Raw genomic sequence first — 220745 nt, 5'->3', positions numbered from 1 at the left:
CCCCCTAAGTTTATACTGTGATTCATTTAGGGTCCTGGCAGGAAACACCTAGCCATTCAAAGAGTTGAAATGGGAGTATTTATGAAGGGACAGTCTAGAGGAATGGGCAAGGTGAAAAAATCCACAAAATATGGGGCAATAACATGGGACCAGCAGCAGACAGAGCCAAGCCATCACAGCCCTTCAGGCAGAAAGCTTAAGTCTGGAGAGGAGCCCATAAGAGCTCTAGACAGAGGAACAAAGCCATTGCCAGAACTGCAGGGATCCAGGGAGGGGCCCAGAGAATAAATACTCCAACCTCTCTCCCCTTGCTATCCTCAGATTTCGGGTCAGTGCCTGTAATGGGCATGATCCAACCAGAAGGCAGAGGGCAAGGGACTCCTGTGGATGGAGCCCACAAAGGGCACTCTCCCAGGACCCAGAGCAGGAGGAGAAAGGCTGAGGGTGACTTTGGGGTGCAGGGGGAGCATTACCAGCTCTATTCTCCCAGAGTTTTCTAGGCAAATTTTTCCATGCAGGTCTGAGGCTGGGCACATGGGGGCGACAGAGCACCAAGAGACCCAGTGAAAAGGATGCTTCTACAGAGCTGGACCATTTCCTTCCCCACACCTTGGACAGTCGGGAAGTGTCAAAAGCTGGAGGACAGGAAAGGAGACTGTGATCCCAGAGAGGCAACAAGCTGGTCTGTGAAACCTGGGGAGTCTGGAGGGATGATGTGATTGCTGTATTGTGCCAGCTGAATAGGAGTTCCCCAGGAGGACAAGTTCAAAAAGGGTGTACTAGTGGGGAGGGAACAGCATGTGCAGAGGCTCAGAGACATGAACTGTCACAAGGAAGGGCAAGTACTAGTGATTCAAATGACTGCGGATAAGAGATGGAAATAGGAGAGGATGTTGGCTTAAAAAGCTAAGGGTCAAAAATGATTTTAAAAAATAAGGATGGCTAACATTTAATGACCACTTACCATATTCCAAGTACTGTTCTAAGCACTTTTTGTGAATAACTCATTTAATCCTCAAAATAACCATATGTGGAGGTCCCATTTTACAGATAAGGACACTGAGTCACAGGGAGAAGAAATGCCAGAGTCCAAATAGTAGGGCTCCAGTGTTTTAACTGCTCTTATGCCACTTCCTGGGATAGGAAGTTGGGTTTGAGGAGTTTGAACTTTGATCTTGTTCATATAACACACTTTCAACTATTTCACACACATACATGCACTCTACTCTCATATTCATTCATCAAACACTTTCTGAGCCCTTGCTTGTGTTCCTGGTTCAGTGCTAGGCAGTGTTCAGGACACAGTGGTAACCACAACAGCGCTGGCCCGTCCCTCCTAGGGCTGGCAGCCAGTGAAGGGGGAGACAGGTCTGTCCCTGACAGTGACATCTCAGAGTGGTCAAGGCTGAGACAGGGGCCCAGGGGGCTGCTGAAGCCCAGTGGGGGGTTGTCACAGTTTGTTGGGGAATAAGAGCAAGGAGGGAGAGTAAATTGTCAAAACTTCCACTTGGAACACTCCTTTCACTTAATGTGGTTCATTCCTAACTCATCCTTCAGTAGTCAGGTCTGTTGTCCCCTCCATCAAGCCCTCCCTGATGCCCCATTACTTTTCCTTTGACTCATCATTGTCTGAGAATGGGTCTACCTCACTATACTGGACTGAGACCCTTGAGGGCAGGGCCGGGGCTGTCTCAGTCACCACTCTGCCCAGTACTGCCCAGTTCAGGCCCTGGCCTAGAGTAAAGTGTTTCTTACATATATATAGAATGAATTCATTCATTGATTAATCAATATACATATTTGTTGAGCATTTACTGCATGCCAGGACCTGACCAAGGCCCTGGGGATACAGTCTTAAAAAACCAAAATCTTCATCCTCATGGACAATTGATTAGTGAATAATTGACTTCTGGTCATATTAATTGAGATCTTTGGCCAGAAAGGTGGAGTGATTGAACCCTTTGACAAGATTGAACACCCTCTCCTTCCTAGAATTTCATGTTTGTCTCTGAGGGCTGTCATTTCTGAAGGGTATTGACATTTAGGGAGTTATAGCTTAGGCAGTTGAAGACTAGAGAGAAAACATACACATATAAACTTTGGGAATACTTTGGAAATAAAGGGGAGTTTCTCACCTTTGCTGGAATCCCCATAAAAAATGCACACGTGATAAAACTGCGTACACACACACACGAGGGCATATAAAACTGGTGAAATCTGAATAAGGTCTGTAGATTCACCAGTGTCAATTTCCAAGTTTTGGTATTGCACTATACTTATACAAGATGTTACCACTGGGGGAAACTGAATGAAGGGTATAAAGGACCTCTCTGTACCATGCTGGCAACTTCCTCTGAGTCTGTAATTATTTCAGAATGATTTAAGTAAAACCACACACAAACACAAACATACACACATAGACACACACACACACACACACACACACACACACACACACGTTCCTCAAGAAGTTAAGTATAGAATTACTATATGGCTCAGCAATTCCACTCCTTGTTACATACCCAAGAGAAAGGAAAACATATGTCGAAACAGAAACCTGTATATAAAGACGTTTATCAAGACGTTATTCACAATAGTTAAAGATGGATGCAACCCAAATTTCCATCAATGGGTGAACGGATAACACCAAACAATAAGTGACAATAAAATAGTTGTTATTTTAAGCCATTAAGTTTTGGAATGGTTTGCTCTGAGGCAATAGGTAATGGGAATAGTGCTCTTCCTTCAAACTCCCAGAAACATTGCTGATTCTGCCCTCCAGGGTGTTACCCACATTGACATAGATATGCTGCGGTTGCTGGTAACCTCCATCTTCTGTTTTTCCCACCCTCTTTCCTTTGAGGGAACTCCCCTGCCCATTCTGAGAGGTTTAGGAGGGGATGTCAGGCCCCTGTATGGTATACTAACTCCTGCCAAGGCAAAAGTATGGGGGGAGGGCATAGCTCAAGTGGTAGAGCGCATGCTTAGCATGCAGGATGCCCTCGGTTGAAGGGTTCAATCCCCAGTACATCCCCTAAAAATAAACTAAATATTGCTCCTCCCCCCGCAAAAAAAAACACAAGGCAAAATGATGGGCACATGACCCAGGTCTGGCCAATCAGATGAGCCCACTCCCTGGGCCATAGCGATTGGCTCGAGGGTGTCAACATGATGCAAGCTGACCCAATCAGATTCCTCCTGACATTTGAGCGCTAAGGGCAGGAGACTCCCTCCTGCTTTGATGTTACCATGTAGCCTGGCAGAATGCTTGCAGCCATGGAGTCTGTGTTCTCAACAGCGTAAAAATAATCATCTAACATTTATAGAGAGCTTGTTATGTGCCAGCCACTGTCTTAAGCTTTTTCGTGTTAAGTCATTTCATTTTCACAGCACTCCTATGGGACAGGTGCTATTATTAACTTCTATTTTCAGACATGGGGAAACTGAGGCCCTAGAAGGCTAAGAAACTCACTCAAGGGGAGAAGCAAGGCCTCAAAGAGTTCATACTACTATATGACTCCATCTATTTAAAACAAAGGTGGGCAAACTACAACCATGGGCCAAATCCTTTCTACCGCCTGTCTTTGTACAGCTCATGAGCTAAGATGGTTTTCACACTTCTGAATGGTTCCAAAGAAATCAAAACAATAGTACTTTATGATATGTGAAAATGATAAGAAATTCAAATTTCAGGATCCATAAGTAGTTTTATTTGAACACAGCTGAGCTCTTCATTCATGCATTGCCTGTGGTCACTTTTACAGAACGATGTCAGAGTTAGTTGGGACAGAGACTGGGGGTGCTCATTACATTTAAAATATTTAATATCTAGCCCTTTACAGAAACAGTTTGCCGACTTTTGCTTTCAAGTAAAAAATTGTTAAAACTTCTATGATGTGAGAAGTCAAGGTAGTGATTATGAGGGGCAATGACTAGGAGGGGGCACAATGAGGCTTTCTGGGGGTTGAGGATGTTCTCTGTCTTCATCTGGGAGCTGGCTACATGGATGGGAAGTAGTTTGTGATTATACATTTATGATGACTGAATGTCTCTGCTTGTAACATATATCAATAAAAAGTTAAAATTTTGCTCAGGGTTATAGAGACTAAATTGAGAAATCCCCGATGAGAATGCCGGTCACCACAGTTGAGTCTCCTGAATTCAGCTGGGCCCATCCTGGACTACCCAGTTCTATGACCTGGCAACTGCTTTTTATTGTTTATGATGGATGAAGTTAGGTTTCTATCTCTTGCAACCCAGAGTCCTCATACCCCATCCCACAGCCCACTACTCTGAAAACTTTCCTTGCCCTATTTCAACCTTGTGGTTCAAGTAGAGGCTTCCATGTTTTTGTATAATTCCCTTCCTGGCCACAATCATTGGTCCAGGGCTGGTCTTCATCCAAGTGGAGCCAATCACAGTAGACCAACCAACAGGCTAGGCTGACTGATCTGCAGTTGGGCCAATCACAGCCCTTTCCTGGGATTTTTGGACTTGGAGCCCAAGGCTGCTTGATATGATCTTTGAAGCTGCTCAGTGCCATCCTTGTGTGGTGTGAAGAGTGCTGGTCCCAGAGAAAAATGCTGACTCACAGAGAAGGTATGGACGGAGTATCCTGGTTGTCCTCAAATCCTTGGTTTGACGGCCCTTAAGACCAGAGGGGACAACTGTCCTTCCTTGTTTGGCAATGTGGGCCAACTGAGTCCTCCTTTGGTCTAAGTTAGAGCAAGCTTGGGTTCTGTCAAGCTTAAAGGCAAATAAAAACCTAATGTTGGGGGGGGCAGAATATATCTCAGTGGTAGAGTATGAGCTTAGCATGCACAAGGTCCTGGGTTCAGTCTCCAGTACCCCCATTAAAAAATTAGTAAATAATAAATAAATAAGCCTAATTACCTCCCTACCAAAAATTAAAAAAAAAAGACCTAATAATGATCTCTCATCACAAACACTGTAATACACACACATACACACAGCCATACACATACATTTATAGACACACTCAACCTATGGACATACCACATACACAGACTCTGACACGCCATCTCAGTGCACGTGTTTTTATTTCTGGATGATATAAAATAATAAACTTAAAAAACACCCCCAACCAAACACCCTAATGGCTCCCCCAAAGCAATGTGACTCTTCTTCCCACCCCGATAAATAGAGACTTCTGTCTGTCAGTCCACCCTCCCGCCCCCATAACCCCCTTTGCTATAGACATACTCTGGGTATATATTACTCTACTCGGCAATAGACATCTCCCGAAAATAGAATTCCAGCCCTGTCACCTGACTACCTGGGCCCCATGTTCCTGAGACCACCCCTCCTCCCACTTCAGACCACCCGCCACTGCAGCACACTGGTGTCCTTGCCCCCTGTGGTCAAGGCCATGCTGTCATCCCATAAGAAGGCCACATTTGTCACATGGCTGCTGTGTCCGCCGTATTTGTGGTTGAGGGCCTGTGATAGGGAAAGAAGGAAGTGAAGGGGGGTCATATGTCTCATTCACTGCTATAGCCCCTGTGCCCAGGCATATAGCAGATGATCAATAAATATTTCTTGAGTTAATAGGATAAAAGAACCAAAGATCTCATAATGCAGATGCTCAGAGCTTTAGCATTACAGACTCGGAAATTTATCAACTTTCAGGTTAAGGCTCTTGGGATCAGGCTGCTGCCCTCCTTGTACAGACTGGGAAACTGAGGCCTAGAAATGACTTCCTTAGTCTTGTCCCCAGTGCTGCTTGTTACCTCCACCCTGCCAACCCCCCAGAGATACTCACTCGAGGCTGACAGCAGGGGTAGCTAAACAGGTGGACTTTGCCAAAGTCATCAGCCGAAGCCAGCAACTTCCCATCATGGGAGCGGGCCACAGCGTTGATGTCAGTACCATCTGCTCCCTCGGACCAGATCCCTGCAGACAAGATTGGGGATGGGTGGTGGAAAGATGTTAGCTGGGGCCAGGTGAGGAGGCCCCAGCCCCAGCCTCCCCAGTTTCCTCTCTAGCCTGGGAGGAGAGCTGGAACAATCTTTTGGAAATGCATATCTGACCCTATCCCTCCATTGCTCAAACTCTCCCAAGCTTCTCACCTTCACCCTCAAGATCTGCCTGGCCTGGTCCCCCAAACTGCGTCAGCCTCGTCCTCACCAGTGCTTCCTTTGAACCCTGCAATGATTTAGCCATCCCACCTTCTTGCATTTCTCCAAATACCAAGCTGTCACCTCTGGGCGTTTATACACAGCTATCATTCCATTCTCCTAAAGATTGCTTTCCTTCTTTGCCACCCTAGAATGTAACTCCTTATCCTCCAGGTCCAGTTTGGACCATGCCCCTTCCTCCAGGAAGCCCTCCGTGACCCACTCCTAGGCTGGGGACAACTCTGTCTCCTCCACTGGTGAGACCCATGATGGCAGGGTCAGGGCTGTCATGGTCACCACTGTGTCACAGCACTGCCCAACTGGGCAGAGATGCTCAGGGAGAATGTGTTACATGCACTAAGGCCTGAATGAATGGGTGGCTGGGACAGAAGCTCTGTGAATCTCTCTGGGCCAGGCGCCACCACTCATTTGGTTTCATTTCATTACAATTCTAAGGGACCTGAGTAGCCGTTTCATCCTAGCCTTTCCTCTTACACACATATTGCTGCTCACATGTATAAAGGGATGAGTTTTCCACCCTGGAGGTAATGAGAGACTGTGAAAACCACTAGTCAGGGATGTTTCTTGAAACTCCCATCCTCAGCAAGATCTCCCCCATTTCAAAACTTACCAAACACCCCAAAACCCAGGACACAAGTAGCTGTGGCCCATTCCACGTTCCTCACCACATCTGTAGTAGTGATCTGCTTACATGTAGTTGGGTCCCCTGGGGCAGAAAATGGGGGAGGGGTTCAGAGCAGAAAGAACTACTGGCTTAACACATCCATTTCACAGACAATGGGCACTGAGGTCTGAGACCAGAGGCTAAGGTTCCAGTGCTTAATCTACCTCTCCAGACTAGCTGAGGGGGCTAGATCCTGGGTGATGACACCCCAAGGCCAGAGCAGGGTATCTGCTTAGAAACTTGTACCCCATCCATCCAACCAGGAAGGGGAGGAATTGTTTAAGCGTTGAGTCCACCAGAGAGAAAATCAGAAGCCAGGAGACCAGTCAGTTAAAACAGCCCCTGAATATACCAGCCAGAGGAGAGGGAATTGAAGGGCCTTGCCCCCATCCCAGAACCCAGGGAAGCCTATGCAAATCACACATATTAGGGAGACTGGAGGAGGAATGCCTTTGGGTTTCGGAGAACTCACAGTACAGAATCTCGTAGTCCCCAGAATTGGTGACAAAGCAGCTGCTGTCCTGGGCCCAGTCCAGGTGGGTGATAAAACTGGAATGGCCCTGCAGGAGAGGGAAGGGGTTGAGTTAGAGCTGGAGGTTGGAGCGGGGGGGATTAGACCAGGATGGGTAGAAGGCAAAATACAGAGGTATGGTAAGAACACAGGAGGCTAGAGGAAGGATACACAAGTCTTTGGAGCGTGGGGGCGGGGCCAGACTACCATGGGCGGGGCCAGACTGTGATGGGCGGGGCTAGACAAAAGAGCTTAGAACACAAGTGGGCAGAGCTAGACACAGAGGGGCAGGCTTTGAATGCAAGGGGCCAGGCTACACAAAGGGTTGCTTAGAACGTGAGGGGCGGGGCTACACAAGGGATGGGCTTAAAACACAGGAGGGTAAACGTGTGGGCGGGGCTAAGACTCCTGGACTTGATCAGGGCAGTCAGTTGAGTGTTGAAGCTGTGCTCCCTTGAGGTAGAAAATTGGTTAATTCTGCACCCCCTGGATAGGGTGGCGGGGCGGGCTGGGGGCCACTGCCCACTCACCGAGCACTTGCCCAGGCGGCTGACCTTGCGGCCGCCCTGGTCCACCGTGTACACGTACACCAAGTTGTCGTGGGAGCCCACGGCCAGGTACGCCCCGTCTGGGGGAGGGGGAGGGGGCTATGAGGAGGCACCCAGGCTCTACCCCCTCCTCTCTCAGATTCAGCCTCCCCACTATCCCAGACTCCTCAGTAGTCCCAAGCTCCATCCCTACTGCAGTCCTGGCCCCACCCCTTCCTCCTGCCAGTAACTCTGAGCTTCAGTTCCCAGGCCCTGCCTCTCCAAGGTCCCCGGCCCCGCCTCTTACCTGGAGAGAAGCTGACCACTGAGATCTGCTCATTCCCGTCTGTATGGATAGCCACCAGGTCATGGGTCTCCGTGTCCAGCAGCAGCCATCTTTAAAGAAAAGGCATGGTGGGGGGAGGAGAAGTGAGCTGATCTGGTGGAGAAGGGTGGCAACCCACCAGGCCTGAGGAAGGGACCCCAGAAAAGATTTGGGAGAGGCTGACTCCAGAGGAATGTGGGGAGATCAAGGCCTAGTCAACAGTTGCTACCTAATTAATATTCTCTGTAGGCTTTGGGGCTGTAGGGAAGGGGGGTGGTGATCAAGGGATAGTTCCTGAGGGGAGCAGAGAAGCCTTCCCCAAATGCCCAATTCAGGTTTACCTCCCAGTCACCGTGCCAACTGCCAGGACAGAGCCGCTAGGGTGGAAGCCAGCTGAGCGGGCAGGGTCCTGAGGAGGGAGAGAAGAGGCAGGGCTGGGAGCTGCAGTCTCCCATCCATCTGGCCCACAATTCCCCAGCCTCAGAGCCAGCGCAGCATGAAGGCGGCCACCTCCCTCTGCTGCTCTCCAGTATCCTGTGGCCATGGATACTCTGGAAACCACTCTCCATCCCTTTAACATGTCAGCTCGAACAGAAAACATTCCTCCTGTCACTATTTTCCCTTTTCACTCCTGTTCTAAGTTCCCACAGCTTTATCCATCCAAGGTGATTTCATTAGAGAATTTTTCAGAAGTGAGATTGTTGGGCCAAAGGGTAGCCATATATTTAAGCCTTTTGATGTATCATGCCAATTTGCTTTCCATAAAATTATATCGACTTATCACCAGGCATATCTGAGTGCCTGTTTCCCCATAGCTTTCTCTAACCCCCAGCCCTGGGTATTATCATTTTTAAATTTGGGAGGGCATTTGTATGATTTGCAGGCAACAGTGCACCAAGGAATCAGACCTGGCTTCAAACTGTGGCTCTGACACTTGCTAGTTTTGTGACATCAAATAACTTTCCCCATCCTGGCCTTGGTTGCCTCAAATGGAGAACATCAATTCACACTGCCCAGGGTTGTTATAAGTAGGGTGTGAAGTCCTAAAACAGTAAGCTGGTAAGTATCACAACCCATGGGAAGCACTCAGTAAAGGTTGGTTATGGTTGTAATTACACTGTCCTGATGGGCAAGAGATTTTACCTTTCTGTGAGCCTGGGGAATCCATCATCCCCACTGCTGTGTGGAGGTTGAGGGGACAGATTTATAAAGATGGCGTGGGTAAAGAGTTAAGCCAGTGTCGGACATGGTGGGCAGACAGCCAGAATTAAAATAACCTGAGGGAGCTCATTATAAACCACAGATTTCTGGGACCAAACTCAGACCTCCTGAATCAGACTCCCTGTGCTTGGGGCTCAGGATTCTGGGTTCCTAACAACTCCCAGGTGGTTCTGATGTGTTCTGATGCCCTGGCTAGAGAACTGGTATGCTGAGCTGAATTTTTAACTCTATTTACATTTTAAAGTTAGTTTAAGTTTGAGCCACAGGTACTGGACAGTATAGCTCTAGAGCTAACACTTGCAGTGACCACAACCCCCAGCTTCCTAGATCGCAGCTATGATGACAGCGTTTTCTTGAACTCCGTGGTTCCTGACTCCCCACCCTCCTGACTGCGGCAGAGGCAGCAGCTCCTCTGGTAAGTCAGTTCTGCGGTGTTGTTCTGGGCTTCCTTCCAGCTGAGAACTCGCTCCTCCTGCCCTTCCAAGTGAGTTTTTAAGCATTCAGTGCCCTGCATTAAATCCTCTTCTACCTAAAAAGACCAGATGTGGTTTCCTTTGGATGCACTGAGCCCTGACTCATTGAGACAGATGGTTCTGTTGTGCCCTCTGTCCCCTTACCTCAATGATCCTACTCCACAGGGGCTGGTGGGACTCTGCACTCCACAGATGCACCAGCTTATCCTGCCCGCATGTCACAAACTGTGCCTGGCTGGGATGCGTGGCCAGGCCCCACAGCTCTTCCACGTGGCCCTGGTGGAAAAGAGAGATGACAGCAAGGAGATCAATCCAGGCTTTTCCTCTGCATCCCCCACAGCCCACACCAAAGTCTGATGCCAGAAAGAAATGCTGGACCAGCCCCAGGAACACACTTTGCCCCACAGGTGACCCTTTCCCCGGTGTGTCTGAAGGAGGCTACAATTGGGCAGACCTCTGCCCCAGGGTGGGGTTTGAGGTACATGTTGCCTTTCACCCCAGGCCTCTGCTTTCCAGTTTGCACAGTGGAAGGCAAGAGACATGGTGGGTAGAACCTTGACCTTGGGAGTCAGATGGCACCCAGGATGCTATGAGAACCCTTCTCAGCCTGGTGGGTCTAACTGCAGCTCTCTCTTATTGACTGTGGCAGTCACCTGGGCAGGTGACTTCTCCTTGGAGCCTCAGTTGAATCTTCTGTAAAATGGGCCCAATCACTGTGTGTCTCATGGCCTTGTTCTGCTTGATCAAATCATATGGATGGAAAGTGGGACTGGAGGAAAGTGTATGAGGCTGGCACAAAATGCTCACAAAATGGTAGTGGCTAATATGATTAGTAATAACATGTACTGTTAATACATCATTAAATAATTAACAATAATAATCAACATAACTGTAATTATTGATGTCATCATAATGATTAATGTTAAATAATAAATTCTAGTAATATGTTAATAATGTAATTAATATTGTATAATATTGATACTACTATTAGGGGTCTTTAAGGTCCCTTTAGGCCTTGGGACACCTAGGAAATCTCTATAGCCCTTGTTTTCCTTTTCTTCCATGGACACAAGAGCCAGGTGGGGAATCTAAACGCAGCTGCATGAATCTCAGCTACATTATGAGAAGGAAAATGCATGTAGGAATGAAGGAAAGAAGGACACTGAACAAGGAGTAATTTTGGCCAAGACTCTTTGAGCACTTAATCTGCACTAGGCACTACTCTAAATGCTGTATCTGAACTGACTCATGGATTTACAAAACCCCATGAGGTGGGATCTATTTTATTCCATTTCATAAAGGCACAGAGAGGTTCCTCACTTGCCTCATATCACACAGTGAGTGAGCAACAGGGCTGTGCTTCAGTCCCAGGCAGTCATGCTCCAGAATTCATATTCCTAACTATCATACTGTATCGCCCTTGGTAGGTAAGTTTTTTAATTGGATGTGGGGTAGTTTTGGCACACCAGGAAGGAAGGATGGGCATCTGAACAGACTCCAGAGGGTCTTCCTAGATCCTCGGAACTGGAGACCTGGGATATGTATGGCCAATGGTGATTGCTGCCTGTGTGACAACCTGCCAGGGCACCTACCATCAGAAATGGACACCCTCTGGTCAGAAGGGCAGTGGGCAGCACAGCTGGAGCAGGGTCCCAGGGACTCTCTCCTGGGCTAGAGGTTAACTCGTTACTGGACCACTGGGAGTTCTGGGGAGGGAATCCTAGGGCAGAAGTGGGGTTATGGGTCGGGAGCAATGAAGGAAGGCAGGCTGTGTTTACCAGGCCAGAGAAAAAGGGATGAGCAGAGAGGTGAGGAGAAATGGGAGTAGGAGAGGAGGGATGGGTGATGCAGAGAAGAGAAGAGAGGTGGTTGCGGAGGGAGTAGGGCAGATGCAGAAGAAACACTCACCTGGATGAGCAGTGAGAACCCCATGTGGACAGAGCCCTGCAGGATGGAGTTGCGAGTGGTCCCCACGTAGAGTGTATCTCCCCGCCCCTCTGCCACAGTGCGCACAGGGCCGAAATCCTCAGGGACCTGGGTGGGCAAGGGGTGGGGCAGGCATATGAGAGGGGGACACATGTGGAGGTGGAGGCGGGGGAGACAGGCTGGGAGAGAAGGGTCTAGTATTAGGAGCCTTAGTCGGGTTGGGGGAGGGCTCCTCACCATCATATGAGCCTCTCGCCCTCCTCACCTCCACCTCCTGCAGCTTGCTGTAGTCAGAGCCCCAGAGGACCACTCGCCGGTCGCGGCCCCCTCCAGACACCAGCGTCCCGTCCCGCAGGGCGCAGAGCCCAAACACGCCGCCATCGTGGGCACCCAGCACCGCCTGTGTGATACGGTTCCCACCTGCCAGGTGGCCGAGTCAAAGGTCAGCATGGGGAAGCTGCCCCCGTACTGACCCCGGGAAAGCACCTCAAACTCGCAATCCTACATCCAGTTATTCACTCACCTTTTCTTCTACCCACTCTTCCACCCACTCCTCTACCCAACCATCCACACCATCTATTCATATACCCTAGTATCCATCCAATAAATCATCTAAACTAACATCTACCCATCCACCCTTTGATCCATTTACCCACCCATCCATTCATTCATCCACTCAGTTATCTACCAGTCTGTCCATCCATCTATACACTCACCCGTCCATTCACCCATCTACTGATTCATCCAGCCACGCACCTGTCCTTTGTCCCACCCATCCATCAATCCACCTCTCATCCATTCATTCACCCTCCTTCCTCTCCTTACCCATTCACCAGTCAATCCATCCTTCTATCCAAACATCCACCCATTTTCCATCTTTTTTCCTATCTATCTACCCATTCACCCATCTATCCACTCATCTGTCAATCTAACCATCTATTCATTCATCCAGTCAATCAACAATGATTAAACTAGCATTTATTCTGGGCCCAGCCTCATGCTGGGTGATACTGGGGACACAGTGTTGATGAAGACAATTTCAGATCTTACCCTCATGTGGGTCACAGTCCAATTTCAGAGATAGACCTACTACTAGTCAGTGACAACCCAAGGTGGTTGGGGCTGGGGTGGGGAAACCCAGGAGACTGTGGGATCCCATAGTGGGCACGCACCTAATCTAGTGGGTCAGGGAGGGCTTCTTGGAGGAGAGGACAGCTGAGCAAGGATCTGGAGGTCGAGTAGGAGTTGGCTAGGACAACAGAGGGTAGAAAACTGTTCCAGGCAGAAGGAACAACTTGTGCAAAAGGCGAGAGAACATGGACTATTTGGGGAACTAAAAGAAATCTGGTGTGACCAAGCATAACATGCATGAGACAAGAGAAGGCAGGACCAGACCGTGCAGGGTCTTGGAGACCTCAGTGAAGAACCTGGACCTTGTCCTGAGGGAACTGAACTGGGAGGTAATGGAAGGGCTCAGCAGGGGAAGGGCAGGGTTAGATTTACATTTGGTCCTGAGAACAAACTGAATTGGGGGAGACAAAACTGAAGGCATGAGACCATAGATGGGGACTCAGTGGAGAGGAAGAAAGAGCAACTTTCTTCAATTCCATCCTTCGAGACTCAGAAGTGGTGCCATGTGTACACATGTCATTTTGTCCACCTATCTTTCTAAACACCCACTCATCCAACCCCCTATAGACCCTCAGGCCAGACCGAGGGGTGGGACTGGGGATATGAAACCAATCAGACCCAGTCTCTGCCCTCAGAGAGCTTAGAGTCTGCTGGGAAATACACACGGCCAATTACCCAGAGCTTATTCTCAGCTTTCTAATCTCAAGGAAAGCTCAAAACCACTCTATGAGGAAGTAATATTATAACCATTTTACAGATGGGCAACTGAGTCTTGGAAAGGATACGTCTCTCCCAAGGCCACTTCTCTCCCGAGGCCACATAGAGAGCACACAGCACTGCTGAGACCTGAATCCAAGCCTGTGCAACTCCCAAACCCACTCCCTTCCCCTCCCACTACTGCGAACGAATGGTTACCTGAGCCAATGAATTAATGTATCATGAATACTTGATTGTTCCAGAAAGTGTTTTGATGACTGAATGAATAAACTCATTCATTCATCACTCTGCCTGGGAAAAGACCTATTCATTTATAAACACAGTCATCCTTTCTGGCAACAAACATTCATTTATTTAATTGTTCATTCACTTAATTGCCCACCTGTTAGGGAGGACAGCATAGTCATTCTTCTATTCATTGACTAAAACAACCCCTTCATTCGTTCATTGCCTCATTCATTCATTCATTGCTCTGGGACAAACCACCCCTTCATTCATCCATCCATCCATCCAGCTATCCATCCATCCATCCACAACTGAGGTAACCCATTCATTTACAGTTCAAACTTGATCCCTACCATGGGATTTGCAGAGGACAAGGGTGGGAAGTAAGTGAAGATTTCATGCATGGGGGATACTGGAGCTGAGCCTTGATGGAGGTGTTAGAATTGGACAGGTAAATATTTAGCCTGTTGCATCATACATTCTACAGCAGCAGGGTCCAAGGAAGGGAGGCACAGCCAAAGGGAGTCAGGGAGGACTGCGTTGGGGACCAAACAGGTGGGAAGACACTAACCTTTGCCCCAGACATAGAGGTTCCCCCCAGAATCCCCGGTGACCACATCGCCACCCTCCAAAAAGGTCACACACAGCACGTACTTCGGTTTCTCGTACTTCTAAGGTGGGGGAGAAGGGGAAGATGTCAGAGGGTTGCTGAAGCTGGGTGGCCTCCCAGAGTTCACCCATCACCCAGGACCTTGGTCCAGGGGATGACTTCTCTGCTTTTGGGTGTGGCCCTGTGTGGAGCACCCCATCTCTGGACCATCACATCACCTAGAGTTTCTGACCACACTGTCCCTTTGGTCCCCCTTCCTCTCTTCTCCCTGACTTCTGTTTCAGTCTGTGTCCTTGGTCTCCCCTGCTGTCTTCCCCTTGGATTCCCCTCTCTCTGCCCCCTGGGCTTCCCCTCTCTGCCTGCCTCGCCTCCTTCCCTCCTTCCCCCTCTTCTGTCTGTCTCTAGGTCCCTCTCCCTGCCCTGCCTCGCCCACTCCTCAGTATCTTTCATCTTCATCTGTGCCTTGGTGTTCTCAGGGCCTCCCCTTTTGGGGTGGAAACCCCAACTCTCCCCAAAGGCAGGGGAGCCCTTTCAGGGGTGCACCTGAGTCTTCTCTCTGGGGCCCTCTGCCTCCTTCTGTTTCTCTCTGACCTCCCTGTGTTTATCCAGAATCTCGACAAGCACAGCAACGCATCTATCAAGCATCCGCTGTCTGCTAGGCGCTGCTGTACTCCTCATCCCACTGAATCCTCGCAACTTCAGAGAGTTAAGGAGGATCATCCTCCTGGTATGAACACGGGAACTGAGGCCCCAGCAGGCCTCAGCATCCCTGGAAACTCCAACCTCTGGAGTGTCTTCTTGTCTGCCTGGGTGTCCCTGCCAGCCTCCTTCACGGCCACCCTGTCCCTGTACCCTTGGCACTCACCTCAAAGAGGCCCTGCCGCTTGCTCAGGCTGCCTCCCTCCAAGCTCCAGAAGTAGATGTGGGATTTCCCACAGGTGATGAGCACAGTGGGGTCTGTGGGGTGGAAGGTGGCCACCAGCACGGCCTCGTTGGAGCACTTTAGGGCATGGGGGAGATTCTAAATGAGGACCTCAAAGTCAGCAGGGCCACTGTACCCACTCCAGGAAGGACTGCCCTATATAGCTGTGTGGGTTGTGCACTGCACACCCAATTTGCCTGTATCTCTCCTATACAGGCAAACTCAAGTATAGGAGGCAGGGCCGGGCAGTGAAAGCATGATTGCTTTCTTCATGAACATAATGGCAGGGGAGTGGGTATAGCTCAGTGGTAGAGCACATGCTCAGCATGCACGAGGTCCCAGGTTCAATCCCTAGTACCTCTATTAAAAACAAACAAACAACAACAAAAAAACCATAAAGGCAGACACTTGGAGAGCCCTTACTCTGCACCAAGCACTTTACTAAGCACTTTACAACCATTAACTCATTTAACCCCACTGCACCCTGAAGGTAAGGCTCATTAGTGCCTCCCATTAGAAATGACAAACAGCAAAGTAGTTGTGTCCTACTCACTGATATCTGAGTCCAGAGCCCAGAGTCTCTCAACTACTTCTTCCCCAAACCATGGGCCCCAACCCTAGGTGTCTTGCCCCCAAGCCCAGAACGGGCATGTGGCCTTGGGCAAGTAGCTGTCCCCTCTACTATGCCTCAGGTTCTTCACCAGTAAAATAGGCTGCTGCCCAGAGATACAAGTCAAAGTTGGTCTTGGACACTGCAGGACTGTAGAATCAGCAGCCACCTTATACCAAGCCTCCTGGTGGGCCTGGTCCGCTCCCTGCTGCCTATATCCCAACATCAAAGCCAAATTTTCCCTACAAGGAAGATGCTACCATTATCCCCATTTTACAAATGAGGCTACTGAGGCCCAGAGAGGGCAAGCCACTTGCCTGAAGCCACACAGCTAGCAAATGGCAAAACCAGGACCTAAACATGAATCTATCTGATTCCAGACCTGTAAACATTGAGATTTGGCCAGTCTCACAGGGGCACCCCCAGGAGGGGGTTGGGAAGGGTTACCTCACCTTGCTATCCACCACCTTGGTCTCCTTGGCCCAGTCCCACACAGAGAGCATGTGATCGTTGGATTCGTCCACCACACAGAGCAGGTTGCCCCCATTCTAGAAAGAGGAGAGACGATGGGGGGACAGGCAGGTAGGTCAGGATTCACCACCCCCTAACTCAGCCCCCCAGCACCTTGCCTACTGGGGCATTAACCACTCAGGCCTGTTTTAAGACTTTCAAACGCCCTGGCCCCAGTTAAAAGAAACATTAAAATACACTTCCCATCCAGGGCCACACACATTTTAAAGGCTGTTTATCATTTTCCTTTTGAAGTGACTCCTTAATAAATTCATCTAATCCCCCTCAGCTATAATTTCCTTGCAGCTGGCACAGAGTCAGGAAATTTTACTAGAGCATCAAACCTGCATTTTCACATGGGATGACTTTTATGGACATGAGATTAAACAATTAACAAAGTTGGCATAATATTTTTTTTACACTTTTAGTTAAGCAGAGGTTAATTTTGATCTTGCAAGTTGCCCCCACCCCTCCCACACACACATTAGCAACAAAATAGTTTTATTTCCCCAAAGCTCTCAAACGTTTCCTTAGGTCTCAGAAAACCTGTGAGGCTCTTAAACTGTCTGTGGGAGAACTGGGGGTTTTTTTGTTTTTTTTTTTAAAGGACTGTTTTTTTATTCCCCCATCCATTGCAGCCAATACTTTGGTAAAATATGATAAAAATGTAAAATATGATTGGAAAAAAAAAAGATCCACCAATCACACCCTTGGATGTTGTAGGAATGTCAAATCGTTCTATAAATTCCTCAAGGCTTACTATCAGTTTCTGTACTTACCTCCCGCATACCTGCCAACACCCATTTAGGATGGTACAAGGAAGGAGCAGCCCTGCCCTAGATGCTGGGCTTAAAATGCTTAAGGATAAGGACCCTTCCAGAATGAAAGGTAGTGTGAAAAATAATGCAAAAAGCATTAACTGATCCACAAAGGGTCGCTGAGGAGTTTGGGGGAAATCAAGACAAATGGTCCCCTCATAAGGGCTAAGCTGTGAAGCCACAAATGCGGGCACATGCAGGGAGGCCCTCGAATGTCTGCCAGAGGGCGTGGCCCAAACATAGGCCATCACGATGAGGGTGTGGTCTCCAGCCCAAAGGGGCAGGTGGGAAGGGGCTAGTGCTTGCACCAGCGGCAGGTGAGAGCCCACACAGGACTTACAGATTTGGAGAAGCCCACGCAGCACACAGCTCTGTCAAACACGCCCAGGCCCAGCACATGTAAGGTGGAGAGGGAGACGGAGTCCCAGATGCGTACATGGGGTGGCAGCGGCTGCAGGAAAGAGAAAGGTTGCTTACCTGGGGGGCCCAGCTGCCTGACCCCCCCAACGACCCCATCCCAGTCTCCGGGTCCTGTTACCTTCCCCTCCTTAGTGGTGCCCGCCACCTGTCCAGTGGCGATGGTGACCATATCAGGGTGGACAGCCAGGCTGAGGAGAGACAGATGGACAGAGCTCAGTAGGAGGAGGGTGCTTACAGCAGCTCAGAACCCCTCCTGCAGTAGGCCACTGTCCCGGATGCCTGGTAACTCATTCCTCAACCTGGCTGAATGAGTTATTCAGTCAGTAAACACTTATTTAGTTCAATAGGGGATCCTCACTGGGTACCCTGGCTCAGAAGCAAGACTCAGGCCAGGGATCTCTAACTCAAGAGCCCACCTAGCTCAAGTCCCTATCACAAATGGCCAGAACACATCCATTTAAAGGGGCTGCCACCATGGGGCTCCAACACACAGCATGATTATCTGGGCTACCCACCCGAAGTTTTCAAAAGACGTGAAAAACCCAGGCATCTGAGTGAATTCACCAACATCCGAAATATTGCTAATTGATTCACATTTTTTTCCCCTGAACCCCGCCCACTGCCCTTAACAGCATCCTGAGTGGGAACTTTCTCGCATCCTCCTCCCAGGCCTCACCACTTGATGTCATCATTGTGTCCCAGATAGTGCCGCTGCCTCTGCTCCTCCACACTGTACAACACGGCCACGGAGGCCACGAAGTACACGATCTCCCCTGTGGGCAGCAGGTAAAGGTTGGCCCGGCAGTCTCGGCCGCGGTAGCCATAGCTGGAGATGCCCAGGGCTGGTTAAGGAAACTGTTTTGCATTGCAAGTGCTGACTGACCACCAGATTAAAGTCATCGGCGCTAGGTTTTCCTGTTCCCACTCTTACCACTGTAGGGGGATGAATGACGGTACCCACAAAAATATGTTGACCAAAATATTAACCCCTGGAAACTGTGCGTGAGACTTTACTTAGAAAAGAAGTCTTTTCAGGTCTAATTAAGGATCTCAAGATGAGATGATCCAGGATTACCTAAATCCAAAGACAAGTGTCCTTGAAGGCGGGGTGAATCAGACAGGGATTGGGGTAATGCAGCTATAAGTCAAAGAATGCCCCTCCAAAGGTTGCCAGCTGCCACCACCAAAAGCTAGGAGACAGGGAACAAATTATCCCCTGAGCCTCTGGAGGGAGCATGGCCCTGCTGACACCTTGACTGGAAATTTCTGGCCTCCAGATCTGTGAGATTTTTCTGTTGTTTTAAGCCACCAGGTTTGTGGTTAATTTGTTATAGCAGCCACAGGAAACTAATACAACCTTCTGGCTACCTTCCTCCCCACAGAGGGATCCTGTTAAAACCTGTTCACACTAAGTTAGTTCATATCCTTCCTCTGCTGAGAACTCGCCCATGGCTGCCACCTCACTCAGAGCAAAAGTCAAAATTCTTTTGAAAGCCCAAGCACAGAGCTTGGCCTGATCTGGGTCCTGATTCCTCACTCCACTTGTTCAGCCCCAGTCACCTCAGGGCCTTTGCACTTGCTGATCCACCACCTGAGTACTCCTCCTCCTCCTCTTTCCTTGGCTCCCACACCTCCTTTTCAAGTCTCTGCTCAACTGTCAGTTCCTTGGAGAGGCCTCCCCAGCCTCTCCCAGATAGTTCCTGGCTATCTAAAATCACAAACCAGAACACACACACCTTCCACACCCTCATCCCCCTGCCCTTTCCATATTCCCACAGTGCATTCATCAGCATCCCACACGCTATCTGTTTAATTTATTCTCTGTCTCCTCACCTAGAGTGTCAGCTCCAGGAGGGCAGGGGTCTCCATCTGTTTTGTTTACTGATGTATCCCTTGTGCCCAGATCAGGGCCTAGTACACAGCAGATACATGAATTCAATATTTGTTAAAGGAATGTGACCCTTCTCTGTTCAGAACTTTCTATGGCTCCCTAGTGCCCCTAAGAGAAAGCCCAAGCTCCTCCCACTGGCCTGGATCGCCCCTCCCTGGCTTCAGCAGGGCTTCTGCACTCCTTTGCTCTCTGACCTTGGAATTCCTCAAAATGTCAAGATCCCTACCACCACCAGGTCTTGGCACTAACCTTTCCCTTTGCAGATGTAGTATAGCTACCTGTCTCCCTTCTCAGCTGCCATAGCCTCAGCCTCACTTCCTCCGCAAGACTCATCCCAGTTAATACTTATCTGATCAATTTGTTAACTGCCCCTATTCCTCAATGAGACTGAGTGCCACTGTAGCCAAGACAGGGCTGTTTTGTTCACTTCTATAACTCCTCCTCTGAGAAGTCTTCCCTGATCCCCAGGCTAGGTCAGCTGCCTTCTCTGGGTTCCCCTATCCCAGCCTTGCCCACTCTGAGTTGCCGCTTTCATGGATTCAGTCCTCACACTGGACTGAGAGCCCAGGAAGGTAGGCAGACACTGTCACAGGGACCACTGGACCCCAGCCCTTGGCCCCAGAATGTTCAGAAAACATTTGAATGAATGTCAATGTGTGTATCCCTGACCCCATAGAAACAGCTCCACCCTACAGCCATGTCAGGGGCGGGGAATGAGACCCACATCAACTTTTGCTCTCTCAGCTGCTTTTCTTTTGATGCTTGCTTATCAAGCCCAGCTTGACATGACAGCTTGGTATTCTTTGATTTCCATGAATATTTCCAGCTGCCTTAAAGTGGCTCTGACCTCCAACATACCTGCCTACCCCAGAGCGGAAACCAAGGCCAAGAGAAGAGGAGAGGGACTAGGTCCCCAGGATGCTGGTCCCAAGCCCCAGTCTGCTTTTGGGAAAAAGCCTGAGGCTCAGAGTCAGAGTCCTTGCCTCAGATCCAATCTGACTTCCTAGGACAGGGCTTGGTCCCCTTTCTTGGCCTCAGTTTCCTCATCTGGAAAATGGGGGTAATAGTTCCTAAGCTGCAGGCGTCTGAGAGCTCTCAGAGGCCACTGGTTGTAAAAATATATTCTCAATTCTACAGAAGAGAAGGATCATATTATTCAACGTATTTGTACTTGAAAGAACTTTGAACAGTTCCTGCATGTAATAAGTGCTCAGTAATGACTAGTTATTATTCTAATCAATCCCTGTTTATGGGGCACATACTATGAGCTCCGCACCTTAGCACAGTTTCACAGCCTATGAATCTGAAGTCGTGACACCCATTTCTCAGAGAAGGGAACTGAGGCACAGAATGGCAAGGTGATTTGTCCAGCGTCATGCAGCCACCCAGAGCCTGGGCCAGGGTTTCTTTCTTTCTTCCTTTCTTCCTTCCATCCTTCCTTCCTTTCTCCCTCCCTCCCTCTCTCTCTCTCCCTCTCTTTCTTTCTTTACTTTTTTAAAATGGAGATTGAACCCAGGACCTCACGCATACTAAGCACATGCTCTACCCCTGACCTGTACTCTCCTTCCTGGGCTGGGGTTTCAACCCATTTCTACCAGATTCCAAAGACCAAGTTCCTAACCAACTTCTCCTGTTTCTCCAATATACAAAGTTTACTCTGGCTGTGGAGCCCTTGGACCTGCCACACCCTCTGTCTGGAATATTCTTCTTCCAGTTCTCCCTATGCTGCCCTCCAGTTGTTCAATTCTCAGCTCAGATGCCCTCCTCAGAGAAACCTGGTTACTCCTCTCACTTGAGCTTAGTTACTGTATTCCCAGCATTTATTATTCAACTGATTATCTTATTTATTGAATCACTGGTTTCTGTCTCCTTGACTTTAGAAGGTGAGCTCGGTGAATACAGCCTGCATATAGAAGAGAATCTGACAGGTGGAGGGCACTCAGCAAACATTTGCTGCTTTAATGAATCATAAAAAGTCATGTCACTAGCCTGCCCTCCTCTGCAACCTCCAGGCTCTTCCTGATTCCTCAAGCCACAGAGGCCTGGGAAGTCTCACTTTCATTAAGTTCAAAGACTTTCCCTCTATCAGAAGTCTCACAGGAGAAGTGCTTTTGCCTCTTTCGGATTGGAGGGGGAGGGGGGTTGGGAGGAGTGGGAGGAAGGGATTAAAGCCAAAGGATACACCCAGTCCAGCTTGAGACGGCAGGAAGGCAGCTCAGAGCGTGTGTCCAGGCTGTAGGTGGGTGCCAGCTCATCTGGGATCAGCATGGGCACTGGGCGGCCCCTCAGGAACATTTTCACGGAGCCCTCCTCTGCCAGGACACCCCCAGAGGTCAGGTGCTGCCCCCAGCCCCCAGTCCCCAACCTTACTTCCTCGCCCCTTCTGACTTCACTTTTTTTTTTTTAATAAAAGGTCATAAGGGAAATGAAACCAGAGGGGTGAAGGCCCAGCCAGTAGCCAGATCTCCTGACCTCCAGCACTGGCCTCTCACTCCAGCAAGCCCCTCCCATTCTCCCTACTTACCCATGCTGAAGATAACTTCTTTGGTTTTCCTGTGAGGAAAGGACCAAAAAACAAGCCAAAAAAGCCCTAATTAGCCAAGTCAGAAAATGGGAGAAACTATTTCCCCATCCCTTCGCTCCCTGGAGGTCTCTGAAGAATAATGGGGGCCGAGTAAGGAGCGGAGCTCTGCCTCTCTGCAGGCCGTGTGCTTTGCTCGGTTGATCTTGCAGAGCCTAAGACACAGGCCCAGAGAGGCAGTGATCGCCAAAGATCACACAGCACGAAGAGGCAGGGACGCGATCCTGGAAGAGGCGGATCACAAGCCACCCCCTCCCTCCTAATCAGCACGGTTCTCCCAAAGCTCCCCAGCCCCAGTCCCACAGCGCCCCAGGCTTAAAGCTGCAAGGGAAGAGGTGAGGGTTTAAGGGAAGGGGCGTGTCTCCACATTTCCTTTGCTGACGGAAAGAAGTGCTGTCTGCGGGTCTACGTCCTTGGAAAAGGGGGTGACCTAGTAGGATCCAGGCCCCGGGAGCGCGAGGGGGTGTGGGGTGTGCGAGAGGGTCTCACCCAGCTCCAAAGCTACTCATGGCGGCGGCTGGCGGAGCTTCGGGGCCGGGGGTGGAGCCGGGACCGGCTCCGCCGCTTCCGGCCCTGGGAGGCTCCCGCGCCGCCGCGCCCTGCCCCGCCCTCCGCGGCCGACCCCGGAGCCCGCGGGTCACAGTGGGTCTCAGATCCCGGGCTGTGGGGTCCTGATACCAGGCTCTTTTTGGGGGGTGGGGAAGAGCGGTTTTTTTTTTTTTTGAGAACATGGGCTAGGGGACGTGTCTGCCTGAAGTCAAACCCCAGCTCTACCACTTCCTAGCGGTGTGGACAAGTTGCCCAACCTCGGCCTTGGTTTCTTCACTTTTAAAATGGGGATAAAAACAGTACCTACCTCCGGTTGGTTGCGAGGTTTAAATTGGTTAATTCATGTAAAGTGCCTTGAGTAGTACCTGGCACATAGCTCTTCTATGTACCTGTTTGCTACTATTTGAGTGGGGTTGAAATGTGTGGTTTTTGACTCTGGTCCTGCCTTAGTCCGGCCCCCCAAGCCCTGACCACACCCGCTGCATCAGGACTCCATACTCAGGCTTTTACTTCGCCCAGACCTTCAGTATGGCCCCGCCTCCGGGAACTTGACCACGCCCAACATTCTGATTAAGCCCACCTCTCCTTCTGATCCTGTCCCTGAGCGGACCCAGCCAGCCTCTTGATAATTGACCGCTCCCCCACGTTATCTTCTACCCGCCTCAGGTCCTGTTAAGCATTCTGACTACGACCACTTTCATATGACCCAGTTCCTGAGTTGACATTTTTCAGGTTTCCAGATATCTAACCACGCCCATCTGTTGTCCCGCCCAACCTTCAAACCACGCCCGTTTCCACCTGACAATGCCCTAGTCTCCGCTCCAGCTTCTTGCATCCTCCACCTGGTTTCAGCCTGTTACCCTCACCTCAGGCTCTGATTCTGCCCAGGCTAACCCTCTGGCCAGGCCCTCAAATTCCAATCACACAACTCCCTCTGATTACCCTATTTCTTGCAGAAACACCTCTGAGGCTTCTGCCCTGGCCGCGTCCCTGAGACTCAATGGGGACTCTCTCTTTACCTTCATAGCCACACCCACAAACTTGGGTCCTCCCTAACTTCTACTCTGGCTGACCCACCAGAGGACACCTCTTCTGTTCTAGTCTAGCCCCTTAATGCTTTGGCCACTCCCCTCAATGTTGGCTCCGCCTTTCCATGCCTTCCACTTTGACCACGCTATTTCAAGATTGGTCCCTCTGAGCCTCCGGCACCGTTTCCGCAATTTGAACTTGATGACCATGCTTTAGGTACAACCTCGTGACCTGGGGCATCACCCTAAATTCCCCATCCTTTTCCAAGCCTAACTGGGGTCCTGACCCCACCCTTTGTGGCACCATCCCGCCTCGGACACTTACCCTTCCTTTTTGGCGCTACAATTGCTGCTAGAGGATGTAGTGCGGCTGCGGGGGTCCTCGCGGCGCACAGAGGCGAGGCGCTCTGGTGACAAGTAGCGGCGGACACTGGGAATAAAAAGCACACAGTAAGGGACGGAGCCTGCGAGGGCAGCAGGCTAGTGGCGGAGGCAGGAGAGAACTTCTCAGGACCTTCCACTGCTGGAGTTCGGGCACATGAGTTCATCCCCTCTCCATAGAAAAAGCCTCCGTCTCCCACGGGGTCTTGGAGGATCCCGGTTTCCGTGCCTTACCTGCGCCCGGAGGTCGCCTCCTTTTTGGGAGAGGAGGGGGACGTGGCATAGCCGCCCACGCGCCGCGGGGGTCCCGAGCCATTGAGAGGCGTCCTGGTAGGAAGGCCTTTCAAGAGTTGACATACTAGAGGGATGGGATTAGAGGACAGAACAGAGTGAGTGTGAGGTCCAGGCCCCAGTCCCTCCCCATCTCACCCGTCCAGTCTAGCGAAGATACCCGAGGCTGTGGTGCCTAGGCGCGGAGGCGCCCGGCCCTTGGGGGTGCCTCGCGCGCGCAGCGCAGCGCCCTGCTCTTCGCATGCCCGCAGGCGACGCAGCGCGTCAGCCAGCGCCGCCTTTAAGACCGCCAGCTCGTCTTCCTGCAGCTGCAGCCGCTGCTCCAGCGCCGACACGCGGTCGTCCACCTCCATTCCGCTTGTACCTGACAAATTGTCATCTGGAAGGCAAGGGAGCGCAAGGCTGCAGGGCCACCCAGGAGCTCCAACGCCGGAGGTGAGGTGTCCCTCCCAACTTCCCGGGTCTAAGCAGGGGGCCAGCCACGCCCCCTTCCTCTCCAGCAACCTAGGGCTGGGACGCTTGGATGTGGGCCAAGAAAGGGGAAAGGAAATCCCCACCACTTTCAGCCCTTGCCCGCACACTCCCATCTGCCGCAGCGCCCTAGAGGTGTGACCTTAGGGAAGTCCCTTCTTCTCAAACCTTCTAAGAGTCCACGAATCAAGAGCCTCTAGACTCTTTTAAGATTCTATGACTAAGATGCTAAATATATACGAGTGACATCAACATTTTAAGGATGACACCAACTTTTTCTGGTGACACCAACATTCTAGAGTCGATCTCCAATATTCTCTAACGAATATCAATGTTTTATCGCGTACTATCGAGTACTAAAGTTCCCTCTCTGTTTCAAAGACTTTCCAAGCCGAAAAGGTCGTGCCTGGTTCCTCCCCTTCCCATTCTCTTTTCACCGAAGGGTTCGACCCCAGAGCCTGCTGCAAGGACAGAATTTCTGCGGCCCCTGGCGGCAGATTTGGGAGTTTGCAGGCAGCGCATCCAAGACCAGAGACCCAAGAAAGGGAGATACCCGCAGGGACCTGACACCCAAACTCTCTTCCGCAACCTGAGTTTCTCCCCTCTTTTCCCATTTTTTACTTAGCTTCTGTACCCCACACCCCTTTTTCGGTTCTCCCTCTCCTCTCCAGGCCATGGGTGCAGCTAAATAACTCCATCTCCCACCGCCCCTACTCCTTGGCCCATTTTTCCCGAAGTGGGAGGGGCAGAGGACCAAGGTGGTCCCCTCCTCCCCACTCCCTCTCAGACCACTCATACCCAGACTCATTGCTGGCAACCACCGAGGAAGCCCTGGCTCCCAGCCGGGTGGAAATGAAGGTGGTAGCATTAACAGGAACGGGGTATGGAGGTAGCACCTGCCATCCCGTGTCTGTAGGCCACCCCTCCCGTCCGCTGGGCTCCGCAGTGCAGCCGTCTGTCCCTCCCTTCCCTCCCCTGCGTGGTCCAATCGCCTGACGGGCCTCGCCTGCCCTGCCCCCCAACCAGCGCCTCTCTGGTCTGGGGCCTCAAGCTGCTTTGGAAGGTAGGGGCCTCCTGAGGTCAAAGGGAGAGTGTTCTCAGGACTTGGAACTCATAAGAGGAATCTCAGGGTCCTGCGGGCATCACATTTTGCAAAAGAGGAGACTAAGAATGGAAGTTGGGGGAGTGTGCTGAGACTCCCCAAAGGTCACACAGCCAATAGGTGAGGTGCAGGAAGGCCCAATCACATGGTTGTGCTAAGACCCTTCTTACCTACCATTAATAATACTACCCCCCAAAAAGAGATCTTACATGTGGCAGGCACTCTGCACGCAAAATCCTTAGCACCTTACCTGGCTCTGGTATGTGCTCAATAAACCAGGAATATAATTAACTGTTATTATGGTTCCCAGTGCTCCCAGCAACTCTAGAGGCTGTAGTGTTATTCCCATTTTTGGAGGAGAGGAGGTGGAAGAGGACCGAGGCCTGGAGAGATGAAGTTACTTGCATATGGACACACAGCCTTTCAGCAGCAGAACAAGTATCTGACCCAGGCTTAGGCACCCTGTCATCCTGCCTCTTAGAGGGGCAGTGGAGGGCAAAAATGAGCATTCTGGTCCTCTGCCAACTCCAGTGTTCCCTTGTGTGTGCCCAGAGGAGTGAGCCTCCAAATAGAAGTTACCGTCTTTCACCTAGGCCCTCAGGCACCATCTAGAGAGCCAGCTGTGTTCTGAAGCCTTGGCCTGCCCACCCCCCACCCACCATGACTCAAGTTCCCGGCTCTCTTCTGACCATTCCCTCACTATCAGACCTTTCGCCCAGAAACCAGCCCCCGACTTTCCACTTTTTCTCCTCTCCCTTTTCCCCAGCTCCCTCATCTGGGCCTGACACCCACAGTGGCCCTTCTTGTACCATACCCATATGTCTAGAGACAAGAAGTGAGTCCTAATGGGTGGGAGGGGCGACGCCTGAGGATTTGGGGGGTAGAGTGGAGGCAAAGTCCTCTGGTCATTCTACCCAGCCCACAAACCAATACCAAATCCAACTGTCCCCTTAATCTGTCCCCCTGCCAGGGAGAAAGTCGAGGATCCCAGAGGATTGAGTGGGGATAGCAGAGACAGAGTTCCAGACCTCCCCAGGCCTTCCCTCCTTCAACCCCAAGATCCTGAAGGTTCTGCTCCCTTCTCTTGGTTCAGCCACCTCCGAAAAAGGATAGGGTCGAAGAGGGTGGGGAACTGGGATCAAGGCTTTGGGGATTAGGGACCTTGCTCTTGGGTCAGAGTCCTGCTGGGGGAGAAAGGGGTATCTTCAGCAAGGCACCAGGATGAGGACTTGGAAGGAGGAGGTTGGGGCAGGAGGAGATAGGTTCAGCCCTGGGCGGGGCCAGGGTCGGAACTGAGGAGGGGTCTCACCGTTGCAGTATTGAAGCAGCGAGGAGGTGTCGTAGAGGCCGCAGAAGGCCGGACCGCGCTCCGCCATCGCCCCGCCACAGCCACCACCGGCCCCCCCGGCCCCAGCTCGGGCCCGGTCTCCCCCCCCAGGCCCTGCCTCCCGTTGCCATAGCAACGCCCTTCGTTCCAGCATCCCCGGCTCGGCCCGCCTGGCATCAGGCGGCCGGCGCGGGGCCTGGCACCGGGGTCATCCCCCAGGATGCCCAGAAGTGGGGGGGGGGTCGGGACACCCTCTGCCAGGCCCCCCAACACGATTCTCGGGCAGGGATTGGTTGAGCTGAGATCCCTCTCTGTACTGTCTGGTCCCGCCCACAACCGGGCGTATTCTCTCTAGACCCCTTCCTCGACTGTTCAGGACCAATGAGAGCCTGTCGCGCAGGCTACTCCGCCAATAGGGAGGCAGAAGGATTGGAAGGGGCAGGGGCTTCTCTGCTTTTCTGCCTGAAGCGTAGCCCCCGGCTCTTAAGGCAAGATAGGGTGTAAGAAGACACTCCCATATCCCCCAGAACTCCCTAATCTTTTAGTGGATTTTCGAAAGGCCCCTTTGCAAGACTAGAGTCCGACCCTAGAGCCTCAAATCCTCCCAGATATCCACTAGCTCCGCCCTGAATCTCTTATTCTAGCTCATTTGTTAGAGTCCTTGTTTATTCTATCTACACCCGCCCTCAGGACTCTTAGCTCCACCCCCAGAAACCTGCCTGGAGCTAAAGTTCTATTCCCGCCCCCAAAGCCTTTGGCACCGCCCCCTAAGCATCTCAGGGCGTTGATACTTCGCCCAGAGCCCTAGACCCGGCCTCCTGATAGGACTGGCTCCTCCCCGGAGCTTAGACCCCTCCCCACAAGTCTGTTAGTCTCTCCCTAACCTTGCCTTCCACTTTCCTATCCACCACCCAAGGGATTTAGCCTCCCCCCCAACTCTCATCTCCCACAACCTTATCATCCAGTCCGGGTTTTGACATAGGCCCAGCTGTGATGTCTGGGCGACTGGTGGTGTCAGCTGGAGCTGGCTCCGAGGTTGGGGGAAGAAGGGAGGGTAGAAAACCTGACAAATGGATTTAAAGAAACTGGACCAATTTCCCCAAGTCCCCACTGAGGGTCAGCACCTAGAAATGACTGAGGCAATGCTTTGTAGGCAGGGGAAGTGAGCCCAAAGCGGAAGAGATAATAGCTCTGGACAGAGGCAGACCGTGGAAACCCAGAGCTTTCGAACCATAGTGACCTGGGTTTGAATTCTAACTTCACCACTTTCTGGTTGTGATCCTGAGCCTCAGTTTCCCCATCTGGAAAGTGGGGGATCATATCGTGCCCACTTCTTTCATTCATTAAAAAATGTTTACTGAGTGCCTCCTATGTGTCAAGCTGTGTTCTAGGTGCTGGAGTTTCAGTAATAAGCAAGTCACCCCAGAGTTTGCCCTCATGAACCTTGCAGTTTGTGGAGGAGGCAAACCACAATACACAAAACAAACAAATAATAATGGCTAATGTTTACTGAGCACTTACTATGTGCCAAGCACTCCATTATCTTCACCTCAAGCCCAGTTTTCTTTGTTGTTGTTGTTTTTGTCTTTTTTCTTTTCAAGCCCGGTTTTCATCACCATTTTCCAGATGAAGAAACGGGGACAGAGCTCGTAAGATAATTTCAGATCCTGTGGTTGGGGAGATAAGACAGAGTGATATGATCAAGGACCAGAGGATGAGGCTAATTTAGAGACAGTGGGGCCAGGGAAGGTCTTTCTGAGGAAGTGACATTTGAGCTGAGATGTGAATGACAAGAAGGAAGCAATAACTCATGGAGTGAGGGCTGGAGGTAGCTTTCCAGGCAGAGGGAACAGTAAGTGCAAAGGTCCAGAGGTAGGTATGAGTTTGGCATATTCCTGGGGCAACAAGACTGATGAGGATGGAGCAGGGGAGGAAAAAAAGAGTAGGAGGGAGATGAGGTCAGGGAGGTAATAGGACCAACAGATCTTGTAGGAGCTAGAAGGTTGTTGGAAGATGTTGGCAGTTTGTCCCTGTATCCTCCATGAGCCCCAGTGAGGGCACATATGTAAATACACATGTGTAAATTACTCCATGAGCCCCAATCAGGCCACATATGTAAATCACACATGTAAAGCACACAGTAGGTACACATAAATGATAGCAACTCCTATTCATTTCCCAGTGAACACCTACTATGTAAAATCAATAATGCATTCAAAGTGATGACCAAAATAGATGTGGGCCATTATCATTTTATGATCCCAGTTAATTGTGTTAATAATGGAAACAAAGCAGGAACCCAGATTCCTTGCCTCTCAAACTCCCATTTCTCCCACCCTCCACTCCCCTGAGCTCAGATGCTAGGAGAGGAGAAGTCAGACTCCTACATACAGAACTGTGAGCAGCCCGATGCAATATGCTAGGGCTGTTACTGGAGTGTCCTCAGACGACTGTGGGAGCCCAGGGGAGCTCAGATCCTGTGATCCCCAAGTGCTGGGGGAGGAGAGTGGAGCTGGGGTGTGGATGAAGGAACCACAGGCAGAGGAGTTTGGGCTGGTGGGTTTGGGGGTGGGGGATGTGAGTGAGGCTGACACACAAAGATGAGTCAGTCCTTGCGTTCGAGTTGTCAGGATCTGTGCAAGCACAGTGACCTTGGCCCAATAGTTTGGCTTTTTCTTCTTTGCCAAATGGGAGTCATCCCACCACCCCCTTCCCGGGGAGAAGAGCAGCTCAGTGAGCTTGTGCCTGTTGAGTGCTACAGGCTTCCGAGTACAGCTAATGGAGGTAGTTTTACCACAAGTGCTTTTGCAGAGAGATGTTAAAGGCCCTGGGTGACTGGTGACGGGAGTGGGGAAGGGGCAGCTCTGTCAGGGGGGCGGGGGCAGGGCTCATGGCCATGCTTTGTCTTTTCTCTCTGCCCTTAGGTTTCCTTCTCTCTCATCTAGATTTCCTGCTGCTTTTCTCCCTTGTCTTTGTCTCTGTCTCTCTGTACCTCTCTGACTGGAAATTGGGTCCTTGATCCATCACTTATGAGCTAGGTCACCTTGAGCAAGTCACTTCCCCTCTCTGAGCCTCAGTTTCTTCATCTGAAAAATGGAGCTGCAAATACCTCCACTGCTGCAGGCCTATTATGAGGATTAAGTGAGATGCATACACGTAAAATGTCCCATATATAGTCCCTATTATTCTGATTAATTAGTCATAGTACTACTATTACTACTTCTGATTTTGGAGTCTGTTTTTTTCTCAGCCTCTTTTTAATTCTGTCTTTCTGACTCTTCCTTTATGTTTCTCTTTCTACTTCTTCTGTTAGTCTGTCTCTCTGCTTAGATCTTTGCCTACGCTGGGAGCACCATGAGGGCAGGGCAAGGACTGCCTCAGCCATCCAGGCCCCCAGCACTGCTCAGCCCAGGACCTGATGCGTAACATGTACCCAGGAACATGAATTGAACCCAGCTGTGTCAAACCAGTGTTGGGTGATGCTGGGGACACAGCAGTGACTGAGACAGCCCCAGCCCTGCCCTGCTGGACTCACAGTCCAGGAGAGGAAATCATTACTTGTTGAGTGAATGGATGAGCTAACTTTGAGGTGGGCTTGGAAGACTCGGCAAAAGTTGAGTGGAGGTATTTGAGGCAGAGAAAACTGCTGGAACCAAGGTTGGGAGGGCTGGAAAGAGTTTGAAGAGTTGCAGAATGATAGAGAGAAGGCTGGAGAGGTCAGCGAAAGCCTGGAAGGCTGTGGAGAGGAGCCTGAGCTTTCTCTTCAGGGCGCTGTGGAGCCATGGCAGGTTCTAAGCGGGGGAGGGACAGGGGTTTTTGCTTTAGTAGGACCACTCTCATTTCCTGGCTGCCCTGGGGAGGTTAAGGGGTGGACGGAAAAGAGAGGGGCACGACTGGGGCAGCAAAACGGGGAGAGAAGGGTCCTGGACCAGAGCAGGGTCTGGGGGAGAGGAAGGAGGGGCCAAATTCTAAAAATCTGGAGAAAAATGCCCTAAGCCAGCCTGCTCTCCTTGATGCTAGAAAAGGGGCTTCAGAAATGGCCCATCACCACCAGGGGGCAGCCAAGGCTACAGGTTTGAATCTCTCAGCGGGTCCCTTGCGGGAGGGGAAGTTTGCACCCTGATTTGGATGTGGGGGGAGGTTGGAGCTGTCTGTGGGCCTCCAACTGAGAGCTCCTCTGCTCCTCTGCCCCTGCCATTCTGGCCTCTTGGTCCCCTGGAACCCCACCCCACCAGCAAGAGATTAAGTCAACACAGCCCCGCTGCTTCTGCCCAGGACAATATTTGCCCTCAGGATCTGGGAAGGTTGCTATGGAGACGTGCTGCGGGGGGGGGGGGGCGGGCGGAAAGGAGCGGGCGTGGTGGGAGCAGGGGCAGGGGGAGCATCGCCCCACCAGGAAGTGGGAGAGGGGAGCCAGGCATCATCTCTGCCTCATCTCTGCCTAATTGTGTCTTGGAGAGAGTTTATCTCCATCCCCATCAATCTGCTTTCCAAGTCTCTCTCTCTCTCTGGACCTCTATCTCTGATTCTCTTTCTGGATACCTGTCTCTGAGTCTCTGTCCTTTTACTCTCGCTCTCTTTGGGTCCCCATCTCTATGTTTCTCCATATCTCTGTTTCTCTCTGGGTCTCATGTCTTTCTTTGTCTCTGTCTGTCTCTTGGATCCCATGTTTTTTGTGTTGGTCTCTCTAGGCCCCCATCTCTGGATCTCCGTCTCTGGATTCCTGTCATTTTCTGGATCCTATCTGTGTGTGTGTGTGTGTGTGTGTGTGTGTCTTTCTCTCTCTCTTGGAGTCTCTTTAAGGCCTGTTTCTCCTCAGTTCTGAATCTCAGGGGGCCATCTCAGCCTCCTATTTCTGGTCTCGGTCCCTATGGGCCCCCCCCTCCCCATCTCTCTCTGCCTCATTTCTCCTGCACCATCTGCTGGCACTCCAGGACCCCGCCTGCTCCCCGCAGGCTCATCTTGGCCAGGCAGCCCCATGGAGGGAGGCACAGGCCCCCCAGCTTCCTCCCCGCCACTGCATCCTGAGGTAGGGGGTACTGCCTGGTCATGCCTGGGGCGGAGGGAATTTCAGCCTGGAGACCCAGGATTAGGGTCCACGGAGAGCATGGAGAGACAGGCAAACACTGTGAGAGAAGATGGGAAAAGAGGGAAGAGAAAGGAGAAAGCTTCAAGACAGGCAAAAAGACCAACCCAGAGAATGGAGAGAGCAAGAGAAATGAAGAAGGGACAGAATGAAATCCGGAAGGAAGAGACAGAGAAAAGACCACCCAGCCAACAAGAGAGGAAGAGGAACAAACTGAATGCAGGCTTGGAGGAAAGGAGAGACTGGGACCAAAGAGCGAGAAGATCGTGTGGAGAGAGATGGTCGATAGAGCTAAGGGCAGGGGGAGAGGGCACAGCTGCCTCTCTGCCTGAAGTTTCCAGAAGCCCTGAGAATGGGAATTAGGGAGGGCCCCTTCCCCAGACCCTGGGAGACTGTAACAGCCCCCCATCACCACCAGAAGGGCTGAGATGGGCAGGGGGCCAGTCAGGGACCTAGGCATCGCCCCTCCTGTCCTCCACGCCCACCCCCATCAGTGCCCTGTTCTGCTGTGTGTTCTCCTGGAGTTGGGGAGGGCGATGAGGGAGTGGCCAGGGGCTCTGAGTCCCAGCCGCCTGCTCATCTCCACAGCTCCTGGCCTTGGTTCTCTCTCCTCAGGGCCTCATATTTCAGGCTGTCTCTCCCTCCGCCCCTTCCCATCTCCATCTCTCAATTTGTATCTATTCCCTCTCTCTAGTTTTCTGTCTCGTTTGATTTATTTCTGTCTGTCTCTTTCTCTTGGTCTCTCTCGTCTCTGCCTCTTCCTGTCTTCGTCTGTCTCTGCTCTTTCTTGGTCCTTGGTTTCTTTTCCCATCTCTCTCACCACCTCAGTTCCTCTCCCCTGCTTCCCCCTCCCACCCCCAGTCTCTCTCCTCCCCCCACTATCCAGCCTCTCTCCACCTTCCCATCCTAGCAAGTGACGCCCCCCAGGCCCTCTTGGGGCCAAGGAGAGACTCCCTCTCTTCCCGAGGTACTGGGGAATCTCAGACCACTCTCTTCTCCACTCCACGGATGAGCCTTTCCCAGGACCCAGAGGGCGCCAGGAATGTGGGGCAGAGAGCAGGGAGGCCAACTGGAAGTCAGGAAGCCAGGATCACTCCCGCCCCCATGTCACTCTCCTCCCCCAGACTGTCGCCTTCCAGCCTCTGGTGCTGGATCTCACGCCATCCCTTACTCCTTGCCCCTCCTGGGGTCTCTGGGTCTCAATTTCTCCTCTGCAAAATGGGCAGGCTCACCTCTGTCCCATTTATCTTACAGCTCCCTGGGAAGTGTGTGCTCATGATTGTTAATAGTATGATGAATGTGCAGGAATTGGTGGTTTGCATTAAATGGGGAAGAGTGCTGAGAGCCGGGACCCAGTTTCTAAGGCTTCCTCACTCATGTACAGATATTTCCCATATTTTAGGACAAAGATGAGCCTGCAAGTGGAGCTGGTGAGGAGGTGTGTGATTCAGTGGCGACTGTGACCGTGAGACCATGTGAGGCTGTGGGTTCGTGTGTGATAGTGGGATGACGGTGTGTGATCCTGTGCACAACTGAGTGACTGTGTGTTGCTGTGGGATGATGGCATCTCGGTGTGTGATGTGTGTGTGATTGTATGTGTATGCGAGTGAGGCTTGGTGGAGGATTGAATGTATGACCTCAGCACTGGGTGTGACCATCTGAGGCTGACAAGCATGACAGGGTGACACCAGGAGCTTGTAAGAGTGTGTGCCTTAGTGACAGTTGGGGAATATGTGTTGTTGGGATGTAACTGTGGGCTCTGTAGGGGATTATATGAAGTGTGTGAGATGAAAGGATCCCACGACTATGTGAGGAACCATGTAACCGTGTGCATTTATTTCATCCACAATCATTCTTTCCCTTTCTGCTTTATGCCTAAACCTCTGCCAAGTGACGCTGGGGACCCAGTGGTGATGGAGATGCCCTGTCCCTGTCCCCCCAGGGCACACAGGCCTGTGGAGGACAGACAGACAGTGTTGTGATGTGACCTAGTGATGGTGTGAATATGTGTCTGACACAGTATCATCAGGACTGTGGGAAGCTGTGGTTGTACTCCTGTGTGAGTGGAGGAGCCCAGGCCCCGGGCCTGTGGCTGTGTCACTACGGATGACTGCCAACCTGCGGGTGACAGCCTTTGGCTCTCTGGGTGTGACTGTGGATTGGACAACTGTAAGTGACCAGGAAGAACAGTGTGGGGGATTCTGTGCTGGGCTACCCTGTGGCTCAGCATAGGGGACTGTGTGTGATACTACATTTGTGACTTTGTGACTGCGGCTCCGTGTGCGGTGGCTGGGTGGGTGGGTGGGGCAATGTGGGAGACTGTGCACCCTGAGGTCCTCAAGATGATTGCCTCTGTGACTGCTCTCCCACGTGACCCTGAGTGGCTGTGGTCGTTGCACAGACCGGCCCCCTTCTCCAGGTCTCAGCCCTAGAGCTCCGCGCGGCCCTGGCCCCGCCCCCCCACCCTAGGCTGTCACCAGAGCCCAGGCGAGCAGTGGAGGCAGCAGCAGACGCAGCAGCAGCGCCAGCAGCAAGTGATCAACAGGAGGGCTGGGGACAGGTGAGGGTTCCCCAGTCCCAGCCTATTCCCTCTGCCCCTGTGTCCCTTCAAGTCTCTGGGTCCCTCTTTCTGTTTCTTAAACTGCTTTTGTCTCTGTCTCTCTGACCTCATGGTCTCTAGCCTCCTTCTCTCTGTCCCTTGGTATCTCTGTCTTCACGTCTCACAGTCTCTGTTTAGACTCTAGAGAGCTCCGAGCCTCTCTTTCCCCCATTCTCTGAGTCTCTGTGTCTCTGTCTCCTAGCCCACATTTCTGTCTGTCTTTCTCTGTATTTGGTCTCTGTCTCTTGCTGTGTGTCTCATTCTGCCTGTCTCTGTGTTTCTCAGTCAATATTTCTGTCTCATGCGTCTCTGACTGTGTCTTTCCGGGGCTCTGTCCAAAATCCTCCCTGCTTCCCCCTTTCCCTACATGGTGCCAGCTGTGGGGTGTTGGGAGTTAGACTGATTTCCAGGCATCTGGGCCCTGGCGGACCTAAACCCAGGGTCTGACGCCTCTCTAGTCCCTAAGGAGAGGATTGGCCCATTGACTCTGGGCTTTATCCACTGTGGGGAAAGTTTGATAAGGTCGGTTCCTATCAGCGATTTGAAAACCCTTTGGGCTGGGACAGTGGGGACTCCAAGAAACATTTCGAGCCCTCCACTCCAAGGCGGTCCCCAGGTTCCTCCGAGTCTCTAGGTCTAGACCCTGGGTGACACTGGCGCTTCCGCCCAGCGCAGCTCTAAGGCAACAGCACCCTCAGCAAACAACCCCCTTTCACCGCTGCTGCCCCGGCAACAGCCAGGGGTGGGCCCAGGAATTACGTGTTAGATCTCAGCCTTCCCTACTCCTCGCGCCTCTCCCCTGCCCCCCTCCCCAGATCATCACTCCTGGGGAGGGATGGGTTGGGGGGAGGGCTGGATGCACTTCCTCTGAGTCTGCGTACCTGAATCCGTTACCAGTGTGGCGCTGGGGCTGGGGGCTTGAGGACGGAGGCTCCTGACTCTGCCCTCGGACTCCCCAGGTTGGACTGCCCCTTCGTGACCCGACCCTTCACCACCCCCATGCCCCGCGGCCCACATGACACTGAACTGCCCACCCTGGCGGCTGCTACTGCTGCTCTCTCTGTGGGGGCTACTGCTCCGGAGGGTGGAGGTGAGAACCTGAGAAGCCAAGGAGTTAAAGCTTGGAGGGAGGTCTGGGGATGGCTTTAAGTCTTACCCTACTAGGAAGATTATTTAAAAACCTCTCTGTTCGCCCAGATTCGAGTTTTGATTCTTTTTTCCAGTCCCTCTTCGTTCCCCCGGCAAATCTTTCTGATAATTTCTAGCCACCTTCGTCCCCTCATTTTCCTGAAGGTTTTCAGTCCCACACAGCAAATCCCCTGGTGGTTTCTAGGCATCACTCGGGACTTAGAAGAGGTTTCTAAGCCACCCAAGACTCCTGAGCAAAACACAACAGCCCCTCTGAGTCCCTCTAGTTTGCTTCTGGTCCTCAGGAACCAAGCTGCCTGGGAAGGGGGTGGTCCTCCCTTTTCTTTTTTTATAGGCAGGTTCTGAAGGACAGACGGCGGGGGAGCTGTACCAGCGCTGGGAACGTTACCGCAGGGAGTGCCAGGAGACCCTGGAGGCCATGGAGCCCCCAGCAGGTGTGACAGGGGTGGAGGACTCGGGGCATGGTAAAGGCTGGGGCTGAGAAGGGTGGGCTTGAGGCAGATCTAGGACTGATGGCCGGGACCTGAAAGAGAAGTTTGGGCTAGATGTATACTGGGTGGGAGAGGTCTGTGTGGGGCTTGATCTCAGTGGGAAGGGCCCAGACCTTAGTGCAGGTGGGCGTGACCGGATTAGTGGGAGAGGCCTGGGATGAAGCTTGAAAGGGGAAGGGTCTTGGGAAGGGTCTACACTAGGTGGGTAGGACCTAAAGTGGACGGTGAAGTGCCTCGCAGAGTGGAAAGCATCTGCAGTGGGAACTTGCTTGGTGGGAGGAGCCCAATGTAGGGCTCAGAAGATGGGTGGGACTTTTGGGTCTGGTGGGAGGAGCTGTGGCGGAGCAGGGACTGGACCACACCAAGTGGGCGGGGCTTGGGCAGGACGTGTGTGTGGAAGGCGGAGAAGCATTGGACTCGTGATCCACCTGACATCTAGCCCCTACACCCACCCCAGGCCTCGCCTGTAACGGGTCCTTCGATATGTACGTCTGCTGGGAATACACCACACCCAACGCCACCGCCCGTGCGTCCTGCCCGTGGTACCTGCCCTGGCACCGCCAGGGTGAGCTGCCCAGTGAACCCGGAGGCTCCCCTGACACCAATCCCCCGCAGCTCTCCTGCTCCTCTTTGTCCCCTGTTCCTCTTTGTCTTCCTGGGTGTCTCCTGTCTGTCCACCCTGGCTAAGTCACCACATAATACTCCTTCTCTGCCTCTGTATCTCTCTGAGGACCACTGGGTTCTTATTTTCTCTCCATTTCATGAGTCTGTCCCTGCATACCTTGGTCTTCCTTGTCGGGACTAACTAGCTGTGTGGCCTAGGGTAGTTTATTTCTTTATGCCTCATTTTCCTCACTTGTAAAATGACGTTTATAATAGTACCAAGTTCATAGGCTTGTTGTGAATATTAAATTAACTAATACGTGTAAAATGCTATATAAGGGTTTATCATCATCAACATCACTTTGGCTCTCTCTCTCTGCCTTTGTCTCACAATTTGTCTTTCTGTCTCCATCTCTCTTTTTTTCTGTGCCTCTGATCCGCTCCCTTGTTTCCCCACAGTGGCTGCAGGCTTCGTCCTCCGCCAGTGTGGCAGTGATGGCCAATGGGGACCTTGGAGAGACCATTCTCAGTGCGAGAACCCAGAGAAGAATGGGGCTTTTCAGGTAAGAAGTGAGGGATTCAGGGTAGAGTGTCCAGGCAGAGGCAAAAAGGCAGCAGCCTCAGACCAAACCTGACACCCCTTGTACTGTTCAGGACTCTGGGTTCCAAGTGATAGAAACTCAACTCAAATTTGCTTGAAGGAGAAAGAAAAAGGAATATATTGGCTTCTGTGATTGAAAAGTATAAGGCTGCAGCTTCAGGCACAGCTGGATCTAGGTGCTAAAATGATGTGGTTGGGAATCTCTCTCACCATATTGTGCCTCTGTTTTTTTCTGTGACGGTCTCCTCTTTTCTGCGGGTGGAAAAATGGCCCCCATTAGTACCAGGCTCACATTCCACCAACCAAGCAACACATAGGAAGACTGAGCTTTGTTCTCAATAGCTCCAACATAATGTCCTAGGATTGACTCTCATTGGCCTGTTTTGGGTCATATACCTGCCCTGTACTAATCACTGTGTATGTGTGTTTGTATGTGTGTGTTTGTAGGGGTGGGGGAGTGTTAGATAGAATGCTTTGGCTAGTCACAGGCCCAGCCCTGAAGTTGAGGGGTGGAGTCCCCCACTCAAACAAGGGTAGGTAGATCCTCAAGAGAAAACTGGGGTGCTGGTTAGGAACAAAGCGCAGATGTCTTTGTGGTCCTAGGGGAAGAGCTGAGCTGTGTTCCCCTGTTCCCCTGCCCCCCACTCAGGACCAAAGGCTGATCTTGGAACGGCTGCAGGTTGTGTATACCGTGGGCTACTCCCTGTCCTTTGCCACACTGCTGTTCGCCTTGCTCATCTTGAGTTTCTTCAGGTGGGACCCCCCAGCCCTGAGCAGGGGTAGCAGAGACTGGGCTTCAGTTTTCCCAGTAAGGTGGGGGTAGTCAGGACAAGCATTCATTGGTGGTTTTGTGGGAAGGGCTGGAAGGTAGATTAAAGGGTTCTATGTGGCCAAGGACAGGCCCCTAGACTGCCTCCAAATCCCCCAGGCGGCTGCACTGCACTCGCAACTACATCCATATCAACCTGTTCACATCTTTCATGCTGCGGGCAACAGCCATCCTCACCCGAGACCGTCTGCTTCCTCCAACTGGCCCCTACCCTGGGGATCAGGCCCCTCTCCTGTGGAATCAGGTAAGTGTCAGCCCTCTTTTTCTCAAATTGGGATTCTGCTTCCTCTGGTGGGGCCAGAAGTCTCCCAACCCACTTACTACCTTGTACACTCTCAACAGTTTATCTCTCTTGACCCTTCCAACACATTTGGAGAGGGACCCTCCCAACTCAGCCTCTCCCATCATTGCACACTCCTACCCCTTCACCTCCTCTATTGGAATTTTCCATTCCCTTTCCTTCCTTATCTCACCCTTTCCCACCAATGAGTCCCTGCTAGAGGTGAGGCAGTGATGGGATAGGAGAAACTAACTGGTGGGGGGATTTGTTCTAGAGCAATTTGTTCCTGGGAGACAAGGTGGGAGAGACTAGAGTCTAGGGACAGAGGGGAGAAAAACTATCCAGTAGCCAGTTGGGCCATACCAATTGCCAAGGGGTAAGAGAGAATCCTTTTGAGAGGCGGAGTAGTTGAGTGGAATTCTTAGAAGGGGATGGGGTGGGAGAGGCCGTATTTGGGGAGATCTGGGGAGAATTCTGATTGCAAGATGTAAGATACCAATTGCTAAAGAGGTTAGAGTGAGAGAGTTCACATAGGGGAAGAGAGTAGGGTGAGAGAAACCCACCACATATGCCATCCTTTGGTGATATAGAGTGGGAGGAGAATATCTGTTGTCAAGAGATGACAAGAGATGGGGGTGTAGGGGGCCCTGACTGTCGTCCCCTCTGTTTGGTCGCCCCGCAGGCCCTAGCTGCCTGTCGCACAGCCCAGGTCATGACCCAGTACTGCGTGGGCGCCAACTACACGTGGCTGCTGGTAGAGGGCATTTACCTGCACAGCCTCCTGGTCCTTGTGGGAGGCTCCGAGGAGGGCCACTTCCGTTGCTACATGCTCGTCGGCTGGGGTGAGCCCCGACCCTGTCCCCTGCCCTGCCCGGCGCGCCTTCCTCCCCCAGCTACCCTGCTGGTCGACCTCAGGGGGTCTCCTCCCCTCCCTGGCTTTTGCCTCCCCATCCCGGCGGGGGAATTCCGCGGGTCTTGGGCCTGGCGGGGCCCGTGCGAGCTCTGACAGCTGCGGCGGGGTGGGGGGCGGGGGTTGGGGTCTGCACAGGGGCCCCCGCGCTTTTCGTCATTCCTTGGGTGATCGTCAGGTACCTGTACGAGAACACACAGTGAGTCGCGGGGTCTGGGGCGGGGCTGGGGCGGGGCTTGGGCGGTGGGCGTGGCTCTTTGAGGGACGTGGGCGGGGTGTGATGGAAACGCCGGGAGGTTCTAATTGCACCTAGCAGCCGTGAGGGAACATGGGTGGGGTCCAAAGGAATCGGTCGTTCGGAAAGCGGTGTTCGCGGACTACGGGAAGGGGAGGGATGAGGACTAGGCCTAAATAGTAGCAGGTGGGGCTTTAAAGAAATATGGGTGTGGCGTTAAGGAAGGTGGGCGGAGTCTGGGGAGTTAAGCGCTGGATCCTCTGAGCCTAGGGTTTTCTCTTAGCTTTACTCCCCTTCCTCCAGGTGCTGGGAGAGGAACGATATCAAGGCCATTTGGTGGATCATACGAACCCCTATCCTCCTAACCATCTTGGTACGGCCGGCCCCACCTCCTCCAGGTGGTCTCAGGGATTTCCCATCTTGGGAAGCCAGGCGCTAGGCTTTGTTCCCGAGACGGTTTCGGGCCTGGGTCAGTCTCACTCTCTCCCTGCAGATTAATTTTATCATCTTTATCCGAATCCTTGGTATCCTTGTGTCCAAGGTGAGGACGCGGCAGATGCGGTGCCCGGACTACCGGCTGAGGTGAAGGAGGGCAGTGGGGACGGAGGGGAAGGTGGCTGGGTGCAAGATGGGGGACCCGGGGCCGTGGGAACACTGCCACCCTCTACCTCCAGGCTGGCTCGCTCCACGCTGACGCTGGTGCCCCTGCTGGGTGTCCACGAAGTGGTGTTTGCTCCCGTGACTGAGGAACAGGCCCGGGGTACCCTGCGCTTGGCCAAGCTCGGCTTTGAGATCTTTCTCAGCTCTTTCCAGGTGCCCAAGGGGGGGGGGGGCAGGGGCTACACCCTTTGACTTGAGGTAACTCCTACTCAGAGCGGCATGAGGGCTACAATCATCCCATGGCGCAGTCACCGGACGGGTGTGAAGATGGGATTTTGTTCATTCATTCTACCCAGAATACTATGCTAGCTCTGCCCTGGGCTGGGGAAGCAGCAGGGAGAAGACAGGAGACCAGGCAGCCCTGGCAGTACTACCTCCTGGCAGAGATGCAGGGCTTTGAGGCCAGACAGGGCTGGGCCAAATTTGGGTTCTGTCACTTCCCAGCTCTGTGGCCTTCACCGCAGGGCCAGAGCAAGGGCGAGGCATGCGAAGTGCCCATAGTGCAAAATGTAAGGAGGTGCTCACTCACACTTAAGGCCAATCCCGCACTTGCTTGCCCTACCCTAGCCCCCACCCTACTTTATCTTGTTGGGCCTCAGTTTTCCCATCTCTAAAGTGGGGACAATACTAATTTCCCTTCACAAGGCTGTTCATTCATTACTTTCAACAAAAATTTATTGAACACTTACTATGTACCAAGCATGACTCCAGGCTTACTGTGGAGATACCACCAAGGACCAAATGGTCCTACCCTCTAATGGGAGAGACAGATGCTAAAGATGCTAGATAAGTAAAATATACAGAATGTAAGGTAGTGAGATGTGCCTAGAGGAGAAAAAAAAGTAAGAAATAGAGGTGATGAGCAGACAAAGAAGAGTGGGGTTATAGATGGGGCAATAGGGAAGGCCTTGCCAAGAAGACATTGGAACAGAGACCCAAAGAAGGTGAGGGAACAGGCCAGAAAATACTTGGGGAAAATGTTCCAGGAAGAGAAACACTAAATACAAGATCCCTGAGGTGGGAGAGATGTCATGATGGAGGGAGGCCAACATGCCTGAAGCAGGGGGAGCCAGTAGGAGCAAGGTGGGGATAGGACAGAGGTGAGGTACCAGGGCAGAACCCTGGGCCAAGCGAGGATTTTGGCTTTTCAGCTGAGTGCAGAAGCAAAGGGATATGATCAGAGTTAGATTTTAACAGGATATGTTAAGTAATAATAAGATATCTTAATAATTACTCTTAAAATAATTGTCTTGTATTAATGTGTCTATTCATTGTGAATATTTTATATTTATTTAAATTTATATGTAAATATGTATACATTTACATAAATATAAAACTAATTCTTTATCAAAGTTAATTTGTTGATAATATATAATATTATGTAGTAAGTTATGATAGGATTGAGAAAAAGGTTTAACACCATGCACCAGGCACTACAGCCTCTTGCATATTAAAAAATCTCAATTCTCATGACCACCACTCTCTTACTATTCCATTTTCCAGATGAAGAAACTGAGGCACAGAGGGGTTAAGCAGCTTGCCCAAGTGGGGAAGCGGTTATCACATCCAAGCAGTCTACCTCTGGGATCACGGATTCTTAACCCTGATTGCTCAGCAAACTGGCAAGGGCAAGGGGACAGCAGGGAGCCAGGGAGGTGGCTCCAATAGTCTAGGACCAAGGTGGCAGCAGGCAAAGTGGTTTGGGGCCTGGAAAGGGTCTGAGCTCATTACGGGGTGCTTATAACCCTGTCCCCACTCCCGATTTAACCCCTCCTCTCCTGTGGCAGGGCTTCCTGGTCAGCATCCTCTACTGCTTCATCAACAAGGAGGTAGGGAGAGCCCCGGCCCTTCGCCCTCGCCCTCTGGCGGCCGCGCGGGGAACCGCGCGCTCGTCGCCGCCTCTAAGCACCGTCCCATTGCAGGTGCAGTCGGAGATCCGCCGAGGCTGGCACCGCTGCCTCCTGCGCCACAGCCTCGGCGAGGAGCCACGCCAGCCCCGCGAGCGCGCCTTCCCGACCCTGTCCTCGGGCTCTGGCCCCGGCCAGGTCGCCGCTGGCCGCGCTCTGTGCTCCAGGGCCCTCCCGGGTCCTGGGGATGAGGCCAGCCGTGTCTTGGAAAGTTACTGCTAGGCAGTGGGATTCTTGTGTCCATTCAGTTAGCATGTATTTATTGAGCACCTGCTGTGTACCAGGCCCGGTGTGGAGGGCGCTGAGGAAATGTGGGGGTTGAGGGGGAACAGAAAACAAGATCCCTGTTCTCCTAGAGATCACAACTGAGGGAAACATCATGAAGACAGAAGTTGTACATATGCTGTGGGATGGCTTATGAAGAAAAGTTAGAAGGGGGCTAGTGTGGTCTGGAGCATCTCTGGGGAGGTGACATTTAAGCCATGCCTGAGATGAAGGAGACAGCATTGGGAGGAATAGATGGATAAGATTCTAGGCAGAAGAGCATCTACAAAGGCCCAGGGGCAGCAAGGAGCTTGGCCGTGTCAGAGGAACAGAGAAGTGGCCTGTGTGGCTGGAATGGGATGAGTCATACTGCACTCAAGAGTCTTCGGAGCGCCTCCTAATGGAGTGGGCTAATGTTTTAAACAGATCCCTCTCTGCCCTGTGTGGGAGCCGATTATTGGGAGCAAGGGTGGCAGCTGGGAGCCCAGTGAGGAGGACACTGTAGGTGGGAGGTGATGTTGGCTGGACCAGGGTGGTGGCCATGTTGGGGTGTGAAACGGTTGGATTCTGGAGCTATTTTTAAGGTAGAACTGAGAGGATTTGTCCATGGATCGCCTGAGGAAAGTGTGGCAAGAAGAGAAATTAGGGAAGACATCTCAGTTTGGGATGGAGAGAGGAGAGATATGGAGATTGGGTTCAGGGTGGGGAGACCCAAGAGTGCTCTTCGGATGTGTGAAGCTGGGAATAAGGGTCTGGAGCTCACAGGAAGGGTTAAAGAAAGAAGTGTGAGCGGCACTGGGCTCCAGAGGAGGATTCTGTGTGCAGATATAAACATGGGCAATTCAGGGCAGGCTTCAGAGCTGAGACCTATATCCAGAAACCAGGACCACTGCTAGCTGGAGTGTGGACACATGTCCCCACCCTTCTGGGTGGTCCCTCAGAGCTAGAATTGGGGGTGAAGCCAGCAGTCTCATTGTGTTTGGACCACTTGTATACATACAAGACCCTCACTTCTAAATCCTTCCCACAGATATACACTTAGATTCACTTAGTATCTGGGTGTTGTCAATTCTTTTCCCCAACTCCCTGGACAGAGTGACCACAGCTGCTGAACTCAGAGTCCCTTGAAGCATCTGGCCCTGCTGGGCCCTTCTTGTGGGTTCTGGGAAGGTGAGGGCCCCAGGGCTGGGCCCTTGTAAATAAAGCATGAGAAACAGTCGTGTTTTTTTTGTGGGGGAGGAGGGACAGGAGAATCTTCTTGACTAGGCCATAAAATGACAGGCCTACTGTGTGGCGGGGTGCTGTGTGGCCTCGTACCCTTTGGAAAGCAGTGCCGCTCAACTTTAGTCATGTGTTGCCAAGAGAACACGGACATCATTCGGCCACCATCCTCCATGCCTAACCCCCACTGGGAATGTTCATGTGATCTTCTGATATTTAAACTATTTACAATGTGTACAATTAAAATTGTGTGTGTGACATTTTCTGAGGGCTGCTTCTCTAGAAAGGTAGTGTGGGAATGATAAAGCTGCCGCGAACAGCCTGGTTCAAATCTTAGTTTGGCTACTGACTAGCTGTGTGACTTGGAGAAAATCCGCAATCTCTCTGTGCCTCAGTTTCACTTCTGGGAAATGGGGGAAATGATGATATGTGCATCTAGGGTTGTCCGCAATTCTGAGTTACTCTTAGGGGACAGCTTGGTGCCTGGAGCATACTTGGCCAGACTGCCTAGTGCTTGTCCTACAATCTCTGCTTTCACTTTCGCTCAGTGAAGGAAGAGGGGATTAAAAACCATTTAGGCAGTGAGGTGGTAGAGAGATGAGGAAATTCAGATTGATACCAAGCAGGGTGCCCTTGGCTAGAATCTTTGCTGCCAGCCTGCAAGACAGGAAAATGAATACCTATTTCCTGGGGAGGACAGGAGGGACATAGGGCAGGGGTTTAAACCCAGGACTGTGACTCCAGGGCTTGTGGGTGTCCCAGCTCCTGCACAAGAACCAAATCCCCAGAGAATCTCCTGAGGCAGTGTCCTTCCTCTCACTTTACAGCTGAGGACAGTGTGGCTCCATCTGCTCCCCAACAGTCAAGATTACTCACAAGGGCCTGGCTTCCTGGGTTTGAACTCAGTTTCATCATTTCCTGAGTGATCCTGGGCAAGTCAGTTACCCTCTCTGGACCTCAGTTTTCTCATCTGTAAAATGGGATGGCTCTAGTATCTACCTCCCAGATGGTTGTTCTAGTCATATGTGAACCACTCAGTAAATGTGCACCTTTATAACTTCACAGCCATCCGCCCTGCCTGTGTCAGACCTTCTCCTGCTGCAGGGTCCTCAGCTCTGAGGGCTCATGGGGTAACTCAGGATGTGCTTTCCACTGCTCAGTGTGTTTGATATTTCATTTGATCCTGAACCGCATCAGCCTGGCGTTTGGCCCTACCTGGACAACAGACACAGGTGCAGGCAGACAGGTTAGAGAGAGACACGAGTTGGGGAGAGCATGATGTTTGTGCGTCAGAGCAAGACAGGGATCTTTCTAAATCTCCTGTAAAATAAGTAAGGCCCCCCTTCACACCTCTATCTGCCTACCTTATCAGAGAATTTCTTTCAAGGGCAATTAAGTTGTGATTTGAGGGCAGCAGAGTTCGCCGTTAAGCCACAGGCTCAGGAGCAGCATGGGTTTGAATCACAGCATCACCACTTTCTGGCTGGATACCCCTTGGGAGGTGTCATCACCTCTCTATGCCTCAGTTCCCTCCTCTGGAGTTGGAGGGAATAAATAACAGTGCCTGCTCAGAGTTGTCAGTAAGTCTCAATGGCACGGACCCTAGTGCCTGCAGGTGTACCACAAATACTATCAGTATTGGGGCACTAACTGCTTTAACCATGGAGCTCCTCCTCTCATCAGTGAGGGCAGGTCGGGGGCTCTTCTAGGCACTGCTGTGTCCCCAGCACTGCAACACAGGGCTGGGCACAGAGGAGGCACTTGGGGGATTGCTTCTTGACTGAACAAATGGGAAAAAAGAAGACTGACTTACTGAGAGAGAAAGGTGGGGAGAAGGAAGAGAGAAAATGACAAGACGCTGGGAAAAATTAAAACAAGAGGGAGCAAAAGCTCTCTCTGCCCAACCTATTCACTTCACAGACAGGGGAAGTCACAGAGGATCCCAGGGACGGACCCCACTCACAGCGGCCCCCCCACCACAGGTCTGCCCCTCTCTCTAGGCCCTGGGAACAGACAGATACCAATAGAAAAAACAGAGGACTTTATTATTCCCATCACAAAGGGCAGGTGTTTGCAAAATGAGAAGACAAGTTCTGCCAGCAAGGAGGCGGCCCCTACTTGCCAGCGATGAGTGGGTTCCGCAGGACCACAATAACCGAGTCCCCGCGCAGGAACATCTTGGAGATGTAGCGGTCCTTGTTGACTGGCTTGGACTTCTTCTTGCCCTTGCCACTCTTGGGGACCTCGGTCCACATCTCCTTCACATTCTCCAGCACCATGTTGCAGTGCCTGGTGGGGCAAGGAGAGGCATCAGGAGTGAGGGGGGTGCCTTCTGACCGGCCTCCCTCTGCAGGGTACTGCCTTCTCCTCCCGCAGCACAGCCTGGGGGAAGGGGCAGGCCCCGGGACCAGGACGGCCAGGCTCCAATGCCACCTCTGCAAGTCCTCAGAGTGAGGCTTTGGCAAAGGACTTCACCCCTCTGTGCCTCTGTTGTCTCCTCTCTAAAATGGAGACATGCATGGTGCCTACCTCCTAGGGCTGCTGTGAAAATTAAATGAATCAATATGGCAATCTCGTCAAGTATTTAGTGCCTGGTCCAAGGCATATATAGGCAAAAAATGATTCTGTTTGTGCTTTTTAACTCCAAGTACTTTTGGAGGCATCAGTAAAGGAACGGCTTCTCTTTGGAGAACCAGAGGTCCCTGGGGCCTTAGGCGGTACTTGATGCTTCCCCTCCAGTCCTGCTTTGTCCTTATCCTCAGGGTGCCGGGTGGGCACGTGTGACAACAGCATGGATCAGCTTACTCAACAAATGCGTGCAATGAATACAGTAATGGATTAAACAGATACTATCCCCGCCCTCATGAGGTGCGCATTCTAGTGAGGAGAAGAACATGAAGAAAGTAAACAAAGATACCTGTAATACACTGTCAGGTGGTGGTGAGTGCTACGAAGAAAAGATTAAAGCAAGTAAAGGGACAGGAGGATATAGGGAAATATCACCAAGCATAAGAAAAAGAAAAAAAACTGAAGAAGCCTGTTCCTTGCTCAGAAGTAACTTCCAGCAGATACTGCTGAGTGAAAAAGGCAAGGTAGTAAGCATGGAAAGTCATCCTCTGTAGGAAAAAAGGGGCAGGAAAAGCATCTATCCCACCACTTGCTTATGCAATACACAATCCTTGAAAGACATCTAGTGATTGGTGGCAGTGGGGTGACCTAGGTAGACTGGGGACAAACTACATGGAAACTTTTCATTGGACTATTATTACTGTTTTTGGAATTATGTGAATATATTATCAATTCAGAGAAAATAAGTTAAAAAAAAAAAAAAAGAAGTAATGTGCCAATATGGGAACATTTCCAAGGTATAATGTTAAGTGAAGAAGCCAAGGTCTAAAACTGTGTGGTGTGCCATTAGTAGTGATTTAAAAATAAATAAAAATCACCCTCCTATATCTACATGTATGATGATCTGTTCAAGTAAACCTGAGAAATTAGCCACGACGGGGTCCCTCAGGAGGGCAAGTGGGGCAAAGGGGTTGGAGACGACTTCTCCTTCACTTGGTGCCTCTTGTATTTTTCAAATTTTGCATCCATTGTTCACTCAAGAAAGTAACATAATTATGTAAATAAAGTGGTTAATTAAGAATGTTTTAGCTGATCTGTGTTGATGTCCTCAGACCACTGATTTGTGTGAAAAACAAGATGCAACAGAGTACAGAGAAGACTATCTCAAGAACAATTTTATGATACTATGACAAATCAATTATGCCTCAAAAAAGCTGCTAACTCCCACCACCAAGGAGCCCCTGAATGTATGCATGTGACTGAAACATTGCAGGAAACATACTACAGCAATATGCTGGGTCGGGTGGCAGAGTGAGAGGCTAACATAGGGGCAGAGGAGGAAGCTAGCAGAAAAGGAAAAAGAATCAACTTAAAAAAAAAAAAATGTAAACACTACTGTTCTCTCCAACTTCTAGAGCAGGAAACTGAGCCCAGTGGGATGAAGTGACTCACCCGAGGTCACACATTTTGGAAGTGGCAGAGCCTGTGTTCAAATCCAGGGCTCCCTGCCTCCTGGTGCTCGGCCCCTTCTCTTGTCCTCACTCATTTTACTCAAGAGGAAAGTAAGGCTCAGAGCGAAAGACTTGCTCATGGTCACATCAACAGCTAGTGGTAAAAGCATTCCAGAAGCCTCACCATACCACCATGAGGAAAGCATGGCCCAAATACTAACTAAAGGCTGCGGGTCATATGTGTGCTGAGCATTTATCACGTGTTAGGTACTGAGCCAAGTGCTCTTCCAACAGAGTGTCATTTATCCCTCACAATTGTCCTAGGGAGTATTACTATGATGCACATTTTGCAGATAAGGAAACTGAAGCCCAGATAGGAAAAATTACTGGCTGCTCCCTCTGGCTGAAACATTCAGACCCTACCTTGCTCCTTCATTTTATTCAGGTCTGTCCACCATCATCTCCTCCTAGGAGGCCTCTTGTATTACCCAGCTAAGACAAGACTCGCTTCCCCGTACTCCAAAGTCTTACCTGGCTTTACTTCTCTGCATAGAATTTATAATCATTTGTCTTTACAACACATTATTTATGTGTTTGCTATTGGCTTCCCCACCTAAAACTACAAGCATAAGCTCCCCGAGTATAGGAACCATGTTTGTTTCGGTCACTGCTTTATCTCTGGAGGGTAAAACTGACACGGGTGGATGCTCTCATTGTGCATTAACTGTGAAAACTGATTACGAGCACTGTGTGCCAGATACTTCTAATGACTTACTATGCTTCTCATATATTAAATGATTGAATCTTTATAACTACAACGATTACTGCCACTGTACAGACGAGACAGTCACCTGCCGAAGGTCACGTGACTACTAAGAGGTAGAGCTGCTAAGAACACATGACTGGCTCCCCAAGCACATGGCCATAACCACCGTACTCCACAGCTGGAGGGACAACGAGAGACAAGTCACATCTCAGGGTCTCAAAATGATCGTGCTCCAGGCTTCTGAGAAACCCTGTATTCAAGCTCCTCACATGGAGCTGGGACTGCTTCTCCAGGCCCAGACGGAACATCTCCTGGGACCCTGGCACTCACCTGTCGAAGGCCTTCACCCGGCCCAGGAGCTTCTTGTTGTTGCGGCAGTTGATGAGCACTTGAGTGTTGTTCTTGACTGACTGCGTGAGCACAGAGAGTGGACCCGTGTTAAACTCCTCTTCCTCCCGCTTCTGCAGCTCCTCCGGGGTCATCTCACTCTTGGGCTTATTGAGGAGGCTCCTGAGTGGGCAAGTATGGAACCCATAGGTGAGAGGGCCCAGAAGTGGAGCTGGAGGGTGGTCATGGCCTCCTGTTCAGTCCCCTGCCTCTAAAATGTATCAGAATCTGACCACTTCTTACCATGGCCTGAACCTCCATCCTCTCCCTTCTAGAGTCTTACTGGCCTCCCTGCCTCCACCCAGGCTCCATAAGTTTGTTCTCCACAGAGGAGTCTCAGGGGTGAGACTGAGACCTCAATCATATCATCTCACTCTTCAAAACCCTCTCATGGTTCCTATCTCAGTGTAAAAAGTAAAATCGAAAGTTTTTACAATGACCTACATCTGCAGCCTTCTCTCACTGTTTTGGCCACAGTGGCCTCCTGAGTGGTCCTTGAAAATATTAGGCAAAATTTCTTTTTGTGCCTCTGCATTTGCTTTCCCCTCTGCCTGAAGACCTCCCCAGGTATCTCACTTTCTTCAGGTCTTTGCTCAAGTACGGCCTCCTTAATGTGTCCTGTCCTCCCCATTCTTTCCCCTCTGCTCTACTGCCACTCTACGGCCACTCATCACCTAACACACGATATATTTTACCTACTTATTACCATTACATTTATTGCCTGCCTCTTCCCATTCCATAAGATGCAGAAGGGGATTTTTTTCCTTGGGGGAGGGGTGGGGGTAATTCACTGTTATGTGTCTAAAGCAGCCTGATACATGATTAGTCAATAAATGATTGTTAAATGAATACATAAGTAAAATCATATCAGTAACTCGTTAACCGTAAAAACCGCGAATTAGGTCGAAAAGCCAACCGTCTCCAGCTCAAATTATCCGAATAACACGCTTAACTCAAATCGTTATTCCTAAGAGTCCGTACTCTCCTCTCCCAGGTTCTTTATTTGTAAAATCGCCTCCCCATAAAATTCATTTCAGTAAGATTGATTATTTGGGAAAGTTCAGCCCGTTATCTCATAAAGCTGTCCCCTCTCCCTTAGTCAGGATCCGTCAAAGGCCCCAGGCCCATTCTCAAACTCATCAGTAGAAAAGTACGCCACTTTACCCCCAAAATGACTGCTTCCGCCCCCTCACTGGGTCCACCCCCTTCCACCGGTAAGTGGCCAAATTTACACCCTCAGCCCCACTCCCACCACCTAAACCCAGCCCGGCCTCACATGGTGGTGGTGGCTGCCGCGCTCTCAAGTCACTCCTGCCTCCTCCGCGTTGCTTCAGCTTCTGAAGAGAGAGCGAGAAAGGCGGGACTTCCGTTTCCTGCGGCCCACTTCCGTGGGAGCCTGCGCAAACCCAACCAGCGGGTGGGGCGTGACCTGTTGCCATAGCGACCTCTGCCAGCCCTACACTGCTGTGGGGTAAAAGTCTTACGTAGTGGTTTGAGGTCATTCAGATTCAGGACAGTGGGACAGGTGTTCACGACAATGGAGAGGAAATAAAGCGGGTCCGACTCAAACCATTTTGTTGTGGAACAGCACAGAGTGAAGGAGTAAGAGGACAAGCTGTTTGCAAACTTCCGCCCGCCTTGCCTTCGGGGGCGGGGCCTCCGCGAAGCCAATCCACTCCTCGCTTTAGGGATAGACTGCTCCCCTTTTTCTTCGGGGACCATTTGTCTGTTGATTTTTTGGACTGCGAATAACCAATCCTTTGCCTACATCAGGGAGGGGCGTGTACTTACGCCCGGGAAGTCGAACATTTTCTATGATCTAACGCCTCTCATTGGCTTCCCCTCCTCCGCTGAGGCGGTGCCTATCTCTTTCGCGCTCCCTTTTGGGTTGTGCAACTCTCAGGGGTACCAACCCTCGAAGCCCCAAGGAGACAGGGAGGCGTGTCCTCAGAACGAAAGTCCCCATTGGCTTTACTGCTCGCTGGAGGGTGGGATGGTGCAGCCGCTATTGTTGTTCATTGGTCTGGTGATTCCATGGGGTGGGACTTGGCTGGGCCTAAACTCTATCCGCTGTCTCGGGACGGTTTCAGGGCGAAGCTGTCATGCGTTCCGGGGGCCGCGGGCGGCCCCGGCTACGGCTTGGGGAACGCAGCCTCTTGGAGCCACCCTCACCGCCCAAGCGCCGCCTGCTACCGCGGGCGCACCTTTTGCCCGTGCTACTGCTGGCGCTGGCGGTGGCCTCGGTGTTCTACACCATTTGGAGCGGCTGGCACCGCCAGACTGAGGAGCTGCCGGTGGGCCGGGAGCTGCGGGTGAGGCCGGGCGGGGACGTGGGCACTGCGGAAGCCCTCATTCTTCGCCTCGCCTCCCTCAAGGTCTCAGGTTGACGTGGCTTTATCGTGTGGCTCTAGCCGCAGGTGTCGCCGTCTCCGTCATTAGAGCGCTTATCTCTTTCCGATGGAATGAGGCTTCTGGCTTGCTGTAATAGCGGTTCCCCCGTAAGAGGAATGGTTTGAAGGAGTAAGACTGGGAGTTCTGGATTCTAATCCTAAAGTCAACTATTTGGAAGAGTCCCTTCCTCTCGTTGAGCCTCGATTTCCCCATCAGGATTGGAGTGGCCTGGGCCGGATGGGCTTGGGGGGACTCTCCCGTGTCTAGAATTTATCCTAGAAAACTCCGATGCTAGAGGCCGGGATGGGAAGAGGAACCGAGGCTTCTTAGGGACAACAGCCCCGGGGTAGGGTTGGAATGAGGGTTACTTTCATGCTCTGCTCTTCTTTTCCCCATCCCACCTCCTTCCCAAGGGCCCGTTGATCGGAAGCCTCCCCGAAGCCCGGCTGCGGAGGGTGGTGGGGCAACTGGACCCGCACCGCCTCTGGAACACTTATCTGCGCCCCCTGCTGGTTGTGCGGACCCCGGGCAGCCCGGGCAATCTCCAAGTCAGAAAGGTAAAGAGCCCCACCTCCAACCCCTGACCCCGCAGCCTATCAAGGAATGGGAAACAGGTGTTTTGCCCTCGGCCTGGAACTAACCTGACTCTAGAGTTCTATCCTGGTAACCACCAGACTGTACTGCCCTCACGGAAAGCTATGAGGTGGGTACCAATCTGATCTTCATTATGCAGATGGAGAAACTGAGGCCCAGATCTGTTAGATATTTTGCCCAAATCCTACAGCTAATAAATGGTATGCCTAGGGTTTCAGCCCAAATGGGTTGATTCCAGAATTGGTGCTGCAACATCTCTATGTTGCCTCCTAGAAAGCATTGAGAGTTATCTGATCACTGCCTGAGTTCAGATCTACCTCAGCCACTCAGAGTGTGACCTTGGACTAGTTTCTTAATTTCTCTGTGCCTCAGTCTCCTAATCTGCAAAATGGAACCAATGACAGTCCCTACTCCATAAGGTTCGTAGAACAGAGCTTGGCACAGAGTGAGTGCTATTGAAGGGTGAGCTGTGATTAGTCATGGCATCCAGAGGCAGGGTCCCTCCATATCTGGCACTTAGTAGGTGCTCAGCAGAAATGCATCCAGGGAATGATTAAACCAAAGTAGGATTTGTGAGTCAACCTGACTGCTCTGCCTGGTTCAGGTCATATGGCTCTTCTACCAACTTCCTCCCCAGTCCCCTCCCACCTTCCCACCTCTCTCTTGCCACTAGTTCCTAGAGGCCACACTGCGGACCCTGACGGCAGGCTGGCATGTGGAACTGGACCCCTTCACGGCCTCAACACCCCTGGGGCCACTGGACTTTGGCAACGTGGTGGCCACACTGGACCCAGGGGCTGCCCGTCACCTTACCCTGGCATGCCATTATGACTCCAAGCTCTTACCATCTGGGTCGGCCCCCTTTGTGGGGGCCACGGATTCGGCTGTGCCTTGTGCCCTGCTACTGGAGCTGGCCCAAGCCCTCGACCTAGAGCTGAGTAGAGCCAAGGAGCAGGTAAGGAGTGGGGTTAGGGTTGGGGTGGAAGGCAGGGGCTGTCTCTGCCTTGGTCCAAACCACCACCTTCCCTTTCGTAGTCATCTTCCTCCTCTCCACGCCAGAGTCATAGGGTCTTTCTAAATGTCAGATCCTGTCCCTTCTCTGCCCCAAGCCCTCCCATGGCTCCCACCTTGTTCCATGTATAAGCCAGAGTCCTTCTATTAGCCCAGGAGGTATGCCCTCTCACCTCTCTGGTCTCATCTCCCACTCCTCACCCATTACTCACTCCACTCTGGTCTCCAGCCTCCTCCAGGTACCTCAAGCCCAGAGAATTCACTCCACCTCAGGACATTTGCACATGCTGTTTGCTCTGCCTAGGATGTGCTTTCCTCAGCTCCCACCCTTCATTCAGGTCCACTCTAATGTCACCTCCTCCAAGAGACCTTCCCAGCCACCCTAAAATAGCTCCCTGTCACTATCCCATTGCCTCATGGTACTTTTTGTTGATTTGTTGGTGTGTCTCCCCAGCTTGCATAAGCTCTGGATAGGCAGGCCCTTGGCTGCTTTTATTTCCTGCTCTAGTCCCTGGGCCCAGAATATTGCCTGGCATCAAGCAGGATATAAAAAAAATGTATGGAATGAATGAATGTAAACACACATCTCCTCACACTCTTCCCCTGCTCAGATCCTCTCTATGGCTCAAAACCCCCACCGCCACTGCAACAAAGCCCAAACTCCGTGGCCCTTGCTGGCCCCTTGGGCTTCTTCTTAAACCTCTTTGACCCCTTCTCTGGCCCCAGTCCAGATCTATGTTGCTTCCTCACCTGGGAACACTCTTCCCTCTCCTCCATTTTACCAGGCCAGTTCCACTCAGCCTCAGCACAGACATCCCTTCACGACAGATCCCCAGGCCAAGTTCCCCCAACCCATTTCCTGTACCCTTACAGGATCCTATCATTCTTGGAAGCATCTGCCCAACTGCATTTCATTATTTGTATAATTTATTTGTGGGTCAGTCTCTTTTGCTAAATGAGCTTAAGGTATGACAATAATGATCAGAGCTTAGTAACCCTTATTTAGTTACTATATGCCAGGCACTGTCCTAGGACTTGGGTTCGAATCCTACCCTACAATTAGAACTCTGATTAACCCCATTTCTACATAAGGAAACCAATGCTTTGAGAAGTTAGTAACTTACCTGTGACTGCTCGGCTGCCAAACATCCCAGCCAGGATTTGAACCCAGATGATCTGGCTCAGGGTCTATACTCTTGGCCACCGCACTCTACCAGTGAGCAGGCTGAGTTTGCCCTGTTTGGCTGTGGAAGTTGGCAGGAAATGTGTGTGGCTTGTGGCTGAAGTCTGGCACTGAGCTGGCCCTGATCACTGGCTCCCCCAGGCAGCCCCAGTCACCTTGCAGCTACTCTTCTTGGACGGTGAAGAGGCACTGAAGGAGTGGGGACCCAAGGATTCCCTCTATGGCTCCCGGCACCTGGCCCAGCTCATGGAGTCTGCACCCCACAGCTCTGGCTTCACCAGGATCCAGGCTATTGTAAGCTCAGGCCCTGCTGGGTTCTGGTGAAGTGGGAAGAGGGTGAAATGAGGTTGGCAGCACCCTGCCTGGCCTCTCCAGTCCTGACCTCTCTCCCTAGGAGCTCTTTATGCTTCTTGATCTCCTGGGAGCCCCCAACCCGACCTTCTACAGTCACTTCCCTCGCACGTCCCGCTGGTTCTATCGGCTGAGGAGCATTGGTAAGGGCGAAGGTGGAGGCAGGGACCAGCCTGGGATGCTGGAGGGAGGGCCAGGCACCTGTCCTCTAAGGGGTCATCTAGCCTTCCCTCTGCCTCCCCAGTCTCTCTCTAAAGCACAAGGGCAGAAACACAAAAAAGTCCCACAGCAGTCAAATGTTGTGATTACAAACAGGGGCTTGAGTCCAAATTCTACTCTCCTTACCAGTCATGTGAGTTTGGGCAAGTGGTTTCATCTCTCAAGCCTCAATTTCGTATATATAAATAGGGTATGGTGGTAATGATTATTGGAGTAATCCCTAGACTCAGAGGGATTTAATGAGACTGGGAAGACAGTAAGCCAGCAGGAAGGAGTAATTAACACTCATCTTTGTTGGGATGACCAGTGCTTTACCCCCAGGCCCCCTGCCCTCCTTTGATTTGTGCATAGGGGAACCTTTGACCCTTGAGGAGCTGACCCTTGCTCTCTAATCCCCGTGCCTCCAGAGAAGCGCCTGCACCGTTTGAACCTACTGCAGTCTCATCCTTGGGAAGTGATGTATTTCCAGTCTGGGGAGCCCCCTGGCTCTGTGGAAGATGACCACATCCCCTTCCTCCGCCGAGGTACTTGCTGCAGAGAGGAGTGGGGGGCAGGGGTTCAAGGGAGCCACAGATGGGACCTGGCCCTGGCCCCTTCCCAGAGGTGGGGACTGCTGGCAGGTTGCTTAACCTATTTGTACCTTGATTTCCTCATCTGTAAAATGGGGATGATAGCCTCCAACTGAGAGTTGTTGAGGGGATTGAATGTGTTAATATGTAAAAACCTTGGACCAGCACCTGGCACTAGCGAGCATTAAGGACATGTTAGCCATTGCTGATGGTGTCTCAGTGATAGCAGTTTCTTCTCGTTCTTGCCTTTCAAGGCCTTGGCAGCCCAGCATAATCACCTGAGCTTCAAAAAATACCTAGTCACATTTCAAGCCTACTGAACCACAATCTTGGGCCTCTGCATTATTTTTACAAATCTCCCGGATGATTCTGACGCACAGCCAGTGTTGAAGACATCTGTTCAAGAGGTTCAGAACATAGGTTTTTAGAATTGGACAGGTCTGGGTTTTAGAAGCTGTGACTTACCATTGGTGGACCTAGGGCAAATTGCTTAGTGTCTCTGTGCCCCCATTTCTTCATACATACAAACACATGTGTATGTATATATTCTTAGTCACAGGGTTGGGAGGATTAAATGAGATTAGGTATATAAAATGCCATTTTACACAGTACTTGGCCAAGCACTAAGTGCCAAAAACTGCTTTTTAAATTTTCACTCTATACGCATTCAACAAATAGACATTTCTTGCAATGCCTTTACTGATTCAGTCAGTGACCACTTCCCAAGGCAGGTACTGAGCTAGGTGGCAGGGAAACAGGGATGGGCCTGGCTCCTGTAGTAGGGGGGCAGACATTTACCAAATGTGGACAAAAACAGAGGGAAGTGCTCTGAGGACAGGAACCCATTGCAGTGCAAGGTTTAGGAGCGCACACTTTGGAGACAGGTGGCCTGGGCTCAAATTCTGACTGTGCTGTTTCCTAGAGGTGGGACCTTAGGCAAATCACTCTGCCTGCCTCTGTGCCTAGTGTCCACATCTGTAAAATGGGGATATCATAGTACACCTTCTAGGATGATGGTAAGGATAAAATTGCCTGCGTGTGTTTGTGTGTGTGTGTGTGGCCTTAGACTCAGACCTGGAATAGGACATAAACGCTAACTGTTAATAAAGAAGAGAAAAAGCCTAATAGGTATACCTGGCAAGGAGGGTCAAAGACATCCTTCCCTTCTTCTGGTCTTTCCATAATCCGTCAAGTTTTAAGTTTTTCTAATTTGTGTCATGAAGACAATAAATATACCAGGTCTAAATATACTGGGTCTAGTTTTTAAATGAACATGTACCTTCACACACTTAAAATCATTGTTCAGAGTTCTTTAAGTGCCACAACAGAGTATCTTCTGTTGAAGGGGACCAAGCAAGTTTCCCCAGGCATGGGCCTGGGCTCCTGGGGCTGCTGTGGTCCACGCACGGGGCCTGAGCTGCCTCTCTGTCCCACAGGGGTCCCAGTGCTCCACCTCATCTCCACGCCCTTCCCCTCCGTCTGGCACACGTCTGATGACTCTGAGGCCAACCTGCACCCACCCACGGTACACAACCTGAGCCGCATCCTCGCTGTGTTCCTGGCTGAGTACCTGGGGCTCTAGCGCCCCCTGCTGACTCTGAGGAAGAAGCGCCCAGCGGGGGACGTGGCTGGGGCCCTGCAGCCAAGGAGCTTGGGCCAGGCCGGCCTGGGGTGTGCTGGCTGGTCCTTGGTGACACCCTTGGCTCTGCTTGTGCTGTGACTGGAAGACCCTCTTTCTTTGACTCTCTCAAGCTGCCACTCTTCAAAGTCATGGAAGAGACAGACCACTGTGGAGTGAGAGCCAAAGGAATGAACTTGGCCCCTGCCCTGAGGGAAACACTTGGGCTGAAGGTTTACAGGGACCAAGTGCCAGTTCTCAGTTTTGATTGGCCAACTGTGGACTGGCGTCTGGACCAGCAATACCCCCAACCAAATGAATTCTCTGTGACTTATGTTTTTGTGTTGGTTCCTTCTCCAAAATGGCAGCCTTGCTACTGCACCAGTCCAAACCCAACTCCCACAAAGATGCACCACACGGGGCCCACAGAGGGTGTGCTCAGAAGCAGGAACAGAGGAGATGGAAGCCAAGACTTGGGAACTCCAGATTCTGCCAGATCCAAGTGGCAGTAAATCGGTGCTTCTGCAAAACATATTCTGTGGAAACTAGCATAAATAGGTGTTGCATGAACAAGGGGTTCGAAGCGGGGTGAGACATTAAATGAGTTTCTTCATTGCACCATGTGAATTTTCAAAAGTAAGAGAGAATGCAGTATTCCCCAAAGTATTTCACCATGGAACCCCTTTATTGGGAAGCACCTCACAGAACTAGGGTACCTCAAAAGATACTTCGGCAAACGCTGGGTTTTGCTAGTTTGAGGGCACATATTGTAGGAACGGATAAGACATATCTACATTCACTGTAAACTAGTTAAATAATCCTTTTCCTTTCAGCTGTGGGTATGCAAGTGAGAGCTGGTGTGTGTAACTGCCAACTCTAGTGATGGCCCCAGGAATTATTTCTCTGCCCTATCTGATTTTCAGGCTCAACTGGGGTGCTTATTTTAAAAAATGCTCTCCCCAGGGTCCCACCCCAGATCTACTCAGTCAGAACTTCAGAGAGGAGCCAGGACTCTGTAACAAGTCCCTGAGGAAGTCAGATGATTAGCAAACTTTAGGACACGCTGTCCTTAAGGATGCAGGTTTGGTGCACTCATAGCTGCTCAGCAAACCTACCCCAAAGCAACCCATACAGTGGAGGATGCCTAGAAAGGGAGTCCTGTGCTGGGTTCCATACCTGCTGATTTTGTGACTCTGATGGAGAGCTGGTAGGCCGCAGGGATGCCAGCCAGGATGGAGGGTCAAAGAGTAAAGGTGCACATTGGCCTTCCAAGCCAACTCAAGGCTGGAGAGGACTCAAGAGAACTCATGGGCTGCAACTCAGGCTATCAGATGAGAGGATAATCAGGTCCTTGATTCACGTTCTTCCACAGCAGCTGACAGTTATGGGGCATCAACTGTGTGCCAGGCCCTATAAGCACTTCGCAGATACCAACTCATTTAGTCTCCCCCCAAATCTGGAGGTAGGTACAATTTCGGTTCTCATTTTGCAAATGAAGTGGCCAGAGCTGAGGATTACCAACCAGTTATTTACAGAGCCCCAATTCTCACCCACAGCTCTGCTCCCAACCCCCATCTCCTACCTCCCCTCCAAAAATCACCTGTGCTGGACCTACAGATTGTTGACAAAAAGTAGCTCCCCCTGAGGCTTTTAACTGGCCCCAAGTTAGAGCGGGGTTGGGAGTGGGGGCCGGGTACCAACAGCCTCCTAGAGATGGAATTAGCAGAAGTCGAGTTCACAAGGGCAACTGACAGACATCAGCCAGGGTGGCAAGAGGGTCTCAATCACAAGGAGAGTTCCTGTCTGTCCATTCCTTGGCTGGCAGGCATGGTGCAACCCCTTAAAAGTACAGCATGTCCCCGTCAGCCTCACAGCCACCCCGTCAGCCTCACAGCCACCCAGAAGTAAGTGACACCAACACCTCTGTGTTGAGAGGGGAAGCAGTGTGTTCAGTTACATCCCCAGCCCTTCATACCTACCTGCAAGCCATCTTGCTGAGTGTACTGCACACTAGGCACTGGGCCAGGGGCCTGGGCACATTTTTCACTTGAATTTGGGTTAAGGATCATGAACCCCATTTTACAGATGAGGCTGCAGACGCTTGGCAAGGGGATGTCTTCCCCAGCTCCCAACCGTCCCCCAAACTTAGGCTGCTCCAGCTTCCTACTATGAAGGGGCCACAAGGTGTATTTGATGAGTACAACTGTTGAGGACTGTAGGTGCAACGGCTCACGTATCAGCCTTTTGAGGAATTGTCAGTATTCTCATTTGTCAGATCAAGAAACTGAGCTGCAGAGAAATCAATTACGGACGATCACAGCTGGACACTTTCCCAGCATGTCTAGATTATTTGTCTCTTTATTTATCTTGCCTAGGACTCGCTGGGCTCACTGGACTTTTACCTGGCTGGAATTTGTAACCATCGTGTCTTTGAATATTGTCATTACACCATTCTCTCTTCGGATTCTAGAATGCCAGTTCAATGTGTTAGACTTCCTCTATCCTCCATAAACATTCTTTTTTTTTTTCCTCTCTCTCTCTGTGCTACTTTCCAGACCCAGCTCTAGTTCAATAAATCTTTGTCTCTTATTTGTTGTGTCTAATTTGTTGTTTAGCCCAGCACATTGAGTTTTGACTTTGGGCTATTGTCCATCTGTGGGTTTTTTCCTTTCATTTCCGCTAGGCCGTTATTTAGGTCTGGTTTCCCTGCAGTTATTTCCAAGCTCTTTTTTTCCCCTTCTAATCTGTGGCTGACAGTTCCACCGCCTGAAGTCTTTGTGAGTGTTTTTGCTCTGTTGCCTCTGCTGGATCTCGCTCATGCTGCTTTATTTCCATGGGTGTTTTGTTACTTGACTGTTACCACTCACTGTCTAAAAAATTATTGGTGGGGATTCGAGATAATAGCTCTTTCTACCAGAGGATTTGTTGGTTTCTGCCAGACATCTCAGCTAGAAGTACCCTGGGACACAAACCCAAGCCAAGGACCAGCCTGTGGCCACAAATTCTCAAGGTCCATTTTTTGCTTTCTTTCTCTTAGTCCTGTGCTCCCCTCAGTGTTTAAAACGTCCTCTCTGCAGTCTTCTGGGTCAGCCTTATCTGAGTGTATAGTTCGGTGGGATCTCAGCTCCTATTAGATTTCTCCCCTTGGACAGGCTTTGGCCTTGACTTCTGCCTGCTTGTCCCAGTAAGGCTGCAAATAGGGAATCCAAGTTTGTTCACATCAGCAAGTGTCCTCAGATCCGAAGTGGCTTCAGGGCCTCATGGACCTTTCCCTTAAATTTCTGGCTTAGTATATGTCCTTAACTGTACTTTATTAGCTATTTGATGCTTTTAAGATTTTTTAACTTCCTGTTTTCTGCAGGAGAGTCTAAATAATCTGGCCTTCCCTCCATAGGAAACTGAAGTCCCACAAAATCAAGCCAAGATTCAAACCTAGGTCTCTTTGATTCTAAAATCTAAGTATTAAGTAACTACCATGATATACCTTTGTCTCCTTGAAAATTCTGATTCCTTGATAAGAATGTCAGGGACTATTAGCCACCACTCAATATCCATTTTCCCCTCTTCTTTTAGTAAATAATTAACTGAATATTTTAAAGCTTCAATTACAGGGATCTTTAATAAGAGTTTTTTGTTGGGCATAATGCACCTGGCTAAAAGACTGCATTTCCCAGTCTCCTTTGCAGTCCTTCCATGTGCCTAAAGTTCTGACCTGGGAGGTGTGTATAGAAGTATAGGGTAGTACAACCGGAAGGAAGGGAACTTTCTATAAAATGGTGATGGGTGGAGCTCTAGCAGCCATCTTGGACCATGAGGATGAGGCCACAGCCAAAGAATGATGAAATAACGAGCTAGAAGAAGCTTGGGTTCCCAATGCCTTCAGGGCCACCATAATGCCCAACACTGACTGGGTTTCTATAGAAATCAAAACTATCTTGTTTAAGCTTCTACTATTTTGAGATTTCCAAATCCAAACTGACACAGATGAAGAGTCAAAAATAATCTCAGGCTGACGGACTTGGCTAAAGATCCTTCTCTCTCAACTTTTTCCATCTCATCATGACTCCCTTCTCTCCCCAACCCCCTCCATGAACAACACACAAACCAGTCTGGGCCCAACCTTATAAATATTGATTTTATACAAAGGACCAATTCAAAATTGGCCAGATGCCACACGTTAGAAGCTTTCCAGAACCACAAGGATGAAAAACCAAAACCAAAAAAAAAAACAAAAACCCCAAACCCCCACCCAAAAAAACCCCAAAAAGAACAAACAAAATGACCCCCCAATGAAACTGCCTGAAAATCAAGGTCTTGGTTGACCAAAGGATTCTAAAGAAACACCTGTGGCTGAGGGTGGCGAGACCTCCCCCAGCAACACCTGAACAAGTATCCAGAGCGGAAGGAAAAACAACCCAGAAATTCAAACCCACGGTCCCTGCCCACCGGCCCCCCCCACGCTGTCAAGAGCGAGGCAAAAGGCTTCACAGCTTTTTTTGTGGGGCGAGGAGGGGGGTAGTGATGGCAACAGCTTACATATTGGGAGGAGGGGACTTTTCATACTTCAATTTTCAACTTTTTTCTCCCTCTCCCCCGTTAGGGGAAGCAGAGAGACAGGCAGCTTGAGGTTAAGGAGAAAATGGATTTGTGTTTTCATGGGGGAGACGTCTAGAAATGACAGGCTGCCAGGAAAAGTGCCAAATCTGATTCGTGATCTGCCAGCCCCCGGATTCCTAAAGAGGTGAGCCCTGGTGGAGTAGGTTTCAGGAGAGGAACCAACCGTGGGTGCTGCAGCCTCTTGGGGAAAAAACAGCTCCTGAGACCAAGAACTGGGGGAGGGAAAGTAAGGGGGCCAGAATGGGGGAACCCTTAAGTAGTACGAAAATTAGCTGCCGTCTGCTCCCTGCTGGTGGGTCCCTGGGGCATGGGGAGTGGCAGGGAGGGCAATGGGGCTGAATGGAGAAGAAATTGAGATGCTGATTAAAAAAAAAAACAACCTACCCTACTTGAGGGTCTCAAGAGTAGAAAACCAGTAGGGGTCAAGCCAAGTGTTTTCCTGGGTCATCGCCCTGAACCCACCTCAGTTCTGGAGTGGGGCTCAACGCTGCCCGGACTGGGGGTATGGGCTGGCCACCCAGTCCTGACCCTCGGCTCCCAGCAGGAGGGGGTGGGGGTGGGCATGGTGGGCTCTTCCCCCCCCCTCCCCCGGCTTCACCTCCCTTCCTCCCGGCCGGCCCGGCCCCCGCCCCCACCCGGCCCATTGCAGGGCAGCACCCAGTTGTTATCGTGCAGCCCCAGGCAGCAGCCGGGCGTCTCGCGATCAGCTCGGCGGCAGCACATCCAGTAGGAACGTCCATAAGGCAGGTCGTGGTGGTAGGGCTTGGGGTGCCAGCGGCAGAGCGACACATCGCCCTTTTCGTATCTCTTGCGGCACTGCTTGCAAGGGTCATCGCGGTAGAGTGGGTCGCGGCTCCAGCGTGAGTCTGTGGCCCGCACGCCGAACGCCTCAATGATACCCTTGAAGTGGTGGCAGGTGCACTTGAGGGCCGCCAGGGCCCGCGTGGGCAGGAAGCTGAAGATCTTGACCAACACGTGCTCAGGCAGCAGCAGCATGTACTGTCGGGGCTCCAGCAACCGCTGGATCTTGAAGCGGATCTCCAGGAAGTCATGAGACACGTGCCGGTACAGGCGGCACAGGGAGGTGTCCGCCGTCCCCTCAGCATCGTCCGGGCCTGGCGCGGTGGCCGGCGAGTCCGCTGGGGGTGGCTCGGGCGGCCCATCTGGCCCACGGGACTGGAGGAAGAAGAGCTGGCCAGGTGGGGGTGGCTCCTCGGGGCTGACAGTCAGGCACACCGTCTCCTCTTTCACGTTTTTGGTGCCGTCCTTGCCAAAGAAGATGCACTCGTCCACCACACCTGTTACCACCACGTCCACGTGGAAGCCAGATGCTCCACAGTCCCGGGCAGGGGGTGGAGGGGGCGCCGGGGGAGTGTCCTCAGGCCTGGCAGGGGCTGGGGTCTCACCCTCGCTGGCTTCATCTGCCCTGGCCAGCAGGAACTCCACGTTGCTGGGGAGGGCATCCCGAGAGGGGCTGATAAGCTGGTATAGGTCGCAGGTGATCTTGTCCTTGGCCCGGGCCCCAGGACCTGGGCTGCCAGGGTAGGCACAACCCGGTCGGCCCCCGCTCCCATTGGGCAAGCTGCCATCTGGTGTCCGGGGCTCTCGGCCATTGGAGATCCGGAAGGCGATGCGCACTTCCCCAGGGCCTGGTCCAGGCCGCTCCTCCTTGCGGAGGCCCTTGGCTGGAGGGTTGTCCCGCTGGGCCTCAAAGTGGGCCACCGCCTCAGCTACACGGCTGCAGTCCCCGCCACCAGCCCGCCGCTCCGACCCCAGCCCCTTGGCAGGTCCACCCTGCTCAGCCGACACAAAGACCACAGGCGCTGGGGTGCTGGGGCGTGGGTAGTTCTGAAGGGCCAGGGCGGCCCGCTGTTCCACCAGGGCCACCATCTCGGCCACAGAGAGCAGGTCCACATCCTCGCTGGCTGAAGCTGGGGCCCCCTCAGCAGCAGGGGGCCCCTCCTGTCCCCCTGGGTCTGGTGGAGCCTTTGTAGGCTCAAGACAGCGTCTCCTCCGCTTGGCCTTGGAGCTGTCACTGCCCCAGTGCCCCTTGACCTTCATGGAGCTGGCTCGGCTGCCCCCACCACACTGGTGGGCCACAAAGAAGGCCACCTTCTCCTTTGTATTCCCGGGCTTGATAACATACCATGTGTCCAGCAAGACTCGACCCTCATCGCCAGCAGCTGCTGCTGAAAGAAGTGGACCAGGCTGGGAGGCAGGAGCCTCTGTGGCCAAGGCTGGAGGTGTGTTCTCTGAGTGGGCAGGCCCATGGTCTGGCTCCGCCCCGTTGCCTGGCTCCGGGCAGGCTGACGGCTTGAGGGCTGCGGAAGGTGGCCGAGGCTGGTTCTGGGAGTAGGTGCCAAAGGGCCGGGGGCACCACAGCTGGAAGGGCAGAAGGCTACCTCGGTCCATTCTGGGGAAATGGTGGCAGACAGGCTGTGATTCACCACATCTCAGGACCTGGATGGTGGTGGGAGAATCCACAGGCCACCTGGAGACAGGGAAGAGGCGGTAGGGGAGCTGGGGAATAGCCTGCCCTCCCTATATCCCCCTCACCTCAACCTCTCCTTCCAGGGGGGTAGATACAGCTCAGTAGTAGAGTTTGTGCTTAGCATGCACGGGGTCTTGGGTTCAATCTCCAGTACCTCCATTAAATTAAAAAAAAAAACCAAAACCTAGTCCCACCTCCCTGGCACAATGAGCAAAATGGAAGGCGGCAGAGGGGATGAGACTTGCTCTTGTAAAACCCAGGGTGTGACTGGAGTTGGCAGCTTGCTCCAACCTCTGCTGCCTGACTGGTTTCACTCACAATCCAGAGGCTTCCTGCTGCCATAACCTTGAAACAGAAGTGAAAGGATCAACTGACAGATAGCTCCCCCATTTTCTATTTGCTCACCCAGTAACAAGTTCCTGAAAAGACAAGAATTCCCAGCCCTGCCCACAGCTGTGGCAACCTGAGCCCACAGAGGAAGGAATGAGGTGGGCTGGGTGGGGAAAGAAAATCTGAGGTCAGAGCCAGACCAGCCCTTAAGAATTCAGTTCTTCATTTTGTCCGGATCATGAGGTTCCTTGAGGATCTCTTCAAGCTGTGTATCCTCATCCAGAAAAATGCACACGCTTGCATGAGATTGTGCAGGTAATTTCCTTAAGCACAGCCACAGACCCATAGTATGAGAAGGCCTGTTCTGGTCTAGATACCTCAAGTTGCTCACAACTGGCCGAGTTTGAGGCTCAGAGTGGGGAAGACTTATATCACACAAAACCAGGCCCTCAAACTTAGTTTCTAGAGTTTCCAATTTAGGGCCTGTCATAAGGACCATTTTATTTTGCAATGACTTTGTGTACAAGACCTAACCTGGAGGCAGTTCTGCTAATGAGTCCAACATGACCACGTTCCACCGCAGGACCAACAGTCTCAATCCCACAGTCTCAATCCTTCCCTGGCCCATCTCCCTCGAGACATATTAATACCAAAATATCCTTCAAACACTGAACCTTCCGCTTGCTTACTGACCAGCAAAAGCAGTTTGCTGACTCCTGGTCATACTACTTTGAGCCATAGGCCAAATCTGACCCACTGCCTGTCTCTGCAAATAAAATTTTATTGAAACATGTTCATTTGTTTATGACAGCTTTCATGCTACAATGGTAGAGCTGAGTAGTTGCAACAAGAGGACATACAGGCCTGCAAAGCCTAAAATACTTATCATGTAGCCCTTTATGGAAAAAGTTTGCTCACCCCTGCAGTATATACTGTTTCTCTAAATTCAGGCAATACCACAGACACAACTAACACCCCTGGAGTTCACTTCATGGCCCTGGAAACACCACTCAAGATCTAGACAGCCTCCAAATACACAGAGACACCAGAAACAGAAGAGTCCTAATCCTAAAAACCCTTGCCCCAACAACCCCTAATCCCACCTACCCCTACTTATAGGCCCTGCTAAAATCCCACTTTCTTGCTAAAAGAAAAAAAAAATCACCACACAGCCCCTAAAACCTATACATGGCCAAGTTTACCAACCACCAACATATCTTAATGTCCAGGAATAAAAGTTAGCACAGCAAAGGCCATTCATTCTCTATAGATGCAAATATATTCAGACCCCAAATACCCCAAAATATCTAGACCCTTTCAAATGCTATGTTAAACTTGCAAACCTAAAAATATCCCTTCCAGCACAGAAAGCCTCAATCTCAACGAACCCCTCACAGATCCCATGCCTACCAAGAACTCAACAACAGCAATTTCCCAACTTCACAGATGCCCCAAAAGACCAGTTTCCTGAAATACTCTCCTCAAACTCTTTCCAAACCTCCACATCTATTCCCTAATTCCACAGAAGCCCCCCAACCACAAAGTAACTCACTAAAACATAAAAGCTCCCTAATGCACAAAACTAATCCCAAGCCGTATATTTCTCAAATTCAAAAGAACCTCCCAAATACTCCCAAAGAAATGTCGCAAATCTTAATAAAGAGGCGAGAGCTTATTGCACGCTCACTGGGAGCTTACTAGGTACTGTTCTAACAATTCCTGCTAATCCTCCTCCGTCTCTATGAAGCAGGTAGTGTTATTAGCCCCTGTTTCCACGTGAGGCACAGAAGGTTGAATCCCGTCGGGAGTCAGACAGGCAGGAAGTCAAGGGAGCCAAAAGCCCACCACTGGGGGTCCGGATTGGTACCCTTGGACTCTGCTTCTAAGTCTCCGTGGCTCCCCAAATCCTATGCCCACCAAACACCCCAAACCACAAAGGAGACCCCCTACAACACAACCGAACTTTCCACACTACAAAAGAACCCAAATCCAAGTCCCAAAGTGCCCCCTAAATTCAAGGGAACCCCAGAGTACCCCCACACCCACGCAAAAACTTCCCCAAGCCCTCCAAATATCGCTTAAATGCAAAATTTGTAACCCGCCAACCCCTTAGGCGACCCTCGAAACTTAGACACGCCCCCAAAGCACCCCCAACCCCACTGCGGGCAGCGGGAGAAGAGGGCAGTGCACAAGCGTGTGCAGGGGAAGAAATGGCCCGCCCCCTCGCTCCTTTCCCCCTGCAGCCGCGCAGGCGGGCACCCGACTACTTTCCCTCCGCCCCTTTGTTGACAGACGTGCGCGTGACGCCCCCAGCCAATGAGCGGCGGCCGTTCGGGGCCGTGCCCATATAAGGAAGGCCTTGGCGAAGGGGCCCAACTTCGAAAGAGGGAGGAGTAGGCGGGAGGTGACGAGGTGGGTGTGGAAACGGCCGAATGCAAGGGAGCGTAGAACAATTCCCAACTTCCTGCTAAACGGAGGAACAAGGCCAGGACAGAGGCCCAAGGCCTTACAAAGGAAAGGTTTAATACGACGTTCCCTCTAAACAGGAACTCTGATTGATAGCTGAGAGTTAAAGGGCCAAGCAGTTCAGGGATTGAGGCTGCAGGACGGAAGGAAGGGGGCCGAAAGATCTACAAATGCCTAGCTTTGGTAGGGAATCTTAAGAGCCGAGATTTACTGCTGGGGCGGGGTGGGGTGGGGATTGGGCAGCGGGATCACCTCACCCTGAAAAACAAACGAGCATAACCCTGCAACGGCTCCGGAGGCACTGAGTCTAAGCCTCTGGGCCTGGCATTCAAGGCCCAAGCCGTGTGGCCAAAAGGGCCTCTCTGTCCCGCCCTTCCAACCAGGCGCCTCAAATATGACTCAGATTTAGCACAAGATAAGAATATGAAATATCTCAATAATGGTTTTAAAATATTGATTAACTGTTAAAATGATAATTTTTAGGATATACTTGAGTTCAATTAAAATGTTTAACTTCCTCTCTTTTGGCTTTTTAAATATGACTACTAGATGATTTTATTCATTAATTTTTTGGTAGGGGGAGATAATTAGGTTTATTTATTTAGTTATTTTAATGGAGGTGCTGGGGATTGAACCCAGGACCTTGTGCATGCTAAGCCTGTACTCTAACCACTGAGCTATACCCTCCCTAGAAGATTTTAAATTACATGTAAAAAATAAATAAATTACATGTAAGGCTCACTTTATATTTCTATTGAACAACACAGGCCTAGATCCTTCCAGTGCCAAGGGAACTCAAGAGACACCCAAAGATGGCTCCACTGCTGGTATCTGTCCATCTTCAACACCCTGCACCAACCTTGCCTGCTACCGATCATTATGCACACCATAGCCAGGTCTTCTTAAAGTATAAACCTGACCTTGTCCCTACCTTGCTCAGAACCTCCCATGACTTCCCCGTCCCCTCGGGAAAAGGCCCAGCTACTCCACCAGTCCAGCTTCCTCCCTTCCGACTTTTCCACACCCCCCCTGGGGGCCCAGGGAAGCACCTGATCTGGCACACAAAGTAGTCAGAATACCAGGGCCCTGTCTCATCCTCAGTAGGCGCTATTACCTCCATTATATAGATGAAGAAACTGAGGCAGGACAGGTTGCCTAACTAGCTCAAGGTCACACATAACAGGTGTGACTTGGAGTAGGGATATGAACCCAGGGAATGATTGTAGATTGCTGCTGAACTATATATCCTCTAGGGTCTCAGCTCAGCTATCTCCTCCTCCAAGAAGCTAAACAGCCAGGCTGGGTCAGGCTTCACCTCTGGGCTCCCACACTGGCCCCCTTGCTGTCTGTTCCTCAGAGTCACCAAGCTCTTCCCTTCTGTGGTTTTTGGAATGCTTTTCCCCAGATCTCTATATGGCTGAGTGCCTTATGTAACTTGGGTCTTTGTGCAAATGTAACTTTAACAGGCCTATATCTTTAACAGAGAGGTCTTCCCTGAGCTTGCTTCCTGGAAACCTCCCACCTGCCCAGACGGGGGCCTCTGGGTTCCCAAGTCCCAGCTTTGCCCACTTAAGAGTCATCACTGTCTAGGAATGGATCTGTCTTCTCCAATGGTTAGTGAACCCCTGGGAGGAGGGGAGGGAGGAAGGGCCAGAGCTATCATGGTCATCACGGTGACCCCAGCAACACTGCCCAGCATGGGACTGAATGGATCAAAGCTCCCTTCCCTGAGGTTCCATGTCCTAAACTCCATGAGGCCTGGCAGTGTAAACTCTGTTTCACACCCAGCTTTTCCATCTGTGTCCGAGGTCACTGGGGCAGAATTTTCTAACTTCCCACACACTGAGCCCGGCACAAGGCCCGACACTAAGTCAGCTTTCAGAGAATGCTCCGTGAAGATCCTTTATTGTAAAACATCACAAGCCAGAGAGACTAAAAACTAAAAAATGGAAAAAGACTGACCAGGCAAATATGAACTACGAGACAAGTAGAGGACTGACACTGCCACTTAAAAAAATAATAACTAACAAAAGCAAAATGTATTATTAGGGACAGAGATGGTGACAAAACAAACTGACCCATTGTACACAAAAATTCTCAACATATATGCTCCTAATACTGTGCCCTCAAAATAGATAAAGCCAAAAACAACAGAACAACACAGTTTGGCAAATCTACAACTGTAATGGCAAACCTGAATATATTTGTCCCTAATAATTGGTTGAAAAGATAAAATCAGTAAGGACCTGAACCACACAATCAGCACTCTTGCCGGAATGCCCCCAACAATTAGAGAATCCAGTTTTACATCCCTCATCTGCCATTCAGAGGTCCTCCTGTGTGCTGGCCCTGGGTTGGGTGCTGAGGACACAGAGATGACACTGAGCTCACCAGGAAGAGCTCATGGGAAAGGGGGCAGGCATCCAAATAAACAATCATGGCCAACATGAATATATTACAGAGAAAATGAGGATCACAGCAGCAGTTAACACTGGAGCACTAGCTGGGAGCCGGGCTTTGCTCTCAGTGCTTTACAAATATTAACTCATTTCATTCTCACAATGTTTCACTTCATTTCAAAGATTCAGAAGTGGAGGCAGAGAATGGCTAAGTGATTGTTATCGGACATGGTTTTGGGGCAGGGCTTTGAATCAAAGAGGCTGGCTGACTCCAAAGTGCAAGCAGCTCATTCACTGAGTCTATGGGGTACTTTTCCTGGATCATCTTGTTCAGTCCTCCAGGCCTTTGCACTCTCTGTTCCCCCTGCCTAGAATACTCCTCCCCAGGTATCCACAGGGCTCACCCACTCACCTCCTCCAGGTTTTGCTCAGAGATCACCTTCATAAGACCTTCCTTAATCTAACACTGCAGCTTCTGTCACAGACACTGTCATTCCCTGATTTATTTTGCTCCTTAGCACACATTACTATCTAATACACTATAAACTTTGTTTATAAAGTTTATGGTCGGCTCCCCTCAGTAAAACAAAGCTCCCCCAGGGCTGATATTTTTGTCTGTTGTTTTTTTTTTTCTCACTGCCATACCTCTAGCTTTTGGAACAACGCCTAGCAGTTGTCTACTATCAGTGTGGTCCTGGGGCAGCAGCTCTTGGGATCGTGTTAGAAATGCAATCTTGGGTTCTGCGGTACACCTACTGAATCAGAACATGCACTTCAACAAGATCTCTGGGAGATTCGTTTAAGTTTGAGAAGTAAAGCCCTGGCACATTGCAGATGTGCAGTACGTGTTTGAACAAACCCCTAAGGATGCCATGTTGTCTGCCTTCTGCACAGTGGCTACTGGGGACCTCTTGTAAAAAACTAGTTGGCTCCAGCCAAGTCCACTGGTGGAAATCGTGCTCCTAGGACCAAGGCAGGATGCCTCTTCTCCAGGAGCTGTCCTGGTACCCTCCTAAGCTACATAGGCTCTCTTGCTCCTGAGGCCTCCTCTTGGAGCACCTGTCATTCCTCAATGACAATGACCTGGGTGTGGGCCTCTCTCCCCTCCATCCTCTGGACTTCTGGAAGGCTGGGACCTCTCCTCAAAGGCGTAGCTGCTCCAGCCTCTGCACTTGGCTCACTGGCCTGGTTTAGCTCTTCCTGCTTCATCCTTTCTATGGTAGCCAGAGTGATCTTTCCAAACACACATCAGACCATATCACTCCCCTGCCTAAAACCCTTCCATGAGAGGTGCAAGTCTGCAAAGCAAAACAGACAAACAAAAAAACATGTCCATGAACCCTTAGAAAGCTATCAGATCAAGGAAGTAAAATCAAGCCCAGAAGATGGGCAAAAGAAGTCCCCAGATGAAGGCAAGGGGAGCTCCGAGGAGGAGAGCTGTGTAGCAGGTCTAGGGAGCCCCTGCCCCCATGGATGCGCAGAGAAAGGAGAAAGGCTGACCATGAACAAGCTAAGCATGCAGCTTAAGAAGCTGGAAACAGTATCAACCACAGAATAAACCAAAGAAAGAAGGAAAAAAATGATTAAAAAAAAAAAGGCAGATGCCTGACCCCAACGCTGACTCAGGTGATACCTGCCCCTTTCCCCACCCTGGGGTGCCTCCATCCCTGAGTTGGGGGTCAGGGTCATGCCAGCCCAGGCTGGGCACAGAACAATGCCCAGGGAATGCACCTGCCAACAGTCACACAGGCATCAGTGGCAGGACCCCAGGACTCTGCTCCTGGTCCTGCCCTTTCTTCCCTCCACTCTCTCCACCCTGCACCCCCCACTACCACTTTTTCCACATTCCTGATCCATCTATACTCCTTTATTGGATGGTTGGACTCAGGGTCTGCTGGTTTCTCTCCCCTTCCCAAGCTTTCCTTTCCAATTAATAGCTCCTGGATGGTAGGACTTATCCAAATCCTCAGGATGTAGAGGTCCAGGGCACAAACAGAATCCAGGCAGGGCCTGCGAGCACCCCAGCTTCCCTAGTTTTTGGGTGTGAGTTACCATAGGCAGGGTCCTTAACCCTCCATGCCTCAGTTTCCCCCACTGTAAAACACAGATAATAACAGTGCCCATCCATGAGCTGGCTGACAATTCACTGAGATCAACCCAGTAGAGCACTCAGTGCCACCTAGGCGCCAAGGAGAGGTTCCATACGCAGGTGCTGGGATTATTAAGAAAAGGTGGGACTACTAGCGGGGGAGGGTACAGCTCAGTGGTAGAGCGCGTGCCTACCATACACGAGGTCCTGGGTCCAATCCCCAGTACTTCCATTAAAATAAGTAAATAAATAAACCTAATTACCCCCCCACCAAACAAACAAACAAAACCAGCAAATGAAATTTAAAAAGGAAAAAAATAGGTGAGACTACTGAAGATCACCAGCTGAGCCAAATGCTTCTTCCCTCTTTATTTCACATTCTGAAATTAGACCGATCCTAGTCCCTCACAATAATCAATTCTCATTCAACAGTCATTCCTTTGTTATTGTTGGGTATTAGGTCTCACCTAGTAATTAAACAGAATTTACAGACCAGCTACTGTGTGCCAGGCACTGTTCTGGGCATCAGGGATCTGCAGGGTCCAGGAGACAGAAATTCTTGTCCTCATGGACTAGGGAGAGGGGACAATAAATATATAGTAAATTTCAAGGTGCTACAGGGAAAGACATAGAGCAAGAAAGAGGGATCGGGGTTTAAGGCAGGGTTTATGATCTTAACTGAGGGGTCAGGACAGCATCACAGAGCAGGTGACAAGCCAAGTGTTTTAGAAAACCTGTGTTTTTAGGAATAATTCAGTTTACCAGAGCTGCTAGAAATATACCGTTAGAAATGGTAAAAATATCATTTTGTATGAGTAAGCTTCAGACAAGCACAGGCTGAAAACACATTTAAGATTTTAAGAAAAGGCAGAATAACTTGGAAAGCAGATACATTTTCTAAGACAAACAAAGGAAAAGAGGGGAAAAAAGTGTCACATCACCCCGGGGCACCCAGATGTGACAAACAGGAACAGGGACAAGTTAGAGGTTTGCAACTTTTCCTCAAACCAATAGGTTTTCAGATAATTCCACTGAGAATTGGAGGAAAAATGTTAAAAATCCAGCAAAGCAATGACAAGCAGGCAAAGCTGGCATGAGCGGCTGAAAATGAATCAGTGACAGAGAAACCCAAACCAAAAAGTGAGCACAAATGCCACCAGAGCTGCAAGGCTGCCCCAGTGTTGTGACAACAGAAAGCTTCCCAAGGGCAGGGTGTCAGCCTGCACTTGGTACAAGACCTGGCACATAGAAGGTGCTCTGTCAACACTGTGGACTACTCAAAGGATGAACCCTCATTTTCCAGAAGAGGAGACTGAGGTCCAGAGGGGTTAAGTGACTTCCCCAAAGTCACACAGCTGGTGGGTGATGGAGCCAGGATTCAAAACTGGGTGTTCTGTTTCCAGAGCACATGCTCAATACACTTTTCTTGAAAGAATAAAATTAACCAAAAGACCACACACTTATTAAGAGCTTAATATGCACTTGGCATTTTATACATGTTTTCTCGTCAACTCCTTACAAGGGTCTCATGTTTGGAAAGTGAACCCATTTCACATATGAGAAAACTGAGGCCCAGAGTGGGAATGCAACTTGGCCAAGGAAACACAGCACCTGAGATGGAGATGCGGGCCAGCGCCTCTCTGATGCCAGTGCTTTTAACCTGAAGCTTTCCTATCAGAGTCAGAGAACTTATGGGATAAACTCAGGAGACCTCACAACAAATGAACCAAATTGTTTCAAAATGACTTACAAAGTTGCCAAACTGCCCAGTGAGGTCCTAATGACCAAAAAGGGGGGGGGGGGACACACAGTTGTTAGAAATATTTCCTATTTGCTGAAACACTTGGAGTTGGGCCAGGCTGGGCCCTGGCAAGTGAATTATTTATATTTGGCTGGGAATGGGAATGCGGACCGATTGAGTTTCTGACCATCCCCTTGAGGAGTCACCCTTGGACTTGGCAGCCCAAAGGGAGAGAGTAGGGGACCAGAAGATTCAGGATGTGGGAGCAACCTGGGAGAGAAGGAAAGGAGGCAGTCTGGCTGATGTCTCCCTCACTAGTCCCTCACTACTGCCTTTTCCCTCAGGTCTGAGTTTCTCATTTTCCATTCAAAAGAATGACAACTCACATGTATCAAGCACTTATCCAAGCACTTTACATGCTTACCTCCGTGAACCCTCTAACCTTCCTATGGTTCCTGCTCCCATTTTATAGTTAAAGAGTGGCAAAAAGACTTGCCTAAGGTCTCACAGCAAGTACATGGCAGAACTAAAATTCAAACTGAAGACTGCTTCAGTTCTCAAGTCTCCGCCCTACTCATAATATTGTAGTTCAGCACGAGGAGAGGGGGCTAAATTACCGTGGTGAGAGCACAGATTCTGAGCCAGGATTCCTCAGCTTAAATCCTGAGTCTACCATTTAATGCTGGATGACCTTGGGAAAGTTGCTGAACTTCTCTGTGCCTCTGCTTCCTTTCTGTGGAATGGAGATAATAACAGCACCTACAACTTAGGGATGTTGTCAGACTTAAATGAGTTAATACATACAAACAGCTGAGAACAGGGCCGGGCACTTTCTAAACAGTAAGTTTTAGCTGGAATTGACTGTGGGGAAACCCTGCATGCTTCAAAGCTGGGGTGTGCCAAGTTTTGAGAAAACACCCCTGGGGCTGGACTGAAAAGGAGGGAATCCATTAGCACCTGTGACCTAGTCACATTCCTGGAGTAGGGAATTTCCCACCAACAGCTCTGAGACTAAGGACTTACTGCCAGCCAGGATGACGACCTTGTAGAGCCTCCTCTCTTCTCAGTGGCATGTTGTTCCCACAATACAGATAAGGGCACTCAGTGTCAGAGAGGGGACACTTGCCCAGGTCATAAAGGAGTGGCAGAAGAAAAGATCTGAATGTTGAACTGTCCATGCACATAAACCACTACACTTTTCTAAATCCCACTGGAGAAATGAAAGTGTAAAAGGTCTCTATGGCCCCTTCTGGCCATATTATCCTACAGTTCTGTGACTGCCCAGTTTATCGGGAGTCTCTGGCTGGACTAAGCAAACTATTGCCATATGCAGGCCCCTAATCTCTTGCTCCCCACCCTACCCACAGTCCTGGATCCTAACTTACACACCACTCTACCACTGATCTCTCTCTTCCATCATCTCAGTTTGCCCTCTTGCCCTCAATCCGACCCAGAGGCTCCAAACCACAGCATCCACAGCTGGCTTCTCCCTTGGAGCCTCTAGACTCCCTCATTCATCTAGCACTGACTCCTATGCCTTTCCACATCCCCCAGGCTATACCTCTCGAAATTGCCCCCTTAAGGGCCTCTGCCTGGACGCCCAGCCCCTTCTCCAACTCGGGACTCCTTTCCCCAGCTCTGAGCTCCCTTATAATCAATCCCAAAGCTCGACTCTCTCCCCACCTTCAAGACCCATCCCCAGCCCCCATTCTTCTACTATTCCCTCCGACTCCCATTTCTCCCAATCCCCTCCCCCGAGCGACCTCCCCTCATCCAGCCCCTTCTTTAGCCACTGCCTCTTCCCTCTCGCCACCAGGTCCCGAACCCCCGCCTCGGTTCTCAAGCGCCCCCGGCCCCCGCTCGGGGTTCTCACCATCTCCGCGCGCTGCAGCTCCCTCGGCTACGCGGGTTTCCCCCACTCGCTCCTCTCCAGCCTCCCCTTCCGGGTTCCCGCCCCGAAGCCCGCTGGGAATTGGAGTCTGGGCAGCCATGGACTACATCTCCCAGAAGGCAGCACGGTCAAGCTTGGAGGTGGGGAAGGACGCAAACTGGGCGGGCTGAGTCAAAGAACGACTCTAACTCCCAGGGGGGCAGAGAGGGCGCCTGGCAGCGCAGGCGCAGAGAGCGCCCCCGCCAGGCGTGCTGGGAGTTGGAGTCCAGCTTCCTCCATCTTTGTCCGGGGCTCTTGGAAAAGGAATTGAGAATATTGCAAAAGGGCGTTTGTGAGGGGTGGAGAGTTGGGAAAGAGCAAGTTTATCGATTTACTTAAACTGATTAGCATAATAATTAACAGTGCCTGTACTTTTTCACTTTCCCATCCATTTCCTCCCTGGTTTTCTGACCACCACCCCCTAATTCACAAATAAGGACTTTAAGCCTTAGGAGGGAGGAAATCTCCATGCACTAGGAATTTGCACACATCATAGTTAGACAGATGCTCCACGAGGACAAGCACCTTTGAGTATCTTGTTCAAGCACCCAAAACAGTGTAAATAAGTGCTGAGTAAATATTTATTGTATGGTAATTATATGCCACTCTGCAGAGAACCCTAGTAAGAATTACCCCAAATTTATAAAAATTAAGGCAGAAAGAGCTTGAGGTTTTCTCCATGGCAACACAGCAAGAAAGTGATTTGAACTTAAATGTGTGGGACACCAGGGTCTCTACTCTCCACCAGATTGCTAGATTACCTCTCCTTAAGCTATATTTTCCTGCACATCCTCCTCATGGGCCATGAGAGTGAACTTTATAAAATGGAGAGTTTGCTACATAAAGGGACATAACAGCTTCACAAGGGGGAACTGCTACTCAGGCCCAACTCCAATGGCCCTCCTCTTTGCACCTTTTCTCAGTTTGTGGCTCTTCAGTGCAGCCTCAGCCTCACTGGAGTTCTCACAGCCTATGCACAGGTAAGACTTCAGTTAAATTCCCAACTTCCAGCATGGTGCTTGGCACACATTAGGCCCTCATTAGACATGTGGTAAAGGGAAAATGTGGAAATGAGACACCAGAGAGCAAATTGGGAAACTGGTCAGATCTCTTTCTCCCTGAGAGTTGGCAGTTAGGGAGACCCCGCCTCCCTTTAGGCTCCTTTGGTCCTGGACCTGGTCGCCGGGGGGCGTGGCCATGTGGGGCGTGCCTACCGAAAAGGCGGGCAACTGAGTGAGCGCTGATTGGTCGGAACTTTGGCGCGCAACAGCAAAGGCTGTGTCAGGAGGCGCGAGGCCAGGCTCGCGCTGTGTAGAAGACAGGGAACATTTCCCGGGCGCGCGTGCGCAGGCCATTGCACCCTGCCGTTTCTCCTCTCCAGTCTCGTGCCCAGCACGCCCTGGCGGGAACTGGTGGGGGCGTGGCCTGGCCTCAAAAGCTCCCTGTTGCTCTCCTCCTCAGGCCTTGAGCAGGAGCCTCGCGCCAAAGGGGATTTGCGCCCACCTCACGCTTGGGTTGGGAACGTAGTGGCCGAGGCCAGCCTGGGCTCACGCGCGGCCATTCTCCCGGGACCAGCGCGAGACGCTGTCTGATCCGGCTTCGAAGTGTGGGGCTGGCGCAAAACCAGAAAGGGGGCCTCACGCCATTTTGCACTTCCTGAGGCGGGTGCTGGAAGCTGAGGGAAAAGGGGCGGGGGACTAGCTGACCAGAAGGGAGCCTGGGGTCTACCCAGGAGCAACACTTTGTGGTCGTGGCCACCCTCTGGGAGTTTCAGGGGGACAGGAGGGCGGGTATGCCTTGGGTGCCGGGGCTGTAGTGGAGGCAGGACCTGGGCAGCAGAGCCGGAGTTTGGGTCTGAGGCAGGGCATAGGTTTTGGAATCCAGACTCAAGTTTGAAATATGAAGTCTCTGAATAGTGGTGCTGAGGGTCACAAGTTAGAATCTAGGGACTTGGGATTTGTGTTTGGACAGAACTAGTTTTGGAAATCTGAAGGTCTTAGGTTTTGTGACTGGAAGCTTTCCCATTGGAATTGGAGATCCCAGCTTGAAGTCTGGAGTATCATTTTGGGGATCTGAGGTCGAACTGGGGAGGACTGAAGCCTTAGTATAGATTTAAGGTCTAGAATCTCAATGTAGGGTAGGAGGTATGAGATTTAGGGCCTGGAGTCACAATTTGGAACTTTGAGAATTAAGTGTTAGGGCCCGGAGTCCCCCATATTGAGTATGAGGCTTCAGTTTAAGAGTTTGAGTCTCAGAGTGAAACTCACCTGTGAGATCTCGGTTTTAGAGTTGGGGTCACAACTTGAGGGTCTGAAGTGACAGTTTTGGGGTCTAGAGGTCTTTATTTTAGGATCTGAGGTCAATTTAGGGGGCTCAGTTTTGCTTTGAGGGGCTTAGATTTCTTACTTTAGGAATTGGGTCCTCAGTATTAAGGTTTATGGTCTGTAATCTTGATATGTGGGATTAGGCTCATATTTGAAGATCAGAAGGTAATAGTTTAGGGGGGTCTAGAGTATCTCAGTATTAGAGTTTAGGGTTTTTAGGTCTGGGAAGGGCTCTTTTAGGGTTCTATGTCCTCACTTTGGGAGTTTAAAGTCAGTTTTAGTGTCTTAATATCACAGTTTAGAGATCTCAAGCCATGGTTTTCAGTTCTGGTCCCCATTACAGAGTCTTACATCTCACTGTTAAAACTGAAGTTCTGAAGTCAAAGTTTGAGAATTTATTGCTTTTAGTTTTAGGTGTGGATCATGACTTAGGGGCCCAAATTTACAATCTAGAATTCATAGAGTTTTGGTATTTTAATTTGGTCTCTTGGCCTGTATTTATGGGGCCTGGGGACTTATTTTGGGACCTCTGAGTGCTCAAAGGATCACCATGGGGAAAATGAGGCTGCCTGTCACACTGCATTCCTCCTGGAATCCCAGAGGTTACTAATAATTCTTTCTTTTTCCCTCTTTGCAGATGTGGGGTTCCAGCAAATACCTATGCTCCCCTGAACGGCCCAGAGCCAGTTCCCTGAGTCTCAGTGACAGGTAAGCATTCCCCCTGGCCCATCTTCCTTACATCTCCAGCCACTCTGGTTGAATAATAATAACAGTAATGTTTACTGAGCATTTACTAACTTGCCAGGCTTTTTGCTAAGCCTTTTGTTTGTATGACATCCTTTAATCCTTACAACAATTCCACGGAGGAAGTAGGTTTGAATATTACTGCCATTTCAAGATGAGAGAATTCTGAGGTGGTTGACAAAGATCATCTCTAAGCCCTTGAAGGTTTTGACATTCTGAGTTTCTTACATGCCCTTCCTTCCTTTCTTTTATTCACCTATTCATTCCACCATTAAGCAACTACCAACTGTCAGGAATCTCATAGAGGTGATTTTCCTATCAGATTGAGGTTGGATCAGATTTCTCCCTACCTCCAAAGTCTGGGTAAAGAAAAGAGCCAGAGTTCATCCTATCCCCCATTGTCTTCCCCAATGACTTTCCATCCACCGATCTCTTCATTCATTAACTCCAAAAATAAGTGCCTGCTTTGTTCAGGTTCTCTACTTAGGTACTGTGCTCAGAAGGAGCACATGAAGAAAATGAAGAATGCCTCTCTCACTTGCCTATTCCTTCTGGAATCCCAGAGGTCACCAACAATGCATTCTCTTTCCCCTTTTTCTAGATGTGGGGGTCATTGTATTAATAAAGACTCTTAATTGTAATTAACATAAACCTAGCTAAAACTGGCTTAAGCATGAAAGGGGATTTACTGGAGCCTTTAAACAAAAAGTTCAGGGGCATGAGGCTTGGTTCGTTCCAGGTGGAGGGTTAAATGAGATGGCCAGGAATCTGCCTCTCTTGCTCTGCTGTTGTCTGGGTTGGCTCTCCATTCGTGAGGGCAAGATGGCTCCCAGCAGCTCCAGTTCCATGTCCTGCCAACTTGACCATCCCAGCAGAGAGAGTCTCTTTCCAGGATCCACTGACTCTGATTAGCCAAGCCTGGGTTATGAACCCCGTCCTGTACCAATCACTTGACTTCTTCGCTAGACCTTGGTTTGGTGCTCCCCAGTGGAAGGGAGGTTGGGATCAGCCTCTCTGAAACATGGACTGAGAGCGGCGGAGGGGTCATTCCCCAAAGGAAACTATTACCAGAAAAGGAGGGATTGGATGTTGGTCAAACCAAAACCAACAGTTTTTATCAACAACAGCCATCCAATACAATACCTCCACCCTATTCTCCAACATCCTTTATCCCAAAATCATTCCAGTGAATGACTGTCTACCCTCTGTTTTGAGCTAACACTTCCTATGTGCTAAACATCTAGACAAGATCAAACTTTCCAGCCACCTCCATTTTATAAATGAATTATAAACAGGCTCAGAGAGATGAAAGCACTTGGCCGAAGTGACACAGCAAGTGGCAGAGCTGGGATTTCAACCAGATCTGTTTGCTTCAAAAGCTGGAGTTTATAACCAAATACTATGCTGTCTCTTGGGACTGCCCCCTGCTTTGTCCCACTTTGGGGCAGCTCTTCCTCTTAAATTCCTACACCTGTTAAAGCAAATTAAAGTCAAGGCCTTGGTTTTCCCACAGCTAATATGAGAAATTTGGACTACCCCTTGATTAAGACTCCTTCCAGCTTATATAAAATAAACAAACTAGGGAGTGTTTAGACTGATTAGCTCAGGGAATAGGAAACCCAGGAATCAGAGTCATTTGCCATTTCAAAGACTGCAAGGCCATGATAAGACTGAAGGAGCATTCATTGATTCAAAACAAATTTTCGTTGAGCACCTACTAAGTGCGGGGCATTATTCTAGGTGGTAAGGATGTAGCCAGGGCCACATAATGACTTTCATGGGCCCTAGGCAGTTTTCCTTCTTGGGCTCCTTCCTCCATTAAAAACATGTTAAAAAGGATAGTTTACAACTGCATTGGTATAAACAGGAATATAATCCAAGTTGGATAATATTAATTTTTTTCTCTTCAGACTCTAAAAGAAACTAAAACATTTTCATGAGCCCCTAAAAGTATCACCAGCCCTAGGGATGCTGCTTATTGTGCCTAATAGCTACATCAATCTAGGATACAGTCATAAATAAGAGCGAAAATTCCCTGCCCTTGCTGGTGAATTACATGGGGGTGTGACAAAGGATGTGCTTATTTAGATCAGGTAATCAGGAAAGGCCTCTCTGGAGAGGTTACCTTTAAGCTAAGCACTAAATGTCAAAGAAGCAACCAACCATGCAAAAATCCGGGCAACAGAACATTCAGGTGGAGGGAATGGTAAAGGCCCTAAGGCAGAAGTAAACTTGGCAGTTGAGAGAAACAGAATAGGACCCAAGTGGCTGGAGCTGACCTATTCCCCACAGAACCAGAGGGCAGAGCTGGGATTAGTGGGTGAAAATTAGAGACTATGAAGAAAGAACTCGGCTGAAACCAGAACCATCTAGCAAGGAAAAGGGGCAACCTTGGGAGCGAGTTCCCGGTTCCCAAAGGCCGCTATGAGCAGAGCCCAGGTCACACTTACTCAAGACTGCTGCACAGAAGAGGCCAAGATTTTCCGATTCCTAGCCCCCCCTTGTTCTCCCTCCAGATTTTTTCCCTGAAACTTCTGTGTTTTCACAGAAGGCTCTGTTAGTGCTTTGCAAAACCCAGAGTAAACCCTCAGGGACTAGTTGATAAGAAATCCTTTTTCTCAGATATGGTCAAATATCACCTTGAACTTAAATAGACCTGGAATGCCAGACCCTGTTCTGGGTGCTAGCGATCCAGTGGTGCCCCCCAACTCAGCTCTCACTCCAGTACAGGGATCAGAGGAATTCCTAAGCACAGGAGCAGGGGGACCCTAGCAGAGGTCTCTCACCTACCCTGTGGAGGGAGTTAGGGTCAGCTGATGGGAGAGAACCAAAGGAAGTAAGAAATGAGACCAGAATGGTCAGCCAGGCCAGACACTAGGGGATTATAAGCCATGTTAGGGGTTTTAACCTTGATCCTTAATAATGGATGGCATTGGGAGGTTTTTTTTTAATTAAAATTTTGTTGTTGTTGTCAGGGGAAAGTAATTAGTTTCACTTATTTATTTATTTATTTTTAGAGGAAGTACTAGGGATTGAACCCAGAACTTCACGCATGCTAAGCACATGCTCTACCACTTGAGCTATACTCTCCCCCAGCATTGGGAGGTTTGAAGCACTTAATGGGCAACTCATGTGTTTAGTCCTGTTGACAACCCTCTGGGCCTGAATGAATATCCTCATTCCCATTGCACGGATGAGAAAACCATGGTCAGGTCTGTGTTTCAGAAAGATCACCCTGACTCTAGTGGAGAATGTGGACTGGAGGCGGCCAGATGGGAGGCTGGGAGAACTATGAAGATGTCAGCACATGAGCTACGGCAGAGGCAGGGGATGGAGAAAAGGGAGGGGAGGAGGAGTGAGCAAGACTGGGTGACTGACTGGGCCAGGGGCTGAGGGAGAGTATGCCCAGGATTCTGTCTCGGGTACCTGGAGTGCAGGGTGGAGCTTCTCTGAGGTGGGGAACACTGAGACAGGTGGTCTGGGGGCTCAGATACCAGATTCCATTTTGGATGTCTTAACCAAAACCAGCTCTTGCCTCAAAACAGGAGGCAGAGGAAAAATCACACCAGCAAACTGCAAGAGCTGGCATTGTTGCTACCCGTGGCCCTGAGGACAGGTACCAAGAAACTCACCAAGGTAAGAAGGGCTGAAGGAGAGGAGGGGGAGTTTGGAGGCAGATCTGAAAATATCAGTAATCGAGTTGACCTCCCTTGTCTTGGGAAACCTAGATAGGAAACCCACCCAGTGACAGCATTGATGTGGGAGTGGTCCTGCTCTGAGTGGAAATTTCCAGGAGCCTGTGATTCCGTGACTACAAGCCTGGGGGATTCTTTCTGACAAAGGAGGCAGGAGGAATTGGGAGGGAAAAAACTGGCAAGATGCTGGGGAAAGGTCCTCATTCTGGGAGTCAAACAGCCGTGGATCTGAGTCCTCCAGCTCCACACCTGGAGAACCCCAGGCAGCTCACTCAGGTTATCAGCCTCACGGGCCTCAGGTTTCTCAGCTATAAAACAAGGGACGATAACTCCTCCTACACAGAGATACCGTGAGGCCAAAATGACGTGATAGCTATGACAGGGCCTGAATAAATGCTGGTTCCCTGTCCGAGTGTCTTCTTTTGTGACCCTGTGGGGACCATCTCCATGAGCTAGGAATAGATAAAGCTTCTCTGGATGTCCCCAGTGGCTACTTAATAAAGGTTTATAGAACTGAGCTAACACTTGCTCCCAGGAGGAACAACTTAATATGAGACTCAGAGATTGTGAAAGTCTGGTGTGATGTTTTCTTGCTCTCGTTTCTCTCATTCAGCCCCTCATCCATTCACTCAGCGGCCGTGTATGGAAAGACTGTTGGATGTCAGAAGCTGTTATGCTTCCAACAAGGGGTGGGGGGAGAAATTTGAGACCCAGCCCTCCTCCTCTGGGAACTCAGAATCTGGTCAAGAAGATAAAGATCTGAATGCAGGAATAACTGATCCCAGCTAGAATGTGCTATTTGCTTTCAGAGAGGTTCAGAGCAGTGGAGGTTTGTAAGAGATTTGCCTGACCCTCTCCTTAGCCTTCTCCCTGCCTACCCTGGCCCATCCATCACCAGGTCCCGTTGATTCTCTCTGCTAAATCTCTCTCAGTTGTAGGTGCTTGTGTTAGTTTCCTGTTGCTACTGTAACAAATTACTACACACTTAGTGGCTTAAAACAAAACAAATTAATTCTCTCAGAGTGCTGGAGGTCAGAACTCCAAAATCAGTCCCATTGGACTGAAGTCAGAGAGTCAGCAGGTTTGGTTCCTCTTGGAGGCTCCAAGGGAGCAGCCACTTCCTCTCCCTTTGCCAACAGAAGAAGCCGCCTGTAGTCCTCGGCCCATGACCCCTTCAAAGCCTGCAGAGTAGCATCTTCTGATCACTCCTCTACCTCTGCTTCCACTTCAGAGGCCTTTCTGGACACCCAGAAAGTCTAAATTCAGAATCCTCTGTGTTCTACTCTTTTATTCATAATGCTTATCACAAGGTCAATAATTCCATATAAATTATGAGTTTATTAAGGTCTGTCTCCCTCCCTGATTATAAATTCCATGAAGGCAAATGAAAGTATGTCTAGCTCACCCCTCCATGTGGCCCTTAGTGGGTAGTACATTTTTAGCTTGGTATCTCCAATACCAACTCAGTCAGTGTTTGGTGGCTGGAAGGGGGCTGCCTGCTGGTACTGTGGGAGTCACTCCTTCAGCAATTCTTGATTCTGTGTGCTTGGGATCCAGAAATCAACTAGCTACAGTCTCTACCCTCAACTAGTTCAAGGTCAATGGGGGAGAATGCCACCTAAACAGATAATTATAAAACAGTGTAGCAAGTGCCTGGGTGGAAACAGGCCCTGGGTGTTACAAGAGTGCTGAGGAGGGATATCTGACCCAGCCTGGGGGAGAGGGATCAGGGGGGCAGGAGAAGCTTCTGGAAGAGGAAAGCACTGTGCTGAGGCTGAAAGGAGGAGAAGTCAGACAGGGAGTCTGTGGGGAGAAGAAGAGGGTTTTGCAGATAGAGAATTCAGCATATGCCAAGGACCAGGGGTGGGAAGTCAAACATTGTGTGTGCAACAACCATACCAGGAGGCAGGCAAGCCTGGGTTCAGATCCCAACTCTGCTGCTTCCTCTCTGTAATCCTACCACATTCCTTGAGTACCCTGAGCTTCAATTTCCTTAGCTGGAACCACCATGTTCCTGGGCCCCACTGAGGACTAAACAGCAGAACAGAAACATTTCTGCCAGTGAGGGGATTGCTGGGCTGGGGCACAGGGTCCTGAAGCCCATCCATTTTGAACCCCTGCTCTTGGGCTCAAACCTGTCTCTCTTCCGGGGGCAGAAGGAGATTCTGCTGCACGTCCTGCACTACATTCAGTACCTCCAGAGAAGCATCGATGTGGCCAAGGCCTTGCTCAAATTCCACACCACCAATGGGGAAGGTGGACTTGGGGGTGAGTAAGTTCAGCCAGCGTTTCCCAGGGCCTGTTGTGTGCCAAGTATGGTCCTGGCTGTCAGGGACACTGAGTGACTTAGCCGGGTCCAGGCCCTCCGGGAAATCACAGCCCAGGGCATGGGACAAAGCCAGAGGGATGTGCAGGGTGCTGTGACCTTGGAGGAGGGTGTCTGGGAAGACTGTGGTGGGAGGGGCCTTGGAGGGGGGCTTTTGAGGACAGGGAAGAGGAAACTGTGCCAGGCAGAAGAAACAGTGTGAGCAAGAGCCTGTAGGCATGAGAGGACACATGTGGAATATCTGGGGATAGGCTAGCAGTTGTGTATGACCACAGGAGCTCTGTAGCACCCAGGTGACAGGTGCAGACTCTTGAGCCAGATCCTGAATCAGGTACACGTCCTGTGACCTAAACCTCTCTGTGCCTCTGTTCCCTCAGCTGCAAAATAGACTAATACTTGTACTTCCTTTCTGGGTTTGTTGTGAGGATGAGATGAGTTAATACACATCAAGAGTGTAACACAGCGCCTGGGACATGCCAGTCGTCTAATACTTGTGTGCCGGCTGCTGCTGTCATTGGTGTGATAAGCACAGGGCAAGACGGGTTAGAGATGTGGCAGGGATAAGATTCAAAAGGGCTTTTGAGTGCCCAGCTAAGGAAGGAGAAGAAGATAAGAATTACTGAAGGACTTGAAGCCAGAGGAAAGCCACATTCAGTTGGGAAGTTCAGTGAATATGCTTTTAGGAAAGATCTGGACAGCAGAAGATGAAGCTAGTCTAACACTGTAGCTGAGAATATGGACAGAAGTGGGTAAACTTGGGAGATGTTAATGAGGAAGAACTGAGAGGCCTGAGGGAGAGGCCCTGGGCCTCCTAAGGAGACACCCCACTGTCTTGAGGAAGGTAGGAGGAAGAATTGGTTTGGAAGAGGAAGACAGGGATGCATTTGAGAAGGGCTGAGTCTGTCTTCCTTCTCATTTGGCCAAGGCCTGTAATGGATCTGGGGAAATCTGAGTTTTTGCCCTGTACTTCTGCTGCCTGCGTATGCAACCTCAGACAAGTCCTATCTCCTCCTGGGACCTCAGTTTCGACATTTGTATAGTCAGTCTGGGGACTGTGGCAGACCCCTGGCCCCCAACTCCATTGGGAAGCATTGTCTGGAGGCAGGATTTGGGTCGGAGGAGGGTGAAGGCATCTGACCTGTCTCTCGCTCTGTCTTGTGCAGGGCTGGGCCGGAAGCCCGCCGCAGGCCCAGCAGGGCGGAGACACTCCACCCCATCTAGCTCTCCACGCTCTTATAAGTCTCATCTTCAGGGAGCCTGCCTGAAACCTCGGAAGAAGAAGGCAGCCCGAGTGTCAGGTACAAGCTGTCAGTGGAGGCAGAACAGGAAGCAGGGGTCAGACAGGAGGGAGGCCCAGTAGGCAATCCTGACTGAGCCCTTCTTAAGAGTTTAGATTCAGATGTGCCTGGGTTCGACTCCTGCCTCGTCCTCTTCCTAGCTCTGAGGCCTGGGGTGGTCCCTCTCCTTCTCTGAGTCTCAGCTTCCCGGTCTGGAAATTAGAGTATTTTTGAACTGCCACAGGGTGGTCTTCAGGACTGGGAGCCCATGTACGCACCCCTCAAGCAATGCTTAAAGGAGGGGCACACGGCAAGAGCCCAGCAAATGGAAGCTGCTGTCAGCATTTATCGTCTTTCTGCCCAGTTATCCATCGCTGGGCCAGGGCTCGGGGAGTGTGGGGCAGTGGAAGGACCTCAGTATGGGAGGCAAGTGTCGCAGGTCTCACCTCAGCCTCACTACCAACTCACCCCATGTCCCTTCCCCTTCGCGGGACTCTGTTTCCATGCCTTTAAAATGGGAGTTGGACCTAATCAATGATTTCCAGCCCTGGCTGCACATCTGAATCATAGGGGTACTTTCCAAAATGCCTGTGCCTAGGCTTCACACCCAGAAAGTCAGGCTTCAGTGATCTGGGTGGAGCCTGGGCAGCGGGATCTTTTCAGAGCCTGCAAAGTGATTCTAACGTGCGGACAGGGGAAGGGGGTGTCTGACTAGGTGATCTCTAACTGAGATCCCGGGCTTGCCCAGGAAGGGCTGCGGAGTGACCAGACCAGGCAAAGCTTTGAAATGGCTTGTCGGGCCCACCGCAAAGGAGACCCCCACCTGAACCACCTTCTGGTAACAGTCAGGCCCCCACCCCTGTCTGATGCTGTCTCTGCTCTCCCAGAAGGCCAGACCCAGGCCCAGAACCCTCGTCGCTGTCTGGCCTTGGACAAGCCTGAGAAGGAGGTGACCCCATCCCCAGACCAGAAAGAAAGAAACGTGGTGGGAACCACCACCCCTCCAAGATGCCCCGACTCCTACAGTCACCCCAAGGCTGCGTCATCCCTGTCTCAAGGTGACAGAAAGGGAGGATGATTCCAGTTGACATTGCTGGATATGGCTGAGAACAGTGTCCTCTGTGACATCTCAAGTTGGTCTCTTTCCCCTCTGCTAACTTAGCCGGTGGTTTATACACGGCTTATCGGGCACTTGCAACATCCGGGTACAGTCCTAGTAGCCGGAGACTCTATGGGGGACAGAGAGACACTGTTCACAGCTTCTGTCTCAGTTTTCTTTTCCCTTCAGGCTCTGCGGTGGGTGTTAAGGGTGGGGTGGGGGGGACAGGATCACAGAACTGGGAATAAGAGCAGGGCCTCCCTGGGAAACTTCCTTCCCTTGAAGCAGCCAGATAATCGCTCCTGTGGGTCCCCGTCCCTGCACCAGCTTGAAAAGGTGTGACACACCCAGCAGATCTGGGTAGGTGAGAACTGGAAGGCGAGGCCCCGGGTCATCCCATTCCTCTGTCCATTCATTAGCCCTCACTTGCTGGGCATCTCCTCTGTGCTAGGCCACATGCCCCGTGTGGCTGACGGTCCAGTGAAGGAACTGCACACGCTCGCTTCCTGGGGTGGCCCAGGAGGCTGTGGGAGCTCAGAGGAGGTACCTAACCCACCTGGTGAGGGAGGGTGTCCCAGGTCTTCTGCTGTGTGACCTTGGGCAAGTTACTCAATATACTTCAGTTTACTTATCTGAAAATGGGTATTATAATAACCACACCCTTTGGAAAAGGGTTACTGAATAGTGAGTAAAGTGATTAAAACCGAGCTGGTGTGGCAAGCACCATAGACTTGTTTACTATCATCACCTTCATCATCATTATTCCACTTAAGGCTTTTATCTTCCTTATAGCTTCTGAAAGGGACAGGGATTCCAGAACCCTAGGGGTGATTCAGGGTACCCTTGAGCCTCACACAGAGACCCTGCAGCCTGAGGTTTTGGCTAGGATGGGGAAGGGAGAGGCCATGGCAGACCCTGGCGCCTCCCTGTCCCTGCCTCTGTGCATCCTGGGATTTGGCCCTGTCACAGGAGTGATCATCCTGACTTGTCTCGTAGGCTGCTGGGGCAAAAACAGTGCCCAGGACGTGCAGCCTTACCCTGCCTTCAAGGGCCAGCAAGGGGCTGAGAGGACCCATTTTCTCAACAGGACACAGAATTGCCCCAGGTAAGGGAAGCCCAAGGGCTGTGAGTTGGAGAATTGGAGGTGTCTGGCCAGGAATGGCTAAGGCTTAGAGAGCAATGCGATCAGCTTCTACTCTCTGCTGGCGTCTGTAGAGTGAGGACCTCCGTGGGCCCAGCTTTGGGCCAGCTGTCATAAGCTTGAGGGAAAGCCTTGCTTCCTGTGTGCCGACCAGGGCCGCAGCCCCTCACCGGCCTCTCTCACCCTTCCAGCCCGTCCCCACCAGTCACCTGAGGGGCTTTTCTAACCCAGAGACCATGTCAGTTTTCGGCTTTAAGCTACTCCTTTCTGTTGGGTAGAGCCCAAATATCTTAATTGGCATTTGAGACTCTCTCTGGCCCCAGGTGACCTTTTTTTTTTTTTTCCACTTTTTAATTATTTTTTTGAGGGGGAGGTAGTTAGGGTTATTTATTTATTTTTGGAGGAGGTACCAGGGATTGAACCCAGGACCTAAGCATGCGCTCTACAACTTGAGCTGCACTCTACCACTTGAGCTACACCCTCCCCCTCCCAAATCTTACCCTTAACATCACCAAATATTTGCCACTCCCCATGGGAGCCAAGCCCTGGTCTCCTCTGGGCTTCTCACCTTTGTTCCCTCTTCTTGGAAGCCTGTTCTCCTCATCCACCTGGAAGACCACCCATCCTCTAGGCCGAGCTCAGCACGCTCCTCCCTCCTGCCCGCCTTCTCTGTCCTCCTCAACCCCCCATCACAGCTCTGCTCCCCAAGTCATCAGTTCTGGTTACAGCTGGCCTCTCCTAACAAGCCCTGAGGCTCCGGGTGGGTGCCTCCACTGACTGAGCTTTCTGCCCCCAGTGCTCCCGTCGCAGCCAGCACAGAGAGATCCCTGTCCAACTCCACAGTGGGTGACACTGAGACACCCAGAGGGGAAGCAGCTCACCTTCGGGCCCAGCGCAGTTTCCAGCTCAGGGCTTCAGCTCCACCTCTTGCATTTCACCTCTTGCAGGCAGACGCTGGTATTCTACGACTCCAGTGAGGAGGTGGACAAGGAGTCCCTAGATGCCGACCCTTGGCTTCCTGCCTGGATCCTGGAGGGCAGCCCCCATGGTGACTGACACTCTATCTCCCCTCCTTGTAGGCTAGTGTGGGGCCTTCTTGGTACCTTTCTTCTGGGGATTTCTGTGGAAGTGGGGAAGGTGGGAAAGGGAATGGACATCCACTAAGACCTGAGCCATCAGTTGCCGTGGCAGACGTTGCTAATCTTCTGTTGATCCCAGACACTACCTCAGAATCTTTCTTAACATTGTCCTTTCTCCAGCGTCCGGCACCATCTCCTCCAAGATGGCAGCTGTGCTGAGGGGGAGGGCAACCTCTGACACACCCCTAACCCCAATACTTCCTTTTCAGGGAGCCCACTGGCCTTGGGGCCTCCACAGATGGAGACCTGGAGTGTGACAGGCCACCCGAGCGAGATCCTAGGGTTCAGCCCCTCCCTCTTCAGCTCGCCAGGGAAACTGCTGCCAGAACAGATCTTGGAGGACGGCACTGAGTACCTGACCCAAGGTGAGCACCCAGGGCTATACCTGATGCTTGGTTCATTCAGGAGGAAAAAACCTATTCATGCCTGCCAAGTGTGCAGCCCTGTCTTTGGCAGGGCTGGACACCCAGGGGTGAATCCCACCCAGGATGAATCCTATCCCATCCCTCGAGGAGCCCAAAGCCTGGTAGGGAGCAGCCCCTGGCCAGTGTGATGCGTGGAAAGCTCCAGGAGCCCACAGCAGGAACCCACTCGCTCTGCCCAGGTTGGAGGCTTCCCAGGGGACCTGGCCTGTGAGCTGGATTTGGACTTGGGACAGGAGATCCCAAAGCTAAAAGCCAGAGATGGGCACTCTGGCTAGGGGGTGTGGCAGGACAGAGGCACAGTGCCCTGAGAGAGGTGTTTCTGGCCCAGTCACCCTTCTGGTCTCCCGCCAACAGCTCTCTTTGAAGAAGCATTCTTAAATCCTGAGTCTCCACCTTCTGCCTGCATGCTCGAGGTACCACAGGAGAAGGTAGGTGTCTGTCCACCCATCTGTCCACAGATCCATCCATCCTTCTTTCCACCTGCTCGATTCACTCATCCATCCCCTTGACCTTTCAGCCACCTCCCCCAGCCATCACCTGTCCATCCATCATGCTTCCCCTCATCCTTCCAGGGACTCATCCACCATCTGTGCCTTCACCTGCCCATCCTTTGAACACTCCCTGCTGGCCACCAGGCGCCCTGCTCTGTGCTGGGCCCTTGGAATGAAGTAGACACAAAGGATAAAAGCTAAAAACTGCCAGGTGCCCAGAAAAGACCCAACATAATTTTCTGACTGCTATATGAGGCAGGATCACTTGTGACCCCATTTGAAAAGTGACAAAACTGAAAACAGCAGGCAACCCCTGGGATCCTCAGTTGGAAAAAGCCTCCCTCCCAGGCCCCCAGGCTTACCTCCTGAGCCACTGTTGGCTCTCGTAGCTCAACATCCTGTTGACAGAGGGGCAGCCACAGCTCTGGTCCCCAAATGATTCTCCTTCCAGTGTTGTGTAGGGGCAGCCTCCTGCTTCAATGAGTAGCTGAATTGGCAGCAGAAAAAAACTCTTAGCAAAGCTCTAGTAAGTGCAGGCATTGCCCCAGGTGCCTCTCAGCCTTGCAGAGTGTGTAGTGACCACCACTCATGGATAAAATTGATGCTCAGAGGAGTTAAGACTTGTCCAGGGCGACAGGGCTACTTCCCAAGGTGGTAAACTGATGGGATTAAGATACAGTACCCCAAAATAGAAGGCAGAAGACCCCTGTCCAGCTTCTCTCTGACCCCCGTGGGTACACTTGCTTGACCATCTGAGGGAGTGTCTGGATAAGACCGTTTTGAACCTGAGCTATTTGTGATGCTCCTGTTACATCCTAGGGAAGCAGTGAGTGGAGGCCATGAAGAGACACCACCATCCCCCTCATATCTGCTCCTGTCTTTCTCCTTCACCCCCCCAGGACACACCCCCTGAGGCTTGGGAAGACCTTCCTGACTCCCATAGCCTGTGTCAGTCCTCGATCTCAATGGACCGCTGCTACCTCTCGCTGAGTGAGAACAGCAAGGAGCCATCTAGCCCCAGCTCGGAGGACAGAGACTCAGATTTGGGGTGGAGGCAGCAGGAGGTGAGGAGGACAGCCATCTGCCAGGTCGGTCCCACATCTCCTGCCCACCCTCACCTCTCTGTCCCCCACCCAGGACACTCAGGCTGACCTCAAGGGCCTGCAGTCCTCCAGTGAAGAGGACGGGGACTACACATGGACCCCAACCCGGAGGGCCTCAACTCTGCCTGCAGCTGGAAGGAAGGCCAGGAAGGGCCAGGCGGGCAGGGGCCCTGTGAAGCCCAAGGAAAGCAAGAAAGCCCCCTGCCTCACCCAGACGAAGAAGAAGTGTGTCAATGGCTTCATCATGTTCTGCAGGATGAACAGGAAGCAGTACATCCGGTGGGTAGGCGTCCTCTTTGGCCCTGACTGGGGCCCTCAGAGCCTGCTGCCCACTGCTGGCGACACAGTCCTCAGTCACACTTTCCCCAGGCGTCCCTCAGGCCCCGCTGCACTGTAAGCAGTAAAATGCAACTCAGACTTATGAAACAAGACAACTAATTGGCTTATATCACCTGAGAAAAAGGGGAGGGGTGGATTGCCTTCAGATGTGGTCGGTCCTAGGCCTCAAATGACCTCTGTCCGGGATCTCTGTCCCTCTCTGTGCTCCGCTCTCCAGGTTGGCTGTGCTCAAAAGCGCTGGGCCAGGCTATTCCCCAGTTTCAGAGTCCTGTCTCCCACCCCAGCTACCCTATGGGAAGGAGCTTCTCATTTCTAAGGTTTCTAGTGAAAGTCTTTGGGGCTGACTTGATAGACCAGGCACCCAGCCCTGAAGTGATCATTGCCGGCCTGAAGCCAGGGGTTGTGGGGAGGCCCCCAAGCCTCAAAGAAGAGCTGGTGCTGGCATCGGAGCAAGCAGATGCAGGTCCTGGGACACTTGGTGGCCCATTTCCAAGCAGCATTTAGTCCAGCTGCCTTCTTTGCCACCTCTGCTCCAGAGGGCACAAAGGGTAGGCCTCTCAAGGCAACACAATAAAGATCTGAGTTCTCAGATGGGAAAGCTGCGGCTCTGAGCAGGCAAGGGACCCTCTCGTGTAGTCAGATCACTGGCCTTCGCCCAAGCGAGGCAAGGCTGCAGGCGTCTCCTCACCTTCTCCTCCCCGCTTCCCCAGAGCCTGCCCTGGGACTGCATCCACCACTGCCACCAAGGAGCTGGCCCAACTCTGGCGGGTGATGACCCTGCAGGAGCGGAGACCATACTGGTGAGAAGCCCCCGCCCAGAAGGCATGGTTGGTGGAGGAGAGAGGCCTCCCTGCTCCTTCTCCAGCTCTGATTTTCTGAGCCTTGAACTTTGTGATATTAGAAACAGGTTGGGAGTTTCCTGGGGTGGGAGATTTGGATGTCACAATGACAAAAGTAGAGTGATGCTCTAACGCTGTAACTTAGAAGGTCAAATAGATCAGTTGTGTATTTGGACCCCACTGCCCTAAACTTCCTTTGCCCTCTCTGCCACAGGGAGTTTCTCAGGGCAGGAAACTAGGTCTCACTTCCCAGTCATTTGGCCTCCTTTTCTCCTCCCCTTTGATCCTTCCTCCCTCCTGAAACCCCCTCCTCTCCACCAACTTCAAAGAGCTGCCACCTGTCCAGTTCTCAGTTGGTTCTGGAAACACACATACATGCGCACAGATTGTAATGGGTCTCACAGGGACCTGCGGCTCCAGCAAAGAGCCCTGAACCAAATCCAAGCCTGTAGACTTGGACCTGGGGGCCCGGAGATTCCCCTAGCTGGGCCAGATAAGGCCCTGGTCACTGCTGGGGCCAGAGCGCTAGGGGTAGGACAGAGTTGCCCGGGAGGCAGGCTAGGAACCCTGCTCATCCAACCTCCCACCTCTCCCCCAGCATCAAAGCACGCAGGTTCAGCCGCCAGCACAACCGCATCGTGAAGCAGGACAGCTCCAGCAGCGATGATGAGGACTGGGGGACCCCCAAGCCATTCTACCAGCTGCTGGCCGAGAAGGCCCGCTGCTCCTCAGACCCTGCCTCTCTGCTGCCTCCTCACCACATGTGAGGGCGACCCCACTGTGGTCTCCCGCCCACCCCTACCTCCTGCAGCTCTCCTTTGAAAACAGGAGCCAGTGATAAAGAGGTTGTCCTATCCTGGGCCTCAGCCCCACTAATGCAGTTCTCCTTGGTGAGGTCCCCCAGGGCTAGGGGTGCCGTATTTACTGACCCCAATGCTTTGTGCATTTGCCTTACACGGGGGCAGCCTGAACTTCACCTGCCTGCCTTCTGCCAACCTTCTCACAACCCCTTTCTACCCCAGGGGCCTCTCCCAGGAGCTGCAGGGTGGAGGCAGGAGCCCTGAATGAAATGCAGGGAAGTGAAGTTTTCCCCTGCCCTTCCTCCGCCCACCCCAGAATCAAATGGTTTCAACCCTGTTCAGTCTCACCTCACTCTACTCCTCCCAACCTGTTCTATTTATAGATTATCTATTGTTTTCAACAAAATAAAGTAGAAACATTGTTACCAGCAAGAGACAAGGCAGGCTCCCAGGTGCCCTGCTTCCTCAGCCCTGGGAAGCACTCCTTCCAGGCCCATCAGTTTGAAAGAAACCCCACTGTGGGAACCTTCTCTAGCAGCATCGCAGATCTAACCTCCAAACCCCCTTCCCCCTCAGGGAGTAGCGATCAGAAAGCCAGAATCTCGAGGTGCACTTTTTGGTGGTTCAATTTTCCCTTGGGCAAGTCGTTGGAAGGTAGAGGTACTAATTGTCTGTTAACTTTATTTTAATTGAAACGAAGGCATTACATGTCCTAGAAAAATAAAGATTTAGGATACAAACTAGACACAGGGGTCAGGGTTGCCCTGGGGGTGAGGGGATCTTTGGTCTGGGGCTGGACGTGATACCGAGAGCTCTGCTCCAGGAGGAGCTAGGGGAGGACCCTGGCCCGTACCCCCTACACCTGCATCCCTTGTCTTGTCAGCAGGAAGGGCTGGGCTGGGAGGATCTGTTGGTCTCTGGGCACAGGACTGCCTGTCCTCCATGCACAGATTCCAAGCAGTCCTGGGAACACTGGATGTCAGTGGAGCTATTAATAGTGTTGTAGGGAGTGATAGGGAGAGGGCTCCAAAGAGGGTGGAAATCCAGCCATTCAATAGGGCTTTTAGCTCACACTTAGTACCAGGTCGAGGGGGACAGAGCCCCTGAGTCAGGACCCCCAGATCTCCCCTTACATATCAGGGGGCAGAGCAAGGACAGGGCTGTAACAGAGGAGGTGTCCCATCCAGAGGACGGTGCCCCTGGACAGGAGTGGACCTCCAGGACACGGAGAGGTTGAGTGGCGATGGGGGCGGGTGTAGTGTGTGGCATCTTCAGATGGCAGCCATCCTGTTTATGAGAGGCTCCCTCCTCCCGGGCCATCCTGGATCTTGAGCACCATTGTCAGGGGAGGCTGTAGGGCCTACTGGGTCACAGTTCCAAGGGCTCTTCCACAGGCACTGACTGTAGCTGGGTCAGCACCTTGGTCTCTGCTTCTAGCCCCTCGTCAACCTCACCCCCCGCAGTGGCCCCCAGGAGCAGCCCCTCGGGGTCGGGGTCAGGCAGCCTCAGCACGGTGTGGGGGGCCTGTGTCCCCAGCCCCTTCTCTGCCTCAAGCAGCCCCTCGGTGCCTGTGCTCAGTTCCAGCCCTGCTGGCCAGATGGGCACGGCCGCGGGCGACAGCAGGAGCCCCTCGGGCGGGGGCGCTGGGAAACCAGGCAGGAGGCTGGAGGAGTCTGGGGAGAATGGCAGGCTGGCGGTGGTGGTGGCAGGGGCAGGCGGCGGCTGCGGTGGTTGCTGTGCAGAAAGTGTCCCCAAGGTGTGGGCCTCAGGGAGAGCAGGGCTGGGGGCCACCGGGAGGGCCCCTTCAGGCACTGAGATGGCTGTGTCTGGCTTCAGGGGCAGGGCCAGGCTGGGGGCAGGCGGCAGGACCTGGGAGACCAGCATACTGGTGGGGAAGGTGGCGGTAAGGATGATCTTGCCCTGCTGTACGGCCACACCTGTCACGATGGGGCTGCCAGACACGGGGTTGGCCAGCAGGAAGTTTCCTGTAGGGAGAGGAGCAGGGCCAGGCAAGGAGGTGAGGATTTAAGACGCTGGAGAGCAGGCAGGTAGATTAGCCAGCGAGAAAAGGAGCCCCTTCTTGGTGAGGTTGGGCTTGTGTGGCTTGAGCCGGAGGGTACTATCTGGCACAGGAGGGTGTGGGACCCGCCAGTAATGAACTCCCCTTCCTGCCCCGACCACCCTAGGAAACCCACCCACAGCACCATCCTTCCCTGAGATAGCTGCACCCCCCACCCAGCCACCAGAAGCGGGTACCTGGGGCAGTGGCTGAAGGCAGCTGCAGGGCAGTCACGCCCACCCCGGAGTTTATCAGGTGCACGTTGGCAGGGCCTGCAGCAGCTGCCACCTTCACGGGGCTGCCTGGCCCTGCTGCCAACAGCTGCAGTGGCCCCACAGCCTGGGGCAGGGTTACCACCTGTGAGGTGGGCACCACCTGGGGCAGGTTCAACAGTGGGGAGGTGGGGCCCAGGCCAGCAGGGTAGCCAGGGGGTGGGGAGAGTGGCACCACTTGTGGGGCAGCCACGGAGGTCACTGGTCCTGGGGGCAGAGGAAAGGTGGCAGCTGGTGGGGGGCCAGGCACCACTTGGGGCAGAGGCCCTGGGACCTCCTCTCCAGATGGCCCTGAGGCAGCCACCTGGGTCCCCTTGGTCTCCAGGGCTTCTGGCTGAGCCTCCTCCAGTCGAACCTCCCCAGTCTGAGGGTCCAGGACCAGGGAGGTCTTGCCCTCGCTGGCCCCCTGGGGACTGGGCTGTGGGGCAGGGGTGCCCCCGCCCCCGGTGAGCAGCAGGGGGCCCAGGCTAGAGGCCTCGCCTAGAGCCAGGCTGTTGATGATGACCGGGCTCCCATTGAGAAGCACGGCTGGAGAGCTGCCGGTGGCCAGGAAGCTCCCATTCACCAGGATGGAAGAGGAGGCAGGGCATGGTGCAGGAGGGGCGGCCCCGGCCAGGAAAATGGAGCCCTGGGCAGGGGCTTCGGCAGCCACTGGAGGCACACCCTTCTCCAGATCCTCAGGACTGCAGCTGGACTCGTCCTCGGTAGTGGGGTTCCCATCAGACTCGCTGGCCAGAAAAAAGGATTGTGAGTTGTGCTTGCCCACTGGCCAGCCCTATTCCTACAGAGCCGATGCAAACTGCTCTGGGGGAGCACAAGCTGACCACTGCCTCCCCACCTTTCCCCAGCCCGAAGTTTCGTGGACAATTCCTGGGGAGTTACGAAACCCCCTCTCTGAGGCCATCCAAGGACCCCAAGAGCAGAATCTCTGCAAGCCCTGCATTGCTACCACGGCCTAAAAGCTCAAGCTGGCAGAATGGGTATTGAGGCAGCCCTCCTCTCCCAACTCCTCGGCCTCAGGGCCCAGGAGGCTGAGCACTCAGGCTGCCCGAAGTCTCCGGGTCGGCCTCAAAGCAGTCAAAGCAGCCGACTGGCTTTGGAGAGAGTAAGGAGGTACTCGCAGGCTCAGTTCCCGGTGCCCTGCCCCCGGGCGTCAGAGTAGGGAGTGTGAGGCCGGCGCGCAGGGTGGGAGGGGAAGGGCTTGGGTTACAGGGAAACTGGAGCTGGGGAAGGTTCACGTTTCACAACAAAGACAGACGACAGACCACGCTGTTTGGGCCCTGCGGCGGGGCGGGGTGCGGGCGGGAGTGGGTGAGACGGAGCTACGATCTGAAGGCCAGGTAGCGAAGGGGCCTGAGCAAAACTCTACGCCGGCGGGTGGACAAAGGCCCCTCCTCCTTTCTCGCAGCCCCTCATTTTCTCATTGCCTCCCCCGGGTCTAGCCACGGGCAGCGACGGCATCCGCGATGGAGCCTTGAGTGGAGCAGAGGGAAGCGGTCTCCCAGCCTCCGCGAGAGAAGCATTGGTGTCGGGGAGATGGCTGGGGCGCGCGCCCGTTCCGTCCACACGGATTCACTGAGCTTGACGGGCGCCTGAGGGTGTGAGTCTGGGGTGTCCGAGGACTTCGGCGCCCTGACTCCAGCACCGGGCATGGGGAAAGAGGGCACGTCCCCTGGGAAGCGGGACTGGCGCCGCACGGGTCCCCTCACCTCTTGCAGGGCGCGCCGCCGCCGCCCCCAGTCCGGTCGCGCTGTCGTCGGTTCTTGAACCAGTTGCTGACCTGCGTGAGCGAGAGGCCGGTGAGCGTGGCCAGGCGGCGCTTCTCGTCCGGCGTGGGGTAGCGGTTGCCGCGATAGCAGGCCTTGAGCGCCGCGCGGGAGCGCTCCTTGAAGCAGTAGACAGTCTCTTCGCCGTCCCAGATGGTCTTGGGCAGCGGGAACTTCTTGCGCAGACGGTACTTGTCCACGGCGCCCAGCGCGCGGCCGCGGGCCCGCTCGGCCTCGTGGTAGCGCGCGCGCAGGTAGAGGTCCTGCAGGAAGGCGTGGTGGGCAGCGGGGAAGGGGCGGCTCTCGAGCAGCCGATAGAGCTCGGCGTACTCGCCCCGCTGGAAGGCCACCAGGGCCCGAGCGCGCAACACCGGATCGCTGCCACGTAGGCGCTCGGCTGGGGGCAGTGCGCCCAGGAAGCGGCTCAAGCGGCCGGCGTGGCCCGCCTGTAGCAACGCCTCGCAGACGCACGCCACCTGCTCCGGCGAGAAGCGGAGGCCCGTGGGCGGCTCGGCAGCGGCCTCGGGGGACGACCCAGGGACGACCGGGGATCCCGGGCTCTCCGCTCCCGCCGCCGCTTCGCCCGCCCCGGCCCCGGCCGCCGCCGCCGCCTCACCCTCGGCTGCCTGTAAAGTCTGCAGGAGCTGGCGCGCTTCCTCCTCCTCTTCTTCGGTCGCCGCCGCCGCCACCGCCTCCCCCCCAGCCGCCGGCCCCGCGCTCGGCTCCGCAGGCAAGGTAGCCATGTTTTGCAACTTTGGGAAGTTCCTCCCTCCTTCTCCTCCTCCCTCGGGCTTTCCCCAGCCCCCTCCCCCGCCTGTCCCCCCTCCCCGCCCCCCACCACTTCGCGCTCCCCGATCTCCTCCGGCCGACCCCGCGTTTCCTCGCTTCACCACCGACGCCAGGCCCAGCTCTCTACTAGGGTCTCTGTCCCAGTGTGTGTGTGTGTGCCCGTCCCCCTCCCCGTCTGTGCGTGATTCTCCCTTTGTTTTCCCTCCGCCTCAGGCCGCGCTTTTTGCCTCCCCCCGCGTGTGCCTCTGGCTCAGGGCCTCAGTTTCCCCATCGGGGCAACGGAGAAGGTAACGGGCCGTCCGGGAGGGCTAGGGGCGCGAAGCCACCTCCGCCCCGAGACTGAGCTTCTGCACGCCTCCGTCTCCAGGGTCCTCCGAGGGCCCCCCTCACTCCCCATCTCGGCGCGCGCTCCGCCCCTCGGAATTCCCGGCTCCGCAGGGGGGCGGGTCTGGCAGGGAGAAGGGGCGGGGGAAACGGGCTAGAAAGTTTGCTGCAACTTTTTTTTGAGCTAAGTCTTTGGAACGGATGCGCGTGGCCCGCGCAGGCGCAGTAGTAGGAGGAGGTCCGCGCCCGCGTTGCTGGCCCAGCCCCCTTCTTCCCGGAGGCCGAGTGGCACAGCTGGGCTACAGCTGGACAAGGGGCGGTACCTCCTAGCGGCCCGCTATTGGCCGGATGTCCATGCCACGCCCCTCAGCCCTACCCCCTACCCCTGATTCGTCTGCTTCGCCTCCCGCTAGCTTCCTGCCAGGCCATTGGCCACCTCCACCCGCCTTCTGATTGGCCTGGTGAGCATCCTCCTGCCCTCAACGCAAACACAGCGGACACCAAAGAGTTTCAGAGCTTTGGGCAGACGAGAGGGCCTTTTATTCGCGAGGGTCGGGGGTGGGGATCCTAGGTGGGGAAAGACAATAAATATCGAGGAATGTCGGGGTCTCAGTGCATCCAAAACGTGGATTAGGGTGCTGGGGTCCTGGAGCCTGTCAGCGGGTCGGAGGACAGGTCAATAAATACCCAAACCGCCAAGGCGGGCGGAGCCGGCTGTGGCTCCGAGAGCAGCGCACGTGAGGAGGGCCCGAGAGTCCCCGAAAAAGCGGGGCTGTCAAAAGCAAAATGTTCCCGAGAGAGCAGGCAGAACTCGCGCTAGACGTTCGCCGCGTAAAGATAAGTCTTCCCGGGAGGGAAGGGCCTCATGCACAAGGAAGAGTTGTGGTTTGCGAGCCGATGTGGTGGGGGTGCATGGAGAGTGAAAAACGGATGCCAAGCCATGGCCCTGCTGCCTTCTCTAGGTCGCAGTTTGCCCATCCACGTCGGGGCCTCAGCCAGGCTGGAGGAAGAAAGAGGTTCGCGATCCCCCCAGCAGCAGCAGCAGCAATCCCGGCTAAAATCCTCCCTTTCGCCGCGGCCCCGGCTCCTCCCTCCCCGGCCGCCAGGGGGCTGGCCCGGATCACAGGGCTGGAGTTGGGGCGCAGACCCACGCTTGAAGTGCGGAGAATCGCCAGGCGGTGGGAGTGGCTTCTGGGCCGTGCCCGGGTCACCCAACCCTCCAGTAGAGCCCGAGTGGAAGACAGGCTCGGGTTCTAGGGTTCAGGGGGCAAAGGAGGCTCCCGGGCGGGGACAGACCCGGGCGAGATGGCCGGCGCAGGACACCAACCCAATGCAGCAGCCCAAGGCTGCTGCACCAGCCAGAGCAGCGGCGAACAGGAGCAAGGAACGCGCCTCCGATAGGCCAGGCCTAGGGACCTGCGGGGAGAGGGCGGGATCAGCGCCCGGCGACACGGGCCTCTGATTGGCTCCTGGGACTTGCCCCGCCTGCGCCCATAGGAGAGTCCACAATCCTCCCTGCATCCCCCGCCCCGTTCCACACAGCGCGGGCAGCTATGGTTGGCCGGCTCGCAAGCCTAAGTCTTGTCCGGACTCATCATTGGCTGCTTCCTAGCGACCTGTGTTGATTGGCTGGCCGAGCATCCTCCCCCCACTGCGGGCCCAGCCCAGCAAAGGCACAGCTAAGCAGAAGCGGCCTGGGGTACGTGTGGAGATAGGCAGGGGCGCGCGGCGGGCGGGCGTGAGCAGCCGGACGTACCCTGGCAGGGAGCAGCAGGTGGCGGCGGTGCATGGGGCCTGGCCCCACCAGCGGGCACTGGCCCAGAGCCACGGCCGGGGGGCCATCTAGCTGGAGAGAGAAGGGACAGGTGACCCGATCCGAGCCCAGCTCGGCCCGGCCGCCCTTGGCGGGAGCGAGAGACAGCGAAGGGAGTCTAGATCTGGGAGGGCATCTGGGGAGATCTCGAATGGGATCTGGTTAGAGGCCTGAACCGAGGGAGCTCTGGTACATGTGGGCTGAATGGAGAGTGTGTGCTGAGTGGAACCTCAAAGAGGTAGGGTGAGCCCTAAATCTGGATGGGGGTACGGGGAGATGGGGAAGGGGTCTGCAATGGGGGCAGCAGGCTTTACGCAGGGGAAAGAGAGGAGTCTTACATGGGAAGGTGGTTCCGTGGCCCGGGGACTGGGGACCCCCGTGACAGCTGGAAGGAGAAGAGAAAGGCGTAGGGCGCGTGGAGGGACGGAGGAGGGCGGTGGCGCGCGGCGTGCCCCAGCCTGGGCCCCTCGCCCTCCCCTAGGTGTCCACACACGCCGCGGGCCCACCTCCCCCGGGCACCCTCAGGAAAAGGGATGGATGAGGGACTCGCCTGTGGCTCCCTGGACCTGCAGCAATTCCATCCGGTCTTGCAGCTGCCGAACTTGAGCCTCCAGGTCTCGGTTCCGGATCTGGGCCTCGCGGAGTTGACTGCGGGGAGGAAAGGAACGTGAGCCCTTTGGCATTTTGGCGAGAGAGGCTGCTAAAGGTAGTGACTGTCCCCGCGTCCTGACCCCGACCTGGCGAAGTTCTGGTTGGCCATGCGGATGGCCTCCAGCTCCTGGCTCAGGCTCTGCCGGGCAAGCACCTCCTCCTCCAGGGCTTCCTGGAGCTCCCTCAGTGTCACCTCTGCCTCTGCCACGGCCTCCTCTGGCACTGCCTCGGGAAAGGCCTCCACCACCGCCTCCGGAACGGCCTCCAGAACTGCCTCCGGAACTGCCACTTCAACCTGGGTATGGGAACCAGTCTTCGGGCAGCCTGGCTCCTGGAACACCAGAGACTTGGGCATCCTCCCTTAACCTCTACTTGCCTACCCCTTAGATCTTCCTGGAATCCCCACAACTTCTGCAGGGATCCAAGCCCCCTACATCCCTAATCCCAGCCCCAGCCCTCATCTCTAGCCTTTCATCTGCTCCCCTCCGATCAACTTTCCACACTGGAACCAGAGTTGATCTTACAACACTAACTCAACTTGACTATGCCCTCCCCTGCTCAGAATTTCTCCAGCCCTTCAGTGCCCTCAGGAGACGGCCCACCAAACCTTGGTGTTTAGTGTCTTCCTGCTGGCCTCTTCAGCCTCCCCTCCCCTCACTCCTCACCCTCCTTTCTCCTGGAACAATTTGGCCTTACTACCCTTCTTTCACATTTAAGAGCAAACCAGCTGGTTCCCACCTCAGAGCTCTTACCCTTGAAACTCTGCTGACCAATGGGTGCTTTTCTTCCCACGGGTGGCCCTTCTCCTTCCCCAGGGCTTCCCCCCCCCAGAGAGTCCCCCACCACACACACTCAATGACCTGTTTTAATTTCATGGTAGGGATCATTTCTGACTGAAGTTACTTGCCTCTAGTTTGTTTTCCATCTCTGTCAAGTAAGCTCCAGAGGACTTAGCACAATACAGCACACACTATCTCCAAAGACCTTCCCTTTCCTCTCAGATTCGTTTCTCACTGACCCTCTCCTCTAAAGACTTACTGTGTCCTCTGGTGGGGGCACCGTGGGTTCCAGGCTGGGCTCTTGCACAGGTGGCTCAGGCAATGGCTCGGCCTCCAGTTCCATGGGCATAAAGCCCGGGATCTCATCGTCCCTGGGGAGAGGAAGAGGGCAAAGGGAGGAAGAGCTGGCCTCACCCTAGAGGCTGCTGAGCCCCTGGGTTGGGAGCCAGGACTCCTGAGCCGGGGGTTGGGGGGGCAGGGCAGACTTGAAGCCCCCACGTTTGAGAAGGGGGAGGGACAGAGTGAAGGGAACAAATTGCCAGGCTGGTGGGACAGGTCTGCCTCTTGTTAGGGAAAAACCTGCCCTTACATGGCCTCAGGCCCTTGGGAGCTGGCCTCCCTGCACCTTCTTTGGGACCCTGGGGTCCAGACACCCATATTCTAGGATCTGTTCATCTCCTCTGTCTCCATGTGGCTTTTGTAGACCTTAGGGCCCCAGGAAGCAAGGGGAACCCTGCCCAGCTCTGGCCACCTCCAAAGAGGTGGTCTTAAGACTGGATGTGGGATCCCAAGACTGTACTCCAGACAGCGGACCACCCCCTCAGACCCAGACCCTCCTGAGGAAAATGAAATTGCAGTGGAAGTGATGTCCTGTCCAATCCAGCAGTCCCTCTTGTAGAAATACATCTCAAGGACCCAGTGATCATGGACACACGCCAAGACCAACCTGCAGCTGTTCTTCCAGCCTGAGTCATGACAGAGGAGGGTTCACTGAGTCCTGACCCACCCAGACAGGACACTTCCCAGCAGGTCAGGACTGTGTTGTAGTTCATTCATGGTAAGAAATGGCATTGGCAGTACACCGTCCAGTAACAAAATGGATGAGAACAGAGCATGTTCCCCCATCTGGTGAGTGAGTGTGCGTGCGGGAGCCAGGGGCTGTTGCTGATGGTGGGCTTCCTTTTTCTCATCCATATTTTCTAACAGATTTGTGATAAGCAATGTATTATTTGTATAATTAATGTTTCAAAAAGGCTTTGTGGTTATGTGAGTAATTCAATGAGTTTGTGTTCTTTTAAGATTGACTTAAAAGGTCTAAACTTATTTTCTAAGATTCTGAGATACAATGACTATATACTAGAAATCTCAAAGTGGAAAGTTGGAAAGTTCTGGAAGGCTAAGCCTGTGACTCTGAGGTTTTACAACTGAATCTAAAATTTCAAAATACTTATGGTCTGAGAATTTAAGGTCCTACAGCTGTGGGCTCCTAAAAGTCCTTAGTCTCAGGGCAATAAGGTTCCAAGACTGATCCTGCAATTCTCCTGGACGCCAATGGGCCAGTATATAATAACCCCGAGTGGCCTCCTGGGGCCTCTGGAGGCGGGCGCCCCCAGCCCACCACACCTCTCAGGCTGCACAGGGGCAGTACTTACCTGAGGGCCATGCAGGAGTAGGAGTAGCCCACGAAAGGCAGGTGGACCCCCAGCGGCATGCTTTCCCGCATGTCCGACAGTGTCTCCTATCCAAAAGGAAGACCGGTATGAGGTGACCAGCAGCTGTCGGGGCTGGCCCCCCAGCCTTTCCCAGCCTTGGTTTAAGTGCCCCCTATCTAAAGTGGCCCCTACTCATTTTCTTTTATTACATCCTGCCGTTTCCCTCAAGGCCCTCGCCACAGGATAATTATATAATCGTCCAGACTGTAAGTAGATGAGGGCAGGGACCAGGGCTGACTTGGTCCATGTGTGTCCCCAGCAGGGCCCAGCACAAGCCCCCAGGCTGAGTGAGCACAGGATAGCCTGTCCAGCAGCTGAGATGGCTGAAGGCAGTAAGATTCCTCTGTGGTGCTTTCCTGCTTCTCACCTCTCAACCTTCCAGATTTCAGCTCAGATAGCCCCTTCCTCCAGGAAGCCCTCTAGTACCTTTCATGCTGGATCAGGAGGTCTGCCCCCTGCACCCACCACTGGACTGTGAGTCTAGGTCACGGCTGGGTTCCCAGCACTGGGCCAGCACAAAGCAGGTTCTCTAGGGAAGGAATGACTTGAGGACCCCGGGAGGAGGGCACTCTCCTAACCTTGGTGTTATGGCAGAGGGCTGGAGGGGTATGCTCTGCAGAGCAGGGGTCGCAGGTACCTACCCCGCCCCCGCTCACCATGGCAGTGAGCCTGTCTTCCACCACATCGAAGTTACATGTGTCAGTGGCACCCTCGAAATCTGGTGTAAAAGGGGGCACGCTCTCTCGGAGGCTGTCCCAGTCGAGGCCAAAAAAGAAAGGATGCTTCTGGAAATCGCCTGCTCCATTCCGGCCCAGGCGAGTCTCAGGGGGACACAGCAGCTGCTGGATGAGGTCACGAGCCTCCTCAGGGACCCCTGCGACCGCTATTGGTAGAGACAAGTGCTCCTACTCAGAGAGAGAGGAAAAGGGGATGTTACCTGGGAGCATGTGTGGAGGGAGATCAGGGGCTCCTCGGGCTGTACTCACCTGGTAGTGCACGATCTTGCCGTAGGTCTCGGCTGTGGAGTCAGCATAGAAGGGCGTCTGCCCGTAGAACATTTCATAGGCGAACACGCCCAGCGCCCACCAGTCACACTCGGGCCCATAGCTGTCAGTCCCGGGCCCACCACCCACGGCCTGCAGGATCTCAGGAGACAGGTAGTCCGGGGTGCCCACAGCCACCAGCGACCGCACCTGAGCCAACAGGACAAGAGCTGAGCTTGGCCCCGCCCCTTCTAGCTCTGGCTCCGCCCACTCCTAACCGTGACCCTAGAGTTTAGACCCTCCTTTTGCCTGTTCTAACCCTGAGCCACAGGGTCGCCTCCTTTCCCCTCCAAATCTAGTCCTGCCCTCACCCTAACTGCCTGCACGACTCAGCCCTGCCCCCACACTGCGCCTCCCGTTCCCGCTCCTGACCCCATCCCTCATTGGCGGGTGCGCGGCTCACCGTCCCATCAGCCCGCAACTTGAGGCAGGAGCCAAAGTCCGCCAAGCGGATGTGGCCGCAGCGGTCCAGGAGGATGTTGTCCGGTTTGATGTCCCTACAAGGAGGGAAAGAGGAAGGGGAGGGGGTAAGTAAGCCTCTATCTGGCCATCTCACAAGACTCCACCCCTCTAGGCAGCACCCCCTAGGCCCCACCCTCTTAAGGTCCAAGCTCTCCAATTCCCGCCCATCGGGCCCCGCCCCTCAGCCCCTGCAGAGCCCACCTGTGCACGTAGCCCAGCCGGTGCACCGAGTCTATGGCCATGACAATCTCGGCCAGGTAGAAGCGCGCCATCTCAGCCGGGATCCGCTCCCCAAACTTGCTCAGCAGCGTTAGCAGGTCCCCGCCCACATAGTACTCCATGACCAGGTACTGGGAGGGGCCGTGTCATGGGGGGGTCGGTACCCCGCCTCTGCGCCGATCGCTGACAGCCCGGGACAGACTCCCAGAGAAGCCCCATCCCTGGGCAGAGACCCTGCAGCTCCAGCCCCAAGAGATCTCCCAGGCCAAATCAGAGACACCCCCCCCAAAAGGAAACCCTCATTCTCCCAGGATGACACTGGACGGAGATTCACTTCCCCCAAAACAGTCAGGGGAAAACAGAACCCGAAGACCTCCCAATGTCCAGAGTATGGAGCCCAGTGGCCCCCACATAGACTCAAGAGACTGTCTCATTCCAGGTGGTGCCCCGAATGAGCCTGGGAAAAGGGTGGTGAGGGACATCTCCCATCTCGAAAAAGGCCAGTTCCTACAACATACAGAGACTCCCGCACGCATTGCGTTTCAGCCCTGCATTTCGAGGCGGCTCTCCAATCTTAGAACTTCCTCTCCCCACCCCCACCTCGATAAATGACAGCCTCAGTGGTGGGGTTAGTCCTCTAGTTGTCCGGCCTGGGGCTCACCAGGTAGTTCTCGTCCTGGAAGGCGAAATGCAGCTGCGTGATCCAGCGCTGGTCCCCGTTCACCAACACATCCCTCTCTTCACGGAAGCACGACACCTGCGGGGCACCATGAGGGGCTGGAGCGGATTGGGGGTGGGGGTCCTCAGCACCCTGCACACCCAACCCGGCCCTCACCTCGCCTCTCTTCAGCATGTCCCACTTATTCATGATCTTCATGGCATACACCTGGCCTGTCTGCTTCATCTTCACCACCGCTACCTGAAGGCCGAAACGGTAATTGGGTAGAGTTGCCAAGGAAACACCAGGACCCGCCCAGATTGGACACCACCCCAAACCCTGCCCAGGCGTGGCCCCGCCCCTACTCGGCACACCACGCCTATTGGACCTAAGCCCCTCCTTACGTTCTAAACTCAGTCATTCATCAAGTTATAAGGCCCCGCCCCGAACTTCTCTCTCCTGCACCAAGGAGCTGCTCCAGGCTCACCTCACTGAACGCCCCGCGTCCGATCACCTTCAGAATCTCAAAGTCATCCCTCTGCAATCGGGCCTCCTTAAGCCTCGCCGCGATGGGCTCCACTGAGGGCAGGGGGAGATGAGAACCGAGAATCACAGGGACCAACACTGGAGACCAAGAGCAAGTCCCACCCTTCGTTCCTGAGTTTCCTTGTCCCTATCCCTCCCCTTGGGACTGTCTGCCTAAAGTCTTCACATAAACGTGTGAGGTCTGGGGGACTCAAAACTGCCCTCGTACGGAGAGAGGTGGGTACGGAGGGCCTGGGAACCCCTTTCTGGGACAGGACATTGGACCAGAGGGCTCTAGGGGGTGCAGGATGGACAGGGTAAGGTAACAAGTCTGCCGAAGGGAGGTCCTGAAGAACAGGGAGGCGGGGGCGGGGGGAGTATTTAAAAAAAAAAAAACAGAGAAGGAAAAAGGCCCTGTTCTTAGAGCTCCCTGGGCTTCAGGCCCCTACTCCCACTTGGGTTGATGGTGTAAGTAGGCTACCTGGCCCACCCCCAGGGCTGTCATTCAGTCTGTCTTGGGTTATGGCCCAGAGCCTGCAGTTTAATCCAGCACCTCGAGGTTCAGATGCAGGTGTCTCCTGGACCACACTGGGGAACCCCGAGTTTGGAGCTGGGGCCCAGGCAAGGAAAGGCAGAGGGAGACAAAAACAGCCAGGACCCACATCATGGCTCCAGTGCTGCAGGCCCTGTCAAGTGTGCTATTTCTGGGCTCTCAACTCCAGGAAGAGGCTTTATTACTACCCCTTATCTACAGATGGGGAACCAAGGCTCAGACAGGTGAAGCCCTCTGCCCAATGTCCTACGGCTAGCAGTGTTACAGAGGGCAGTTTGGGAGGGGGACAGCAGGGGGTAGAGGCAAGAGACTCAGGGGTGGGGAAGAGGGAGGTCTGGACTCCCAGGGGTGGAAGCTGGGAGCCTCAGAGGCAGGAGGGAGAGAGTGATGGATGCAATTAAGAACAAGGGATGATATAGTGGGTTATAGAGGGGGTTCATGGTTTGGGGAGACAGGGCCTGCAGGGAAGCAGCAGCCAGGGCCCAGGATGGGGAGGGAGGAGAGAGCCAAGACATTGAGCCCTTTTAAGGCAGCAGGAACCCAGGCCCCCTCCCCCACCCCGCAGCAGGACAGGGGAGGGGCCCCAGGATGCTGCTCGGGCCACAAAAGGAGTGCTCCTTACGGGAGCGCTAGGCTCCCGCCCCGGCCTCAGGTCTCAGTTTATCCTGCCAACCCAACTCCATCCTCTGCAAAAGGGGGGCTGAGAGAGTTACTAATAGCTGGGGGGATGTGGGGAGAAGGTTCTTCTAGAGGCCAAGTGGTCTAGCCCTTGGCCTCCACCTTCACATCTGCAAAATGGGAAGAGGGAGAAGAGCAGGGCCTGGGGCAGAAAGAGATGGACACAAGAAAAAAGGGAGTGGGAGAAGGCGGACAGACAGGAAACAGGGATGGGGACAGGGACACACAGAGCCCCGGGACTAAGAGCAAGCCGCTGAGGGACAGACCAGTGGAGGGACAGGGTAGCAGATGTTATAGAGAGAAGAAGCCTGAGTAAGCCTCAGTCCTGGGCAGGGGAGGGGAGGAGGGTAGAGAAAGTAGGAGGCTGAAGCTGAAACATCTTCCCTCTGGACTTGTCTCCAGAGGAAGACTTGACCAGAAGGGATTTTGGGTGGATGGGGGCACACGGAACCTACAGAGAAAGTGGGCACACACAGAAAAACCCTAAATTGTTCCACCTCCAGCCAGGGGGTGGACGGGGTGGTGGGTGGTGCCTGCCTGCAGAGCTGGTTCTCCCCCAAGCCCTGCCTGAGTCACTGCGCCCTCCCAGTGCCTGGGCACCTGTTGGGGCAGCTGGAGAGGCTGGCGCCGAACACCTGCCCATCAGCCGCGCCCCTGGCAGCTGCCCCATGCTGTCCCTTCTGTTTGCCCCTCTGCTCTGGGAAACTGAGAGCAGTGGAGAGCCATAGGACCCGTTTGGGTGGGCGCTGTCCTAGAAGACAGGGGTCCCCAGCATGTTCCTAGGTCTAGACTCAGGAAGGGAGTGGAGGGGGACCACGAGAGGCTGTGCCCAGCCCAGCTTACTGTGGTTCCCAATCATGGCTGCCCTGGCCTCTGCTGACCCCACTCTACCCTGCCCGGGTGGCAAAGCGGTAGGAACACATCGCCCCAAGACCCAGGTCCAAATTCGGGCCCCCTGAATGGGAGGCTCTCCCCATGCCCAATCCTGCCCCCAATCACCAGCCCCACCTCCTCCCTCTGCCCTGCACCCACCCTCAAATCTGAGGGGACCCATGCAGGTAGGTAGTCACTCACCCCACTGCAAGAAGTCGGCCACATACTTGTCCTGGGCCAGGTCGGAGGCATCCAGCTCCTGGTGGACGCCCAGGAGAAGGTCGAGCAGGGGCTCCAGCCCCAGGAAGCCAGGGTCCAGCACCAGCTGCTGGAGCCGCCTCAGCCGCACCTCGGCTGACATGTTGGGCAGGCAGCACCATGGCCCCCTCCCCGGGCCAGGGGCTCGGGGTCCTCCTGTCACAGGGCCTGGAAGGCCCTGTCCAGGCCCTGGGGCCCTGACTGCATGCCTGCCTGTCTCTGGCTGTCCCCTGGGCCTCTCTGGCCACTTCTCTCTGCTGGCTGCTAAGGCCTCCTCCCCTTCTCCCCACCCCTCGGTCCAGCCCCCTCCAGCTCCCAGCCTTAACCCCTCACTGGCCAGGCACACCCCCCAACTCCCTCCTTCCAAGGCCCCTCGGAATGCTTCAGTGAGAGATGGGGGGGAGAGGTGGAGAATCTCAACTCTCGAACTACACCCCCCCCGACTGAGAAGGCGGAGCACAGAGGAAGCTACAGGTGTGACAGATGCCAAAGATGCCCTCCCATTCCCCAGAGGGGACCAATTGAGATTCATAGCGATCTGGTAACACCCCTCCCAAGCTCTGGAGTGGGGAGGGGAGAAAAAGGGGTGAGGCTCGGGAAGGGGGGGGCCGGAGGCCAGGGCAGCTTTGCGGGTGACTCAGCCAAGGATTCAGACTTTGGGACAGTTTAAATTTAGCCCTCAGGCCCTCTGCTTTACTTTTTTTTTTTTTTTTTGGCAGGAGGTGGGGAAGGGGTGATGAGACAATCGGGAAGGGAGGCCCTCAAGAGCCAGGACCAGAGGTGATCCACTGGCCAAAGCCTGGGGGAGGCAAAGGAGCCCCCAAAATAGCTCCTTGGACCCTGGCCGCTTAGCCACATTCCTGCCCAGGCTAGGATTAGAAACAGAAACATTTCGGGGGGTGGAGGGCGGAGTGGGAAGACACCACTCCCTGCGGCTCCAGAGAGCCAGCCAAGAGGGATTTTCGTTGTTCTTTCCCGGGTGGATGGTTCTCCCAAAGGAAACCATGGTCTCTAGCTGGCCCTGGAGGCCTGTGCCGGCCGTGCACTCAAGGGAGCTGGCTCTGGGCACCTCCGGAGCTGTCTGGGGTAGGCTCCTTCAGTATCTGACTTGGACACGTTAAAACTTTTTAAAACTCCTACTGAGGGGGCCCTGGTGGCTCTCTTCCTTGAAAGTTTGTGGGGCAAGGGATGATCTTTTTCAACTGAAGGGCCTGTCCGGGGCTGGGCAGCGGCAGATCCACCAGCTGTGTGCTTCCTGTGTGCCCCTCCTCTGGCCTTCAGTGTTTCCTGCCATCAAGAGGGCACTGGGGGGAGGCAGGGCCTGGCTGTTCCTTGAGACAAAGTGGATTGATTCTAGGACTACAGACAAACCACACACACACATCTTCCCCACCTCCTCAGAAGGGAACAGACGCTGTGAAAACAGGGTACTTTAGTATAAATAAGAGGTCCTGGGGGACAGGGAGGACCCCAAAGGGCTTCCATAATTTAACACTCTTCAAAAGCACAAACAACAGCAAGGGCGGGGTGGGGTCCAGGGGAGGGGTGGGCCACCTCCTGCTCCGCCCACGGGACCGAGGGGCACACTGCAGAGCTGGGGCTCTGGTGGGTGGGGAGTTTCTCCCCCCAGGAGTGACCAGTCACATGCTCGGGACAGGGATAAGGTGAACACTGATGTTTCAGAGGAAGGGGTCATTGTACTTGGCAGTGGGTGGGGACAAGGCTGAGGCCACAAGGGGCCCCTACATCTCCCCTGTGTCTGGGCCAGTCTGAGGGATCCTCTGACCCCCAAATTTGTGCAGGGTGGGGGACCAGAGCAGTCCATCTATCACGGTTAGTCTTGTTAATACGTTGATCCATGAGGTCAGCGGGGAGGGCTGTGGCTAGGAGGCTGGGGGCATGGGGTGAGGGATCCTGACATCCATGGCTTCACACCACTGTGCCGCTCGGGGAGTTGCCTGGTTGGGAGGAGATGCCCTGGGGAAGATGAGAGGGGAGACAGGAGGGAGTTAGAGACCACCTAGGGCTCTCACCAGTCCCATGGGGAGGCAGCCAGCCAGGTCAGAGTTCCCCCAGGCTGCTGCCCACCTGACTTTGCCCTTCAGTCCACCCCAGAACCCCCAGACAGAGGTCGCTGCTCTAGGCTCAGGAACTTACATCTTGGCTAGCTTCCCTGTCCCAGCAGGCGGCACTTTTATACAATAATTAAAGTCCTCGGGTGATCCTGAGCAAAGAGGACGGGGTGGAGGTGGAGGTGGGGAACTGGGGTCCCCTTCTGATTGGGGAGATTCTGAGATTCTAAAGGGGAAGGTCTTAGGGACAGTCCTACCTCTACCACTGACTTGCTGGGTGACCTGGGCCAACTTCCTTCCCCTGTCTGGGCCTCGGTCTCCTCGTCTGTGAACTAGGGAGATAAAGGGGTCTCTTTCAGAACTCACCAGAGTTCCCAAATTCCAATGCCCCTGCCTCTGAGACTGTGCTTTAAGTTCTAGGGATTCCAGACCCTACAATTCCAAAACTGCTCTTTCAGGGAACCAAGGCACAGCCCTCAGATCTAGCATCCCGGGCCCCTGAGCTCAAACCCTGAAGAGGCACTTGAGACCATAGCTCTGAAGTTACAAGGCATCAAGCCCATAGTTCATCTACTGGGACCTTTCTGAACCCCACAGCCACCCCAGGAGATGGGAACATCCACCCACCACCCATTCAAGCCTCCTCATATCCTCAGAGGTGACAAAGGTCAGAGAGAGGCAGAGACTTGCCCTAGGTCACCCAGGGAGCAGAAATACAGGACTGGACCCTGAGCCTGGGAGTCCACAGCCCAGGCCTCCAGCAGTGGGCTGGGATCCCAAGAGTCAGACCTAGGCGGGAAACTGGGCCCACAGGCTCAATCTTGCCCATAGAGCTTGACTGACAGTGTTAAAAAAAAAAAAGTTCACCGTTTAAAAATCGTATTTTCCACAAAATTAGATTTGGCTTTGAGTGACAGCAGTAAGACCTAGCCATGCTGCGCCCACTGGCTGCCTTCTGATCACTCGCCCTGGCCTCCACCACTCCGACGTCTCAACACCCAACCCACTCTCTGCTGACTGCTGCTTACCAAGGGTTCTAGAAGTCATTCTTAAGATCTGGGAAGTCTTGTTCTGGGACACTAACATTTCCGTGGCTTCCTCTCATCCCACAGGGTTAGAGGCTCTGACACTAACAAACCCCTCTGCCAATGCCCACCTCTGCCTGGGCCTGGGGTGGGCCATTGTGGGCTGACTCACCGCCTTGCCCGGCCGGGCCCAAGTACAGATGAGGCCCTCCTGGCAGGCGGTGATGATGCAGTCCTCCAGGAAGAGGAGGACCGTCAGCCGCTCCTGGGCGATCTTCTTGCACACCAGCGGCTCGAGCAGCGGCACCTCATGGATGCGCGGGCACAGCGCGGTGCCCAGCACCTTGGCGGGGTCCAGCCGGCTGCGGGGGGCGGGGCCGCTGGGCTTGTCCCCACTGCTCCCACTGCCGCCCCCGCCCCGGCTGATGTTGCCCAGGCTATGGTAGCGCTTGTGCTCTTTCTCGGCCCCCCGGTCCCGCCGCTCCTGCAGCGTGAGCGTGGCAAAGCGGCCGATGCTGAAGGGCGTGCCTGGCTCCGCCGCCGCGCCTGGGCCACCCGCCTTGCCGCTGCCCGCCGGGTGTGGAAGGCTGTTGGAGCGGGACAGCGAGCGGGGCAGGGGCCCGGTGCCCGGCTCACCACCCCGCGAGCTGCTGCTGGCCGGTGGTGTGGTGCCAGGCGTGCCAGGGAGGGTGCGGGTGCGGGCCAGGGGAGGGTGGGGGTAAAGCACGTCTTCTGTGAGGTCCCACAGGCAGAACTGCGTGTCCTGGCCGGCCGAGCCGAACCGGTAGGTGATGGAACTGGCCTTGGGCAGTGGGGAGAGAGGGGCTCCCCCGCCCGAGCCTGTGCCTGCGGCCTCTGGCTCCTCCTCCTCCTCGCCGCTCCGCTCCCCGTCGCCACTGGTTGCTGCCGCTTCCTCCGCCCTCGTGGTGTAGGGGTCGAAGGCCACAGCATTGACCCAGGACTTGTGGCCGTGGCCTCGGGCCACCACGCGGCCCTCGGTGAAGGACCACACGGTGACCAGGTCATCCTCCCCACCGGTCACGACATAGCGGCCATCGGGGCTCCAGCACACACAGAGCAGGCCCCCAAAGTAGCTCTTCATGAGCCCCCGCAGGAGCATGGAGTCGAAGTGGAAGATGCGCAGGCAGCCGTCCTGGCTGACGCAGGCCAGGTGCCGGCCGTCGGGCGAGAAGGCGAACTCGTTGAGGGGCCCTTCGCCCACTGCCCACTTGGCCAGTGGGTTGCGGGGCGCCTTGCTCTTGGCGGCATAGACGGCGAAGCCCTCGCCCTGCTTCAGGAGGCTGTACTGGGGTGGCGCCGAGGCACACGGGTGGCTGACGTTGTACAGGTACAGGTGGCCACTGGCGTGGGAGGCCAGGAACAGGCTCTCTGACTCGGGCAGCCACTTCAGATATGTCACCTTGGTTTTGTCGATAAGCCGCTGCAAGAGAGACAGCGAGGGTTGGGGGAAGGCAATCCTCCCCTGGCTGACCTCCTCCCCAGTCCCAAGGAAGGGATCTTTGTCTATTCCGGTCACTGTTCTAGCCCCAGAGCACAGAGCTGTGCACGCAGGAGGTGCCTGGAAGTACTTCCCTGACACATGAATGACAACCCCATCCTGTCAGCTGCACAGCTTTGCTCCTTTATTCCCTCACAACTCACATCCAATCCTGCAAGAAATCTTCTGGGCTCCATCTTCAAAATCTGTCCAGAACTTGGCCTCTTCTCAGCCCCCCACTCCACCCCCGACTCCAACACCCTGGACTCAGCTGTCATCAAGCCTGCAACGGCCTAACTGGCCTCCAGGCCACCACTGCCCAGGTCTCTTCTCTACCCAATTGCCAGAGAGATGCCGTTAACACGTAAGTCAGCACCCCGCACGCTCTCCCCGACGCTCGACACCAGGGAAGCCTTTCTCCAGCACGACTCTGGACAGAACCAAGCCCTTAGGCATCCATTGTCTGTAACAGATTAATTTCTTTCCCAGGTGTCTAAGTTGCTTTCCGTTCTCCATTCTCAGGAGAATTTAGAGAATAAGCAAACTGTTTCTGTGTTCTATGGCTCTGATGAACCCCAGTGGTAAGAGGCTCTAAAAGCCAGTATTTTCCATGACCTTCCAGACCCTACGTGACCTGGACCCTCCCAATTATTTCCCAGAACTCATCTACTTCCCTCGCCCTCAATGCTGCTGAGGCCACATGGCCTTTTTGCTGTCTTACATCAGGCTTTTGTCTTCGCTATTCCCTCTACTGAGAATGTCCTTCTCCCTAATAACCTGTATTGCCTCCTTCTGGTCTTTATTTCCACTTCCTTCCAGTGAGCCCTTTCCCAACCACCCTATTTAAACCTCACCGAGCACTCCCCACTCCCCTTCCTTCTGGACCTTTCTCCATGGCACCCGGGCACACGGCATGCTTAGTTATTTGATAACTATGTCTCCCCCAGCTAGAGGAAAGCCCCACAAAGGCAGGACCCTGTGTCAGTTTTGTTCACCAAGATGTAATATTCCCAGGGATTAGAACACTGACTGGCAAAGAACAAATTTTGGATAAATATCTTGAGAATGGATGAACGCATTTTTAATCCATTCAGTTTCACTCACTCCCCTCTACCACTCATACATTCTGTGTATCTGGAACACCTTCTCTGAACAGAGAGCAAGAGACAGAGAACAAGCGTAGTCCTGGACACAGGTAAGGTCCTTCACTGGCATTTCCCCTTGTGCCAGGTCCACCTAGGACTGAGCAACCTCCATGTATGATTTTACAACAGTCCTGGGAGGTAGGGATGAGAAACCCATTTTGCAGAAAAGGAAAACTGAGGCTAAGGGAGGCATAGTCACCTTCTCAATGCCACACAGTGAGTAAATGGTGCAGCAAGGATTTGTATCCAATGCCCACAGGGCCCAGAATTTGAAGAACAAGGGCTCTGGTTTCAAACAAGTCCCAAACAGGGTCTAACCTCAGTTCTCTAACCTACAAAATGGGCATCACAATCCCTAACCCACTGGTCGATGGAAACTCCAGAAGTAGTGTGTCCCGCACGGGGCTAACACAGCACGGGGCCTCATTACTAGCTGTCATCACAGTAGCTATCTGTCACACCGTACCACATATCTATCAGTCCATCCCCCACCTCACCCTCATTCTGCCCCTCTCAGGCCTACACTGCTCCTCCGGTTGCTGCAGTCTCATGGCAAACGGGTGGGTGGGAAAGGGCAGCAGCTCTGGGTGCTGGGCCCCCAAATCACCTCCTCATTGAATAGCTTGCTGGTGTCCTTCTTGATGAGATCCAGGTACTGCACCTGACCAGCTGAGAATCCCACCAGCAGGGAGATGGTCTCTGTGGCAGCAGTGAACTGGTTGAAGTCGTGGCAGGTGGGCTGGGTGCCCTTATAAATCCTCTTGTCAATTGGCTTGTTGAGGTCAATGGACTTGAGTGGTGGGAGAAAAGGAGTTAATGGTGTCTACCACTGAGAGGAAGGAAGAAGGTTGTTGAGGTTGGGGGAAAACCACTAAAAGGAAGCAGGGTTAAATCCCTGAGGGAAGTGGGTAGGTGGATGGGTGAGTGGGTTGGGGGAAGGGGCAACCACAGACAGGAAGGAGGACCCAAATCAAAGACAGAGGGAAAAAACAGACAGGAAGGTCCCCGCCCTGCCCCTCTGCCATCACATGAGATCACAGTGCCTTCTCCCCAAAGTTGGAACCCCCCAACTTCAGGGAGACCCTTGCCCACAGTATCAGGGTCCACAGTCCCCATAGTCCCTGAGCTCCAATTCTTTTCTAGTCCTCCGAAAATTCAGCAACTCTCTTGGGTCTTAGCACCACAAGTCCAAGCCCCCCAAAACTCAGAATCACCCAATCCCCAGAAATCTAAACCTCGTCCCGGGATTCTCTTCACTCTGGAGTCCCTAAATCTCAGGATCTCCATCACACTTCAGGGACATAGTAAACCTCACAGTGCCCCATATTTCAGATGACTAAATCACTTCTACGCTCTCAGGATCCCATCCTCACTTCTGGCGACCATCATAAACTCCAAAGGTCTCATGTCCTCTGGGACCTAAACCACTTTGGAGACACCCATCACACCTGAGGATGTCCCTTCTGGGCTTTCATTATCTCCAGATCTCTCATCAGCTCAGAGATTCTCATTTCCTCCAGGATCCCATTACCTCCAGGATTCCATTCACCTTTAAGCCCCCCATCGCCTCCAGAATCCTCATCATCTCTGGGCTCCCCAAGTTCCTCCAGTGCCCCCAGACTGCATTACCCCTGGGTTCTCCATCCCTTCTGAGTCTGCATTACCTCAGGATTTCCCATCAGCTGCAAAATGCCTGCCAGCCAGAACCCTGGAGGACTCATACCATCTCAGGTTCCCCATCAGCTCCAGAATACTCCATGCATAACCTGGAGATCTCGCATGATCTCAAGGTTTCCCATCACCTCCAGGATGGCCAGCACCCAGGGGCCCTCCCATTACCTTTTAGAATCCTGCCTTACCTCGAAGAACCCTTTTCCCCTAAGGCGTCCATCACATCAAGAATGCCTATCTCAGGGCTCCCTACATTTGGGGACCTTATCACTTCTGGATCACCTCAGGGATCCCTATCGTCTCATCCAGCACTCAGTCCCCACGATGCAGGCCGCTCACCCGTTGGCTCCCGCGGCGACAGCAGCCCGGGTAGAAATAGAGCTCGCGGCCCAAGTTGAAGCAGACGCGGTCTCCTCCAGCGCCCAGGCCCGCGGGCGTGGCGGGAGGCTCTCCGGCCCCGGCGCCGTCGGGCTCCCCGAGGCGCACGAGGCTGAGGCGCACGGCCGGTAGCGCGGGCCCGGGCCCGGGGCCTGCGGGCGGAGGGGACGACGCGGGGCCCGAGGCACCGGGGCCGGAGGCGGAGGCAGGGCCGGGCGGGGGCTGCGGTGGCTGGGGCTGCGCCGGGGTCTGGGCGGAGGCCGGACCCGACCTGCGAGCAGCGCCGTCGCCGGGGAGCAGCTTGTAGAAGCCCTCGCGGGTGCGGAACTGCGACTTGATCTCCGCACAATCCCCCATGGCGGCGCCGGGGCCCGAGCCGCCCTCCGAGCCGCCCGCCGCCATCTTGGGCGCCCCCCGGGGCCCCGCCGCTGCTGGACCGCCGCCCGCTGCCGGGCCCCCTGCCGGAAGCCGCGCGTCCTCACCGGAAGAGGTGGAGTCGTCGTCCGGGCAACGCCCCTTCGATTGGCAACAGGGTAGGGAGGCGGGACACGAGCTCAGGCCGTCGCTTGGGTAACGGTTGGGGGCTGGGCGAAACGTGGGAGTGGCCTTGGCGCCGGCGACCGACGTGTGGTTGGCTGCGGGGACGAGGCCACAGGGGAAAGGGGCGTGGCCATCAAATAAGCACAAGTCCCTAGCAACGGCGCCATGGGAACCGTTTGCCTAGCAACGGTAGGACCCTCAAGAGAAGGCCTTATCCATACCCTGGCCTTCCTGTGACGTCACAGGTGACTCCTGGTGAACATAGTGTCTCCTGAAGATTCCCGATAGACACCAGACTGACCTCCAGTGTTTCCCACTGACATCTTCAAGTCTCTTAACTGGCTACAGTGAGAGCATTGGTGTTTCAATGGTAGAATTCTCTAACTGGCTACAGTGTCTCCAACCATTCCTCTTCACCCTTGAGGACCCACCAAATCCCGTTGATCTCCAATGTCTCCATAAAACTCAAAGGACTTCATCTGACCCACTACTAATTAACACTAAACATGTCCACATTTCCCACCAGCCTCCTGTATATCTCCATGATTTCACTAGCTTCAACAATCTCACTTGGTCCTCCAACACTCATCAAAATTTTATTGATCCCTGCAATGCCCTCAGTGTCCTAATGATCCAGTAGTAACCCCAAATCTCTTTCTGATCTCAGCAGCCCCCTGAGGAGTAGTGGGGCTGTCACTTCTCCTGAAGCCACCCTGCCTCCATCACAGATCTTCCCATGACCCACTTATTCAGTCACCTCCCAGATTTGTCACCAGAATGTCCCAGAAGCATTTCACACTCAACAAGTCTTGTGATGAAATTGACATCTTACTCCAAATCCTGCCCCTCTTCTCTGTCCCCATCTTAGGGCCAGCACTGCTATCCCCTCCAGTCTCCCAGGCTGCAGACCTCGGTGTCTCCCTAGATTTCTGCCACTTTCCTTCACTCTCTGATTCCAGTCCCCAAGTCTTTTGCATTCTGTCACTTAAATTCGTCTTTTCCAGTCCATTCCTCTGCACAGTCCTGGTCTAAACTCCTCTTCTCCTGCTTAGGCCCTCCCTTCATCAGTTTTGTCTCTGCTCTTCCAGATCCTGTTTCACCCCTCTGTCTACCCTCCACTTGGCATCTAGAGAGATCTTTCTAAAGCATGGATACATGTTCAGGGCACAAATACAATCTGTGGCCTCACTAGTGTTCTCAGGACAAAGTTAAGCCCTGAGTAATCTGCTCCTGCCAACTTACCTTTCCAGCCTCATCTCTCAGCACTGACTCCTCACACCATGTCCCCAAAGTGAGGTTTGAGAATCTACCCCAACACATCACTCTCTCTTGCCCTTGGGCACTCTCCCTTTGCACATCCTGTTCCCTCTAATTGGAATACCTTTTCCACTCTCCGTTTCCTTTACAAGCTATCTCAGGAGCTCTGCCAGTCCTTTGGGCTCCTTCACCTGTGTCTCCTGTGGAGTATGAGCCCCAGGAAAGCACATCTGGGGCCACTTGGTCACCTCTGTGTCCCCAGCACAGGGCTGGGCAGACAGGAGGCACTTCAATAGTTGTTTGCTGGCCAGATGAATGAAAAATGAACAGATGGAAGAGACTATGCTGGGCAACATCTGTGTTCCCAGCCAAGTGCCGCAGTCCTGATTTAGAAGCCATGTCAACAAATGAAGTGAAGAAATGAGTGATCCTGCTGGAATGCCCTGGGGAAATTTTATTCAGAGCAGCTGTCTTCCTCTTCTACCCCTGTCCTCTAGGGGCAGAAAACAAACCAACAGTGAAAAAACAAAACTATGTTTAAGGGAAAACCTGCTATCTACCTGCTTGAGGAAGGGGGCTATGGAGCTTCAGTCATCCTGGTCCTCGTCCTCATCTTCATCCTCATCCTCCTCCTCTTCCTCCGAGGCTGCCAACACCTGCTCCTGGGCAGCCTTGAGGGCCTGCTCCTCCTCCACTGTAGGGTCACTCATCTCCATGATCTCTGGGCCGCTGGGGTACTCTTGCTGAATAGGGGCTGGCAGGGGTGGGTTGAAGTTCTCAGGACTGTACTTGTGGCCCCAGCCGATGTAGATGTTCTCAAACTTCCTGGAGGGGCAGAGAGATGCTGGAAAATCCTCCCCTAAAGACCCCAGCCTAGACTTTTATTAAAGGTGGGACCCAGCATGGGCATAGCATGACTGCAAAGTTGGGGGTGGTAGAGTGAAATGTGTCCACCAGGTTTCTCTGTTCATTTGTTTTTTCAATATCTGCCGAGCATCTGCTAAGGGCAAGGTCACATCTAGAGCTGCACTGACAGCACATGGAGCTGTAGAGCTCTTGAAATCTGGCTAGCGAGATTGGAGAACTCAACTTCTGATTTTATTCAGTTTTCAAATTTCACTTGTGATTTCTTCTTTGACCCATTGATTAGTTAGGAGTATGTTGTTCAATTTTTACATACCTGGGAATTTCCCAAATTTCCTTGTTATTATTGGTTTCTAATTTCATTCCAGTTTGGTCAGAGAAGATATTTTGTATGAGCAATCCTTATAAATTGATTGAGACTCATTTTATGGCTGAGCATTCGGGCTGTCCTGGATATACTCCATGTGCTCTTGAAAAGAATGTGTTGGATGGAATGGATTTTATTTAATTTTAATTAATTTAAACAATAAAACTGATACTTCACTTATTGGAAAACATCTAAATATGTCTGTATACATGGACAACCTGAATACATGAATCTACTTTTTCAAATGTAAATGTTGTAAAATCTGAATACAGGTCAAGCATTTCTGATGAAAATTTAGCACCCAAATTGAGATGTGCTATAAGTGTAAAATAAACTTCACCCCAGATTCCGAAGACTCATGAAAAAGAAAAGTAAATTAGCTTGTTAATAATTTTTACATTATTGCTTTCCTGAGAATATTTAGGATAGTTGGGTTTAAATAAAATATATTATTAAATGAATTTTGCCTGTTTATTTTTATTTCTTGAATGTGGCTACTAGAAAATTTTAAATGACATATGTGGCTCGTATTTTATTTACATTGGCCAGCACTGGTCTAGAAGTGAGGACCTAGCAGTGAACAGATTAGACAAGAATTCCTGCCGTGGTGCCTACATTCTAGAGGGAGGAGAAAAGGACAGAATTGGTTGGGTCCTAGCCCCACCAATTGACCTCTCCCCGGAATTTTAAGGGGAGAAGGAAAGAGGCGTAAATGGGAGGAAAGGGAGGGGACTGAGAGACAGGGAGAGTGGCAGAGCCAAGTAGAGAGAGAGAGAGAAGGATGGAGAGCCCGCCATGGGGAGTAGTTTGGATCTGACCTTATTTTCCCAGCCTTGCTGCTCCCTAGAGAATCGTTTCCCTCCACGCCTTCCTTGGAGCCTTCAAACACACTGTTTCCTTGGAAGCCCCCGAACCTCTGTCTGCCCTGGTTCCTGGGAGGTTGCACTTGCTAGGAAGGCAGAATCTTGGGCTCCAACCCAGACCAACGCGACTGGAATTTGTGCTTTAACCAGACCCCCCGGTGAGTCCTACTCACTCACAGTTTGGGAAGTTCTGGTCTAGAATGTCCTTCTACCTAATTACTTCTCCCCATTTATTTATTTTTTTCTATTTTGTTTATTTTTAAATTGAAGTATAGTTGATTTTCAATGTTGTGTTAGTTTCAGGTGCACAGCATAGTGATTCAGTTATATATATATAGTCTTTTTCATATTCTCTTTCATTATAGGTTATTACAAGCTATTGAAGATAGTTCCCTGTGCCAGACAGTAAAACCCCAGTTACTTCTTTCTTTCCCCAAAGATTTCAGATCAAGGCTGTTTTTCCCAGGAATCCTTCCTCGATCCCCTTAAGATCTGACTGTGGCCAGAAGAAGGGCGTTGGCAAAAGCAAGCATGCCTCTCCATGCTTCTGGAGGTTAAAAAAACAATTGCCAAGAATATGGTTAAATTATCAAGATGATGTGAAATCCCACCCTGGCTGTGAATTGTAGTAGGGAACACAGTGCAAATTCATCTTTGAAAGCGGAAAGGAAAAGCTATGAACAGCCGTCATGCCATCTGGCGGACAGAGCTGGTAAGTGCATGCCCCACAGCAGCAGGCTGCGCTCTCCGGTGGCTGGGCAGACAGGCTGGGAGGTGCCTGGTGGGAGGCTGAGGGTCTTGTCCGGAGTTTGGAGCTGAGGGTGGGAGGATGTGGGCGTGACTTTGGCCTGCCAATCTTTTGAGAACAACTGGTGGAGGATCCTGGTGGGGAAGATTTCTGCCCGCAGAAAACTCTTCAAATTGGAAGAAATGTCCAGGGGAAGAAGTCAGCTTCCCCAGAGATAAGACTCTGCCCTGTTAGGACCATCCGAAAGAGGGCATCTCAGTCCTGTCTGGCTCCATGACTCATATAGCAGGAAAGCCTGGGCCTGGGGATCATATAGCCAAGTTTGAATCCTGCACATGCTGTGTGTCCCTGAGTCAGTTCCTTCCCCTTTTTGATCCTCCATTCTTTCATCCAAGGGTCTCACACACTTTTTTTAAAATAGTTTTTTTGGGGGGAAAGGGGGAAGGTAATTAGGTTTATTTAATGGAGGTGCTGGGGATTGAACCCAGGACCTGGAGCATGCTAAGCATGAGCTCTTACCACTGAGCTCTACCATCCCCCTCAAGGGGCTCACACGCTCTTGGTCTGGGATTTCTCGTTTTAGCCCTAATGGAACCCCTGGGAGCTGAGTGAGGAGTTCAGGCCCTGGGGGCTTCGCCAAGGGAGTCGTCCCAATCTCTGCCCACCCAGGTGAGTTGCTCCACCCATTCTGTCTCTGATGAAGTTGTGGGGGTGCCCTCTGCTGGGAGGAACTAGGAGAAGACCTACTTGCCACTGGCGTAGGCACAGGCCCCTGGCCAGAGGTTGGAGCGCACGACGGCCACGGAGTACTGTGGGCTGAGGCTGCAGGACAGGCGGGCGGTCCAGGGTGACATGTGCATGATTTCTGTCGGGGAGCAGAGAGCACCAGGGAGGTCAGAGGCTAGGCAAGGTGGAGACACTTACCTCCTTTGCAGGGTGACAGTGAACCCTGAGGCCCCCTGACAGGGGAGCTACTGGGATTCTCCTTCTAGGTTGGCCATAGGTTTGAACCAGGGGTCACAGGGCAGAGCATAGGCTCTGGGCTTGTGGAAATCTGGGTCCACATCCAGATTCCATGCACTCGCCCACTCTCAGCCTCTCCCTCTTCCTTCCTCCAGGTGCCTGAGGTCCCAGTCTCAGGAAATTCCTGTCTAGCCTTCTAAAACCCAGCTCAAGTCCTGCTTCCCCTGAGGAGGCCTCCCTAGCCATCTCTCTCTCTCTCCTCAAGCCCATATGGGACTCAAAAGACCATATCTCACCATCTGGGCCACTGCCACCTGCCAGACACAGTTTATAAGATCGGCGCATCCTGTAGCCCCACGGGATGCCCATTTTATAGATGAGACTATAACTGAGGCTCAGAGAGGTGCTCCTCTCCCCGCCTTGCCACAGTCTTGCTGCCCCTCCCTTTCTGCCAGCCTCCACCAGAGCTGGCGGTGTGTGAGGTGAGGACAGTTACCTGCATCTTCTGAGAGTGGCGTCAGCAGCGGGGGCCCGACCTCCTGCTCCACCTCCTCCATTCCCTCATCTGCCTTCTCTTCCTCCTCCCCCAGCTCCTCCTCCTCCTCTGTCTTCTGCAATGGGTTCACCCAAGTGCAGCGGCCCTGGAAATGGGGAGGAGGTCAGGTGGCACCCCTGGGGAGGGCAGAGCCTGGCCTGCACCCTGGGAGGAGGTAAAGGGCCAGGCAGGACACTGTGAACTGGTTCTGTTCTCAGGGACCCAGATGCGAGTAGAAGTACAGGTGGAGGTAGGGGGAGGATGGGCTGTTACAGTGAGATGGGGATTTCTGTCTCTGGCTGGCTCTTGGCCTCCATTTGTGCATCCATTCACTCATTCAGTCAGTCATTAGTTGTATATTTGAGGAGCACCTACTATACACAGGCATTACTCTAGGTGCTGGGGAGATATCCTTGAGAAAAGAGACTCCCCACATTGCTGCCCTGGTGGAGCCCATATGATCCCCTGTTTGCTCATCTGTGAAATGGGTGTGTCATGGATGCCTCTGTCATCACATTGTTGTTGGGTTGCCTGAGGTCCTGAAGAGCCAATAAATGTCTGTTGAATGAATGAATGAGCCTAAGGGCACAGCATATAGCAGACTTCAGTTTCAGCAACTGTGAAATGGGAATGATTGTTGTACCAATCTCAAAAGGAGTTATTTGGTTTCAGTACAACATTGTGAAGTCAATCAATGTTTACTGAGTGAATGAATGAATGAATAAAAATTCCACAGCAGGTGCTTCCTGGAATAAATAAATAAATGTATGTAAAGTTCAGACACACTAGCCACTCGATAAATGCAGGTCTGCAATCTCTCACGCACAATTTCTAAATCTGAAAAGCTTTGAAAACCAAATTTTTCCATAAGTCATTTGGCAACAACCCTGGCCCAACTGATGAGAGGCTAGTCAGTTTTGCTGCAGGAATAATGATGCCTTTGAACCCGGGCTGTAGCCCCTACCCCTGCTTGAGGTGCTGCATAACATATGGCATATGCACTGTGTCACCTTTTTAAGATCTGAAAAATTCAGAATTCCAGGATGCACCTGGCCCCAAAGATTTCTAACAGGGAATTGTCAACCAGTATCTGTTGAATGAATGATGGAATGGATGCCTAGCAGTGAGCAGGTGTTTAATATCATTATTTGGGGGTCACACCTGGTTCTACAACAGGTGGGGAGGCTGGAGTTCGGTGCTCACCTGTGGCAGGATGTGCTGCGTGTGGTGCACCCAGTTGACCATGGAGTCCACCAGCTCGAGAACCGGGATTCCATCAAAGTCCGGGTTCTCCTCATAGGAGTCTCGCCCAGCACCACCTTCCTCTTCCTCGTCGCCCTCCTCCTCGCCAAACTGGTAGAAGCCGAGGGGGCTGATTTGTGTGGCGGCCGAGATGCGGGCGATCTGGGCGCGCAGGTAGTTGGCCTCATTGCCTGGGAAGGGTGGGTAGCTGATGACCGGGGCATCCAGGTAGCCCGTGAAGAACTTCTTGATCTTGCGGGCCTGCACGATCTGGATAGGCGTGACGTGGGGCAATCGCGCCCACGGCCGGCCCGGCTCATTGCACACGAAATACAGGTACTTGTTGGCGCCGGAGCGGCTCTCTTCCTTGGGGATGGCAGGTGGCGGCTTCCACGTGGGCTTGGGGATGACGTCGGGGATCTTCTCCTCCTCCTCGCCCTCCTCCTCGCTGTGCGTCTCCATGATGTCGCCGCCCTCCATCATCTCCTCCACTTCCTCCTCCTCCCCCTCCTCCTCCCCCTCCCGGAATTCCACCTCAGCCACCAGGTAGCTGCGACTGAGCCCCAGGATCTTGCCCCAGAAGCGGCAGGTAAGGATGGGCTGCTGCTCCACTAGCTGCTTCAGGGCCATGAAGATGCGGAAACTCTCGTCTGAGCCCAGGCCCACACCGGCCTGTTCGAAGTAGAAAGCCTTCTCCATGATGTTGGGCACCGCTGTCTCAGCCTGCAGAGGGCGGGGTGGAGGGCACGGGGGAGGAAGGCTGAAGCCCTGCTCTGCAGCCTGACTCAGTTCTAGAGTCCAGAGAGTTCAACTGCTCTGTAACCCAGTTCTGGCCAGTGAGATGTAGGGGTAAGTGTGTAAAGGAACAATGACGTTTAAATTGTACCAGCTGATGTAAGAGGTTTGGTGGCAAGCGCACTGAGGTTTTTCCTATGTATGGTATTCTTATTTTCTTTTTAAAGCTCCCTTTGTGAACACAGTGTTAACGGGAACAATTACTGCATCTTTTTCCTAGGCCTCCTGGACTGTTTTGGGGTTCACAAGAGTTTGAAGCCCCTCCCCACCGGAAGGTATGCTTTGCACCCCACCCCCACCACTTTCATGTCACTTGCTCTGACCACTTGAAGGCAGAAGCTGGAAGAACCCGTGTGGGGGTTGCTATGCCCTCTTTCTCCTGCTCTGCAGCTGGGGGAGCCTGGGTCACAGTGGCACCTCTGTCATCCTCCATCTCAAGTGACTGATGAGCCAAGCCCTCTTGCTAAGCCTGGATGGGCCAGTGGTGTGAGCGAGAAATAAACTGTGTGGCATTAAGCCACTGATATGGCTGGGCTGTTTGTGATCTCAGCTCGACAGGATCCACCCTGACAAATACGATACAGGAGGAGAATCGTAATTTTTACAAGTGATCCTGGCAGTTTCTCTCAACCTTAAACACAATGCCAAAGCTTGTTTGCCTCGTGTTGCCACCAGCAACCGAGGGGGCAGAGTCAAAATTTAATCCCAAGACTTCCCCTGGCTGCCAGGAAGGAAGATAAGAGACAGATCATAGGAAACCCTCTCTGGGGTGTGTGCCTGGCTCATAGTCGATGGACATCACCCTCTTTCTGGGAACGTCCCTCCATTGACTTGGCAATGGCATGGCCTGACCAGCCATGTTTAAATGACATCACCCTACCCTTCCAGCCACTGTTGATTGGAGCAGGTGGGGACAACTGTCCCAAAATGGCAGATCAGACTCTGCTTCTCTCCCTCTGCAATTTGGAACTAGGTGAAGAGAGAGTACAGCCGTCATCACCCTGCCTCGCAATTACTTCTTTGGTATGGCTGGGTTTGAACCAAGGCTGGTCTAGCTCCAGAGGCCATATTCTTAGCCTCCACTCTATAACTCCTCTGTGAATGGCAGCCAGAATCTTCCTTCCCCTTTCTTTCTGCCAGCTTCCAGGAAGATCCTATCTGTGATCTGGGAGAAAAGATTTCCCGGTGGCAACTGGAAGGAATTTAGAAAGAAAATAATTCAGCAGCTGCGGGGTGGCTGTATACTGTGTGGTGGAGGAGGTAGGGGAGGAGAGAGAAGCAGAGGTGAAATATGGGCACCTGAATGCCAGGTTGGCCTGGGGATCAGCTACATTTATTCCTGCCCTTAGGTTCAGTGCAATCAGTCATTGGCAGCCCACTGAGCTGGCACTATCCTCAACCCCCTTCTCCACTGGTTGCCTTCCCCAGGCTGGAGAAGTTCCACAGTCACTTTCCTTGCAGCCAGGAGTGGTCACATGACCCAATCTGGCCAATAAGATACAAGCAGAGGTTTTCTGAGCGGCTCCAGGGAAACTTCGGCATCCTTGATTTAAAAAAAAGGGGGGGACACATAGGGAAGAGCTCCCCCCTCCATTTTGGGGGTGCTGGTGTGGGGATATGATATCTGAGGCTTTAGTAGCCATTTTACAAGCATAAAGTGACAAAATCAAAGACCAAAAATCAACGTGATGAAGGCAGAACAGAGGAGACGAAAGAGCCAGGATTCTTCATGATCTCACAAAGATCCTGCCCCAACTCTACCCACTCTTGGCAAAGCTGAAGTAATGATGTGTTTTGCTGAACTGCTTGGGCCATTTTAATCAAGCACTTGCAGCCAAAAGTGAGCCTTACTGACTCTGACTGTCTTGGCCAAAGATGGGATTTATACCCAAGCTTCAGTGATGCTGAAAACTGCTTTCTTGATTTGGGTGGGTGGGGGGTAGTGAGAGGGTGGGGAGTGTGGGAAGAAGACAGCCTTCAGTGCCCCTTCACTAGGGATCCACCTTGTCAGCCCTGGACTGCTTGCACCTATTAGGTGTGAGAAAGACTTCTGTCTTGTCTAAGCTACTTGTCTTCATTTCTTTGACATCTACTTCCTGTCTTAAAGTGTTTCAAACAAGAACAGTAAGGTGTTAGTTTTTGGAACATGACACAGTAACACTAAAGTTAGTTTAAAACTGTAAATGTGGGGGTGGTACAGCTCAGTGGTAGAGCACATGCTTAACATGCACGAGATCCTGGGTTCAATCCCCAGTACCTCCACACACAAAAAAAGTAATAATAATTAATAAATAAAACAATTACCCCCCCAAAACTGTAAATGTGAGAATAGTCAGGAACTTTCCAAAACAGATGTGCAGTGATGGGGAACCTTATACTGCCAAACAGCCAAACCTGCTATGCAGAGGTTGTACACAGCAAACACAAGAGTCCTAATGCAGAAAGCCATCTACAGAGCAAGGCACAAAATAGAGACCCCAGAAATGAACCTGAGTCAGTACAGGGGTAAATAAATGGTAGAGGTGACATTTTCAAAGAGGGGAAAGAATGAGTTTTTCTACAAATGTTGTTGGGGATCATGGAAGAAGTAGACATTCTTTCCATTTGGAAGAAATAGAAAATGAGAGAAATGAGAGCCCTTCCTCCATTAAGACAGAAAAGTAAATACAAAACGCTGAATCACGGATTTGAATCTTCCTAGAAACAAGCATAGGCCACAAACGCCCACAATTTTGCCCTTCTACAGACCACATATTAAAAACTCCACCTCCAAGTTCTAAGGGGGTGGGGCCTCCAGGGCCAAAGTATTTGAAGAGGGCGGTGTCTCCCTTAGGATTGAATTTCAAGGGGGCGGGGCGTCAACAGTTGAGGGGTTCTAAGGGGGTGGAGCCTCTAGAGGCAAAGCGTTCTAAGGAGGCGGGGCTGTCAGGGGCTTAACGTTAGGTGGAGGTGCTTGCGACCTGGAGGTGTCGCAGAGGAAGGGTGCAGTTCTAAGGGGGTGGGAACTTTCGAGGAGAAATTGCTGATCTGAAATTTAAAACTGTATTCTCAGGTAAAACTGTTCTTTGTTTTAATGGGACTTGGATTCCCACCTGCACTCTGCTCACTCAAGTGCTCATTCCTTGGTCAAACTGTCGTTCCGGTTTCTCTCACTATCCCACCCCACTGTCGTCAGAATCCTAGAATTTCAGAAACATAAGATACGAGCCCAGACCAACAGCATCCGCAGAGATGGCAGAGGTTTTAGACCAGGCTTTGGAGGACATAGTCCTGCCTTCCTAGTCCTGTCTCTTCTCTAGCTTCGACCCCTCTAAGTCCTTCTGTCACAAATAGAAATAATAAATGGCACTTGCCTTACAAGGTTGTTTCAGGGATGAAACAGACCCCGCTCCTAAAACCCTTAGCAGGGGGCCTAGGAGGTATCAGAATGATCATAAACAGAGAGTTCTCAACAAATGTTTCTTGAACGAGTGAAAGAACACTTCACCCAAATTTTAAGCCGTCATCCAGTGCTGGAAACAGAATCGTGGAATGAAATATTCATAGTGGAATGTTAATGAGTCTGGTCTCAGCTTGCAAAAGGGGAAAGTGAGTTGGGGGGTAGGCAGCAAATTCAGTGTTGAGAGACGCCAGGAGGTAGTGGGTTTCACAGAAAACATCTGTGAAGCAGTTTTTTTGCAGAAGGGAGGAGTAAGACGTGGTAGGAGAAACCAGGCTCCATTTCCCTGTGGCGCTGGAGTTCGCTTTCTACAAAGCAGAACTGACCAACTTTTTCTCTGCATCAAGCCCTCCCATGGCACTCCAGTGGCCTCAGAAGAAAGCCCAAGCCCCTTAGCCTGGCGTTCAAAGCTCTCTGTGACCTGGTCCCGGGCCCCCTCCTCCACAAAATTGAAATCACATGTTTCAGGGTGATGCTGTGCAGTCCCTCACCTCCAGGCATTAGCACTGGCTGCCTGAGCCTGGGTCACTGCTCTCCCCGCTGCGTACCCCTCCCCACTGATTCACTCACCACCTCCTCCTCCATCTCCTGTTCGCCCTCGCCGCCGCCGCTCCCGCCAAACAGCGCCTTCTGCCTCTCAGCCATCTCATAGATGGGCTGCATCTCTGGGTCGTCCCGAAGTGTGTCCAACTTGGGGTGGAACCACTCCCATTGCGTGGTGCGGTTTAGTGACTCCAGGAGGAACAAGGGGTTCTCTGGCCGCTGGTTCAGGATCTTGGTCAGCAGGTTCACCAGGTGCTCATACCTGCCTCCCGCAGAGGGGAGTGGGAGGTGGGGGGATCACTCACTCAGCTTACTGAGCTCGCTGCTGTGTGTCTGGCCCTTTGCCTGGTGCTGGGGACACAGTAGGGGAGAGAAAAGGTCCTTGCCCTAGTGGAGCTGACATTTTGGTGAGAGACAGATATTAACCAAATGTGCAAAATATATAGTGTGCTGGGGGTGGTAATTTATTTGAAGACAAATAAAGCAGGGAATGGGGACTGGGAATGCTAGAGATAGGAGATGGTTTGCAGTTTTAAATAGGGAGGCCTTGGACAGCTTCACTGAGGTGACTTTTAAGCTGAGATTTGAACGCTTTCATTCAATGAGGGGGCAAACCACGCAAATATTGGAGGGAAGAGTGTTTCAGTCAGAGGGAACAGCAGAAGCATAGGCCCTGAGACAAGCTATGAGTCTAACATAATCTTGATACCAAAACTCAAGGAAACTAGGAGAAAGGGACATTCTATGCCAATCTCATTTAGAAATGTAGATGCTGAAATCCTAAACAAAATATTAGCAAATGGCATCCAGTATTCTCAAAAGGACAACACACCATGATTAAATTGGGCTAACAGCAGGAATGCTGAGACTGGACTGATATTAGAAAAATAGGAAAAAAAATTTAATTCATCACATTAACATGGTAGATGAGGTATGTAAGATCACTTCAACAGGTGCAGAGAAATTGATAACATTCAATACCCTTTCATGCTTTTTAAAAACCTAGCAAACTAGGAATAGAAGGTAACTTTTCATAATCTCAATAAAGGGTAGCCACAAGTAACCTGCAGCACACACCAAACATAATGGTGAGAAGATGGAATATTTCCCCTATGAGACTGGGAATGAAGATGCCTTCTTTCACCACTGAGTTATAATATTTCACTGAAGTTCCCAGCCAATGCAATCTGACATGAAAAAGAAAGAAAAGGTTAAAGGATTAGGAAGAAAGAAGCAAAACTGCCATGGTTTGCAGATGATGTATTTGAGAATGGAGTGCGAGGCCTTGAGCTGAGGGTGTGCCTGGCATGTTGGAGGAGCACTGAGGAGGTTACTGTGGCTGGAGTAGAGGGAGGGATATGGGTTGTGGGAGGAAAAGAGGCCAGAGTGATAACAGTATTGTAGTGGCTTCCATTGACCTGAGTCAGGTATGCTGAGCACTTGAGAGCATGTTGATTTCTCACCACCATCATACATCTGAGGAACAATTATGATCCCCACTCTCCAGCTGAGGAAATTGAGGCCTAGAAAAGTTGAGCTCATGAGGTCAGACAGGGTAGCACGGCCAGGATTTAAAGCCAGGTATGCTTGATTTCAAAGTGTGTATGTCTAACCCTCTCCAGTGTGCAAACCCTTTGGCAGCAGTCTTGGGTGTGGTGGGGTTGGGGAGCCAACATTGAATTGGGAAGGATCAGAAGTGAGAGTACAGGGCTTTTCAATGAGGGACCTTGAAGTTCCAGAAGGCTGGGTTTTATAGGGGAAGAGCTGGAGGTTAATTCTGACTACATTCTAGGATCTGAAGGAGGAGCTGACTAGAGATGAAGTTTGGAAAGCAAGAAGGGACTGAATTATATAGGGCCTTGAAGCTGTTATGAGGAGCATGAACCTTATCCTGAGGGCACTGGTGAACCATGGCAAGCTCTGAGCATAGGAGGGATAGGGGTCAGCTTTATGCTTTAGCAAGACCTCTTACTTCTCCAACCTCATCTTCCCTCACTCTCCTTCCTCCCTTGGTTCCAGTCATACCAGCCTCCTTCCTGTTCCTCAAACACAGCAAGCTTCTAAGCCTCTAAGCTCACTGTGTGCTATATCTAGAGCCCTCTTCCTCCAGTTACCTTCAGGGTGCTCTCTCTCACCTCCTTCAGGTTCCTGATCAAATGTCACTTCCTCAGAGAGGCCTTCCCTGACCTCACACTATTTAACACGTGCTCCCTATCCCTCCCTTACTCTGCCTTAGCTCACCTTAGCTCTTATCATCACTTTATCATCTATTATACTTATTATCCATTAGAGTGTCAGCTTCTTGAGGATGTGATGGGGGGCTGAAAGGTGTGTTATGACTGCAGCTGAGTGGCCCTGGCAAGTGCCTTCCCCAGGCAGGAAACTTGTGGATAACAGGGCCTCAGAAGCCAAGTCACTTGTGCTGAAATCCTGGCTGACACATCCTAGCTGTGTTAATTTGAATATGAGACCAATTTCTCTGTGTCTCAGTTTCCTCCCCTGTAGAATAGGAACAGGTGATCCTATTCTCATCGCAGCTATGGGAACCAGATGTGCATATGTGAAGTGCTGGCACATCTGGCAAGTAAACGCTAGCTGTTGTTGTTTGCCCCCTGACTTGACTCCTAGTCTGAGTTAGATGCCCCCCGAGTAGCCACTGGTTATCAATGAGGAGTAATCCCCTGTCTGACTGAGGAGACCCCAGACCTGAGGTACGGCCTTGGCTGGGGTCTCCCCTGCCTGGGTCCCGCCCCTCCCCACTCCTGGGCTCCCCTCTCACAGGCTGAGGTCGCAGTTGACGCTGGTCTGCAGGAGGTAGGCCTTGGCGTTCTGCACAGCCAGCTCCCGAGGTTCTGGCTCCGGCATCTCCATGCTGAAAGGCATGAAGCCTAGCTCGGAGGGCGAGAACTGGAGGGCAGGATCATCCCTCAAGTAGGGCCCATGCTCAGCGCTCTGGCCGAACTGCAGGTCTCTCTGGTACATGGTGAACTGGCCCAAGAGGTTGGCCCCGGGCTCCTGGTAGGCAGCCTCCAGCTGCTGGAATAGGTTGCCTTCACCTTGCTGTAGCTGCTGCAGCATGAGGCTGGCATCGTGGGTGACCTGGAACCTGCCTTCGCTCAGGTAAGGTTGGGGCTGTATCTCTGAGGAAAAGCCCGTATTCAGGGAAGAGTACCCTATGCCACTCAGCTGGGCTTCTTCAGCCTGGAACATCAAGTTCTCATTTTGGGTCAGGCTGGCCCTTTGGGACCAGCCCCGGAGGTTGGTCTGGCTCGACACGACCTCCTGACTGCTGCGCGGGATCTGGGCGTCAAGGGGCGTTTGCTGCACCTCGTAGGGAACCGTGGGCTGGGGTCGAGGCTGTTCCTGACTGCGCCGCCGCTCAGAGAGCTGGGAATTCCTACGGCTGGAGGTCGGCTGAGAAGGGGAGTCAGGGCTGGGCAGTGGGTCCCCCATAGTTCAGAAAGGATCACAGACTTCTAGGAGGAAGGCTTGCAGATAGGCAGGCCAGACCAGTCGCCCGTTTCGCATCTATCCGCGCTGGTTTCTAAGGAGGGAAGGGGCGGGCCGTTACCAGGGGAGGGCGCGCGGGGATGCCGGGGCCAAGGAGCTGGTTTCCGCGCAGGCGCGGCCCGACGCTCGAGTGGCTTTCAGTCTTCCAGGGGGCTCCCGGGTGCACCTACTGGCTACCGCAAAGCCCCACAGCTGACACGGAGGCACAGACGAGAGACTGCACCCATGCCCTAGACTAGCGGTTTTTGTTTTTGTTTATTTTGAAGGCAAAGCCCTGCCCCGCCCTCCCTGAGCTCCCAGTCCCACTCCCCTTCCCCACCAAGCCCCGTCAGCTGTTCCCCTTGGTCTCAGGTTCCCCGGCTTCCTCCGCGGTGGGGCTGGGGGTCTTTAGGGTGTCTTCTCCGGCAGGGGTGAGGGTCTGGGGGCTCCGCTCCTCCTTTGAAATCAATCCGCCCGCTGCCACTTCCTGTTGACAGGAGAACGGGGAGTCTGTCAAAGACAGCGTGGTCCCACCTCCAATATTTCTTTCGGCCATACCTTCCCTCCTCCCCCACCTTGAGCACACGCAACCCCAGATCCCTGATTTTTCTCGTCTTCTGTTGCTCTGTTGTCACCCCTACCTTAGGTAGGGGTCCCTCAAGACTAGAGTCCAGCAGTGCAGCATCCGTCAGCCCCGAGTCATCATCCATGCTGATAAAAATGGCCGGGGTCTCACACTCAGGCCCCTCCTCCCGGAAATCAATGGCTTCCTCGGGCTGAGGAGGGCCTGGCCGGGCTGAGGAAGAGGACAACGAGGAGGACGTGGAGGGGGCTCCCACACCCCCAGGCTTCAGCTTCTGTTCCTCCTCCAGCTGCCGCTTTAAGGCCTTCTCCTGGGCCAGCCGCAGGCCGATCAGGTCTTGAGGGGGCCGGGGGGCCGGGGGTGGTGCCAGAGCCAGGGGCTCTAAGTCATCCTAGGGGTAGGCAGGGACACACACAAGCTCAGAGATGGGTGGGACCTAGAACCCAAGCTGCTCCCTTGAGGATGGTGGGAAAGAAAGACAGTAACCATCCGAAGGCAGATGGTAGAGTGGGCAGGGAGTAAGAGGCAGCTGTCTCCCCACCCCCATTCCCTTTAGAAGGAACGTCCACAGACATTCCTAGAGTGGGTCCAGAGGAGGGGGTGGGGCCTCTCTGGCTTGGGAAGGGGGCTGCAAGCCCTCACCTCTTCCAGGGGCCCGGCAGGTGTTTCCTTAGTCTCTGGCTCCTGCTTGCCGCTGGCCTCCAGGATGGTCATGATGGAGTTGGGGATGTGTGCTTGCTAGGGGAAGAGCAGGATGGCAGTGCCATGGAGAGCTATGACCCAGGGACGCCCCCTCCCAGACCCTTGGTGTCCCTGGCCCTCCAGAGCCCCAGACCTTCCTGGCAGTGTAGGGCTCCCCTCTGCCCACCTCCATCCAGTCCCCAAGGGCTGAATCCATGGGGCCACCCACCCCACACCCTGGGGTACCTGGTGGGGAGTGAAGGAGCGGACGTGGGCCAGCAGGGGCTCCCGGAGCTCTGGGCACTTGTCAAAGACGGCACCCAGCTGCTGGGGTGGGAGCTGCAGGATGACCTGGAAGCTCTGGGGCTTGGTGCGCTGACAGCATTTGATGAAGCCCTCCCACACCTTGGGATACTTCCACACCTGAACCAGGCAGGGAGGGAGCAATCGTGAGGGGGCCTGCAGGCAGCCAGCCAACCCAGAAGCTGGGAGAAAGACCTTGCCAAGATGGCACAGCCTCATTTCATTCTCACAGCAGCCTCAAGAGGGCGACATTAGCCCTGCTAAACACAGGAGGCCCAGGGAGGTGCAGGGAATTGTCCAGGGTCCAAGCGGCAGAGCTGACATCTGAACCCAGGTATGTCTGAATCCACACTTAACCTCTAAGCCAGATGTTGCTGGCAACCTGTGGGTTGAATCCAGCCTGAAGGCTTGTGGATGAGTTATGTTTTTTGTTTCATCCTGGTTATTTCTAAAACCGTCTCCAGCTTCTCTTGAAAAGTGGGACCATCTTTCAGATCTAGTATGCATCCTGGCTGGGTGCATAATGGTGTGGTGGGGGGTGGGGCAAGGGGCGGCCATGCCTCTCCTGGGATGTGTACTCCATGAAGTCTACTACTTGCTCCTACCACCCAACAGCCCTCACTCATCACACTACCACCCTGTAGCTGTCCTGACTTAGTGACCCCCGGAGGACAGTACTCTCAGCAGAGGGAAGGGCAAAGGAGCTGGCCGTCCTGGTAGAGCTTGCTCTCTGCATGGTGGCTCCATCAGGGAGGCCATGCCTGTTGGAAAAGCCTGGCGTTTTGCCTCAAGTCTGTCTGAAGTGTGTCCTGCTGCGGTCCACTGCTTGGGAGACTGGGGTGGTCAGGGTGGGTTACCTGCTTCATGATGAGGCGGGACAGGATGTTCATGACGAAGCCCCCCAGGCGGGGGTACATGGTCAGGGACTGGATGACGGTCCTCATGAGCAGCATGGGCAGGGGACTCTGCTCCATCAGCTGCTGCATCACCACGGCCAGCACCTCCGATGTGTACACGTTCCGCTCCGCAAAGCACAGGTTGGTGGCTGCGAGGAGGCGGAAAGTGGGCCTGTCCTCTTTGCCCAGCTGCCCCTTGGGAGGTGGGAGCCCCACCACCCTTAGAGAGCTTCAGCCCCTTCATCTGCCAGTATGAGAGACCCAGCCCTGACTTCCTAAAGCTCTAGGCAAGACAGATTACCCCCAGCCAGCAGGTCTCTTTCTGAGGGGGCACTGTGGCCTGGTCTTTGGAAAGCCTGGGAACTCAGTCCAAGGGAAAAGACATGTCCAGCTCCTGGAAGCCCCACTGGGCAGAGTGGGAAGACCCTGGACCTCTCTCTTTGGGGACAACCCCCAGAAAGGATAAGGTGGGAAAGACATGTTGCCAACCCCTGGGGATGCATTCTGGCTTGACCAGGGTGGCACCTCCACTCCTAGTGGAGAGGGAAGGAAACTCTGACGTCCATAAGCAATCCCATAGGGGACAGGAGAGTCCTCCACCAGCTGGCTGGTCAAGAGATTGCCCATTCTTGACCCAGTGTATAAGGGCTTGAGCTGGTGAGAGGGTGTCATGAGGCCTGGGGTTATGTAGGGGACGCAGTCCACAGAGCAATGAGGGAGGGGCAGCAGGAGGAAGCCTGGGCATATGGTGAACTCCCCAGCTCAGCACCCAGTGCCAGGAAGGGCCCAAGGAGGTCTGGCACAGCACAAGCACCCACAAAGGCAGGAAGACCAGGGCAGGTCTTGGGGGTCTGTTCCCTCAAGAGTGGGTTGTGGTACCCTGAAATCTGTGGGATTGGTGGTGCTCCAATCCATTGTGCTAATGGGGAGAACCCAGGAACTGCCTCTGAACCCCTTCTTCCCCAAACACCACTTGCCATGTGAGTCTGTCAACCAGGAAGTCTTTATTGAGCCAGAAGAGAGGCCCCCAATCCTTGAGAGGCTAATGGAGAACAGAGGTGTGTGCCTATAAGGAATGGGGGGTGGGGGCGCTCCTATCAGGAAAAGAGGGAGGATGAAGGCATTACAGGTAGACAGGCAGGGAGGAGGCTGGAGGTGGGGTAGGGCAGGTATCTAGGCAGGAGTGTAGAAGGTGAGAAAAGTGCAAGAGGACCCACCAGAAACCGAGGATGTCCCTCCTCCTCCCTTCTAGGTAGTCACTGGCTCCTGCCTGCTTTGCCCAAAAGTCTCCAAACTCAACCCTCTTCCCTCTCCTCCCGCTCAGCTCTGCCCCAGCCTCCTTCAGGGCCTCCCACCCACCATACATCAGCCGGAAGGGACTTTCAAAAGCTCAACCTGACCCTGTACCTCCCATGGGCCCTCTAGAGAGCAAGTCCAAATCTGAACTGGCCTGAGAGAGATTCCACGTGGGCAGGGCCTACACGGTTATAGCCTGACCTCATCTCTTGACGAGGCCCCCCTCCCCACATCACATCCAGCCAGGGTCAGCTCTGCAGTTCCAGAACCAGGCCATGCTAGCACATTTCTCGGCCCCTACAAATGTTCTTTCCTTCTCTGTATCATCTCTCCTGCTACCTCACCACTACTCATTCTTCTGTGGTCTCAGCTCAGGTGTCCCCTCCTCTAGGGGGCACTCCCTAATGTCCCACAGCCCTGTTCACTCTGGACTGTTACTCTGGGGATGGCCTGTGAGCCCCAGGAGGGCAGGGCCAGGGCTTTCTCCATCCCTGCTGTGTCCTCAGCACCACCCAGCACAGGGCTGAGCAGAGGTGCTCAGTGAGTTTTCTAAATTGCTGGACCAGACCACTGGACAGGTCTAGTTACAGAAAAATTCACCAGAGAAAGGATGGTTTAAGGGGGGACTAAATGCCAGAAATGACTGCTTATACTGTCAGATACTGGGGATTCCAATGGTGCACAAAATAGGACTGCACTTTGGATCTGGAGCTTTTAGGGTCGAGTAGGGTTAGCAGTGCAATTGGGAAAACTGCTGGTGCCTGAGCAGAGCAGCGTGCTCTGGGAACTGACTGGATTGTGTGTTTGGGATGAAGAGCTGGTAGGGAGACCAGACGAAGGGCAGCTGGGAGCTCAGCAGTACAGAGGCTCCACGTGGGCCTGGGTTTGCAGGAAGAAAACAGGTGGGGTTCTAAAGGCCAGGCCTTGCTGACATCTCCAGGGGCCTGGCCACTGGCTGCCTATGGTTAAGGCCCTTTTCCTCCCTGGGCCTTGGTTCCTGTGTGTAAGATCAGGGACTAAACCTGAGTCCATGAATGGGCTACAGTGGGGTGGTGAGGGTGGGCAGGGCCTACATGGTTATAGACTGACCTCATCTCCTGACCAGGCCCCCTCCCCTTAACCACCAGATCCAGCCAGGTTCAGCTCAGCAGTGCCAGAACCAGGCCATGCTAGCATAATTTGAATCCCCTCAAACTGTACACAAACCCATGTGAGTGTATCATCCCTGAGAACAGGCTCATAACTTTCCTGAGATCATCTAAGGGGCCAAGGCGTGTAAAAAGACCACTCCTGGAGTCTCAGCTTTGAGACCCTTTTCACTTTATTGCTTCCACTAGAGGCCTTAGTTCCTTTTCAGTTGTAGTGCGGGTTTTAAATTTTCCTAAGCTTCTCTCCTGACCTAAAAGTTTCTGAGAGAATTTGTTCAGAAGAAGAGGAATACTAAGAAATAAGTCACTGAAGAAGCTACTTCAGGCCAGACATGAGACTAAGTGGCAAGGAGGGAAAAGGCCTCCCTGCTCTTCGAGAGAGGAGCGAGCAAGGGACAGATGTCTTCTGAGAAGAGCAGGGAAAGTAGGGCCTCCACCTCCGTGGGAAAGCATGGCTTCTGGACTAAAAACCTCCTGTAGGGAGGAAGTGGAGGGGAGCACTAAGGGGGAGAGATCTTCCCACCGGAGGCAGCCCTGGGTTCGACGACGCCATATGCGGCAGGAACCAGCAGAGCTGGGATTTCAACTCAGGTTCACCCAACTTCAGATTCATTTTTTCCCCCACTACATCACTTAGCTTCTGTGTGGCCCTGAGCAAGTTACTTAACCTCTCTGGAACCTCCATTTCGTCTACAAAATGGAAGCAAGCATACTTACCAGGTAAAGAATGGTGCGGATCGGCAGGCAGGCCTGTAAGGCACTTAGGAAAGCCTGGCTCAAAGTGCCAGGTAAACAGTGACAGCAGCTATTAAGAAACTGCTAATTGTGGTGAGCTGGCCACTTTGTCACCGAGTACCCCGCGGGAGGCCTGCTCTTCTGTCTCAGCTGGAGCCCAGGCTAGACTCCTGGTCCAAGCCGCCCTAGCGCACTCCGTCTGCTCTGCTGGCTGTGCCTCTGCCCTGCTTGGCTGAGGACTCTGCTTCCTTCGTTCCTCAGGCCGAGGCTGGGAAGGGAGGGGCTCCCCACCTTTCTGGAGGACTACTCTGTGCTAGTGCACAATAGATGCATCAGTTCCTTAGATGGAAGGAGGGATGGAGGAGGAAGGACAGGAAGGAGGGAGGGAAAGGAACGAGGTGGGCGTCCGGAGCACTGAGATGGGGCGGCAGGTGGCACAATCTCCGACTTGGCAGATTCCAGCAGGGGCATGTGGGTGACTGAGGTTCTTCCCCAGGTCCGCAGCGGCCAGGCTACTTAAGGGGGATGGGGGGAGCGCCTCACCTTTGATGATGGACTTCATGTCACACTTTGCCGAGTCAATGTTGTGTAACGCGATCAGAAGCTCTCCAGGGTTCAGGGGGGACAAGGCCGAGTTCCCTTCACCTGCAGCAGGTGGGAGTGGGGGCAGAGGGGGGAGACAGTTTGGAGGCCTAAATGAAGAGGTAGGTCCAAGTCCCCCAGATTGGGGGAGCAGTGAATGAAGACAAGGTGCCCTCTGGGGTTAGGGCTAGAGGAGCAGAAGAGACTGAGAACACAAAAGGAGGGGCCTGAATGAGGCAGCAGCTGGAAAGCAATCCTTCACAACCAGAGGCCTTCATCTTGCTTTCCTCCTCCCCAGCACTGGGTTCCTACCCTTGTTAGGGCAACATCTGATTGTGATTCAGCTGCTCTCTGCACACCCCCCAACCCCTCCCCCGGCTGTGCACCCACAAGGAGGGCTAGGAGGAGCTCAACACGAGTCCCCAGTACAGCACAGATGCTCAGAGGAACTTGCTGGACAGGACAGGCTGGGACCAGGCAACAGACTTGCAAACAGTACTCAGACTGAATGCTACAGTGGAGGAGGCTGGGGAGAGATCGCACTCTTCTGGTGCTATTTTGCGGGTCGCAGACACTCGTGTGTGTGTGTTTTAAATCACCAGGTTATGTGTGAAACAGCTTCCACCCTCCCGAGCTCCAACCACTGGGGTCAGGGATGAGGAATCGACCCTTTGCCACTTGGTAATCTTCCAAATTAAAATTTTCTTTCTTTTTGACCAGATTAAACAAAAGGCCCCTCAGCCACAGCTTGAGGGGTTCAGGCAAGAGCTGAGGAAGGGCAGGAGTGGAGCCCATGCCTTAGGGAGACTGGAGAGTAGTTAGGTCCTAGAAGGAAAGACACTTATAGAGTCAGACCTCAGTTCCACAATTCTGCCCCTGCTGTGGATGAAACCATCATCTATGTATCACAGGAGGGTGGCTTGGGAGCTCTGGGACAGATGTTCAGATGTCGCCAAGGCTGGATGGTGGCCCAGAGAGCATGAGCCCCCATTCCCACTCTCAAGGTAGCAGCACCACACAGTCTCCCCCACCAGCATTCTGCATCTCACCTCTGGGACCCCTTCCTCCTGCCTGGCCACCTGAGGTGGGGTCTCCTAGGGGAACTGGGGCACAGGGAGCCCAGGGGAGGGAAACAGGACCAGGGCTGAGCTGGCCCCTGGTGGGGAGGACAGTGCATCACCTACCATGCTGGGTGCCCAGCAGGCGGTTGAAGACCTCTTTCACCACTATGGGGTTGAGTTTGATGAGCTTTGGCAGGGCCTGGATCACTTCTTTCTACAAGAACAGGGGAGGTAGGTCAGACACGCCCCCCCACCCCCTTCAGACAAACCTCCCCACTGCTCCCCCTGGGGAGGTGAGGGGCAAGCTCCAGCCTCACCAAGCCCCTCCAATATTTTCCTCCTCTCACTCCTGGTCCCTCAAGGCTGAACTTCCCTAACTCACTGGGCCTGATTGAGCCCCAGCCTCATCACCCCCAATCTGAACTCCCTTCACATCACATGTCCCCTGGGCCAGCTTGATGACTCCTCCTGCAAGTGGAGGAGATGGAGGCTCACCCAAGGTCCCATAGCCTGTTAGGAACAAGACCTGGGCAGGGGAAGTACATGCTCAAGGTGAGGTACTTCCTACGTTGGGAACAGTGCTGCCTCTGTGATTTCATTTAGGCCTCAGGGCACTCTTGTAGGGCTAGAGGTTGGATCACTGTGACACTCACTTGACAGATGAAGAAACTGAGGCTCAGAGAGGGGTGTGGCTTGCTTGAGGTCAGAGGAGGACCAGGCAGATTGAGATTGACGCAGACAAGCCCCAGAATGTGCTCATAGCATCTGACATGGGCACCTGGGTGCCTACCTCCTCCCTGTCCCTGCCCTGCCGTGTCCTCGTCAGTGGGGGCATCCAGGCATCCAGCTCCATACCTTTTCCAGCCCATTGAGCACAGGGATGAGGAAGCGGACGTCTGGCAGTCGCTTGTGGTAGAGATCCCTGACCCGCTTCACCAGCTCTGGGGAGGGTGGGACTGCAGATAGAAAAATAAGCAGGAGGCACAGGTGTTGGGGGCAGTGGGGTGGGGGTGAGCACCAAGAGGGAGGAGAAACAGTGGTGGGTGTGTGAGAGGGGAGTGGAGGGACAACTCCATTTCAGAGCAGAAATCCTTGGCCTTTAGTTTCTCAAATGCATTTAGCAATACTGTTCCAGATGGAGAAACTGAAGCCCAAGGATGGGGAGAGACTCACGAGAGGCCCAACATCTGGGGACCCAGCAGCTGATCCCCAGGTTCTGGGAAGGAGAACTAGGGAAGACCTAGGTGGTGGAGGAAAAGGATGAAAGGTTGGGTCCCAGGGGGCACCTTTGTCCGTGAGGCTGTGCAGACATCGTGTGACCAGTGTCTCTGCCCCCTTGGGACAGTTTTCCACCAGCAAGAGCAGCTCTGGCGAGTTCATGCCCATTCCTCGGATCTAGAGGCAGAGAGAGATGACAGGGAAGTCCGGGGAAAGGGCTGAGCGATGTGGGGAGGATGAGGGGCCCAGGCTGAGAGCTTGGGGAGGCCTAGGTGTTGGGGGCAGGGTGGCTGGGGGGATGCTAGGATTCTGGTGTTAGAACTAGTGATAGAATAGATCTTAAAAGATCTCATTAGAAGAAAATCATTAACTATGTGACATGGATGTTAATTAAACTTATTATAATGATCGCTTCACAATATATACACACAGATCAAATCATCATGTTCTATACCTTAAACTAATATAATGTTATATGTCATTACATCTCAATAAAATGGGGGAAAAAGAACTGGTGACAGAGTTCAGAGAAGCAGGAGATATCTGGGGAAGGGGAGGAGGGGTGAGAAGCATCTTGGCTTCTTCCACCCAATCTCACTGGGACACAGACTCACCGCAGCTCCCGAGCCTTCACCAGCGCTGCCCTATTTGGCAGGTTCTGCCTTTCCTCTGTTGTCTCTGACCCAACCTGACCTTTAAAGCCCGACCTGTCCTTCAGTTCCTCAGTGAAGACTTTTCTGGCTTCTTTAGGCACCTGCCCACCCGCTCTGTGACAGCTAGGGCCCCAGCTCGGCTGCTTGCTCAGATCAGGGCTTGAGCTGCTGCTGCTTCTACAGCCTTCCCCGCACCTGCCACGAGTGCTAAACACAGGGAGTGGAGGGTCAGGTTTCAAGGGTTCATGCCTTCTTCTGCCCAATACAACTTTATAGTCAAGAGTGGAAGGGACAGCCTTACCCCTTGAGGAGCTCACAGTCCGGTGGGCTCATCCGGAAAGTGGGGAGAAGAATCTGCTTCCTCCTCGCAATGAGCCTATCATCCCCATGTCACTGGTGAGAACACCACTGAATATGTGTGGGTGGCAGGTACGTGGGAATTAACATAGCACACTTTCTCCTTTTGTTTATGTTTAAATTTTTCAGTGATAAAAAATGTCAGGATTAGATATAAAAAAAAAAACAGTTTCAAATCCAGCTGCAAATTGGAAGGGCAGACATTCTGAATTTCAGGGGCCAGTTTGTAAGTGAGTTGCTTCTCTCATGGGTGACCCTGTGGCTTCAGAGAGGATCAGGGGGGACTTAGGCAACTAAAGATTCCTGTCAGCAAGGCAGGAGAAAGACAGCTCATAAATGATAACAATGACACAGAGGTTTACAAGCACAAATTCACAGAATCCCTCCAACAAGCTTAGGGGACTGAATTATTGTCCTCATTTTTACTGAAGGATGCAAGTTCACGCAGTGAGAAAGTGACAGGTGGAATGTGAACCCAGATCTGTCCAACTCTAGGCTCTAAACTGCAGGGCTACCTGGCTGTCTTCTCATGAACAGATAGGGGACTACCCACAAGCTAGAGTTGCTCAGCCTGGGGTGACAACCGTTGGTACTTAGCACACACAGAGGAGATACCAGGGGAAGGGCTGGAGTTGGGGATTCAGCCCTGCCTGTGGGTAGGCAGGGACTGGTGGGCTCACGGGCCTCACCGGCTGTTCGATGACCCTCAGCACTGTCCTCTTGATGTCAGCGATGGCTTCAGTGTACACGGCTGCCAGCTCGTGGATCAGCTTGTGGTTCTGAGGCAGGAGGGCCAGGTAGAGGTACAAACACTGCTTCACTGTCTCCTCAGTCCAGGGCGCTGCCACCTCTAAAAGGGCAGGAGGTGAAGATCAGGCTGGCCCACACCCCTCCACTCCCCTCCCACCCACAGTGGCCCTTCTTGTGGGGCAGACACAGAAGGGAGCTGGGCCTGGGAAGCAAACTGTTCTAGGGCAGTAAGGTAATCATCAGGAAAATGGGTGGAACCAGGATTGCTCACCTTTTAGAAGCCTCTGCACTAAACTCGCATCTTGTCTCCTCTGATAATCCACAGGGCAGCCAGAGATCTAAGTGTAGTTCCAACCCTGTCTCTCTCCCCTGCTCAGTGCTCCCACAACCCGAGGGCTTCTGTGCCCTCAGGATAGACCCCCAGCTCGTCCTCACCTAGCTCTACCTGCAAGGCCCTGTTCAGGGCAGATCTGCCGCTGGGGCTCTGTGCTCTGGTCACACCCTACTTCTGACAGTCCCACAAATCCCCACTTCAGAGCCTTTGCATGTGCAGCTCTGTTGCCTAGAACACCACTGGTCCTCCTGTACCTCTTCATCCTCTGGGTATCACACTGCCAGTGCCTCTTCTGGGAAGCCTTCCCAGCACTCAGGCTGCACTGGGGCTCCTGTGCTTCCTGCCACAGCCTGAATCTTCCAATTTAATGGTCTATTCTCTTGGAGCCCGCATCTCCCCATCCGTAGTTTTGGAGGACCCGGAGCTTTGCTGAGGGAACGGGCCTGTGATGATCCTCCCTGGCTCATCCTGGAGTCCCATCACTGGCTAGCTCTGTCCTTGGCTTTCAGCCCAGCTGTCCCCTCCTCCAGGATGTTCTCCCTGACCCCTCAGGCGGGATCAGGCACCCTCTCTGGGCTCCTGCAGACCCCTGGTTTCACCACCTGAGGCCTGCTCATTCCAGTTATTACTGTCTGGCTGTCTTCCCTCGCAGGCTGGGCAGGGCTCAGCTCAGATCCAGCTCTATCCCCAGGGCCCAGCCCAGAGGCCAGGACACAGCAGGTGCTCAGCATGCCTCTGAAGAACCCGCACCAGACCTGTGTCCTTGTCGGCTCCAAACAGCACAGATGGTGGATTGGGGTGGACCAAGAGCTGTAGGTAGTTAAGGGCAAATTTCTCCACATACTCTCGCAGCTGTTCCTTCTCGTACATGCGCTTGATGAACAGCAAAGCTTGGGAACGCACCTGAGGAGAGAGCGGGGAGATGAGGGGGCAAGACGGTGGAGGGGGAGACAGCTGTTCTGAGCTCAGCGGCACCAGTGTGAAAACAAGTCCAAGTCTGAGAAAGGCCCAGCCCAGCTGAGTTATCTGTGTCCAAGACTGGTCACCAGCTGGGGAGAGAGGTTTCCTGGATCAACTTGGGGCCCTTCACCAGCTCACCATCTACCTGCCCAGCCTCATCTGTTTTCATTTCTTGCCTCAATTGCTATGCTCCAACCAGAAGGGGCTCTCCTCAGTTCCTCAAAAGTGACAGCATTCTCCCTGGCACTGAGACTTGGCACAAAAGGGTTCCACACCTGGAATGCCTGCTTTTTGTTTTTTGGAATGCCTGTTGCTGGCTATATCCTGTTTCACTCAAGATATCCTCTGCTGGGAGCCACGAGGACAGCGGTCGGTCTTGGGCACCACCTTGGCCCCAAGAGCACCAGAGGGTCAACCTACAGTGTGTGCCGTGAGGGTCTGCTGAGTGAACGAACACGAGACACCAGAAAGAAGCTGGCAAAAGTCTGGAGAACGGATGGACCGAGGGCCCTCTTGATCACACACATGCACACACATTGTCCCCTCTGTCCAGGGCACATCCAACTACTCACGTCTTGGCTCACATGTCCCCTTTTCCTTCCTTAAAGCACCACCCTTCCCCAGCCACCAGGGTTGCAACTGCCGGCTGAAAGGTCACACTGGCTCCCCTCCTGGTCAGTGCCCACCAGGTCCTAGCACAGCACCAGGCCTTAAGAGGGGCGCACCAACATGGGTGGAATAAGAGCAAGAATGGGACTGCCGTTCCTGGGGGGTGAGTATGTGTATGTATGTGTACATTCTTGGTAGCTTCATACCATCGTAAATGGAAAAACCACCACCACCACCAAAACATTGTTGCAAGGAGGGCATTTGGCCCAGAAACTTTCAGGGGAACGTGGAAAAGGCTGGACTGGTTACTAAGGACAGAGGAAGGACTCAGTGTAGCCCAGCAGAGAATGGTGGGGCATCACCTTGTCCTTCTCATGGGAGCTGAGGTCTAGCAGAACATGCAGGTACTGGAACTGGCGGGACGGGCGCTTGAAGATCAGGTCTCGAAGAGTGGACATGCCCAGGTAGGTGCGACTCTGCGGCAGGAAGGAGGGCAACCAAAGCTCAAGGTACCTGCGGTGTGTCTTTGGGATGTCTCCCTTGCCTCAGTCAGATCTTGTACTGGACACAAGCACCAGGTCCCTCACAGAACTCCCACCACAAGGTCCAGGCTGTGCACCCTTCAGATTCCACCCTACCACCCAACACAGGGCCCTGCCCCCTTCCACAGGCTGCAGCAAGCAGGACTCTTGCCTGCACCACAGTGCTGGGGATGGAGGGAGAGCTGCCACCCGTCCTCACCTCATCCTCGCAGTACTTGCGAATCACCTCCAAGGCACTCTCAGTGATCAGTGGTGCCTCTAGTACAACCTTGGTGAAGATCCTGCCAGAGAGGGAGGGACAGGGAACAGCTGCAGAGGAGAGGCCCCCTTCCCTGTCCTGCTGATTGCGGTGCACAGAACTGACAGGGCTCCCCGTCACAAACAGCTTGTTCAACCCCCTGGTTACAGAGCTTTGGAAACAACAGAGCAGGGTTCAAACTGACTTGGGCAGAGACTACCTTTTGGAAACTCAGTTCCTCCCCTTTGTCAAATGTCCCCCCTAGCTTTTTTAATACAGCAGTGGGAGGGAATGACAGGGGGAATGGGGTGGGAAAGGGTATTGTTAGAGATGGAGTGGCCACAAAAGGCTGCTATGATACTTCAGTCAACACCGGTAGACGAGAAGGAGCCAGCCACGCAAGAAGTAAGGCGGAGAGCATTCCAGGTAGAAAGAACAGTAAGTGCCAAGCCCTGAACTCTGCATGCTCAAGGAACAGAAGACTGAAGGCCAGTGCGGCTATAGCTTGGGGCAGTGAAAAGCAGAGAGGCAAAAAAAAGAGGCTACAGAGGTTGGTGGGAATGGATTACACAGGTCTCACAGGGCAGAGTAAGAATTTGCTTTTTTCATGAGAACAATGGAAGGTTTTACTGGGGAAATACCAAGACAGGATTTACATTATAAAATTCCTGTGCTGCTGTGTGGAGAATGGGTAGGCTGGAGGTCCAGGATAAGCAGGAAGCTACAGAATGGATTCTGGCAAGAGACAGTGATGGTAAGTCACCTCCACAACAAGCCTCTGAAGCAGGTACTGTTACTTATTATATATTATATAAGAAAACGGAGGCCAAGAGGGTGAGTGACACAGGGCAGAGAGCGAGCAGCAGAGCTGGGGAAGTGGTGCGTGACCCAGAGCCTGCACTGAAGCTACCTGTTGGTGCATGCAGAGTGGGGAGAGCGAGGAGACTCGGGGTGGGCGCAGGCAGGGCTGACTCGGTAGGTGATGAGGAGGGAGGTGGTCAGAAACCAGAAAGGAAAGGCAAGACACAGGAGGGGGACTCTTGGGGACAGGAGGGTGCAGGGCTGTCCCCCTCACCCATCCTTCTGGTCTGGCTTCTCCTGCAGGCCGGAGAGCAGGCGGATGAGGCAGTCTTCATACTTGTCCAGGGTGCCCGTGGCACCAGCTGCTAGGTAGGCGTTGTACTCCTGGTAGAGCCAGGCGAAGGCCAGGTCCAGGCGGGCCCGCACATCCTCCAGGATGAAGGACAGGACCTCAGCCTTCAGGACCGAGTCGAACTGAGTCACCAGGCTAGCCAGGATCTTTATGCGCACCTGACAGAAGAGTGAGTGTGTGGGTGGGTGGGAGTTGGCAATCCCAAGCACCCCACGATCATGCCTTGCCCAGCCTCAGGGACCCTGAGTGCAGACCCAGTGTTAAGTGAAGGAAAGCTGAAGAATCTTATTCTCAGTAGGTCTCATTTATATGGAAGAAAAAAATAAAGAAGGAGAAAAAAAATTCAGTCATCAGAATAAAACTAGCAGTAACATCTAAAATTTCTAGGAGTAATACTTAAATTATATATATCTAAAATACAACATTATCAACATCTAAACTGTATCTAAAATATAAATATCTAAGTTTCTAGAAGTAACGTCTACATACTTAAATACGCAGAAAAAGATCTTGAAGGATTTCCCTAATTTGTTTATTTTTGTTTGTTTTGGGGGAGGTAATTAGGTTTCTTTGTTTTTTAGTGGAGGTACTGAGGATTGAACCCAGGACCTCGTGCATGCTAAGCACGTGCTCTACCACTGAGCTATACCCTCCCCTCTGGATTGGTCACCTTCGTGGAAGAGATGGCATGCAGGTGGGGGTCCAAAGACCTATGATACCTCTGTGGCTTGGAAATATTTTTTAACAGAGAGAGTATGTTCATATACTATTGGGTTAATTAAAAATAAATTAAAAAAAAATAAGGTAAAAGTCACTTGACTGAGGTTGCAATGCAAGCAAGTGGTAGCGTCAGGACTTAAAGCAGGTGTGTCTGAAGCTAAAGAACAAGAACAAGAACACTGTTAACCACGAGGAAGCAGAAGAACACCCAGCAGCCTGCGCTTGCAGGGCTCTTGCTCGCTGCCGGCCCCGCGCTGAGTGAGAGTACACGCGCGTGCACACACTTCTTCCTCCTCGTCACCTATGTGGAGCGGCTGCTATCATCTCCACTTTATGCAGGAGGACAGAGTGAGGCTTGGAGAAGAGCTGGCATCTGGAGCCAGGGAGGGCTGTCCCCAGCGATCGTCCCTCTGCTGGGATGTGAGGTAGGCTCTTGGGGAGAGGGACTGGAGGCTGGGCTGAGGGGACGGGGCACACCTGGGCAGCCCCGCTGCACGCCACAGCCTTCTCAGCCCGTAGGATCCGCTTCACAGCGCCCAGCTTCATGGCCTCAACCTGGGCGTCAGTCAGGGGCTTCAGCACATCGCTCAGACGGAAGATTTTCTTACGCCCTCCGGCACCTGCCAGCCTACACGGAAGAGTAGAGACAGGGATACAGTGACTCAGAACATCCTTTCTGGAGCCCAGGCCCACCCCAGGCCATAGAGAGACCCCCACCCCCTGCCCCCAGTGCTGTCTCTCCAACTCCCCTGTGACTCTGAGGCACGGCAGGGCGCAGGACGAGAAGGAAGAGAATGCTCTTTTGGTTTTGTAAACGGTATCTCAAGGAAGGCTGCTCTATAGAGCAGGCAGTGTGTGAGAGGAGAATGAAGTGACGGAATAAGACCCACAAATATCTGGGGGATGAGCTTTCCAGGCAGAAAGAACAGAAGATGCAAAGGCCTTCAAGCGGGGACCTGCTTGGCTATTCAAGAGCTATTAAGAGGCTGGTGTGACTGGAGGAGGGAGCAAGGGGGACAGAGCTTGGAGGGGCAGTAGGTCAGGCAAGCCTTGGCTGGGGACAGGGCAGGGACTGGCTGGATCTGGTGGTCTATAAGGCGGGTAACGGGGACGACAATGGCAGTAACCAGCAGCACTTCCTACATGCTAGGAATCATGCTAAGTGCTTTATATGATGATCACCATCCACCCCAAGACTCATCTAATTTAATCATCTAACCACCACTGTGAACTCATTTCATTCTCCCCACCCTTGGAGAGAGATACTATCATCCCAATTCTAGGTATACGTAAGGGGGCGTTTGGATGTAAACGAAAACAATGGCTAAGGCTTAGTGGTTGTGGTGTTGACTCTGGAATCAGACCGTCGTCCAGACCAATCTCTGTTTATCTGTCTTTGCCTGTCTGTCTCTCATGCACACATACCAAGAACCAGGCCCTCAGTCCAGTACCAGCACCTGTAAGGGGACTCACCGGGGCTGCGTGACAGGGATGATGGGCTCTGGCCTCCTCTTGGCCTGGGGTGCCTCCTCCTCCAGAGCGGACATGGAACTCAGGGAGCCCACCACCGAGATCGCCTGGCCCTGGGCTGACAGGCGTCGCTTGATCAGGACACTTTCCGGCTTCACCACCTTCTCCTCCTTGGGCTCCTCTTTGCACTGTTTGGTCTGCTCCACGCCTGAGGGAGAGGCAGCAAATGGGCTCCAGGCACGTCAGCCCCACTGCTCCCCTCCAAGGGGAGCCACTGTTCTAAGGCTTACACACACAAAGCTCATTTCAATCTGCAAAATGTCTTTTCTGGAGCAGGTACATTTTCCATCCCCATTTTGCAATACAGCTATCGAGGCTCAAACTTGAAATGTCATTCACTGCTGGTGGGAGTATCAAATGGTACTGCCACTCTGGAAGGCTGATGAGCAGTTTCTAATAGCACTGAACATACCCAAACCTGTAACTCAACAGTCCTACTCCTTGGTATTTACTCAAGGTAAATGAGGGCATGCATTCATCAAAACACTTGTACACAAATGTTCACAGTAGCTTTATTCACAATGGCCAAAAACTAAATAACCCGCAGGTCCATCAACAGAGGAGTGTGGATAAACAAATGGTGGCCTAGTCACATAAGGGGATACTACTGAGCAATAAAAAATAATCTACTGCTTCACATCCCAACATGGATGAACCTCAAAAAGTTATGCTGAGCAAAAAAAAGCCACACTATGATCCCATTTATATGAAGTTCAAGACTAGGAAAAACTAATCTATGGAGACAGAAACCAGAATGGTGGTTGTCTCTGGAGGGGGGATGTCATGAGTGCTGACTGGAAAGGAATAAGGAAATTTCCAGAGTGCTAGTAATAGTTCTTCTCCATTTGGGTGGTAGTTACACTGGTGTGTTCACTTTGTGAAAATTCACTAAGGTGTACACGTTAAGAGCTGTGTGTTTCACTGTACGTAATTTATACCTCAATAGTAGTGTTATAATGGGAAACCACCTGCGGCTCAGAGAGGTTAAGTAACTTGACCAAAGACACATAGCTATTAAGTGGCTGAGGTAGTCTGGTCCAACTCAGACCTCAAACCCAGGTCTGTTGGATTTTAAAGCCCAGGGCCTGTAAATATTGAGCACTCAATCCATCTATGGAACCCGTAATTATTTACACCTAAGATCTCATGTGATTTTCATTTGCACCACTACAAAGAAGTGCTCTTCCAACAAGGTGAACCCAGTGGCCAGAGTTAAACCCCTGGCCCAGGTCAGCTCTGTGTGACACTCACCTGGCCCCAGTCCTGCGGCTGTCATTTGTGTGGCCATGAGCCGAGCCAAGTGTTTGATCTGGGCTTCAGTGCCTGCTGACTCCACTGGGGTATAGATGGCTTGGAAGGAGGCGGGCATGACCTCAGGCAGGTACACCATGCTGATGAGGACCTACGGGATGCCCAGGAAAAGCAGCCTTTCTTTACTCACTGACTCAACAGGCATCTGTTGCAAGCCCAGGCCAATGCTGGGGAAACGGCAGTGACTAGGACAGACCTAGGCCTGCTTCCATGGAGCTCAGACTCTTGGGGAAGTCAGAAAGAAAATGAATACTGCTGCAATGTGCTTTACGAGGGAGGAAGTAAAGGGTGCCATGAAATACATTAGGAAGGCCAGGGATGGCTTTGGCTCCCTGGGGCAGGGGCACGTAGGCTGAGAAATGAGAGAAGGGCAAGAATCAGACTGACATGGAGTGAAGTCTTGCATGGGCAGGGTGGTGGTGGTGGTGTGTGTGTATACATATTTCAGGTATAGAAACAGCATGGGGGAAGGGTAAGAGGCAGCAGAGCTGGTACCCTGTCCAGAGAGTGGAAGGATGTTCAGTGAAGAGTGTAATATGGACCAGAAACTGACTTTAAAAAAACATCAGGAGGCGGATGTAGCTCAAGAACTAGAGCACATGCTCAGCATGCACGAGGTCCTGCGTTCAATCCCCAGCACCTCCTCTAAGAGCAAATAAATAAATAAACCTAATTACTTCCCCCTCCAAAAAGTAAAAAAATTATAAATTTAAAAAACATATCAGAATAAAAAATAATAATTTAAGTGAAGAAAAACACAGATAAGCTAAAAAAAAAATTCAGTATCCTAATAGAGCACATCCATATCTGTCAGCAATTGGTAACAAAAGATAATTTCAAACTCCCTACATGCTTGGAAGTTTAAATGCATATTCTTAAATAATAAAATAATTAGAACAAAAAGATAAGGAAATAACTACAAATCAAAATGCGTAAGATGCAGCTAAAATGGTACTTAGCTGGAAAATGAGATCATTAAATGCTTACAATGGAAAGGAAGACTGAAAACTTATAAGCCGAGTATTTAACTTCAAACTTTGGGGAAAAACATGAAAAGAAAGTAACATGAAAGAAAAAAGACTGCAGAAATAAAACAGAAAAAGTTACAAAAGGCTATCAACAAAATTTTAGAATCAGTTCTCTGAAATAACTGAAAACAAGCAAATCTACGAAGTATAACCTTTAGAAAAAAAAAAGAAAGGAAACAAGCAAATCTACAAGCAAGAATGAAGAAAACAAAGAGGAAGGATGCAGTACTAGGGACAAAAAAGGGGCACATTACTACAGAGACAACAGGCATTACAAAAGTAAAAGAATCCTGTGAACAACTTCATGCCAGTAATTTGAGAAAGACAATCAGACAATTTCCCAGAACGTGACAGGGATAGATAAGGTACAACAAGTTAATGGCAGCTCATCCGACAGGGCCTGAGGCAAGTTGAATTTAAATTTTATCTGGAAGGAAATGAAGAGCCCTGGCAGGGATTTGAGGAGGGAGGTGTCAGGACTTGAACTTGAGAAAGATGCCTCTGGCTGCCACAGGGAGAGTGGAAGGCAGAGCCAGGGAGCAAGCAGGTGGTGCTTGGCATGAAAGGGTGGGGCCTGGACAGGGCAGGGGCCTTGGGGATGGAGAAGAGGGGAAGGACTGGGGGTTGATGGAGAGGCAAAGAGTTTAACTCCTAAGTTTGTGGCTTGGAGACTGAGAAGCATGCGTGCCAAGAGTACAGAGGGGCCACGGGCCTGTAGAAGACTGGTTGGGGAGAAATTTCACAAGTTTAGTTTTGACAGGTGCCTGAGGAACATCCAAAGAGAGAAAGATGCAGGAGGTGGTCTCATGTCCAGGCCTGGAGCTCACCAAAGAGATATGAGCTGATGAGAAAACTCCTTCTCGCCACCTCAATCACCCAACAACTAGTAGCCTCTAGTCAGAGAAGGGAAAGCTGTGAGTGACTGCTGCCGAACAAGGGAAGAGGCATTCTCTGTGAGCACCCAACAGAAAGGTCTGGTGCTGCTATAGCCAAAGGACTGATGTGAGACCCCCAACCCCAATCAATTCAAACCAGCGGTTCTTTCACTTTGGAGCAGGACAGCTTTAAAAATCTGAAGAAAATGCAGGTCACCCCACCCCACCAACACCAATCCCACACCACTTAGCAAACAAGTCCTGGAGTTCACTCTCCAGTTAACAGACCTTTCCTGCAAAGGAGAGGAGAGTGAGAGTGGGTTTGGATGGAGACTCAGACCACCCAGAGGGACTACTGGGGGTGGTGACAAATGACCACCTGAAGGAGTAAAGATCATCCAAGAAAAGGTCCATTCAAGGTGAGGAGGGCTCACTGGACAGCACCCTCCCAACACTGAGAATAAAAGTGTTTTAGATCTGATGTCATCTGGAAGTGGTGGGCAGTGTGGAGCAGAGGGACAGGAAAAACACTAGCGAGCCTTCCTCCCTGCCCTGCGGGAAACAGCCCCACCCATCCTCACCAGATTGGCCACGTTGTCGGGCGTCAGCAGAGGCTGTAGGAACTCGGCTGTGATGTCTGTGTCTGACTGACCGGAGATCTGGGCAGAGGCCTTCGAGGTCCCTGAGGGGCCTGGCTCCAAGTCCTTGTCCTCGTCGTCTTCCCCCAGGTTGGACTCTAGAACAGAGAAGGAGACAAGATGCTGGCTCGAGAGAGAGCAGCCAGTCCTCCCCTTCTCGCAGGGACCCCAGGTGGTCCTGCCTCCTCGGCCTCAGCAAGTAGGAGCTGTGGGGCAGACAGAGACCTCTGTGCCGTGCGGCCCTGGGGACCACCTGCCTCTCTCTAGGCCTCAGTTCTCCTCATCTAGGGCAAGAGAATAAGCCATCTCAGCCTGGCTAAGCGCATCCAAAAAGATGAAAAAGTTAATTAATAACTTCACAGAGTTTTACTGTTTAAAAACATCTATCTTTGAAATAGTGCTCAACCTCACCAGGAATCAGGAAAATGTACAAAAATCCTAATAAGCCAGCAAGTTTACCAGTATGATTGACAAAAAAATAAAAAGTTGGTAGTGACAGTTGTTAGTAGGGGTGTGGACGGTGGAAATATAAACTGGTATAGCCTTTTGGAAGGGAAATTTGACAGGTCATAATTTTAATTTTGCACACCTCTTTGACACAGCAATTCCAATTTAGATATCTACCTTAAAAGGTTACTCACTGATTAAAGTAAACTGTGTAGAGAGTTCACTGTGGCACTGACTGTACAGACACATGGCACACAATAGCAGGCTGGTTGAATACAAGTACAGTGGTTCTAGCTCAAAGGAAAAAATAATACGAACCTTAGAGGAAAAGGTTTATGTGCAAAGATGTTCCTTGAAGCTGTATTTATAAAAGTGGAAAACTGGGATGTTCAAAAGAGTGACAATTTAACTAGATTAAGGCAAAAATATGATGAAATGTTACCGTCTTTAAAAAGTTGTCAACACATGTAACAAACAGCTGATACCCTGCATTAACCAAGGGCACATACAAATCTATTACAAAAGGCTGACCAACGCAATAGAATGGGCACTACACAGAAACTCAAAGAGCGAATAACTGTAAAACAATGCACAGCTAAACACACATGCAGGAAAGCAAATCTAAACCCAGAAAACCGTTTAAACTCAGAGTTTACAGAATGTCCAGGCCTGGTAAGAGGAGGGTAATTGGCCCTCACACACCACTGGGGTTGTGTACACTGGTGCAGTTTTTAGGAAAACTGCTATCAAGAATTTAAATGCGTCCAGTACTAATGGATTCAGTGCTCAAATCTTGATTTCTGAAACTATTCCCTGTTTAAGAGAAACCAGGGCACCTTAGAGAAACGGCTGTTTCCAAGACTGCAGTAAGGAAAGTACAAGATGAGTCTAGAACATGTTGTTACGCCAGAAAATAAGAAATGTTCAAAAAAACTTATGGGACACATTAAAGGACACAGGAGCCCAGCTCAAAGGCTCCCACTGCTAAATATGAGGCAATCTGAGCAACAAAGTGAATAACAAGAGTAACGGATTATAACCCAGACAATAAACAAGAATTCACAAGTCCACACTGATAATAAAGAAGGGAGAAGAAAAGAAAACTCTTCCTTACAGCATAATGCCAAGTAACAAATGTAGAAGGACATCTTTTATAACCATTATAGTAATAATAGATGCAGGCAACAATCATGAATGGGTGTTAAAACCACTGGGTGAAAGTTTGAAGAGGAACTGATGCTTCATATAGTTTCAAGTAATTCTCTCAGTTTATTATTTACAAAGGGAAAAAGGTACTATACACTAGAGAAAGCTAGCAGTCATCACTTCCACCAAGAGATCAAACTCCCATCACCAATAATGAGTCAAACTGACATCATGTACCTCCTTATAACACACGGGGGAGGTGGGAGATATCACTTCTGCAGTGTTCCTGCCAGAAGTCCAGAACCCGAATCCAATCAGGAGGCAAGAGCAGACAAATCCCAAAGGACGGACATTCTACTAAACAGCTGTCCTGGACTCTTCACAACATCAAGGTCATGAAACAGAAGAAGGCTGAAGAAATGATTTGGGAGACTCAAGGGACATGACAACTAAACGTATCGTGCGATCCCACCTTGTGATGGGTAAACAGGAGTGTTCGGTACTATTCTTTTAAAATATCTGCAAGTTCAAAATTATCTCAAAATAAAAACTTTAAAGTAATAGAAAAATAAAATTGGTCCACAGAAAAGAACTTTAAATGTACAAGCCCTCTACCTTACCAATCCCACTACTGGGAATTTGTCTGATGACTGGACACGTAAGACTGTACACTACAGCAATATTCATACTTTAAAGAAAATGGACACAAATGAAACATCTATCAACAGGGGGACTGGTTAAAGTGGTCCATGAGCTCTACAGAAAATTATGCCACCATTAAAAGGATGCAGTAGATCTCTATGTGCAGATACAGAAAGAGCTCCAAGATGACTGCTGAACAAATAAGGTACAGAACATTCTGCTTTGTATGCTTAGAGATCCCTACCTCACTCCTTATATCAAAATAAGTTTTTTCTCAATTAAAAAAACCAAACAAACCTTGATTCATAAATATTCTAGAAACAATCATGATTGATTTTTAAAAAATTTTGGAGTAAGGAAGACTGTCATGGTTGACACTATTAATAAATAATACAATCATTAAAAAATTACTTCAAAAAGAAAACTGATTTATAAATGAAACACAGGAAAGGAGAACTCTCCATACATATAAGGCATTTCTGAAAGGAAAAGTGTTAGCACCTGAGGAGCAGCTACTTTTGGGGAGACAGATAAAAAGCAGACTATTTTCATTTTATTCCTCTCTATAATTTAAGTAGTTCATAATTACTTTTAAGTATATTATATACTTTAATGATTCTATTTTGATATCATTTATTATATGTCATCAGGTTTATACAATATAATTTATAATGTACATTCAGCTCACAGTTTCCTGTAGATAATTTAACATTTCACAAGGCCACTCCCTGCCACCACCTCCTCCCAGGCCTGACTAGGCTCCTCAGCTCACCCAGCTTCATCTTCTTGAGCGTGGAATCTGAGTCGTCTCGGGGCCGCTTGCGGGCATCCTTGCCACTGGGCATATTGCGGGCGATCTCAGCCTGAGGTGTGCCCAGGTCTACCAGCAGGGTGGTGATCTGAGCCTGGAACTCCAAGGAGGCTGGGTGCTTCAGCACACTCAACAAGTGCAACTTGAGGTTCTTACGCACGCTGCTCACCTGAGATTTGGCCAGCGTTGGGGGCAGGTTGGCTGTGAGGAAAGTAGCAAGAGCTTCATGCTGTAGACAGGGCTTGGGCAGTGGTTGCAGGCATATCCTAGAAAAATTCCTTCACTCTCAGATCTAATGCATGCCCTTCCCCCATACAAGCTGATACTCAAAACCCTTGAGAGATCTCCTTCAGTATTAGTCAACCTTAAAACAAAGAGAAAACTCACCCTCCTGTTTATCACACATAAAGTCTCATCTCCCTCCATCTCTGGTCTGGAAATTCCAACATGCTTGCCCTGGGGAAGGCTATCCCTTCACCTCCAGAACATCCCAAATGAACTTCTAAAACAGTTGATCATTGGCCCCAGACACCAGAATGATTTTCTAATGTCTAACAATCACCTTGACATGTGGGCCTTCCCTGTTCCACAGCGAAAGAGGATGCCTGTAATGTTGCCTGCCCAGCATCATTCCCCACTTCCTCAGCCAACAACACCCCTATTTTCCTTTGAGGGAACCACCCTGGCTCCATTCTCAGTCCAAGTGGGCAAGAGATTCAAGGCCAGTAAGAACACTGCAATCATCTGACCATTGTGATTGGTTCAGAGATAAGCTCACAATGTCTTCCTGGCCAATCAGAAACAATGAGCATCAGTCCTTGGACTTCTGCTGGAATGACTGGGAACGAGACACTCTCTTTCTCCTGAGGTTGCCAAGCAGACAGAATGGAAGTCTGGAGCAACTGGGGGCCATTTTTGATACCACATGGAAAGAGACATATAAGAGCCAAGAGATGGAGACAGATTCATGGTGTGCACACACTCATGCCTCAATTCCAGACTTCAGTTCTCACATACACACAAAAGTAGAGAAGTCTAATGAATCACCATGTACCCACCAACAATATTTTGCTGACCTTGGCACATCTATCCTCCCTGCTTTTTTAGGGAGAAAGGGGAAGAGCTGGAATATTTTAAAGTCCTTCACAGACATCAGGTCATTTCACCTACACATATCTCAATATTAAAGCCAGCTCTGAACCAGATTTCTTTCACATGCAATCACCGAAAGATTTGGGTCTATTCTAGAGATTCCTTCCTTGTGTCCACGACCTACTAAATTGATGATGAATCCCCTGGGGGCCTGATACCTAGCTCACATTTCCTCAGGGAAGAGGGGACTGGCCAGTGGACAGGGAAGGAGAGGGGGAGGGGACCAACCTACCGTGCAGGGTTTCGTAAGCCTGAATCACCTCAGACATAAACATGGGCCTCTGGCGGGCAATATTGGCGAGGGAGCCCAGGGCTGTGGTCAGGTTGATGGAGGAGATAGCGGGGTGCACCATGAACTTGAGCAGCTGCTCTAAGGCTGCCTTGCCTTCTTCCCACAGCACATCTAATGAGAGAGAGAAGAGAACCAGTTAGTTGAGGCCTTTCTCCCTGGCCTCCAGAGAGAGCAGTCTTTGGGGCCAAAAGGAGAAAGATCCTTGTACACGCATGGCTAAAAAACACAGAAAATTTAGTGGTTGATGAGTTTGACTATAAGACTATTAATGAGTATAAAAATTTAGAGATGATGCTCAAAGCAAGGGCTTGCAATAGTAAAAGAGTAGAACTAATTTAAAATATCCAACCATAAGGAATCTATCTGAACTACACTGATGTAAAATTTTGAACACATATACATGCGTACATACACAAAGAACTCAAAGGTCTTTGATCCAGTCTCCAAAAGTTAACCTTTAACAACTTTGGTGGATATCTTTCTTGACATTTCTTATGCAAAAACATACTGAATACCACATTATTTGAAACAGTGAATAAAAAATAGAATGTGATGAAACCATACTACAGAATATTGTGTAGCATCTGAATACAATATGATTAGGAAAATATATAAGTTAAAATAATATTGCTGAGTTCAAAAGGTTGTCAAACCATATATAAGAATAGCTAATATTTGGAGAATGCTTACTATGCCAGCCATGTTAACTCACCAAAAGCTCATACCTACACCCTAAAGTAGATGCCATAGTAATGACCCCCAATTTACTAAGGAAGAAACAGGCTCAAAAATAATAAGCTGAGATTTGAGTGTTGCATGAGGGCTCTCAAGCCCTGTAATAAACCGACTCTAGAAATTAAAAACCAAGAAAAAAAAAAAGGGTGGGGGAGCCAGTGTAGTGACTGACAAATGGCACCAGCTGATGGGTAGCACTCACTGTACTGGATGTAGGGATGGTCACGAGGGATGCGGTCCAGGCTGATGTCATGCTCCTGGCGTCGAGGCACTTCCGAGTCAGCCATTCGGGGTGACAGGGTGACGATGAGGCCCTCCACAAACTTGATGGCGTGGGTACGGATGCCGTCATTGTCAGAGTCCAACAGCAGGATGATGTCCCCAGCCATGGCAGACACCATGTCCCAGCAGGCCTCCTGGAGCTCACTGATCACCCGTGACTTCACCATCCACTGTGAGTGGGCCAGGGAGGGAAGGACAGACCGATAGATGGGAACAAGGCATCAACTGACAACTCCATAAATGATGATGAACAGTCATTTGGGGAACATTTACTGAGTTACAATTCTGTTCCCAGCCCTGTGCTAGGTGATGCTGGAGACAGGGCCCAGTGGTGACCAAGCCAGGTCTGGTCCTGCCCTCATTTTGTTCACAGACAGTGACAACCCAGAGTGATGAAGGCTCAGATCTTAAGGAAGCCAAAGGAATAATAATGCTGACCTCACAAGTTGGTGGCAGAGATTAAACAGATTCATTCATTTCATTAACATTAATGTACATCACACCATAGTGTGCACCCAGGCAGCCCATCCTGGTCACAGACCAGGTACTCCGGGAACATCTGTTGAATGTATCAGTGAACAGACGGATGGAAGGATGGGTTCATGGCAATTCCCTGACCATTAGACATTAGATCCCCTTGTTTTCTGTTCCCAAAGATCAACAGCACATCTTGCCCATGAAGAATTTTGATCTGACCCTGGTTTTGAATTCTGACTGATGAGTCTGTAAATGACACCTGCCAGGCTAGGACAGCTCCAGGTGGGGAGAGAGCTCTCACCTGCAGGGCCACCTTGTAGAGCTGGGTCATGGTGAGGATGGCCTTCTTCACCACATTCACATTCTCATCTCTTAAAAGCATGTTGAGGTTCGCAATCAGTTTCAGCAGCAACTCAATGTCTCGCTTGCTGGGGGATGGAGGAAAAAGGGCACAGTCAAGGTGGTCTTTGGGCAGTGGGAGCCTGGGGTCCATAAGAAAAGGAAAATCAGGGTCAGTGCGCCAGGAGATTGGAATGGAGGTGGGCAGAGTCAGGGACTGTACCTGTCTTGTTTGCCAGCACATCTGGAAGCTGAGAACAATGCTTGGCACCTCTGGAAACAGCTGTCCCCAAACACTGTTAGGTTGGTCCTCACCCCCAACTCTCTTTTGCTGTTAGGGCCTTGCTGTTCACATAAGGGGCAGCAGAGCCTGATAACCCTGTGAATCTGGACGAGCCACTCTGTCTCATTTAGAATAGTTCCCACCTCATGGCTTGTTGTGAAAATTGCAACAATACATATAAAGTGCTTAGAACAGTGTAGAAAGCATTCAATAAACATTAGCCATTATTACTTCAACACACTTTGCTTTATGTCATCACTAGTTTTGCTTACTGATTTGTTTATCTAAGTCTGAGGGCTCTAAAACTGGGGGACTCTTTCCAGTCTGAATACTAGAAGAGTCTCATTTTTTGTTGAAGGAAAGAATGAAAGGCCTTCAATAAATATTTGTCCAGTGAATAAAGAAATTCAAGGCTATACCTAGAACTTAGAATGTGAATTTTCATAGCATGTTACAATCTGACATTAGATATTAAACTAATCAGTCAAAAAATAGGAAACAACTGTCAGCTACATGAGGGCAGGAACAGTATCTGTTTTTCTTCACTGTTATATTCTACAGCCTGATGCAACTGCCTGGCACATAGCAGTTATGTGACATACCTGTTGAACAAATAGTTTTTTGGCAAACTCAGAAAATTTACCACAAATTCTCCCAGTAATAATCTATAAAAATGTTCAATCACTATGTCATATACCTGAAACTATTACAATATTGTAAATCAACTATATCTCCCCAACCCTCCAAAAACCCCCTACAAAACTAGTGGTTACCAGTGGGGAGAGGGAAGGGGGGATGGGCAAGATAGGGGCAGGGGTATACAGTATACATTTTACTATGTATAAAATAAGTAAGCTACAAGGATATACTGTACAACACAGGAAATAGAGCCAACATTTTAATAATAACTTTAAACAGAATATAATCTACACAGTCCACAATACAGAAAAGTCCTGCCCTTGTGGAGCTGGCATTTCTATGGGTAAAGAGAAGTATAATGGAATTTTGATTGGTGAGAAATTATAAAGAACAGTGCAGACAGGATATCAGACATGTGCGGCAGGTGTGTTCAGAAAGGGCTCGCTGAGGAAGACCAGCCGAAAGGGAGGGAGTAAGCTCCCTGGGGGAAAGCGTCCTCTGCAGACACAGCAGAGAGGCCATGAAGTGGAATGGCGTATTTTGAGGAACAAAAGGGAGGCCCGGGGAGATAAGCGAGGATCAGAAAGGCCACCAGGAGGAGAGGCAAGGGTGAAGAGTTGGGTTTCAATCTAAGTGAGACAGTGAGCCAGTGAAGACCCAAGAGCAGGGAGGGTGGAGATCTGATTTACATTTCAGCAGGATCACTCTGGCCACTGTGTGCAAGAGGAAGCAGGCAACTGGGACAGTGTTTTCTTTTGCAGGAATAAAACGGTTTTGGAACTAGCCTGTGAATGTGCTAAATGCCACTGAATCGTTCACTTAAAAATAATTAATTTTATGTTTTATGAATTTCACCTCAATTAAGGGGGGAAAAAAAAGAGTGGAAGCAGGGGAGCCAGACAGAAGGCCACTGAAGTCATCTAAGCAGGAGGTAATGGTGGCTTGGACCAGAGTAACAGCAAGGGAAGTGACTGAAAAATGGTCAGATGCTGTTTATAATGTGAAGGCAGAACCGACAGTCCTTACTGATGATGTAGCTGTGAAGTACAGGAGAAGCAGAGGAATCGTGGATGAATCTAAGATTTTGACCTTATTAAATATTTGCTGAGGAGTCAGTGTGGATGGGAGGAAGGATGAGTCTGGGAAGCAGAGGGCAAGACTCTTAGGGCAGGGCCAGGCTAGGAACCAAAGAGGCCAACTCCAGCAGGGGTGCTCCCTACCATGCCTCCTCAATGAAGCCGATGACAAATTTGCGCACTTCAATCGACTTGTCTGCTTGGAATGCGATGATCTCCTGCCAAGGTCAGGAAGAAGGTGGGTCAAAGTTGCACCAGGATTCCCTGATCCCCAAACCCATACCCTTTCTGTCCCGATGGTCACTCACATCCAGGAAGTTGTCCAGTAGTGTGGGATCTTTGTTGATGATCAGTTCCTGGACCTGGAAGGAGATTGGGGATGGGGACAAGGAACACACATATAAAACCAGGGTCCAATCAGTGCCGATCGGAACACGTAGGAGAAAACAGCATGGGGAGGGGGGTAGATAGTAGATAAACTCAGTTCAAATCCTGGCTCCACCACCCCACCACAGCCTGGGCAAGTGGCTTCTTCTGAGTCTCGGTTTGCTCTTCTGCAAAATGGGAATCATAAACCAACAATTTATAGGGCTGCTGTGCAGCTTCAACGAGAAGCTCGGACAGGGCGCAGGTACTGGAGGACCCTGAATATGTGACAGAAAAAGGGCTAATGAGGGAAGTGCTGCAGGCCCCCTACCTTCCTGAGGCTCATCCATCGATTCGCTCCATTCTCATTCTGCTTCTACTCCCCACTCAACCACCACAATTCAGCAGGCATTTTATGACAGTGAGAACCCATTTCCTGAGGCCCTTGTATCTGCCAGGCTCTTCGGAATAAGCCCTTCCCCAAGATATTCTCATAGAAGCTCAGTGCCGGCACAGGCCTGGCTCCTACAACCCAAGGTACTATTGAATGGACCCCACGGCCACCCTACGAGGTGGCCAAGACCCCACTCTACTGCTAACGTGGAGGTGGCTACCTGACTCCACACACTGGGCAAGTAAAACTGGGGTTCTCATCCAGGCAACCTGACCCTCCAACCCCTGAACTGGACCCGCCTCCTGCTCTGAACCACACCCAGTACCTGGCCCTCCCCTCTCCTCTCCAGTCCTCTTCTGCCTTTGCACAGGCTATTCTGCCCTCTGCTCGAGATGCTCTCCCTCTCTCACTTGGCCAGCTTCTCTCCTTATCCTCCAGGTCTCAGCTCAGATGTCCCTTTTTCAGAAAGCCCTCCCTGATTCCTCATCCCTAGGTTGGGTCAGGAGCCTCCTCTAGCCTCCACAGCCCCCTGGGCTCTTCCCTCGCAGCCCTGCCCATTCTGGGTCCTCACTGTCTGGTGACCTGCAAGTCTTCGTCACAGGATAGAACCCTGGTAGAGAGGAAATACGAGGATCAAGAGCACAGGATTTGGAGTTTGAATCCAGCATCCAAGTCCTAGTTCAGCCAGAGCCTAGCAGAATGACTGTGGGCCAATTATTTAAGCTCTGAGACTCTGCTTCCCTCTGCATAAAATGGGGATGAAATTACCCTGCCTCACAGGACTTTTGCAAGAATTCAATGAGAGCATGGCTGCATAGCACTGAGCACTGTGGCAGGCATATCCCAAGTCCTTAAATGTGGACACTAGTGTTATTACCAGTGACTTCTTTTTCATAGGTTCCCCTCCCGCCTCCCTTGTCCTGCTTAGCCCAGCATCACCGCCTCCCCCTCACCTGTTTGAGCACCGTGATCTTTGAATCATTGGTGATCAGTGCTGCCTGGTTCAGGAGATCCACCACCTGGAGGGAAGGTGAAAGGCAGGTGATGGTGCTTGCCTTGCCAGTCCAGCCCCTTCAGCACTCCCTGGGCTCCATCACCTGAGGGTGAATCACCCAACACAGGGCCTGTGCCTCCCTACTCCAAGCCCTTCTCTCCATGCTCACTCTCTCTGAGGTGGTCATGCCATCAATGCCCGGTCCCTCCTCTTGTGTGAAAAACTGTGATGCCACGCTCCGGCGGGTGACGCTGTCCCCACTGCTGCCTGCCATGACTGCTGTCCAATGCTTCCTGGAGAAGAGGATAGATCAAGCTCTGGACTTTTACCCCACCATCTGCAAAGGGCTCAACACTCCTTTCCAGTCTGTTTGGTCCCTGTTGGGTCTTTTGAAGTCCCTCCTCTATCCAGAGTTGGGGTCAGACTCTTATGTGTCCATAGGGTTGTAATCTGGGAGACACATGTCTCCCAGCTCAGAGGATGTATGTCGTGTAGTATGAAGCCTCACCTCCAGTACTTTACACATAGCGGGCTGACCATAAACATCTGCTGAATGACTGAACAAATGAACACACAGCAGCCATCTCACTGGTCTCAGTGCCTCTTGTCTCTCTATCTGGGCTGCACTCTGGACTGGACACCAGAGCAGGCTTTCTAAAACACAGCTCTGAGGAACACTAGCCACAGAGTCCCGCACATAGTAAGTACTCAATACATCAAAGAAGCCCTAATTTAAATAAATTGTTTCAGCCATTTTCTGGAATACCATGAAGTTGTTTTTTAAAAGGCTGAGGTGGGGAAGACTTTGTCCCAAGGTCGCACTGGCAAAATTATGAAATAAGAAGGATGTCAATTACAGCACTAGTCCTAGCAGTAAAAGACTACTATTGACCAAAGTGTTCTCAAATAGGGAGACTGGCTGAAAAACTGATACATCCACATAATAAAATACTATGCAACTGTAAAAAGGAATGCGGGAAGGGAGAAGAAAGAATAAGGAAAATCTCTATACATTGATAAACAAGGAAAAACAAGCAAAATGAAGACAATGTTTACTGTATGCTCCCTTTTTACAAAAGAAAGGAAAATATGTGTATGTTAAAAAAAAACTGAAAGGAAAAACTGAAAAGTAGAAAAGAGAAGAAAAATACTTAAAAAAATGGATGGATCTCAATGTATTATCATCATAAAAAGATGACAATGACAGTCTGCTGCATTACAGAAGAATTCAATTGATTTTTCTCAAGTTTGTGTATGGATACACAGAATACCTGAGACAAGAAACAACTGGGTCTCAGTTTCCTTTTCTGTGAAACAGCAATGGAAACAGTGTTTACCTCCCAGGACTATTCTGAGTAGTAGATTATTTAGTATACATAGTAAACATGAGGTAAGTACAGCTACTATTTTTACGTGCACAGAAAGAAATCTGAAGGCTACTGCATAAACTGTTAATAATTTGAGGAGGGTAAAAAAGATTCATTTTTTAAAATGAACATGGTGGGCAGGGTATAGCTCAAGTGGTAGAGTGCATACACAAAGTCCTGGGTTCAATCCCCAGTACCTCCTCTAAAAATAAATAAGTAAACCTAATTACCTCCCCCTTGACAGAAAAAATTAAAACAAATAAAATGAACATAACATACCATACACAGTAGTTTATTCAACAGGTATCTGCTGAATGACTACCCAACAGCCTCCTTCCTAGTCTCCCTGATGCCTGTCACCCCTATATCCTTCCTAAAGCGAAAGCCAGTGTCCTCACCAAGGCCCAGAAGGCCTTATGCGATCCGGCCCCTCCTACCTCTGCCCTTATTTCCCTCCCAGCTCTCTCTGCTCCACTCACTCTGGCTTCCTTGTCATCACGCCAAGCATACCACTTCCTCAAAGCCTTTGTACTTCTCTTCCTTCTGTCCGGAATACTCTTCCTGTCAGATACTGGCACAACTCCCTCCCTCCTTATTTTCTTCAGGTCTCAGCTCAAATATTCCAACAGTAAGGTCTTGCCTGACCACCCTACTTCAAATTTCAATTTCCTCTCCCCATCTGTGTTGCTTTATTTTTCTCCATGGCATTTATTATCATCAACACACTACATATTTATAAGCTCCATGAGAGCAGAGGGTGTGTGTTTGAACTTTCTCTATTCCCAGCATGGAACAATTTTTGGTCAATAAAAATCTGCTAAGTGAATGCCAAAGGGCTTCAACAATCACTGACCTTAGTATCCCTAACCTTTCACTCTAGAATGCTTGAAAAATAACCTAATTATTTTTCACCTAATATTTATTGACAATTTAATATGCACTGGGGCACAATTCTAATATACATATTAACTTATCTAAACCTCACAACACCAACTCTTCAAGGTGGATACTATTTTTCATCCCCATTTCACAGGTAAGGAAATTCCAAATCCAAAGAGGTAAAGACACTTGACCAAAGCTCACAACTTGTAAGATGCAGACCTAGCAGTATGGCTGCAGAATCTATCTTTCTCACCACTAAGCTGGACTGCCTCTCTGAAAGGAACTGCTCCCCTACCCCAGGTCTTTTCATACAGGCCAAAGGCCATGGCCACCCAATAATCCAGTATACTGCTGTTACCCATTAGAACATAATGAACCTTTTCATGATGAACTTTTCCACTCTTTTCATGATGAGAATACATTGATCCACCCAAACTTTTTACCCTGTGTCCTTCCTCTTCCCCTTTTTGGTTTATTCTCTCTCTCTCTCTCTATACACACGCACATCTTTTCTTCCATAAAAACAGAGCATATAATAAACACTTCGATTTTCACTTAATACATGCTGGAGCCCACCCTCTACCTCTCATTCCATTTTTGCCCCCTTTCCTCATTCCTTTTTACAGTTGCATAATATTTTATCATGCGGATATTATTAATTTTTTCCCTGCCAGTCTCCTTACTGAAAGAACATTTGGGGTGTCTGCAGCCTTTTGCTATTACAAACAACCACTGTTTCCACCCCCCCTCCCCGTGTACTCCTTATGGAGTCCCACTGCCCTACTCCCACCGGGAAGTATGATGAGTCCTCTCATATACATAGAGCGGCTCCACTCTGTATCTTTCATTCATTCAACGAACATTAAATGGGCGTTTTCAGTGAGACTGCGCTGTGCTGGGAACAGCGGTGATCAACACTGTACCCAGTCCCTGCCCCCGTGGAGCTCACGGCCACAGACAGAACTAAAGAGCCACACAAAAAAAGGTCCAATAACAAATCAGATCACAAGTGACATGAAGGAAAGGAACAAGGACCTATGAGAGCGTTTAAAAGGCGGCTTTCGGGACTGAGGGCGGGAAAAGAGGGCTTCGCAGGGGAAGTGACGTTGGTGCCGAGACCCAAAAGATGAATGGGAGTTAGCCAGGTGGAATGAGTAAAAGGATGTTGCAGACAGAGGGGACGGCATGTGCAAAAAGCCTGAGGCGGGAAGGCTTGTGGCGAGTCTGAGGAACTGAAAAGCCCATGCAGCTGTGCGAACTGAGGAACGAGCAAAAAGGCAGAGCAGAGGCCGGCGGGGTGGAGGCGCCTTGACGGCTCCGTTGGAACTTTGCCCTGAGGGCACCGGGGAGCCACAGGAGGGTCCTGAGCTAGGGAAGAAACTGGGGTCCTGAGCGTCACTACTCCCCTCTCCTCTCAGCGTCCCCACACTCCCCCCGACAGCGCCCCTACTTTTTCAGGGTCCTTCCTCCCTTCGTCCCCGGGCCCCCACGTCGGCCCCCGCTCACCGCGGCTCCGGCCTCCGTCCCCCTCGCGCCCCCTCAGCAGCGCCTCTTCACAAACGCTGCCGCCGCCATCTTCCGCTCGCCGCCGTGACACTGCGCACGCGCCGCACTCGCGGGGGCTCTGGGAAATGGAGTCCACTTTGCAGCCGGACCCCGCCCCTACTCCTGCCGTGAGAGCGGCCTTCCGCCTTCCCACCCCCAACAAGATGTCACGGCAGCCTTTCATTTCCGGCTTTCGGACGCCATACCTTCTGGGAAACGCAGTCCTTTGACAGAAGCGCAGGACGGAAAGGGAGATAGAGGCTTCTGGGAAATGGAGTTCACAGTAGTTCTGGGTCCCTGGACGGCTGGTGTTAGAGAGTGTGGGGAGACCGGGAGGCGAAGCTCCAACGTCTTTGAGGTGGTCTGTTGCCCCAGCGGAATCTGAGCAGAGGCCCTGATCCCCTCCACCTTTGGTCCTGACCATTTACACAGTATGGAGCATTTCCAGCCATTAGAAGCTTCAGTCTTTCATTTCGTCCAAAGGGAAATGTGGTTTCGAGGCTCTCTTACCAGTCCTTAGAGTAGTATATCGGGACCCCTGGAGACCACTCAGTTCTGAGCCCTCTTTTCTCCGTAGCAGTCGTGCTGGGCTCTGGCTGTTCGCCCGCTCCAGTCGAGATGATGAAACCCCCTGGGCAGAAGGGCCTTAGAGTTCTGCCCTCGGGGCTTTTTGTATCAGCAATGTCTATCTACCACCTATAACTCCCTCACTCTTCAGCCATCTCCAGCTCTCGCGTCCCCGGGCTGCGGCTCTCGGCGCCTGAGGTCTATCTCCTCGCAATCCCGCAGGGGGCGCCCCAGTCCGGGCGCACCGCCCTCGGGGAGGCGGGAGGGGAGCCCAGGGCGGGCGAGGGCGGGCGGGGGTGGGGGGGTGTCCCGGCTATAAAGCGTGGCCACCTCCCGCGGCGCCCAGGACGGCTGGGACCCTGTGCGGTCGAACGGACGGGCGCCGGTCTGAACTGGGGTCGTGCCGACTGAGAGATCCGAAGTGCTCGGTTCCCCCCCGGGCCAGAGCGGGGGCGGGTGGGGGCGCAGGCCCGGGGGATGCTGGGCTCGGTGAAGATGGAGGCCCATGACCTGGCCGAGTGGAGCTACTACCCGGAGGCGGGAGAGGTGTGTCCTCGGGGATGGCGGAGCGGGAAGTGGGGGGCAGGGGGCAGAAATCGGGGTGCAGGCCTAAATGGGGGCAAGGACCAAGGTGTGGACTCAAATGGGGACCCCAGCTAGAACTGGGGGCCGGAGGAACTAGAGACACGGAGACCAGGTGTAGGAGTCAGGGACGGAGGACAATGCATGGGAGCGCGGTTCAGGCAGACTAGTCGGAGTGAGGGCTTAACTGGGAGTGAGGGCTTAACTGGGAGTGAGGAAGATTTAGGCAAGGGTCAAGCCATAGTTTAAATGTGAGGGCTGGGTGTCAGGGACCCAAAGTACAAGAGATTAAAATCAACAAACCAAAGATAGGACTCAGATCTCCGGTTACGGACAGAGCTCGGGGATTAGGAAATAAGGTTCAGAATTGGGGGGAAAAGATAGGGACCAAGAGATGGGAGAGGGAAGTCACCATTAGGGGAAGTCTGAGCTGGGAACTCAGGATTAGAATTTAGTTGTTAAAGCTGGAGGTTCTGGGGTAGAAATAAGAATTGGGGCTCCCGGATAAGGATTGGGGCTGAGAACTACGTTAAAGCTAGAAATAGGGATCGCTGTTCAGAGATGAGATGGAGGTGCTCAGAGATGACGCTTGGTTTGGAAAGTGTGAATAACAGGTGATTTAGAGCTGGGGCTCAGATAGATAGGGGCCAGACAGATGGGATCAGAGGATCCTGAGAGTAGGGGACTGGGCAACAGCACTGGCAGGGGAGGGGGCCTATCTCCACCCACCCCCATCCCTACTCATGACCCTCACCCCTCCCAGCTGAACTTCAGTGATTTAATTGTTATTAGAGACCCTCAGCAGGGATTCTTCTTGGAGTCTGGAGGGTTTCAGATTTCACATCCCCGCTCCCCAACTTTCTAGCAATCTCCAGTATTTACTAATGTCCTTACCACTCCCATCTCAGACAAGACTTCCCTGAGTAGGGGGCAGGGGTATATCTTAATTTCCTCACCCCAGCCGACAGAAAGTCCTTTCCCAGATCTAACTCCCATTCCTCTTGCTGCAAGGACCCCTCCTTAGCTCGCTGTCTCTGTAGTCAACATGGGGAAGTGGAGGGAGGGCAGGGTCCTAGTCAGAGTGTTATGGGGGTCTGGATGCTTGGGTTTCTAACCTGGAAGGGGACTGCAGAATTGAGATGGGTATGGGAAGGGAATAGTTGTGTTCTCCAAAGAGACTAAGATCTGGAGTTTACAGGGGCCCCAGTGTGCCTGAGTCCTGGGTCTGGGGTTTGAAGCTATAGGGTGGGACTCCTGGATACCCAGGCCTGTGGGGCTTGGCAAGGTGCCCAGGAGGGGCCAGTCCTGGGGCTGTAGAGGTGTGAGGTGCACGTGGGGTGGGGCAGGCTGACCAGGGAAGAGATTGGGAGTGTAGAGAGGTGGAGGCAGGGCGGCTGGAGATGTCAGCTGTATGGTGGGGAAGATAGAGACCAGGCTGGGGTTGGAGAATCCCAGATAGTGGGGGATTCCAGCTGAATCACCTCCCCTCAGAGAGTTCAGAGTCTAGGGACATGATTTATGGGAAACAACTACAAATCGATGTTTTGGAGGTGCATTTTAAGAAGTAAATTGTGAGAGTCTAGGATGATGGATTCATTATTTGGGGCATAGCCTGAAGTTTAGGGGCCAATTTGTGTGCATATTGTCCCTGAAATTGCAGGACAGTCTAGAGATGGTCAGCATTTGGGGGCATATTTTGGAAGAGTTGACTTTTGGGGGCTGGAAATGGAAATACTGTCTAAGGGTCTCATTGGCTTTCCCATCAGCTGAACCACCTCCTCCCCCTGGGTCAGAACAATGGGGAGAGAAACATCTGCATCCACTCTGTGACAGAGAACTGAGGGCACCCCTAAACTGCTTTTTGCCCACCATACCCTCCTGCTGAGGTGATATTCACACCCCTAGACTGACTCCCTGTCTGGAAGGAAATTGAAAAGTCATCACCCTAAGGCGATATCACCCACTGGCCTCCGGTTCTCACAGATTAGCTGGTCCAGTTGCTCCCCTATTTTAGAGATGGAAAACCTATAGCCTCTCAGAGTGTATGGGGCTACTTGAGATCCTAGGCTGGGACCAGGATTAGAAACTAGACTTCTGGCTTCACACTGCCTCCCTTGGCTCCCTGTCACACCCTCCTCCAGAGACAATAAGGAAATGAAAGGGGATAAATTCTGGCCTTCTGAGGTGGGGGTGCCGGTCCCCTGAGAGCTTCCCCCCAATCTCAGCCCCGCCCTTGCAGGGGAGATCCGGCTCAGACCCGGACACTGGGGGTTCATCCCAGCCCCGGGGCGTGGGAAAGCCTAGGGTGGATTAGGGCAGCTACAGCGCTTGAGATCAGACCTCAAGAAGGACTTCCGGGTGGGTGGGGAGCCAGAAAAGGAGGGCTCTGGGGTCCCAGTCTCCCTGCCTCTGTGATACAAGAGAGTCTGAGTTGGAGAAATGTAGAGGGGTTGTAGAAGGATTTAGGAACTCTCTGTGGAGCCCCCTGGGTCCATCACCTTCTCTCCTCTCTCTGCAGGACCCTCTTCCCTTACTCTTGGGGAGGGGCCAGAGCCATCCAACCAGGGGGGAGACCAGTGCATGGGGGAGGGGAATAGCCATAGCTCCAATTTCAGTGCAAGACTTCTGGGGAGATGGTGGTGCTGAAGGAAGGAGGCAGAGAGATACAAAGAGGTGCTGAAGGAGAAAGAAAGATGGGGGGGAGAGGAGTAGGGTAGAGAGAGAGAAAGGGAGAGATGGTACTAAGGAAGGGAGAAAGAGATGTGAGAGAAGGTGGCGACAGAGAGAAAGAGAGATGGGGTTTGGGAGAGTCATGAGGAAAGAAAGGCAAGGACAGAGAGATGAGGGAAAGAGATGGAGGAGAGAGAGAGAGACAGGGAGAGATAAAGGGAGAGAGATGAGGAAAGGAGAGAGATGGAATGGGAAAATGAGGGAGAGATATAGAGAGGGAGGGAGGGAAGGAGTATAGAGGTACTGAGACAGGGGAGGAGATGGACAGATACACACAGAGCCAACAGGGAGATTCAAAGATCCATAGGATGGGGGAGGGTATAGCTCAAGTGGTAGAATGCATGCTTAGCATACATGAGTTTCTGGGTTCAATCCCCAGTACCTCCTCTAAAAATAAATAAATGAACTAATTACCTCCCCCACCAGAAAAATAATTAAAACAAAACAAAACAAAACAAAAAAACACACAAAAACAAAGAGACACAGGAGAAAAGAGCTACCTGGACAGACATATGAAAGAGAGAGGGGATAATTTCTACTGGAACTCAGACTTAGGTTGATTGCCACCTATTCCTGACTCCCTGAGTGACCCTGGCAGTTCCTCTTTCTCTCTGGACCTTTGGATCTGCAGACACTTTAAGTGATAAGGAGATGAGATGTGACACATGGATTCATAGCAGAGGTAGCAGCACCTCCAGTGCCATGAGACCCCTTCAGTGGGAGGGATCAGGACAGACAGGCAGATGGAGGATTGAGGGAGAAAGGCTGGGAGAGAGTGGAAAAGGATAAATACACAGAGAAAGAGAGAAGTCACTATCCAACATGCTTCCTATTTTCCTTGCTTATCTTGGTCACTTCCTGTGAGACTGACAGCACCATGAGGGCAAGCATTTCAGTCTGTCTTGGTCACTGCTTTTATAGCATGATCCAGACCACCCAACCGGAGCCAGACTACCTGATTCAGAATCCCAGTTCTGCTCCTTCCTTGCTGTGTGAGCTGCCCCCAACAACCTCTCTGGGCCTCAGCTTTCCCAGCTGTAAAATGGGTGTCATGATAGTGCCTCCCCCATAGTGCAGTTATAAGGATGAGAGCAGACATTTCCTGTGAAGTGCTTGGAGCAGTGCCTGGCTCAGAGTAGGTGGCGAATAAATATCGAATATTTGAGACACTGTATCATTACTTACAAAGACATAGGAATGTCTGCTGTATTTCACTGAGCTAAGATGAAAATTTTCCCCCTATTTGAACATTTCTGAAAATGGAATGGGTTTTACAATCAGTGATGTCTAGGGATTATAACTGACAGTGTTTTTTTTCCCATTCTTATTGATACTTAATACTGCAGCTTACAAAGTGATATCTTTGATGTGATGACCTATATATAGTAAGTAGATGACATATATTAGGTTGAAATGTGGAATTTCTGACTTTCAAATGTCCTTGACCTATAAAGACTGTAATTTTATAACCTAAAAGATTGATAGAGCATACACATATAGATTTCATTATTAGGTAAATTAGGAGCTCTTGGATCTTTTTTTCTTTTGGTCTCAGGACTTCTTATACTTTTCTTTAAATTTCTTAATTTTTATTTCTTTTTAAAAAATTTTGGGGGGAGGTAATTAGGTTTTTATTTATTTGTTTTAGTGAAGGTACTGCTGAGCTATACCCTCCTCCGCTACACTCTTAAAATTATTGAGGACCCCAGTTTCTGTTGACTGGGGTTATATTTATCAATAGACACCACATTAGAAATGAAAACTGAGGAATTTTAAAGATATGCATTAATTCATTTGAAAATAGGAACAATGTATTAGTATAAGTAATGTATTTTTATTAAAATAACTATACTTCAAAATATTTAGTGAGAGGAGTGGCACACTTACATTTCTGCAAATCTCTTTCATGTCTGGTTTAACAGAAGACAGCTAGATTTTCGTAGTTGCTTCCACGTTTAGTCTGTTGCAATGTCATGCATTATGTGGCCTCTGAAAAACTCCTCTGCAAGCTCATGAGAGAGAGTAAAAAAGGCTAGTCATATCTTAGCATTGTATGGGAATAGTTTTGACCTCATGGATACCCTGAAAGGGTCTCAGAGGCTCCCCAGGGTGTCCCGGAGCACACTTTGAAAACCACTTAGAATGTGAGCTCCAGTGCATGGAAGCCTAGGGGATGGGGTCAGGGAGCGGGATCATGAGGACGAGGAAGAGAGAGGGACTCCAACAGACAGCTGTCTACAGACAAGAGATAAGGATGGAAGGGAATCATAGAGGAAGCAACACAGACAGATGGACACACAATGGGTCCGATGACCCTTTGCTTACTGGCGGACTAGAGACTCATTGCTCACCATCTCTCTCTCCTTGCAGGTCTACTCTCCAGTGACCCCAGTACCCACCATGGCCCCCCTCAACTCCTACATGACCCTGAACCCTCTGAGCTCTCCCTACCCCCCGGGGGGGCTCCCTGCCTCCCCAATGCCCACAGGTCCCCTGGCGCCCCCAGCCCCCACAGCACCTCTGGGACCCACCTTCCCAGGCCTGGGTGCCAGCAGTGGTGGAGGCAGCAGCTCAGGGTACGGGGGCCCGGGACCGGGGCTGGTGCATGGGAAGGAGATGCCAAAAGGGTACCGGCGGCCCCTGGCACACGCCAAGCCGCCATATTCCTACATCTCGCTCATCACCATGGCCATCCAGCAGGCGCCCGGCAAGATGCTGACCCTGAGTGAGATCTACCAGTGGATCATGGACCTCTTCCCCTACTACCGGGAGAACCAGCAGCGCTGGCAGAACTCCATCCGCCACTCGCTGTCTTTCAACGACTGCTTCGTCAAGGTGGCGCGCTCCCCAGACAAGCCGGGCAAGGGCTCCTACTGGGCCCTGCACCCCAGCTCAGGTAACATGTTTGAGAATGGCTGCTACCTGCGCCGCCAGAAGCGCTTCAAGCTGGAGGAGAAGGTGAAGAAAGCAGGCGGCGGGACCTCCACCTCCAGGAACAGTGCGGGCTCTGCTGCCTCGACCACCACCCCTGCTGCGGCAGTCACCTCTCCGCCGCAGCCCCCGCCCCCGCCCCCCGAGCCTGAGGCCCAGGGTGGGGAGGACGTGGGGGCTCTGGACTGTGGCTCACCCCCTTCCTCTACACCCTACTTCACTGGCCTGGAGCTCCCAGGGGAGCTGAAGCTGGATGCACCCTACAACTTCAACCACCCTTTCTCTATCAACAACTTGATGTCGGAACAGACACCAGCACCTCCCAAACTGGACGTGGGGTTTGGGGGCTATGGGGCAGAGGGTGGGGAGCCTGGGGTCTACTACCAGGGCCTCTATTCCCGCTCTCTGCTTAACGCATCCTAGCAGGTGTGTGGCGGGGTGGGAGCACGGTGGGTGGGGTATGGCTGTAGCTCACACCATCAGGTTCTTGGGGCCTGATCCTCCTGGTGACACTTTGCTTGTCCCGTCAGTTAACATCTTGGTTGGTCTATTACTTACTGTGGTGATTGCCGTCTCTGTGGGCACCAGGTTGATCCACTAGGTACTGTGATAACTGCCACTGACATCTTGGTAGGCCCACTGGGGACTGTGAAGACTGCCATGTTGATTGATATTACTGGTTGATCTACTGGGTGCTCTGATGGCTGCCATCTGGGATGACATCTTGGTTGGCCCTCTGGGCGCTGTGATGACATCCTCTTGGCTGACCCTTTGGGTGTGATGGTGGTGCCATTTCAATTACATCTTCTTTGGCCCATTGGATACTGTGATCACTTCTTTGTTGGTGGATTTATTGGCATAATAGGTGCCAAGTTGGCCACCCTCCTGCATAACATCTTTTTTGGCCCATTGGGTACTGTGATGGCCACCATCTTGGCTGGCCAACATAACCAGTGTATGCATAATGATGGCTACCGCAGCCCCTGTGTTGGCCATGTCATCACCATCTCTGGCGTGAGTGGAGTGAGGGATGGAGATGAGGATACTTCTTGGTTTTTTCTGTAGCCCATCCTCCCTCTGGTCCAGGAGAAACCAGAATGGACTGGTTAGGGTGTGGGGAATTTCTACTGAAGTCTGGTTCTTGCCTGGGAAGCGGGATACTGGCTGCATCTGACCATTAAAGGCACCATTTCTGCCTCTTACTGAAAGTCTTGTTTCCTTGGCGAGTGGGCCCTGTGAGGCTTGAACACCTGAATTGCTGTTCCCTGTCCCCTCTCCTTCCTGCCCCCAAGAGCTGGCTGCCTCTGGGGGAAGGGCTGGGGGAGGCATCGACCTGACCTTTGGCTCTTTGCTGTCCCTGACCCCAAGGACAGTTTGTTCACAGATAGCAGCCCCCGCAGCAGTGGGGCCAGGGCAGCAGGAGGAGGTGGCGCTGCAGTGACCAAGGCCACCTCCCCACCCCCACTCTCCGGACACACACCTCTAGCTCTGAGGCTCAGGGAGCCCAGGGGCTGCGCAGTTTTTGGTTAAGCTGGGGAGGAGGAGACGGGACAAACCAAATGTTAACTGAAGGAGACAGTGTGTGTGTTAGTTTCTGTGTGTGTGCGCCTGTGCCTCTGTGGGTTGTAGGATATCACTGTGACCATTGAAGTCCCTGTGGTCTGCTGCAGGGTGTTATTTAGTGTTTGTATCCCTCAGTTGTGTGAGTTTGTACGTCTGTTCATCCTCTGGATGTGTGCTTATTGTGGGCATCTCGCGATATCAGACTCACGTGCTTTGTCTTTATTGTTTTGTGTGTGTGGTTCTCTTATATACCTCTCCTGGGGACCCTCTGGGTCTCACACTGTTGGATGTGTCTTTTCTGTCTGTCTATTTGCATACCTGCTGCCTCAGAGAGTCTGTGTCTACATCATTGGTGACTATATCGTTGTCGTGGGTCATTGTGTGTCACTGTGTGTTTCATGTGTATCTCTGTGAGTCAGCATCTGCCTGTATTTTTTTTTTTTAAGTATATCTGTGTTTGTGTATCATGCCTGTCTTTGCTGTGTGTCTGTCACTGTTGTGTCTGTGAGTGAGCGTGTGTTTGCTGGCCCTGGTGTGTTTCTGTCACTTTTATGTGCAGGTGTGTGGGAGAGGAGGTGGGTCCTCCTTCCGGCGCTGGAGGCTTCTGGGGGCCTCTGGGTTTGGGGTCTGGGTATTTCTATCCTTCCAGGTCTCTTCCTAGGCTCTGGGTCTGAGATCTGTGGCTCAGATGTCCTGAGGGTATAGCTCTCTGGGAAAGACAATTGTGTTCTTCACACTCCGTTGTTTAACAGAGTGAAAACTGAGAACCAAAACCAGAAGGGGCTGGGGCAGGGCCAGGCTGGAGCCGGTGTCTTTTCCTCGGTTTACCTTTGCCTTTCTTGGTCGTAGTCACTCTAGCCACTTAATCATTTATTTAGTCAGTCAGTCATTCAAAGACCAAAGGCTGTCTCTTAATCCACGTGTGTGTGTGTGCATGTGTGTGTGTGCGAGAGAGGGGGAGGGAAAGAGAGAGAGAAATGTTTCTCCCAGTTCCTGAGGGTCCATCTTTCTCTCTGTCTCTTAATGTCATCTTTCTCAGTGTCATTCTGTCCCTCTCTTGCCTTTATTCTCTGTCCCTTGGTTTTGGGGAAGACACTTGCTCGGTCTCTGTGCATCTGTCTCATATGCTCTGCCTCGCTCGCTCTCTCATTCTCTCCAGTGCTTTGACTCTGTCCCTCCCTCTCTGGGCCTCTGGATCACTCGCTCCTTCTCTTGGGGGCTCTGACTCTTCCTCTCTTGGGGTTCACCTCCCCCTACCCCCCAAATCCTTTGGCTCTGTGGCCTCTCTCCTCCTCCTCCGGCCTCCCTCTCCCAGCTCCCAGAGTTTCCGCCTCTACCTGCTACCTGGCAGGCCAGGCCCTCTATTTCTGTCGCCGCGCCCGCCCTGCCGGCTCCGTGTCACCCCCGCCCCCTGCCGTGCTGGCTCCCCATCAGCCGTCCCACCAGCCTCGCTGTCCCGGGCAGGCCGGGGAATTCCTCCTGGTTCCTGGAAAAAACAACTGGGGCCGAGAGAAAGGCCCTCAGTCTCCCCGGGTGCCCGCCCCCCTCCCTCGGGCCTGGGGGTCTCTCCCGGAGTCGGCCGGCCCGAGGCAGGAAGCCCTGCGGTTTCTGGCTTCTCCCAGGCGGCCTCCGGATCTGGCCCCCGCCCCCCGGCCAACAGCCCAAATATTATTCCGCAGGAGGAGTCGGTGGCGGTGGGAGGAGGCCCAGGCTGAAAGAGGCTTTCAGGGCGGCCAGGCCTGGGGCTTCCTGTCCCCAGGCTCAGGCCTCAGGCCGCCCCAGTGGGGACCTCAGGTGGCCGGAGGGGCGGGTGTTGTTGTAGGGTCCTGGGGGGAGGGTGGGGCCATCCGTCAGGGTGTCTGGTGGCCACCGGCTCGGCTGGCGTGGGCAGGTGTGACCCCCACCCCAGGGACAGCCGGCTGGTGGCCAGCATGGAAAAGTACCACAGTCCGACATGGGACGCATGGACAGACATGAGGACGCTAGGGATCAGGGATGGAGGGCCAGCCATGGGGACACAGAGAAGCATGAGCTGGGCCAGATGGACCTGGACACAGCTTGTGGGCTTTAGGTGACGTAGTCCAAGGGAGGGGCCCGTGGGTGGGGATGCCGAGGCCAAGGCAGGGTCCCAGCTGTGGGCAGAGGGCCATCTACATCAGAAGAGATGAGATGATAATGACGATGAAAAAGAAAATAATGGCTGCTGGGGCTTCCCATGTGTCTGGCATCGTGTAAGCCCCTGACAGAACTAAGTGACCCCATCCTTCCCCCCACCCATTTTATTATCGGGGAAACTGAGGCATGAAGCGGTGAAGTGACTTGCTCAAGGTCACACAAGGAGTGAGTGAGGGAGCTCAGACTTGAACCCAAGCCTGGAGCCAGGGCCTGAACCAGGGCGCTATTCTAGAGCACGGGAGGAGCAGCAGGGTAGGGCCCTGGGAGTCCCAAGCTCTCCCTCAAGTCACCTCCACTCACACCCGGCTACAGGAGGACGAGGGGGCACCCCAGAAGCCAGCAAGCCTCTGCCACTGTGTACCTTGGGGTCAGCGTGTCAATGTCACAGGCTTATGTGCTACTCCATGGTTTGTCTCTGTCAGCATGAGTGGGTGTCGTGTGCGCCTGTGTGTTTCTTGTCACTGGGTTCCTGTAGGTGTTTCTGTGCTTGTGTCTCTGTGTATGTCAGTGTCATTGTCTTCCACGTGTCACTGTGTCTCTAAGCCTCACACTATGTTTGCCCCTCATTGTGTCCTGGGCTCTGTCACTGCCGTGTGTCTGTCACTGTGTCTATTACAGTGGGTCTCTGTCACTAGATCCTGTGGGTCTGTTTATGTCTCAGACACTCTTGGTCTGCCTATATCTGTCCCTGTGTGTCACCGCGTCTGTCCCCCTATGTGTCACCATCTCCCCAGGTGTCACTGTGGCGTGTGTTACTCACCACCCAGGCCACAGGTGGGCGTGTCGGGCCCACTGGTGCCCAGAGCTGGGGCCCTGCCCATCCCACCCTTGCCTGCCATGGGCCAGGCTGGACGCCTGTTTGCAATGCCTGCCCCAGGTAAACACCAAGATCCGGAACCCAAGGGCCACCTCCCTCACCTCCGCTCCCTGCCCCTTAGCCTGCCCCGGACTGGGTTGGACCAGAGCCCCACAGGCGGGGCCCCGACACTGGAGACGTGCCCTGACCCTCCCCCACCCGTGGTCACTAGCCTCCCAAGCCCCCAGCCTTGGCCTGGAGCCGCCTGCCTGCCTGCCTGCTGCTCTTTCTCTCTGTCCCCGTCTGGGGGTCTGCTGGTCTGTTTCTTTCTGTCCCTCCTTTCTCTCCCTTCGGTTTCTCTGGGGCTCTGCCTTTCTCTGGAATGACCCTTGTCTTTATTCTGTCACTGTCCCTCTACCTGTGACTTTTTTCTGTCTTCTCTCCGGGAACTTCAATTTCTCCATTTTCTTGATCTGTCTCCACTGGGTCAGCTTACTCTTTCTGCCACTTGGTGTCTAACGCTGGGTTGCAATCTGCCCGGTCTCTTTTTGTTTCTCTCTTGCCCTTTGTAAGTTTCTCTCTCGTCTTCTGTCACTGTGTCCCTCTCTGCTGGAGCCTCTCAGTCTTGGCCACTATCTCTGTGTGTCTTGGGGCCCCCAGCCCCCCACAGAAGCCAACCTCTGCCGTGCTGGGGTCCTCGGGGAAGTGTGTGGCCCCCAGCCTCCCGCCCAAGCCCACTGGTATATATATAAAGGCATATGGACATATTATTTATATCTGTACCCGGGGGCAGGAGGGGCAGACACTGGGGCCTTTGTGTAGCCGCTGCCCGCTGCCTGCCCGCCCGCCACTCCTCTCCCTTCGTCCCTGCCGCCCGCCCGCCCCCACTCCCCCCGCACAGAAAGGTTCCTGTGGGGCCTGCCAGCTTCCTCTGCCTGAGGTGTGAGTGGGCACACCACGGGCAAGGCGGGCAGGGGGGCCTGGGGGATTTTTCCAGCTCCAGGGCAGCCTTCCGGGTGGGGAGGGCTCTGGAAGGAATGGGACTTCTCAGCTGGACTGCTGTCTGTCTGTCTGCCTCTGCTGTTCCTGGGCATCCCTGGGGCCTTACCTGGCTTCTGCCTGGGAATCTGTCCATCTATCTCATATCATTCTGTTTCTCTGTTGATTTGGGTCTTAGTCATTGATGCACACTCTATCGTTGGGCATATATACGAAGCCCTCTGCTGAGCCCTGGAGACACAATGATGAACGATATGCTGTCCATCCCAACTGATTCTTTGCTATTTCTGTCTCATTTGCTCCATCCCTTCTCTCAGTGCTTGAAACCCTCTACCTATTCCCATTAAAACAAAATCCAAAATCCTTACCATGGTCTACAGGGCCCCCCATACTCCCTGACTGTCCCTCTGACCTCATTCCTATGACTCCCCTTTGCCCAGCTGCACTAGCCACTTGGCTGTTTCTGGAACGAACCAAGCAGGCTCCCACCTCGGGGCCTTTGCACGTGCTATTCCTTTCGATGGCGGGCTCGCTCCCTCACCTCCTTCATTTTTACCATCATCTCAGAGAACACTTCCCTACTTCCCACTTTAAAATACCAACCTCCATCGTTTTATTTCTCCTTTCCCTGGTTTCTTTTTTCTTCTTAGGACTTACTGCTCCATGACTGTCCAAATGATGGACATTTTATGCATCTGTATCTCCCACCTGAACGTCAGCTCCTTGAGAGTAGGGGCTGCATCCCGTTCCCTGCTGTATCCACAGCATGTACTGCGGTGCTTGTCACCCTGTGGAGGCTGAATAGATATCTGTTGAAGGAGTCCATTCATCTATACATCCTTTATACCTGCCAGTGCAGGGCAATGCTGGGGACACAGTGGTGACTGAGACAGCCCCAGCCCCGCCCTTGGGGGCTCACAGTCCAGTACCCAGAGAATGATTTAGAATACTCAAGGCTGTGATAGGGGAGTTGAGGGCCTGTGGGAGCCCAGAAATGGCACCTGACACAGACGGAGGTCAAGGAGGGCTTCCTGGAGGAGGTGTCAGCTGAGCTGAAACCTGGAGAGTAAGGAGTGAGCCAGATTTTGCCATGGGGACCAAGTGACCAGGGCAGATTCAGCCCTGCCCTTCACACAGCTCTGTTCTCTCCCTCTGTCGCACAGAACTTTTGAGTTTGAAGATGTATTTACTTCAAACCTGTACCTTTCCCTGATTTCACAGCCTCCCTCCCTCCCTCCGAGTCTCAGGCTCCCTTCTCTCTCCTTCTGTGTCTCTATTGTTGGCATTTCATCAGTGTATCTCAGCCTCTCCACCCACCTGGATATTTCCCTTAATTCTCTCCTCTGAACGTTCGTCTCTCTGTTTCTACCTCATCTCCCTCATCTCCGGGGGTCTCTCCATCTCTCCGTGTCTCTCTGGGTCTCTGTCTTCCCTCTTTCAGTGAGCTGGCCTCTCTTTACATCTCCCTCCCCACCTCTGCTGTCTCCATCTGTCCTTGGGTCTCTCTCCACGTCTCTCTCTCCTTCTATGAAGCCTCTTCACCTACTCACAGATCCCCAAATCAGTCCTGAACCCCTCCACTCTGGCCCCACCCTGGCACTGGATCAAGAGGGGGGGCTGATTCAGCCCCCCACACCCACACAGTTCAGTCCGTCTGCTCTGTTAATAGTTAACCCAACCTCTATCTAGAATACACACCAGCCAGGCTGGGGGTGACTCCCCTGCCCCCCACCCACCCACCAGCTGTTCTTAAAGGACCAGGTGTCCTCCGCAGCTATTTAGCCCCAACTGGGGCACAGGGCCCTGGTGTCTGGAGGCTTCCAGCTCTGAAGATGGGGGAAGGGAAGCTACCCAGTACTTGGCCTGCAGAGCTGGGTCAGGGGAGGCCACAAGACTGCCCAGGAGGGGTGCCCAGGCATGGAGCTCCATCCAGTGTCTCCCATGCTCCGGGCTTATCGCCTGGTGTATTTAATCAAGGGTGGTTTTCCCAGCCCTGCCCAGAGCCCAGGCTGGCAGTGCCAGGGGTGACAGAACACCTGAGACCTGATGGCTTGGGGAGGGGATGGGACCCCTCAGTCCAAGAAATGAAGGTCCTCCAGATGTGGAGCACAAAGCCCCAGGGTCCCTAATATTTGGGAGTCAGGACATGAGGGTCTGCAGGATGTGTGGGTGGGACACCTGGGTAACCAGGAGAATGGTTCAGGACGTTAAGGTCTTCTAGATTTAGGTGATGTAACACCTGGGTTCCCAAGACCTGGGGCAACCTAGGGTCTCAGAGCCGTGTGACAGGGTTGTGCGGTGGCAGGACACACGGTCATTCCCCACCCCTCTGTCCATCCGCTGGCCTTTGCGCCCAGAGTTCCCCCTTCCCGGAATCTCCACTTCAGGGTCGTGGGGAAGGCCGCCCGGGTGGGGGCTGGGCTCTGGGGGCCGCCCCCTCCCCTTAACCCCTGCCATGCCGCAGCCCGCTCAGGCCCCGCCCCGTGACGCCAGCGAGCAGGAAGTCCTGGTTAATGATCAGCCCACCGGGACAGGTGCGGGACAAGGCCGCGCACATCAGAGGCGGCCGCGGGGGGAGTGCCTTTTACCCTGCCAGTCACAGTGTGTGTCCTAGGCCGGCCGCCGTTGAGGCTGGTCTCCAGAGCTGGGCGCGCAGTTCAGCGCCACCGCCAGAGGCGAGAAGCAGGTACCTGGTTTCCAGGGACCCTGTTGGTTACTTCCTGAGGTAAATTTCTTCTTTCCTCGGGCAGTCCCTTCAGCAATCTAGCCTATTTCTCTCCCTGCCCAGAACTCACTGCCCATCCCTTCTGGGAAGCCTCCTGATGTCTCTTTCCCCTCCCCTGGTGGGCACTGAGTCTCCCACATTCTGGGTAGATACAGCGGATGGGCCGGAAGGGAAATCTAATTCCCGAGCTTGGCTGTGGCTCCCATGCAAGAGCCATCCCCTCTCTGAGTCTCAGTTCTGTCACCTGGAAAACGGGCTGACGGCCTGAACGCCTGACCAGTGGCCAGCAGTTGTAGACAGCCAGCGGGCCCACCTGAGCGAAGGGCGCCACCTGGCGGCTACGATGCAACGTCCTCTCCCTCGCAGGATCAGTTCAGTCCCAAAGGGGGCGCAGCATCTCACACAACTAAGGGACCAAGAAGGAAAAACCCATCTTTCGGTTTATTGAAGGAGGAAAAGAGGGTAAGAGGAGGGAGGCAATAAAATGCTTTTGCTTCGTTTATAAAGAGCGAGATTTCAGGAGGCCCCTTCTCAAGGAGGAGGGGGGCACCTCTCCCCCAACTACAAGCAGCAGCAAAGCCAAGCCAAGGAGGGGAGAGGGAAACTGGAGGGGTCAAGGGACCCCAAACACCCCCTCAGACAGAAGCCCCCACAAGCTTTCTCCCCCCACCCTCAATGCATCTACCCCAGGGGACCCATCTGGGATAAGGAAGTGGGTATGTACACAGGTAGGGGAGGCACTGGGCTGGGTGGGGGAGGGAATAATTTATCCGCAGCAGCGGTGGGTGGCAAGGGGGATGGGTGGGCAGTAGACTGGTGGCAGTGGTGGCCTAGGGGTCCCGTTCTTTCTTAACCTTGATGTCTCCAGCAAGGATGGTGGCGATCTCACCCTGCATGAAGGCCCAGGGGACAGAGGAGCCCACTAGCGGGCACTTGTCGCCACTAGGGCAGTACACCTCCCCAGCAGGACCCTGTGCCTTGATGAACTCCCGTGAGCAGGGAAAGCAAAACTTGTGTCCGGGCACTGAGGGGCACTGGACGAAGTGGGTGTCTTCCAGCCGCTCTCGGCATAGGGTACAGCACAAGGGGGCCCCAGGGGTCGCCCCGGTGCTGCTACCACCCCCGCTAACCGCTTCCGCCCCTGCTGTGGGGCTAACTTCTGCCTCACCGTTGCGGGCCACTAGACGATGCTGGGCTGGAGGCTGGGCCGTGGAGGAGGCTGCGGGACTGGCACCCCCTGCACGCACAGGGCCCCCACCCCCGCCAGGGTCCTTGGGGGAGTGGCCCAGGGCCTCGGCCACGTTCTTCAGGGCGGCGATAGGTGAGGGCACACCCGGAGTATCAGTGGAGTACGGGCCACCAGGTGCCACCCAGTGCCGCTGCTGCTGCTCCTCGGTGGTCATCTTCCCAGCCGCCTCGCCCTCGGGCTCAGGAGACGCCTTGCGACGGCGTGGTGTGGGCGCCAGGTTCCGGGATGGGGCTCGTGGAGGTGGGCCACATAGAGCTGCAGGGGCTGGCTCTGGGTACTGCTGGGGCAGGGCCTCGGCGGGAGCTGGTTCTCGGAAGCTGCGGACACCATCGGTTAGCAGCTCCCCCAACTGGCGCCATTCCCCCGAGCCGTGCCGGCGTTCATATTCGAGGTACTTGAAGCCTGATGAGGCCAGTGCCTTGCCCGGCTCCCGCAGAGCATCATGAAACATCTGACGAGCCACGGCCAGGACTCCTGCATACACGTTGCCAGAACCACAGGGGTATTCGGTGAAGAGCTTCAGCTCGAACTCATAGCCTGGCGGGCGGGCAGTAGCATCGAAGGCGAACACCCGCCCCACCAGCCCGTGATCCTTCTTGAAGCGGACATTGAAAGGGGCGCAGGCAGACAGCGCCAGCAGCTGTTCCCGCACAGCTTTGGGGCGCCCGTGCCATTCCTCTGCCCGGCCCCTCATGGCCTCGTTCAGTTCTGCCAGACAGTCCGCATTCCTCTGCTGCTTCTCCTTCTCGAAATCGGAGCCGAAGGCTGGACGGGCAGGACTCAAGCCGGGTGCCAGCGTCAGGCCTCGGCTTCCCAGGCCAGACACCGCAGCTGCCAGCAGCCCGGGGGGCATCAAGCCAGGCATGGAGCCAAGGAGGGCCCTTCGCGCCCCCTCCGCCACAGCCTCCTCGCGGCCCAGCCCATTAGCCAGGCGAGACCCCAGAGTGTACTCCAGGGCGGGAGAGGGCAAGGGGAGGCGGCCCGACGATGTGGCCCTGTCATAGCGGTCCTGGCCCGAGACAGCGCCGCCTGTCCCCGACGGCTGGGGCTGGGCCTGTGGAGGCGGCAACTGAGGCCCCTGTGCGGTGGCGGCAGCGAGGTCCTTAGTGGCCGGGTGTTTGAGAGCCGGGGGCCCGGGTGAGCGGCCCTCGGGGAGCACGTGGCTGCGCTTGAGCTGGCGGGCGGCATCGATGAGCAGCTCGATGCGATCTGCGCCCTCGAAGTTCACGCAGCCACGGCACACGGCCTCACTGAAGTCCCACACCATGGCCCACGGCATCTTAGGCAGGTCGCACAGGTAGCACCACTGGCGGCGAGACGCCTGCACCGACGCCATAGCCCCCGAGCGCGCGCCTCCGGGCCCCCGCGTTCCAACCGCCGCAGACGTTCGATTCTAGCCGCCGACGTTCGATTCGTGTCCCCAGGACCGCGCGAGCCACGGTCGGGCCTCAGGCTCGGCCTCCCCGCGGATCCAGGCCCGGCCCCCCTTCCCCGCCCCCTGGGCCCTAAGCCGTTTTCCTCACTCCCGCCTCCTTGAAAAGGCAGGCAGAGGCACGTCGGCGCCTCCGCCCGGTCAGGGTTCCAGGCCGCGGCGCACAGCTCGGGCCCCGCGATGGGCCGCGGGCGCCGCCGCCGCCTCGGGCTCCCGCCGCTCCCGCCACCGCCGCAGCAACGGCCGCCGCCGCCGCCGCCGCCGCCGCCGCCTCCACCTCCTTCTGCCCCAGAGGCCGCTTCGCAGGGAAAGTTACATAACGCGCCTGCAAAGCCTTCTGGGAAACGTAGTCCCGCCGGGGCCGGTTCTTAAAGGGGACTGCAGGCGTCAGAGGAAGGTGGGAGCTCGCCGCCTCTCCACTGCGCAACCTTTTCTACCACTCCTAGCCGCAGGGCAGGAAGTTTGGCTGGCTCCTAGCAGCTCGAGCACAAGGGGCGAGGGTGGGGATGTGACACAAATGGTGAGAGCCACCACGGATTTCGAACTTGTAGCGGGTGGACAGGCTTCCGGGCATCCAGTTTCTGCTCCGACTTGCTGTGTAGCTTAAGCAAAAGTCTTGCCCTCTCTGAGGCTCACTTCCTCTACCTTCAAAGGTGGGCCAATGACTGGTCACAAAGGCAGCAACGGAGGGGCCTTGATTGGACGATTTCAGAGTAAGGGGACGGGAAGCTGACAACTAAGTTTTGGGGAGAGCTGTCCACTTGGCATTTCGTCTTGCCCAGGATCTTGGATATCAGCCTCTGACTGAGGCGGGCAACAGCCGGACAAAGGAGAAGACTGACGGTCTCTGCCTCAGTTGCCTTATCTGCCAAAGGGAGTGGTCGAGCGCCCCTAGGTCTGTTCCAGTTCTGCCGTGCGCTCTGGTCTTTAAAGGGTTACACTGTCGGTTTCTGCCCCCACCACCAAACTTCACTACAATTCCCAAAATGCTCTGCGGGGCGAACAAACTGACGCACTTCCGCTGTCTGGGAGGTTGGGGGGGGCCTTCCCGGTTCCCGCTGTCTGTTCTTACCCCCCCACCACCTTAATTTCAGGGGGATCTTTCTGTATTTTCCAAGCATCGAGTTGAGCGTATCGTCACCCTCTACGGCTCACTAATTTGGGGGAAGGGAAGGAGGACAGAGATGGCAAGAGTTGGGGGGACATAGTTTCTGGGGAGACCCGGAGCCAGACCGCCTTTCTCCAGTCTTGAGTGTTTGCTACCTGATAGGCCCAAGCAGGCTTTGGGGACCCCCATGGTTTTGTTTTTTGTTTTTTCCTTCCTGGCGACGAGAACAGCCAGCGCGCGGGGCAGGTTTGGGGAGGGGTCATGTGGAGAAAAGGTAATTCCAACCCACATCAGCTTCTTCCTTTCTCTAGGCCTGGGCCCATAGTAAGCATTCAAAAATATTTGAATGACTTGCCAGAGTTACATCTATTAGTGCTTTTCAAACTAATTGGGGGTTGCCTGCCTCCACTCTCCCTCATCCCACTGCAACCATAGCAGGTCTGATTTTGTTACCCAGTCTTCAGTCTCAATTTTACCACCTATATTATTTTAACATTTTTCTTAAAGTCGACTCCCGTGGGGAAAAAAAGACTATTTACTTTTGCCTCATCCTCAGCAGTAGTATGTGCATAGTCATGGGTTTTTATGTACTAGGTACACATTTTTTAAAAAAATAAGTTAAAACTACACACATATAGAACCATTAAAAAGGCCATCCATGTATTACCTAAAATTGGCTTTTAGCCATTCTTTAGTAAACACGAGTAGGAGTCAGAAGTTCTAGCCAGAGGCTGGCTTCAGGTGGACTGGACTGGCCCCTGACAAATATAGGGTAAGTCCTTAAACTTCTCAGGAAAAAGCGGAGACCCTCTAGAATCTGCTTTTCATTGCCTACCTTTAGGTTAAAATGCAAACATGCATATAAATGCTTAGCATAGGGCCTGGCCCATAAGAGGAGCACCATAAACGAAAGCTGTTTTTAAGCTCCCATTACTTGGAAGATTCAACCTCTCTGTGTTGGGCCAGGCTGAGGATGCAGCAGTGATGAAGGTGGGTTCAGGTCTTGCCCTGACAAGGCTCATCCTGGTAACAGAGGCAGACATTTAGTTTAAATTTACTCAAAGGATTATTTAACTGCATTTCTTTTATAACTGCTGGGGGAAACGGGGTGTCCAGAAGGCCATTCCTTGAGAAGGTGACCTGAAGGATGAGTAGAATGTGGTTGTAGGAAGTAAAGACTCCTAAGTCTTTGTGCCCGTACTATAGATGAGGACAGCAGAGGCCCAGATTACATAGCTGGCCAGGGAAGTACCAGAGGTTGAGCCAGATCTGAGTCGAGGGTAGTGGTTATTATCTACTTTGCTACCAGGCTCTGCTGCAAGTTTGGGAGTTAAAAAAAAAAGAACCAGCTCCTGCCTTCGTGAAACTATGGGGAATGTAGGCCTTAAGCAGATAAATGCATGTGGTCATTGAGGGACCACAGGATGCTGAGAGAGAATCTAAGCAGACCCATCCTAGCCCAGGGAAGAGAATCCAGGATGTTCTCCTGGAGATGACATTTAGGCTAGTATCTGAAGGATGAAAAAGTAGGAATAAGATTTGAACACAGGACTTGATGGTTTAAAAAAAAAAAAGGCTGGAAAACTACCAGCCTCCAACTTCAAGGGGGTGTCACCTGCCCATGGAGGAGGGTGGGGCAGGTGTAGATGTTGGAACTCCAGGCCTGTCTCAGACAGAGCTCCAAGTAATTGTATTAAAAATAAGTTTATTGATATCTTGTCACCACTGGAGAGAATGGAGGAGGTTGAGCTCTGGAGGTCAGAGACTGCAATGGGAGGCAGAAGGTTCAACCTATACCTCCCCAGCAAGACTCCACCCCCCTCTTCCTAGGGTACAGACTGCAGTATCCTCTTCATCCATATTCTGATTTGTCTTGCAACCCCCACCCCCTCCAAAGTCTGGGTTGGGGAGGTGGGTCAATTCTCTTCAAGTCAAGGCCAGGAGTTAGGGGAGGGGGGATGTGCAGATCCAAGAGGCTCCCTCCGCAACCCACAAAGGGCAATAATAAATAACATAAGATCGATGGCTTAGAAGTCAGGGTTAAAGGAAGCAGCCAGGCAGACAGCGCCGTATTGGAGAAAGGGCTGGGGGGCTCATCAAGGAAGTCCCCCCAGAATCAGGCACTAACTAGTACAGGGAGTGGGCTCTCTTGTGCCCCTGCAGCAGGGAGCCAGGGTGCAGCTGGAATGGAGAAGGTGCATTGCCCTCCTCCACAGGGCTAAGCTGGGGGAGGAGGTGCAGGCAGAAGGTGTGCAGACAAGCTTCAGCCCAAGAGCTGATTTCATGGAGATTTCCATCGCCCCCGCCTCTTCCGTGTAGGGAAGCTTTTCCTCCTCTTGTGTGGGGGGGAATCATGGGGAGGGAGGGGGGCTGGGGGCGGCCGGGGGGCCCCCTCCTCACTCCTAGGAGCAATGATCACCCCCCTGGCTGCCACCATGGCCCCATCCACGACAGCAGCCACCATGGACACTGGTTCTGGGGTGACCTCCACCTTGGGGGAGGGTGGGGGCAGGACAGGCCTAGGGAGTGGAGGCGGGGGTGGGGGTTGGGGCAGAGGTGGGGGCAGCGGGTCAGCTGGGGTTCCTGGCAATAGGGGCAGCAGAGCGCTGAGGGCCTCGCTCAATTTGGCCAGTCCCTGCCGGAGGGTGCCGGCCAGCTCCCGGATGGCATTGGCAGTCTCCTGCTGGGCCCGTAGGAAGTCCAGGGAGGGGTCTGGGGCCGAAGGCGGAGGCAGTGGAGGGGGTGGGGGGCTGGGGGGCGAGGGTGCCACTTGGACCTGCTGCGGTGGCTGGGCTGGTGGTGGTGGTGGAGGGGCTGGGGGTGGTGGAGACAAGGCCAGGCGGGGCAGCTGAACGGTCTGCGGGGCTGGCGGGGGCGAGGACTCACGCTCCTTGGGTGGCTGGCAGCCCCCTTCCTGGGGATTGCAGGAGGGCCGGGCCCAAGGCTCTGGGCTGCTGGAGCCCCCCTTGCTGTGGGCTGGTGTATCTGTGGAGAGAGAGATGAAGGTAAGATGTAGGTGACCCCTAATGAACATTGTCTTGATTTCCTCTTTCCACCTCCCACCCACCCTGACCCACCTCAAAGCCATACTTTTAAAACCTAAGTCAGATCATGCCTTGGAGCAAAAGCCCCATGACCCCAGGGAGAGAAAGTATATTCAAGGATAACCTGGTGGCAGATGGATGCCAGCCTTAATGGAAACAGGGTCCTGGAGGTTCCCTGCTGAGCCAGGCAGCTCTTCTCACATTCAGAAAAAGAGCCAACATTCTAGAAGGCTCTGAATCATCTGGACAACCCCGCCCCCCACCTCCCAACACACACACACACCTCTCAGATTGCACTGCTGGATCCTGGGGAAGCCCCAGGGTGGGAGGGTCTGGGAGAGAGGTGGGGTGGCTGGAGCAGTAAGGGGTACTTCTGAAGGCTGGGAGTAGGGGGCTCTTCCCAAGCAGGATGACAGGGTATCAGTCTCAGCTCTGGTCTGTACCAGTTCAACCCCCAACCTGGGGGGCTTCCTTCACCTCCTCTCACCTGGGATCTTGTTCACGCTCATGGACTTTTAAGAGTCTGTGTGCAGAGGCTCCCAGATTTCCGGTCCCAGCCTGAACCTCTCCCCGCCCTGTGTACTTGGCATATCCTCTCCAATAATTATCCAATAATGGCTCAAACTCACTTGCCTAGAGCTGAGCTCCTGATCTTCCCCGAACCTGCTCCTCCCTCAGTCACTCCTATCTCAGATGACAGCAGCTCCATCCTTTGAGCTGCTGGGGATAAAAACTGTCACTCTTTTTCTCTCCCAAGACACCATCCATGTCCAAATGCCATTGGCTCTGCCTTCAAACTAATCCAACATCTATCCACCTCCACGGCCCCCACCCTGGTCTAACCACTACCATCTCCCACCTGGACTATTCACTGGGCTCCCAGCCTCCACCCCCGCCCCTGACAGTCTGTTCTCCACCGGTAGCTTCAGAGGTTCAACGAAAATACACATCAGTTATGCTACAGGAAACAAACTACTTACAAAGGACCACATATCATATGATCCACTTATCTGAAATGTCCAAAATAGGCAAATCTATAGAGGCAGAAAGTAGATTAGTGGTTGCCAATGTCTAGGCAAAGATTAGGGGACAAGGTCGGGGTTGATGGCTAAGAGGTACAGTGTTTCTTTCTGGAGTGATGAAAATGTCCTAAGAGTGATGGTTGTGCAACTCTACGAATGTACTAAAAGCTACTGAATTGTACACGTTAAATGGATGGGTTGTATGGATGAGAATTCTATCTCAATACAAGTATTAAAAAAATACAAGCCTGATGTCTTTTCTCTGCTCAAAATCTTCCCGTGGCTGTCATCTCACTCAGAGTAAAAGCAAAGTTCTCAAGGCTCCCACAATCTGCCTCCATTGCCTCCCTCACGTCATCTCCCACCCCTCCTCTCTCTCTCTTTCTCTCTCTTCCTCTCTCTTCATTTGGCTCCAGCCACTTTGGCCACCTTACTGGTCCTCATACACTTTCGGCCGGCTCCTGCCCCAGGGCCTTTGTACTTGCACCTCCCTTGGCCTGTATAGGTCTTTCCCCAGACACCTGCCTGGGTCCCTCCCTCACCTCCTCAGGCCTCTGCTCAAACACAGCCTCCTTGAGAAGGCCTTCCTTGACCCTCTGTCTAAAGTCACTCCCATCCCTGTCCTTTCCTCTCTCCTAACCCTACCTGATTTCTTTCATAGCTCTTATCTCCACCTGGCATGGGATCGCTCTGTGTTTGTTGTCTGTCTCCTCCTCCTTATGTCAGCTCCATCAGGCAGGGCTTTGTTTTGTTCACTGCTGTTTACCCAGCGCCTAGAACAATGTCCAGCACAAAATTTTGTCTTTAATGAAACAAGAACTGTGGCTTCCAGGGAGTCAGTACTGATGGGCACCAGGCCCCAGGTCCTGGCGGCAGCCCTCCCACAGCTCCCCAGCACCCATGGGGGACAGTCCAGCCTCTCTCTAGGGCTCCAGAGCCTCAGCTCTTGCCCCTTTCTATCCCTCTTCCTTGCCTCTGGGCCATGGTAAGTGCTGTTCTCTCCACCACAATCGCCACCCCCGCCAGCCCTGAATGCCGGGGCTCTAGCCTCCTTGAGCCACCCAACCTGGAGAAGTGGGAGAGGCTGGGAGAGAGATGACGCTTTCCTGGCTGGCCCTCGGCAAAGCGGCTAAGCTCTTCTCCTGTGTTTGTTCAGCCAGCCCCTGGGGTAGGTGCTGTCGTTACTACCCCATTTTATAGATGAGGTGACTTGAGGCCCAGAGAGGTGTCACAGAACCAGTGAATAGGAAAAGAGGGATTTGAGCCCAGTCAGGCTCCTGAGCTTATGGGTTTAACCCCTCCTCGGGCACGGTGGCGAGTCTCCTTCAAAAAGGGCATTAGAATTGCAGCCACTTGGCAATATGGCTTTTCTAGTCTACTGAGTAAAAATATCAGAGAAGCGCAGCCTTCATGCCCACCAGGCTCACAGGGATCATGGAAGGACTGCTGTGAGAGTTAAAATCATAGTTATTTGTTGGACATTATGCTGTACACCAGAAATGGATACACTGTAACTTACTATACTTTGGTTAAAAAAACTGTGACCTTTGGACCTCAGTTTCCCCACCTGTAAATGGGTGTGTATGAGCATAGGGCAAAGTAACCCTGTAACTGAACATCTCCCTGAGGGCTATTACAGGCACTGATTGAATCACCATGGACACAGGGTGCCAGTGCCTGGCACACAGTAAGGTTTCAGTGTTGCTACTGTTATTTTTCTTTCATTCAAATATTAGGCCACAAGATACACGGTCCTTATTTCTTCTTCCAGTGTCAACAAAGATGCCTCAGGCTGCCCCAGGCTCTGTTCCTGTCCTTCAGTCAGAGCAGTTCCTCTTTAAAGAGTTTTACACAGTGGGTAATCTCTGTGTGAGAGTCTAATCAAGGATGCTTTAAGCACATTCCTGCCTCAGGGCCTTTGCACCTGCTGTTTCCTCCAGCTGGAGTCTTCTTCCCTCAGATATTATCCACTTGGCTCAATCTCTTTCTTCAGGTCTCTACTCAAATTTCACCTCCTCAAGAGAATCGCTCCCTGACTACCCTGTCTGTAGAGAGCCCTCTTTCATCACTCACTATCCTCTAAACATGCTTTATTTTACTTCTTTTAGTTCTAATCACCTCCTTGTATAATCTGTTTTGGGGGGTACTTGTTTGTGGTCTGTCTCCCTGACTAAAATGTCAGCTTCATATGGGAAGGAAAACTGTCTTTTCCTCCATAGTATTCCCAGCACCTACCATGATGCCTGCCTCAGAACAGGTGCTCAGTACTTGTGGAATGAATGAATGAATAAGGGGGTTGCATAGCTTTTGAAGTAATAAGTTTGCCATCTCTGCTCTGGTTCAATGGGGCCATTTCACAGATAGAAACACTGATATTTGGCTCATATTGAGAATAAGGGTCCCGAGTGATTGTGTCTTTCTCCTGCTTAAGACACTTCCATGCCTCCCACCTATCCTCAAGATAAAATCCAAAGCCCTGACCTTTATTTACAAACCACGTGTGATCTAATTCTTGCATGCCCATAAACCCTCAGTCAATATTAATTGTTGTTATTATTTATATATATATAGTATATATCAAGCCATCTAGCCCAGTGGCTAAGTGCATGGACTGTGAGTTGGACAAAACACATATTAGAATCCCAACCCTACTACTTACTTGCTGTGTGAACTTGGGTGGGTTAATGAACTTCTCTAAATTACATGATCCTGAGCTGCCTTATTTGATCATGTGCTCCCTTTCTCTAAAACCTTCAGGGGCTCCCCACAGTACTCAGGATACAACTGAACTCTTTAACCTCAGTGTAAAGGCCCTGCATGGTTGGGTCTTTGCTGACTTCTCTGACCTTATCTCAAACCTTTTCCTTCTTCAGTTTTTCCACTCTCCCTTCCTCCCCTCCCTCAACTAGGAAACATCTCTCAGTTTCCTAAACTGGCCAAGCTTTCCTGCCTCCAAGCCACTGGACATGCTGTTCCTTCTATCAGGAACACTTTCCCAGCTCTTCTTCAGCCTTCCTCTTTGTGTCACAGCTCTGATGCCTCCTCCTCCAGGAAGCCCTCCTTGACTTCCCAGGCTGGGTTAGGTGCCCACTCGGGACTCCCACAGCCCAGCCCCGCCTGCTCTGAGCCACCACTGTCTACCCATGGGTCTGTCTCCCCTACTGGACTGTGAGCCTCAGATGGCTCTGTCCCCAACACTGCCCAGCACAGGACAGGTGCCTGGGGAATAGCTGCAAAAGAAATAATCCAGAGTCAGGGCTAAGCGGGAGGTTTTGTACTCCACTCTCCACAGTTCTTTTACTCAGGGAATGACCTTGGGAAAATGACCAAACCTCCCTGACTCTGATTTATAAAGTAGTGAAAGAGTTCCTACTTCACAGCATTGGTAATTACATCAAGAGCTAAAAAGGAGGCAATGTACTAAGCAATTTACACGTTAACTCATTTAATCTTCCCAGCAGCCCTTTGAGATGGACACTATTTTTTATACCTGGTTTACAGATGCAAAACCTGATGGGCAGTAACTTACCCCAAATGACACAGCCGAGTGGCAAAGTTGTAGCTGGAGCCCCGGCTACCGCCAGAGTCACTCCCTACACTACAGTTGAATGAAATCCTGGGTGTGCTGATGATCCCAGGTGTGGACTCTGGAGTCAGGCCTCCTAGATCCAGGTTGTAGTCCTGATTCTGACAGTTACTAGCTGTGGACCTGAAGCAAGTCATTTCACTTTTCTGAGCCTCAGTATCAGCAGGTGCAAAATGGCACCCCTTTCACAGGGTTGTAGTTAGGATCTCATGAACCATTTAAAGGGCTTGGAACAGCGCCGGGCACGAAGTAAAATTTCTTTGCGTTTGTAAGGTGATGCTGAAACAACTCACCTGCCCGTCGGTCCTCCCTGCGGTCCTCAGACAACACATAGCGTTGGGCGCAGGCGCTTGGGGCCGGCGGCTGCGAGGAGGCGGCCGCTGGGGGCTGCTCGGCCCCTGCACCAGCTCCTGGGCCCGCCACACCCGGTCCCAGGATGGCAAAAATGGTCTCCTCCTCCGCGGAGAAGGCGTCCTCGGCGGCAGGCCCGGCGCCCTGCGTGGAGTGCGGCACACGGGCCAGCTTTTCCTTGGTGCGGCGCTTGAAGTCGTTCCAGCGCTTCTGCACCTCCTGGCCAGTGCGCTTCCAGCTGGTAATGCCGTTGATCTTAGCGGCGATGCCGTCCCACACACGCCGCCGCTCGGCCACGCTCACCCGACGGCTCTGAGCGCCGTAGAGCTGAGGGTAGTGGGCGCGCACCTCACGGATGAGGATCTGGTTCTCTTCGAAGGAGAAGCGCGGCTTGCGCAGCCGGGTAGTCTCTTCCGCTTCGCCCGCCGCCGCCGAGGCCATGGCGCCCCCCGACGCCGCAGTCCGGCTGCCTGGCGCATGGGGGGCGCCGGCGCTGCGGGCACAGGGCGCACGGCGCTGACAGGGGTTCAGCGTCTCCGCGCTGCCTGCCCCACCCTGGCCGCCCCGACACTGGCTCCTATGTCCCTGGGGACTAGGTTGGGGGTGGAGGGCGGACGGGGGCGACGGGCCGCGGGGGGCCGTCAGAGTGCCTAATAATAGATGACACCAGCTGAGCGCTCATCTAGTGCCTGGCGCAGCGCAAAGTGCCAGGCCACGGAGTTGATGCAAATTGGGGGAGGGTCTGAAGGAGTGGAGGGAAATAAGGAAAAGCGGAAGAAGAGGGGGTGTCTGCAGGAGTTAGAGGAGAATGGGGGCATAGGAGAATGGGAAATGTAAGGAGAATGAGGATGTCTCGCGGGTCGAAGAAGCACGGGGGTGATGGGGATAAGGAGATGCTGAAGAGGAGATGCAGCAAGAAGCTGGGATCTGGAGCAGAGGAGCACTCTGGGGGTTCCGGGGCAATGGGACGTCTGTAAGACCAATGAGGGAAGGGGTCCTCAGAGGGGAGGTCCAGAAATAATGGTGAGTTGGGGGCTCCTAGGTCAGTGGACAAGCTGGACTATTAAATACTAGGGATTAAGGTCTGCGGGGATTGTGGGGGCTCTGGGGATTGCCACGAATTAAGGGGAGCTTTGAAGGTAATGGGAGTCCGAAATTAGGAGGGGACTACGGGAGACTCCAGGAAGAGTGAGGGTCGCGGAGGTTGGGGACCGAGTCGGGCCGCGGGTCACTCACCGGCGCCGCCGCAGCCCCCGCCCGCCCGTCGGTCAAGGCTCGGGCTTCTGCGGCCTCTTCCCTCCCCTTGCCGGGATCTCTCCCTCCCTTCTGGGCCCCGCCCCCGGCCGCCCCGGGAGCTAAGGCGCAGGCGCACCTAGCGCCATTCGGTCCCCCAACGCCCTTACCGCTTGGCTCTCACTCCCCCTGCCATGGCGCAAGCGCAGAATTGCCCTCCACGGGCCCCCGTCAGCGGGCCGCAGTTGCGCAGGCGCAAGGTTAGCGCGGCGCTCTTTCCCTAGCCTCCTGGTGCTACAAAAGCGCATGAGCAAAGCTCTGTCGCACGCATGCGCACTCTTGGCTCCCCGCTAGCAGTGGTACCCGGACTCCGTCCCTGCGCAGGCGTAGCAATCTTTGGAGGATGAGGGAGGGACGATAGTGTTGAGAGTGAATGGCTTCCCATCCTTTCGTACAGTCTTCCAGCCTACCTCCAACATTGCCTGTGTCTCTCTGAGAGAAAGTGAAGGGAGACGATGCTGGAGGGAAGCTCTTCGTTTCCATGACGACTACGTGGGTGGGGTAGGGAGCGTAAGAAAACACGGTTGCAGCCTCTTATGCTCGCCCTTGCGCAGGCCTGCTCGGGATCCGCTAACCACCTATTACCTGTAGGGGTGGGACACCCGGAGATATTCCGCCCCAGGTGGGTGCGGTAACCATAGCAACCCATCTACCGTCTAACTCTGGGTGGGGGAAGGGAGAAACCCGTCTTAACACAAGTCACTGCTGGCACGCCGAGAGGGAGATCAGAGGGAGAATTTCTTGGCTGGTAAGGGGTGATCCTGGCATGACTCTAAGCAAATGCATGGAGGCAAGAACACGGGTTGGGTGAGCTGAAAGGCAGGATGATGGAGTTAAGTCTACCTGCAGAAATGTGATGTTTAGCATCCTGCTGGAGTCCTCAGGATCATTCAACAAACAGCGCTTCATTCATCTATTCAACAAATATTTATTGCACGCTTACACAATTCCAGGTGCAGTGAATACAAAAAGCAAAAATCTATACACTCATGGAGATCACTTTTTAGTTGGAGAGTCAGATAATTAGCAAAATAAATAAGATATATAAGTGAAAAGGCAGTAAGTACTATGGAACAAATAGAAGTAGGCAAAGGGGTTGGGAAGTGTTTGTGTGTGTCTGTAATTTTTAAATAAGGTGTTTAGGGGAGGCCTCCCTGAGAAGGTGACATTTGAGTACAGACATGAAGGAGGTGAGGGAGCAAGGGCAGCCAGAGGTAGGTCAGTGCCTGCTGTGGCAGGAGGCCAGTGGGCTGGAGCAGAGGGAGCCAGTGGCCAGCGGGCAGGGTAGGGTTAGGGGACAAATTTGCAGGGCCTGTGGGTCACTGTAAGGATTTTGGCCTTCACATGAGCTGACAGCCATGAACAGAGGAAGAACATGATCTGATTCTGTTGTTAATAGTAGAGGAAACTGACTTTAGGGAGTGAGGGTGACTTTAGGGAGTGGGGCTCCAGCAAGGAGTTGTCAACAGTGGTTCAGGTGAGAGGTGGTGGTGGCTCCAACTAGAGTGGTAGCTGCTGAGATGAGATGAAGTAGAACTGGGTGGAGGAAGTGAGAGAAAGAGAGGTGTTGAGGATGGCTTCAGTGTCTCTGGCCTGAGAAATGGAAGGAGGGAGCTGCCAGAAGCACAGACTGTTAGGGCTGCAAGAGGATCAGGAGTTCAAGTTTGCCCAAGTACAGACATCAAGGATATATGAATCTGAACTTCAGGAGAGAGGTTCAGTCTTGAGATACGAACTTAGGAGTCATGAGTGAATAAAAGACATGTAAGTCCCTAAGATTGGGAGTGGTTGGCAAGGGAGCAAGTGTAGATAGAAAAGAAGTCCATGACGCGAGGCTGGGCACTCTGATATAGAAGTCTGGGATCAGCCAAAGAGAGAGGAGGGGCAGTCAGTGAGTGAAAGGAAAAGCAGGGCCATCTGTTGCCCTGGAGGCCAAGTGAGAAGTGCAGGTCAAGGAGGAGGAAGGGTCCAGGATGCTAGAGAAAAGAGCAATTTTGGGGATGTGGTGGGGGCAGTGTCTTGATTGGGTGGGTTCAAGAGAGGGTTTAGAGAGAGCCAGTGTAGATGATCCTCTCTAGCACAGAAATGGGGTGGTGTCTGGAAGGAGGCACAGGATCTCGATAGGTTTATTTAAGATGGGAGATGTCACTGTATGTTTCTGTACCAATGGGGATGACCCAAGGGAGGGGAGATTGATAGTGCAGAGGAGAGAGAGGAGGCTTGCTGGAGCAATGTCCTTGAGTGGGCATGGTGGGTGGGACTCAGGGCATAAGAACAGGGTGGTCCAAGGGGCGTGGGTTGTTTAGCTGCAGTAAACGGGAAGGGGATATTGTACTTGGAGATAGGCAGATGGTGGAATATGGTGTCAGGAGCTTGGGAATGTCCTCTTCTGGTTCCTTCTGTTGTCTCAGTAGAGTAGGAAGCAGGGTCAAGGGTAAGAAGGGGGTGCTAGGTTAAGGAAGAGAGAGGAGAAAGCATGAAATCAGCCAGGGAAATGTAGACCTACAGAACCAATCACTTGAGGTAACTGGATGCAAAAGCAAAGAGTGACAAGTCCCTGTGATTGTATGTTTTCCTCTGTTCTTATTTTTCTGAGTGGATGCAGGTACAGAGTGGGTGGCAAGCCGACTTTCACCAGGGCTGGGATTAGATGAGGTCCCACCATGTGCCCCATGAAGGGTCAGGGTCCAGGAATCAGAGGCAGCCCATGCAGAGCCTTATGTACAACGTTAATAAGCTTGATTGTGATCCTATGGCCAGTGGGTTCTGAGCAAGGATAGACAGGGTGTGATATGTGCTTTAGAAAGAACCCCCAGCTGTTGTCGTTGTGTGGAGGGTGGGTGGGAGTGGGCAATGCTGTTAGCCAGAGTCACGGGAGAAGTCTGGGGCAGGGGCAAGGAGGGGGTGGTTGAGACTGGACCAGGGCAGGGATGGTGGGAAGGCTGGAAATGAATTGGAAGGGATTTGAGAGCCAGAATGTACACAGTGTGGTGACTGTGATGTTGAGAAGGGAAAAGGAGATGCCTAGGTGACACCAGTTCTCCATCCCAGGTGTGTAAGGTGCTCCACGGGTGCTATGGGTTGAACTGTGTCCCCCCAAGAATATACACTGAGGTCCTACCCCTCAGTACTTCAGAATGTGACCTGGAAACAGGGTCACTGCAGATGTAATTACTTAAGATGAGGTCATCCTGGAGGAGGGTGGACCCTACATCCAACATGACTGCTGTTCTTGTAAGAAGAGGAGAGAAAAATGCAGAGGGAGGAAGACAGCTCTGTGAAGACAGAGACAGAGATGGGCGTGATGCTGCCAAAGAAGTCAGCAGAGCCTGAGGCTCCCAGAAGCTGGAAGAGACAAGGAAGGATCCTCCCCTAGAACCTTTGGAGAGAGTGTGGCACTGCCAACAACTTGATTTCAGATTTCTAGCCTCCATAATTGGGAAAGGATGCATTTCTGTGGTTTTAAGCCACCAGATTCTGGTCCTTTGTTATGGCAGCTTTTGCAAACTGAGATGCTGGGCGCCTGGGGGAGGCATCCAGGATGCTGTTGGCGCCATGGGAGTCTGAGCTGAGGGAGGCTTTGGTTTAACTCAGGTCTGGAGCCCATGAGAAGGCTGGAGACAGGGAGCCCCTGGCAGAAGTGAGCTGGAGAGGGCTCTGCAGGCATGAGTACACTGAGGCAAGATGCAGGAGGGCTGGTCATACTTTTGCACCTTCTCCATCCCCTGCAGGTAGCTCCCAGGATCCCAGTAACATGGGAGCCAAGAAGAGAGAGAGCACGCAGGGCAGACTCCTGAGCTCAGAGCAGGCAGAGACACCCTGCCCACTCTGTGTTCAAGAGCAGAACAAAGGAGGAGACAGAGGCTGGACTCCACGCAGAGAACCAAATGCTTAAGCGGCACCTCCTCCCTCAAGTACCACTTTGGGTTTAGGAGGGGAAGAGGCCAGTTCTCTGCCCACTTGGGACCAGGAAGGAAAATTAGATCCATTAAAGGGGGACCTAGAACCCCACAGAGTTCCTGCTGTGCCCTGAGGTGTCAACCTAAGGCTGAATCCCTGAACCTCATGTGTCCACTGTGGTCACAGGTGCCTTCTATTTTGTGGGTCTCAGAAACTGAATTTCTGTACATATGAGAGAGTCCAGGGGTCCTGGTGATTAGTGACCATAGGTTAAAGCTGATTTCCAATGTTAACCAGAATCTGGGCCATTTAGGAGCATTGTTTTTACAAAAAGTCGTGGGCAAGAGCAGCTCCATTAAGTGAAGTCTTTTTATTGTGAATCTGTATTGAGTATGTTGAGAGATCACGTTGAGGTTAATCTTCCTGTTTCTCTCTTTACGTGTCTTTCAGCGTGTCCTTTTTGTCTCTTCTCCCTTCTCCCTTCTTTCCTCTCTCCTCTCTCCCTTTTCTTTTAGTCATTCTAACAAATATAGACCCTTCTCCCGGGCTCCACTTTCACCACATACAATGGCCTACGTAAAACCCACTTAGAAGTCTCAAAAGGAAATCACACGCCCATCAGGAAATCCTGTCAGCTCCCCCCTCAAAATACATCTGGAATCTGACCATCTCTTCCCAGCCCATTACTACCTGATCCACGCCACTGCCTCTCACCAGGACTGTTGTAGTCACCTTCTGACTGGTTTCCCTGCTTCCACTCTTGACCTCCTAGAGGTATACTTTCTTTTCTTTTCTTTTTTAATTGAAGTATAGTCAGTTACACTGTGTCAATTTCTGGCATACAGCACAATGTCCCAGTCATGCATAGACATACATATATTCATTTTCATTTTCTTTTTCATTAAAGGTTATCACAAGATATTGAATATAGTTCCCCGTGCTATACAGAACCTAGAGGTATACTTTCAAACCCCAACAAAAGTAATCCCATTAAAATATGTCTGATCAAGAAGCCTGATCCCTGGCTCAGAGGCCACCTGTGGTCCCCATCACACTCAGAGGAAAAGCCAAAATCTTCAACACTGTGGCCTCTCTCTGAGCTTCTCCCACCCGCTCCTCACTGCTCCTTGAAAGGTCCACGGACATTCCTGCCTCAGGGCCTTTGCATACACCCCTCCACTTACTTGGATTGCTCTTGCCCCAGGTACCCACGTGGCTTGCTCCCTTGCTCCTGCAATTCTTGGTTCAAATTTCATCTTATCTGTGAGAACTTCCCATCCTCATAACTCCTGATCCATCTTACCCTGTTCTACCTTTCTTTCCTCCTTTATCAGCTAACATGCTCTACAACTCCTTTATTTCTTCTGTCTATGGCTGTAATGGCCAGTTGGACGTATTCACCTGACTAGGCTACAGTCCCAGGTTTTCAAACACTAATCCCAGTGTTGCCATGAAGGTATTTTGTAGATGCAATTAAAGTCTATACTTAGTCGACTTTAAGTAAGGAAGATTATCCTAGATAATCTGGGCAGGCCTGATTCAATAGGGTGAAAGGTTTAGAGAACAGAGAGAGCTGAGACTTCCTTTCCTAGATTCAGTTCCTTTCACTTTTTACCGTAACCCACAATGGGGAATTTATTTTACATCATTTTCTACCACAAACACACACACACCTGAAACAAAAGATCACAAAAGAATAATCTTAGTCATACGAACAGAGCAAATATTACATGCCAAGAACTGTTTCAACAGTTAATACTCATAACACTGCAGTGAGGCAGATACTAGGGTTAATCCCCATTTTACAGAGAAGAAAACTAAGGCCCAGAGAAGTTAAGTAACCTGTCCAAAGTTACACGATGAGTGGGAGAATCTGAACCCAGACCGGCTGGCTTCAAAACAGCAATTTCCACTATCCTGCGGCATGTCTCAACAACCTCTGAAAATATATAACTGAAGCAAAAGTTCCTCAAAGCAATACTTACTTTACTCCATACAATGCATTCTGATATTTTCCCATTCTGTTTTATTTTGTTTCTTTGTTTAATGCTGGTTGTAACCCACTATTTTTTGGACCCATGAATGGGTCAGGACCCACAGTTTGGAAAACAGGCCTTTGGAAGCCTTCCCTAATTCATCCTCATCCCAGGACCCTTGCCCTCTGACCTCCTGCATCCTCCTGTATCACCGCACCCACGCCTGCAGAGCTCTCCCCCCCTCATCTCTGCCAGGGGCTCCCTGTCTCCAGCCTTCTCATGGGCTCCAGACCTGAGTTAAACCCAAGCCTCACCTCAGCCCAGACTCCCATGGCGCCAACAGCATCCTGGATGCCTCCCCCAGGTGCCCAGCATCTCAGTTTGTAAAGGCTGCCATAACAAAGGACCAGAATCTGGTGGCTTAAAACCGCAGAAATGCATCCTTTCCCAATTATGGAGGCTAGAAATCTGAAATCAAGCTGTTGGCGGTGATGCACTCTCTCCAAAGTTTCTAGGGAATGATCCTTCCTTGTCTCTTCCAGCTTCTGGGAGGCCCAGGCTCTGTTAGCTTCCTTGGCAGCATCACGCCCATCTCTACCTCTGTCTTCCTCCCTCCGTGTTTCTCTCTCCTCTTCTTACAAGAACAGCAGTCATGTTGGATATAGGGTCCACCCTCCTCCAGGATGGCCTCATCTTAAGTGATTACATCGTTGATGACTCTGTTTCCAAATAAGATCACATTCTAAAGTTCTAAGGGATAGGACTTTATTATTATTTTGGGGGGAGGGGTTGGGCACACAGTTCAATCCAAAAACCTGTGGAACACCTTACACTCCCCATGTCCTAACTGACCCCATGCCCCCAGCTGAGACCTGGGTCAGAGAACTGGTTGTCACTGAGACATTTTTCTTCCCCTGGGCATCCAAAGGAGGCCATGGCTCCATGAGAGTCTGGGTAAAGGGAGTAGCTGGGTCTAAATCTGGTCTGGAGCTCATGAGAAGGCTGCAGGTGAGCAGCCATTGGCCAAGGTGTACGGAGCTGTGCAGTTACGTGTGAGGGGCCGGAGATCAAGGTCAGGGTCCATGCATTCCTTCAGCTCCTTCAGTGTCCTCAGCTCTTGCCAGCTACCCTGCCACTTCATTATCTGTTGAATAAATTAAAATTCATTAAAACACTTCATTCATTAAAACACAAAACCAAAACTTGATCCGTAGTTGTCTGTCTCCAGCCTCACAGCCCCAGATCAGAGGTGGAGCAGCCTCCTCAATGCTTCACCTTGGATGGCCCCAGGCACTTAGTGTCCTCCACCTTCTAGACTGACCTCAGCCAAGATGCTGAGGTCTCCCTCTCTTCCAGTCTAAAGTGCACTCCCTCCACCTGTCGTAATTCCCCTGAGGACTGAGTACCCCACCTCTTGTGACTTTTCATAACTGCTGCCCACGCTTTGCCCTTGTTTAAACTGTTCAGCCCTCTTCCATCATCCCATCTGAGAGGCCATCAGCTTCCTCCCTGGTAGAGCCCCCACTTCCTCTGAACCTTCCTCCAGGGCACTGCTGTGCAGAGCTCCACCTGCCGCATACGCGCACACCACAGCTCTGGGGTGGGAGTGGGGGTGGGGGTCCCTTTTGGCTATTGTTTGGGGAACTTGGGGATCTCTGTTATGCATTTTTGGAAAAGGACCTGTGAACAGAGATCCTTAAGGGGGGGGGGGTGTCTCTTTTATTTCTATGTGACTAGTGTCTGTGAGAGGGGAGTCCAAGCTTGATTTCAGAGTCTGCAGAATGCACAACGAAGGTCAAATTCTCACCCAAGGTCTGCAAGAGTCTGAACTCTCCCCATTTTGCCTCTCTTTCCTTTCTTTTTTTTTTTTTCAATGGAGGTACTGGGGTTGAACCCAGGGCCTTGTGCATGCTAACCATGCACTCTACCACTACACCTATATTCCTATACCTCCCCCTCCTTGCCGCTCTGATCTTATCTCTTACTCAGCCGGCCTCCTGCTTATTCTGTAAACACACCAGAGCCAATTCCACCTTGGGGCCTTTGAACGCACCATCTCCTCTGCCTGGAACACCCTTCTCCTGTTTTCCTCAACGTATTTGGACTCTGCTCAAGAGTCACCTCCACAGAAAGGCCTCCTCTGAGCACCCTGTATAAAACAGCCTCTCCTTCCCTCCTCATCCTTCCACTCTGCCCCCTTTTCCTTCACAGCACTTATCACCCACCTGACATGATATTCTCTGTTTATTCAGTGGTTGTCACTGCACCCTCTTCCCACCTAGAATGTCACCTTCATAAGGACAGAAGTCTTGTCTACTTTGCTCGCTGCTATGCCTGCCAATGTCCAGAACAGTGCCTGGAATAAAGCAGGAGCTCAATAAATACACATGGAACAATAGAATAAAAGAAGCCCTGATATTTATTACATGCAACATTTTGTGCACCTGCACATTTCCCCAGGGTGGGAGACCACAGTTTTTGTCACCACTCCAGTGGGGTCTAGGAGCCCAGAGTTTAAGAACAACTGTAAAGTTGGTCCTGGAAGACCTGGGATCTAGTAGGGTGGGAGGGGACCCTGGACAGAGCCCGAAGAAGGATGCAGAAAGGGAATCTGGGATCAAGGTGAAGGTTGGGTGTTGGTGTCCAGTCTACAGGTGACCTGTGTCCGAGAATGTGGGGGGGCACATTCGTGGGAGGGACCAAGGACTCCTTCCTGCTCCACCTCCTGCTTCCCATGTTTTGGGGCAAATACGGGCCCCCCCTCCCCCAGCCTCTGAGGAAACAGACATAGGGATTTCAAAGTCAACCAGAAACGCTCTTTATTCACTAGAGCTCAACACTCGGGCCCAGCCCTGAGCCAAAAACCGAACAACTTAAAATCTGACTTGGGGCTCTTTTTTGCCCCTAAAATAAAATCTAGGCAGTTGCCATTCCCATCTGGGCACTAAAACCACTCTTCCTGGGGGAGCTTCGTGGACTTTACTGTTGCAGGAGGAAACAAAGGAATTTTACAAAACTATCGCGACTTGCGGGTGGGTAGGAGGTGGCGGAGAGACGCCTTCTAGCTGGGGAAAGGATCCATCGGTGATTTCCATTGGGGGCAGGAGCGCAGTGAAACGGAATGAAATGAACAATGGGAAGAACAACCAGGGGGAGGTCAAGGGTATCGGCTGTCGGCTCACCCCAAAGCCCTCCACCCCCTGATAAGCCTGCAAAGACATGGTGCCCCGCTGCTGTGGCCCCTCCTCCCTCCAGCTCCTGATGGATGGGCTGTTGAGGGCAGGGCAGGACCCATCCAGTGCCGTCCACGATGAAACGGTGGATCTGCCGGTGGCTGAAGAAGGTGGAGAGGGCGGGTTGAAGTCAGGATCCCATCTTTAAGTTCTTGGGCTGGAAGGTCCAAGCCAGCCTGTTCCCTCTCTCCACATTCTGAGGGGCGGACTGGAAGAGCACAGTGGGGTTCTGTAGGTCCAAAGGGTCCAAGAATTCCAAAAGGAATGGAACCCCAGGGGCTAAGAAGTCAAAGGGGCAGGGCTGGTGGCCCAGAAGGACTAAAGATCCATGAACCGTGGCCCAGAAGGATCCACAGGGCTGTGCAGTCCAAGGAGCTGGGGTCCTGCTGCACCCAGAATCCACGGATATCTCCAGTACAGAACCCTTAGGGCTGAGAGGTCCAAGGGGCAGGGCTGGCCTGGCTCTCCACAGACTCTATTGTTTCAGGATCCAGCAGGGATGGAGTTCTGGAGGTCAGACATTCCAAAGGGTTGGGTGACTCCAAGGGAGGTGGGGTGAGTCCAGGGACTTGGTAGGACTAAACCAGGAGGGCTGGGGGTGCGGGGGCTGAGCACCTCATGGTCCTCAGCGCTTGAACTTGCGGCCGGCCGAATTGCGCCCACTGCGGCGGTAGAGAGACTGCTGGCCCCCGTTGAGCGGGCAGTACTTGAGCGTGTGGGCCTGGTCACCTGTGGCCCCGCACAGGGGACACACATAGTGCCGCAGGATGGGACACACCACCACACCCTCCGGGGTCTTCAGTTGGTGTGAGGAGTACACGTGGCGAGACTCCCCATTGTGCTTGCAGAAGTTGCAGAGGGTGGCCAGGCCCCCACTAGGCCCCCGCCCTCCCGGCCCCTGCTCTTGCTGGGCCCCAGGTCTCGGCTCCCCAGTCCCTGGGGCCTCCTGCCCTTGCCCCCGATTCTGGATCAGGGCCAACACCACCTGGCTCAGGTTGAAGTAGTCCTTCCACATGTCGAAGGGTGGCAGCTGCATAGCCCCCTGGCAGTGGTGTAGGTGGCTGGAGAGAGATGGGCTGGGGCCCCAGTGGACAGAAGCAGCAGATGGTTTTCTGGAGCAGAGAGGAACTGAACCCCTTTTTATACTCCTCAAAGACCCTTCTGAACAAAGGTGGAGCTTAGGATTTAAAGGGCCCACTCCTCACCCTTGGTCCCCATCTGACTTTAATCCTCCATGGATAACTGGAAGGGGGTCATTCCCCTCATCTCTCGTCCTTGCTCGAACTGCCAGGTGCTGTGATCTGGAAAGGCCCTTCTCCCTGGGCCTCAGTTTCTTTATCTGGTCAATAAAGTCCCATGTCTGCAAATTCCCCCAACCCCCCTCCTCCCTTCAAGGCTGGGGGCTGCCCTCTCTAGAGCCATTCCTAATAATAACAACAGTCCCTGACTATGAGCTGGTTGCTGGGCTCCCACAGTTACCTTCATGATCTGATTTCACTCCCACAACAACTCCACGTGGGTAACATAGTTACCATTTTCTAGACAAGTTGCTGAAGCTCAGAGGGGAAAACTCCTACTGGCCCAGAGTCACATTAACACCCAAGTGGCATAGCCAGGGCTCGCAACTCCAAAGCAAATGCTCCTCCTATCTCTTTTGGATTAAAACCTATTTTTTTGGTCACATCTGGAATTAGGAGCCGCTGATTCAACACAGATTTCTTGAGAGTGCACCAGAGTGTTCAATGTTTTTGAAAAAGGGTCTCTTTGAGCCTCATAACCATTCAAGGAGGCAGGCACCAGTGTTTCCATTTTATAGAAAAGTCTATGAGGCTCAGAGAGGTTAAGGAAGATACTCAAAGTCACACAGCAGGGAAATGGCAGAGTTGGGATTGACACCCATCTCTGACTTCAGAGACACAAGAAATTGATCTTAGAAGCAGAAGAGGAGCCTGGCATGACAGACTCATTTAGAATGCCCACACTTCCCCCTTGGCCTGGCACATTTTCCCAGATCCTTTCTGAGCTTCAGGACCAAGTAAAAGCCTTGCCTCCCGCCCATGCCAACTCCAGGAATTCTTCCTCCACCTGTGCTCCCCAGTTGGTCTCCTTGACCACTCAACATACAAATCATTGAAGTCCCTTGTATTGGACGCTGGAAACTCAGCAGTGACCACATCTACCCTGTGCCTGTTTCACAAACAACCAGTCTAGCCAGCTAATGAGAAAACAATAGCCTGTAAAGACCCGATTACACAGACAGGGTGCTCTGAGAGAGGCTGAGCTGGGAAAGGTGACAGGAAGCTGAGATCACATAGAACAGTCTTCCAGGAAAAGGAACACGAGATATGGAGCCCTGAAGTCTGGGGACAGCAAGGGGGCTGGAGTGGCCAGAATGGGGTGACAGTTCCCAGATGAGGCCAGCCCGGGATGCAGGGGCTGGATGCCATCAGACTGTGACCTCCCTCAGGGGATGTTTTAGAAATGATGGGGTCATTTTGGGTTTGTTATAGTGATTGGAGGGGTGACTGGATGTAGTGGACAGGGACCAGGGATGCCAGATAACCATATGACCAAGATCTGTCCTGGGACCCACTTGACTTTTCAATGTCCCACTGGACACCCATGTATGTAGAAAAACCCATTTATGCTGGCCTGAGCCTAGAACCGAGCTATGTTTTACATATAAACACTAAGCGCTTTTGCAATATTTTAAGATACACCGACTTTTCCTGGAATAAAACTGTTGTATACACCATGGCCTGCTTCTTGATTTTGGTAGGAACCTTATCTAAAGTTGTTCACTATTTCCAGAAACCGCATCACCCCAGGCAATGCTGATTGTGGTGCTTGTCCAAACAACACACAGTTTATTCCTATTTCCTATTCATGGTGAGTCTACACAAAGATGCGAGTACCTGCCTGATGAGATGCTCTTTCCAGTGGCCATGCTTGAGCATTTATAGATGAAAATATATTTTTTATTATAAACTGCTGTCTTTTAATTTCTCCTTTGCAGTTCAGTTAGGACATGATCTTAATTTTCTTTTCTTTTTTTTAAAATATATTTTAATTTTATTATTTATTTATTTATTTTATTTTTCCCCTTTTCGAAGGCACTGGGGATTGAACCCAGGACCTTGTACACACCAAGCACGTGCCCTACCACAAGCTATACCCCCAGCTTTCCAATTTTCAAAAATAAAATGTGTGTGTTGGTGGACTCTATTACCTAGGAACTTAATTTCAGAATCCTCAAGGGGCATCTCAAAAGGTTAGATAAAGTGGGTGTCAGGTCTCACTGGGTTAAGCACCCGTCATGTAGGTGAATATCAGCCCATTGGTCTTTGTCTTCGGGGCAATAGGGAGCCACTGAAGGGTAAAAGCAGGGGAGGGGCAAATGAGAAATGTTTTAGGACGCTCCTCTGGTTGCTGTCAATTGAATAGAGGCTATCCCCATCAGTTCACATTGTCTTGAGCTGATCAGGGAGCGAAGTCTGAACAAAGTCTGTTGAGGACTCCTTGATGGCAACTACTAGGTCTTGCCTTCGGAAGAGCTTAATACATGCTTACTGAGTGAATGTATCATCTCTGTGGTTGGGCTCAAGGCTGGGAGGGGACAAAGGGAGGAATTTATGAATGTCAGAGGAAAGGTCTTTTTGTGGTGTGATTTCCCAGCTTTCTGTAATTTCCTTTTTTTTTCCTGGGAGAAAAATGTTTTTTTTTTAATTGAAATATTGTTGATTTCCAACATTGTGTTAGTTTCTGGTGTTCAGCCTAGTGATTCAGATACACATATATATGTTCTTTTTCATATTCTTTCTCATTATAGGTTATTACAAGATATTGAATATAGTTCCCTGTCCAAACAGTAGGACCTTGTTGTTGATCTGTTTTATATATAGTAGTTAGTATTGCAAATCCCAAACTCCTATTTTATCCCTCTGTAATTTCCTTTTGAAGTAATGATTTGGATAGTGGATTGTTTGATGTCTGTCCTCACTGATAATCTGTGAGCCCCAGGAGGTCAGCCCCAGGTGATGATGTTCGCAGCATCACCCAGCACAGGGCCAGGTGGCCACAGAGCAGGTCAGGGGATGTTAGCAGGATGAGTGTCCACAGACCGATAATAAGTCATTCAAATGGGTGATTCCTGTGTCTTAAGTGCTTATGGTGTTCTTTATTGTTCAGCTGTAATATCTCCTCCTCCAGGAAGTCTGCGAGACCCTCAGGCTGGGTCAGCCTTCTCTGAGTGCCCCCATCCCAGCCCTGCCTACTCTGAGTCATCACTGACTGGGGTTGGGTCAGTCTCTCCTTCTGGACCATGAGCCTGTGAGGGCAGGGCTAAGGCTGTTCCACAAGTACGTTTATGTGCTTCACGTCATTTAACTCTCATTGCTTTCCTAAGTACCATTATTGTTCCTGATTTGCAAAGGCAGCAACTGATGATCAGAGAAGTTAGGTGACTTGTCTGTGGTCACACAGCTGGCAGGCAGCAGAGCTGGGATTCCAACTTGGGTCTGCCCTAGTCTAGTCTTTGCCCTTAACCACTGCCCTACACTGCCTCAATAAATACTCAATAGAATGAATGAATAAATGAGTGCATCTGGGAGCTACCCAGCATCTTCCAGATCACCTGGTCAAGTTTACCTTACTTTCTTATTTTACAGATGTAAATGAGGCCTCAAGATGGGAGGGATCTCAGTTTCAGTCTCTTAAAGCCATCGTTCCTGACCAAGGTCCCTGGATTCACCTGCACATCGGGTACTTTCTGGAAACCCATTAATAAAAGTACACCTGTGGTCATAAGGTGGGCTGTGAGGTTTTCTGCTTGTTCATCTCCCTGAAGAGGTAAATCAGACCTCTGTGTTATAATATTGGGGTCATGGGATCGGGCAGTGGGATGACTTGAGCACAAAATCCACCCCCCACCACAGTTCACTGGGTGGGTAGCATCCTGGATAATGTCTCAGTAATCAGCCCTGGGTTCAAGCCAGGCTTTACCACCTGCTCGCTGAGTGGATGTGGGCTAATTATTTAATCTTTCTTAGCCTCAGTTTTTTCATCTTTCAAGAGGAAATGACATCAGTGCTTGTCCAGGGGCCATGGACTGTAATTGTGTTTGCAAACAGCACAGAGCTTGGTTCGTGGGATATGCTGATGACATGTTAGCGATGATAATTGACAAGATTAAGGCAATAATCTCAAGGGGACTTATTTACTGAGCATCTCCTTAGGGCCAGCACTATGCTCAGGGCTATACCCATGTCTATTTCCCTGTATCATCCCCAGACCCTGTGAAGCAGGGTCTAGCAATAGCCCCATTTTACACATGAGCCATGGGAGGTTCAGAGAGGCTGAGGGGCTTGTCCAAGGTTATATGGACGATTAAGTGGTAGGCTGGAACTGGAACCCAGGACTGGCTGAAGAGCCTGCAAAGGTGTTCAACAGAAAGCAAGGGAGCAAGTGGGACTTGCCAGGCATAGGGACAGAATGAGGTGAAAACCAGGAAGGATGAGGGGATCTGAGTGACATAGATTTTCACAGGGAGAAGATTTCGGCCATCAGTGGACATATTCCAGGGCAGGAGAGACCGAGGTCTGCCATGTGGCAGAACAAGGCTCTTGGAGGGAGGAACCAGGATGGGTGAGGGGACCTCTGCACCAAGTGCTTTCCACAAAGTCACAGCTGAAACCTCCAGCATGAGAAGTGCCAGTTTCCCGTGTGCAGCAGGACCGGGACCCGGGGACCCAGTTAATTGTTGGTCGCTGCAGCTGTGGCATCTGCTGGGAATCGTGAGAATGACTAAGGAGTGGAGCAGCTTTTGAGGCTCCATGACTTCCTTTAACAACCGCACCTGTTTGGAGACTCTCAGATTCTGTTGCTTGTGAGTTTTATTTTTTTCCTTAAAAATAATATTTCTATATTGACGTAAGTTTACAATGTGTTAATTTCTGGTATACAGCATAGTGAATCAGATATATATATATATATATATATATATATATATATATATATATATATATACCCTTTCCTATACTTTTTCATTGTAGGCTATTACAAGATATTGAATATAGTCCCCTGTGCTATAGAGTAGGACCTTGTTGTTTATCTTTTTCTTTTCTTTTTATTTTTTCCCTGATTGTTTTCTTCTAGAACTCTGTTATTGAGGCCATGACTACCCTCCTCCCCACCCCAACTGGGTGGTGCTTTATTGGATCAGTAGCTGGAATACAACCCTTCTCAGATAAGCTTTCTTCCATGGTGTAGTTGTTGCCATGTACTGAGGGAAAGTCAAAGATGATGTTGAAGAGAAATTCATCAGCCTGGTGTTTACTTGATCATAACCTCCACCCCCACGGCAAAGCCTTACCACTCTCTGCTGGCCAGACGCCACAGCTGCCCTGTTTATTTGTGAGTTTCCCTCTCAGCCTCACGCCTGCCAGAAAACAGCTCATGGGGGGTCCAGAGAGGGGTGAGGAGAAGCAAGAGGGAGTCTGGAGGAAAGAAACCCTGAGAAGGAGGAGGAGAGACACACAGAGAGGCAGCAAAGACTCCCAGAGGGACTGAGGGATGCACTTGTGCAGGGACCAAGACAGAGGAGATGAAGACCAGGGGAAAGAGAGACTCCCAGAGACCAAGAAGGTCACGGTCATTGTCCTTGTGGCCTCTATTTATTAGATGCTGGCCCATGTGATTTCACGAAACCCTCACGACAACCTTGTCAAGTCGTGTTATAATATCCCCGTTTTACAAAGCAGCAAACTGAGGCCCAGGGAGGTGACATCTCCTGTCCATGTCATCCAGTTAGCCTGGACTCATATCCAGGTCTGAAGAGAGAGAAGAGGGACACATTCACAGGAATCGAAGGGGACAGAGGTTCCAGGAGAGAGAGGTGGAAACAAGAGGTGGAAAACCACAATAAATTGATATGTGGCACGGGTGTTGGGCATGTGGCTGCTGCAGCCAGAGGGCTTGGGTGAAATCTTGGCACTGCCACTTCCAGATGCGTGGTTTTTAGCAAGTGATGTCACTTCCCTGTGCTTCTGTGTCCTCCCATTTCACAAAAAGAGAGGTCACTGATGACTCCCTACTATGGGGCTGTTGACAACTAACAACACAGGTAGCCATTAGCATAGTACACAGTGGACTTTAGCCATTATTTTTAATTTTATTCCCTTGCTAAAGATTTACCGAAGAGTGCTAGGCAGGATAGGAGACTGTGCAGGCACAGAATGTGGAGATCGATCATTCATTCAACAAACCTTTACTGAATACCTAACATGTATTTGGCCCTGTTCTAGATGCCAAAGATAAAGCAATGATCAAAAAATATAAAAATCCCTGCCTTTATGGAGCTGGAATTTTATATAGATAACAAATAAGATATGCAAGTGAAATATAGTATGTCAGGTAAGGCTGTGTGCTGTGGAGAAAAAATAAAGCAGGTAGGGAGATAGAGAGTGGTCAGGGAAGCCCTCTTGGAGGAGGTGATATTTGAGAAAAGTCTTAAAAGTGGTGAGAGAGGGAGCTTTGTGGATATGTGGGGGAAAAGTGTCCCTGACTCAAAGAACAGCCAGTGCAAAGGCCCTTCGGTCAGAGCGTAACTGCTTTTGTAACCGGCACTCTGGGTGATTCTGATTTGGAGGTAGGGCCAAAAGAGGTAATTAAGTTAAAATGAGGCCCCCATTAGGGTGGGCTCTAATCCAGTCTGACTGGTGTCCTTATAAGAAGAAGAGATTAAGACACATAAAGGGACGCCAGGCACATGGGTGCATAGAGGAGAGCCCATGTGAGGACACAGAGTTCTCAGAGGTGGCCATCTGCAAGTCAAGAGCCCTGAGAAGGAACCCAACCTGGTGACACCATAATCTTGGGCTTCTAACCTCCAAAACTGTGAGAAAATTAATTTGTTAAGTCATCCAGTGGGTGGTAATTTGTTGTGGCAGCCCTAGCAAATGAATACAACCTACATTCTGAAAAGTCATTTCTGCAGAATGTAAGACTACACTAGGGGTTATATTCTTTCAGCACATTGGCACGTGGGCAGGGCTAGGAGAAATCCCACAATTAAATATAAATGGTCATCAGTCAGAGGTAATCAGGACTGGGTTGTTTCCTAATTCCTGGCTCTCAATCCTTGGCACTGTTTCTCCAAGGATGGGAGTAGAGTAGGGTGATGGTGGTCCAAGGGCCAACAGAAAGAACTTGGGATCTTGTTAAAAATGCAGCCTTCTGTGTCCCACACCAGGGAAGCAGATGCTTCTGAGGATGTCTTAAAGTATCTGCGTTTTGGGGGGAAGGTATAGCTCAGAGGTAGAGTGCGTGCTTACCATGTTCAAGGCCCTGGGTTCAATCCCCAGGACCTCCATTAAAAAAAAAAAAAAACTAATAAAAAAAAAAACTTCATTTTTAACCAGCACCCTGGGTGCTTTTGACGCACACTGAAATTTGAGAATTCTCCTTCAGAACTTTTTTTAAAAGTTGTTTTTTCTCTGGGGAGGAGGGACTAGGTTTATTTATTTATTTATTTATTTATTTATTAAAGGAGGTACTGGGGATTGAACCCAGGACTTCGTATGCACTCTACCACTGAGCTATACCCTCCCCTAGCCATGATATCACTTCAAACATAAATACTATAAAACAGATTATTTTTAAAGCATAATGATACAACATTATATCTAAATATCAATCATAATTCCTTAATGTTATACAGTGTTCAAAACTCAAATGGTCAAATTTCTCCGATTATCTCATAATCCTCATGGCATCAATAAAATTGTTTCACACTTAATCCGCCAGATATGTTTATTTACAAATTACGTATATTTTTGTGTTTTTTCCTCTACTAATATTTTATGTTCCTTATAAATTTACACCACCTGAAAAATCAAGAAAGAAAAAAGGAACCAGATAAAAATCAACAATGGAAACAGGTTCTAATATTTTCTCCTGGCCTCCTGCTGGGCTATCTTGCATGTCTCCACTTTGTTTTTTATTTATTTTTATTTTAAATTTGATTATGATTATTTCCTTTTTTTTTTTTTTTGTGGGGAGAGGTAATTTGGTTTACTTATTAGGTACTTTTTTGATGGAGGTACTGAGGATTGAACCCAGGACCTGGGCACAGTAAGCATGCGCTCTACCATTTAGCTATTATCCTCCCCCAACGCATGTTGATTGTTTTAAGAGTGAGGTCTAGACATCATGACACGCTGGTACATATTTCAGCCTGAGTACACCTAACAAGAGGTGTGTTCTCTTAAACAACCATAGGACAAGGATCCAGTCCAGGGAACTTAACACAGATAGACTAATATCACCAAATATACATGTTCAAAATTTCCTAATCATTCCAACATTCTAATAGAGTCTTTTACAGTTGTGTTTGTGTATGTGTGTGTGTTTTCCTTTAAATCCAGGACCCAATTCAGGATCCGTGCTGCAGTTAGTTATAATATATCTTCAGTCTCTTTGAATCTACAATAGTCCCCTTCCTTTTTTTTTCTTTTGTGATATTGATATATATTTTTAAGAAGACCAGGTATTTAGGAAAATGTCCCTCAGTTTGGATTTGTCTGATACTTCTGCATAATTAGATGTAAGCATTTCGAGCTGTTTTATTGTATAAATGCAATTGTGCTAGGAGGGATGTCCCCTGGGGGGCACACGATGTCAGTTTTCCTGTCATTGGTGACACTGAGTTCCAACTCTTTGTTAAAGTGGTGCACACCAGAACTCACCACAGTGTATGTGCCCTCTCCTCTTTGTACTTACCAAGTAATTGGTGGAATAACACTTTCAGACTCTGTGAAGATCCTGTTTTGTATACATTTTAACATTTTTAAAAGTGCCTACCATTAGAGAGGAGACAGAAACCGAGCAAACATTTTAGCTGGGGGTGTGGCGGCAGGAAGGAAGACAACAGACCAGCAAATAAAGGAATAGTTACGAGGTTCAGAATGTGAACCCGGTGAAGGCGAGGAGTCTGTCTTGTTTACTCCTGTGTCTGTGCCTAAAGCAGCACCTGGCACATACACTCAGTAAAGACATGTTGAAATGAATGAATGAATGAATAGCAATAAGTGCTATGAAGAGTCTGAAAACAGGGTATTGCTAAAGAGACTCTGGGGTGGGGTGAGGTGGGGTGTGTGGCTATTTTAGGTAGGATGTTAGGGGTGTCAACACCCCTATGCTTATAGGTCTTTTGAGTCGGAAAGAAGGGGAAAAAATGTAAAATGTCGCTAGGGCAAGACAAAATTTGCTGTGTTTGATGAGCAGAGGGAGGGCTGGGGGTCAGGATGAGGGGGAAGTTGAGAAGAGAAGTGAGGCTGAGCCTAGGTTCCCTCAAGATCAGGCTGGTGGGCTGGCGGATGGAGTGGGATTTTGCGGACCACGTGGGTAGTGAGGAATTTACATGGGAAGCCACTGGGGTCGGGGAGTTGTAGGGAATGTGATGTAAGGTCCCTTTCACCCTTGCTTTGAGAGGGACATCTCTTTGTCTATGTCTTTCTCTGTGCTTTTCTCACCATTGCAGAATCTGATACAAGCTCTATGTAAACGTGCAGTTTTGTGTGTGATTTCAGAGGGTTCACGGGATTCTCGGGTACAGACTGTCTGGTTTGGTCGACACCACACCCCTCACACAGGTAAAGGGAGACTCACAGCTAGTCATAATAACTAGCATCTACAGAGCATTTAGGCTATGCTATGCTTTGTTCTGAATGCTTTGTAAGCAGGTAACTCAGTGTTCACAACAACCCAAAGAGGAAGATCTTGGGAAGGTCCTTGGTGATCCTCATTATCCAGATGGGAAAATAGGAACCAGGGGATCACTGCCTTTCCCATAATCACACAGGTGGTCAGTGACAAAGGTAGGGTGACAAACCTGGAGTCTCTCTGGCGTTATCCAATAGGCTAGTACTGCCTCCAAGTTAACTCTATCTCAGAGGTGAAGGATGCCCTAAAGTCCATCCCGGGTCTTCCCAGATGTCTCAAGTCCAGCCAGAAACTCTGGTAGGTTATTTGACTCCACATCTGCCAGGAAACCTAGGCAAATCAGGGGCTGTCACTGGTGGGTTGGGTGAGGACCCCAGGCTTGGGGCCGGGGTGGCTGGATTGTGGGTCCCACAGCTGGCAAGGCGGGCGTGGAGGGAGGATCATCCAGTCAGGTGTGCATAGTGTCCGTTTGTTCCTTGTTACCTTGTGTCTGCTCCTGGGGGTCTGTGGGAGTACTTGAGTCTTAGTAAATCAAGTGTCTTGGGAAGTTTGCATGGTTTCAACTCCAACCTCACGCTTCACTAGCTGGGTGACTTTGGGCAAGTTACTTAGCGTCCTCGAGCTTCCTTTTCCCGTAAAATGGAAATAATCACAGTTTCTCCTTCACAGGGCGTTGTGATTATTTAAGATGGTGCTTGTCAGGTGCTGGGCATAGGGCCCAGATTGTGGTGGGGGGGTTCATGAAGGGCGGCCAATTCGATTCAGTGTGTCATTTTGCAGTGTGTGCTGGGTGAAATTCATCAGTTTCCACTGTGTGTCCATTGGGTGTTATGTTTGCCATCCTGTGTATTTCTGAGCGGTTGGAGAAGCTACCTTGATACTTTCCGGATCTTCCTCTCTCAGGACTACTTACAGGATTAACCTGCCGCATCCTCTCTCCGACCCTAGTACGAACCCGGCACTGATCCGGAACCACGCCACCTCCCCAGCCCGCCAATCCCAGGGCTAAAAATGTCAGCTACCTCCCTTCTCCTGATGACTTGGTTATTAACCACGCCCACAGCCGTTTGGCCACGCCCACCTCCCCTTCAACCCCACGTATTAAGTCGCTAAGCCACGCCTCTCTGTTAATTCCCGGTCTGGAACAGCCCAAATTCGCCCACAGAAGCCACTTCTCCTTGCCGGATCTAGCACCAGCCGCTGCCTGTGCCTTCTAGCCCCTCTTCGGCTCCGCGCCTCCACCGTGCCCTAGGCCTTGAGTAGTCATTATCGTGGATGGGTGTGGGTCCTGGAGACATACTTGCCCCTGGAAAGGCGTTGCCATGGGGAGTGGGCGAGGTAGTCCTTCCCTAGAACTACATGAATCTCGGGTCCTTTGGAGTTGAGGGAGGCAGAGTCACGTGACTCACAGACCTCTGCTCACTCCCACCCCCACCCCTACCCCCTTGTCGGTGAGTCATCCTTCAAAAACATCTCTGGGGAACCACCTTCTGAGGAGAAGAGAGCTTCAGGCAGGCACCTGGGGATATGGGGATACCCCTCACCAAAGGACACTTGTCGGCTACATTCATCCTCAAAGTTCTACCCAATCTCTGGGATCTGTCGCAAGAGAGGAAAGATTATGGTTGTTTCACTTGTTTTTAAAGAGGAGTGGTCAGAATTGGGTAGGCTCCCTCCTCTTGCCTCTAAGATACAAAACTTAAAAAGAAAGAAAAAAGTAAGGGAAAGAAAGAGAAAATGACAATTTATGTATTAAAAATCAACAAGTGAACTACATATAGATATCATTCAGAATGACCCAGTGTGTGCAAGGGGGTCAGACCTCACTAAGTAAAAAGAGGAAAAGGGGGGCTCAGGTGAGGGTGAGGAGGGGCCTTCTGGGCTCCACCGCTAGTCACTCCTCCCTGGATTTCTCTATTTTTGGTCTTTCTCTCTGGGTCTTTGTCCCCTTGTCTCTCTCGGTCTCTGTTCCCTAGTCTCACTGAGTTCTCTCCTTATTCTCTCTAGTCTCTGATCACTTCTTTCTGTCTCTGAGTTTCTCTTTAACCCCAATCCAGTTCTAGATCCAAACCCAGCCCTAATCTTAGCCACAATCCTAGCCTTGACTGTGAGTCTAGCTATAACCAGAGTCTTAACTCTATACCTTGCCTTCACCTTATCCTAACCCTAACCATGTCTATAATTCATAAACCACATCTAGTTGTCATCTTTACCTGAATTTTAACCATTTTCAACCCCAAACCAAACTCCACCAACATTGATTGCTACTGATCCTTAATCTTAGCCTTAGCCCGATTTTTAATTTCTACTCCTAATTGGAACCAAACTCCAGTCCTGAGAGCTTTACATGGCTTGGAGTCATCTCTGACTTCTTTTCTTTCACTTCCCATATCTAGTCTACCGGCAAATGCTGTCAGGGTAACTTCAAATTCTATCAGTGTCTAACTATTATTCTCTATCTCTAGAACCACCTTCTGGTCCAACCACCATCATATTCTACTTGGACTATGGTAGTCACCTTCTCACTGGGCTCCTCCCATTTGTTTCACTCTCCTAGCCCCTGTCCCCTACAGACTGTTCTCTACATGATGACCAGAGGGATCTTCTTAAAACCAGAGTCAGCTCACATCCTTGGCCAGAACCCTCCCATGGCTTCTGTCTCTTTAAGAGTAAAAGTCAAAGTCCCATATTGGCCCCCAAGATCCTAAATAATATGGCCCCCTTTGTCTCCCCTCTGACCTCATTTCCGCCCACCATCCCCTTGCTCACTCTTCCCTCCTTGTTATTCCACGCATACTCCAGGCACATCCCATCCCAGGGCCTTTGCACTTGTTGCTCCCTCTGCCTGAGATGCTCTTTCCCCAGATATCGACATGTCTACTCCCACTTCTCCTTCAGGTCTTTACTCATGTCATGTTTTCGGTAAAGCCTTTCCATTCCCCTTATTGAAAGTTGCAATGCCCCACCCTTCCAGCACTTTCTATTTCCCTTCTCTGCCTCATTTTTCTTCATGACGTGTTATCATCTAGTATACTATATAATTTTTAGTTACTTATCCTGCTTATTGCCTCTTTCCCCCAGTAGAGTGTAGGCACCCTAGGATAGGGAAATTTGTTGACTCTTGTCACCCAATGTCTAGAACAGTGCCTGACACATAGTAGGTGCATAATAAATGTTTTTGGAATGACCATGTACTTCCTGAGAAGGTTGCAGCTCTATTTCTCTGCAGGTCTGAGATCACTGGGTAAGAGGAAGAACAGTGAGTAGGGGAGAGGGTTGAGGTTGCCACAGCTTCCAGGAAAGCAGGCTGAGTTGTCAGTTTCATCTAGGCAACTGAGGGCTGGGCTCTGTCTCCAAACCCTCGTGGCCACTCCAGCTCTGGCCAGGAACTCACCAAACTGTTTCAGTTCATCTTGTTCACCTATGGGGGCTGGATTTTCCCACCTGCAGGGAGAGCAGCTGAGAAATGCCATAGCGTGGGTCCTCTTCCTGGCTTGTCCACTGAGCCAGGGGTCACCCATATCTTCCCTCCCTATAGCACTGTGTCTCTGCTTCAGCTTAGAATGGGGTGTGGGTCAAGAGAGAGACTCTCTAAATACTAGAGCTGGAACTGGGGAAAGAGGTGAGGGTGAGGCAGGGAAGCTATGAAGCTTGGCACTGATCTTGCAGCCAGCGATGAAAAAGAGGACAGAGAAAGGACTGAATCAAAGCTGGACAGCGAAAAAGGCAAAAACCAGAGACGAACAGAATGACTGAATGTGAGAAACACATGCACAGAGAAACACAGATGGACAGAGAGAGTGCGTGCAATAATGGGAGCCAATGGGTCCCCTCAACATCTTTTCCACTTAGTGTCTATTCTTCTCTCCTACTGCACTTTACTGGAACTGCAGAGACTGGCAAGATAAAACTACATTTCCCAGAATGCCATGTGGTTGGAGGGGTTCCGGATGGAAGTTTAAGTTCCACCAATCAGATGCCTCCGCGGGAAACTTGAATTTCCCACCGAGGTAAGCTGGCTGAGAGACAGCCACGAGGCTCTGCCAATGTAGATCTCAGCGAGGTGGTATGGTTGAGGGGCCAGTGATTGACTTCCTGATCGCAGAGTGGAGCAGCAGTTTTGGGGCGGCCTTTTCTGGGTGGTGGATTTGGGAGTGCCCTGGAGGTTGTTTCTTTTGACAGGCCCTGTCTGCGTTAATAAATCCCTTTTTGCTTACACTGGCCCGAGTGGATCCTGTCTGCTGCCACTGACTGATAATAATGAGTACCCAGACAGAGAGAAAGAGATACAAAGGCAGGCAAAAACAGGAAAAGTGATCCAGAGTGGAGTACAGGGACTCCACCTTCCAGCAGAGACAAGGAGAGAGATAGAGCCCTGCAGGGATACAGTGGATAAAATTAAAAAAGAGAGAAAGAGAGAGAGAGAGAGAGAGAGATGGAAAGGTGGAAGATGTGCTGAGACAGACACTCAGAAATACTGAAAGTAAACTGAGGCAGAGAGGAGCAATATAGAGCCCTCCCCAGAATGCTGGAGTGGGAGTGTTGATAGAGAGGACCCTTCAGCAACTAAACGAAGGCACAGCAGTTGGAGGCAGGAAGATGGAGGGGATGTTGGAGAGGTCCCTGACTTGCCAGAATCCCCAAGGAGCATTTTTCTGGCAGAATGTCTCTTTTTCCCAATGGCTAGTCCCAGCCCTAACTTCAACAGTCCTGACTGAGGAAGGAGTAGTGACCCCGAATGCACTCCCCACCTCTCTGTCACTTCCCCTTAAGGTCTTACCCACAAAGACCAGCCCCTTTCAGGACTTGGGAAGGGGGAGGGTGAGGCAGAGAGAGGAGGAGACCCAGGGACAGAGAGAGCAGCTGTGAGCTAGGCATGCCAGATTTAGGATTCCAGGTAGTGGACTTGGATGACTTGGCTTCTTGGACTGGTCTGGCTTTGCTGTGGCCCCTCAGATCTCTTTGTCCTCATCCCTCTAAGGTTGCCCGATAAAATACAGGGTTCCCAGTAACACTTAAACATAAGCAACGACTAATATTTTAGTAGAAGGATGGCCCCAATATTGCATGGGATGTATTTAAGAAAATTAATGTTTTCTTTTTTTAGTTTGAAATTGAAATCTCACTGGACAGACTGTATTTTTATGTGCTAAATCTACAGCCCTATCTCCATCTCTGTCCTGTTTCTGCCTTTTTTCCTTTTCCTGTTTGTGCTTGTTTTCTCTCTCTGCCGGTCTATTTCCGCCTTTCTCTGTTCATTCTTGATGATCTTGCTGTAATGTGCAATGGCCTCTCAGATCCTCCCTGAGACCCCCCACACCCACCCAGGCTCCCTCCTTCCCTCCTCTTCCCACCCCACCCCTCTCTAGGGCCAGCTCTCCCCTCCAGGCAACTCTTCCATCTTCTTTGCTCACCTCTTTCCTCATTGCAGCCCCCCTACTTCTACAATCCCCACCCCCCACCAGGGGAGAAGATCTGGAGGTTTTGAGGGAGTTAGGAATGCCCCATTACTCACCTGCATCCTGATTTCACCTCTTTTCCTTTCCATCTCCTGGGCCAGAGAGGTCATCAGAGTTTCCCAAAGTCACACAGCAGAACTGAGACCAAATGTCACCTCCCCTACCCCCACCCCCCAGACTCTTCCGAGGTCCCAGATTCCTGGTGGAAAATTTCTTTACTTTTTCTGAAAATGGGCCTGGCTTGGTGATATTTTTGAATATCAGGTCACAGGCCAGGACCAGAGATGTCTGTGGTCCAAGGGATGGTAGACTTTTGAGCATCTGCTATGTGCTAAGAGTGGGGATACGGCTTTTAGGCTGTAAGCATGAGAGCCGTGGCTTGTCAAGGTTGTTGCCATGTCCCCATGTCTGAGAACATAGTAGGCACTCAATAAATATCTGCTGAATGAATGAATGAATGAGTGAATGAATGAAGAAATACACCCCAAGGAGTTGAGGACTCCTCTCCATGTCTGCCCTTCTCACCCCCACTGCAGTCTGTTTCATACTTTGTCCTCACCTCAGTCTGCTTTTTACCTTCCATTGCCTCTCCTGGTTTCTGTCTTTCACTAGAATCGTTGTTTTTTGTTTGCTTTTTTTTAAAACAGAGGTACTGGGGATTGAACTCAGGACCTCATGCATGCTAAGCATGTCCTCTGTCACTCAGCTATACTCAACCCCCTCTAGAATAATTTTTATTGTTATTTTTCAGCTGGAAATTTCGCGCCAGTGATCACATGTGCTGAGCATCTCCCCTGTGTCAGGTACCAATGGGGTGATTTTTCTTGCAAAATCCTTCTGGAATATTCCAGAAGGTAAATACAGCTTGGTCGGGTGATTTCCAGATGTGGAGACTGAGACCAAGCCAGAGGAAGCAAGGTGCCCTGGTCACACGAAAACCACCATATCTGGCCTTCCCCTAAACTTATCTTTTTTTTGGTGGAGGGAGGTAATTAGGTATGTATTTATTTATTCATAATGGAGGTACTGGGGATCGAGCCCAGGACTTTATGTATGCTAAGCACGTGCCCTACCACTGAGCTACACCCTCCCCCCTAAACCTACCTCTTTTGTCTCTCCACCTCCAACTTCATCCCTCCTCCTGCCTGGCACATCATCCCTTGCCCAGCTGCATCTCTGACACCTCCAAAATGTTAGGAGGTTAGCATTAAACAATTACCACGGGGTTGC

At 51.9% G+C, this 220745-nt stretch overlaps 15 protein-coding genes and 1 long non-coding RNA gene across 40 annotated transcripts; 5 read left to right on the top strand and 11 right to left on the bottom strand.

The window, feature by feature from the left end:
- Positions 1-5032: 5032 nt before the first annotated feature.
- Positions 5033-28944, bottom strand: EML2 (EMAP like 2). Of its 4 annotated transcripts, XM_072966840.1 has the most exons (22): positions 28911-28944; positions 24650-24868; positions 24433-24556; positions 24143-24247; positions 22184-22212; positions 21842-21971; positions 18445-18594; positions 17887-17956; positions 17689-17799; positions 16473-16568; positions 15354-15488; positions 14450-14549; positions 12071-12225; positions 11788-11913; positions 10024-10155; positions 8527-8594; positions 8168-8256; positions 7864-7961; positions 7295-7382; positions 6769-6864; positions 5783-5913; positions 5033-5460 (listed from the first exon to the last, which is right to left on the bottom strand). In XM_072966840.1, the coding sequence occupies exons 1-22, from the start codon at positions 28927-28929 to the stop codon at positions 5335-5337; spliced, it is 2397 nt and encodes a 798-aa protein (XP_072822941.1). In that variant the 5' UTR covers positions 28930-28944; the 3' UTR covers positions 5033-5334. The 4 variants fall into 4 exon arrangements, 3 of the variants coding, with proteins under 3 accessions (XP_072822941.1, XP_072822943.1, XP_072822942.1); XR_004191731.2 differs by lacking the exons at positions 5033-5460; positions 7864-7961; XM_072966842.1 differs by lacking the exons at positions 24143-24247; positions 24433-24556; positions 24650-24868; positions 28911-28944 and adding an exon at positions 22730-22790 and having other exon boundaries at positions 18445-18604.
- A 7145-nt stretch (positions 28945-36089) lies between these two features.
- Positions 36090-42961, top strand: GIPR (gastric inhibitory polypeptide receptor). Of its 2 annotated transcripts, XM_006208556.4 has the most exons (13): positions 36090-36164; positions 36558-36657; positions 37172-37279; positions 37777-37880; positions 38568-38671; positions 38847-38991; positions 39710-39869; positions 40076-40136; positions 40476-40545; positions 40666-40754; positions 40847-40985; positions 42620-42661; positions 42755-42961. In XM_006208556.4, the coding sequence occupies exons 1-13, from the start codon at positions 36090-36092 to the stop codon at positions 42959-42961; spliced, it is 1404 nt and encodes a 467-aa protein (XP_006208618.2). The 2 variants fall into 2 exon arrangements, with proteins under 2 accessions (XP_006208618.2, XP_072824862.1); XM_072968761.1 differs by lacking the exon at positions 37172-37279.
- A 3287-nt stretch (positions 42962-46248) lies between these two features.
- Positions 46249-50798, bottom strand: SNRPD2 (small nuclear ribonucleoprotein D2 polypeptide). Its single transcript, XM_006208554.4, has 3 exons — positions 50673-50798; positions 49340-49519; positions 46249-46513 (listed from the first exon to the last, which is right to left on the bottom strand). Coding segments are annotated over exons 1-3 (357 nt in total). The 5' UTR covers positions 50675-50798; the 3' UTR covers positions 46249-46338.
- An 84-nt stretch (positions 50799-50882) lies between these two features.
- On the top strand, positions 50883-57950 carry QPCTL (glutaminyl-peptide cyclotransferase like). 3 transcript variants are annotated; one of them, XM_072966837.1, is made up of 8 exons: positions 50893-51708; positions 51808-51894; positions 52201-52344; positions 53055-53336; positions 54717-54869; positions 54970-55069; positions 55553-55669; positions 57151-57950. In XM_072966837.1, the coding sequence occupies exons 1-8, from the start codon at positions 51499-51501 to the stop codon at positions 57294-57296; spliced, it is 1239 nt and encodes a 412-aa protein (XP_072822938.1). In that variant the 5' UTR covers positions 50893-51498; the 3' UTR covers positions 57297-57950. The 3 variants fall into 3 exon arrangements, with proteins under 3 accessions (XP_072822939.1, XP_072822938.1, XP_006208614.1); XM_072966838.1 differs by lacking the exon at positions 57151-57950 and having other exon boundaries at positions 50883-51708; positions 55497-55633; XM_006208552.4 differs by lacking the exon at positions 51808-51894 and having other exon boundaries at positions 50899-51708.
- A 3499-nt stretch (positions 57951-61449) lies between these two features.
- On the bottom strand, positions 61450-74799 carry FBXO46 (F-box protein 46). Its single transcript, XM_072966836.1, has 2 exons — positions 74489-74799; positions 61450-64440 (listed from the first exon to the last, which is right to left on the bottom strand). The coding sequence occupies exons 1-2, from the start codon at positions 74647-74649 to the stop codon at positions 62544-62546; spliced, it is 2058 nt and encodes a 685-aa protein (XP_072822937.1). The 5' UTR covers positions 74650-74799; the 3' UTR covers positions 61450-62543.
- Positions 74800-76781: 1982 nt separating this feature from the next.
- MEIOSIN (meiosis initiator) lies at positions 76782-93882 on the top strand. 3 transcript variants are annotated; one of them, XM_072966835.1, is made up of 14 exons: positions 76782-77056; positions 78357-78427; positions 82009-82099; positions 84318-84426; positions 85648-85782; positions 86649-86819; positions 87857-87965; positions 88949-89049; positions 89350-89505; positions 89920-89993; positions 90956-91120; positions 91194-91438; positions 92209-92298; positions 92936-93882. In XM_072966835.1, exons 2-14 carry the CDS (start codon positions 78357-78359, stop codon positions 93102-93104), a joined length of 1686 nt encoding a protein of 561 aa, XP_072822936.1. In that variant the 5' UTR covers positions 76782-77056; the 3' UTR covers positions 93105-93882. The 3 variants fall into 3 exon arrangements, with proteins under 3 accessions (XP_072822936.1, XP_072822935.1, XP_072822933.1); XM_072966834.1 differs by having other exon boundaries at positions 84315-84426; positions 86652-86819; XM_072966832.1 differs by having other exon boundaries at positions 84315-84426.
- Positions 93799-98034, bottom strand: SIX5 (SIX homeobox 5). Its single transcript, XM_006208699.3, has 3 exons — positions 97178-98034; positions 95394-96196; positions 93799-95122 (listed from the first exon to the last, which is right to left on the bottom strand). The coding sequence occupies exons 1-3, from the start codon at positions 97975-97977 to the stop codon at positions 94506-94508; spliced, it is 2220 nt and encodes a 739-aa protein (XP_006208761.2). The 5' UTR covers positions 97978-98034; the 3' UTR covers positions 93799-94505.
- On the top strand, positions 97833-99412 carry LOC140698049 (uncharacterized). Its single transcript, XR_012075452.1, has 3 exons — positions 97833-97969; positions 98237-98310; positions 99310-99412. It is a non-coding gene; the product is annotated as an uncharacterized lncRNA (long non-coding RNA).
- Positions 98865-109220, bottom strand: DMPK (DM1 protein kinase). 11 transcript variants are annotated; one of them, XM_031681932.2, is made up of 17 exons: positions 108515-109220; positions 107013-107014; positions 106763-106819; positions 106172-106263; positions 105862-105945; positions 105688-105783; positions 105009-105157; positions 104749-104842; positions 104289-104495; positions 103944-104207; positions 103243-103328; positions 101850-101961; positions 100898-101106; positions 100711-100808; positions 100499-100545; positions 100104-100193; positions 98865-99763 (listed from the first exon to the last, which is right to left on the bottom strand). In XM_031681932.2, the coding sequence occupies exons 1-17, from the start codon at positions 108691-108693 to the stop codon at positions 99608-99610; spliced, it is 2022 nt and encodes a 673-aa protein (XP_031537792.1). In that variant the 5' UTR covers positions 108694-109220; the 3' UTR covers positions 98865-99607. The 11 variants fall into 11 exon arrangements, with proteins under 11 accessions (XP_031537792.1, XP_072822928.1, XP_031537782.1 ...); XM_072966827.1 differs by having other exon boundaries at positions 100104-100189; XM_031681922.2 differs by lacking the exons at positions 106763-106819; positions 107013-107014 and having other exon boundaries at positions 100104-100189; positions 100898-101142; positions 106172-106308; positions 108515-108674.
- A 765-nt stretch (positions 109221-109985) lies between these two features.
- Positions 109986-116854, bottom strand: DMWD (DM1 locus, WD repeat containing). 4 transcript variants are annotated; one of them, XM_072966830.1, is made up of 6 exons: positions 116322-116854; positions 114919-115101; positions 111841-113109; positions 110901-110975; positions 110729-110795; positions 109986-110548 (listed from the first exon to the last, which is right to left on the bottom strand). In XM_072966830.1, the coding sequence occupies exons 1-5, from the start codon at positions 116760-116762 to the stop codon at positions 110766-110768; spliced, it is 1998 nt and encodes a 665-aa protein (XP_072822931.1). In that variant the 5' UTR covers positions 116763-116854; the 3' UTR covers positions 109986-110548; positions 110729-110765. The 4 variants fall into 4 exon arrangements, with proteins under 4 accessions (XP_072822931.1, XP_072822930.1, XP_072822929.1 ...); XM_072966829.1 differs by lacking the exon at positions 110729-110795 and having other exon boundaries at positions 116322-116853; XM_072966828.1 differs by lacking the exons at positions 110729-110795; positions 110901-110975 and having other exon boundaries at positions 111800-113109.
- Positions 116855-118596: 1742 nt separating this feature from the next.
- On the bottom strand, positions 118597-132097 carry RSPH6A (radial spoke head 6 homolog A). The gene is made up of 6 exons (XM_006208697.3): positions 131296-132097; positions 128544-128778; positions 123701-124462; positions 122459-122603; positions 121747-121864; positions 118597-118982 (listed from the first exon to the last, which is right to left on the bottom strand). Exons 1-6 carry the CDS (start codon positions 131967-131969, stop codon positions 118745-118747), a joined length of 2172 nt encoding a protein of 723 aa, XP_006208759.1. The 5' UTR covers positions 131970-132097; the 3' UTR covers positions 118597-118744.
- A 165-nt stretch (positions 132098-132262) lies between these two features.
- SYMPK (symplekin scaffold protein) lies at positions 132263-166136 on the bottom strand. 3 transcript variants are annotated; one of them, XM_006208541.4, is made up of 27 exons: positions 166037-166136; positions 162451-162574; positions 162241-162306; positions 160836-160889; positions 160672-160745; positions 158492-158618; positions 157634-157883; positions 156637-156807; positions 155214-155453; positions 152150-152304; positions 149606-149756; positions 148298-148502; positions 147302-147452; positions 146027-146262; positions 144913-144994; positions 144534-144647; positions 143358-143505; positions 142208-142368; positions 140577-140685; positions 140146-140246; positions 139414-139504; positions 138191-138292; positions 134430-134617; positions 133516-133692; positions 133231-133326; positions 132647-132979; positions 132263-132492 (listed from the first exon to the last, which is right to left on the bottom strand). In XM_006208541.4, the coding sequence occupies exons 2-27, from the start codon at positions 162553-162555 to the stop codon at positions 132355-132357; spliced, it is 3825 nt and encodes a 1274-aa protein (XP_006208603.3). In that variant the 5' UTR covers positions 162556-162574; positions 166037-166136; the 3' UTR covers positions 132263-132354. The 3 variants fall into 3 exon arrangements, with proteins under 3 accessions (XP_006208603.3, XP_072822923.1, XP_072822924.1); XM_072966822.1 differs by lacking the exons at positions 160672-160745; positions 160836-160889; positions 162241-162306; positions 162451-162574; positions 166037-166136 and adding an exon at positions 158753-158897; XM_072966823.1 differs by lacking the exons at positions 156637-156807; positions 157634-157883; positions 158492-158618; ... (3 more) ...; positions 162451-162574; positions 166037-166136 and adding an exon at positions 155815-155978.
- Positions 166137-166998: 862 nt separating this feature from the next.
- Positions 166999-174087, top strand: FOXA3 (forkhead box A3). The gene is made up of 2 exons (XM_006208540.4): positions 166999-167188; positions 172325-174087. Exons 1-2 carry the CDS (start codon positions 167120-167122, stop codon positions 173306-173308), a joined length of 1053 nt encoding a protein of 350 aa, XP_006208602.1. The 5' UTR covers positions 166999-167119; the 3' UTR covers positions 173309-174087.
- A 7478-nt stretch (positions 174088-181565) lies between these two features.
- On the bottom strand, positions 181566-184126 carry IRF2BP1 (interferon regulatory factor 2 binding protein 1). Its single transcript, XM_006208539.3, has one exon. The coding sequence runs from the start codon at positions 183726-183728 to the stop codon at positions 181974-181976; it is 1755 nt and encodes a 584-aa protein (XP_006208601.1). The 5' UTR covers positions 183729-184126; the 3' UTR covers positions 181566-181973.
- A 2494-nt stretch (positions 184127-186620) lies between these two features.
- MYPOP (Myb related transcription factor, partner of profilin) lies at positions 186621-194356 on the bottom strand. 2 transcript variants are annotated; one of them, XM_072968760.1, is made up of 3 exons: positions 194339-194356; positions 192878-193428; positions 186621-187917 (listed from the first exon to the last, which is right to left on the bottom strand). In XM_072968760.1, the coding sequence occupies exons 2-3, from the start codon at positions 193374-193376 to the stop codon at positions 187214-187216; spliced, it is 1203 nt and encodes a 400-aa protein (XP_072824861.1). In that variant the 5' UTR covers positions 193377-193428; positions 194339-194356; the 3' UTR covers positions 186621-187213. The 2 variants fall into 2 exon arrangements, with proteins under 2 accessions (XP_072824861.1, XP_006208758.2); XM_006208696.4 differs by lacking the exon at positions 194339-194356 and adding an exon at positions 194172-194289.
- A 9494-nt stretch (positions 194357-203850) lies between these two features.
- On the bottom strand, positions 203851-204436 carry NANOS2 (nanos C2HC-type zinc finger 2). Its single transcript, XM_006208538.4, has one exon. It carries the CDS (start codon positions 204371-204373, stop codon positions 203963-203965), a length of 411 nt encoding a protein of 136 aa, XP_006208600.1. The 5' UTR covers positions 204374-204436; the 3' UTR covers positions 203851-203962.
- Positions 204437-220745: the final 16309 nt, after the last annotated feature.

Source organism: Vicugna pacos, chromosome 9, assembly GCF_048564905.1.
Source record: "Vicugna pacos chromosome 9, VicPac4, whole genome shotgun sequence".
NCBI lineage: Eukaryota > Metazoa > Chordata > Mammalia > Artiodactyla > Camelidae > Vicugna > Vicugna pacos.
This window is presented reverse-complemented; position numbering and strand designations above follow the sequence as displayed.

Coding starts and splice junctions, on each gene's coding strand:
- DMPK (XM_031681922.2), bottom strand. CDS start 108,674: ATGTCAGCCGAGGTGCGGCTGAGGCGGCTCCAGCAGCTGGTGCTGGAC. Junction 100,809..100,897: donor GCCAACCAGAACTTCGCCAG/GTCGGGGTCAGG, acceptor TCCTCCCCGCAG/TCAACTCCGCGAGGCCCAGA. Junction 100,190..100,498: donor CCACGGAACCACCTTCCCAT/GTAAGACTCCTC, acceptor CTCTCCAGCTAG/ATGGCCCCCCGGCCGTGGCT.
- DMWD (XM_072966828.1), bottom strand. CDS start 116,762: ATGGCGGCGGGCGGCTCGGAGGGCGGCTCGGGCCCCGGCGCCGCCATG. Junction 115,102..116,321: donor GTCGCCGCGGGAGCCAACGG/GTGAGCGGCCTG, acceptor CCACCACTCAAG/TCCATTGACCTCAACAAGCC. Junction 110,549..111,799: donor CACCCCAGGCCCAGGCAGAG/GTGGGCATTGGC, acceptor CATCTTCCCCAG/GGCATCTCCTCCCAACCAGG.
- MEIOSIN (XM_072966832.1), top strand. CDS start 78,357: ATGTGGGGTTCCAGCAAATACCTATGCTCCCCTGAACGGCCCAGAGCC. Junction 84,427..85,647: donor TGGGGAAGGTGGACTTGGGG/GTGAGTAAGTTC, acceptor TGTCTTGTGCAG/GGCTGGGCCGGAAGCCCGCC. Junction 91,121..91,193: donor TGGGGTGGAGGCAGCAGGAG/GTGAGGAGGACA, acceptor TCCCCCACCCAG/GACACTCAGGCTGACCTCAA.
- SYMPK (XM_006208541.4), bottom strand. CDS start 162,555: ATGGCAGGCAGCAGTGGGGACAGCGTCACCCGCCGGAGCGTGGCATCA. Junction 155,454..156,636: donor GGCTTACGAAACCCTGCACG/GTAGGTTGGTCC, acceptor CTTTCCTCACAG/CCAACCTGCCCCCAACGCTG. Junction 140,686..142,207: donor TGAGGGTCATCGAACAGCCG/GTGAGGCCCGTG, acceptor CTCTGCCTCTAG/ATCCGAGGAATGGGCATGAA.
- SIX5 (XM_006208699.3), bottom strand. CDS start 97,977: ATGGCTACCTTGCCTGCGGAGCCGAGCGCGGGGCCGGCGGCTGGGGGG. Junction 96,197..97,177: donor GGCGGCGCGCCCTGCAAGAG/GTGAGGGGACCC, acceptor TTTTCTGGCCAG/CGAGTCTGATGGGAACCCCA. Junction 95,123..95,393: donor GCCTTCAGCCACTGCCCCAG/GTACCCGCTTCT, acceptor CTCTCCCTACAG/GAAACTTCCTGCTGGCCAAC.
- EML2 (XM_072966840.1), bottom strand. Junction 15,489..16,472: donor CCAAGGTGGTGGATAGCAAG/GTGAGGTAACCC, acceptor CATGCCCTAAAG/TGCTCCAACGAGGCCGTGCT. Junction 8,257..8,526: donor GTTGGCACGGTGACTGGGAG/GTAAACCTGAAT, acceptor TTTTCTTTAAAG/ATGGCTGCTGCTGGACACGG.
- MYPOP (XM_072968760.1), bottom strand. CDS start 193,376: ATGGCCTCGGCGGCGGCGGGCGAAGCGGAAGAGACTACCCGGCTGCGC. Junction 187,918..192,877: donor CAGGGAGGACCGACGGGCAG/GTGAGTTGTTTC, acceptor CTCTCTCCACAG/ATACACCAGCCCACAGCAAG.
- FBXO46 (XM_072966836.1), bottom strand. CDS start 74,649: ATGTGCATGGACAGTTCAACATTCAGATCTTTTCTTCTGCCACTCCTT. Junction 64,441..74,488: donor GGTCGTCATCCTGGCTGGCA/GTAAGTCCTTAG, acceptor CCCTGTCTCCAG/GTGGCCTGTGGATTCTCCCA.
- RSPH6A (XM_006208697.3), bottom strand. CDS start 131,969: ATGGGGGACCCACTGCCCAGCCCTGACTCCCCTTCTCAGCCGACCTCC. Junction 128,779..131,295: donor GTCAACTGCGACCTCAGCCT/GTGAGAGGGGAG, acceptor TGCGGGAGGCAG/GTATGAGCACCTGGTGAACC. Junction 122,604..123,700: donor CGCAGCACATCCTGCCACAG/GTGAGCACCGAA, acceptor CCCCATTTCCAG/GGCCGCTGCACTTGGGTGAA.
- QPCTL (XM_072966837.1), top strand. CDS start 51,499: ATGCGTTCCGGGGGCCGCGGGCGGCCCCGGCTACGGCTTGGGGAACGC. Junction 52,345..53,054: donor GCAATCTCCAAGTCAGAAAG/GTAAAGAGCCCC, acceptor TCTTGCCACTAG/TTCCTAGAGGCCACACTGCG. Junction 55,070..55,552: donor CTATCGGCTGAGGAGCATTG/GTAAGGGCGAAG, acceptor CCGTGCCTCCAG/AGAAGCGCCTGCACCGTTTG.
- FOXA3 (XM_006208540.4), top strand. CDS start 167,120: ATGCTGGGCTCGGTGAAGATGGAGGCCCATGACCTGGCCGAGTGGAGC. Junction 167,189..172,324: donor ACTACCCGGAGGCGGGAGAG/GTGTGTCCTCGG, acceptor CTCTCCTTGCAG/GTCTACTCTCCAGTGACCCC.
- NANOS2 (XM_006208538.4), bottom strand. CDS start 204,373: ATGCAGCTGCCACCCTTCGACATGTGGAAGGACTACTTCAACCTGAGC.
- SNRPD2 (XM_006208554.4), bottom strand. Junction 46,514..49,339: donor CGGGTGAAGGCCTTCGACAG/GTGAGTGCCAGG, acceptor TTGCCCCACCAG/GCACTGCAACATGGTGCTGG.
- GIPR (XM_006208556.4), top strand. CDS start 36,090: ATGACACTGAACTGCCCACCCTGGCGGCTGCTACTGCTGCTCTCTCTG. Junction 37,280..37,776: donor CCTGCCCTGGCACCGCCAGG/GTGAGCTGCCCA, acceptor GTTTCCCCACAG/TGGCTGCAGGCTTCGTCCTC. Junction 40,986..42,619: donor TCTTTCTCAGCTCTTTCCAG/GTGCCCAAGGGG, acceptor CTCCTGTGGCAG/GGCTTCCTGGTCAGCATCCT.
- IRF2BP1 (XM_006208539.3), bottom strand. CDS start 183,728: ATGGCGTCGGTGCAGGCGTCTCGCCGCCAGTGGTGCTACCTGTGCGAC.